Here is a 286,828-nt window from a genome sequence, read left to right on the forward strand (position 1 = left end):
GTCATTTTATTGTCATTTTAATGATTAGTGATGTTGAGCAATTTTTCATCTGTCTCTTGGCCAGTTGTACGTCCTCTTTGGAGAAGTGCCTCTTTAGGTCTTCTGCCCGTTTTTTAATTGGGTTGTCTTCCTTCTGTTAAGTTGTATGAGTACTCTATGAATTTTGGAAAGTAACCCCTTACCTGATGTACCGGTGGTAAATATGGTCTTCCAAACCATGGGTTCACTTTTCATTTTGATGATGGTTTCTTTTGCTGTGCAGAAGCTTTTTGTTTTGATGGAGTCCCATGTGTTTATTTTCTCCTTAGTTTCTCCTGCAGAGCTTTTTATTTTGACATAGTCATATTTGCATATTTCTCCTTGGTTTTCCCATTTAAATCCAAGCAGTCTCACATTGCCTTAAAATTTATAAACACATCAATATGGAGAGTACCCCCAGGGCCAAGCTTGGTGTGGATTAGAGTTAAATAATCAATAAGTCGTTTGTTGAGTGTATGAACCAATTAAGTAATTAGTTTCAAGATGGGCTTTTCACAAATAATAATATTTCCTGAAAACAGGATACGAGAGTAACTTTCCTGTAGCAAAGGAAGCGTGTTGCAAATCGGAGGATTGGAAGGTGCAAGTGACAGCGCTAGGGCCTGTGACCCTCCACCTCTGCTCTGCCTCTGAGCCCTCCGCCTGTGGCTCCCACCCCCAAACCTCCTCCTCCTGGACAGCCTTCCCCACTGCTGCTCACAGCCTCCACCGCGCTAACGGTAAGTGCATACAAGAAATTAAGCAGGTGAATGGCATGGAGTACGGGGATTACATGTGCGGTGGACTATTCAGGAATGGACTCTGGTGAAGGCGACATTTGACTAGGTCAGGTCAAGGGTGAAAACAGGGAGACTGTTTAGCTGTTACAGCAATTATTCATAAGAGAGGTGATGGCGGCTTAGGATAGAGTGGTGGCCATGAGTATGGTAAGCTTTTCTTAAAATATATATAAGTTTTCAGTTGCACTTAAGTTGCCGTTGAGATTGAGGGGGAGGAAGGTTTGGGGGGGGATATCAGGAATTCAATCAGGACCAATTCCCTTGGGGATGTCTGTTCAGTTCTGTGTGGAGAGAGCAGGCCAATAGCGGGATACCTGGGGCTGGAGGTCAGAGGAGGGGCTCCGACTAGCAAGACAAACTTGGGGTAAAATAAGAGAATCAAATGAGGTGTCTAGGACACAGAGCATCTTAGAAAAGAGACACACAGGTCTATGCTGGTTCACTCCCTGCTAACTCGCTCCAGTATTTCAGGGTGCACACTTTAAATTGATGCCACAGCAACATCACCCATATTTTAGGGGTCTAAGTCCTTCCAGGCCTCTCAGAGAGGAGTTTTAACAAACCGTGTCTATCGGGGGGCCTGCAGAACTTTCTCCAAATACCCATTCCTGAGTTAGTTTTGTCCTCATAGATTCCAACTCCGTGGATCTGGGTCTTTATTTTGTAAAAGTGTCCCAGACGGCTTTGATGGGCACCCCACGTATATCCATTGGTCAGAGTCTTGAATGCTAAACTCCTAATGCCAAGAATATTGTAAAGGAAGAACAAAAGTGGAAACAACCTGAATATCCAAATAATAGAGGTGGGTGTTCTCATCCTCATTCTATAGACGAGGGACCTGCAGCTAAGAGATTAAACAATGTTCCAAAAATCACATAGATGGTGACTGGCAGCCAGGATTTGACACATGTTTTAGGACCAACCGTATGAGTTTTTTAATTATGAGAGAGAGAGAGAAAGAGAGAGAGAGAAACATATATTTTTGTTCTACTTTTTTATGCATACATTGATTGATTCTTGTATGTGCCCCGACTGGGGATCGAACCTACAACCTTGGCCGATGGGAATGCTGCTCTAACCAACTGAGCTACCCAGAGAGGGCTGCAAGTGTGTGTTGTGTCACCGCAACATGACACTGCTGCTCAGGTGTGTCGGCAGTAAGCCGCCTGCCCGCTTGGCCAGCTTTCCAGCCTGGAAGAGGTGAGGATTTAGCCAGCGCGGCTCCAATCCTGGTACAATCAGAAGACCCCAGCGGAAGCCGGAAGCCGTGCCTCAGCCCCCCAGGTGAGCTTTATTCGTTCTGAGTGAGACTCAGCCTTAGGGGCGACATGCTGGCTGCCCCCGGTGCTCGGTCATTCCAGGGTCTCTCTCCCACTCCCCTGGTGCCAGCCCCAGATCCCGGCCCTCTCCCACCTCAGCGCCAGTCCTCGGGGGTCCTGGCAGGAGAGGGTTAAAGTGCTGAGAACTCGGGGCTCTTCTCTCATGAGAATGGAATGTGGAGGGGAGTGAGCTGAGCGGGATGTGGCTGCCCAGTGCTGAGCATGGCCATTGTCACAGAACAATCGACCCCCGGGAACAGGACAGCAGACACTAATTATGGGCCACTTGTGTAGTCGTGTAATTAGGAGGCCTCTGTGGCCATCAGCACAAGAAGCTGAGCTCACCCGCTTGCTTGCTTTAGTCGTAACTTTCTCCAAACTACTCTGCTCAGGAGTTGGAAGAACTAAAACTGCTAACGCTGGGCATCGTAAAAGACAGCCCTGGTCACGTTACTATCATCCAGACGCTTGGCAAACATGCGGACGCTCAGGCCCCAGTTCCAGAACGTGGTGGGTCCGAGTGGAAATGAAGGTGGTCCGTTGAGATTGCTCGAAGTCCAAATCCAGCCCTCCTTGGGAGCGGGCAGAAGTCCCGGCAACCTTCTTGGAGCTGCTAAGAACCCTCGCCCCTCAGCGAGGACGTGGGTGCCCTGCTGATGTTCCCTGAGTCTGTGAGTTCATAAATACGTCCTCAAACATTGCTCACCGGGAAGACCAAGTCAGGGCCTGTTTCTCTGCTCACGCAGAGCCTCAGACCCGATGGCAAGATATCACAGAGAGGACAGGAATATAGGCCTGGAGTGATGCGGCTCTGAGGAGGGGAGGGAATGCAGGCGGCAAAAGACTTCAACGGAGGGTTCCCCACCCCTGACCCCTGGAGTAGGTGACTTCATGCAAGAATTAGGACCCTAGGGTAGCCCACTCTGGGCAAAAAGGATAACTGATGGCTAAGTTTGCCGAACGTGGAAAGAGCTGCAGCTGGCCTCAGAATAACCAGAACCCAACGTTAAGTGCGCCAGGACTCTCTCCTGACTGCATTCTTACACACTGGCTTCCTGGGCCACCGATACACCAGTTCCCTCCCTCATATCTTCCAAGCTATCCCATCCGAAAGCTGTCACACCTCTTCCCCTACTCAACTTGAAAATTCCCAGGAAGGCTCCTATGGCCCCAACAGGATCTCTGCCCCGGGCTGTGGTCCAGCTGGGGAAGTAAGCTGCCATGATTGACAGCCCACAGAGCCACAGGGGAAATAGGATGGGAAGCCTCTCTCCCAACAACAGGAAGGTGGGACCAGGTAAAACTCGTTCCCTACAGCTTTCACAGACCTTGTTCCACTTAAATCTCACAACCACTGAGTGGGAGAGGTGGGCCTATCCCCCATTTTGACAGATAAAAGAATTAAAACCACCCGGCCGGTGTGATGCAGTGGTTGAGTGTCGACACATGAACCAAGAGGTGGCTGGTTAGATTCTCTACAGGGACACATGCCTGGGTTGCGGTTCAGTCAATGTTTCTCTCTCATCAATGTTTCTATCTCTCTATCCCACTCCCTTCTTCTCTCTAAAATCAATAAAAAAATATTTTTTTAAAAAAAAAACTAAACTAAGACTTGGGAAGTTGAAGTGGCTTTCTCACAGTCGCACAGCTAGCCAATGGCAGAGGTGGACTTCCTGGCCAGGTGTCCCTGGATCCCATGTCCACGCTGTCTGCCGTATTGTGTTGAGTGCATATCAGAAGCACGAGGGAGAAGTGCGGGTTCGCGGACTGTTTGTCCAGGTGTACCAAAGAAGGATGGGCGATGCTGGGGGACTCTGCACAGGAGACTGGACAGGTGAGCTGCGGTCTTATTCCAGAGAGGTGTGAATGTGAGCCTAAACTTCGTCTCTTGTTGAGAAGCCGGCGAGGTTTTCTGAGTAAGGGTGTGAAATTGGATCTGGGGCGCTAACCTAGATCTCTAAATGCTGGGACTATGCTAGTCATTGCAGAGCAGGGGTAGGGACCACACACTGTTCACAGAGCTGTAGACTCTCAGCTCCTCCATCTCAGCCACTGTCAGTCACCCTCCCATGGACACCTCCGTCCTCAGGTGGGCCAGATTCTGGACCCAATATCTGCGTGTCCCTCTTTAACCTCACAACAAGGGAGAAATCGGTGTGACGGTCCTTGTCATGGGACCCTGGCTAGTAGGTGGGAATGTAAAGAATAGCCCATGCCCTAACCGGTTTGGCTCAGTGGATAGAGCATCGGCCTGCGGACTGAAGGGTCCTAGGTTCGATTCCGGTCAAGGGCATGTACCTTAGTTACGGGCACATCCCCAGTAGGGAGTGTGCAGGAGGCAGCTGATGGATGTTTCTCTCTCATCGATGTTTCTAACTCTCTATCCCTCTCCCCTCCTCTCTGTAAAAAAAGTCAATAAAGTATATTAAAAAAAAAAAAAAAAAAAGAATAGCCCGGTTGGTGTGAGCATCAACCTATGAACCGGGAGGTCACGGTTCGATTCCTGGTCAGGATACACGCCCAGGTTGCAGGCTCGTTCCCCAGGGTAGGGCGTGCAGGAGGCAGCAATCAATAATTCTCCCTCATCATTGATGTTTCTATCTCTCTCTCCCTCTCCCTTCCTCTCAGAAACCAATACAAATATATTTTTTTAAAATAGAGCTCCCAAAGGAGCCAGAAGAAGGAAGGTGGGGTCAAAAGCTGTCAACCAGACCAGAGTTCAAGGCAGGACTCTGGGTTCAGAGGACAGCATGCTCTTGACTTCTTTATCTTGAAGAAAAATCCCGTTTGGGGAAGAAACATCAACCTGAAATGACCTCAGTCAGTGGTGGTTTGGGATGATTCGGGATGGCACCTGACAGAATCAGTAAATAGGGCAGGCAGAGGCATTTGGCAGAGATTTAGTAATTATTGCTGCAGGTAGCACCTCAGAATCGCGAGTGTCAGATGTCTTCGTAAACAAGCCTTTGAAAGCTCCCTTCAAAATCAATACAGGAAATGGTTGTCTGTGGAAATCATGCACAGACGCCACCGGAGCAAATTAAACAAGCCCGAACCCGTCCTGACATAACGGATCACTGTGGCTTGGGATAGAGATTTCTGTGAGAGCAAACACGCAGGTTCAAACATGAATGCATCTTGGATGCCCCAAACGGATGTGCGCACCACGCGCTGTGGAAAACCCGGTCGGATGATTCCCAGCACAGCTCTGTCGGGACAGACACTGGCGTCCAAGATGCCGGTGAAGGGTGGGAATAGCACCGCTTCTTTACAAAGGAGTAGAAAAGACAGTATATCAGAATAGTTTATAACATATAAGTCACAATGTGTGTATGTAAGTGAAATTATTCCTGTAAGATTTATAAGTAAATATCTATTTCAATGATGACCTAATGGTCTTTGATATTTAAGTTGGCCAAAATTTTGGAGGCTACTGTAAATTAGAAAATGGATTGGGGAGGGGGGGCTTAATAGTCTCGGTTGCCCGGTATTTAAACATATATGATACTGGATATTACTATGGCTGTGGCACTTCCCCAGCTCCATGTTACCCAGCAGGTTCAACAAATATAGAAAAATGTACCAGATTTCAGTTAAAAATGATGAATTGAACCCAAGCTTTGAGGTCCGCTCCCCTTAGAAATTCTATTAAAGTGACAATAAGGAATCTATCAACAACAAATAAAGCCTATATTAACAAGGATTAACAGAAGAAAAAGCAACAACAATATTTTGGAAGCTGAAGAGCAGATGAAAAGTAAAACTTATTTAGCCCAGAACTAAGAAAGCTGAATTCAAACGCAGCAGGAAGTAAATCCAAGGACAAATTTAATTTACACACAAGAATTCCCCCCAAATGCCAGCCATTGTTGTCCGGTATCTCTGGAAGTAGGATGGGGATTCAACTAAAAGTTGGGGGATGCGCTGAAAGTCTGTTTAAGAGACAGCCGGAGCCCTAACCGGTTTGGCTCAGTGGCTAGAGCGTCGGCCTGCGGACTGAATGGTCTCAGGTTCGATTCTGGCCAAGGGCATGTACCTTGGTTGCAGGCACATCCCCGGTAGGGGGTGTGCAGGAGGCAGCTGATCAATGTTTCTCTCTCATCGATGTTTCTAACTCTCTATCCCTCTCCCTTCCTCTCTGTAAAAAAATCAATAAAATATATTTTTAAAAAAAGAAGAGAGAGAGAGACAGCTGGACTCTCTCCCCAGTCCTTCCCTGCCTCCTCACACCCAGGCCCAAGGCTGAATGTCTGCTTCTGGGGAGGGCCCCCAGCGAGCCTAGTTGAAGAAAACAAAAGAAGTAAATGTACACATCCTGGATCTTGAGGTCCCCAGGCCTCTTCCCCACTCAGCTGGCAGAACAGTGGTGGCCAATCCCCTTCCTCCGGGCAGGACACTCTCACGGTCTTCTCTTCTCCGGCGAGTCTGGCCAGCCCAACGGGAGAGACCCCGAGAGCCTGACATTGGGTTTGTCCCAACGTGATACAGCCAACAAGCTCCACTCACTAATGTTTTTAAAGCTTCCAATAAATTTCCTAGTTCCCTATTATTAACACATCGTTTGCGGGTAGTTTTTATCGCGCACTAACAGGTGGCGCGGGCCATTTTTTGCTAATTTTTTGCGCAAATGGCAACGTTCAGTAAAATTACGATAACTTTAGTTTACGTATTTATACGTTACCCGCATTCTACCGCTAGTCTATAAAAAACGTATTGATACGTGTCCTGCGCTCTACTACACTGGTAGAACATATAAATACGTAAAACGTATAAATACATTTCCCGCATACAATGTGTTAAATATGTTCAGGTAACTAAGAGCTACCAGACATCTGAGGAAAACCTTTCATGTGAAAATCAGAGAACAAAAAAAAAGGGGGGGAGAATATGGTAGGCAAGATCATGCCCTCCCAACAACTCCATGTCCTTATCTACAACCTGGGCATATGTTATGTTCCATGGCACGTTTGCGGGTTAAAGGTTGCAAATGCAATTAAGGTTGCCGATCAACTGATTTTGAGATGAGATTAGCCTAGATTATCCCAATGAGCCCGATCTAGTCACATGCATCCTTAAAGGCCTGCAATCCTTCCTGGCCATGGTCAGAGGGAGATATGCCAACCAGTCAGAGTGATGTGACGTTGCTGGTTTTGAAGGTGAGGAAGCTATGAGAGAAGGAATGCGGTGGCTTCTAAAAGCTGGAAAAGGCAAGAACACAGATTCTCCCCAAGCGCCCTGGAAAGAAACACGGTCCTGTAGACAACACGGTTTAACCCAGTGGAATCTGTATTAAACTTCTATCCTACAGAATAAGAAGATAATCAATGTGTGTTGTGTTAATTTGTTACAACAGCAAGAAAAAAAACAATACAGGGGGATTTAAAGAAAGAGATAGGATTCAGGAAGAAGAAAATCTTTTTAAAAAGCATGAAAGGAATGAAGCATTGCAGGCATGAAATAGCACAGGATTCTGTTTTTTAAAAAGCAACATTCTGAGAGCAATAAGGTGCTGTTGAAGTTAAAAATATGATAGGAGAAATGTGTTCTTTTAAATCAACAGCAGGGTCAAAAGAAATATATGAGGAAGTTTCCCAGAAAATAGGACAAAAGGACAGAGCTATAGAAAATAGGCAAGAAAAGTCCAATAGACAGCACCTGCAAAAAAGAGGAATTCCAGAGAAACAAAGGGTGTGCCCACAACAAAACAACTACTTGCCCCAAAGAGAAACACATGGATTCCCAGATTGAAAAGGGTCATTAGCACCCAGGGATGGGGACAGAAGCAGGTTCCCCATCGGCTTTTGTGTATCATCGTGAAATTCCCAAACACTAGGAGCAAAACCAAAACCAAAAAAACAAACTCTGGGAGCAAAGAGAAGATTTTAAAAATATTCCTGATCACTTTTAGGCCACCTAACCTGTCCATTCTGAGAGGAGTATGTTACAATGTCCAACAGTAAATAATGGCTAATCAACATCTCCTTGAGGTTCTGTCCATTGCTGCTTCATATATTGATAGTGTATACTTTTTAAAATTTGTATTTTTCAATTACAGTTTACATTCAATATTCTGTTGTGTTAGTTTCAGGTGTACAGCACAGTTGTTAGGCAATCATATATTTACAAAGTGGTCCTGCTGGTATTTCAAGTACCCACCTGCACCGTACGGTACGTAGTTATTACGATATTATTGGCTACGTCCCCTATGCTGTGTTTTACACCCCCAGGACTATTGTGTGACTACCCATTTGTACTTAATCCCTTCACCTTTTTTATCCAGCTCCCCAACCACCCCCCCTTTGGCAAAGTGCATATATTTTTGTGTTGGTTATATTTTCTTCTTATATTGTTCCTTTTACTAGTTTACAACCTATTGCTTTGCTCACTATGAAATATTTACATTCAATGTTATTTGGTCACATATTGAAATTACCCCCCCTAGATCTCTTTTGATATTTACCTGGAAGCCAATCTTTGTCTAACTTTCTTTGCCTTTTGTATTAACTGTATTTCTTTTCCTTCCTTCCTTCTTTTCTTTCTTCTTTCTTTCTTTCTTTGTTTCTTTCTTTCTTTCTTTCTTTCTTTCTTTCTTTCTTTCTTTCTTTCTTCCTTTTTTATTGATTTCAGAGAGAAAGGGAGAGAGATAGAGACATCAATGAGGAGAATCATTGATTGGCTGCCTCCTGCACGCCCCACACTGGGAATCTAGCCTGAAACCCGGGCATGTGCCCTGACCGGTAATCAAACCCTGACCTCTGGTTCATAGGTCAATGCTCAACCACTGAGCCACGCTGGCTGGGCTTAACTTATTTCTTATTTTTGAAAAAATACACACATAATACTGACTCTTTTTTTAAAAATCTAATTTTAGGTCCCTGTCTTTTAATAAGTGAGTTTGATTCATTTTCATTTATTGCAATTATTGTTACATTAGAACATATTTTACAATATACACTTACAAGAATTTGAATGTTTTTCTTTTCTGCTTCCCATAAGATAAAGAGAATTTCCTTGCCGAAACCGGTTTGGCTCAGTGGATAGAGCGTAGGCCTGTGGACTGAAAGGTCCCAGGTTCGATTCCGGTCAAGGGCATGTACCTGGGTTGCGGGCATATCCCCAGTGGGAGACGTGCAGGAGGCAGCTGATCGATGTTTCTCTCTCATCGATGTTTCTAACTCTCTATCTCTCTCCTTTCCTCTTTGTAAAAAATCAATAAAATATATTAAAATAAAAAATAAAAAAGAGAATTTCCTTTTGTTGATTCAAAAGAATGCATTTAGCTTTTGGTCTTGTGGTGGTTGTCCTTAGCTTAAGTCCCATACTCAAATTCATTTTCCCTTATTTGTGCATTGACCTTGACAATATTTATATCTATTCCTTATTTTCCATATTACTTCTTGTAGTCTCTTCATATCAGTCTGATTTTTATTTGTTGGCAATCTACTTCATCTCCAAAAACATCTAGAATTTTTCCTTGCTGCTCTCCCTAATGCAGGTATAGGTTTCTTCTCCTCTCTCTCTCTTTTAATGTTTTTTTTATTGATTTTTAAAGAGAGAGGAAGGGAGAAGTAGAAAGAGACAGAAACATCAATGATGGGAGAGAATCATTGATCAGCTGCCTCCTGCACACCCCACACTGGGGATCGAGCCCACAACCCAGGCATGTGCCCTGACTAGGAATTGAACCGTGACCTCCTGGTTCATAGGTCAACCCTCAACCACTGAGCCACGCCAGCAGGGCATCTCATCTCTTTTGTTTGGTGTTCTATAGGCCTTTCAAGCCAGAGCCTCTCAGCTCCAATTTTAGAAAGTTGGATCATCTCTGTTTATCCAAACATTTCATCTTGTTCATTTTTCTCCTCTCCTAAAGACCTTATAGTCTGAAAATTAGCAATTCTACTTCCACTCTCTATATTTCAAAGCACTTAAATATTATTTTTCCTCTTTATCATTCCCTGGGACCTCAACATTATCTTCCATTTCAGTGAATTTCTTCTTCAGCTGTTTCCATCCTGCTCTCAATCCCATTTCTTATATTCTTTACTTCAATTATTATATTTTTTCATGTTTCATATTTCCACTTGGTTTTTTAAAATATATTTTTATTGATTTCAGACAGGAAGGAAGAGTAAGAGGGAGATAGAAACATCAATGATGAGAGAGAATCATTGATTGGCTGCTTCCTAAATACCCCAAAATGGGGACTGAGCCCTCAACCCGGGTATATACTCTGACTGGGAATCAAACCATGACTTCCTGGTTCTTAGGTCGATGCTCAACCACTGAGCGATGCCAGCCGGGCTCCACTTGTTTTTTGTGTGTTTTTTTAAAATCAATTCCCTACTTTTTCTTCATACTCTTAACATCTTCCCTTTTTCCTTCTTCTTAAAACGCTTATTTTAAATTCCGGATCCATTGGTCTCAGTAGTTCTGTTTCAATGCAATGCATTCAGGTTCTTGTCGTTCTTTCAGAAGAAATGGACTTCTAAGGTGTCCAGTTCTTTTAGCCTGAGAGGTTGCAGTCCCAGAATGGCTGCAGAGCACCCAGCTATTTACTGCACTGACACTGGACTCAGGGCTGCTGCTCCTACCTCCACGGTGAAGTGGGTGTCAAAGATGCTATCGGGACATTTCTGAAGGAGTGGCAGGAGCAGAACTTTTTAAAATATATATATATATATTTTTATTGAACTCAGAGAAGAAGGGAGAGGAAGGGAGAGATAGAAACATCAATGATGAGAGAGAATCATTGATTGCCTGCCTCCTGCACACACCCCACTGGGGATCGAGCCCGCAACCCAGGCATGTGCCCTTGACCAGAATCGAACCCACGGCCCTTCAGTCCGCAGGCCAATGCCTTTCCACTGAGCCAAACCAGCTAGGGCAGGAGCAGAACTTTTAAAACCCAGTGGGTTTTCATCCTGGTTCTGCACTAGAATCACATATGGAGATTTTTTAAATGCTGCTGCATCACAGACTAATAAAACCAGAATGCCTGAGATGAGGCCTGGAGGGGAGTATAGATTTTCTCAACATTGTATATGGGGTCAGGGGGGTGAGAGGGGGAGAGATTCAAATCTACAAAACAGTTGAAAACAATAGTACAATGAATGTTTGTATGGTCTTCACCAGGATTCACCAAATGTTGCCTGATTTGTGCTCTCTCCTCTCTCTCTCTCTCTCTCTCTCTCTCTCTCTCTCTCTCTCTCTCTCTCTCATTTTGTTTGGCTGAATCTTTTGAAACTAGTTGCAGACATCAACTTTTCATCCCTAATACTTCAACATGGATCTCCTAAGAACAAGGACATCCCCCTACAAACATTGTTATCTAGTGCATGAATATGTAATGTGTAGTCAAGACGGAGATTCGCTGCTCTAACCTATCTCCCTCACCGTAGCCTTTGCTTGCCTTCTCCCCTTGCCCTCAACATTCATGAGAGCACACACATTATACACACACATCACACACAACACACACCATACAGGCACACACACAGCGCAAGGTAGCCTTCAGCCTCCCCAGGGATTTCTACCCATCCCACAAATCCACGTTTCCTCACATTTCTACGGTTTCTCCAGGGTAGAGTTTGAGGGCAAGAGCCCCCAACCTGGGCTACAAGGTCACCTTGACAGGAACTGGAAGTCCTCAGGCTCTGTGTGTGTCTATTTTATAATGTTGATGTGTTTGGTCAAGTCCAGCTCTTGATAAAGCAGTGGAGGGATCAGCATTTTAGGCAAAACATAACAAACATAACAGCCCAGAAAAACTGAAGGCCATCCTAAGGCAAGTAAGGTCTGATCTTGAATTTGTTCAGAGTGTTCTTTAAAGTATATAAAATATTTCTTTAGTGAAAACAAAATACACAAAGACTAAATGAACGCACTCTGTCCACAGTCCCATCTCAATCTTAAAATGCCTGACGCAGTATTGAAAGTTACATAATACGGTCCTTAAAACATTTTTTAAAATAGTGCATCTTGCCCCATATCTTTGCCATATTAGATTTCATAAAATTTTAATGGTTTTTCCAATTGATGTGCCAGAGATGATGTTTCAGTGTCATTTTAATTTGCATTTCATTGGAGATCAGCAATGTCAAGCATCTTTTTACATGGTAATTAGTCACTTAAAATGTTATCTAAAATTCATAATGTTCATCTATTTTTTTTAAAAGAGATTTTTAAAGAAAAAGTTAATAGTCTCTCTCTCCTTCCAATTCTGCCTTGAAGTAACCAATATTTTCTGTTGGTTTTGTATCCTTTAAAATCTTTGTTTAAACACATCCAAATGTACAGACACTTATATGGTTCTAGTAAGATAATTCAAAGCTACTCAGAACAATAGGGGTGGAGTGTGAGGTGTAGGGAATCATCAAAGGAAATCTGTCCATGCTAGTCTGAGGCAAATTAAAAACCTAAATAGAATCCTATTTGAAGTTGAAAAAAGGAGACATAAGCAAAAACTTTACAACAGAATGAAATAAACACAGCAGCACAAGAATATGGAGAGTATGTTTCTGAAAAGTGAACCCATAGGACAGATGTAAGTTTGGGGCCAATCTACTTTCTACTCTCACTGGAATGGGGAAAAGGTCAAGGACTCCAAAGAAAAAAGGATGCAAAATGAGATCCTATAAAAACAGATCAGGATAACAGAATTCTAAGAAAAACTATTAAGGAAACACACAATGCTATTGTAACATTTTTAAAAATGGTATAAGAAGCAATGAAAAACAGACTCTCATTGAAGAAACCCAAATCAGTGAAGTAGAGGATAGACATGAGAAAAATAATGCAGAATATAGAGACAAATGACCAATAATGAGAAAACCCGTGGAGAAAAGACAACAGTCAACAAAAGATAATAGATATTCCTAAGAAAGAGATCAGAACATACTGGACAGAAAAAGTGTTGGAAACACAAAAGACTTAGAGATCTTTCCTAATATACAACGGGACCTCATATTGAAGCTCAAAGCAGTCCATCACAGAGAGGACAAAATAAAAAACAAGACCAAGCCAAACTCTGATAAAAAATTATTTCATTTTATGTAAATATCCATACAGAAGAAGCAGGACTCTGACTTTTCTGCCATATTATTCGCTGCCAGAAGACAAAACAAGGTTTAAAAGAATAAAAAGAATAATCCCAGAATTCTACACCCAGCCAAGGTGCCAGTCACCTGTTAAGAAACAGACAAGATGCTAACCATTGGAGGACATGAGGAGGAGAGCACTTAAACACTTCTTTCTCAAGAACTAGTTGAATGAGTAAGTATTTTTAAACATGAAAGTTGTGTGTGGGAGGGCTGGGATGAGAGCCAGATCCATCCAAATTCTAAACATGGAAATAAGACTCAGTCACTGTGAGAAATATAGTTATAAACTGAAAATACTAAATTCATCGACAGAGTAAGGAACATAATACAGTATTGATAATAATCTATATATATAAAAGCCTAAGCGACTGTTCGACCATTCAACCGTTCCACCATTCGACCGATAGCTCTGATGTGCACTGACCACCAGGGGGCAGATGCTCAATGCACAGGCATGGAAACATGGAACAGATTGATGACTCTCAGAGGGAAGGGGGGAGGGTGGGAAGAGATTAAGCTAAGATCTTATATGCATACTAGAGACCTGGTGGGGTCCCTCAGCCTGGCATTCCGACATCCCCTGAGGGGTCCCAGATTGTGAGAGGGCACAGGCCAGGCCGAGGGACCCCACGAATCCGTGCACCAGGCCTCTAGTTTCATTATAATACACTGGGACAGAAATTCAGGATACACAAATCTGGTGGAATCGATTTGGAGTTAAGCTTGACAGAGGAGAGAATAAAGGGAAGTTAAAAAGTGTCATTTTCTTCCTCTTTCAGAGAGAGAGAGAGAAAATGGACAAGGTCTTGTTTATAAAATTGATGAATTGGAGAATGTAGGGCTAATTTTTATTCGGTTAAGAGATCTAAAAAACAGAATCTATATAGCCATTAAATTACTTTAAAATTATAAATAACACAGCAAAAGATACAAATCTATCTTTCCACAATGAATCACAACAAAAAATAAAATAACCTAATGACACTTTTAAACAACAGGAATTATTATGACCATAAATGGAATAAACACATACTTTATGAAAAACTTAGTTAAAACACAAAATACAGCTTCAGAAAGCCAACAAAACACTAAGTAAAACAAAATGACTCAGAAAGATTATGAGTAAGAGGAAAAACAAAGATGTTCTAGGGAATGAAAACAAAAAAGCAAAGCCACAGTGTTCACATCAGACAAAGTAGAATCCTCTCAAATGTTCACTATCATAGAAGTCTGTTGCCATTTAAACAATACCAATGCATAATGAAAGAAAATTTTCAATTATTTTTATCAATTATGCAGGACTCGACGCAAAAATAGACAAAGCACAAAATGGAACATCGCAGACTCAGTTATGAATACACTGGCAAAAGACTAAGTAAAATATTAGCCACTAAATTAAATAGCATGTCAAAAGAAGAAATGTGAGATTAAGTGATGATTGTTCAAAATTTGATAGAAGGTTAACATAAGAAGAAAAAGAACAATCTTGATAAATGCCTAAAAAACAATGTTTTAAAATAATATCTAGCCACCCTGGCCAGTAAGGCCCAACGGTTAGAGTGTCAGCCCAAGTACCAAAGGGTCAAGGGTTCAATTCCCAGTCAAAGGCACATACCTAGGTTGCAGGTTGGAACCCCAGCTCTGATTGGGGCGCCTGTGAGAGGTAACCAATTGATGTGTCTCTCTCGCATCGATGTTCTCTCTCTCTCTTCTGTCTCTCTTCCCCTCCTTCCTTTCCACTCTCTCTGAAAAGGAATGGAAAAAAATATTCTCAAGTGAGGATTAACAACAAACTAAATAAATAAATGACACCTCGCCCTGGCCAGTGTGGCTCAGTTGGTTGGGCATCATCCTGTACACCAAACGGTCCCCAGTTTGATTCCCCATCAGGGCACATGCCCGGGTTGTTGTCATCATGTCCAATGGGGACCCCCAGTAGGAGGTGTGCAGGAGGCGACTGATCAATGCTTCTCTCTCACATCGATGTTTCTCTCTCCTTTTCCCTCTCTTTCTAAAAATAAATAAAAATAAATACATAGCATCTATCCCTGAGAGCAATGTTTCATAAGATTAGTATAAAAGGATATTTTTGTAGCATGACCCCCCCAAAAAATTACACACTGCCCATCAAATGATTGTTGGCATCATGCTCAATGGGGAGCCATCAGGAGTATTTCCCTTCAATCATGAGAAAAGACAAGGACACTGCTATTTACCATCGCTTTTGCAATCTCTTCTGAAGTGCTACTAAAGTCACCAGGCAAGACAACAAAATAAGAGGTATATCAGTAGATATTAGGGGAAAAAAGCAAAATGATCAATATTTGCACATTAGATAATTTTCTCCCTAGAAATACACACACAAGAAAATCAATTAAAAACCCGTTAGAAATAATAATAGTTTCAGTAAGGCCAAAAAAATTACAAAAATCAATGGCTTTCTTAGATTTCCAGCAATAATCAATTGGAAAATAAATATGCATGGTCTATATGAAAAAAGGAAAAACTACTTAACACTATGAAAGTATTTAGTAATAAAAAGGAAGGAGGGAGAGAAGGAAAAAGGAAGGGAGGGAAGGAAGAAGAGAGGTAGAGAGGGAGGGTGGGAAGGAGAAGGAGAGAGAGAGAGAGAGGAGAGAGAGAGCACATTTATGGATAAAAACATTCGATTGGGTAAATACTTTTAGAAGACAATTTGGCAGTGTTTACCAAAATGGAAAATGAGCCTACCCTTTTGTTCAATACACCCATCTCCAGGGATCCTACAGAAATCCTACAGATACACAAAGTGCAAAAGTACAACATGACTCAAGAATTTTGGTCTGAGTAACTGGGTAAATGGTTGCAACGTCCAAAAGTGAACAACGTTTACAAACTGGCCATATGCGGCAACAGCCTCAGAAAGTACTTATCCTTCGAGCTGGCAATTCCATTCCTAGGAATTTACTATTGGGAAACAGTCACGGCCATGCTCAGAGTTAGTTTCTGGGAAGTCTATTGCAGTGGTGCCCATAGTAATGGGAAAAAAAAGCAAACCATTTCATTATTTAACAATGGAATGTTGTAGAGCACAGAACAATTAGATAGAAGAATATTCAATGATATAGAAGGACATACATGATACACTGTAACATGAAAAAATCATGCAGGACAGTATGTTCTGCATATATCATATGATTAAAATTCTGATGGGGGAAAAACACTACATGGATCTGATACATATATGCCTCTTCCTTCATGGGGAAAGTGAGTTCAAGAGAGATTGGAGGTTGTGCAAAAAGTTACTGAGCTGCCTGTGGGGCAGAGCATACACAGGGTCACTAGTTGGATGGTGAAGCCGGGAAGAATCCAGGATGAGTTTCAGGTCAAAGAGTTCGGAACAATTAGAGAAGATGATTGTTATGGGTGACAGACAATGGAAGTAAAACATACCGAGGAGTAGCCTTAAATAAGAGAGCAAAACAAATGCATCATAAGAAAATAATCCATCATATAATAAAGGAAAAAACTGGATATGAAGATGGAAAGAGTATATGGCACTGAAAAACCATTACAGGAAGATGACAAACAAGATATATTCTGATCAGCACGCTCAACTTTGCCCTGGAGCGGTTGGTTGGGTGTCGTCCTGGGCACCAGAAGGTTGCTGGGGTGATTCCTGCTCAAGGGCCCATGCCCAAGTTGCAGGCTCGATCCCGGGTAGAGGCGTGCAGGAGACAGCCGATTGATACACTCTCATATCGATGTTTCTCTCTTTCTCTCCTTCTCTCTCTAAAAAGCAATAAAAGATGCTCAACTGAAAGGACTTAAGGAGTTGTGTAAGCATTCAGGCCAAGTTATCAACAAGAGGAAGAATCCAGGATCCCCTCGGTTTCTCCATATTAACATTTGCTGTCAGAAGACCAAAGCAGCGTCTGCAAAGTTTTGAGGGAGCAAGACTATGACTTAAGAATTTTATTCCCAAGAACTGTCTTATTTATATTTATTTGGGGACCATTAGGCCCACCAACAATTTTTTAAATGTTTTTATAATAAAACTCAGACAATCAAAAGATAATTCAAAATAAGTCAGAAATAAGGAAGTTACTGAACGAAAGAACAAGAACTGAGTCTCGGATTCTTTTAAATATAAAACTCAGGCTCCATAACTGTGAACATTAATTTTAAGTCAAAATGAAAAGTATATAATTCCTTTAGATATCCATATTATGTAAAAATGAATAATTAAAAAAGCATATAATGCACTGTGATAAAAATCTCAGATCATAACAAAATTGGGATGGGGAGGAAATATAAACCCTTACATTGGTAATCTTTCTTAGTAAAGAGTTGATTGATATTATTATCCACAGTTTTGTTTCTTGATAAATCAAGAAACGGAGGTTTGAGTATGTTACTTTTTTAAAAAGTAAAGAAAAAAAATAAAAAATAATAAAAATAATAAGAAAGTAAAGACATATGATAAACTGTATCAGTAACTGGTGAGTTGAGCTGAGAGTAGAGAAAGTGGGAGGCAAGGACAAGGACTGGACAGGAATTGAAAATAAAATGATTTTCAAGGATATGCCAGGCAAATGCAAAGTGAGAGAAACCAGGATCCATGGTAGGAATATCAGGAAATGGTGACTTGAAACCAAAAATTATTCAATGAAAAAAATCGTCACCCATAATGACAGAGGATATAAAACACAGTGACAATACATGTCACAACACTTTATGTTCCAGATAATGTAGCATCAAAATATAGGAAAGAAAAACTATTGATAAATAAAATGTGAAGCCAATAGAAATACAAAAGTAGGAAACTTTAACTCCTCTCTCTTGGTACTTGATAGTTAAGTCTAACCATTAAACTGTACCCCTGTAACGAATTCAAAATAATATTAAATGTAAACTGCATTTGAAAAATAATATAAAAAATAAAAGGTCAAAGTAAAAATAATAAGAATATAAATAATCCAAATAATATGCTTAATAGTAAAATTAATCAAATATGAGTATATATGATGTATTAAATTCTGTACACAGGGAATAGGTAGGTAGGTAAGTCGACAGACAGACAGACAGATACTTAGATCCATAGATAGATGGACAGATAGATACATAGATACACATACATAGATAGACAGAGGCAATGACATCACAGTAGCACATGCGTGGCGAGTGCCCATATCTTGGCTTTAAATATCAGCCTCCACTGAAATGAACCAGAGCTGATAAAAGAAATGATTGATTCCAAGGCTGAGGTAGGGAAAATGCAAGATGAGCAGATGAACCTAGAATATCTCATTGTGCCAGAAAGTAAAGAAATAATTAATGAATGACAGACACTGGGCTCCCTCCCGGGCAAATCTGGGACAATTGGACATCAAAATAACTAATGACAGAAAGGATTATAAAATAAGAATCCATGCACTCCTGCTGATACAAATAAATGTGACAAAGGGAAGGCTTTTCCTTCCAACAGAAACCGAACAAGTATAGTAAGAAAAATGGAAACAGAAAATCCCACCTAGCAGCTGCCACTGAGGCAGTTGATCCTGCAGGAGTCATCGGTCGGAGGAGGATGACTAGGAACCGAATATTGACATAAACTCAGAAAGAGTCCCCACCACAGACTGATCGGTTACTAAATGGAAGTGGTGAGCTGAAGGTAGGGATACGGAACAGACACCGACATAACCAGGTAGCAAGGCTCACATCTCTAGGATGCGATGGGTCGCTGCCAGGTACCTCCTGCCACAGGCACTGTGGGAGCACAGCACACACCAGCACATCTGTGCACTGTGGTCTTTCTGCCTCGCAAGCATGGCCCGCGTCTGGAATTGAGGACGCATCAGGTGGGTCTGGGTTGCGGGTCATCGTAGACAGTATAAGGCCCATCCATACCTTTCAAATTGTTGAAGATTCAAAAGACAGGTAAAATGGAGGAACTATTCCAGTTTGGAAGGAACTGAAGATGCATATTCTTGGAGAAGATCCTGGACCACAGGGGAAAGGTGCGGAGTTGGGAGGGTTATTTGAATGGGGTCTGTGCAGTGGAGGGGGGTGGGTATTCTTGGAGGGTTGCATGGAGGAGATGTAGCAGAATAAATGTGGTTTGGGAAACACACTCTGCAATGTTTAGAGATGATGGGATATTGTGTCTGCATCTTGCCCTCCAAAGATTCAGAAAAAGAATTATGAAGAGAGATAGCACATGCCCGAATTGTGATAAAATATTAACAATTTTGGAATCTGGGTGAGGAGTATATGAGAGTTCTTTGTATTGTTCTGGTGACTTTTTCATAAGCGTGAAATTTCAAAGTATATTATTTTTAAAAAATTTTTTAAATGTTGGTGAGAGAGCAGAAAAACAGATTGTCTAGTGACAGGTAATTTGGTCCGACCTATATAGAAAGAGCAATTTGGCAATATCTATCAAAATAAGCCTTTTTCTGAGTCTAAAAAATGCATAAAGAAGTATGCAAAGATACATATGTTATAAGGATAGTCAGTGCACCACAGATATAAGCTTGAAAAACTGAAAATAACCTAAGTTCAAGGATTCATTTGTTATTATTTAAAAAGTTAATCATGTTCATACAACTTAATTCTCAGCTATTCTGAAACAATGAAGTATCATTCAAAGGACAACATAAAGAGGTAAACCAGCCCTAACCAGTTTGGCTCAGTGGATAGAGTGTCGGCCTGCGGACTGAAGGGTCCCAGGTTCGATTCCAGTCAAGGGCATGTGCCTTGGTTGCGGGCACATCCCCAGTAGGGGGTGTGCAGGAGGCAGCTGATCGATGTTCCTCTCTCATCAATGTGTCTAACTCTCTATCCCTCTCCCTTTCTTTCTGTAAAAAATCAATAAAATATATTTTTTTAAAAAGAGGTAAACCAAAGAACGTATATACTTATATGCATAGCCCACCGACACAGGCAATAGGATAGTGAAGATGGAGGGGTGAAGATGGGGAGGGGGGTGGAATGGAAGATAACTGTAATACTATCAACAATAAAAAATATATTTAAAAATTTTTTTTAAGTCAAACTGCTCTTGGATTAATTAATTAGTTAATTTGATTGAAATAAAATACTTAATTTTTTTAAAAAAAGGACAAACATAGAAAGGTATGCTATCATTTTGAAAAAAAACGTATCTATTCATTAATTTGGTTATGAGTTCAGCAAACATTTATTGAATCCTGCTTTGCACAGGTTGTTGTGCAATGTATAAGATTTATAAAGATTTTAAAAAGACTGTATTTCCCCCTTCAAACCTCAAATTCCAGCTGAGGAAACAGACATTTAGACAAATAATATTTGTGATGTATTAGGTAAAGAACACAAATTATAGAACAATTTTCATAGGATGCTATTTGGAAATAAAGAATTACACGAGTGGTCATGTGTGTAAGTTACATGTATGGTGACGAAAAGCATGTGTGACACATTCCACTCCATTGTCAGTGGTTCTCTCTGGGGAATGAGTTTAAAAGGGGGATATTTCACTTTCTGTCATGTTTGGAAATTTTTACGATGAGCATGTATTGCTTGTATAACCTGGGGTGTGTGTGGAGGGCGGGGGCACTTGGAAGAAATAAACAACCTGCTGGCACCTGAACACAAAAACAAGGAAAAGATTGGTTTCTGCCTCTGATACTGAGAAGCAGCTTCTCCCAGGAGAGATTGACCTAAATTATTATTAATTGCCGTTGTGGGCCTGAGCACTTTGCCATCTCTGCAGTTTTGAAAAGTAAACAAACATCTTGTTCTCAAGATAATCCTGAACTGTTTATATTTGGTCTTCCTGAGAAGGGACGTGGGGTGACTCACCAGGACAGCGGGGGGGGGGGGGGGGGGGGGCGGGGGCTGCGGTGCTCAGGGCTGCTGGCTGCTGGGCCTGCTCCCTCTTGTCCCCATTTAGCTGCAGGCGGTACACTCCCCAGGAGCCCCTCTCTACTCTGAAAAGTCCTGGGTCCATGCTCTTCTCTGCTCGCTGCTAACCCCTGTCAACGGTGGGGAATCTAGTGGAGGGGGTTGGTAAACTCAGAGGGGAAAAAATTACATCTGTCTCTTCACTCACTTCTCACTAAAATTCAGCATTTCCTTCCCTTGCAGAGGCTGACAGCAAACAACTTTTGCGTTGCCCAGGACTTTGTCACCAAGAGAAATCACAGATATTTTCATGTCACGCTACTGTCACCACAGCTATCTCGAAAGATCGTGTGCACTCACCACTGTTTCAAAATGATGATGCTAATTAGACCTGTCCCTCGCTCCTGTTACTTCGTGTGTTAATAAAGAAGCACATTTATTACTCAATCAAAAATGTTTTTTAAATATTTTGATAACTGCATTTCAATATAATTGGAACCCTTCGTAATTGAATGCATTTTATTTCATGCTTTTAAAAGCTGCGCTCAGATAAGAGGTCCATGGCTCAGAAAGGTTAGGGGTTTTTGTTGTTGTTTTTGTCTCTTAAATATGTTTTTATTGATTTCAGGGAGAGGGAAGAAGAGCGAGAGACGGGTAGAAAGATCAGTGATGAGAGAGAATCACTGGTCGGCTGCCTGACTGGGAATCCAACCGTGACCTCCTGGCTCATGGGGCTAGCTCAACCACTGAGCCACAGGGGCTGGGCAGGTTGGGGGTTTTGTTTGTTTTTTACCCGGAGGATTGTAAGAGATTGAAGGTCCGAGGAGACCTTGGATTGAGTGTGTGTGTGCCCCTCCCCAAATTCATCTGTTGAAGCCTAACAGTCAATGTGATGGTGTTTGGCGGTGGGGCCTTTGGGGGTAATTAGGCTTGGATGAGGTCACGGGCAGAGCCCCATGGTGACACTGGGGTCATTGAGAAGATTAAGTGAGATGATACTCAGATGATACTCAGAGCTTAAGCGTGGGGCAGATGCCAGGTGGCAGGACTGGCAACGGGGCCCCGGGAGGTTGCCGCAGGAATCTGGTTCGTCTCCAAGTCCCGTGCCCCTCAGGCCCCTCCCTCAAGGGGCCCAACACCCCAGCTGTGCTCATCGCGGAGCCCGCGTGACAGGTAAAGCAGATACCGGTGGCCGGGGCTGTCAGCGGCGTTGAGCCCGAGCTGACGGGCCTCTGGCCCACGTTCCTAGCAGACTCATCACCTCCTGTTCAGTCCTGAACACGCGGGGGGCTGGTGGGCAGAGCCCTCACAGATGGGAGGGGCTGGGATCTGGGTCAGCCACCTTCCGTCAGCGAACTCTGGCCTCAGCCGCTGAAGGCAGAGCCTGGAACAGACAGAACCAACATACTGATCCCAGGACCGTGTCCACCGGGGAGGCAGCCTCCATGTGAACGCTGCAAAGAGGCGGGTCTGGGCTCACGAGGGGTCCGCTACCAGATTCTTTGCTGTCATCTCTCCATCCCTGCCAGCCCCACCCCACCAAAACCCGCTTCTGCTCTTCCCATTCATTCTTCCCACAGCCACCAGGGGGAGTTTTTCAAATCACAAATCAGATTTGGCATCCCCTGCGGAAAACGCTTTGCTGTTACTCACCACTCTCAGGGCAAAACACCAAAAGCCCTCATAAAGGTCCCCGAGCTCTACCTGCTGTGGTCCCAGCTGGCCTGGCCAGCCTCCTCTCTCACCACGCTCCCCCTTGATCACGGCCCCATTAGCTTTATTCAGCTCCCCCAATGCACCATCATCCTATCCACCACAGGGCTTTTGTACATGCTGTTCCTTCAGCCTGGGATGCTTGTCCCTCCTATTGTTGCCTAGCTACCACTGACACCTTTCATAGCTCAGCTCAAAGTCATTTCCTCTGGAAAGCCTCCCTTGGCTAATATAGCAATATGATGATGATGATGATGATGATGATGATCATAGAATGATGATGATGATGATTTTTAAAAAGTAACATTTGGAGCTCGTACCATATGCTCAGAACATCCTAAGTACTTTGCATGTATTAATTCATTTAAACTTCACAACAAAACTATGAGACAGGCACCTTCATCATCTCCAGGTTGCAAATGAAGAAACTGAAGCACAAAAAGGTGAATCGTGGTCACACGTAAGTTTGGCTCCCGAGCCCTCACTCTCTGGACCAAATCCCATGTTAAACACACTCCACAGCGCGTTCCTTTACTTCGTGGCATCAACCGTCACCATTGCCATAGCCAGCTCGGCACTGAGTCCATCGCAGGCGCTTCGGTAAGCACCTTATGAGCGTCGCTGCTGTGATTTCACGTTTGTTTGCAGGATTTGGGCTGCATGGCAGCTCGAGTTGTTCACGTTCTTTCTCATACCCTGTTGGGTTTATATCCACAACAGAATATCGGTTCGAGGCAGGAAGCCTGCGGACGGCGAATCTGAAATACCAGTTGATGAGCATCGCTGCAACGATGCCAATTCACTTGCTGTGCCTCATGGGAACACTCCTGGTGTCGCCTCATCAGAGTCCTTGCAGAGCACCTCCACATGCTTCCTCGGAAACCCATTACAGAGAGAGGGAGTTCAGGGAGGAGTGTTATCAATGTGACTTTTCACTCATGGGGCGGGGTCGGGGCTCACAGTGTGTTCCTGGACTAGGTCTTGCCAACACCAGCCTGAAGCCCTTTTCCTATTTAGTCATTTTGAAACAAAACTTCAAAATTAACTAATAAGCCAATGGCTTTCATTTTAGCCACAAAATACAAAAATCCCTAGCATCAGGCCATGAATACAGCTTTACTCTTTTCAATGATGAGCACATGATTAAATGTCCATCTACATTTTAATGTGCGTTTGTTCCCCAAATCCAACGTGATGACTCATCCAAGGATGTATTTGTCAGCAAACTGTGCCGTTTATTACGTAATAAATTCAAAATAAATTGTGTGTATCTCTTTTTAAAGGAGCAAGATAAAAATTATCTCTTCTATATAACAATTGTATTAAATATATGAGTGCAATCTTTAATAGCATGCTGACCTAAATAATTAACAACTTGTTACCATATACCATATAAAAGAAGTGAAAGAGATTATACATCTCAGAGGGCTGGAGCGATGATTTCTACCACGAGTGGGGAATGCCGATGGGCACCCCTTCGAGGCTCAGTGGGGGAAGAACTCTACAGAGGAGATGAGACTGGTCACACCATTCAGCTGGTTACTCGGGGCAGAACCGAGGTCACAAACAAGCCAGGTCTCCTGCCTCCCAGCCGGGACCGGGTTCAAGCCTCAATCTTAAAACATTTCCCTCCCCCAAACCCTCAACCAGAGGGTCTCTCTCAACTGCTGCCCACGGGCCACCACCCTCTACCCTCACTGGCCTCTCTCCCGTCTGGCTACTCACCCCCTCGGGAAGGGCCTCCTGCTGCCCACCGCCAGGGCTTGTCCAGGCCTCACTGCTGCTGAGCGGTTATTTCACTGTGTCAGGCCTGGGCCTCTCATCTCCCTCCCCCTGGACTGTGGCTCCTCCAGAGCCCACTGGACCCCCGTCCCTCTGAGCCTCCTGGTCCCGCCCAGCGGAGGGCTCGCTCTACACACAGCCGGGTCAGCCCTCAGCGCCTGCAGGACTGAGGTCCCTCCTAAGCTGGATTCACTCACATCCTGAGGGACAAGGTCCCGGGTTCAGCCACACCCCAGGGTGGACAGAGGCCTTGTTTAGGGCAATACATGCTGGAGAGAACTGGGGAGACTTCCTGAGGAGGTGACATCACCTATCAAATGGGAGAAAAGTCCCCTCCCTGGCCCAGAGGGGTCTCCAAATACCCAGAGACGGCTCTGGTGGTGTCCCTTCCCCCTCCAAGTATATCTGGGTCTGACCTCACCCCATCCCCAGACCAAGCCCCCGGCACCTCTCACCTCCAGTCTACCCTGGAGACAGAGGGACCTTGTACAGCGTGAGTCAGTTTGTGTCACCCTCGGCTCTGACCCCTCCAGTGGCCCCCATTTCCTTACCCAGGGCTAACACACCCGCGCGCATATCCATGCTGCTGGCCTGGCCCAGATCAGAGGGTCCTGCCCTCTCCGGCCTCCTACCTCCCACCTCACCTGGAGGAATGCGAGTCTCCTAGTCCCACACGCGGATGGAGCTGTCCCTCACCTCTCAGCTGCGGCACATGCCCAGCGCACTCTTCCTCACCAACTGCCAACAGCCGGCCCCTCCCTGTCCTTCCTCACTCCTCTGCCCCGTCCTTGAGTCCTTAGCTCTCAGCCTAAAACCCCCACCCCTCCGAGAGGCCTTGACCGCCTGTCCACCCTTCTGGGGTAGCCTGACCCCTGGGTCCCCTGAACCTTCATCGCAGGGGCCACAATGGTAATTCATTAATGTGCTTGCTGATTTGCTGTCTGTCTCACCCACAAGTTTGTCCCGCTCACTGCTATTTCCCCAGTGGCTGAAACAATGCCTCGTTACATAGTAGGTGCTCAACTAACATTGGTTGAATGAATAAATGCACAAACAGCTAGGGGTGGCTGTGCGTTGCAGCCTGTAAAGGCCTCAATGGATGTGAGGGGAGGTTCTTTATAAAGATAACGAAGCAGACTTACAAAGGAGCCTTCACCTTGAGGAAGGGTCTCTGCAAGCCCAGACCCCAACTCTGCAGACCCCGCCTCCTCTCCCCATGGTTCCCAGGAGGAACACGGTCCTCTCCCCTCAGCCAAGTTGGTCAAAGACCAGTCAAACCACAAGCCAAGATGGTTTTACGACAGCGTGGGGTAAATCGCCAGCCTGACCTCCACTGGTGGGCGCGTGAGTCTGTGACACGGACCTCCCTCCCCCTCAAATGCCACTCTGCTGAGGAGACCGCCCTGTGGTCTGCGTCTCCGTGGCCTCCATGTGTACAAAGGAGAGAATTTGCCAGGATTGGTGAAAAGAACCGTGAATGTTACTTGGTGTGTGGTGACCCACATCATCTCTCTCCAATCCCACCCCCTCTTCCTTCCGTCAGCAGCCCTCAAATCGGGAAAATTCTGGAATGCAGATGGTGTCTCTCGGCATTCAGAACCAATCACCAAGCTTCTGCCTAACTCATGGGGCCATCAAGCTTCTTAATTAATTATGATCTGAAAGGGTTTGATGTTCCAAGAATAAAAAGGCATGAGGGAGCCCAAGCTATTTTAAGGAACATTAATTATTTAATGGACATTATTCGTAGAAAATTGAGACTAACTGTTAAATATAATTTTAAGGTTGAGAGCATTATGGTTATTTTAACCCTAAATCCCCTTCTCTCTGGCCCATTATCGAGAGGAGGCTATAACCCTAGCAGAAGAAAGAGGAAGTTCCAGTCTGCGCTCTGTCATGAACTTGCTGTGGGGCCTCAGAGAGCTCACTGTCCCTCTCTGAACCTCAGTTTCAGTACCTGTGAGGGTGTACTAGATGGTCTCCCAGATGCCAAAGCTCTGACACCCTCTAGGATCGAGGTGAATTCCTGATCATCGCCAGGTACTTCAGAAATTCCCCATCCTGAGCCCCCTTTTAAGGTTCGCATTCACTGGGTCTGGGTGGGTCCCAGAATCTACATTTTAACAAAGCTCAGCGTGAACCTATTTCTGGAAGTCTTTGGGACACACTTCAAAGAGAGCTGGCAGTGACTCCGGGACACCCAGGAGGGTCCCTTTAGAAGAGATTTGAACATGAGATAGTCATGCTTATTAGCAGCCTACAAGCTGAAAGGGCATGTTAAACGAGAACTAATGAATTTGCCAGTCCTTGATATTCCTCCTCATCGAAGTTCAGGTGGTTAATTCTGGGGTTGAAAACATAAAAATTTTCTCTTGTAATTAGCTCCTAATCAGTTCACTGCAGTGAATCTCCAAGGAGAAGTCATAATTCTTGTCCACGGGAACTGAAGATGTAACGCACACACCGCTCACCTCTCTGCAGAGAATTTACACAAATGGATGTTCTAGCACAGAGAGGAGAAGCTGGAATCGGAAACCCTGGGAAGTAACCCATCAGTTTACCCACCCACCCTCCATCCATCTATTCACCCAGCCATCCATACAAACATCTATACATGATGCATATATTCATGCAAGAAATTTTTATTGACAACCTACTGTGTGCCAGGCCCTAGGGATACAGATAATAGCAAGACGTTTTGGTCTCCACCAGGATTCATACGTTAAACAAGTAAACACACTAAATGTTTACCGATAGTGGAAATGCTACGAAGGAATCAAATAGGTCTCTGAAACAGAGAATGGCAAGACGGGAGAGAAAAAGACTTACCTTGAGTGAGTAATCAAGGGAGACTTCCTGAGGAGGTGACATTAGAGCTGAGACCTGGAGGATGAAAAGGCACATGTGAACAATCTTCCAGACGGACAGAACAGTACATGCAAAGACTGTAGACACGAACTGCTTAGGAGCTTGGAGCACTCCTCACTCCAACTCCCCTGCCCAGTGGTCAAATGATCTTCTAGCTTCTGCTCACACGCTTCAGGCGACAGAGACCTCACTGCCTATGGGAACTGCCTCACCCATTGTTAAGAACGTTGATAGGTCAAACGTTCTTTCTCATATGAACCCTGTAAGGTTCACTAACTGGTCCAGGTGTACTTTAAGACCAGCCAAGTTACTCCACGCTGGTCTACAAGACGCCTTTGGAAAGCTGAAAACAATAACGCCCCAGCCAAGTCCTCTTTGCCTGATGTGGCACCCTAGCTCCCTCAGTCATGCCCCGTAGACCATGACATGTGTTCTAATGACCCGTGCTCAACTTATCCGAAGGACAGAACTGATGAGGTCTGGCCAGAACTGCAGCAGGTGGGACTCGCGTCTCCCATATTCTGGGGGTTATAACTCTATCACCGAAGCTCGGGGCATCCCAATCTTTGCTTCTCCCTTCACGCTAATAAAGCAGTGATCACTAGCCAGAAGAGTATCAGGCTCTTGTTTCTGTGTAACCCTTCAAGCTCATCACAGCTGACCCACAGCTCAGCTGATGCTGTGATCGATGCTTGGCCAGAAGTATGTAGGCCTGGCTGCTCCCTCACTCCTGAGGCAGCAGGCTTTTGTAAAAGTCCAAGGATGGCAGAAGTCACGTCCATGTTTCTCTCACTGTGGCCCTGGCACCTGGACAGTACCTGGAACACAGCAGGTTCTCAATAAGCCCCAGGTGAATGGTGGCAGATGCGCGAATGAGCAACCAGCCCACCTGGGCTCTGGTCCTGACCACCTCTTACCAACAAGGGAGAATTTCTCGGCCCCTCAGAGCCTCAGTTTCTCCACTTACAAATGGGTCTCCTAGTTCTATTCATAAATCGCAGTGAGACAGACAGAACTGGTGACAAAGTCTATCACACCAGGGTGCTGGAAGAGACTGCTGCCTGGAGCCTGGGCCTGGGCCTGGCCCTCCGTGGGCCACTCAGAGCCAGACATTAAGGCATCTTGTTGGTGCTGAGCAGGGGTCACTGGATCCTGGGGCCAGCGGGTTAGGTGTCCAGGAGAACATTAGCTAACCTTTATTGAGCATTCAACATGCGTTAGGCACATGGTTTACTCACTGCATCCTCACGACCGCCAATGAGATGGGCACAGTTCGTATCCCCTCTTTACAGGTGATAAAACTGAGGCACAAAGGCATTAAGTTCAGCAGATAGTAATCGCTAATAGCTTTCAGTTCCAAGTGCTATTGGGCCTCTTGATTAGTGTGCCCTGGGGCCTGATGCTGGGTCTTCCTCCCTAAGATCTAAGGCTGCGGGTGCAAAAGGGCCCTGGACTGCAGGGCTCGCTGGAGGTGGCCATGCCACCATCCCCACCAGGCTTGGCACCGATGGGATGACAATGGCCTTGTGGTGGGGCTGGAGAAGCTGCTCCTCATGACCTGATGGTGCCTTGTGTCTTGGATATTTTGTGCAATTATCAAACGCTTTCCGTGCACCTGTAGATGACACAGTATTCATCTCCCCTATCCTCAGGGCAAGCATTCGAGAGGCGTGTCTCTGCCCCTATCCTACAGGTGAAAACGCTGAGGCTCCAAGAACCAGAGGTTCTCCTGCTTGTTACATCTTTCTATCCCCTGCACCCATCAACCTTGGTTTGCCCTAGATCACCTTCCCCAACCTTTGTCGGAGGCCTGGACAGGAGGGTTTGTGGAGAGAACAGGGTGAAGGTCAGGCAATGTGAGGAAGAAGAATAGGGGGCAGCCAGGAAGGGATGGCCTTTAGGCAGGTGTGGACTCCTCTGCCCTCAGCCATGTGAGACCCCAGGCAGCTGTGTTAGCCTTCTTGAGCCTCAAGAACTTCATGTGCAAAGTGGAGAAAACACTAGCAACTCCTCATTATCAGACCGATTATGTGAGAAAATGTAGCAGAGTTCCAGGAAGGAATAGGAGCTCAGTAATTTTAGGGAGACAATGGGAAGGGAAGGACAGGTATTGGGTGGAGAAAGGGGGACAACGAGAACACAGGGGGAGCATCCACCATCGTAGGAGTGACAACCGGGAAGGAGGGGACCCGGGCCTGCTCTGTTCACTCTCCTCCATGCACCTCCCGTCTAGCCGACTCCCCGCTTCTCCCTCCTCGCATTTCTACAACACCTTCTCCCTGCCATAGTTAGAAATATGCTGGTCACACCATCTGTGCTGGGATCCTCACCACTATAGCAGAGCCCCGCTGTGTTAGGATTACCCCCGGGCTGGCAACCCCACTGGACTGAGCTCCACTATTTTAGGAAAATCCACTAGCCCAGGTGCTCAACGAATGCGCTGAATGAATAAACTTAAAAATGAAACACATCCTCAAAAGACGAAACATAAAATTACCATTGGATCCAGCAGTTCCACTTCTAGGTATAGAACCAAAAGGATTGAAAACGGGCTCTCAAAGAGATATTTGGACTCCCGTGTGTGTAGCAGTGTTATTCACAATGCCAAAAGCAACCCAGTGTCCATCAAAAGGTGAATGGATAACTAAAACATAGTCTATACATACAAGAGAATACTATTCAACTTAAAAAGGAAGGGAATTCTGACACATGATACAACATGGATGAACCTTGAGAATATTATACTAAGTGAACTAAGCCAGGCAGACACAGAAGACAAATACTGTATGATTCCACTTACACGAGGTTCCTGGAGCAGTCAAAGCCATGGAGACAGAAAGTAGAAGGGTGGTTGCCAGGGGAGGAGGGGGGCGGTGGAAGGAAGAGGAGGGGAGGGGAGAGGAGGGGAGGGGAAGTGAGGGGAGGAGAGGGCAGTTGTTGTTAACAGGTACAGAGTTTCAGTTTTATAAGATGAAAAGAGCTCTGGAGATGGATGGTGGTGATGATTGCACAACAGTGTGAATGTAGTTAGCACTACTGAGCTGCACGTGGTAAGTTTTATGCTTTGTGTATTTTATCACAATTTTTAAAAAACTGAAGTATGACTCTACCTAGAGAATTATTTGACCTGGAGTTTCTATAATTGTTTGAAAAGACAATAGGTGGCAGTTTCCAGAGCCAGATGGGCCTTTAATTCATAATCAGAGTGAGAGGAGGGTTCGTTAGATATCTAATGATTGATTTTAAAATTCTCATCGAACAACCTGGTATGTAGATTCAGAATCAGCTTGCCCTGCAATTAACTAAAAACCATTCGTGACAGGAATTCATATATAATTGCTATCAGTGGAGTCAACGTGTAAGAATATTCCAAGCATTTAATTGACTTTTAAAAGAATAGCTACGGCAAGCTAATTAAATATCAAGTTAGAGAATGTGTTAATTGATATTTAATAAGGATGTCAATTGATGTCTAACTAGCCAATATGTCTCATAAAATATGTCAATTAAATGCCTAAAGATCCTTTCCAAGGGGATTAAGAATTAAGCACATTGAGAATGTAATTGTTAATTTTTAAAAAAAAATTACAAAATGCAACCCTTCCTGCTGGCTTTGCCTGGATTACAGAACCATCTAGAAGCCACTCTGCCTGGTCACCAGGCTATCTTTATACACAGACTCACAGAGCTGGAGCAGGCTTCCACTGGGCTCATAGCCAACATCTGCATAAAATTGGGGCCCAGGAAGGGTGAGTGAACCCCATCCAAATTCCCCATCAAGGCAGAGATGAGCTCTGCCTCCACTCAGCTGATTTGAGATGGAAGTGTCCACTCTGCCCAACCACCCCTGCTCTGCCCTGAGACTCGTCCTTTCTGGGCACCACCACTGCTGAAACCCACACATCCCAGGACCTCTCCTTCCTGTCTGCTCCCTGATCACACTGGGAAAGTGAATCAGGACAGCCCCAGGTAATTTGCAACCAATAGGAGACGCTCTCCTGCTCACCAAACAATATCAGTGATAATAGTAACTTTATCCATTATTTCACTCATCTAACATGTACCGTGGGCCAACTGTGTGCTAGGCAGTCTGCCAGGAGCTCACAGTGCAGTTGGGGAAGAATTAAGACAAGTGGTTCAAAGGTCACTAGGGTCACATTCATGAGAAGCTGGGTGTGTGATAGAAGCCCATGATGGGCCTGACCTGGTCTGGGTGGTCAGGAAGGGTCTCCAGCAGAAGTGATGTTGGAGCTGAGAATGAAAGATGAGTCCATGGTGACCAGTTGAGGAGAAAGGGAGAAGGATGAAAGAACATTCCAGGTCCTGAGATGAGATGATACATTGAGTATTAGTTTGAGGTCAAGACCTGCAGGCGTTGAGGCCATCTGTAAGATCTGAGTTTTGGGCCAATTATCTACAGCTGCATAATAAATCACCCTAAGCCACTGCCATTTTATTATACATACTATATGCTTACTGGGGGTCAGAAATTCAAACAGGGAACAATATGAATGGCTATTCTCTGTTCCTCAATGTCTGGAGCCTCACTTGGGAAGATATGAGTGACTGCAGGTGACTCAACGGCTAAATTGGATATGGGGGTCAAAAACTATCTAGAGGCTTCTTCACTTTTATAGCTGGCTCGTAGGCTGGAATAATTCAAAGGCTGAGCTCAGCTCTGACTGTCAACCAAAACACCAACATGTAGACTCCCCATGGCTTGGGCTTCCTCCCAGCATGGTGGCCTCTCTCACATGGTGACTCAGGGTTCCAAGGCTAATGTTCCACCAACAAGAAAGAAGCTGCATGGCCTTTCAGGTCACACAGATCATTTTTGCCACGCTGTTTGTTGAAACAGTCACCACCTAGATTCAGGGGAGAGAATTTAGTTTGCAGCCATGTCTGAAAACCACCACAGATCTTTATCATGAGAACAGCGGAAGCCGTGAAAGGATTTAAGTAGGGAATAACATGATCTGGTTTGTATTTTAAGATAGAGTAGAGAAGAGATAGTCAGGGGACAGAATGGAGGCAAACAGACTGGTAAGGAAGCAAGCCATAATAGTGGACAGATTATGGCAACGGCAGTAGAGACAGAGAGAAGTTGACAGATTCTAGAGACATCTAAGGATGTAGGATCAACGGGCCTTGGCTATGGATTACTTGTGGGGGATTAGAGAGAGAACTGTCCAGGATGACCCCCCACTTCCTGACTAGGCTATTGAGGAGTGAGGAGCGAGCAACATCATTTCCTGTGATGAATGAGACAGCGTATGGGTGGGAGGTTTTAGGAGAGACAAGATTTGGTAGGGAAGAGTTATGTTTAGTTTTGGATGAGTTGAGTTTGAGATGCCTTCAGGGCATCCAGGAAGAGCTGTGGTCTTCCATCAGAAATGCAGGTCTAGAGCTCAGAAGAGAGGTGGGAGCTGGAGATAAGTGGGACTTAAAGCCATGGCATGGTAGATGGTGTCACCTAGGACCCACCCTGAACCACTCCAACAGGTAGAGGTCAAGTAGAGGAGGAAGAGCGAAGGGAAACATGAGGGAACAGCCAGAGACACAAGAGGGAAACCAGGGAGAGGTGTGGTCACAGAAGCCAAGGGCCCCGGGACACTCAAGTTGGAGGGAGTGGTCAATTCTGTGAAGGCCAACAAGACAAGACAGATGAGGGTCCTTCTTAAGAAGAAGTGCTAGAATCTGAACAAAAACAGCCAGGATGCCAAACTCTGGGTTCTCTCTCACGTCCGTGTGGCAGGGCCTTCATGAATTATGAGCCTGAGGCAACTTCACTCAAAATCTCAGCAGGATGAGTTCTAAGTCCTGACCAAAATGATTCCAAAGTTCACCCAGGAAAATCAGCCTGAAATGGAAGTCGGCCTGAAATGCTTTGGAAACTAAGAACACACACAGAGAGAAGGGATAACACTTGCTATAATGCCTGAAGGCCCTCCATAAAAGTGGTCTGAATCTCACTCCTGAGGCAGGTCTGCTCACTGCACGTCACCCACCAGGATGGAGAGAGCGCGATCGGGAGAGCAGGCGGTGTGAAACAATGGTCTGGGGGAGCTTGTTGCCCTGCCTCCCTAATAATTCCAGGGCTACGGCATCTTGAGGTCCCACTGACCCTATTCCAGGACAATGAAGTGAGACGGCTTCTAGAAGAGCCCTCATGGTGGCCCATAAGATGCTACCTGTCCTCACAAAGAATTAGACAGACTGATGGTGTCACAAGGAAGGGCTGCTAGGTTTCCCTATGGTCTCAGAGAAAAAGGACAGACACACAACAGCTATGTAGTCACAAGCATGGGTCACAGAACCAGGCAGGTCAGGGAAAGTTCTGGATCTTGCTACTTGGGTACCCTTGAACGGGTTTCTCAGCCGCTCCAAAGGAAGCTGGAAAAGACAAGTTAAGTCACTTTGTTCCTCTCCTTGGGCCACAGAAGCTAGAGGAGAACTAGAAGGATGCCTTCACCTTACCCGATATCAATTGAAGATCCCAAAACTTAGGATCATTCAGCAACAAGCCTGGCTCCTCTCACTTTCAACTAGAAGGGAAGACCAACAGCTCCAGCAGCTATTGTCAGAGATGCTTATTCAGTTACCAATAACAACAGTTGCCATGGAGATGGGCAGTCCAGCCTGCCAGTCTGGAATGACTCTCAGGTCAGGGCCAGATTAGCCACATCCACAAACCAAAGAGGCAGCCTGAGCCCAGCTCTCCACTGAGCTGGTTGGAAAGTTCTTCTACTTTATTTTTGCCTCTCCTTCCTGTCAGAAGGGCCCACTGTTGGAAAGTCAATGGGCTATATGGCAAAGGCATGGAGAGTCCCTTGGATTGTACAGTTACTAAGTCTATAAAGTCAGAGAACAGCTGGTGTGGTTGGGGGGCATGTTTCACAGAAGGTGGATGAGGCTGCTCTGGGTGCTCAGGGCTGCAGCAGGATCTGGGGAACCCAGGACTGCCTGGGGAGGCCCTGGAGCTCTGTGCTGGGTCAGACTCCACGGAGAGGCCAAGGACAGACAAGGGTGTTTCCAGAGATAGTGGCCAGCTGGGCAACTGAGAATGTGCCCGACCTTGAAGAGGATCTTAGCTTCTACAAATTCTTCAAGGTCCGGGGGGAAAGGGAGCCAAATCAGAAAATGCATCCAAATGTTAGCAGTATAAGGAACCAGAAATCAGCTCTCTTCACAACAAAGAAATCAAAACCGTTGGAGGGGATGGAGCTTATCAATGTCTGCTCTAACCCCACATCCAGAGTCTCAGCTCCCAGTCTGAGTTCCTCCTCGCACAGCATCACCCAGATTGTTCCTGAAAGCTCGCTCAACGTAAATAGAGTTTTCTAACAATGAGAGTGCCGTCCATGGATTGGCTATCTGCTGAGGCAGGTAGTGAGTTCCCTGTCATTGGAGGTGTACAAGCAGGCAGCCTTTGGGTAGGGCATTTCAGAGACGGTTTCTGTCCTGGAGGGTGGTCAGAACTATATGACCTTGGAGCCCTATTTTCTCTGGACTCCATGATTTTGAAGTGAATGGAGGTATCCCCGTTTCAAACTAGAGCAGAACAAACCAACTCCACCAGACTGGGTCCTTCAGCTGTTTTTCCTCCCTTCCCAGGGCTGGCCTTCTGAGTGGGGAGTGTGGATGCTTCCTCAGCTCATGCACAAAGAGATGACCGAGAATTGCTTCTCATGGCAGCAACTCAGCTCTCTGTCTGGCCCAGAGGGCTACTCAAAGGCCTACTGATGGAGCATCCACATGTGAGAGGTGGAGGCAGGGAGGAAAACCTTAGCCTCCCCCAAAGTCCCAATGGGAAAAAGAAACTGGCAGGCGGCAGCCCCAACAGCTCTCATCGTCCAGAGTCACATTTAGGAGACTGTGTCATAAACATCTGACTTGGGCACCATCTGGGTGACATCAGCTCCCTGAGGCCTGAACTTGGGGAAATTTCCCTGAGGCCTGGTACCCTCAGATGAACAACCAAATACTCGTACATACTAATAAAGCAGATTTGTCCTGGGGAGAAAGAAAACCATGCAGGAAAGCACCCACCATAACGCTCAGAATAATCCATGGTTACAGCTTTGGTTCCAGTGATGAAGGGAGGCATGAGAGGAAGAAGAGATGAAGCACGATTGACCCTATTCAGGAAAGCCGAGGTCTGCAAAGTGAAAACGATTTTCCTGATAATAATACGGTGTCATTTTCCCTCCTCCCCCTCCTCCTCCCCCTCCTCCTCCTCCTCCTCCTCCTCGCGTGAGGGTTCCATGGGTTTTCCAGGGGCCACACAGCATGTGCGAGCACAACAGACTGAATGCAGGAGCAGAGCCCTGGTGGGGGACTCAGGTGGTTGCAGCATTGTCCTGTGCACCAAAGGGTGGCAGGTTCAATTCCTGATCAGATGGCGGCTTCCATCCCCAGCCAATCAATCAATAGGTCTCTCACATCGATGTTTCTCTCCCTCTCTCTCTCAAACCAAAAAAAGAAAAGAAGTTATTTGTGTTGACATGTAATGAGATTATTGTTATTTTGAAACGAGTTAATAAATATTTTTAAATGTCTGAGTTTTTATGTCTAATAAAGTAAGTAAATATCAATAGATGTAACCCACATAAACAAAAGCTCTTGGAGGTCCTCAAAATTTTTTTAAGAGTAAAACATTACTGAGACCAAAAATTTTGCGAACAGCTACATAATATTATTCTGTCTATTTTATATGTTTTAAAATTTCCGTATTAAAATTTTTTATTTAAAAAATAATAATTGGCAATTGTCTTTTCTTCTTTACTGTTTGGTCAAATTGCTTAACCTCAGTATCCTCATCTCTCAAGGGGCTAGATAATCCCAAAGCATGATTCTATGAATCAAATCTGATCCCACACAGATGCGGGGGTGCTGCCCTCCACCCTGAGCTTCTGCAGAGATCTGAGTTTCTCTGAGTTGAGGAAGAGGGAATATGCTCCTATGTTAATCAGATCCCATTAATTTTTCAAAGTAGACAACAGCCCACTTACTCATCTCCCATAGAGCCTCATCCATAATTGATCCCTAGCTGCACTTATCCAAATAGACAGAGGAGAGGCCCCGGGCACGTGGGCTCTGGGAGGGCTTTCTGCTGATGAGCCTCGCCTCCGAATTAATGGCTGTCGTGAGAAGGCACTCACAGCCATGACATGTTCTAACTAAAGGTGCGGGCACCTCTCCTTCGATCAAGAGTAACAAGGAGAGAGAAAGAAACAACTCCCTACATGCTCTGAAAGACTGTTGTGAGGTTATTTCTATGTACACACCAGCTGGAGGGGCTGAGTCTAAACTAGCCCTGTGGACAACACAGGTCTATGCAGACCTCAGCATATTCAGCACTCAGGTCCCTTTATTCATCTCTACTCTCGTGGCCCCTACTTGAGGCCCTACGCCTCAGGCCCCGTCCCCCACCCAAAATAAATGACAACTGGGTTGAAGATTAAAATGTGTGTGTTTTTGTTTTGTTTTGAATATATTTTTATTGATTTCAGAGAGGAAAGGAGAGGGAAAGAGAGATAGAAGCATCAATGCTGAGAAAGAATCATTGACTGGCTACCTCCTGCATGCCCCCTACTGGGGATTGAGCCTGCAACCTGGGCGTGTGCCTGACCAGGAATCGAAACATGACCTCCTGGTTCATAGGTCAGCGCTCACCACTGAGTCACCCTGAGCTGTGTGTGTGTTTTTTAAAGAATGAGTGAAAAGCCTTAAAGACAACATAAAGTGAACATTTTTCAGGTGAGCAAAGGCTTTGTGGTAAGAAAAAGGAAAGCAGCCCTGACATCGGCGAGAGCCGGCCTGGCACTCCCAGCTGGATGAGAACATCAGCAGTTTCGCAGAACACCCACATCAGACAAGGTCACTCCGTGACCGAGGGTGAGCAAGACCACTCTGTAGTCGTACCTGAACCGTGTGAGTTTGCTGGGAATGCTCTAACAACGTACCTCAAGCTGAGTGGATTCAACAGCAGTTCCTGTCTCACAGTCCTGGAGTCGGTGATCAAGGTGTCTGCTCCCTCGGAAGGTGAAAGGGAAGATGTGTTCCAGGCTTCTCTCCTAGTTTCTGGATATCCTTGGATTGTGCCAGCTGAAGTCCAGTGTTCACATGGTGTCCTTCCTCTATGTGCATCTCTGTATCCAAATTTCCCCTTTCACGAGGACATGAGTCATATTGGATTAGGGGCCCACTCTACTGGCCTCGTCTTAACTAATTACATCTGCAATTACGCCATTTCCAAAGAAGGTCATGTTCTGAGGCGCTGGGGGTTAGGGCATTAACACATGAACTTGGAGGTGGGACACACAATTCAATCCACAGTCCATGAATTTAGGCAAAATGAGGGCATTGTTCAAACCACAAAAATGACCAAACATTTTAAGCAACCAAACAAGTTAGGTGACTTAAAAAACAGAAATTAATTATCTTACAGTTCTGGAGGCCAGAAGTCTGTAATCGGTCTCTCAGCCTCCCTGGGCCAAAATCAAGGTGTGGGCCGTGCTGTGCTCCCTTAGAGGAAAGAATCTATTCTTTGCCTCTTCCAGCTCTGGTGGCTGGTGGCATTCCTTGGCTTGTGGGCACATCACTCCAACCTTCAATGCCAGCATCTTCAAATCGCCCTAATAAACCTGGCATTGTGAAAAGAAACAAATATGTGTGAGTGACTCTTTTCAGGAACGCTCCCTTGTTCACGACAGCATCACAAAGAAGAAAATGACTAAGCTTGTCTACGAAGGACAGAGATGTCAAAAAATGGCAGAGTAAGAATCTCCAAAAACCCTTTCCCCAGTAAAAGCAATGAGAACACTGGCTAAATTGCCAGAATCAACTACTTCAGAGCACTAAATTAACAAAAAGTTTGCAGCAATTTGGGGAAGGGAGCTTTTTTTTTCTTTTTTCTTTTTTTTAAGAAAAACTATAAAACTTGATAAGAACAGTGAGCTGTGTGGCGTTTTTACCTGCCCTATTTTCATCTTCCTCCTCTCCAGCCCACAATAGCCTTGACAACTCACAGCTCATAATCACAGGGAAAACTAGCAGCCAGCAGCCACAGAAGTCAGAACAGGGTTGGAGCTTCCTAAATCTCCATTCGCAAAGACTCCTGTCATTTGCTCTGTCTGGCAGTCCCCTGGAAAACCTTACTCATTAGGTTTGTCTTTATTTGACCTGGCTCAGAGCTGGCCCAGTGTGAACAGACTTTTCCCTCCCAGAGGGCTTTTGTCAAAAACAAAAAGTAGCAATTATTTAACATTGTGGCTGCCTGAGGGAGCGATAACAATTTGGACAAACTAAAAGTTAACCAAAAAAACTTAAAAGGAAAAGCTGGAGGATGAAATTCCACATAGGGTTGTGAAAAGGCCACACCATGCCCCGGGCTGTGTGCATGATCAGGAAAGACATGAGAAGGCCCTCGAGGCTATCCTTGAGGCCCCCTGCAGGCAGGAAGTGAAGGCTAAACTAGTCATGTAGACTGCTAGACTTATAGAAAGCATGCCCACATGCACACAGAAAGAACCCCTTTGCAAACACTGGGAGACTTACTGGTTCCAGGAAATATCTATCCAATTAATAACTGACCACAAAGCGGAGAAGAGACTTCGGTGGCCACAAATCCAGACTTTAACAAAAAATACAGACTTTACAGGATTAGTCCAGGAAAGTCACTAAACAACCAAAAAGTACCAAAAGCAAAACCAACAAACCATAGGCTGACAGGGAGCATCTGATTTGCAGATTGTCACATTGTGTTCTTTAGAATGCCCAACTTTCATCAAAAATATTAAGTGACATGCAAAGAAAAAAGAAAGTGTGGCCCATAGATAGGAGGAAAGCCGTCGATAAAAGTGCCCCTGAGGAAGCGCAGATATTAGACTTACTAGACAAAGCCTTTAAATCAGCTCTTTTAAATATGTTAAAAGAACCCCAGGAAGCCAGGTCTAAAGAATGAAAGAAACCTACCTTACACCATGCACAAAAATCGACTCAAAATGGAGTAAAGACTTAAGCATGAGACCGGAAATCATAAAACTCCTAGAAGAAAACATAAGGAGAAAGATCCTTGACATGGGTCAACATTTTTTTTTTATATGACACCAAAACCACAAGCAACAAAAACAAAAATATCACACTAGACTGCTTTTGCACAGCAAAGGAATCAACAGAGTGAAAAGGCAACCTATGGGAGGGAAGAAAGCAATTACATACCATATATCTGATAAGGGGTTAACATCCTAAATATATAAGGAACTCCTACAACTCAATAACCAAGGGAAAAAATTTAATAGGCAGAGAATCTAAATAGACATTTTTCAAAAGAAGACATAAAATAGCCAACAGGTATACAAGAAGGTGCTCAACATATCACCAATCAGGAGGGAAATGCAAATCAAAACCACAATGGCCCTAACCAGCATGGCTCAATTGGTTGGAGTGTCGTCGCATGCACCAAAAGATGGAGGGTTCGATTCCCCGTCAGAGCACATACCCAGGTTTCAGATTTGATACCTGATTGGGGAGCATGCAGGAGGCAACAGATTGATGTTTCTCTCTTTCTCTGTAGCTCTCTCTCTGTGAAATCAATAATAAAAAAGCACAATAAGATATTACCTCATACCTGTTAGGATGGCTGTTATCAAAGATAACAAGGTAACAAGAGTTGGCAAGTGTCTGGAAAAAGGGAACTCTGGTACACTGTTGGAAAGGCCGTCAAGAGGGTATATGGGGGATAAATGGAGATGGGAAAAAACATACTAAAATAAAGTAAAATAAATGGAAGGGGGACAAAATAAGAGAACATCCTGATGATTCTCTAACACAAAGTTCAAGTAGAGGCATAATTAATTTAATTCATAGTGATGGATAGTTCTGTGGCGGTCGCCTTGAAGTGGGAGGCAGAAATTGGCTGGAAAAGGGCACGAGGGAACTTTCTGGAAAGCTAAAGTGTCCTATAGCTATATCTGTAAAAACGTCATTGATTACCAGCGATAAGTCACATGCAGATAGTGGGCCCTTGATATGAAGTGGCGAGAAGGGCACTGCCCCTAAATCTGTAACTCCAGTCCAATCATGAGCAACACCTCAGAGAAACCCCAACTGAGGAAACTTCTATAAAATACCTGCTCAACACTGTCAAGGTCACGAAAATCAAGGAAACTGTCCCAGACCAGACGGGACTGAGGGGACGTGGCGACTAGGTGCAATGCAGTGTCCTACATGGGACCTGGGACGGGAAGAGGACATTCCTGAAGACGCCGCTGAAATCCACAGGAAGCCCGGAGTTTTGTTAACAGTGACGTCCCAGCGATGGTTTCTTGGTTTGGGTAACTGTATTAGGGCGATGTAAGGTATTAGCGGAGGGGAAACGGGGTGTGGGTTGCATGGGAACTCTGTTCTTTGTAATACTTTTGTAAACTTGAAATTACTCCAAAATAAAGTTTGTTTTTCAAAAAAATCATCAAGGTGAATATTTAGGTTTCTCATTTTACTCTCTGTGATTTAGCTCTGAAGAATATTGCTCCCCGCCCAGCCAGCGCTCGGCCAACCTGCAGCTTTTGGGAGCCCAGCCAGCAACAATGGATCCACCACATTGGCTCTCAGAAAAGGGCTGCTAACTGCCTCCTGTACCGCCTGCCGTTCCCAGCGCAGGGATGCAACAGCCCCAGCAGGCCACGTTATTAATCTCTCCAAGGGATCTGAACTCTTATTTCGGAAATGCTTTTTCCCTCTTAATGTTATTGTTGAAAATTCAAACCCGGGCGGCGGAGTGTGACACAGACACCAGTCCGTGAGCCAGGCTGCCCTGAGGCCCCACAGCCTCCAGTCACCCCCAGGAGCCGGCCCTGAGCCAGGGGCAGGGCTGCTTAAAGGAGGTGCAGCAGGAATCACCAGCTCTGGTGAGAGACAGGTCAGGCCACAGCTGCATGGCACGGTGATTAAAGCATGGACTCCAGAGCCACGCTGTGGGTTCAAATCCCAGCTCTCCCACTTGCCAGGTGCGTGACCATGGGCATAGTCATCAGCTGCTCAATGCCTCCAGTTCTACATCTGAGATGAGGATACTAATTCCTTCCTCACGCAGGGCCCTAAATTGTCTGCATATTCTATATCTTTCAAGTGTGAGGACCCACCTCACCAACTCTCCATCTCTTTGTAATCCTGGGATTGTATCCTGTTCTCCACCTCCCCACCACCAGCCCTCTAAACTGGGAGACCTGGACCCTTGAGGGTAAGGCCTTTTATTTCACCGACAAATACCTACTGAGCCCTCTTTCACTGGGAGACATACCACCACCTACTGCCGTGAAACAGGATGGAATCTGGCCTCTGTTTTTTTTAAAAAAAAAAAAATATATATATATATGTTTTTATTGGTTTTTTTAGAGAGAGGGGAAGGGAGAAGGAGAGAAACATCAATGAGAGAAAAACATCAACATCAATAAGCTGCCTCCTACACGCTCCCTGCTGGGGATCGAGCTGCAAACTGGGCACGTGCCACGACCTGAAATCGAACCTTCAACCTCTTGGTGCATGGTCCGACGCTCAACTACTGAACCACACCTGCTGGGCTTATCTGGCCTGTTTGCATCTCAGATTTCATACTCTCACTATATCCAAGGCCTTTCCCTTCCCCCTACCCTCACTCCTTGCAACTAACTCCTGCACACCCTTCAGATCACTCTGAAATGTCACTTCCTTCAGGAAGCCTACACTGACTCTACTTGCATTTCCCCCCACTGTCCATCCCCCCCAAGCTCCCACTCCTACCTTCCCCACTAGCCAGGAACTCTTTGCATCTGTTTTATTGGCCGCTAAGTCATCTACACAGGACACAGCTCAAACCTGGCCCCTGTAAGAAATCAATAAATGTTTGATCAATAAACAAATGAATGAATGAGTGAATAAGTGAGTGACCTGGGGGTGTCAGGGAAGGCTTCACAGAGGAGGAGGCATTTGCTTGCATCTTAAAGGATGAGCGGAAGTTCATCAGGGGAAGAGTGAGGAGGGTGTTGCACTGTCAAGGGAATGTCTAGGAGGATGGCCAAGCCTGACACTTCCTGTGGCCCAAAGGGGAGGTGGCATGGAGACTAAGATACTAGGCTAAGAGCTTAGGGGTTGATCCTATGAGCCAGGAGCTGCCAACCCAACAGAGCATCCCAATTGCCTAGGCCCCAACTAGTCCAGCTGGTCTGGATCCCTCATATTTTAATGACAGCCAAGGTTGGGGACCCCTGTTGGGACATCAAGCAGAAAGTTGGAGAGATTTTCAAGCAGGGGAGGGGCCTGATCCCATCTTCACATCTAATGGAGTGCGTGAGGCCAGACAGAAAGCGAAGAGTGATTAGAACAGCAGGAAGAGGAAAAATCGAGAGAGATTCAGGATCCCATTGAATGTAGGGCAGGAGGGCATCCACGTTGGGGTTCGGTGATGAGGAAGTTGAGTCAGTTCCACTACTCTGAAGTAGACAGAGAATCTAAGACAAGCAGGTGTGTATGGTCTGTGTCTCCTCGCAGCGTCACTCACCCCTCCCCACACACATGCGCAAATGCACATGGGCACACGCTCAGCCTTTCCTCGCTGGAGCCAGCTGCCCATCACAGGGGACGGCGTGCACACCCCCACACGCCACACCTGGCTCAGAGCTCTCCCACCTTATAAACGTGTGCTTGCACACAGCATTGCAAGGTGAGGCCTGGCACAAAGCCAGTTTCCACTGTCTCCGTTTCCACAGAACAAGACAAGCCGTGGCTTCTAGAAGGAGCTTCAGGCTCCGACAGTTGTGCCTTTCCTGAGAAGCAATTGCTACTTTCGTAAACACGGGGTGGGGCGGGGGAGACGGCACGGACAGTGGCTCAGCTCTTGCTCACTGTAGGCCAGGCCTGACACAGAGAGGAGAGGAAAATCCAGCTTGTACTGTCTTCAGATATCACAGGATTGTGACTTAGAACAGCATCTACTGTATCTTGTTTCATTACAACTGTCAAAAGGGAAAAAAAAAATTGAATTACCATGCTAATGTCTTCTCTTCGGGTGAAATCTGTGGTGCGGGTACGTGGATATAAAATACACCATTAGTTGCTTTTAAGCCCGTCTTTAATGATGAAAAAACATCGTGGGGCACAGGGGAGAGACATAACTAAACTCGGTCAGCCGGCAGCATTGGGAGCCTCTTGTAAACCGTAATGTGACAGTGCAGTTTCTTTTCCCTGGGAGATGACAGTTAATGCCAGACCAGGAAGGCTGTCAAAAATGCTTAGTTCTGCTCCACTTGAGTTAATTACCGGCCCTGGGGCAGCCTGCCCTCACTCCTCTGCTAATGGGGCTGGGCTCCAGGTAAAAAATCCATTTGCAAGAATGTTTTCCTTGCTCCAGATCTAATTTATTGAATATCAAATATTTATGCCAATGCAATTAAAGTGACAACATTGCTCTCCCTTCTCCATGGCCCCCAGTCCTGGCCAAGCCCAGGCTTGCTGACAGAATGTTTTATATCAGAAGCACAGGGTAAAAGTTTTGCTTGAGCTTCTAAAGCAAGAGCTTTGAAACCTCCTCAACCCACCAAGTCACCTGGGATTCTCTTCTTCTAGTATACATATATATACACATACTAGAGGCCTGGTGCATGAATGCGTGCATGGGTGGGGTCTGGCCGGCCCAGCCCCAATCAGGGTGGATCTGGGCCAGGCCTGATGGAGGGAGGGGCCTTGGGATGGTTGGCCAGCTGGCCCTGCCCCCAGTTGGCCAGCTGCAGTAGGCGTCAGAGCGACTGGTCATTCCAGTGTTCTGGTTGCTGGCTTTTTATATGTATAAATATTTTTTTCATTAATTTTTTTAATTGATTTCAGAGAGGAAAGGAGAGGGAGAAATAGAAACATCAATGATGAGAGGGAATCATTGATCCGCTGCCTCCTGCACATCCCCTACTGGGGACGGAGCCCACAACCCGAACTTATGCCCTTGACCAGAATCAAACCTGGGACCCTTCAGTCCGCAGGCCAACGCTTTATTCACTGAGCCAAATCGGCTAGGGCTCTGTCTTCTTTTGCAAGCAGCCCCTTAGGTTAGGGAGCAATGGCTGAAAAGCGGTTCAGGGGTTGAAGAGAAGAGAGAGGGAGGCCCAACTTCAATTTTAATTCAAACATCTGCTGCGGCCCTCTGTGTCCCAGGCACCAGAATAGGCGATATGGTGAGAGAGATGGACAGACTTGGTCCATAGCCCAACAATCTCCTGGCCTGAGAGGGGACAACCCAGGACATAGGTAGAAGAGACAGGTCCTCATAGAGCATGGCTTTGGGGTCTCCAAGGTTTGAAGGTCCCCAAAGGCCCCCTCCCATCCAATCAGACCTAAACTGCAGGAAGTTTCAGGTCTAGCCAAGCATAGTCCCTCTTTCCCCAAACCCTAATCACCCAGCAAGAGAGCCTCAGACTGTCCGGACTCTGGAGGCTGGGGGCATTCCCCATTGCGACAGCTGACAGCTGACAGCTCCCAGCTCCCATCAATACCCCCGTCACCTCCCCCATGAGTCTTGGGCATCACAAGACACATGATTTCACATCTGCCCCAAGAGAGGGGTGACTGGTAAAGATGAGCCAATGAGCAATCTAATGTGTACCTTCCTGCAAGTATGCCCCAAAATGGGAAAAGTAATGTGTCTGTGGCATATTTGAGGTGGTGCAGTACCCTCTGGCTGGGATTCTTTCAGAGACCTTGCTGTCCACACAGATCTCTCCCTTCTTGCAATGGAACAATCATCTTTTCTTGGGTTCGAATTGGGTTTTGAAGGAGAAACAGGCACGCGCAACGCTTGGTAGAGGGAACGCAGGAGAGTGTGTTCAAAGAACTGGAAGTAGATTGATTTTTATTGGAGCTTGAATTGCAAGGGCGTGAGCCCTGGGAATATCAGCATCAAATGAGGTAATCTAAGCATGTTAGAAAATGTCAAGCCCTGGATAAATGTGAATTACTCCCCATATCACAGAGGTATTGGGGAACCAAATGATATGTTACATGCATTACATAAATTGTCATTGCTATAAGACATTTTGGAAGATGGATTAAGCTTCAACCATGGAGACAGATCAGAAAAAATGTGTATTTTCATTTCTTTTGATCCTATCTTTTTAGAACTGTTATAAACTGAGATATTTTGATAAATTTCCTTTCTGTTCTCTTTTTCAGATGAACACACTGTACCCAACTTTAACATCTACTGTTTAGATATTCTTGGTTTCCTGTCTGTCACTCCAACCACCTTGCTTTAGATTTGATGCTAGTGACAGTTTTTTATGATCAGAAAATTCTTTGTCTGTGAGGGTAGCGGAAGGGGGTTGGTATTTCTATGCAGTTCTGCATCTCCAGTTATCAACCTATTCAAAGACATTATCACATCACACCTAAGCTACTGCCATAATTTCTTAGCTGTCTGCTCTGCCTCTAGTTTCATCTGTTCAAAATCATGTTCTTCTAAGCTGTGCAAACATCAATATCATTTTTACCATTGAAAATAACTATAGAAGAACCTCTGCTATAGCCACTGTGATAGGACAAGAAAAATAAAAGAGGTAAACCTGTTGGGAAGGAAGAAACAAATTTATCATTATTTGTAGACAATATAATTATATATCAAAAAAATCACAGAAAAGCTATTCAAACTAATGAGAGAGGTCAGTAAAATGATCTAATACAACATGTATTATATACTACCAATAGCCAATTGGAAATATAATTTTTAAAATGTAGTTCATGATATATATCCAGCTTCCTTGATGACATCTCCATGAGAATGGAGCACAGAAGCCTCAGTGCAAAGGTGAGTTTTGGATTTTCACCTCCGACCTGCTCCTCCTCCAGCGCCTCCCGCACAGTGGGGGCTCCATCTACCATTTGCACAGGCAGAGCCTTGGATGCATCCTTGCACTCGCCTCTCTCATGGCTGCACACGTCAACCTGTCGTCAGCCCTGACGATATTACCTTTCACTTCCATCTGCGTCTCTCTCCAACCCAACTGCCTCCATCATCTCTCACCCGACAACTGTAGTAACGCCTCACTGTTCTCCTGTGTTGGGTCCCTTGTTCTCTCTTAACTGTCTCCACTAAGCAGTCATGAGGACCTTTTGAGAGTTTAAGCTAAACCACACCACTGATAGTCCTGCTCTAGCGGGTAAAGCCCATATCCTGACCATGGCCTACTTCGTGCGGCTTCCTGAGGTCCTTACTAGTCCTTCTAGCTTTGGCTCGAGTCTTTCACCTCCTCACTCCCTGTGCTCCAGCCACACCAACCTCCTTTTTGTTTCCTCAAATCCCCCAACCTCTTTCCCACCTCAGAGCCTTCCCTCTACATCCCACGGTGGAAATGAGGGTCACTGACCTTCCTTCAAGAACACCGAGCAGAGCCAGGGGACTTCCATCCTTGTTAGAGACCACCTCCACTCCCTGGGCCTCAGTTTCCCCCACCTACAACACGAGTGGGTCGAACTGGAGGTTCTCTCTGGCATCTCTGAGCTAACGTTTCTATAAGAGGTGACAGCAGTTGAATTGTTAGGGGAGGAGAACAAGAAGTGAGGAGAGGAGACGGGAAATGGTCCTGGGGGAAGAGCTCAGAAAGAAAAGCCTCAAAAACAATGGGCAACCACCTTCTGGCTATTTAACACACTAAATGTTATCGCTGTTTTTATTGGCAGAACAACTCAGATTAAACCTTAACAGGATTTGGGACCATTGTAGTCATCTTGTCACGAGGAGAGAAAATGCCAGCCAACTTGTGGTATTTAAATATTAAAAACATGTGCTCTATTGAAAACCTGATTCCATTCTGTGACAATAATTCACATCATTCAAAGACAAGAAGAAGAAAATAAACCGCATTCATCCATGTAAACAAGGTTCTGCAGCCAAACGCAGGGACGCCTTGGCTGCTTCGGCCCCTGGCTTCCATGGCAACGGCTGGTTGCCAACTCCAATCTCCTTCTCTTACTTGTAAAACTTTGGTTTCATCAGAGCAGCAATGGATCCAATTAAAATGCTACATTTCCCAACTGCCTTTGCCAAAAGGGGTGGCCACATAGCACCACCTGGCAAATAATATGTAAGCGGGAATTGCTGGGTGGACTTCAGAGAAATGTGGTTAAAGGTAGGGCAGCCTCCGTGGGCACACTTTTTGTCCTTTGCGTTTTAGGCTTTCCTCTTCTCCCTTCCTCAACTATCTCATGACCTTCAGCTATCTTGTGACCTTGAGGTGGCCATAAGGGACAGGCCAAGAAAACCAGGACTTAAACCTCTATTTAAGTCCCAGCTCTTGGCATCTCAGGATGATGCTCTAACCACCTGGCTGGGGCTAAATCCCAGCTCTGCCACCTGCAAACTCTATGAACATGGACAGTTCATTTACCTTCTCTGAGCCTCATTCTTATCTACCAAAGGGAGTCACAATGCCTCACTTGAGAGACTGCTAGGATTAATGGAAATATTTGATCCCACATAGGTCACAGTGCTTTGTAAATTATGTAACTCCAAGAAACGATAGGTGATTTTCCATTTGTTTGCTTCCTCCCCTTGTTTTGTAAGTGACAGGTTTTTCTCCCCACCTTAATCTAGACTACTTTACAAGTAAGAATGTCATATTTCTATATGGCATTCTTGCATGACAGGAATATCTATTTCCTTGGCATGATTCCAATCCATTATGTTATCAGATGCAGCCAGAGATTCTTTTGTATACAGTCTGGCCATGTGCAAATCACAAGTTAATTTGTATTCTCCAACTGCAGCATCAAATATCTTCTAAGTTAACCAGAAATTTCAGATGCACCGTCCTTAAAAAAAAAACATTATGTTTTTAAAGGTGTGGGTTTATTTTATTGAACATTTAAGAGGTCCTATCAATCTACAATTCCACATCCTTCATAGCAATTTTCCTGAATTATTTATTTAAATAGGTCGTCCCTTTCATTGTCTGTGTTTCCTCATTCCAGAACTCCTATTATTTGGATATTGGACCTCTTAGTCTGTTTCTCCAATTTCCTTGTCTTTTGATATCTTCCTTATCTGTTTGTTAGGCAAAGGACCATAAAAAAAAAAAAAATAGGAACCATCTCCCTAGAAGGCAATGGGGAATTAGAAATAATACTTTTTCCCATAACACCCCTCTCCCCCCCCCCAAAAAAACAATTACTTAGATTTTTTTTAAGTGCTCTCCTGGATAACATTTGGGCTAAAGAGGAACAATTTCAAAATTGCAAGCAAGCTCTTTAAAAACAATGAAAAAAAGAAAATCATATAGAAAATCTTATTGGATGAGGCAAAACTGATTCATAGGCTAATTCATAACCTTAAGTGCCTTCATAGTTAATAAAAGTGAAAATGAGTAAAATAAACATTCATTTAAATAATTTGGGTTTTTTTTAAAATATATTTTTATTTATTTCAGAGAATAAATGGAGAGGGAGAGAGAGGGATAGAAACATCAATGATGAAAGAGAATCATTGATAGGCTGCCTCCTGCACGCCCCCTACTGGAGATCGAGCCCACAACCCGGGCATGTGCCCTTGACCGGAATCGAACCCAGGACCTTTCAGTCCACTGGCCGACGCTTTATCCACTGAGCCAAACCGGCTAGGGCTAAATAATTTGGTTTTTATAGGAGATCAAAGAAATCTGGAAAATATAGTTAAAGCAAATTTTATTGATTAGTAGTTAAAAAAAACACAGTAGAATTAATAGATAAATTTTAGAGTTGGTTCATGAAATAGCCTTGTTTCCTCCATTAGAGGAAGCATATATAAATCTCAAAAATATGTTGAATGAAAAAGTGCCATCTACACTAATAAAAGAGAAAAATGGTAATTGGCGTACGATACCCTTTTCATTGGCTAATCAGGGCTATATGCAAATTAACCGCCAACAAGATGGCGGTTAATTTGCATATGTAGGCACAATGCAGGGAGGCGAAAGGGAAAGCAGGAAGAAGCCCCCTGCCACTGACAGTGATCGGAAACCCAGGGGGGAGCTAAGAGCTGGGGGGCAGGGTAAAGGCAGCCCTGCCCCCCGGCCATGATCGGAGAATCAGGCGCCTTTTCCACCCTGGCCAGTGATAGCAGGAAGTAGGGGTGGAGCCAGCGATGGGAGCTGGACACGGTCGAAGCTGGCAGTCCCGGGAGCTAGGGGTCCCTTGCCTGGGCCTAAAGCGGAGCCCGCGATCACGGGGCCGCTGCAGCTGCGGGTCCCCGCTGCCCGAGCCGGACGCCTCAGCCAGAGGCGTTAGGCCTGGGCAGGGGCGGAGCCTGCAACCACGGGGAGCTGGGGGTCCCCTGCCCAGGCCTGACACCTCTGCCGGAGGCCTCAGGCCTGGTCAAGGGGCCGATCCGGTGATTGGTGATCGGAGGGTGATGAGGGTCAACTCCTCTGGCCAAGGCATCAGGCCTGGGCGGGGGGCTGAGCCGGGGATTGGGGGGATATGATGATCCCCTTGCCCAGGCCTGAAGCCTGGGTCAGAGGCGTCAGGCTTGGGCGGGGGGTGGAACAAGCGATCAGAGGGAGATGGGGGTCCCCTGCCCAGGCATGATTCCTGGGCCAGAGGCCTCAGGCCTGGGCGGGGACCAGAGCCAGTGATCGGGGGGAGATGGGGGTCCCCTGTCCAAGCCTGACACCTCTGGCGGAGGCGTCAGGCCTGGGCAAGGGGCCGATCAGGTGATCAGAGGGTGATGGGGGTCTACGCCTCTGTCAGAGGCGTCAGGCCTGGGCAAGGGGCCAATCCTGCGATTGGAGGGTGATGGAGGTCAACGCCTGAGGGCTCCCAGTATGTGAGAGGGGGCAGGCTGGGCTGAGGGACACTCCCCCCCCCACACACACACCCAGTGCACGAATTTCGTGCACCGGGCCCCTAGTATAAATATAAAAGCCTAAGTGACCAAATGACCAAACGACCAGTCAACCAGTCACTATGATACACACTGACCACCAGGGGGCAGACACTCAACAAAGGAGCTTCCCCCTTGTGATCAGTGCATTCCCACAGCCAACCTCCCATGTCCCTCCCCTGCCCCGATCATGCACTGGTGGGGTCCTTCAGCCTGGCCTGTGCCCTCTCGCAATCCGGGACCCCTCAGGGGATGTTGGAAAGCCAGTTTCAGCCTGATCCTGCAGGCCAGGCCCAGGGACCCCCCATGGGTGCACGAATTCATGCACCAGGCCTCTAGTATGTTATAAACGCAATGAGGGCAACTGTGGCTTTTAAAACTGTAAGAAGACTCTATGCATAATTATAAGATATTTTAAAAACTTCAGCCAAAACCGGTTTGGTTCAGTGGATAGAGCGTCGGCCTGCGGACTAAAAGGTCCCAGGTTCGATTCCGGGCAAGGGCATGTACCTGGGTTGCGGGCACATCCCCAGTGGGGGATGTGCAGGAGGCGGCTGGTCGATGTTTCTCTCTCATCGATGTTTCTGACTCTCTATCTCTCTCCCTTCCTCTCTGTAAAAAATCAATAAAATATATTTTTAAAAAAACAAAAAAAAAAAAACTTCAGTTAAATTGATTATACTACCTGGATAGCCCAACAATAAAGGAAAAAATCATAAGAAGTTGTCAAAGTATTGCCTCTAAAATGGCTTCCAGCTTCAGATGATTTCCTGGGCACACTACTTCAACCTTTCGCAGAGCAAATAATTTCCATGTAACAGAAACCCCTTTCAGAGAATGAAAAAGATGTAAATCCTATCAGTTAATTTTATTTTATTTACTTATTTTAAATTTAAATTCTTTATTGTTGAAAGTATTACATCTTAGTTCATTTTACAAGGCTAACAAAGCTATTGACATAATGTTTCGGGTAAATCTCAAAAATATCATGTTGAATGAAAAAGTGCCAGACATAGAGAAGTATAAATTATGTAATCCCAATTATATGAAGTTCAAGGAGAAACAAATCTAATGTCTGGTGGTAACAATTAGAAAGTGGTTGCTGGGGGTGGGCATGGAGGACTGCCTGGAAGGAAGCCCGGGGAAACTTTCTGGGGCCATGAGGATGCTCCATATCTTGATCTGGGGGATGGCTACTAGGTGCATACATTTGTCAAAAGTTAACAAGTCGTAAACTTAACATTTGTGCATCTTATCGTATATAAATTATACCTCAATAATGTACTGTTAGGAAAGAGAAAACCTTGCAGCCATAACTTAAAAGATAGCTAAACAATAGCAGGTTAATCACACTTAATATGTTTCAGATGCAAAAATACTAAACAAAATATAGGCAAAGGTAGTCTTGGAAAAATTAGAAAAAGAATATATCAAAAACTGCACGGTTATTTAGATATGAGAAGTCTATTACTATAATAATTCAAAATTTAAAAGCGCATCATAAAAATATTGAAATTAGTTTATAAAATACATTTATTCATGACTTTCATTCCTAATAAACTCAGATACAAAAAGATGATACTTTAACATGATAAATAATATTTATCTCCAACCAAAAGCCCAAATCATCCTTAGTGAAACTCAAGAGGCCACCTCATTAATGTCAAGTACAAAACAAGGCTGGCCTCCCTCCCCACTGCTATTCACTATTGTTCTGAAATCTCTAAGCCAAGGAAAAGGACAAGAACTAGATATGAATCATAACTATAGGAGAGAAAGAGACAAAAGTATTAATTTTAGTCCATGGTAACATTGTCTTTCAACAGAACTCAAGAGGGCCAACTGAAAAACAATTTTCTGACCGATTAGAAAATAAATATGCAGGCACAAGCAGGGGTGCTCGCTGAAGCATTGTCACCAAGAACAATTGGAAACCACCTGAGTGTCCAGTAACAGGAGCCTGGATAAATAGAAGTGTACACATGCAATAGAACACTACATAGCAGTTAAACTAAATTTAGTATATGCAAAAATATTAAGTGAGACAGAAAATGAAGAATGTTATACAGTGTGGTATTTTTTATTTATATTTTTTATTAATCCTCACCAGAGGATATTTTTTCCATTAATTTTTAGAGAGAGAGCGGGAGGGAGGGAGGGAGGGCAAGAAAGGGAAAATGAGAGAGAGAGAAACATCCACTGTTTGTCTCCCACATGGGCCCCAGGCCGGGCTGGGGTTGGAACCTGCAACCCAGGTACATCCCCTTGACAGGGAATCAAACTGTGACCCTTCTGTGTGCAGGCGGGTGCTCTAACCACTTGCTTGTCAGGGCATGCAATGTGGTGCTTTTAATGCAATGTTTAAAAATGCACTAAAATACACTGTTTGGGAAATTTGGACGAGGGTGGGGGATATAGTTGTGACAGATACCAAGTTCGGGACACTAGCTGCCTGTGGGGGGAGATGGAGGGGAATGAGGTTGGAGAGGAATACCAAGGGGCTTCAGCTACGTCGTACCTTGTTCTTTAAGGAATAAAAAGTCCCGGGGAAAACATTCTACATCTGACGAGCAGACGCAGCATGGCAGAAATAATTCCCAGAAACTGCCCTTGTGGCCCTGGACCAGTCCACCCCCTCTCCTCCCCAGCAACCACTCCTCTGATTTTTGTCACCTCAAAGGAGTTTTGCCAATCCTTAAAGTTTATTTAAATGGAATCATGGGTTTCCTTTCAGGTCTTCCTTGGTCTCCCTCCTGAAGACTGGCCTCCTTTATTGAGGACACCAAGTCTCAACGGACTGCGGCAGCCCAAGCCACAGCCGAGGACTGAACACCTCAGTGCTCTTGGCCACCATGCAGATGAGGGGTACGTGAATTAAAATATCTAGACACCATCTTTCACCTCTCAAATTGGCACAGAGTTTTTTAAAATACGTCTTTGTTTTGTGTGTGTGTGTGTGTTTTGTTTTTGTTGTTAATCCTCATCCGAGGATATTTTTCCCAATGATTCTTTTTAGAGGGAGTGGAAGGGAGGAAAAGAGGGGGAGAGAGAGAGAGAGAAAGAAAAACCAGTGTGAGAGAGATACATCAATTGGTTGCCTCCTGCAACCCGACCGGGGCCAGGGATCAAACCTGCAACCCAGGTACATTCTCCTGACTGGGAATTGAACCTTCAACCTAACCAAACCAACTGAACTGCACTGGCCAGGTGGCAACCAATAGATACTTGTTTTAAGTTAATACCCAGCATTTGGGAATTTCCATATCCTCTGGAGAGAGCATTAATTTATGAACCTTTCTGTGAAAAGAATTTGACCATCATTTCCAGAAGCCTTAAAAAGGTTCATGTCGCCCTAGCCGATTTGGTTCAGCGGAAAGAGCATTGGCCTGTGGACTGAAGGGTCCCTGGTTCGATTCCTGTCAAGAGCACATACCCGGGTTGCGGGCTTGATGCCCAGTGAGGGGGCGTGGGGGAGGCAGCCAATCAATGATGTTTCTATCTCTCCCTTTCCCTTCCTCTCTGAAATCAATAAAAAAAATATACTTTAAAACATAAAAATAAAGAAAAGGTTCGCATATACCTAAGCATTTCACGTTTCTACCTCCATCCCAGAACTTACCCCTGAATTCCACGGTTAAATATTCACCTGCCTGCCAACCACCATCTCCACTTGGGCGTCTAACCAGTGCCTCAAAGCATGGCCAATGCCACGCTCCCAATTCCTACTGCTCCTCTGTGCCCCAGAGCTCCTCCTCCTATGAAAACTCTACCTTGCCTGTTTCTCAGACACAAAATCTTGATGTCATCTCTGACATCTTTCTTTTATGGACATTAAATCTGGAGGGGAGGAGGTACTAAGCTTCAAAATAGATTCAAAATCCAACCCCTTGCCACCACCTCTGTCACCAACACCTGGTTCCAGCCACTATCACGCCCTCCTGGGCCATTGTAATAGCCTCTTTGCTCGCCCTGCCTTCACTTCGCCCTCTTCCAGATTGTCCTCAATGTGCCAGAAGGATCCCTTTGTAGCCTGAGTCAAATCAAATCACTCCTCGTTCAAAACCCTCATTGGCTCCCTTCTTAGAGGAAAGCAAGCCCATATAAAGGCACATAAGGCCACACAGGATATGCTATTTCTCTCACCTACACCTGAGTGAGGCTACAGAATCATAAACTCCAACACTGCATAATGCCGGTGCCAGAGGATTCGATTCTGCCTCAGTGAGTGTGCTGGTACTGTATATTAAAAAATGGTTTATTTGTGCCTCTCACAGTTTGCAACCACTGAGATGTTAACACAGCACGCCTATTCAAAACAAACAAAAAAGCTTACAAAGGGAATTTCTAGGAGATATGCAGAGTCAACAACACAGCTCTCTCTGGATGTCCCCTTGATCCAGCCCTTCCTGCATCCCATATAGCTCTTAGAGTCTTAGTGACCTAGTATAAAAGGTTATCTCTTTTATGGACAGTTGCTGTCAGTAAACTAGTCAATCAGAGCATACCTTTAGAATAAATGATCAGACTAAATTCTAATTGCTTGGACAACAGAAATTCTTCACTTTGTTATCTAAATGCATAATGTTATATGGCCATTTCTGCTGAGGTCTATGGTTTGTTAGGGCCAAGGATCACTCCTCACACTAAATTAATCAGCCTATACTAGAGGCCTGGTGCACGACATTCATGCCTGAATTCCACAGTTAAATATCCATCTGCCTGCGGGGAGTAGGCCTAAGCCAGCAGTCGGACATCCCCCGAGGGGTCCCAGATAGGAGAGGGTGCAGGCTGAGCTGAGGGACAGCACCCCCAGTGCATGAATTTTGTGCACTGGGCCTCTAGTAAAGTTATAAAAGGATTTGCTTCCAAGGCCTGTTGTTAAGGCACCTCTTTGTTTGCTAGCCTGCCTGCCTGCCTGATTGCCCTTAACCTCTTCTTCTTGCCAGCCTGATCACCCCCTAACCACTCCCCTGCTGGCCCTCCCCTGCTGGCCTGGTTGCCCCCAACTGCCCTCCCCTGCCAGCCATCTTGTGGCAGCCATCTTTGACCACATGGGGGTGGCCATCTTGTGTGAGGGTGTGATGGTCAATTTGCATATTACCTCTTTATTATATAGGATTCTTCCCTTTCAATGGCCCAAAGTGAAGATGAAATCGGAAAGGAGCCCTTGGCAAGAGCAAAGGAGAAAGCTCAGCCTCCAGGGCCTTCTCCCTGAGCCCAAGTTCTTGTTTCGACAGGAGGTAGACATGGCCTCTCTACCCACATCGTGTTCCCAATTTTCTGGATCAAGAACAACAACAAGACCACCCTTGGGAGAAACTGTGACCCGATCACACAGGTGCTCCAAGCTGTATGGTAATGAGCTGCTCCTTTCCCTTGAGTCTCTCTACCTCCCCCCTCCCTGTTCCAGCCAAAGGTAGGTTGTGGGCAGGGCCCCATGAAGAAGAGCCGTCTGGAGAAGCCACCAGGACCGTCACTTGAAGGCAAGAGCCTGGGCTTGGAAACTCCAGCTCCACCACCTCCAGCGTGGTGACCTCGCAGGAGAAAAGGAGACGCGGCTGGTGGAGCACTTGGCAGAGGGCCGCCTCGAGCAGCTGGGGCTTGAGAGGTTTAGCAATCTCTGCTCTTGACAACAAACACCTGTGCACAGAATGTCGCCACTTCGAAAGCCCTTCCACACATGTTATCTGGACGTCATCCAGGCCAAGGTCCCATGCACCGAGGGCCCCAGAAGACCAGTGTGAGGACCGAGTGAGGTCATGTGGTGGAATTCCCAGCTGTGCTTGGCATCCAGTACGTGCAATGCCTGTTCCCTATCAGAGGCCCTTTGGGGCAGGTCATGGAGACGCAGAGAGATTATGGGATGGGGCCAAAGTCACATTGATAAATGGTGGAGGGTGGCTTTGACACACATTTGCCTACTTCTAAATCTCGTTCCTCAGTGCTATGTTCCGGATCCTGGCAAGGGCTTGGGTTCCCCTGAGGCGGATCGAGTTCCCAGTCTCGATACGAAGAAGTCGGGATACACCAATGTTGGAGCATGTTCAAGAGCTAACTAGAGGCTGGGGAGTTAAACTACCTGGGCTCATTCCTGGCTCTACCACTTTTCATCTCTGTTCTCGACAAATTACCCAACCTCACGGGGTCTCAGTTTCCCCATCTGTAAAATGGGGATATAGTAATATTAATATCACCTCACAGGGTTGTGTTGAGAATTAACTGAAATAATATACGTAGGAGGCTTAGAATAATGCTTCAACACATTCAGCAAATGTTACTTTCCTTGTTGTTATGATCACACTTCGATGTCAGGCACCAGAGTCAGCTTGCATGTCTCTGCCCTTAAATGCATCGCTGCGAGTTCCCTGAGGGTGTGGTCGCTCGTGCCTAACTGCTCGGGCAAGGCTGCTCCCTTGCACCACTCCAAGGGCACATATTACCTCATTATATCCCACGGCAACCCTTTGGTGTAGGTGTAATTATACTCATTTTTTAGAACAGAAACTGAGCCTCAAAGAAGCTAAATAACCCTCCCCAAACCATACAGCCGGCAGGTGGTGGAGGTTTGAACCCAAGCTCACGTGACTCCAAACACTTTGAACTCTAATACTGTTCCTAAGTATAGCTTCATCTCTGCCCATGTTTTTTTTTTTTTTTAATTGATTTGAGAGAGAGATTTGTTGTTCCACTTATTTATGCACTCATTGGTTGATTCTTATATGTGCCCTGACTGGGGATCAAACTTGAAACCTGGGTGTATCGGATCCATGCTCTAACCATCTGAGATACCCGGCCAGGCGTCTACTCAGGTTTTACTTGCCATCAATAAGCTAGTGGCTCCCAGATATTTATCTGCAGCCCCCGCATCTCATCTCCCTGTTCAATATCTCTATTTTAAGGTCTTCCAGGCAACTCGGATTCGACATGTCCAAAATTTAACTCATCAGCTTCCACTGAAAACCTAGCACCCCATCCACCAAGAGACCTAAACTGGAAACCTGGCTGTCATCCCTGACTCCTCTCCTCCCTCCCTCCTCCCTACATCCCACAAATCACCAAGTTTATTCACCCTCTTCCTAGCTCCACGGCTTGTTCCCTGGTCTAGACCACCGTCGTCTCACTCCTGGGTACGCGTAATCTTCAACTGAGCTTTGAGCTCTCTGCGTTCACTCTTCCTTCTGCAGCCTCGTTTCCCTTCATGCGGTACTGAGAGTGCTTTCTAGAAGCACAAACCTTATCACATTACTCTCCTGATTAAAACCCTTCAACAATAATTGCAAACCCTTATGTGCTATTCGCTGGTATAGGCCCTTTACATATATCAACTCATTTAATCCTAAGAACCACCCTAAGAGATGAAATAGGTCCTCTCCTGTTCTCCTTTTGCAGATGAGAAAATGTGGATGCTGAAGGTTAAACCACCTGCCTAAGGCCTCCCAGCTCATCAGTGGCCGGGCCAGGATTTAAACACAGGCCCTGTGGCTCCTGAGATCATGCTCTTACCAGCGACAGTAAACATCCTTTCCAAGGAAGCCTGGTGCACGAGGACAACGTCCAAAATCCTTCTCGTGGCCAACCAGGGCCTGCCGGATCTCAGCTCTTCCTAGCCATAACCCTAACCCTAACCCTAAGCCTTCCTCTACCCCAGTGGTTCTCAACCTGTGGGTCGCGACCTCTTTGGGGGTCGAATGGCCCTTTCACAGGGGTTGCCTAAGACCATCAGAAAACACATATATAATTACATATTGTTTTTGTGATTAATCACTGTGCTTTAATTATGTTCAATTTGTAACAATGAAATTGGGGGTCACCACAACATGAGGAACTGTATTAAAGGGTCGCGGCATTAGGAAGGTTGAGAACCACTGCTCTACCATGTTGTGCTCACTTCTCTGCCACAAAATGCACACGATTTCCCATCGCAGGCTGATTCTGGGAAACCTAAACACTCCCTTACACCAGAGCCCTGCTTTTCCCAAAGCCGTAAGGGCACACAGGGTAGAGGAAGAGAGAAAGCAGCTTACAGATAAGGGAACATGCCTCGGGGATTGCACATAAGAAGCTCTAGTGTCTTGAGTACCAGGCTGTCAAAGCTCTCGCCAGCACCCCTAGCGTGGAGCTCTGCCCCTCAGAGGAAGGTCAGCCACCACAGCAAGCAGGACTCGTGGCACAGACTCCATGAACACGGCGCACTGAGCTGGACAGCAGAGCCTTGTCCCTGAGCCCACCTGGCCTCCCCTTGCCCTTCCCAAGGCAAAGCCCTCTTCTTGCTATTGCATTAGCTGTGGGGGGGATAGAAATGCAATGGGAACCGGTAAGCAGAGAGGGAGAGAGAGAGAGAGAGAGAGAGAGAGAGAGAGAGAGAGAGAGAGAGAGAATGAGAATCATCTTCCAAAAGGTTCAAGCACCTCTTTCTTAGTCCATCAGGAAACCCGCAGCCTCTCCCCCTGGCCTATCAGCTGGCCGATCCACACAAGACATGCTTTCAGTGCTTGGTGCCATGGAGACGTGACCGCGGTGGTGAGGGGAGAGCGGGAGTGCCCACAGGCCCATGGGCGGTGGAGGGAAGGGGTGAGGACGGGAAAGGAGAGGGTTAAGAAGCTAGCAGTCCACACGAACACCTTCCAGTCCGCACTCCTTTCAATTTCTTCTCTGTGAATTTAAATGCATTCTGTCACAGTGAGTTATGTCACCCGGAGGAAATGCCCAACTCGGGGACGTTTTTAAAGATTATTTTTTAGATCACCTATCACTATCCATTTGAGGAACGATTGTTCAAGCTGAAAAAATAAATTCAAAACTGTCCCCATCTAAGCAAGATGGAAAAATAACTTTTTCTATTCTTTCCTTTTCCTTTTCTTTTTTTTTAAAGAAGGCTTATTGCTGAAGGACAGGTTTGAAAATCTGTTTTCACCTTGTCTGGCTGGGTTGGAGCACCTCAGTAAGCCGAATATCATGCCTTGTCATAGAACAAACAAATGAAGGTACAGCCAGCTGTATGGCCTCAGGTAATTCACTTAACCCCCCTGAGCCTTAATCTCCTCAATTGTTACACTGAGATAACAATACTGGCCATGATCATCAAATGAGATGATGCCCAGGACAATCCTTGAAACGGAGACAGATGTAAGGTGTCTGTTCCACTAAACTGTCAACTCCTCAAGGGCTGGGAGCAGGCTCCGGCCAACTGTGCCCTCCCCCAGGGGACCTTGTACAGGGCCTGGCCCACAAAAAGTGTTTAATAAATGCTGGGTGGACGGATGGATGGGTCGCTGGGTGATGATTTGGTGGATGAATGTCTGGACACACAAAGAGATGGATAAATGAAGAAGGGAGGATGGTGCCCGGCCAGTGTGGCTCAGTGGTTGGGCATCACGGTTTGATTCCCAGTCAGGGCACATGTCTCGGTTGCCGGGCTCAATCCTCAGTAGGAAGTGTGCAGAAGGCAGCTGATCAATTGATGTTTCTATTGCTCTCTCTCTCTCTCTCCCTTCCTCTATGAAATCAATTTTTTAAAATATTTTAAAAAGAAATGTAATATCTGGAAAATAGCTTAAAAAGAAAAAATAAATAAAACAGGCCTGGCCAGGTAGCTCAGTCGGTTGGAGCATTGTCCTGATAAAATGATGGGTTTGATCCCTGCTCAGGACAATCAACTAATGAATGCATAAATAAGTGGAACAACAAATCCATCTCCCTCTCTCTCTCTCTCTCTTTCTCTCTCTCTCAATCCATTTTTAAAAATCTTTAAAAAAAACACACACACAAACACAAACGAACATAAAAGCTTTTCCTGTACTGGCCTCAATTGCAGTGTGCATACTCCCACCAACGCTGATCTCAAGCCTCCAGTGTGACATCAGTGAGTGCAGAGCTGGAAAGAGATGCCCCAATTGGCATTTATGACTTTATAGAAAACCAGATTGCATCAGACTGAAGGAAAAGCTGGGGAAGGGGGCGGAGAGGGGAGAAAAGATAGAAAGAAATAAATGAGGGAGGAGAAAGGGGGGAGGAGGAGGGAAAGAAAACCATGAATACATGTTTACCGTAGAGAAGAAAATAAAAATCCTCGAGTACCAGGAAGTGCCAGAAAGAGGAATGCCGAGCAGGCGGGCCCCTGGGTCCACCAGCATCCGTCATGGACCAGGACTGAAGCCGCCCATTTTCTGGAGTAAATTATTTCTTCTTAAGACTGAGGAGTGGGGTGTGAGAGTGTATATGGTGCAGAACAATGGTCCTCAATTACTTTTAAGAATTAGAAATCGTTCTTTTTTCAAATAAAATCTTACTTGGAAGGCACAATGATAATTACAGCTGATATTTATTAAGCATTTACTATGTACCGGGTACAGTCTAAGTACATTGCAGGGAACACCCCATGGAATCTTCCCAACAGCCCAGCGAGACAGATAATGTCATGATCCCCAGTTCACCAGTGGGGCTGAGGCACTTGCCCAGGTCACATAGTGAGCAGTGGGCCCAGGATTTAAATGCAGGTGCTGATGGCAGTCCTAACCACTCTGCTTTCCTGTCCTGATAGAGCAAAAGAAAAAGAAGGGCTCTAATATAAGGTTACATATCAATTATACCTCAATTTTAAAAATAAAAAATCGAAGGTGAGAGAAAAACATAAAAAAACAAAAAATAAAAAATTGTTAAAGGAATAATAAAGTAACAAAAAGAAAGAAAGAAAGAAAAAAGGAGCGGAAGGGCTGTCAGCTGAACTCGCCCCTGCCGGCCGTAAGCCCAGCAACTCGAGACCCCACAGGGAGCCAGAGTCTTAACAGGTGCTCCCCTGGTTCTGCACCCAGCGGGCTGTGTGTCCTTGGAAAAACCTCACCTTCTCTGAGCCTCGCTTTTCTCATTTATAAAGCAAGGTGATCACCTCCTACAACGATGACAGATCATGCATTGGCAAGTCTCACTAGGATCAGGCAGCCTTCGGAGTGAAATAGCTCTAATAAGTCACATTGCCTAGGATGGGTTTACCTCTGGGACACCAAGACCCGGCTGACTTAGAATGCAGTCAGTGTGAGCTTCTAGGGCAGTGATGGCGAACCTTTTGAGCTCGGCGTGTCAGCATTCTGAAAAACCCTAACTTAACTCTGGTGCCGTGTCACATATAGAAGTTTTTTGTCACAGGGTCGCCATCACTGGTCTAGGACATTCCTGACAAAACGGATAGGGATCACTTCAGTCATGACATTAAAGCTCGTAGGGATGACATTATTCTCAAAGATCCCTATTTTTAAGTCACTTTGGTAAACGCAGAGTAAACATGAGTTCCCCACACTGCCTTCATGTTCATTTACGAACGTGCGTGAAATGAAACCTATTTCTGTGCCGGAAGCAACAACAAAGAACAGGAAGGTGGCCAGTCCATTGAGTGTTACTTTCTTTGGGACTCAAACCCCTTTGAAAACCTAAAGAGAAAAATGGGCTTTTCTCCCCCGAGAAATGCAGACACTTGCTAAACTTTGGATATAACTTTGGGACGGGCAGGATGAGGGGACTGTCAGCCCCAGGATAAGGGAGGGTCTTAGTAAATAGAAACAAGTGTCTCTAAGGTCCAGGAAATTCTTCAGGTCCGCCCTGCAGCGCCTCAATCAATGCAGAATAGCCAGAGGCCACGCAGACACGGCCTGAGATTGTGAAGTGAAGAATTCTCTCGATAGATAAATCTCTTAATGAAATACAAACAATTAAGCTAAAAGTCCTATCAAATGCGGTCTGTCACTCAGCTGCCTGACACTTAATTGAATTTCTTTTTCCATCCCCTGGCTCCTTTTCCCTGATAAACAAATTCATTCACCACAGATCAAGTTTCTCTAACCCAGAAACCAATGATAGTCAATCAACTAATTGACACAACAAAGACTTCTATTAAAAAAAAAAAAAAAGAGTTCCCCTAATTAAAGTGGGAATGACATGTTATAATACTCTGGTGTCTGCTATTAATTACTCTGTGGTTAACCCTCTCCCTCCGCCTCCGGAACATGGCAGAGAACTGGAGGAATGAGGGAGCCCCAGACCCGGATACAAGTCCACGTTCCAGCTTTATCCTGAATTTGCTGTGTGACCGTGGGAGGTGGCTCCCCCTCTCTGTTTTCATCAGCTGTAACGTAAGAGATAGAACCAGGTGACCACCTCCAGCTCTAGCTCTTACGTTCTGTGAGCCAGAGGACAGCCTGAGGCTGCGTCTTCACTCTGTGATGGCAGATTACCCAGGGTAGCTGCCGGCAGCTCTCACACAGCCTCAGCTTGAAAACGCAGCCCATCTTCAGTGGGCTCCCTCCACCCGCACCTGGAAATGCAGCAGCCCCTGAATACATTCACGTCTCCCTGCGCATCCGCCCACAGGTTCCCAGGCACACCGCTCACACACACATTTATACACTCTCTCCGGCAGCACACTCCCTCACACGCTCATCTCTCACATGTACACATACACACACACACATAGTGTTTCCTCCTGAAACATACACGCACATGGTTAGACACAGCCTCTCTAGAGGGCAGATCCCCTCAGGGCCATGTGCACGCTCATCTCCCTCACCCGGGGCACACAAGCACACATGTATGCAGCCCGGACTCCCTTCTAGAGCAAGCCCCCTCCAACGAGGCCACGCACACACGTGTTCACCCACTCAGGTGCCGCACACGGTCACTGTCGCAGGTGAGCGGGGGCTGGATGTGAGGAGGTTTCCCAATAGCAAGGAAGTTTGGCTGGGGCAGCCCGGAGGACCTCGGAAACCCAGCGACTGGCCCAACAGCCTTTTCCAGGACTGTCTGGGTTCCAAGTGTCAACCAAGGGCTGCGGTGCCCTCCCTGCGCCTGGCACAGTGTGGGAAGGGGAGTGGTGACCGAGACAGACACTGGCCCAGCAGCAGCTCTGTTCCCGGCGGCCCCTGCCCGACTCACCAGCAGGCGGTGTGAGACCCCATCCTTAGGCCCTGACACATCCGGGGTCTAGTTTAAAAGTGGCATTTTCACAACATCATGGTCAAGGTGGCCTCTGAGCCAGGCCTTACAGGACGCAGGAGAGGGTGTACCAGGCAGAGACACAGCCTGAACAGAGTCAGAGAGGCTGGGAAGAGGGGTGCTGAGAGGGAGAGGCAGCACCATGTAGAGGTATGAGCTGCCCAGCCCCGCTGCTCACTGTCTTCCAGGCTTGGGCCAGTCGCTACGTGTCTCTAAGCCTCAGTTTCCTCATCTGCAGAATGGGAATGATGGCAGTAGCCCCAGAGAAGAACCATCCATTCACTCTGTGCCAGGCACTGATCCAGGCACTTGGAGTTGTGAAGATTACAGATGATGGATGCCAGGTCTTGGTGCCATGTCTGCAGACACACTGGGCACCAGCTTGGCAGGACCCCCAGGCATGTGAGGAAGTAGAATGGGAGGCCCTGAAGGCCAGTGGGAAGTCTGGACTCTGGAATGAATAGTGGGCCTCTCATGCTCTTCTTGAACAGGATGTACAGAAAGGAGCTGATAGAAGGATGAGAAGGGCTGAGGGCTAGTCTGGGAGGCCTACCTGGAAGAGGGGACCCTGGAGAGGGACTGGTGATGGAACCCCAGGCTCAAAACACATCTCCAGGGAAAGACACAGTCTCAGCCCTGACCTCCTCTGGGCCCACCCCCATGCCCCACAGGGACCCCTTCCAGGGCAGGGCCTGGTTTCCCCTGTGGGTCTGCAAAGCCGGGCTGGGGTAGTGCAGAGGGCACACTTCCCTCCCCCTCAGACACAGAGCGGATGCTCTCTCCCCGCAACTGATGCCTTCTGTTGAGCTCATCTCCCTGCCTCTGTTTTCATGTTTTCCTCTCTCATGCTGGCTGTGAAAATACTTGCTTTTGAAAGTTGTTGCCATAACAACCACTTCATTACACGCCAGGCCCAGTATCTCAGAAATGCAGAATCTTTCCTTAAAAGCGTGCGCGCTGCACATCAAAGGGGAATAGGAGCTCATTATTTTTACATTATTTTGCAGGCAAATAGATATTTTCCAATACACATTTCTTTTCTAAGTTGATTTTCTTGTTCAGTGGAAATGCACATTTCTTTCTTAACGCTTTCCTGCCTGCAGGGCTCAGGGCCTAGAAACCTAGTTCCTCAAAGCAGGAGGGGAAAGGCATTTCTTTGCTGGGACATCCATTCCTCGCCCCCCCCCCCCCCACACACACACACACTCACACTGCAGCTCATGACGGATAATTGCTCTGGTTCACAATTTAACCTCACCCAGAAGGTCTAGAAAAGGCAGAAATTCTTTGTTTAAAGTATTACATATGCCTCCTTTTTCCCCCATCGACCCCTCCCCGGCCACTCCCACCACCCAGGACAAGCCCCCACCGCCCCAGTGTCCGTGTCCATTGGTTATGCTAATATGCATGCATACAGGTCCTTTGGTTGATCTCTTACACACACACCCCGCCCAAGGCAGAAATTCTTAGTGTGCCTACCATCCATATGCCTTCACTGGTCTGACTTTGTTCTAACCAAGATTTCATAACAGTGAAGCCGATTATTTAAAGAGCCAAAATAAAACCAAACCACACAAACAAAAATCTTCACCGTCTGAGGTGGAGCTGTGGCCCAGGTTGTTGTTTCCTGGCCCAGAAGCCACCATCGGAGTGTAATCGGTCCCTGTAAGGGAGGCTAGCCTGCCTCTCCCCTCACTAGCGCAAGGCCGTGGTTTCTGTCTGGCTGGCTCACTGCTTTCTCACCAGCACTTAGAACAGCGCCCAGGCCTGCAGGTCCTCGGGAAAGAGATGTTGCATGGACCAATGAGTGACTGTGCTGTGAAAACCATCTCTCATAACAACTCTGCAAAGAAAGGGATTAGCATCCCCATTATTCAGGCAAAGACAGTACAATAGTGCCCTACCTGGTTTGGCTCAGTGGATAGAGCATCTGCCCGTGGATTGAAGGGTCCCTGGTTCGATTCTGGTCAAGGGCACATATCTCAGTTGCAGGCTCGATCCCCAGCCCTGGTCAGGGCACTCTCTCACATCGATGTTTCTCTCTCTGTGTCTCTCTCCCTCCATTCCACTCTCTAAAAATCAATGGAAAAATATCCTCAGGTAGGGATTAACAACAACAACAACAAAAAGACATTACAGTAGTAACAGTAATAACAACAATAATAGCTGACATTTTCACGTTTTTATGGAAGCGTAACGTGCATTTAGAAAGTACACCTATCTTAAGTGCCCAGCTCCCCGACTTCCCATAAAATGAAAACCTCCAGGCAACCAACACTCAGATCCAGAAACAAAACACCTGGAGGGAGGGAGGAGCCTGTGAGCAGACAGCTTCTCAGGTGGTTTACCCTCATCCCCTGAGGGCTACCTGTCCGCTTTATGCGGATTTCTGTATCTGCTGCACTTTACAAGGGAAAGGGCAAGTCCCCCTTGAGTCGCTACCTCCCTAGCCCTATCCTGACCTCTGCTGTCATGGATTAGTTCTGCCTGTCCCTGTGCTTTCCGGCTCCTTGCATGCCTGACTTCTTACCCTCGTTATGTTTTTTCAGATCCCCCTTGCAAACGACCATCATTCACCGCTCTGCTAACGCAGCTAATTTTTAATGAGCATTTACTATGCACCTGTAATTCGTTCAGCCTCCCAGTTCTCTAAGATGAAGGCATCATTGTACGCGATCTGCCTGGAGCCCCACAACGGTGGAGACTTGGACCCAGCACTTTACGGCCCCCAAACTCCTGCCATGGCAGGACCCTCTTTCCTGGATGACTCAAGGCTCTCGCTAAGCACAGTCCAAGGGTGGGTTCGGCCAGGGGTGGGTGGAGAGCTTTTTGCTCCCACATCACATGGCCCAGCACACTCTGCCTCAGTGTCTTGTGGCTGCTTGTCTATTTATCGGGCTCCTGAGCTCACTGTCCGGCTCTCAACTGCTCCCTGCTGCCCTGTCACTGTGCCTGTACTAATCCGCAGAGCCCAGGAAACCAAACACTGGGGGTATTAGAATTCTGTGCCAAACAAGAGCAAGTGGCTATGAACAAGGACTTGCCAGCCCGTCCGTTACAGGCAGTGCTATCTGGCTTAGCCGCAGTCCTGTTTGTTCCCTGGGTCCAGGAAGGTGACGTTTCCAAATAAGCCATTCTAAAATGTTTCCCTCTTTCTTTGATGGCTTCAATAAGTTTTGTGGTTTGGGGTCTGAGGACTCCATTCTTTTCTTTTTTTTAAGAATAGTTTATTGATTTTTAGAGAGATGGGAAGGGAGGGAGAAGAGAGCAACATCGATGTGAAAGCGTAACATCAATTAGCTGCCTCCTGCGTGCACCGTAGCGGGGATCAAACGGGGCAGGTGCCCTGAGCGGGAATGGAACCAGCAAGCTTTTGGTGCCTGGGAGGTCACCCAACCAGCTGAGCAATACAGGCCAGGACTCTTTATTTTATTTTATTTTTTTTAATAATCCTCACCTGGAGATTAAAATGCTCTTACTGATTTTAGAGAAAGAGGGAGCGAGAGAAACATTGATCGATTGCTCCTGCACACACCTATGACCAAGAATCAAACCCACAACCTGGGTATGTGCTTTGACAAGAAATCAAAGCCATGACCTTTCAGTGCACGGGATGATGCTCAACCAACTGAGCAACACCGGTCAGGGCCTGAGGTCTTCGTTCTTGTCGGATTTCTAGAGCTGGTGCCGATGGTCAGCACCTGACAAGCTAGCTCAGGTCTTTGTGGTCCTGAAATCCTTCAGACAAAAGAGCCGGGAGGACAAAAGCCCTTTGCAGCTCTGTCTTGAGGCAGAAGTGAGCGCTGGCGTGTTGCCTGGGAAGGACTGATTTCGCTTGTGACAGAGCTGGTGTCCTGTAACCCTGGGCGTGAGCGGCTCGGCTCCAGCTCCATTCACGGGAAGTTCCCTGCCATCCCTTCACGCCGCTAGGCTGGCAGTTCACTTACCTAATTCGGAGCCTGGCTGGGCACTTGGGACTCTGACATAAGCAGACGGGAACCGCCAGCCTCCTGCGCCTCTGGGTGCAGCCCTCCTGGAGGGCCCAGGCCTGGGTGGCGTGGGCCCACGCCAGTCCCCACGCCAGTCCCCGGCCCAGCCTGCCCGCCTCTCCATCAGAGCACTCACCTCCACGGGGCGCTTTTTGTCTCTCCATATTATTTTAAATGAAAAACGAAACCTCCTTCCCATGACCTCCCTTGGAAGAAGCCAATTTTGCATCTATTCCCCAGCTCTTGGCCACCTGCCTGCTGGCCCAGCCTGCTGGCCCAGCCTGCTCTCTGGATTCTCTCTTAAGGAGCCACTTTTGAACACCTTACTGGTCCCTTCATTAATTAATGGGTTAAAAAAAAAAATCTTTGACACAGCTTCCCAAAAAAGAAGTAATCTGTCCCCTCAGGCCGTCACCATGAGCAGGACGAAAACTGCTTTCCTGGGTTACACGCCCCTGCACCCGGGCCTGACAGCAGCGTCTCTCTCTTCATGGACAGGGACGGCAGCTGCTTGTTTTCTGACACTTTGTGCAGAAGCCCCGATGGCTGTGGTGTAAAAAGCCACTCCACCCCGGACCCACGGCTCACAATTGGCAACTGTGTCCCTTTAATGGATGCACACGTGTCTATCGAGAGTACAAACATAATGGTTTCTATGGAGACATGGTCACAATGACTAATTAGACAAAAGAGAGTGTTTTTCAAAGCCTTGAAAGACATCGTGGATATAATAAATGAACATCATCTTATTCGGTTGATGCATTCCTTCTCATTTCTCCCTGGAAACGTCAATAAACGGTCCCTGGTGATTCCACCTTATTATGGAGTTGGACTCTTTAGCCACCCGGTCAGAGCCTTCCAGATCCTCACCTCAGGATTCTGATCGTGGGGCACAATCCAAAAGCAGCCTCGGGGTCTCTTGTCCGCTGCCAGCATTTCCAGACGAGCCATCCCACTCCAGTCCCACCTGCTCACTCTCATGGAGCCTTGAAGATCGGGGATGCTCCAGGCTTTGGGGACCTTATCCTGTCCCCTCCAGTACACCAGCCTGACTTGGCCATCGGCTGCCCCTCAGAGCTCACCCCAGCACCTTCATTTATCTGTTTCAGAATGTCGGGTGTGACTTGTCATGTTACCTTCCTCCCCAACAAAGCTGAGTACTAATCAGCCCACATTCTAAAGAAAAGGCATCCTTCTCCCCAAGGAGGTGTGCCCCTCGCATAGCATGTTAGCAAAATCTCAGAAGTGTGGCTCAGCTGGTTGGAGCATCATCCTGTGCATCAAAAGGTTGTGGGTTCGATCCCCAGCTGGGGCCTGTATAGGAGGCACCTGATTGATTGGGGGGTTTTTCCACTCTTTTCCTTCCTCTCGCTCTAAAATCAATAAAACCATATCCCCAGGTGAGGATTTTAAAAAAATCTCAGAAGTGAGAGAGAGAACAGCCCTGGTATTTCTTCCAAAGGCTGTACACTGATCTGGTTGAGTTTTTCCACCCTCCCCTCATCCACCATGATCCCAGGTGAGAGGAAAAATGTTCAGAACGCAAAATGCCCAGACCTCAAACTATGACTTGGCAAGGAAAACAAACCTGTTTCGGCTACTGAGAAGTGGGTCTAAAAGCCACACTATATAAAAGAAATATATATATGGTAGATAGATAGATAGATAGATAGATAGATAGATAGATAGATAGATAGACAGATAGATAGATAGGAATAGATAGAAATGCCAGGACACAAGAAACAAATGGCAACTATGCAAACATACTCCAACCGATCCCCCAAGCAAAAATCACCCCGTCTAGGAAAAAACATAACCCCAAAGCCAGAAAATTTACATTTTTTCTGCTATAAAACTACATAAGACTATGAATATTTTAAAGGCATAAACTCTTAAGAACAAATAACACAGAAGTGATGACAACAGAGATGACATCAAAATTTTACAAGGTTCGCAAGCAGCTTCTGGCTGACGAGACTGAGGCCTGCAGGTCTGAGACCAAGGAAGCTCCCAGGTGCCATGCAGAGCGGCTCCAGGCCAAGAAGGAGGGCATATCGAGACTCTGTCCAAGGAGGAGGAGACCAAGAAGCTCCACCTTTCTTACCTGGACACAGTGGCCTTGGCAATTGCATGGATCAGTAAATTACATGGAGTCAGCAAAGTAGCCTTCATCTACAAAAATAAAATAAAATAAAAATTTAAGATAAGAAGATAACTGACCCAGAAAAAGAGAAACTGAGACCTATGTGTGTCCGCAGTCTGGAGGCCAAAGTCTGAAATCAGTGTCACTGGGCTGATTGATATCTAGGTGTCAGCAAGACAGTGGAGGGTGCCCTAACCGGTTTGGCTCAGTGGATAGAGCGTCGGCCTGTGGACTGAAGGGTCCCAGGTTCGATTCCGGTCAAGGGCATGTACCTTGGTTGTGGGCACATCCCCAGTAGGCATGTGCAGGAGGCAGCTCATAGATGTTTCTCTCTCATCAATGTTTCTAACTCTCTATTCCTCTCCCTTCCTCTCTGTAAAAAATCAATAAAATATATATTTTTTTTAAAAAAAAAAAGACAGTGGAGGGCACCCTCAAAGGCTCTGAGGGAGAACCATTCTTTGCCTTTTCCACCTTCTGGCGGCTCCTGGCATTCCTTGCTTCCATCTACCTTCACATTCAAGACCTAGCCTTTGACAGAAGCCTCGGGGATGGGACTCTAGAACCATGAGAGAACAAAGAGAACTTCAGAATGCCACGGCGCCAGGAAACCTGGAAGACACCAGGTTAAGTAAGCAGAGATCGAGAGATCGGGTGGGAAACGTCCTGCCTGTGAAATCGTTTGGTCTGGCCCTGCCAAGGCATCAGGGTGAGTTACTTAAATGTTTGACCAAATACAGCAGCTAATTTTTAAGTTGATAATTTTGTACAACCCATGAATGATGTTATAAATATCCAAATGGCCTTTTGCAGAAAAAAGGTTCCCCACCCCTGGAGTAGATAAACTCAACAGACTCTTTGACGTTGGCAAAGTCACCATTAATAGTTGGCAAGCCAGCAGTCGCCAACCGGCGGTCCTCGGACCACTGGCAGTCCGTGAGGTCCTAAAGGTTGGCGACTGCTGTTGTAAGCCATCCTCAAACACTACGACATGAGATCGATTGTTGTTTGATATATTATTATTGATGAATTAATTCAAATGATGTGCCCAGCAGACTGGGTGTGGAGGGTATTGACAGTGAGTCCCCTAGCCAGCAAGTGAGCCAAGCCCACCACCCAACACATCTCAACAGGGTCTGGTTATCCTCTCATGTCCTTACACGTCCCCAACTACTTCCAAGAAGTGATAAAACGTTGCTTTTTTGAGAAACGGACCCCAAAATAAACCCAATGGCTTATGTTGGTAACGGGAGTGAAGATAAAGTGAAGGCACCTACAAAAGTGATGATGTAGAGCTTCCTACTGAAAAAGAATAACAAATTGCAGTGCATCTCAAATCCACCACGTGAATAACTTCAATATATACTCAATATGGAAATCAGAACATGTGGCTCATGAAACTTTCAGCAAGTGCTCCCGTCATGGGCAAAAACACTTCAAATGAAAGCTCAGTTTATTCCTTCATTCGATCATTTCAATTCAGCCCATTTACTGATATCCGACTACAGCCCAGGCACTGGTCTTGGCCCTGAAGATGTAACAATGAGCAGAGCAAAGTCCATGCTTTCATTACTGATATCCTACTATGTCAAGTGGGGACAAAATACAAGGAAAAGGTAAGTGGGCAGAGGGATAAAGAAGGAAGGAAGCTGGTATTTTAGATGCAGTGGTCAAGCAGAGCCTCTCTGAGAAGGTGGCAATTGAGCAAAAACTTGAAAAGGGGGAGGGAGGGAGCTACCTGGATATTTGGGGGAATGTGCATAAATATTCCAGGCAGAGAACAGCCGGTGCAAAGGCCCTGAGGTAGGAATGCACTTGGAGGAATGGCAAGGAGACAAGAGAAACTAGAACAAGGTGAGCAAAGAAGGGGTGACATGAGAAGCTCAGGGAGGGAGCAGGCCTACCCGCAGGTCCCCTCCCCTCTGATGGGCTCTCTGCCAGTGGCCCTGTTTTCTGTTGTCAGGATTAAATCAGATGGTGGAGTCAGTTTCCAAAATCGGGGAGGGGTTGGAACCAGATGGGCTTGAGTAAATGTGTGCCCCTTGCCCCATCTTCACTGTGTGACTTGGGGAAACCACTTAGCCCCCTGCTTCTCAGTGGTGGAATGATACCCACGTCACGTGAGCCACGTGAAGGAGATGAAACCACATGTGTCCACGTGCCTAGCACGGCTCTCGGCACTTAGAAAGCACTGGCCCATGTGTGGCCTGATACTGGCTTCATGAATGTTCCTTTGCAAGTCCCAGAAGTGATTTCTGAAGGGGCTCAAGGGCCTTCAGGGAGCCCTGGGGTTTGTGAGTATGGGTCCCAGGGGAGTCTGTATCTGCAGACTGGATCCCAGGGGACTTCACAGCCCCAAATTAAACCACTGACTCCTGGGGAAAGAGCACAGGCCACGTGTCCTCAAAGGAGTCTGGAACGGGGAGTTGAGTCGCTGGACTGCAAAGAAGGTGCACCCATCGGGGAGTGAAATGAACCAAACTTCTTGGGGAACCGAAATGATCAAAGGAAGCCAACTGAGGCCAAGGAAGTGAAGGGGGCAGCTGAGACCCGTTTTGCTATAGAACAAAACTGGAAAGGCCCTTAAAGGTCATCTGGCCTAAGGGCCAAGACCACCTGATCACTAAGTGTCAACGCCACAGCTAGGACCCTCCCCTCCCCACCCCCTAGCTCCCACATTCACACCATTTACAACTTGGCAGAGATCCACCTCCCTCCCTCCCTCCCTCCCTCCCTCCCTCCCTCCCTCCCTCCCTCCGCGCCCCCAGCGCTGCCACGAGCTGCCCCAAGATGCTCCGCAGAGCTGATGCAAAACATTTCATTTTGTATCACGCCTGTGGTGACAGCTGAGTTAAACTGAATGTTCACAGTCATTACGCTCAGAAGCCTGCACACGTTCCATCTATCGGGGTTTCAGAATGAATCAGGTTTCCACACGCTCCTCTCCCCGGCTAATCGCATGTCTGTATATGGTAAGCTTCAGAAAATGAGTCCAATAATTAGTCATCTTGGCCTAGTTAAAGACAACACCATGTTCTCAATTTCACTTTGTTTTCAACAGGAGAGTGATGCCAACGGTGCTTCTCACCAGGGTGAAAACCTGCTACTCAGCTGGTCCCCGCAGCCAGCAGAGCCCGGTCCCTGCACCTGCCGGTGCTTCCCCACCGCTCACCCCCTAACCAAGCTGCTCCCCACCCCCAGGCGCCCTCCCCTACACTCACTCACAGCCCTTGACACCAACCGGGTACTGAGCATTAGACTAGATCCATGGTCGGCAAACTGCGGCTCGCGAGCCACATGCGGCTCTTTGGCCCCTTGAGTGTGGCTCTTCCTAAGCCTCAGGAGTGCCCTAATTAAGTTAATAACAATGCACCTACCTATATAGTTTAAGTTTAAAAAATTTGGCTCTCAAAAGAAATTTCAATCGTACTGTTGATATTTGGCTCTGTTGACTAATGAGTTTGCTGACCACTGGACTAGATGGTTTGGACTCGTCGTTACACTCAATCATCTTTGCAAGATAAACTTTACTGCCCCGTTTTGAAGATGAAAAATTTGAGAATCTGAGGGTCCTGGCCCAAACCCCAGGTGCAAGGACCCTCCTTTCTCCCTGCCTGCCAGCCTGGCTGCCTTCTTAGTTCCCACCTCAGGGCCTTTGCACGTGCAGATTCCGCCACCTGAAGCACTCTTCCCCTGACTCCGTGCCTGGTTAGCTCTGTCCCACCCTTCAGATCTCAATTCCAACGTAATTTCCTGAGGGAAGGCTTCCTCGCACCCTCCCACATCTCCCTATAAGAGCTCTTCACGCGTGTAGCGCACTATACTCCTCTTCCAAAGCAGCTACTCAAACCTGTAACATCACTTTTACCGGATTATTTGCTACTGCCTGGCTCCCCAGAAAGCAGGAACTCCAGGAAGGCGGGGATGGTGTCTTTCTTGTCTGTCACTGTATCCCCAGATCTGGAAAGGCCATACAGTAAGAGTTTGGATGCTGTATATTGGACGGAAGGTGGATGATGGATAAAATGTGGGTAGATGGTGAAGGGTTGTGGGTAGAGGGTGATGAATAATGGATGGATGGGTGTGGAAAGAAGGAAGGAAGGAATGGATAGTTAAGAAGTGCTAAAAAAAAAAAATGAAAGAAGTGCTAAAAACAAAAATGAAAGAAACTTGCCACCCGTCCAGGTAAAAGATGGGGCCAAAATGTCAGCCCAAGCCTTCCGTCCATCAATTCCACCTGCTCTGTGTTTGATCATCTTCTGCTCCCTGCCCCATCCTCTCCAGCGCGCACACACACACACACACACACACACACACACACACACACACACTACACCCCACACCACACCCAAACTCTGACCCAATACTGTGCCCACCTCCCTAGAACAGTAAGTAGTTCTCAAACTTCCAAACCCCCACCCCTGGAGCTTGTAAGGTGCTGATTGGGTGGGTCCAGGAAGACCCCCAAATATACATTGTTAACAAGCACCCAGGTCATTTTGAAGGGAACATGTTCCCAACCTCCATCTGAGAACCCTCAGATTAGGGTGAACCCACATGCAAATTCGAATCCCTGGGGCGCTCAGCCCTCCACCCCGACTTGGCCGCCGCTGAAGCTGCAGAAGCTTGGGCCGTGCTGCCCCCTGGTGGTCATGGCGCTGCTGCAGCTGCTGGACTTGGCAAAGGACACAGGTGCCTCCCGTGCCCTGGGACACAGCACCTGCCTTCTGTTCCCTAACTCTCCAATGGCCTCTCCGGGACTGTCTCCCTTCATCAATGTAACATAATGTTCCCCAAACTCCGTTTCATTGGGTAACATCTTCAACATTTTGTCCATCTCGTACACTACCTGAACTATTATTATTATTTACTTAATTTTCCCCTAAATGTATTTATGCAAAATAACTCGTTTTAAAAAAAGACACTTTAGCCCTTATTGGTTTGGCTCAGTGGATAGAGCGTCGGCCTGCGGACTGAAAGGTCCCAGGTTCGATTCCGGCCAAGGGCATGTACGTTGGTTGCGGGCACATCCCCGGTGGGAGGTGTGCAGGAGGCAGCTGAACAATGTTTCTCTCTCATCAATGTTTCTTACTCTCTATCCCTCTCCCTTCCTCTCTGTGAAAAATCAATAAAGTATATATTTTAAAAAATTAAATAAATAAAAAAGACACTTGAATCCCCACAGTAGATAGGGAAAAACAGTTTCACTTATACCATAAACAGGTTGTGGGGAAGGGGACTGGAGACATGAGAAGTAGGAAAAAAATCACCAATTTTTTAAAAATAAAAAGACTACAATTTTACAAACAAAACTAAGCAATGGCTTACCCAGGCGGTGAAACTATAAAGAACAGCACCCGAAATTTTATTATTAAAGTGAGGATAGAGGTTATCTCTGGGGGAAGGGATGGTGGGGTTCCTGGGACCCCAGTTATCCTTAATCTGGGAACTATACTTATGCATTTTTCCTGTTCTTCATATTTCATAATTTAAAATGCTATGGAAATAAAAAATAAACAGTGAAATACAAGTAATTTACAAATGTGCAGCTGAAGATTAAAAATGGTGGTGGAGTAAGTGGATGCTGCACAGACATGCTCCAGGTCCAAACTGGAATTACAACTAAAATACAGAAAAACTTACTGAATAATCAACAGAAGACTCGCTGGAGAGAACCCTGATCGCCGAGGACCAAAAGTGGAGACGGCATAGAGGCTGGAAGGAGGCACGAAATGGCTGACCGGGCCCTTACAGACAGCAGCTGAAGTTCCAGGGAGATATCGCAGCTGTGGGGGGGGAGGGGGGTTTGCCACTGAGAACTCTGGGTCTAATTCCTGAGCTGGGCCCCAGCAGAGAGCACCAGAACTGAAAAGGTACCCACATTGTATCTGGCTGTGAAAAGCAGCAGGTAGCTGTCTGCCAGGGAGAGATGGCTGGAAATTCAGGCACCCTCTTAAAGGGCCAATGCATAAAATTCCCTGTGGAGTCACCCACCTTGTGCTCTGGCAGAGGGACAGCAGAGTGGACTGGAGCTGGGTGACCAGAAGTGAGGATGGAGGGCTCTGGGGTTAGACCTCAGAAGGCAGAACCCTGGTTTTCTGTGCTGAGCCATTCCCTCAAGCTGCAGAGGTTTCTCACACAGATAATTGCTATTACAGGTGGCATTACCTGGGAGGAAGACAGCTGACCCACCCTATCGGAAAACACCTTGCCCCTTATGAGACTGAGAACAACAATTAGCCTCCAGGAAGAAACAATTGCCCCCCCTATTGAAAAAAAACCTTGCCACACCTGTGGATGATTGCCTGAGGGCAGATCAAGAGGAATCCTATCAGTCTGTAACCAGAGGTGGTTTTGCGGATCACTGGTGGTTCCTGAGGTCCAAATGATTGGCGACCACTGCTCTAGAGGATTAAAGTCTTTGCCTGATCTAATTAGTCAGAAACAGCTTATGACTCTGTCCTGCACTAGAGATTGAGAGGTGTAGCAGATCTATAATACATAGTCACAAACCCAAACAGACAGCCAAAATGAGGAGACAAAGAAACAACCCACAAATGGAAGAACAAGAGAATTCTCCAGAAGAAGAGATAAATGAAGCAGAGATAAGAAATTTATCTGAAACAGACTTCAGAATAATGGTGGTAAAGATGCTCAACAGCATGAGAAAAGATATAGTAACTATGAAAAAAGAACAGTCAGAAATAAAGAATGACATAACACAAATAAAGAACACACATGAGGGAAGACACAGCAGATTAGGGGAAGCTGGGGATCTAATCAGTGAATTAGAAGACAGGGTTGAAAAAATTGCTCAATCAGAGAACCAAAAAGAAAAAAACAATTAAAAAACAGAGAGCAGCTTAAGGGAGCTGTGGGACCAGTGAAAGGTAACGATATTAGAAGACCAGGTGTGCCAGAAGAGGCAGGAAGGGAGAGAGGCATAGAGAAGGTGTTTGAAGAAATGATGGCAGAAAACTTCCCTAACCTGGTGAAGGAGAAAGTCACACAAGTTCAGGAGGCACAGAGAGCCCCAAGCAAGGAGAATCCAAACAGGCCCACACCCAGACACATCATAATTAAAATGCCAAAAATTAAAGACAAAGAGAGAATCCTAGCAGCAAGAGAAAAGCAAACTGTTACAAATGTGCAGCTGAAAATAAAGGTGGGACAGCTCTAGGAAGGACCCTTGGCTCCTGATAACACAACTGGGCAGGGCCAGGAACCCATCTGGGTAAATGCCCAGAAACATGCTGGTAGCAAGGGACCTGCCAGGGGGTCCGGCTCCAGGCAGCCGCCCGCCCCCCATCACACCACACCCCTCCTTTCTTCCAACCCCCCCTCCCTTGGACCCCCATGACTGAAGCTCAAAGCTTGGAGTGGGCCTGTGGGGTTCAGGCAGCTGTCAGAGTGTCCTGGGCCGAGTGGTGAAAACAGCATGAACCTACTCTCGGGACCATTAGTGCCCACGCAGCAGGCAGCTGGGGTTCCGTATTGGGCAATGCAGACATTCCCAGGTTATGGACTGACACCACCCATTGTGGGTTGACTCCTGCACGTATCTGCTGTCCAATACGTTTACAATCAGCCCTGGCGACTCTAAGGACCCAAACATCACCAGCCCCGAGTCCCTGCGAAGGAACATGGTTAACACTCGCGCATCCTCGGCCAGAAAACAGGCGCGCTGGGTCAGCCCGGTGCAGGTGAGAATGCTGAGGCCGAGGGTGTGAGGACCGCCTGCGGGAACTCACAGAGCGCTGCTGTTCCCGTGTTTCTGATTAAACCCTGTAACCACTCCTCCAAGGAGCAGCTGGGGAAACGGAGGCTGACCCAAGCACTGACCGCTTTTGGGGTTGTATTTATTTTGCATTTTCCTCTTCTTTCGGGTGTGCCTTTCTTCCAAGGAACCCGGCTGCTCACCCGCCGAGTGCAGGCCCCACCAAGGACTCGCAGGACCTCACTCCTCCAACCTGTCCAGCCCACTCCCACTTTATTAGGTGTGTGTGTCCATGCATGGAGCGGCAATCTGGAAGGAGACGCCAACATGTTATTTTCTTCTCCAGACATTTTTGCATTTTCTGATTTCTTTGTATAATAAGGTTTGAAAATGAGAAAATACAGCCGCGCGTTAAGGAAATAAAGCAGCACCGTCTGGGGCAACGAGCTCTAATAGGAGAGTAAGGTCGCACGTCTTCACTCTGCCCTCCAATTGCTAAGTGACCGTAGGCAGTCCTCCCCCTGCCTGGGCCTCAGCATCCCCATCTGCTCCATCAGAAGGGTGTGCCCACGCTTCTTTATCCCCCGCCCCCACCCCGCCCGTTCTCCTGCCCTGCTCTGTGCCCTGGAAGGTTGGCCCCCGTGGATTGCACCACCAGACACCCTTGCTGGCTGTCTTCTGGGGACTGGAGGCTGGAGGAGAGAGAGAAACGGGGCTATTTCTTTTCCACTGCCTTCCTTCTTTGGGTCTCATTTCAGGCACCACCTCAGCCCCTCCACAGCTTCAGTCCTGTGTCATGCTCCGTTTTCAATGGACCCCAATATGCCCCACCCCCAGGCTTCCAACAGCACAATCCCCTTCCCCGGCCCACCCCCAGGCTTCCCACTGTTGCTAATTCTTGGGAGACTGACACTGTGGTTGGGGCCTTTGCCCACCTACTTTTCGGTACTATTCTTTTTACGAATCCAACTGGGTGGGATTCTGCTTCCTGCTGGAACCTCAGGTAATACAGGGGTGGGTCTCTTAGCAAGTATCCATTTCCTAGGTCACTTCCCTGGGGATAAAAAGCTATCAATTTCCCTATTTCTTCATCTTTGAACTCATTGTAGCTTTTAAGCTCCCATTTCCACTGAAGGCAGGAAAAGTTGTAAACATAGAACAGCCACTTCATCCAACTCTGCTTAGGGTGAGTGTTCATTGTATTTGGATTTCACAGGTGCACACATGCACACACACCCCCCCCCCCCAACCCAGAGGTAATCCAAGCTGGGGGCGGGGGGTACAAACCACATTAGCATTTGGGGAGGGCTGTCCAGGTGAGAGTGGTGCTTAGCCCAAACTGGCCTCCCTGGAGTCTGGGCCACCCTGATTCCTCCTGCTGCTGCAGAGATGGCTACAGTCTGCCATAGCCCCCGAACATTCATTCCAAAGACCCTGTTGCCCACTCAAGAGAGCACCCACCCTCAGCCACAGGCACACCCTCTGGGGGCCCAGGACTCCAGGCTGCTCCCCCCACTGTGCTGGGGTCCCTGGTCTCACTGATGCTGTCCTGAGGCAACTCCATTCCAACCTGCTCCACCAGTGGCTTCTCTGTGATTGGATCCAAAACCAAAATCCAAGTTATTAGATCTCAAAGTGCGATTTTCCTGGTATTTGATTATTTGGTGATAGCTTGCTGGAGGATGCAGAAATATTAAATCTTTCCCTGCCAACCGCCCTTCCACACGAGGTTCCCAAGGTACAGACTCTCCAAAACAAAAGAAAATGAAAAACATGTTTCCACATTATTATGATTGGGTATGAGCTTTCACCAGAGGCTCCATGAAAACCCAGATCAAAACCTGATAGCCAGCTGTTCTCAGCGACCCCTAGAATAAAGCCACCACAGGTTGCCAGATAGAGCAAGTAAAAGTACAGGATGCCCAGTTAAATTTGAATATCAGATAAACACCAAATAGCTTTTTATTTTAATACTAGAGGCCCGGTGCACGAAATTAGTGCATGGGTAGGGTCCCTAGGCCTGGCCGGCAATCAGGGCCGATCGGGGCCTTCTGGCTGCCGGCTGGGGCCTCCCTTCCCCAGCTGCCAGCTGCCGGCCAGGCCCTTCCTTCATTCCACGCCGCCCCCTGGTGGTCAGCACACATCAGCGAGCAATGGAACTCCCAGTCTCCTGGTCGAACTCCCAAGGGGACACTTTGCATATTAGCCTTTTATATATAGATAGATTTTATTTTAAAGAATAGTTTGTTGATTTTTAGAGAGAGGAATGGAGGGAGAGAGAGAGAAACATCAATGAGAGTGGAACATTGGTTGGCTGCCTCCTACACACTCCACACTGGGGATCGAGCCAGTCACACGAGTATGTGCTCTGACCTGGAATCAAACTGGCAACTTCCTGGTACATGGGATGATGCCCAGGAGTGACGGTGGGACCCCAGCTTCCATAACTTGGAGGAAATCCATTTCTGTTGTTGAAGCCACCCAGAGTGACTGTGTTTCCCAGAGTGATTTGTAGGACTCACGTTCCAAGGAATGTCAGCTTGGAAAAACAAGCTTAGTTTAATACAAACAGAAACAACCTTTAATTCAAACATCTGTGAGGAAATGGCTGAAGTTGATGACATTCTTGACCACAAGGAAAACCTCAGTGGTACCAGCAAGCAATCCTCTTCAGGCCACGTTATCTGACCACAGTGCAATAAAAGCAGGAATTAAAAACCAAAGAATAAACAGAAAAATTAAATCGCTGGGAAATTTATCCCTAAATAAGTCAAAGAAGGGAAAGAACTGCAATTATCGGCCACTTAGAACATGACGACGCTTGGAACTCCACATGCAGATTCATGGAACGGAACCAAGGCTCCCCGCGGCTCTAAATGTTTTCGTCATTAACAAGGAAGCTTGGGAGTGAATAACGTCTCCCGCTCCAGAAGCTAGAAAAGAAGCGACGAGATAAGCCTGGGGAGAGAATTAAAAGTAAAAGTAAAAGTGAATGAAAAAGAAAAAATATGAACCAGTAGAAATGATAAATCTGAGAATTGGCTACTTGTAAATAGCTATAAGATATCTAGACTTGAAAAAGCCCAAGAAAGGTGCAGCCACTGTGAAAAACAGTATGGAGTTTCCTCAAAAAACTAAAAATGGAACTCCCATCTGACCCAGTGATCCCACTTCTGGGAATATATCCCAAGAAACCAGAAACACCAATCAGAAGGATATATACACCCCTATGTTCATAGCAGCACAATTCACCATAGCGAAGATTTAGAAACAGCCTAAATGCCCATCAGCAGATGGGTGGATTAGAAAACTGTGGTACATCTACACAATGGAATACTACGCTGCTGTAAAAAAGAAGGAATTCTTACCATTTGCAACAGCATGGATGGAACTGGAGAGCATTATGCTAAGCGAAATAAGCCAGTCAGAGAAAGATAAATATCACATGATCTCACTCATTTGTGGAATATAATGAACAACATAAACTGATGAACAAAAACAGATCCAGAGACAGAGAAGCATCCATCAGACCAAACCTCAGAGGGAAGGTAGGGGAGGGTGGGAGTAAGGGGGAGAAATCAACCAAAGGACTTGTATGCATGCATATAAGACTAATCAATGGACATAGACACCAGGGGGATGAGGGCATGAGTGGGGGGGGGGGGGGATAAGGACATATATGTAATACCTTAATCAATAAAGAAAAAAAAAGCCCAAGAAAGGGAGGGGACAGGAATAGAGGAAGAGGAGGGAGAGAGGGAGAGAGGGAGAGAGAGAGAGAGAGAGAAGGGGGGGAGAGAAGGGGAGGGGAGGGGAGGAAAGGGGAGGAGAGACGAATACAAAAACACATTAGGAAAGGAAAGAAAGTTTAACCAAAGAGGCAGAGGGAATTTTAAGATGAAAGAGAATACTAAACACATATGGTTTGCTGGTTAATTTGGAGTGTTCAATGGAGAATGCATGTGTATGAGTCAGCTCTGGCTGCCATAACAAATACCACAAACTGGGTGTCTTAAACAACAGAAGCTCATTTTCTCACAGATCTGAAGGCTAAAGCCCAAGATCAAGGTGCTATCAGGGCTGGTTTGAGGTGGCTTTCAGGTGGCCACCTGCTCACCGTGGCCTCACATGGCCTTTCCACTGTGCTCCCATGGAAAGAGAGAGATTTCTGTACCTCTTCCTCTTCTTTTTTTTTTTTTTTAATACGTTTTATTGATTTTTATTGATTTTCTACAGAGAGGAAGGGAGAGGGATAGAAAGTTAGAAACATCGATGAGAGAGAGACACCGATCAGCTGCCTACTGCACACCCCCCACTGGGGATGTGCCTGCAACCAAGGTACATGCCCTTGACCGGAATCGAACCCGGGACCCTTGAGTCCGCAGGCCGACGCTCTATCCACTGAGCCAAACCGGTTCTGGCTTCTCTTCCTCTTCTTACAAGGACACCTGTCCTACTGGATGAGGGCCCACCCTTATGACCTCATTTAACCTTAATTCTTTAAATGCCTCTCCAAATACAGTCACACTTCCGTTAGGACTTTGACATATGAATTTGGGGGGGAGAGAGGGGCACAATTCATTCCATAACAGCGTGCTTTTCTAGAAAAACAAAATTACCAAAACAAATAGAAAACCATGAAACCAACTTGGAAACAGACATTGAACTATTTCCCAAAAGGGCAGGGGTCAGAGAGTTTAGTGAAGAAGCTCTGCCAAACTTCCAAAGAAGCTTTCTAGGCTCTGTAAGCCGAGCAGAAAGCAGGCAAAGATAGAATGCGTTCCGATTCCTTTTCACATCTAGCAGGGCCGTGACACATAAACCTGACAAGCAACCCAAACGGCTCTCAGTCTGGTAGTCAGCAAGGCCCCCCGGTCCATTTGGGGAAGCGCTGCACAGCACAGCGCGGAAGGTTTTCAAAATACGGTCCTCAATCAAGGGGCCAGCGGGGGCCCAAAAGGGCGGAGACCGGGCAGCCTGAAGAAGCAGCCGCCCACGGAGGGCAGCGTGGGGACGCCCAGGGCCAGACTCAGGTGCTCGGAGGGGCCGGGCTGTCCACACGGCCTGCTGCACAAGCAAGGACACACAAGGAGCCAGAAAGGGAGTGGCCACCCCACCGCGCCACGTGCACGCTGCGTGAGCTCGGCGAGCCCTGGATAGATGTTCCCAGGGCCGAGGGCACAGAGGCGGCTGTACCTGCTGAATGCTGAGAGGCAGGCCGGCTCAGTTCAGTGTAAGAACCTAACAGTGGACCTCCTGCGAGGTAGGGGGCGCCCTGTCACAGGACATCCTCTAGGGCTGCTCTGGAGGGGCAGCAGCACTGGCCTTGAAGTGAGAAGTCTCTCCAAGCTTGCGGGATTCAGACTCATGGTGGCTCTCATCCTCCTATGGCTCCATCCCTAATGCTAACAGCTGGCTGGGCTGGCCAGGACACAGTCATGTCCAGAAAGCATGTCTCTGAACACTGGGACCTTCTCCCATCCATGCCTGCATCGCCACCTGTCGCAGCATCCCTCAGGATGATCGGTGTGGGAGGGGAGTGAGCGGAAGGGGGACCGGACCTCACTTGCATTATTGGTCATGTATGTGCAGACAGGTTTGTCTGCATCCCTCTCTCCCTTGGTTGCCATGGTGAGCGACCTGTCAGGTCCCAGGCTCGAGCAGACCCGGGAGAAGGCTGCAGGCTTGAGGTCCATTCGAGATGCCCATTAGAAGCATTAACAAGCCGGCCTTCCCTCTCTCCCTAATGGACTGCATGTGGGCCTGTCGCACTAATGGGTGCTCAGCCGCAAAGAAACAGACAACCGCTAATGCCCTGCTCCTTCCTATGCGGATTTTAAGAACAGATTAAGTGCTTTCATTATCTCCATTCGCAGACTTACAAATGCCTGGATTACTGAGCCTGGCCAGCCCTGGACATGAGCATGAGAAAGGGTATGGGACTGGCATCCAAAAGCATCATCCGTGTCAACAAGCAGCATGCTGGGCTCTGGGGTATGTCAGAGCAGATGCTGAACCACCTGTTAACTCCCGGGGGGGGGGGGGGGGGGCAGGGTCACCGTGCCTCCAATACTGGATCACAGGCCTGGAGAAAAGAGGCTGTCAGTCACATAAATGGTGCGGAAGTTACAGTTCACCAAGTACAGCAGGAGACAGCCCCGGGGTAGGGGTACAGAGAGCATGACTCCGTGTGCCTCTCATTCCTCACGGGAGACGGTGTGGTTGGAGACACTAGAGTTCCCACCAGTCCAGAGTGAGGTCCTGCCAGAGCCCAGGAAGTCCCCAGTGACCAAGCCATTATCCCTCACTCTAAGCTGAGCTCTCACTCGGGTCTCCTCCCTCAGGAGGGAGTGCACTGAACTTGTGGGAGAAAGGGAAATGACGACTGGTGACGTGGGACGTTCTTAGGACTCTCGACCAAGTTCCTATCCCCCTCCTTCGGCACACGTGACAGGACTGTACTTCTGGACCCTTGAAGTAGGATGTGGCCAAGAGACTTTCTTTGGACACTGAAATGTCAATGAAAGTTACACCTATTATTTCAGGGGAAATTAGACAATAAGGTAAGAAGGACTATTTGAAGAGACAATGGCTGAGTATTTTCCAAAACTAATGGAAGACACAAAGCCACAGGATTCAAGAGGTCTAACAAATAAACAAAAAGGAAGAATAAAAAGAAATCCACTGTTCAACATCAGAGTGACACTGTAGGAAAACCAAAGGTGAAGAAAAATTATTTAAAACAGATGTATGAAAAGAAATAGCTTGGTTACCTTCAAAGGAAGTTAGGTATCAGTGGAATTTTGGATTCTCAGCCACAGAGTGGAAATTAGAAGAAAGTGAACTTGGCTTCAATAAGAAAAAAGAAAACACAACTATATGCAGCACAAATATCTTTTACGAATGAGGGAGGAATAAAGACATTGTTAGACAAACAAAACCAAAATACAAGGTAAACTTCTAGCAGAAACAACATTCTCCTGCATGCCCCCTCGTGGGAAGTCTGAGACACAAGCAGAGGGGAGTAAACATGAGAACACGTAGAAACAAACTTTGCCAATGTAAAATGACAAGAGGAAGAGTCTTGTCAAGTTTTTAAACTTAGGCTTAAAATACGGACTTACAGTTGTGAGAACGTGACAGAACTTGTTCTTGTATTACTCCCTCTGTCCCATAATAATAGTAGCAAGTGAATATTTAAACGGGAATTATTGGCGAATGCAGCTGTAAGTTATGTTGTAGCGCAAAACTGCGAAGCCTTCGATCAAAATCAATGTTTCATGACATCTGTCATTTGTTTTGACACATCTTTCAATTTTTAGGTTAATCTAATTATTACGAATTATAACTATTTTTCTAATTTCATCCGTTGATCGAAATCAATTTTTTTATTTTAGTTGAATATCAACCCATTGTAAAGGTAAGATGAAAAAAAGAGTTTTCAAGCAAAGATCGAGTTGCGATTGTCCAGTTCTTGATGCATCAAAAGAAAAAGTTGCAGAAAGGTGCAATTACGTTAGTTGCAAAACAATTTAAGTGCAACAGAATGGCCATATCAAGAATTTGGAAACGTGCTTCTGAAAATAATTGTCAAGGAGAATCTTATGCTAATGTTGATTCTTTGAAAAAACAAAACTGTGGATGTAAATGCAAAGATTATGGAGGAAAACTTGGAAAACTTAGACATATTCCTCTTAGCAGAAGAGGCACCATATTAGCCTTTGATAATATTTCTCCCGAAATACTGGATAATACGTTTCTGTCACTTCAGCAAGTTATGCTGGAAGCAATGACGAACAATGGCTCCAATAATTTTAAGCTCACGCACACAGGGAAAGCAAAGCTTCGCAGCCAAGGATCCTACCTACAGGTTTATAATACAGGAACAAAATTATTGAGAAATCCAGAAACTATCTGAACACTCAAAATAAAAATTAGGAGTACTATTTTTAATTTGTTTACTTTAATCTAGTTTTTTTATAATAAATGTTGCATTCTATATTTATTTTCTTTTGCTACTATTATTATGGGACAAATTACATTCATCAACTGCTACTATTATTATGGGACAGAGGGAGTATGATTTACCATATGAACTGTAAACCTACTTTTGCCCATCCCTGTACAAGGAACAGTAAGGTCAGGAGGAGAGTTAATGAAGAAAAGGCTCTTCATATCAATAATCATATAAATGTAAAAGGATTTAGCACCTATTTAAAAACATTCATCTCTCAAATAAAATAACATGTCCATTCTGATCAATACTAACCAATACTTTTAAGCCAGAGATAGTAGTGAATATGTGAAACATGTCACTACGACCCATTCTGTGCTCATAACAGACATAACTAATCAATCACAGCACTCTTTCCTGAGCCTTGACAGTATCCTCAGAATCCTCCTCAACACAATGCTCCAGGCTGTCACTACATATGGGAAGTCCGCACAGTCTTGACAGAGCCCCCTAGAGGCAGGTTCCCCACTTGGCCTACTGTCCCAAGGCCGGATTCGAGGTGTTTCAGGAAGAACAAGGAAATGCAGGGGCTCAAGAGAAACTCCTGCCTGGAGATGGGGGCAGAGGGGAAAGGGGAGGCCACGAGAGGAATGTCTGTTCCACATCCCTGAGCTGGATCTCAGCCACCTGTTCCCTCCTCAGTCCTCATTCCTAGCCTCTACTGGCCCGACTCCAGAAAACATCTGCTGGTGGACACACTCTTACAGGGACCATCATAAAAACACTTGTTAACAGGGACAGTGACCACAGCAAGCGAGTGCTGGGCTGGGTGCCAGTGACTGAATGACAAAGGAGAGCTGGCAAGTGGACTGGGTGAAGGCAGCCCCACCAGCCGTGGGCGGCCGGCAAGCTTTCCAAGTTTACGCAGGGTTCCTGGCAGAGGGAGCCTAGCAGAAAAGCGTGCCCTAGGATAGCGGGACTCTGGCATGGCAGAGGGAGGAGAGGGGAGCTACACTGGGGCCAGGTCCCTTGCAGATAATATTTTTAGATGTCCTGGCCACAACACTAAGGGACAAGTTTTTATTGCCAATATTCAGATGTGAAGCATCCCTTGCTCTGAGAAATGGCTGTTATAGTTGGATTGCCGATACACCAAAAGGTTGAGGGTTCGATTCCCAGTCAGAGCACATACCAAGGTAATGGGTTCAATCCTGGGTCAGGGAACACACAAGAATCAGCCAATGAATGTACCAATAAGTAAAAACAACAAATCAATGTTTTTCATACAAATAAAAATTTAAAACACAAACAGGCAAAACAAATCTGTGGTGTTGGAAGTTGGGATCATGGCTAACCTGGACAGGGTGTAGAGGGGCCCTCTGGGGGGCTGGTCATGTTCTATTTCTTGGTCTGGGTTCTAGTAACATGTGTCCACTTTGTGGGCATTCATCCAACTGTTGTTCACTTGGGATGTGTTGTACTTTCATGGAAAGCCGTTAGAAACTGACCCTACACCTGAAGCTTATTCTATGGCACTGCACTGCTTCCCTGGCTGTGCAATAGAATGATGATTCCAGTGCAGCCTTCAAGTCCAGGGCCGGGTTCAAGTCCTGACTTGATCACTTAATAACTTCCGCTCAGAGCTCCCAGCGGAAGCATTGACACTAATCCTTTGTAGGGTTTATTGTGTATAAGGAACGAGAAAGCTTTTGTGATAACATCCAAAGAGTCCTTATTTTCTGAGCCCCAAGTATGTTCTCGCCAATCCCTTCAACAACTCTGAAAGGTTAATGATTCCCCCCATTTCACAGCCGAGGACTCCCAGGCTCACAGCAGGACACACACTAGAGGTGACCAAGCGGGTTCACACTGTGTGATCCAAAGGCAGAGCTGTATCCACAGCTGCCAGGAGAGCCACAGAGAGTTGCCAGGTGTCCTGGGGAACAATCCAGACACAGGCATAGTCCCAATGCCTCTGGATTCCAGAATCTTTCATCCCACTTATCCCAGCAATGGAGCTGGCTGCTGAGAAAGGGTCACTTCACCCATCCCGGGAGGTATTCAAAGGTCAGACAACTGCTTAACGAGGATGCTGAAGAGGGAGCCTAAAATCAGATAAAAGGACCTTCCAAGGCCGTTAAGAAGTAGCTATGGCCCACTTTACCTACGGCTGCAAACACACCAACGACCACAAGGTGGTGAAAGAGTAGCACCATGATTGCAAGGGAAAAGGCCATTTTATTCTTTCAAGAACACACACCAACAGGGTGAGAAGAAACACACAGGCTATGCCTGGTCCTAAGCAGGGGTCTGAGATGAGGCCGGGCCTAACCAGAGCATGGGGCTCCCTGTGGCCCTGGAAAGAGGACTTCGTTCTGTTAGCACCAGATACTGCTGCAGGCACAGCGGCATGCAGACAGGACAGTGGCGGCCCTGCGTCTCCACCTGAGGGATCTGGGGCGGGGCTGGCAGCAGAAGGCTCCCTGCAGGTGGTCACCTGAGTGTGGTTCTCAAAGTCACAGACCAGCCTGACCCCCAGCCCCCTGTAAACATGAGAGTGGGCTCGTGACTGCCAAGCCCCTCAGGACAAGATGAGGGTTCGAGACGTGTGGCTGGGCTTCAAGCGGCCCAGGAGCTGCCGGGCTTTCTCCTGCATGAAGAGCTGGTCCCTGGTCCCCCCGCAGGCCACCATCTTCCAGGCACTGGTCATCTGGGAGGAGGCAAGAAGGTTACCATCCAGGCAGGGGCAGCGCGCCCCCAGGGAATCCTGGTGGAAGCGAGCCTGGTGGGAGGGGTAGGCAGGTGGGGAGGAGGGATTCACACGTGCAGATGTTTACACACGGGAGCAACCAGTGCAGCCTCTGTCCTCAAGGACAGCCAGGTGCTAAGCAACTAAATACAGACAAGTGAGACCCCTGCTGTGAAAAGGGGACTTGTGTGTGTGGGGGGGGGGGGGGGGGGGTTGCCAGCATGAGGGCTCTCTGAGGGAGTGGCATCGGGACTGAGAGTTGAAACCTAAGTTGATCAGGAATCCAGGCAGAAGCAACAGCCTGTGCAAAGGCCCTGCGGTGAGAGGGCAGCAGAGCAAGCCCCCCAGGGTGGTGCCACACTTGCGAACAACACTCACAGGAGCAGGAGCAGCGGCAGAGGCAGAGGCAGAGGCAGGTGCTGGTGCTGGCAGGTGGCTTCTGGGCTTCTGGGCCGCCGCCAGCTTCTCAGGCTTAGCCTGCAGGAAGCCCTGGTTGAGCAGGCTGTTGTCTCCTCTGATGCCTGGCAGGATAAGGCTGGAGGAGCCTGATGGCACATGTGCCGGCTGAAATCAAAACCAAGTGAAAGACACTATTTTGTCACATGTTCAAAAAATACCCACGGTCACATCCCCCAGCGCCACATCCTCCTGGGCTGTGGCGACCTGAGGCACGACGTTAGCCTCTATGCCTCAGTTTTCTCTCCCAGGTGGGAGATCACGTAAAGATTAAGGCGCTATTTGGAAAGTGCCTGTTTTGGAGCCCACCACCCAGGACATGCTCAATAATGCTGGGTCCTTTTCCAGGAAGCTGGCTCCTCCCCGCCAGCATCAGGTGGAGAGGAGGGTGCTCTGGTTTCTCCCGGGTCGCCGGCCAGTCGGAGCGATGCCAAGTCTACCGGCACCCCCCGAGGAGCTGCACCAAGCACCCAGGTCTGTCCAATCTCCCCACTCAGCTTGGCCTTGACCCTCCTCACAGTCTGATGGGCTCGGGGCCTTGTCACAGGCGGGGACTGAGGGTCGGGGCCTTGAGAGATCTCAGAGAGCAAGTGCTGGGCCGGAACTCAACGCAGGTCCACCGCTCCAGATCCTGTGCTCTCAACCACTTACCAAACGGCTTTTCTTCCTGGTAATTATTTTATATGCCCTACACGATGCCAGCTGCAGGTCTGGCTAGAGGGGACCAAGTCCACGCAGAGGTTTCTCCGCAAGGACTGTGGGTACCTGCAAGATCTGCTCTGGAGATCCGTTCCATCGTGACCCCCACGCCCCTCACTGCCTCCCACTGGTGTCTGGGTAAGGCAGCTCGCCCCATCCCCAGCTTCAAGAGATCAACACTGGGGCACAGTTTCTGAGGACCTCGCCTGTGTGTAGGCAGCAGCCCCTTCCCGAGGTCGGCCTGGGAACTGGAGAGCACCCACCACCTGGCTGTGCCTCAGGCCTGTCCTTGACTCTCCGGGGTCACCCCCATGAGTAGCGTCCCAGGAAGGTGCTGGGGGCCCAGACCCATGGTTTTCACAAGGATTCTAGCAAACCCCTGTAAATAATAAAACTTTCTGCTGAATGGCACACAGAAGTCACTTCCAAGAACCACCAGGCCACTCCACCTGCAGGGTCCGCCCACCGCTTCAGGGTCCCAGAGGCAGAGGCCTCCAGGGAGAGCATCCTCCCGGCTCCCAAGTGAGGACAGCGTCTCTCGGCCCCTCACCAAGGACAGAGTCTTGGGCAGCGAGGACATCATCAGCTTCCCATCCTCGTCCACGATGTCAAGAGCCAGGGACTTGCGGACTTTCTTGATGGGGCTCCGCCGCAGCTGGGGGGGAGGGGGGGAAGGAGGCAGTCAGGGCTGGGCTGGGGCTCCCTCGGGGGGACACACAACAGTGGCCCCACTGAAGCCTCCACGCCCAGGGCAGACTTTCCTGCCAGATGCTACAATGGGAGCCAGGACACAAACACCAACCGCCACCCAGACAGCCACTCCTCACCCCTGAATGAACCCAGCACAGACTCCCCGTCTCTAACAGCCCCACCCCCACCCCAAACAGGCCCCCAAAATAATCATCCAAGTTCCACTAAAACCACCATCCATGGGCAGTAACAAGGAGACATAAACCCACTGTTGGCCCTCTACCAACACCTGTGACAGGGATGCCCCAGCCCCACCCTTGCACCTCCCATCAAGTCGGGGGTCGGGGGGCTTTAATACCAGAGAGAGGCCCTGGGACTAACAGCACCCCAACCCCGCAGTGTGCCCCACGCAGGTGCAGTCCTGGCTCAGAACCACCATGCAACACGGAGGAGAGGCCCAGGATGGCCTGGGGTGGAGTTCTCTCTACCTACAATACCCCGTGGCCCCAGCCAGGGGGTCCCCCCAGCCTGCCTGCCCACATTCCCCCACTCGCTCCCATAACCTCTACCTGCCACCCTGACACGTTCCCATCTTCCTGCCTCTCCTCAGAGGGGAGCTTCCAGGGGAAAGGAGCACAATGACCTCCCGCTATCAGGAAACCACAGGAAGGGCAGCGGGGGAGAGGCTGGCCTGGGAGCGCCTGCCCCGGCCTCTGCTTCCAGGAGTCCCTGACCAGGGTGGCTGCCAGCTCTCCGCCTCCCCTGAACTGACCCTGCTGCGGCCCAGACGCCGCGGGCTCCATCTGAAGGATTTCTCTTGGAAAACTCCCTCTATGTCCCTCTCTGCCATGTGTACCAAGTCACCAGTGTCTCTGCCCACTGAACTCCAAGAGGGAGCAACCACGCCCGGGTCTGCACTGCTCTACCCACTGCACCCAGCCTGGACCCACTGCACAAGGGACACAGTGCTGAATAGCTAAGCGACAGTTCAAAGAGGAAGAGGAGGCCTCCCCTTGGCCAGTCTCAGAGATAACCGTTTGGGGAGCGAGGGTCTGGGGCAGCTCCACTTCCCGACGTCTCACGTTCACCGATTGTCCCGACGTGCTCCCAGCCACCTTCCATCTCCCTCGGCTCCGGCCACACTGCCCGCCTCGCCAACTCACCCCAGCCTTCCTCTTCTGCTTCTCCGGCCTCACTTGGTCCTCAATGGTGAGCTCGATGCCGGCCTCGGAGCGCAGCACCTCCTTCAAGTCCTCCTCCAGGTGCGGGGTCTGGGGCTGGGCAGAGGGGGCCACGTGAGGCTCCCAGGCTGTCGGACCCGGGGCAGAGCCACGCTCCGGCTGTCCAGGGCAGGGCAGGAAGGAGGTCCAAGTGCTGGGGCACTGGCCTCACGCACACACCATTCACTGCCCTGCCCTGGACAAGCAGACACTGACCTCAACGTACTGAGGGCCACCGTGGGCCAGGAACGCCCCCAGCCGAGTCAACACAGCAGCCCTCACCCAGCTGTCATCTCCCACAGGTAGAAATGGAGGCTCAGAGAGCGAGCCTGGCCCAGGGTCACACTGCTGTGGAATCAGAACCTGGACACACTCAAAGCCCGAACTCCCTGACCCCTGTGTTCCACACGAATGCAGATGCTAGTTTCCACTCCCCTTTCTCAAGCCTGGGGGCTCCAGGCGACCTCTCGGGCCTCAGGCAGCAGAGACCAGAGAAAGGAGAGCCCCCAGGCAGAGGGAGGGGAGGGTGCACTGACACCTCAGAAGTCGCCCAGAGCCCCTGCACTGTCCTCCTATTGCCCAGGTCAGACTGGCCCTCCCAAGCCCGTCTGGAGAGCACACAGATACAGGAGCCAAATCCCCTGGGACAGGAGAGGGCAGAGCTCACTGTGCCTGGCCTGGGCCCATTTAGCTCCAATCAGCGGCACACAGGACGGGCCACCACAGGCCCCACGGCCAGGCCTTCACGAGGACCCCGCGCACCAGGGGAGAGGAAGCCAGGGGGCCGCTGCAGTGTTCACAGGCCAGTGCTTCTCTCCAACCAGCCTCTCACCGTCCACTGAAACACTGCCTGTCTCGGAGCCCAAGGTGCCAGCTGTCTCGTCATTGGAAAAGCATGGCCATGTGATGACTGGGAGGGGCAGGGGGAGCTGGGGGTGGGTCCTCACTGGCCACCTCCAGCCCACCCAGGAGCAGCTTTCCCAGGTTTTGTACAGAACCAGCAGTTAGGCAAAAGGCTTTGGTTAGACGAGGAATAATTTGCCTCTTCCCCAAATTAGTCCTAACATCTGAGCAAGTCCTCCTCTGTCCCAGCACCTTGCCGTTTCCTTCCAGCCCGTACAATGTGCTGGAAGTATTTAGTTATTTATGAATTCATGTGTTCAGTGTCCTCCCCCCACCATCCCACACTCAGCCTCACCAGGAAAGGTCTGAGGAACTGATGAGTAACCCAGCCTCAGTTTCCCCGTTTGTGAAATTAGGATAGCTGCAGCTTCCCAGGGCTGCTGGAAGAACCCAATGAGACCCGAGAGGGCTCTGTGAACTGCAAATGGCTGGACGAACCCAGACCACACGCACAGACCTGCCCACGCCACATACCAGGGGCTTTAGTGGTCCGTACTTCTCCAGAGCGTTCTTGAACGGGGTCGGTGTGTGGGGAGCGTTGTCCATGGAGTACTTCTGATCTGGGGTTACAAACCTGCCAGGGCCAGGAAGGAGGCTTAGTGACAGGGTTGGGGACAGTCACCAGACGCTCTCCCAGCCCCCCTCCACCTGGACCTCTGGCCTTGGCAACAGGGAGGAAACCCGCACACAGGCTCTTGTCCTCTGGCACTGGCCTACCCCCTCCCAACCCGAGAGGGTCTTAATCAGGGACTGAGAGCAAGGAGCCATCCCCGGGGACAGGAAAGAGGCTAAGAGGGTCCCGGAGACCCAGGGGGTAAAAGAATGGCTGAGGATGCTGCCTGGTCATCCGTCTACAATGAGGACTTCCCATAAAACACAGAGGCCGTGGCCAGCAAGGGAGGGGCGGGGGAAGGAGGGAACCTGGAGGCCGTGTGCCTCCCCCACCTCTCGGAGATCCAGCGGCAACAGCACCGTTAGGGCAAGGCCGGGCAGACACCAGGCGTGAGATGGTGAGGCCAACGCACATGCTGAACTTACCGTCTTCCCCAGTCTCCTCAGAATGACCACAGTGGGGACAGACACGTGGAGGGAAAGCTTTAGCAGAGAGAAACCTAGGCAGGGTCGGTCCGCAGGCAGAAACACTAGGACGCTTCTAGCAATGTGATTTCTGCCTGCGACGGAGAAGCCTGCTGGGGAAGGGACAGAAGAGGTGCCCACGGCCAGGCCGCCGGTTGTGGGCAAACCTCGGTGGACAGCACGTGCCAGGCTCCACCTGCAGGAGGCCTGTGTGACCTCAGTCAACAGGAGGCATCACCACAGCCGACTCCCACAGCCTCCCTGGGGCGGGTCCAGGATGTGAGAAACACCCGATTGTGGAGAACTTGGGAGCAGTGGCCAATCCGAGACACGGTGCCTGGGGCTGCCGCTCCGGCCACTTCCCTGGGCCTGCCAGCCATTCCACAGGGAGGTAAAAGCTAGAAGAATACAAACCATTCTTTTCTTCCTTCCTTGGGACTGAGAGATTGGACAGGGATCACCCAGTCAATCGGTTCCCATATCCTTGTTACATTCCACCCCAGAGACACACAGAGCCCTCTGTAAGGATGAGCAGGCAGATCAGCGCTGGTCAAAAGGAAACACCTCACAGTTCAAACCGCAGTTCAGAGGCATGAATGAATCTGAGACATGGCCCAACATCTATGTGAGACACGGAACTTTTACAACAAACATGAGAATTCTAGAACCTCTTGAAGTCACCGTGTCAGCAAGAACTGACAGGGGAAGCTGTTAGAGAACGGAGGGAGCTGACTGAAAAGGAAACACATAAGATGGCTTGGAAATGGAAGAAATGCAATTCTGGAAGCCAGAAGACCCAGCAGACGGGAAAGAGCAGAAAACGGGGAGGGCTGTCACCCAGAATTCTATACCCAGCAAAAACAGCTTTCAAAAATTAAGGCAACTTTTCAGCTGCACACAAGCTGAAGAATTCATCACCAGCAGGCTCCCTCTACAGAACACTCAAGGACGGCCTCCAGACAGAAGGAAGCTACCACCAGGTGGAAATAAGGACCTAAGAGCACGGGCGATCTTTGTGTGGAGGAAAGTAGTAAAGTTGGAGCAGCAGAAGGAACACAGAGGAGAAGGAAAAGGGGAAAGACAAGTGTCACTTCCTTCTGAGGCTGCAGCGTATCTGCTGAAGGGCTCAGATTTAACAAGATTAAAATTAAATTTGGTTGATGATGGTTCTGAACAAGTACAGCTCTTTTATAGGAGTTTGACCATTGTGAACACTGGGACCCTGGAGTTTTATCAATGATAAGGAAAATCTCAGTGCCCTGCCAGTGTGGTTTAGTGGCTGAGCACCAGACCATGAACCAAGAGGTCACCAGATTGCAGGCTTGCTCTCCGGTTGGGGGCGTCAGGTTGCCCATCGATAATGTTCCTCTCTCATCCCTGTTTCTGTCCCTCTCTCCTTCCTCTCTCTCTAAAAATCAAAAACATTAAAAAAGAGAGAGAGAAAATCTTTGCAAAAGTTTGTATTTTATGTAGCAAAAAAGCGAATCTTGGGACTGAGTTGCTAATAGATATTGGTGGAAGCATTTACACCCAGGCAGCTTGAAGAGTCTCCAATGGACCCTGCCAGCGACAGATTTCCACTATGGGGAGTAGAGGAAAATTCTAGTACCACGAGAATGGTGTGACCCTATACCACCAAGACAGCGTTATTTAACATGGATTTCATGAAATGAATGAAGACAACAGCCTTCTGATCTAACACGAATGGACAGCAGGTTTGACTTTCCAAAAACTTTTTGTTAAGTTAAAGTAATTCCATTTTTGACATTTGCAATGAAAGACCAAATGTTACCAGAGATGACAGTTTGAATTCCCCGCGTCATATTGAATTTCTTTCTGTTTGATTTGTAGGAATATGACCTTGTGGAATGTTAACTGTAATACAATTTCTAACACTTAAAAAAAAAAGAATCACGAATACACAAGGAGGCCTACAACCTGTCCGGGCCTGGCAGGCGGATGCAGCCTTCGCTTCCGACTGAGCGAGACAGAACTGGGGGCACTTTCGTCCTCCGCGTAAGGCTACTCAACCGTGGATTTGTGCTTGAAACGCATAAAGATAGAGAGATTAAGTTTCTCATGGCAATTTGGACCCTCTCCATTTTCGAGATTAGAAAACCACCATCTTAAAATATAAGAAGAATCAGAACAATGACAAAACACGACTATCCTGACAAAGACGAAGAGACGAAGAGGCGTGGTGGCCAGGAGGCTGCCTTCCGTTAACCGATTCTCAGGTGCTTCTCCAAGGATGCCCTTTCCCGACCAGTGACCCTGGCCCCCGGCCCTGCTGGGGGAGGGACCGGTCCTACACTCCTGGGCCAGCAGTGGGGGGGGGGGGGGGCACAGCACTCACGCAGTGTGTTTCTGGTGCAGGGGCGTCTTGTCCCGGTGCAGGGGCGTGGTGACCACCACCTTCTGGCTGCACACGGGGGTGGATGTCAGCGAGGGGCTCTCCAGCTCCAGTGTGTCCTGCTTGTTCCAGAAGTTCAGAAACTGCCAGGGAAGACAAAGGAAACAAGACAAAGGAGTGACCTGCAGGTGGGGCGAGACCCTCTCTTCCTCCCCCCACGTCTGCTCTGACAGAGGTCCCTCCTGATATGGGAGGTCCCCTCCTGCCAGGCACCAGAGAAAAAGGCTGAGACAGATCAGCAGGCGCCCACCCAGTGGGCTCACGTATCACTGGGCTGGTCACGGCCCGTCCCCTTTGGCCAGGCTGCTGACGGCGCACTTAGGACAAAGAACACGGACGGTGTGGGAACAGCTCTTAAAGGACCTGTAATGGCCGAAACCGGTTTGGCTCAGTGGATAGAGCGTCGGCCTGCGGACTGAAAGGTCCCAGGTTCGATTCCGGTCAAGGGCATGTACCTGGGTTGCGGGCACATCCCCAGTAGGAGATGTGCAGGAGGCAGCTGATCGATGTTTCTCTCTCATCAATGTTTCTGACTCTCTATCTCTGTCCCTTCCTCTCTGTAAAAAATCAATAAAATATATTTTAAAAAAAAAAAAAAAAAAAAGGACCTGTAATGGACCGGGGACGACCACGGCGGCGGCAGTGGCTGATGTTGGCATTAAGGAGCACCTTCTCCCGCCAGAGCTACACACTTTACACCAAGAACTTCCTGTTCTCAGACCCTCTGAGGTGCAGGTGCCATTGTGAACGCCTTTTTAAATAAGAAAACTGGGGTTTAGAGGGAGTTAGATTCTTGTGACTTCTCCAGGCAGGACTCAAATCCAGATCAGAGCCAAGTCTGAAGCATTCCCTTCTCCCTGTCTCTGCCCTTGGTAGTTCAGGTCCATCTGCAGGCCTCAGGTCCACTGCCCTGTGCGGGGTCCCCGGAGCAAGGCGGCCACCTCATCCCATCATCCTGGGCTGCGGCCTGGGTAGCTCAAGGCTCCGCCGTCTTCCTCCTCCAGCCTGTAGTCCTCACTTGGGGTCCAATATGGGCTAAACTGTGCTCTCCCCAAATTTATACGTTGAAGTCACATACTGTGACTGTATTTGGAGGCACAGCCTTTAAAGAGATAATTAAGGTAACGTGAGGTCATGTGGGTGGGCCCTAATCCAGTAAGGCTGGTGCCCTTGGACGATTATAAGAAGTAAGAGATTATGAGAAGATAGGGATTATGATCCACACCTACACAGAGGGAAGACCATGTGAAGACACAGGGAGAAGTCAGCTCTCTGCAAGCCAAAGTGAAAGGCCTCAGAAGGAACCAACCCTGCCCATTCCTTCCAGAACTGAGAAAATAAACTTCTGCTAAGCAACCGTGTGTGGTACTTTGTTACGGCAGCTCTAGCAGAGGAACACCGACGTCTCTTGGGAAAACAAGCATCCCCAACAATGGGCCTGGCCTCCCTCCGTCCTCTACGGCAGATGGTGGTGCAGCCTCTGCAAACAGGCCACCTCCGGCCTTGCTCTCTCACATCCTCACGGGAGGGAGGGAGCCTCCACACACCCTGCTCCTGTCCAGGACATGGGAACGCTAAGGCCTGCGCCCCCCCCACCCCTCCGGTGCACCCTCGCAAAGCCCTGCTGCCCCATCCCCGCAGTCCCCAGGGCAGTACATACCCTTAGTTACACCCAAGGCCCTCCAAGGCTCCTGCCCCCATGCCACCCCCCACCAATCCCTCCTAGCTCTGACTTCACTCACTCGCCCTCCCCATCTCTGCACCTTTGTTCAGGCACCATTCTCCAGAAAGCCTGCCTCCGCGCGTCCCCCAACCCCAACCTCTAGGAAAGACAGGGCCCGAGGGAGCAGTACTCAGATCACAGTAAACTCTCAACTGCTATCACCAGAGCTCTTCCCACACTACATTCTGCATCAGCTCATTCATCACAAGCCTGTCCCCAATACTAGTGCCCTCTTCAAGGGCAGGGCTGTCCTTTCCACCTGTGCTCCCCAGTGACAAAGAAGCCGATGTGAAATAGTTGCTCAATAAACTGATTCTTTTACCAAATACTGAGCCCCTTCCCTTCTCTGCGCAGTTATCACCCACTATCCTCAGCTCAAGCAATTCCTCCTCATGGAAGCCTTCCTAGATGACCTCTCCCCCAGCCCCCAGACGAGATGCAGCAAAAGCCTTTTCCGTTATTCCATTTACCATGTTTACTTGGGCCTTTTTTATCATTATTAATTGGTCCTCCTGCCAGAATGTAAGCTTCATGAGGGAAAGCCAGGCCTGTGTCTGCTCACCCTTCATCGCCAGCCCTCCCACACGGCAGACAACCCATGAGTACGTGCCTGCGTGCAAGGCCCTGCACTGGGAACTGGGAGTCTGTAAACAAAACCCAGTGAGCAGTTGGGGTGGGGTCCACACACCTGGGAGGGCGAGAAGGGCAAGGTCTTGACGGGGGTGCTCTTGGGGGTGAGGCTGTTACAGGAGTCCAGGAAGGACAGACTGGCGCTGTTTTCTGTGACAGGAGACAGGGCGACACGCCTCTTCTTCTGCCGCTTGAGCACGGAAGGCGGGGTGCCAATGCTCAAGCCCCCCACTTCAGTGCTGGGGGAAATGGGGATCAGCTCGCCCCGGCTTCCCCGGCTCAAGTCTGAGATGGTATGGCCGTCCAGGCGGTACTCGGTCACGCTGGGCCCTGGGGCAACAGACTGGCGAGGCGAAGGGGCGGGCCACTGCGACGGCTGTGGCTGCTCTGGGCTGCTGTGGACGCTGCCCTCTGGGGACGGCTCTTCGGGGAGGTCAAACTTACTCAGGTCACACCAACCGTCGGGGTCCTGCCCAGAGAGGAGAGGTTAGTAATCACTGCAATTTGTCTGCTTTTCTTCCAGCAGATACAAGAGGACTTACTCACTGAAGGAAAATACACGCGTGCCAACTATGATCCCACAGCCCAGGAACAATCATCATTAACAATTTCTCCCATTTCCCCAAGGAAATATAAATCTTCTACGCCTGCATATCTATGTTTGTGAATAAAACTGAAGGTATGTTGTACATAAGGCTGCTGGCTGTTATTTAAAAAATGTTCCAGCCACTATTTAAAATATAAAAAACACAAAGAAAAATACAAAGAAACCCAAATATCCATCAATAAGCTAAGGAAATAAAACCTTATCACTGAGACCCCATGTTCACCTGCCCACTCAACATCCTCTGCCTTCAGGTGGGAAACCACTACTGGAATTTAGAATTTACTGTCATCATGCATTTCTAGTATTTTGCATGTTTTTAACATTAGTATAAATCACCTCTATATCCTGCTTTTTGTTCCATTTAAAATGTCTGTAAAGCAGAAATAATCATGCCTGATTCTATTACCTATGAGTTAAATGTTTAATATGAATAAATGGTGAAAAATTTCCAACTTTTATAATGATTTTTATGACTGCAAAATACTCCATCATATGACTACATCAGTTATTTAACTGTTTTATGAACATCTTGTATATAAATCTCCCCCCGCATGTTTAGGTTTTCCAACAATATAGATCACTACGTGGGGAAGTCATGGGCGCGAGGCTGTGGCCACATTCCTGGGGGAGGCAGCTCCTGTGCTCCTCACGGTGCTCCCTCGCCCCTTCACAGAGGCTGTTTCCAACCCCACACTGAGCCCAGGCCAGAAAGGATGCACCTGCCCACCAGTGTCTGAGAGCAATCAATCCCGAGAGGCACACCCAGATCTTGTCCAGACTAACGACTTGGACAGAAGCTTCCACTTTGGTCCTGGAGGGTCTGCCCTGCGTGAACCTGGACCCCAGTGATGACTTCTGATCCCCGAGACTCGCGGGAAGGTGGGCAGTTCATTCCTAGTGCTGGAGGCCAGCGCAGGGCAGTCTGACTCGGGCCCACCTGCAGCACAAGCCCCACAGCTGGGGAGGCCCTAGAGTTGATGGCATCTAATAGAAGCACATCCTGCAAGGACTTCCTGCAGGGGAGCAAGGGAGGGCCGTTTTCCTACAAAAGTAGCTCCTTCCCCGGCTGCTGGGCCTGAACTCCGAGCCCTGGCACTCACCTGCTGTGTGATGCCAGACAAGCCTCCCGACCTCTGACTTGGGATTCCCTTGCTGGTGATGAGCCCACCACCCACTTCACAGGGCTGTCAGAGGACGAACAGAGAGCAGGTATGTAGGTAGCCAGTAACAAGGCTGGCACATAGTAGGCATTCAAATATTGGATATGGTAATTACTAAGCATTGCTCCTCCCATACACTGGGTGCTCCCCTCCCTCCTTCTCTGTGCCCAGTAACTGGAGGAAGATGCCGAACAGGCTGAGGATGGAGATGGCAACACAACGAAGTGCCAACAGTGCCGGGCACAACTCTCATCTCAACAGTCCCCTTAGGGCCCAGAAGGACGGGGCCTCACGTGGCAGCCTCGGAGCTGTGTGCTGCAGATTGAAGAACGCTCAGGCCTCTTCTCAAGATACTGTGAGGATTCCTTGGAGTGGAAGTGACACAACAGACAGACCCTGTAGCCGGGTGCAGTCCCAGCCACTGGGGCGAAAAGATGAGACTCCGAGTCAGAGGGTTTTAGAGATGGCTCCCTAGGGATGTGCCACCCAACCACCATTAAGCAAGACACAGCACAATGGTCACAATCACCCAGCTGACTTGCTGTGTGACCCTGGGTACACAACTTGACCTCTCTGAGCCGCAGCCTCATCTACAAAACAGAGAAAGGACACACCTCACCGAATACTGGGTGGACTTCACATCAAGCTCGGAGGCTAGCATTTAATAGATAGATGTTCAACAAATGTCACTATTTTTACCAAGGAGGGGAAAGGCCAAGTAGGCAGGTGAATATACCAAACTCCACTGCCCCTGGAGATCAGTATCAGTGTTAAATTCCTGAGTTAGATATAACTGTACTGTGGTGATATAAGTGAATGCCTGTGCTCTTAGGAAACACACACTGAAATATTAACGGATAAAGAGGCACAAGGTATGTAACTGGCCAGGCCTCTTGCCCATCACCTCCTGAAACCATTCCACAACACAGGCCTGGCTGATGCAGGTGGGAGCTGGGATGTCACACCAAGAGGGGCATCCCCCACTGCAGAGCTCTCTCCCAAGGGGCACAGTCCACAGCCAGCTCGGCCTTACGGCTGCAACACCTGAGTAATCAGAACCCACTCACTGCTCCCGCCCTACCAGTTCCCAGGTGCCTCTCCAGGGACTCCCAACCACCTGTGGTGCTGCAAACACCATGCTCAACTGTACTCTGTTATCGGCTCAAGCACCCTCCCCGCCATCATCCCTCAGAACTCAGAGCACAGCCTCCCCTGAAGAGCCCTCCCACCTCGCCCTGTGCTGTATACATCATGAGTCAGGCTGCAGGCTGGGCACGTAGCATCTGCCCAGAAAATGCTGTTGGGATGAGTGAACACAAGCATGCCCGCCCACGAGAGGACTCCCTGCTGGAAGTGCTGTGACCAACATTACCGACTCGATCAAGTCCAGGGCTTCCGAGAAGCTGGGCCCCTCGGCTGGAATCAGGAGGTTGGCAGCCTCCACCACCCACTTATACGGCAGGCTGATTTCTGGCGAGGAGCCCTCCTGGTCTTCACGCTTGGGGGTGTCGTCTAAGGGCTCTGGTGTGCACACTCGGTCCAGCTCTGCAGGGGCAGCTTCCTGCTCCTCAGTCGCGGCTGCTGCTGAGGTCTCCTCCTCACTGCTGTCCTCCTCCTTCATGGCAGGGAGCGCTGGGGACCAGCTGGTCCCAAGACTTCCCTGCAGGACACAAGAGTACACCGTTTGTGGAGCTTTTGTTATGAGATAAAGATCATGCCATATTCCAGCTAAAAATCGCACAACCTGAATTGAATAAGGAACCCAAACTGAGAGTCTCTAAAATATCAACATTATCAAAGACTGCAGTTAAAAGTGGACAAAAAGAGATAGGACAACTAAATGCAATGTCTAATCCTGGATCAGGAACAGGAAAAAATGGAATATGGACTATACATTAGATCGAAGTAAAAAAAAAATAATTCCCTGAATTAGACGTTAACTGTGCTATGGTTATATAAGTGAATGCCTGGGTTCTTAGGAAACACACACTGACATCTTAATGGACAGAGAGGCACAATGTATGTAACTGACCTTCAAATGTCTCAGATAAAAAATAAAAATGTGTGTAAGAAAGAACTGGCCAGTGTTAAAAACTAAAAATGAACCCAGTACAGGTCATGTGAGAGTTCTTTGTACTATTCTTGCAACTTTTCTGCATGCTTAATATTATTTCAAAATGAAAGTTTGAAAAATTCGTGTAGAGAGCATTTGAGATCTTGCTCCCTGGAAGATGTCATCAATGTGGCTGAAGTAGACTCATTAAAAAATGAAAAATGAGTATATACTAATTTTGTGACAGGGACAATAAAAATACAGGAAGATCCTTCATGGCAGTAGCTCTCCTGGCAGAACCTTAGAAAGCTTCACACATGACCCTGGCAGACAGACCCCAGTGTAGGGGGTCTGTGGTTAAGAGGCCACATTGAGAGCAAAGAGCAAGGTCCCATGTTAAGGGGGCACAATGGAGTCAAGGAGAGAACGCAAGCTCCGGAGTCACAGAACTGTGCCACTTCCTAGCTGCCCTTGAGCAAAGTGGAAAGAGAAACCTGTAAGACAGTGAGATATCACATAGACTCATTTTTAACTTATTACCCTTAATAATACGGGAGAAATTTGTAATTACGAACACTGACCAGTGGGGAAAACAGGAGGTGCTCCCATCTACACATTAACAGGAAAAACTATTCTGGTAAGCAATCTAGCAAAATGTATTAAGAGGTTTTTTTAAGTGCTTGCTTTTGGAGCACATATGCTAAAATTGGAATGATACAGAGCATGACCCCTATGCAGGGAAGACATGGAAATTCATGAAGCATTCCATCAACACTATTAAAAGAGAAAAATGGTAATTGGCGTACGAGCTACCCTTTTCATTGGCTAATCAGGGCTATATGCAAATTAACTGCCAACTAAGATTGGCAGTTAACTGCCAACTAAGATTGGCAGTTAACTGCCAACAAGATGACGGTTAATTTGCATATGTAGGCACAATGAAGGGAGGCGAAAGGGAAAGCAGGAAGAAGCCCCCTGCCACTGACAGTGACAGTGATCGGAAACCCAGGGGGCAGGGCCGCCTTTGCCCTGCCCCCCAGCCATGATCGGAGAATCAGGTGCCTTTTCCGCCCTGGCCAGTGATAGCAGGAAGTAGGGGTGGAGCCAGCGATGGGAGCTGGGCACGGTCGAAGCTGGCAGTCCCAGGAGCTAGGGGTCCCTTACCTGGGCCTAAAGCAGAGCCCACGATCGCGGGGCCGCTGCAGCTGCGGGTCCCCACTGCCCAGGCCGAACGCCTCAGCCAGAGGCGTCAGGCCTGGGCAAGGGGCCGATCCTGTGATTGGAGGGTGATGGGGGTCAACGCCTGAGGGCTCCCAGTATGTGAGAGGGGGCAGGCTGGGCTGAGGGACACTACACACACACACACACACACACACACCCAGTGCATGAATTTCGTGCACCGGGCCCCTAGTATCTTATAAAGAAAAGAAAAAATGTTTTCTAAGAATATGACTATCGCCCTAACCGGTTTGACTCAGTGGATGGAGCGTCGGCCTGAGGACTGAGAGGTCCTGGGTTCGATTCCGGTCAGGGGCATGTGCCTTGGTTGCGGGCACATCCCCAGTGGGGGGTGTGCAGGGGGCAGCTGGTCGATGTTTCTCTCTCATTGATGTTTCTGGCTCTCTGTCCCTCTCCCTTCCTCTCTGTGAAGAATCAATAAAATATATTTAAAAAAAAAAAAAAAAAAAAAGAATATGACTATCCAGTTCTAAGAATTTCTCAAGAAACAACTGAGCAAACAAGCAGTGATTTAGCTACAAGACTGACCCTTAAAAGTTTTGTTTCTAATATCAAAAACGTTAGATTTCACACAAAAGAAAACACACACACAAAAGCAGAACTTTTTAAGTAAAATTTTAAAAACTGGATTTAACCTTAAATAACACACAGCCATTAAAACCATTCAAGTTTTGTTTCTTATGACAATAAACTGAATATAACCTTAATTTAATGAAATAACCAGCACAATAGAACCATTAAAATGCTAGATGGCTGAACCAACTCATTGGCTAAGGCCCTGGGCCCATCAGGCCCAGCAGCCGAAAGCCAGGAAGACCAGAAAGCAGTGAAGTGTGTTACCAACACCCAGGGCTGTCAAATCTTCACACTTCGACGTTTGCTTCAAATCTTCATTTTTTAAGATTCATGAGATCTATTTTTAAAATATCAATAAGAAGTTCACGCTGGGGTGTGGGGTTTCACTTTTACAATTGCAATGTAATACTAAACGATTCCATTTATATGCCTTTCTAGGAAACCATATAAATTAAAATCACAGAGACAGAAACAGATGAAGGGTGCCAGGAGCGAAGGGTGGAGAAGGGCTGAAGGGGCCCCAAGGAGCCTGGGGGCGACGGAAAGGTGCTGTGCCCTGACTGTGGTGGTGGATACATGACCGTATGTTTTCGTCATGACTCAGAACTGTATCCCTCAACACAATGAATGTTTGCTATATGTGAATTATACTTCAATAAACCGGAATTTTTAAAATTGCAAACATGCTTTTAGTATGAAAAAGCCAGAAAGAGAAACAGGCAGGAAGGGAGGTGTTGATAAGGACAGAAAACACAATTTTATGTCAGCGTGCTCCGTCATGCTTCATCTGTGGGCAGACAAGTGCCAGGTATGTGCAGACGTGTGTGTGACAAGGAGAGGCACGCGGCCACACCGAGACCCTCAGCAGGAACTAATGAACGGCCCTGGGCAAGATGAAGAGGGCAGAGCAGGTGTTAAGTGATACGGTGATGGGTAACCCTGCAATCAATCCTACCAACCAACCTGGAGCCAGGCCCTTGGCTGGGCAGCCCCGGGCAGCTGTCTCACCTGGCCTTCCGAGGGGTGGCCATTCTGGGGGCTCTCCTTGTCCTCGAGCTCCAGCAGCAGGTACACGGGGGGCTTGCAGTCTTTGGACTCGCTCAGGAAGCCTCCTGTGTCCACCTTCCTTTTGATGGTGGAATTCCAGTGATTCTTCACAGCATTGTCTGTCCTGCGGGGGCAAACGAGGGACCTTTGAACCCTGGGGCCTGTGTGCCACCAATCACATCACTGACCTCCCTGAGCTGAGCTCCCACTTCTGCACATGAGGGTTCAACCTGAGGAACTCAAAGGTGTCTTAGCTCTTAGATGAAGTCTCACATGTTTCTAGCACTTAACGATTCCCGGAGCATCTCCACTCACTCTGCTAAATCCTAGTACCCAGGAGTAGAGAAGTGCTCACACACAGTAGGCACTTCTTTCTGAGGCTCCAAGCAGAGTGCTTTGCCCTTGGATTGTGAACAGAGAACAACAGCTTGGCTGAGCAACCAGGCTAAGAGGAGGGTCTCTACCTCTGGTCACTCCGGCTGCAGACCATCAGGAAACACACACACACACAGCATGTACCACGTCAAGGCCAGACTTTGAGTCCCCATCTTGCTGGGCCCCTGCCCTATTCTTCTCCACCCCTCCTCTCACAGGCAAGAGCCCCTTCCCTCCATAAACCCCCTGGACCTTTAACCTCTGCATTTCAGGTTCCTTCTGGGAAACCTGACCCAAACACCTCCCGGCCCTCCTGCCCACAATGATCAGATCTGCGTGCTCCAAGCTACCATGCTCATCATTCTTTTGCTCCCATATATTTATGGAGTGCCCATTACATGGCCAACACTGCTCTCCAGGCACTGGTGCCCATTACATGGCAAACACTGCTCTCCAGGCACTGGGGGCACTACTGGCAAGGAAGATGGGCGGCTACATTCAGAGTCCACTCTAGTAGGAGAGATGGGCATCATGGTCTCATTACAACTGGGGTACAAGCTGCTCAAAAGACAGGTGGGAGCACTGTGGCCAGGTCATCAGGGAAGGACCACAGGCTGGAAGGACAGAAAGCATCTCTGAGGAAATGACACTCCTACTGAAAACTGAAGGATGAGAACACACTGGGCATAAGGCAGGGGTGCACAGGGGCAGCCCAGAGAAGAGCTCGCTGTGTATAACAGAGAGGGACCAAGGCAGGGCTGGTGGCGTGAGCTGGGCCAACAGGCCACAGAAGGAAAGAGGCCGAGTGTTCAACCCAGTGCGAGGAGGAGCTCCGAAAGGACAGCATGCTCAGGTTTGAGTTTGAAAACAGACCCATTTATACTTGAAGGGAAATACACCAGCTGACATTCTATCCCCTCTACCTTTCAGGACCCCAGTGTCATGAGAAAAGAAGAATTAAAAATAAAGCAAAATAAGGTAAAAATGCACAAGGACAAAGAGAACAGGGTAGCAGACAATAGCGAACAACAGTTTTATGTTTCCAGAAATGGGAGCAATAAGCCACTTAGGAGACTGGGAATTGATCCGGAGGAAGATTCTGGCAAGAATGGAGCCGAGTCTTCCCGATGCTCCTGGCGAACCCAAGAGGCTCCGGGGAGGAGCAGGAGGAAACAGAGCAGTGGTTTGGACGACCAGATGCCGGCCTTGACCTCACAGGAGGAGGGGTTTATTCTCTAGAAAAAGGCCAGTCTGAAGGACTCCTGCGTCTCTGGGCAAAGTGAACGACTCCAGAGAAGACTGGAGGGATATCCACCCACAGGCCCTCCCCGACCTGGGAGCCTCACCCTGCCTGTCACCACCGGCCCCAAACCCCGACGTCGCTCACCTTCCCGGCAGCATCTTGGCGATCTCGGCCCAGCGGTTGCCCAGCACCTTGTGGGCCTCACAGATGATGCGGTCCTCCTCCTCGGTCCAGCAGGACTTCTTCACCTCGGGGTTGAGGTGGTTGTGCCAGCGCTCACGACACTGCTTTCCCAGCCGGCCCTTCAGGTGCTTGGCAATCAGCGTCCACTGCTTCGTGCCGTACTTCTTCACCAGCTCGATGACCTTGGAAATAAGCCTGGTGAGGGCAGCAAACCTGCCCCCACTTCACACCAGCACCTTCTCTCCACGTGGGCCTCACCGCAGCCACGAGAGGTGCGAAAACTGACCAGAGGAGGACACCCACCCAACCTGCAGCCAGACGCAAGGGCAGCCTCACACGCCGTCTCTTGCCTCCCTGGGGTAAGTGAAGGCCCACTGTGTACAAGACACTGTCCCACTAGTTACCTTCTCGTCTTCCTCTTTGGTCCACGGCCCCTTGACAAGATCTGGATTCAAGACCCTCAGCCACCGGTACTGGCATTGCTGGTCAGTGCGATTCTGGGAGGACAGGAAGCATGAGAACGGGGGAGGCAGCCCTGCATCATGCTTGATCGCTGGGCTCGGGGGACTACAGTCTGGCCAGGCGGCTCAGATGGGTTTTGTCTTGTTCCTGGAACCACCATACGCATGGCCACATGGCAGAATACCCATGGTTTCTCTTTGCTACAAAGGACCGGGATGGGACTGGGCACACTAAGAGCCCAGTGGGAAGCCAGCGTGCTTGCCTCTGGGGCAGCGTTATTTCCCTGATCGTGCTGTTTTAATCAGAGGGAGACGAGGAATGGGGCAGAGGAGGTCTGGTGACGTGGTCCCTGAGTCACCCAAGAAATAAGCCAGGCAGCAGCTCTAGCCATACACCCCTCCAAAGCAGACACCTGCAGTCCTGGGAGGGGGCGTCTGGGGGACACCCCTTAAGGGAGCTCTCCCCACAAAGCCTGCTGGAAGTGCCATTTCCCCTCAGTTTCAGTCTCGCTATTGAGAAACTGAGCACCAACACAGGAAGAAATGCAAATATGCCACTGATTACGTGCCACGGGTCAGGGCCTAAAGACCACAGGCATGCTGAGGCTGCTGCGTGGTGATGCTGAATCAGGGTGCCTGGAATTCCAGTTTGGGAAGCAAGGGCCTGGGGGTGGGGTGGGGTTTGGGGAGGAGCTCCCTTTTCTTCTGCTCGGCAGCACCAGCACGTCTGTCCCAGGAACGCTGTCTGGTCACTCAGAACCTGGCCCTGGGGCAGGAGGCCACAGAAGGGCTGCACTCACAGGAAAGTGGCTGGCCAGGAACTTCCAGTCTTGCTGTCCAAACTGCCTCACCAGGGTCCTCAACTGCTCATCCTGCCAACACCAGAGAGAGAGCTCAGCTCACATGGGTGCAGGAACAGCCTCACTCAGCCATTCAGCACGACCTGCTCTGAGCCAGGTGCTACAACTCACCTTGAGGGACTTACGGTCCAGAGGGAGACAGATGCCAATCCGTCTCCCACAGACAAAAGTAAAGCCACGATGCTGGGGGCATGGAGAGGTGTGTGGCAACTGCCTATTCAGGGAGGAAAAGGGACAGGCCCATTCCAAGAAGTCTAGTGTAGCTGGAATGCAGGGAACACAGGACAGAGCGATGCAAGCTGGTTTTGGAGGGGGCGGCCGGGCCCAGACCATGGGATTGATTCGGGGATCCGCGTTGTTACACAAAGCCCCTGACGCATTTGAGCACTGGGTGGACACAGTCCAACATGCTTGTTGTGAGGGTCACTTGGGTAGCTGCAGGGAAAGGGACTGCGAGAGGACAGGAAGGACAAAAGGAGGCCATTCCAAGCACTCAGGCCAGAGATGATAGTGACACAGCTCTGAAGATGGGGAGACATGGGCAGAACACAGAGCAGTCAGAAGGCAAAACAGTGTCTGTCACAAATATTCTCCTGAAAATGAACTACTGATTCACACAACACAGAATCTCAATATCATCATGACAACGAAGCAAGACATAGCCCTGGCTGGGGTGCCCAGTGGTTTGGAGCGTCCTCTGGTACACCAAAAGGTTGGGGGTTTGGATTCCCAGTCAGGCCACATACCTGGGTTTCAGGTTCGATCCCCTGTCAGGGTGAGTATGGAAGGCAATCAATGAATGTTTCTCTCTCTCTCTCTCTCTCTCTCTCTCTCTCTCTCTCTCTCTCTCTCTCTCTCCCTCCCTTTCTCTCTCTCTAAAATCAGTAAGTGTAGATTCAACTTAAGATTTAAAAAAGGGGGAAAAAATAAAGCCAGCCATAAGAGTAAGCACTGTATGGCTCCATGCATATGAAATTCTAGAAACTATAAACTAAACCTCAGGAACAAAAAGGCAGTCAGTGGTTGTCTGAGGTCAGGGGTGGAGGGAGGCAGGATGGGCAGCCAAGGGGAGCATGGAACGCTTGGGAGTAATGAAAATGTCCTATAAGGTGAAGGTGATGAAAGATGCACGTAATACTTCGGTAGAAACTCATCGAATTATTCTCTAAGTCACTGTAGTGGGTTGTACATAAAGTATTCCTCAAATTGATTTTTTTTTTAAATAATGCAGTAAGGCCTTTCCATTCTTTTTTTTAAAATATGTTTTTATTGATTTCAGAGAGAGGAAGGGAGAGGGAGAGAGAAACATCAGTGATGAGAGAGAATCATCATCGGCTGCCTCCTGCACATCCCCCACTGGAGACTGAGCCCGCAACCAAGGCATGTGCCCTGACCAGGCATCCAACTGGTGACCTCTTGGTTCATGGGCTGACGTTCAACCACTGAGCCACACAGGCTGGGCTCAAATTGATTTTTAAATTTAATATTTATATATAAAGTAAACGATTCAGTGGGTGGAGCCAGGGCTCCTTTGAACCCCAATCCCCTTTTCTGTGAATTCTTTTTTTTTTATTGACTTTTGCACTACTTCTTTATTTTTTTATTTTACAGAAAGAGAGAGAGAGGGGGGAAGGGAGCACTCCATTGTGGACCTATAAATTCTGAGTGGTAATTCCACTTTTAAGCCACAGGAGTGTTTGCTAAGACATTTAGAGTCTAGAGTCGGGAACTTCCGAATGGAACATGCTGGCTCCGCACCCTCCTGCTCAGTGCTGCCGTGGCCGAGTGGGGCCACCGGGGGCAGGGAGATGAACACCCCTCGCTGGAATGCACATGGGCCCATCTTAGCACGAACAAACAAGAAGTGTGCAGAGCTTGAGAAAGTTGGTGGTAGGTATTTAAAGCTGTTTCCAAAATGAGAGAAATCGACTTTACTTGAAGAAAACAAGCAAACAGAGGGAAACTAAGATGGCGGCATAGATAAACACCGGGAAATTGCTGCCTCCCACAACAACTTCAAAAAAAACAACATAAAGACAAAACGGACATCATCCAGAACCACAGGAAAGCTGGCTGAGTGGAAATTCTACAACTAGAAGGAAAGAAAAGCACACTGAGAGCCAGAGGAGCTGCGGAAGTAAAGTGCAGGGATACGGAGGCTCGCGCGCGCGGAAAGGGGCTGGTACCTGAGGATGCGGCTGTCTTTTTGAATCGGGAGGGAGTCACAAGCTCCCGACTGCTCTGAACTCCGGTTCTGGGAAGTCTCTGGGGACCCAGGACTCATACAGGGAGAAACTGGACTGTCTGGCAGCAGGCAGAACTCGGAGCTTGAGGGCGGCTTTCCCTCAGAGGTGCTTGCAGCAATTACCTGAACACTGAGACGCGCGGCCCCTTAGGGCAGGGCTGAGGATCAGCCATAGCTGCTTGCTCCGCCCTTTGATTCCCTGAGACCCCGCCCCACCCAGGCTGCAGCAGAGGCTTTTGCATATGAATGCCCCGGCCCTTTGCAACCTGAAAATTACCTAACTGAAGTTGGGCCAGACAGACCCAGAACTTCCAAGAGAAGGCCCAAGGCCCCACAGCGGCTTGCATTGCTTCACAGCTGGGCCTCATCAGGGTACCTCCAAACTCCAAAAAAGGAAGGGGAATCTGCAGTTCTCTTCGTAGCTCCTGCTGGGTAACCTCAGGCAGAGGCTAAATTAGCACCTCCTTAGATCCAAGAGCCAGTGTACCCAGTGGTCAGAGGGGGACCATCCGGATTACAACTCCTCAGATCCATAAGGGACACACTCAAGGTGCAGACTCAGTGAGCACCAAAACCCCAATGAAGCAAGTCTTGCCCCAGAAGGGTGTCTTCAGCATAGTTCTCCCACTGCAGACACAGCTGATTCTCACAGCCAATTGGCCTGGAGGTCAACTCCTCCCAGTGATCCTACAACAATCAAGGCATAACTACAACAAGACTGTGCACAAAGCCCACAAGGGGGTACACCAAGAGTGTCCACCTCAGGTAACTGGGGAGGCTGAGCCACTGGGCCCTACAGGACACCTAGCACACAAAACCACTCTACCAATACAGGGAAGCATAAAAAATGCGGAGACAACAAAACAGGTCACAAATGACAGAAATGGAGGAAAGCAAACGACTGGATATAGAGTTCAAGGCCACATTTATAAGGTTTTTCAAGAATTTTATGGAAACTGACGATAAATTTAGTGAGACCCTCGATAAATCTAGTGAGACTCTCGAGGATATGAAAAAGGACCAACTAGAAATTAAGCATACACTGACTGAAATAAAGAATAATATACAGAGATCCAACAGCAGACAAGAGGATCCCAAGAATCAAGTCAAAGATTTGAAATACGAAGAAACAAAAAAGACCCAACCGAAAAAGAAAAAAGAAAAAAGATTCCAAAAATATGAAGATAGTGTAAGGAGCCTCTGGGACAACTTCAAGCGTACCAACATCAGAATTATAGGGGTACCAGAAGAAGAGAGAGGGCAAGATATTGAAAACCTATTTGAAGAAATAATGACAGAAAACTTCCCCTACCTGGTCAAAGAAATAGACTTACAACTCCAGGAAGCACAGAGAACCCCAAACAAAAGGAACCCAAAGAGGACCACACCAAGACACATCATAATTAAAATGCCAAGAGCAAAAGACAAAGAGAGAATCTTAAAAGCAGCAAGAGAAAGACAGTCAGTTACCTACAAGGGAGTACCCATACGACTGTCAGCTGATTTCTCAACAGAAACCATGCAAGCCAGAAGAGAGTGGCAAGAAATATTCAAAGTGATGAATGCCAAGAACCTACAACCAAGATTACTTTATCCAGCAAAGCTATCATTCAGAATAGAAGGTCAGATAAAGATCTTCACAGATAAGCAAAAGCTAAAGGAGTTCATCACCACCAAACCAACATTATATGAAATGCTGAAAGGTATTCTTTAAGAAGAGGAAGAAGAAAAAGGAACTCTTACCATTTGTCACAGCATGGATGGAACTGGAGAGTGGATATATACCACATGATCTCACTCATTTGTGGAATATAGTGAACAACATAAACTGATGAACAAGGACTGATCCAGAGACAGAGAGGCATTGATTGGACTGTCGGGCCTTGGAGGGAAGGTAGGGGAGGGTGGGGGTAAGGGGGAAAGATCAACCAAAGGACTTACATGCAAGCATATAGGCCTAACCAATGGACACGGACAACGAGGGGGGTGAGGGCATGAGCGGGGGGGGGGGGGGGGGGGGAGGAGAAGAGGGTAACATGGGGATAAGGACACATATGTAATTTCTTAATCAATAAAAAATATATTAAAAAAAAAGGAAAACAAGCAAACAAAAACTACATATATAGTGCCATATCTATACAGTGGAATATTATTCAGCTTGAAAGAAAAGGAAGTTCGGACATATGCTGCTGCATAGATGAGCCTCAAGGACATTACGCTAAGTGAAAGAAGCCAGTCACAAAAGGGCAAATACTATGATGCCACGCATGAGGAATTAGTGTTTAAAAGGTATAGAGATTGTTTTGCAAGATGAGAAAGTTCTAGAGATTTGTTACACATGGGAATATACTCAACACTACTGAACTGTACACTTAAAAGTGGTAAATTTAATGTTATGTGTTCCCTTCCCCTCCCCCACGCTCTCCTGGACAGGAAAAAAGGCCACCACAGAAATCCTGACCCTCAGCTGCAGCTTGGCCAGTCTAGCAGCGCTGGACAAAGTCCCCATAAATCCTACAGCTGAGCCAGCTCACACCCAGCCATCCCCAGACACCCCCGGCTTCCTCTGCCGTCCAGCCTGGCCAGGCCCACACCTGCCTTCCTCCCATGTCCATCTCCAGCACCACTGTCCTCCCAGTAACTGGCACAGACACTTTGCATTTCGCCTCCAACTCCTCCAGGACCCCAGGAACCTCCTCCACCTGTTAACTCCACCCTGGACTGCCCTAGTCTCTCCACGGCATCGTCTCTTCCCTGCCCCAGGCGGTGCCCTCCCCAGCTCCCGGCACTGCTGCTGGGACCCACACTGCCCCCAAATCTCTTATCCACCCGACGTACAGGTTAGCGCCTCTGAAGCCCAGCTATGCTCATGTCACCCTCTGCTCTAAAAGCCTCCACTGGCTCTGCACTGCCAGCTGAATCACCTGTATTCCGAGCCTGGCAGGCGAGGCCCTCCAGAACTTGGCCCTAATCCAGCGGTTCTCAACCTGTGGGTCGCAACCCTGTTGCGGGTCGAATGACCCTTTCACAGGGTTCGCCTAAGACCATTGGAAAACACATACATAATTACATACTGTTTTTGTGATTAATCACTATGCTTTAATTATGTTCAATTTGTAACAATGAAAATACATCCTGCATATCAGATATTTACATTATGATTCCTAACAGTAGCAACGAAAATAATTTTATGGTTGGGTCACAACATGAGGAACTGTTTTAAAGGGCCAGAAGGTTGAGAACCACTGCCCTAATCCCTCTTTTCCAACCACTCTTCGTCCCTCCCCTTCAAGGATTCCTCCCTCCAGCCACACCGGCGCTCCTCTACTGGCTTTTGTCCACCTACCACGCATTTCCTATTCCGACTTGCCCACGGTTTCACACAGGTCCCTGGCTGCTGGATTTCCAAATCCTTCTCCATGACACTTCCCCTAACCTCTTAAGACAACAGTAACCTCTCCTTCTAAAGGTATTTCAACAATTACCCCCCTGACTGCTGAATTTCCAAACCTTATCCATCCAACTTCCCCTTATCTCTTCAGACAACATTAACTCTCCCCCTAAAGTATTTCAACAATTACTAGTGCCTCCAACGTGCTAGGAGCCTTAGTGCAATCCTCCTGGCGTCATGGAAGACCAGAGTGCATCCAGGGGCCTGTGCAGTCTTTTCTCTCCATCCCAAGCAGAGAGCTGCTCTGGGGAAGGGACCCCATCTTGTTGATTCTTCAAAGCCCACAAAAGCTGAGTATTTCCTGGTCCACAACAGGATGGACAAAAGGCTGGCTTAGCACTCCTCTGCAGAAGCATCTATATATATAAAAGCCTAAGCGACCGGAACGACTGGTGGCTATGACACACACTGACCACCAGGGGGCAGACGCTCAACGCAGGAGCTGCACCCTGGTGGTCAGTGCACTCCCACAGCCAGCCTCCCTGAGCTGGCCGACCTCCCGCCCTCCCCCTACCCGTTCCCAGGCCAGCCAACCTCCCATGGTCCCTCCCCGCCCCCCCCAAGCCGGTCAACCTCCCATGGTCCCTCCTCATGGCCCCTTTCCCAGGGGGGCTGAGAGCCAGCTCCCTCCTAAGGGCCAGCAGCCAACCTCCCTTGCTTGATTTCTCCCTCCAGCCGGCAGGCCCCAATCATCCAACCTGCCACAGTGGCAGTGCAGCAGCAAGGGAAGGAGGAGAGGGGGAGGCAAGGAACCACATGGTGGCGAGGCGCCGGCGGCATCGGTGCCCAGCCTGGCGACCGTCACCTCCTCTCCGGCCCAGCCCTGATCAGCCTGGTCCCTATCGGCCCTGATTGCCAGCCAGGTCTAGGGACCCTATCTGTGCACAAATTTCATGCACTGGGCCTCTAATCTTTTATAATATAAGAGGGATTTCCAACTCCTACAGTAAAATAAATAAATAAATAAGGCCAGCAGGCATCTAAGATGGTACAACCAATCTAGAAAAAGGCCTGGCAGTTCCTATAAAAATAAACATACACCTGTCCCATGGCCGTACCTAAGTATCCTGCCCAGAGAGAAAACAATCCTCAAAAACACTCATCAAGAATCCTCAGACGCTCTGTCCACAATAGCCAACAACTAGAAAGAGCCCCAGTGCCCAACAACAAGTGAAAACAGGGCACACCCATCCAACGGAATGCCATTCAGCAATAAAAACCAACAAATTCGTGACTCACACAACATTTTGCTGAACAAAAAAAGCCAAATAGAAAAGAGCACAACTGTACAATTTCACTGACAGGACATTCAAGAACAGGCAAAATAAATTAAGCCAAGAGACAGATCGGGGCGGCCTGGAAATGGGAAAGATGGAACACAAAGGGAATGTTTTGTTAAACTGTTGAACTGTTCACTTTTAAAAGGTGTATTTGGTTGTATATAAATTATACTTCCATAAAGTTGACTAAAGAATAAAAAGAAAATCAATTCAGAACTTGAGGTCCAAAGATACAATAATAATAAAGGGGGTTGCAAACGCGGCTAAACCTCGTAGCAATTAAAGGACAAGAAACATAATCATTGTTCATGATGATGCAGAATACACCAGCTTCTAAGAGACACAACAGTGATTGCTGGCCCTGAGGTCTGAGAGACACAAGTGCCCCCTTCCCACAGGAGTCCTCAATATTGAGTCCCCAAGAATGCTATGCGAAGAGGCAACTGGGAGAATCAAAGGCCCACCCACTTCTTTCATCAGCTTCTCCTCTTCATTGCACCTACCAGGGCATCACACACACACACACACACACACACACACACACACCCACTGCCATCACTCCTGCTGTAATTGCCCCTCAGGGTCACTCACCTCCTCATGGGTCCACTTGACCTTGCACTTGCTGTCCCTCTGCTCTGGCACGTCGGAGTCTGTGTCCTGGTAGTGTAGCTCATCCAGCTCCTCACTGCAGAGAGAGCAAGCTAAAGGTCAAGGACATATGTCTCCACATCCTGCTACAATATGATGGATGGACAGCGCATGGGCAGGGGCCAGTGACTTCTAGGGAAAGGTAAAGTTTTGTGGGAAGCAGTTTTTACTCTTTTTGCTTTCAAAAAACATAGGTACTTCCATCCTCCTTTTTAAAAAATGTTTAAAATGGGGTTATGAGCTATTTTCATTTTCTTCTTTTATTTGTTTTCAGGTACACCCTAAGGCTTGGAAAAGCTACAAGAAAAAAGAAGTTGCGATTTCATTAAGATTATCATATTCAATCAAAACTAGACACCAATTTAATATTTTCTCTTCGATAACAACGGTTAAACTTGCATGGATGTTCTAAAGATTAAAGCTGATGGCCCTAGCAGGTTTGGCTCAGTGGATAGAGTGTTGGCCTGAGGACTGAAAGTTCTCCAGTTCAATTCTGGTCAAGGGCACATGCCAGGGTTGTGGGCTCGATCCCCAGTAGGGGGTGTGCAGGAGGCAGCCGATCAATGATTCTGTATCATTGATGTTTCTCTCTCCCTCTCCCTTCCTCTCTGAAATCAATAAAAACATATTTTTTATAAAAATGATTAAAGCTGATGGTGTCAGTCAATATGACCCAGCAAAATTTTAAGAAATATTGGTTATTTGATAAAAAAAAAACATTTAAAATACATTATCTTAGTAAATATGTCCATTTTGCACATCCCTTCCCAATCCTTGCCTACACACAAGCATAGTTTATGTAGAGGAAAATCTAAGTCTAAAAAGCTTTGAATTCTGATGTTTTGCTTTTCTAACTGGCGCTTTTCTAACTGGCAATTTTCCAAGTTGCTCCAAACTTTCCTATTTGATCAGGTTTAATTAAATCAGGTTAGGAAAATCGAGATCATGCTTTCCACCTCCCGGGATGTCAGCTCCTCCCAATTCCATGAGGTGGGACCTGCATCAGGTCCCCTTCGTGGATACAGTCCTCACGGAAAGAGCCTCATCTCCAAGCAAGCAAGGCAAGTGCAGGCCGTGTGTGAAAGGGACTTCCTTTCGCGTCCATCTTCCTTCTGCCTCCTCCAGAACTCAGCGTCTTTCCGAAAGTCAACCTCTTCCTATGCTCCTAGGACACCTTGGAAATTCTATTTCAGAATGCAGGCCCAGCAAGGGCTCCCCCATGTCCCCACCCCCACCCCGGGAACAGCCTGCACCTTTCCCTTCCCCCTCTTCTTCCCTGACAGTAACTCTAAGGGACCCCCAGGAGACTTGTAATCAGGGGGGCCATGGACAGCAGCAGCTCATCCCAAGCTAATCCCCTGAATCTGTCTCCAAGGCCCCCTTTTTGACTTCTCAGTGAGTCAAAGCAGCCCCGCCTAGGCTCTCCCCAGTTGCTTCTTCACTCTCAAAATCATTTAAAAAAAAAAAAAAGAATGTAGGCCCTTAGGCTTCCTGTCTCCTTGCCCTCATGGACAGAGGTCAGCTCCACCTCCACACCTGCGGGGTCGTAGGGGGTTGGCACCAAAAGGCCCTAAATGTTTACTCAAGAGAATGACCAGAGTCAGGAATGAATGCACATACAATGCTGCCCACTAGTAGATGAGAAATGCCAATTAATGTGAATTTTTTGGAAGGAGGAAAAGGACAGTCTAAACCCAGCAATACATTAGTCACAGGAGGACCGGGAATTCAGCCATGCCCCATCATTCCTGACCCAATTCATGAGGTCCTCCACCACCTCAAAGTAGAGGACAAAAATTCTGTAAGCTACTCATAATGACAAAATGAAGCTGGCTTTATCATCAGCTGCCCCCCAGCCTGTTTCTGACGGAAACCACCTTTAGTTCTCCAACACCCCTTTTCTAAAAGAAGTTCAGCAAATGTTCCTTCCAAGATGAAAAGTGTCTGTATGAACACTGTAATCTTTTACTTGATGGAGACAGCAACTCAGCTGGGAGAATTCTGTGAGATGATAAATTTCAATCACCGACATGGCGCTGACTACCCCCTTCACATGCATTCTCACTGTCCCCATTTAATAGATGTGGAAACTGAGGCTCCCAGGGGTTATGCTACTTGCCAAGTCCAGAGCCAGGTGCGAAACCTACACCCTCAAGTGCTCTCCTCAGCTTAAGCAGCAGAGGCCACGTCAGTGGTGGCAGCCACATGTAGGTCCCACACACCCTTTCTATGCCCTTCCAGGTGCTGGGCTCCGCTCCAGGTGGAGTGAGTCAGAAGCTGAGTAGGAAGTGGGGAGCTGCAGAGGGGAAAGTTCCAGTGAGGGGCCATGAATGGAGATGATGACTGTGGGGTGTCAGGGTGCAGAAACCATCCCTCACAGGGCACCCCTCCCCCGAGTCCCCGGGGAGAAGCAGCAGAGGACCTGGGGTTGTTGTGATTCCCGGGATAACACTTCCTGAAGCAAAGATCAGGAGGGACCCGACAAGGGCCTGAGAACTGGAACCTCCCGAGCACTGGGGCTGACCTGGGGACTCGTGGCCTGAAGAAGGGAGACCCTGTGCCAGGACCCCGCCCACCGCCCAGGGATCGGGTGCTTCTCTGCCGAGAACTCTGGGGGAGCCAGCAGCCAGTGCTTTCCAAGTCTACAGCCTCTGCCAGAGAAGGCAGACACCACTCAGGGAAGGGTGCGAGGTTATGGGGCGCCGTACTGCAAGCAGGGAACAGGGGAGGACCCCTTTGTCCTCCCGGACACCCAGCCCGGCGTGAAGCCCAGAGCTCAGACCCCAGGCGCACAGGTGCAAGAAAGGGACCCCGCGCCCGGAGCCCGGGTTTCGGGCTCAACTCTGCCACTTATTCTCTAGGGGAAGAAGTAAAATGCAGACCGCAGTTCCGGCCCTGGCCCCAGGGGCTCCTGGAACAGAAGTCTCGACGCACATGTAGGTCTTCCCCTCACCTTCCACCCCAGCTGCCCCAAAGGCGGATCTCCGGAACGCAACCCAGCTGGGACCCGCAACCCAGGTGGTGGGAGAGCCAAGAGGCCTTCCCCACCCCTCCACCCCGGCACCCTTCTCAGGCCAGAGAGAGGGCTGAGGGTGCTCTACGCTTCCCGGAATTGGGGGGGGGGGGTCATGAGAGGGGGAATGCCACCGGCAAATCTGAGCGCCAACAGGCTCGAACGGCAAGTGTCCTCCCCAAATGTCCTCCCCGCTTCGGCCTCCCGCGCGCGCTCTGTGACTTGGAAAACCACTCCCTCTCCGGGGTCGCCAGCCGCCCCAGAATGGCTCTTCCAGCGGACACCGCTGTCCCACCCCCACCTCGCAATTAGGCGGGAGACGAAGTGACATCATACAGGGCTTGGCCAAGATCCAGGAGACCCCCCCCCCCCCCGCCCGGCTCCGAGGCCCGACAGGCCCGGAGAGCCGCGCGAGGAGCCCCAAGAGACCCCCGGCTTCGTGCGCCCCCTGCCTCGGGCGGCCCTGGACGCAGGAGTGCCCGCGGGCTCCCCTCCCGCCGGCCCCGCTCCGAGGGGCTAAGGCGAGGGTGGGGTGGGGGGGATGGGTCCCCGGGAGGAGGAGGGGCCCTCTGCCGCCCGCCCGCCCGCCCGCCCGCTCGCTCACCCGCGCGTCCGCCGAGACATCCCCCCGGCCCGGGCCGCGCCGCGCTCGCTGCCCGCCGGCGGAGCCCGGAGCGGGAGCCGGGCCGGGGTCCGAGCGCGGGCTGCTCCGGCCGCTCCGGGCCCTGGGCCGCGCTGGGAGGCGTCGGCGCAGCCGCCGGTCCGCTCGCAGGAACTGCAGCCGCCGCCGGCGCGCAGAAGCACTTTCCTATCTCCCGCCAAGCGCGTCGGCACCGCCCGGCCTGGCGCGCAGGCGGACGGGCGGGCTCGGGGCGGGGCTTCGCGGGGCGGGGCGGGGCGGCCCGGGGCGGCCGGCGGGCGGGCGGTGCACGGCTCCGAGCCCCGAAGCCCCAGGGCAGGGAGGACCGGGCAGGTGCGGCTCTGGGCCGGCTGCCACGGGCTCAGAACGGGCTCGGCCAGGTGGGGATGGGGTGGCCCGGGAGTCGCCCACACAGCAAAGGCTGCGGGAGGGGCGGGAGCCGCCAGGATAGAGGGGAAACCAGGGCCCGCCCGAGCCGCCCCTCCGGCGCTCCCCACCCCGCCTGGACCAGGGCTGCGCCTTCCCACCTGCTTCCCCTTCATCTCCAATTCAGCGGCTCTGGCAGCCCGAGGGAGCCCCCTATAATGTAAACCTGATCCAGCTTCTCCAGAACTTACAACTCCGCCCTCTCTCCCTCTGGGTAAAATACTCCATCATTAGGTTCACAGCCTTCTGCCCGGTCACCACCCCCACCCAAAAGAAACTTGCCCGCCTTTGCGGGGGGCCAGGAACGCTTCCGGCCCCTCCCACCTAGTGGATCTTGGGGTTCACTGCCCTTAATCGGCTTGTTGACTTGAGCGTTTCTCCTTGGGCGGCGGCGGCGGTGGTGATGTTGAGGGGGAGTGGGGGTGGGAAGGGGCCATATTCTAAACCGGACAAGCGCAGGCCTGCAGGGCGGCCTGACAAACTCAGAAACGGAAAGTAACCGCATAGGATGGTCTGAAATGGAAACTTTCCAACTACAAAAGTTCATGGGAGTAGTCATGTCCTAGGGCAGTGTTTCTCCCTAACAAAGGTCAGTCTGCAACTGAACTGGCCTGCCGGTTGTCTTCTTGCATCTACAATAGCATACCTTCAGAACGTCAAGTTAATTTCCTTTTTTCCCCCTGAGCTTCCCCCCACAGTGCACAACCACCCACTAAAGCAGAGACCATAGGTCCCCTCATTGTTATTTTATCATATTAATTGTTGACTGTTGACTATCCTATACCCACGAATGTAAAAGTGTCTATTCCTTTTACTTTTTATCCAATCAGTCCCAGAGATTTCCCTGCTTTGCTCTCTCCCTCCTCCTTAATCTATCACCAGTGAATTCCATCTAACTCCTGTATATCTTCCCCTTTGATTATAATGCATAAATAAGTGGTAAAACGGCCCTGGCCGGGTGGCCCAGTTGGTTGGAGCATCATCCTGTGCAAAGGTTTCACATTTGATTCCCAGTTAGATCCCTGGTCAGGGCATGTACAGGACGGCAACCTATGGATGTTTTTCTCTCCCTCTTTCTCTAAAAATCAGTAAATAATATGTCTTCGGGTGTACTGGACGACAGACCACTGGGCCACACAGGCCAGGGTGAAACACTGACATCCTAAGTGCTAGACGCTTCCACACCCATTAATTCGGGCCTCGGGAACCTACTTCCCCCGTAAAGTAATTCATACGGACTTCCCCTCTTCATCAGGAGGGCGTAGTAGTATGAGTGCAGGCTCTGAAGCGGACTTCCTGAGGTCTGAGTCCCCGCTCCATCACTCAGCTGTGTGGTCCCAGGCAAATTACTTGACTCCTCTGTGCCTGTTTTCTCATCTGTAAAGGGATTTATCAAAAACTTAGATAGCTTTTACTGTATTATACGCCTACCGCTGATCTGTATGCTTTACACATTTTAATTCATGTAATTCTCATAGCAACGAGGTTGAATTAGAATTACCTTCTTTTGGCAGACGGGGAAACGGAGACCAGGTCAGACGGCTGGCAGCTGGGCTCCTGGTTCTAGTGTCTGTACCCTTAACCACCGCCCTGGCACCTACTTTGTAGGGTCGAACAGCATTAAATAAATATGTGTAAACGCAGTCCCTGGTACATAAGTGCTGTATTACTTTTAATTATGTTTGTGACTCTCCAGCTTATTCTTAGGGCAATTCCGCCGCCCTCGTGCCTGTCCTTGGAGGTCCAGGAATGCCCACGTGGATCTTCGGTCTCTCTCCGCCGCTCGGACCCGGGACCGTGACGCGGCCTGCCCCAGAGCGAGACCCAGGCGCGTCCGACTGCGGGTCCCACGCCCCCGCTCACAAAGCGACCACTTGGGCCGCGCGCGCTCGGACCCCGGCGCCGCGCGAGGCATCGCGGGAGTCTCGCCGCCTGACGTCACCAGGGGGCGTCTGCGCTCGGTTCCGCTGGGAGCCTCCGGGTTCCGGCCATCTCCCCGCGGTCGGCTGCTTCCCGGGCGATTCCGCCTGCCCCGCACCCGCGGGCCACCGTGGCTGGGCAGCCTCCCCTGCGCCTGCTGTTGGAGGTCGGGCGGGGGAAGAGAGGCCCGGGGCTGAGCGGGAGCGGGCGGGTGCACGCCGGCCTCCGACCTTGTGGCGTCGCGGGACTTCGCGGTCAGCCGTCGCCCCTGGCCTGGCCCAGAGCCGTGTGGACCCCGTGCTGCCCGGAGCCGAGCCGTGTGGACCCCGCGCTGCCCGGAGCCGAGCCGTGTGGACCCCGCGCTGCCCGGAGCCGAGCCGTCCCCGACGACTCCCGCGAGTCAGCTCCTGGGCAGGCTCCTACCCCCGCAGGTGTCCTTCGCGCTATTTGTCACCTTTTGCAATTCCCAGGAAGTTCATTTCCTTCCTGGATTAGGTTGTGGGCTGCAGGCAGCCCTAGGATGAAACCTGAGTAGGCTTCCTGTTAAAGTTTGGTGTAAGCAGGAATTTTCTTACAAGTGTGTATTTATTATTGTCTCTTAAAGGCAGCGGAAGATGTTGATAACATGGGCTGGAGAAAGGGGGACGGGGATGAAATTCTTTCTCTTCATCCGTTAGTCCGTTTTCAGGTATGACCTAAATTTTTTATTTAAAAATTTTTTAAATTAAATTTCATGAAGGCATGCATACAGCCCTAGAACCTTTTACAGAACAGAGTCTGAAACTTATAATATTTGGTTTTGTAAGTAAGAAGTAACTTAGTAAGACCATAGTAAGGCTATGAATCACAAGATACCACAGATGTTCCTCCTTGCTCCTGGGGAGAGGAAAGGTTTTGTCACCGACACATATCCTTTCTTCTTTTTCCTCCTCGTTTTGACACTAATGTTTCTCAGATCAGAGAGGTATTGGAGTTCAACAAGTAAAATCTCCAATAGTTATTGTTATGCTGTTATCTGCTAGGACTGGTGCTAACACTTTTTGTTGTTTGTGGTGGGTTTGTGGTGGTTTTTTTTGTGTGATGTTTTTTTTAAGAATAAAATTGAAACACTTGTTCAAGTCAGTTAACTTTTTCATCTAAAAGTTCACACACATGCCTTAGCTCGTTTGGCTCAGTGGATAAGCATCGGCCTGCAAACTGAAGGGTCTGGGTTCAATTCCGGTCAAAGGCACATGCTGGGGTTGAGGCTCGATCCCCAGTAGGGGGCGTGCAGGAGGCAGCTGATCAATGATTTTCATTGCTGTTTCTATCCCTCCCTCTCCTTTCCTCTTTCTGAAATCAATTAAAACATTTTTAAAAATAAAGTATACTAAGGTGAAGTATTATATCTGAAATTTAATTTCAAGTGTTCAGTAACAAAAATTTACATGCATAAAGCATACATAGTGGTATGTTAATTTCTAAAAGTAGGTGGTGTGTACTGGCGTTTTTTGTACTATTCTTTCCACTTTTCTGGGTGTTTCCATTTTTTCATAAGAAGTTGGGGGAAAACATACATCCTTGCCACAAGTCACCCATAGATGAAAGGAAAACGCCAGCTGACCCATGGCTGGACAGGCCTTGGCCCTCAAAGCATCTTCTCCAGTTAGGAGAGGTGGGTGGGAGGAGCTCCGGGTCAGTAGGCAGGCTGTCAGTGCTTCTTTGCCCCTGGTCTCCCCAGGCCTCTGTCCCCTTTGGAAAGTGAAGTTTTGGATTAGATTCAAATAGATCCAAAACGTTCCTTGGTACGTGTTTAGTTATCTATTGCTGCATAACAAATTACTCCAAATTAATAGCTTAAAACTGCCATTTTATGTCTATGGATTCTGTGGGTTAGGAATTCAGAAAGGTCACAGCAAAGACAGCTTGTCTCCACTCCATGATGTCTGGGCTTCAGGACAACTCCAAGACTACGGAGACTTGATGCTGGGGCAGGAAGCATTGGGAGGCCCACCGAGGTAGTCTATCCCAAGTGGCCTCCTATTTCTTGCATGGAGGCCTGTGGCTCTAAAGAACCAGGCAGAAGCTGTAGAGCCTTAGAAGACATGTGTGTCACCTCCACCGGAGTGCCAGATTAAGAGGGAGGAAACAAGACCGCACCTCTTGATGGCAAAAGCGTCAAACCCACAGCGTAAGAGCATACGGGTTGGGAGATGATCGTTGAGTACATTTTTTTTAATGTGTTGTAAATCCTACCTTTCCACAACACTCCCCTGCTGTTCTAGAGCGGCTTGTCTCAGCTGGTTCCCAGATTGTGCCCTCTGAGCCAAGGGGCCCCCCTACCCCCCCACCCCCCGCCTTCCCCAGCACTTTGTTCCTACTTGGCTACACTGAAAGACCTGCACTAGGGCTGGAGGGTGAGAATGGCAGTCTATGAACAGGGCTTGAACATGACTGAATTACTTGAAATTCTGGATGTGGCTTGAACCTTTCTTCCCAAGGTTTTTAGATTTCCAAAAATGTTAATTCCTGGACAGACTATTCTCATAGCTTCAATTATCAACTCCATGTGAACTTGAGATTATATCTTTTCTAAGCCCCAGTTAGGAATTTCCAGCTATTTACTGGCTATATTCATTCATATTATCATCTTAATTGGAATCTTATGTTCAAAACAGTTCAGCCTTCAGAACCCCCATCTTCCAATACTTCCACCAAGCCATAAGGATCAAAATCTTGCCAATCTGGCCCAGCCAATGTGTCTCAGTGGTTGAGTATCGACCCATGCACCAAGGTTGCTGGTTCAATTCTCAGTCAGGGTGCATGCCCAGGTTGCTGACTCAATCCCCAGTGCATACAGGAGGCAGCCGATCAATGTTTCTCTCCCTCTCTAAAAAAAAAAAAAAAGGAAGGGAGGGGGGAGGGGGGAGGGAGGGAGGGAGGGAGGGGAAAAAAAAGAAAATCAATAAAAACATTTTTTAAAAAAAGAAGAGCCAGCCGGCATGGCTCAGAGTGTCGACCTATGAACCAGGGGGTCACGGTTTGATTCCCAGTCAGGGCACATGCCCGGGTTGCAGGCTCTATCTCCAGTAGAGGGAGTGCAGGAGGCAGCCAATCAATGAATGATTCTCTCATCATTGATGTTTCTCACCCTCTCTGAAATCAATAAAAATATTTTCAAATAAAATAAAGATAAATCCAGGACTGAAGTTGAAAGAAAAGACTTCAATGCAAGACTCAATGCAAGACTATTTCATAAATTATAAAAGTACAGATTTAATCATTTGATTTTAGAAATGGAACGTATCTTACATAAGGGTTTTCTAAGTTAGAAATGTTATACCTATCTGGCACTACAGAAGATATACAACTCTTCCACAGTTCATAGAAGAGTAGATGGACAATTTTGATAAAGGACTGAGGAACAATTGAAAAACAGTTTACAAATAAGGAGGCAGAAAATGCTCCAAGAGGCACGGTCCTCAGAAATGGTCCTGGAATGCAGTTTCATTTGTATCAATGTCATGTTCCTGGATGAGGGAATAAGACATATATTTTAGTATTTCAGGGCAAAGTCTGAAATGTGATCTTTAGTGTTTTGGACTTTGATTAAAGATTCTGAAACATCTTAATTGGGACACATACCAGTAGGTTATCTCTGGCTTTAAACCCAAGAGTCAAGTTTTCACGACCACGACAGGGCTTTTGACCACTGCCCATCACCCACCATGATAAGTAGGGAGCAAATACCATTGAAGGCGCTGATGCTAAGACCCATCAGAGTTGGCCTTGGGGCCTGTCCCTGCCTTGCCACCAGGGTAAGTACTGTTGGGAATCTACCTGAGCTCCATCCCACGTTTCAGTGCTGAGCAGCTATATCAGCAACTCACCTCTGGATGCCATTTATTTCAGAGCATTGTAAATGCCCACATATTCCATCTGCCCCACTACACAGGTCAGAGACAGCAAGGACTGCATTCATCCTGCTCTCTGCCAGCCCAACATCCAGCACTGTGCCTGGCACATATGAGGCGTGCAGTAGGAGTACCCAGCAGTGCCAGCCACTGCCACTAAAGGCTCAAACCCTGACGAGTCTTTCCACTCAGCATCTAAATTCCTAACTATATATATGGAGAAAAACAACTCTATGCTGCTTTATAGTCCTCCCTGACCCCATTTACTGGATCATGAATGTCTCCCTAAGTCCTAAAACTCTTCAAACATTTTAAATCTTATGGCTCACCCTAGGAACAACCTACTAATAATGATTTTTATTCTTGCCCACTGATTATTTTATTCGATTAAAACAGTGCTGTGCCCTGGCCAGTGTGGTTGAGCATCGTTCCATGCACCGAGAGGTTGCTGGTTCAATTCCAGTCAGGGCATATGTCTAGGTTTCGGGCTCCATTTCTGGCAGGGGGTGAGCAGGAGGCAGCCAATTAATGTTCTGCTCTCACATCGATGTTTCTCTTTCTCCCTCTCCCTTCCTCTCTTTCTCTCAAAATCAATAAAAATATATATTTTTTAAATTAAGTGCTGCTGCGCCGAGAATCCAGGTGTAAATCTATATATATTCAAGATTATTAAGACAAATTCTGAGGATCAGAATTGCTGGGTCAAAAGTATATACATTTTTAGGGCTTTTGAATGATACTATAAAAAATACCTCAATGCCCTAACTGGTTTGGCTCAGTGGATAGAGCGTCGGCCTGCGGACTGAGGGGTCCCGGGTTCGATTCCGGTCAAGGGCATGTGCCTTGGTTGCGGGCACATCCCTAGTGGGAGGTGTGCAGGAGGCAGCTGATCGGTGTTTCTCTCTCATCGATGTTTCTAACTCTCTATCCCTCTCCCTTCCTCTCTGTGAAAAATCAATAAAATATTAAAAAAAAAAATACCTCAAGAAGAGTGGGACTAATTTATTCTTCCAGCAATAGTGTCTGAATGCCCACTTAACAACAGTGGTTGGCATTTAATGTTAGAAATCCTGTCAAGGTATAAAAATGAAGGCCAGCTATAATTTCAAAGTCTTGGTCCTTAGTCCAGAGACAGATGGTTTCCAACATAAAGTGCTGACCTCACGTCCTGCTCTATCCTTTGCTCAGTTCTCTCCAGCCACACTGGCCACCACCATTGTTCCTCACACCTGCCAGGCAAAGCCCAGCCATAGGGATTTTGCAGAGGTCTTCCCTCTGCCTGGGACTCTCATCCCCCGCTATCTGCATGGCTAAATCCTTCAACACTTTCACATCTTTGCTCCAGTATCAGCTTTGTGGTAAGACCTACCCCAGCTGCCCTATCTAATACTGCCACGTTCAGCCCACTGATCCCCTTACGCTGCTCTGCTTTTTTAATAGCATAGCATTTATCCAGCATAATATGTGATGTACTGGGATTATGTTCACTTAGTAGTTACTTAATATTGCAGAATGAATGAATGGCATAAAACTCAGTTTATGGATGATACCGACACTCGAAGGACTCCCACATTAGTGGGCCTTCTAGACTCGTACCTGGTTCAATTTCTTGAACTCCACCACTTGGAAGAAGATGTGCTCAAGGATATGTTTGGCATCTTGTTGGTCCTTTGGTAGTTTATTGGTTACTCCAAGAATGTCACCACATTTCCTGACATAGAATTCCAGGTCTTCTTCAGTACCTAAGCACAGTTGGGGCAGTTAGATTAACCCTCACCTTCTGCCCCTCCCCAAGTACAAACTTATTGTGATTTAGATACCCCTGTCAGGTTCCTACATCTCTCAAGATCACTCACCTCTTCCTTGGGTAATGTGACCACAGGACACACTGTAAAGGTCACTGATGCGCTGCTTTTATAAATTAGGACAAAAGTACGACACTCCTAACTAGAATAAAGCTGAACTGGCTCTGGCCCTCCTATCCCCAGCTCCAGCATTCTGACATTACAAAGAACAGCAACCAGCAGGAAATCAAATTACCATTCTCTGAATGAGCACGGACCATTATGAGAAGGGCACATAGGTATTTTAAATAGCATTTATTATAGCAATATTATCGAAAAGGAATTAAGTGGAAATTAGAGGGGAAAAAATCACCCATAATTCCATCATCAGCATATGTCTGTGAAATCATCCCAGCAGCCTCATATTCAAGATGGAAAGCCATTACTGCCCTCCTTAGACTGTAAGTTCTTTTTTCCCCCTGAGACTTCTTTTTTTAAACGTTATGATTGAAATCTAATTTTTTAAATTAAAGTATTCAAACCATACAGCTCTTGTACTACCTCTATCCCCACCAATACTACCTAGGGTAATTACTGACACATTATGCCTATATATTTACATATGTGTAAAAATGGGATCAAACTATAAAGCTCTGTAAGTTGCCTTCATCACTTAACCATGTAATATGAAATTCCATGTCAAAGCTTACATCTTTCTTTGAACAGATGTATAATATTCTATTTTTTTCATATTTTTTTAACCAATCCCCCTACTGATGGCCCAGGAGACTGTTGCCAATTTTTTGAATGCTACAATTAATATCTCTATAGCTATAGCTTTTTCGTTTTGCGATTCTACAAGGGTTTCTGTAGAATAAATTGCTAGAATTGGAAATGCTGGGTCACATCATTATTACTGGTCTATTATTACTACTGGACTAACCACTATGTCTTGCTAATTTTTGATTACCCAGTACCTACCCACAGTGCCTGGTGCAGAACAGAGATGCAGAATAATTCTCATTTTTGCATACTCCTTTCTAGTCTCTGGGGACATACAGTTGTTGTTCACATCGTTGGGATTCTACTGGACATGTGGTTTTCTATTTTGCTTTCTTAATTTAGGATACTCACTTAAATTCTATCAGTGTCACTCCCTGGCCTTTATAAATTTCTTTTATAATGATTGCATATTGTCCCATCGATTGAATGTGGCACAATTTACTACCATTCCCCTGCTAGTGAACACTACAATCATTCCCAACTGTATTTTATTTTTTAAGTATATAATGTAGTAGTCATCTGTATACCTTCATTTATCTCCTGAGAGTCCCAGGAGTGGGGTCTCTGCCTCCAAATGGTTAAGTTGATGCCTCTCGGCACATGTGTGCAAGCCCATTTCTGTCCTGGAGGCTGTGCACGTCAGGGGGAGCACTGGACTGAGAGTCAGGAGTACCACTCACCATGCAGCTGTGTGGACTGGGGTCTCATTTCCTCACCCACATGAAAGGTGGGCATGCTCGATTCTCTCTAGGATCCCTTGGAAGGATCCAATTTGAAGTCTAATTCTTCTGGCCCTGACTGCATTTTCCTATTTAACTGCTCCTATGACTAGTATCCTAGATTTGCTATGTGGCAGCCTGGCTCAGAATTCACTCTATGGTCACTAGATAGGTCAAAACTAAGTTCCCACAGGGATTACAGTTGAGACTTTGGCTTCTGCTCAGCACCATGTTCTAATTCACGGAGCTAACTGGCCTGGAAAGAAATTTACATGAAATAAACAAAACTGTAACTTTACTCTCCTGTTCATATTTTGTTCTCCCTAAATAAATGTTAAGTGTTCTCTCACAACATCTCTTAGAAGTTCACAATTAAATAAAACTCACAAAAGAAGACAAACCAAACTTACACTTATTGGTAATCTGAGCAAGCCGTGCCTTCTCCGAGGAGAATGTCTCATCCAGGTCAAACAGCTCCAGTGGAGGAGGTGGCAATTCCCTGAAACTGGGAGGGAAAACCTAAAAGAAATAGGGTCTGTCATGAAAGAGCATATTCAAAGCCAACCTGGCAGTGATGAGGCATAAGGGAAACGAGAGGCCAACTCAGCCTTCCCTGGGATGGAGCACCCATCACCCCTTCCTGCCCTCCCCCATCAGACCATATCAAGCAAGACGACTACCCACTGTAAACAGCCAAGCAGAGCCAGCTCTACACCACTAAACTGACCAAGCTGACATACCAGCACCCACTGACTCCTGTAAGGACACAAAGCTTAAGGCTTATTAGGCTTACTAGGGGCCCGGTGCACGAAATTCGTGCACTGGGTGTGTGTGTGGGGGGGGGGGGGGGAGTGTCCCTCAGCCCAGCCTGCCCCCTCTCACATACTGGGAGCCCTCAGGCGTTGACCCCCATCACCCTCCAATCACAGGATCGGCCCCTTGCCCAGGCCTGATGCCTCTGGCCTAGGCGTCCGGCCCGGGCAGCGGGGACCCGCAGCTGCAGCGGCCCCGCGATCGTGGGCTTCGCTTTAGGCCCAGGCAAGGGACCCCTAGCTCCTGGGACTGCCAGCTTCGACAGTGCCCAGCTCCCATCGCTGGCTCCACCCCTACTTCCTGCTATCACTGGCCAGGGTGGAAAAGGCACCTGATTCTCTGATCATGGCTGGGGGGCAGGGCAAAGGCGGCCCCAGTGCCGCCTTTGCCCTGCCCCCCAGCTCTTAGCTCCCCCCTGGTTTTCTGATCACTGTCAGTGGCAGGGGGCTTCTTCCTGCTTTCCCTTTTGCCTCCCTGCATTGTGCCTACATATGCAAATTAACCGCCATCTTGTTGGCAGTTAACTGCCAATCTTAGTTGGCAGTTAATTTGCATATAGCCCAGATTAGCCAATGAAAAGGGTAGCTCGTACGCCAATTACCATTTTTCTCTTTTATTAGTGTTGATATGTAGTGAACATTTGACTGTACAACTTGTTTCTCATTTAATCATGAACTCCTTAGGGACAGAAACTGGGGAAGCAGATGTAAATTAGTGTAGGAAGTGCTGAACTTGGAGCCAAATTTTGTAGGTATAAACCAGTGGTGTGCTGATAAATGTTTATCAGCTCTCAAAACAAAAGGCCTGATCTACAGCATTTGTGATTTTCTGTGACGTAAATACTTCCACATGGCCTTTTCAAGCTACCAAGATGAAGCCAAATGGTTCAGAATATTTCAGAATATGGTGGGACAAATCAATTTTTGAGAACAAGCTGAGTAAATGCTGGACTTGAATGTTGGAAAATCACCTTTATGCACATGACTATGCCCTGGGCTGTCAGAACTATGCTATGAATCTGAGCGCCTGTTTCCTAGAAAGCTGCAGCACAACAGTTTTCCTCCTTTTTACCTCAAAATCCTCACATATGCCCTCCAATCCAACAAGATGGAAAATGTTTAACAGCAAAAGATGTCTATGCCCTTGATTTCTCCGTTGGGAACTATACCTAATAAAAGTCTCTGCAGAATGCCAGTAGGTTTGGTTACTGTGCATGGTTAGAGCAGAGAAATGATCCTCCATGAGGAGTGGCACAAATAGCATATGGAGGATCCACAGGAGGGCCCCAGCTGCCAAGGGAAGGGCAGACAGTGGGGTTCTGTAGTGGGATCCCCCAAGCACACCCACTTACCGCTGGCTGAAGGGCAGGCAGCGGTGTCTCAAACTGAGGTTGGATGAGCTGGAGAGGTTCATGTTTCACGTTGAGCTGTTCATAAGCCCTGTGTTAACAAGAAGAAAGAAAAGCAGGATCAAGATGAGAGACAGTGTGCGGAGAACATCTATGATCGTACGCTGCTCTTCTCCATCAGATAGGCGGTTCAGCACTTCTGCAGACAAAGTGTGTGTTCTTACACGTGATGTAATAACCCTTTCGTGACTCTCCTCTACAGCATCATCGAGTACGACTTCATTGAGAAGTGAAAGGGAAAGTTTTATATCAGGCTTCTCCTAGTAGGCTTTTCATTGTTACCCAATGAACACTGATTCTTTTAACTCACTGTTTCCTTGTTTGTTTTATGTTTGTATTTTTAATAAGGCACCTGCTTTTTTTTTCCTTGATTTCACGGAGGAAGGGAGAGGGAGAGATAGAAACATCAATGATGAGTCATTAATCGGCTGCCTCCTGCACACCCCACACTGGGGATCAAGCCCGCAACCCGGACATGTGCCCTGAGCGGGAATCAAATCATGACCTCCTGGTTCACAGGTCAACACTCAACCACTGAGCCATGCTGGCCAGGCCTTATTTGTTTTGACCATCAGCAAACAGTACTCAAATCTGAAGTCTGCATCTAGTAACTGAACAGATCTGTATGATATCCACATCTGTGTGCTCATTCACTCAACAAATACTGAATGTGCAGGCAGTTTTAGTCACCAGGAGTATAGCAACAGTGAAAATAGATATTAAGAGCCCTGGCTGGCTCACTTGGTTGAGTGTCATCCCATGCACTAAGAAGTCGCCAGTTCAATTCCAGTTGGTTCGGTCTCCGGAAGGCAACTGATTAATGCTCTCTCACATCCATGTTTCTCTCCCTCTCACTCTCCTTCTCCCTCTCCCTTTCCCACTCCCTCCCTCCCCCTCCTTCCCTCCATCTCTTCTTTTCCCTCTCTTTCTCAAATCAATAAGTAAAAATAAATAAAACCAGGGAAGTCCGAGGAAAAACCAGAACAAGTTGATCACCCTAAAAGGCTGATACAGCACCTGAAACACAGTAAGGGCTAACAATGGCTAGCCGTTCCCTCTGCGTCAGCACCCCTACCCCAATATCCCAGCCCTCTCTGTCAACCTCATCATAGACCTGAGAATGTGTTTTGCATACACATTTGTTGTGACCCTAACCTCCCTCCCCAGGCTCATGTTTTTAAACCAAACACTCAGAATGAAGTGCAGTGCAGCCCAGAGAGCCACAGGTACTGACTTGATGACCTTGGAGAGGGAGCTGACATCCAGCTGGTAAATGGACAGGTCAAAGAGGGTGGTGAAGTCCCGTGGGTTCTCATCACCCTCTTGGAGACACACTCGAAGCATCTCTGACAGGGTGGCTGTGTCAGGCAGCATCATGTAGTCGGAAATCTGAAAGCCACAAGAGGGTTCCTTTCAGGAGGGTAGAAAGATTTTAATCTGTCAAGTCTCCAATGTCTCAGGTCTAAATCTGTAATATTTATAATCTCTTGCCAAGAGATTTCACCATTCCTGATCACTGACAACACCCTTAAATAAGCCACTCTGAGACACTTCACTCAACCCCAATGCTGGCTAAATCCACCTCTCCAATTACTCATGCTGGTATTCACGTCACTGGACACAGCTGGAGAAACCCACAGCATGCTGACTTTTATGCATGGTGTTTATTGCAGAAGACTGTTTATTGCATGCTGGTCTGCTTTTAATTTCATGATCACTGACCTTGAGTGCTCAGCAATCAATAATATTCCCCTAGTCCAGGGGTGGGGAACATCCAGCCCGCAGGCCATATAAAACCCGCAAAATCAGGCATTGGTGGTGAGTTCATTGACCAAATACAGCAGGCTAATTTTTAAGTTGATAATTTTGTATGGCTCGTCAATGATGTCATAAATATCCAAATGGCCCTTGGCAGAAAAAAGTTTCCCCACCCCTGCCCTAGTCCATTCACTTCCCATATCCTACAGTTTCCTTTTGTCACTTCAACCATCTAAAGTGATTTTTCCTTTCTTAATTTTAGCCAATGACCTTATTTTCTATTTCAGTGAGAAAACAGGCAATCACAAAAGAAAGTCCACAAGCTTCCACTACATCTACCCACCCACCAGCATCTGGGCCATACACTTTGCTTTTTCTCCTGCTACATGTATGAACCCCTATGATCTCAGATCAGACAACCCCCCCACCACCGCCCTGCATGGACACTAGACCCCAGCCCTTCTCACACCTAACCAAGGACATGCCTAATGATGACACATCTGTGTGCTGGAAACAGTAAAAGACCAAGAAAACTTAAACGTCCATCAATGGGAGATTGGCAAAATATACTACATACAAACAATGAAAACACAGTCTTAAAAAACAGGACAAAACTAACAAAAGCTCTTTACGTATAAATATGGGAACATCTCCAAGACAGATTGGTAATTTTGAAAAGTAATGTGCTATTAGTGTATATACACATTCGAGAAACTGCTAAGATTGCCATCACTGCGGATGGCAAAGAAGACTGTTTAAAGCAAAGAAGACTGTTTATTGCATATGCTTTTGAACTCCAAACTATGTGACTGTATTATCTACTCAAAAATTAATTTAAATTTAAATAAGCACATGCTGGCAACAAGAACTATTCCTTATGCCCTTTGAGCTGCATTTAGCCTTGATTCTAACAAGGCCAACTTGGTAACAGTTTGAAAATCAGTCCTCTGAAGTCACACAACATACTGTCCCACATTCTCCAGCGCCAGCACTTGAGGAGCCACACCTGAGCACTACAGAAATAAGTCAGGACAAACAGGCTCACTTTCCCCCTATATTCCAAGGGTCCAAGTCTCCTCCAATCCTCAAACTTTTTTGTAGACAAGAAACAAGGAAGGAGCATACAGATAACTGCTCTTCTCCATAACACGGTTCTATTTTAGAAGCTCCAACCCTCTAATGTGACAGTGGTTGAAGGTGAGAGAAGTAACAAGAGCTCAGCAATGAGCCCGGGAATCCCAAAGGTCCAAAGGCTGATTCTTGTCTCTGCACAGAGACCTGCTACAAACTCCTACTTCCGAAAAGTATCAAGGCCTTAAGTGTCCAGACAGAAACTTAAGAGTGCTTCTCAGACCACTAGTTTTCATGACTTCCTGGCAGCTTTTGAGGTTAAAACTTGTTATGTAAATGTCTTCAGCTATTTATCGAGCCACCATTTTATTTGATTAAATATTTGAAATTGAGCTGTATTATCTGGGGTTGAAACCCATTTGGCTGTACCAAGATTTGACGAAAACCATAGGAAGTTCAGGATCTCAGGAAGTCTTACTTCGCAAGGCTCCCGGATCCAGCCTTTTACTCTCCGAAGCCTTCAAACTCGAGGACAGTTCTCACCGGGCCTCACACCTGGCAGACACATTAACCTGCATGGTTCTAGAGGAAGGCTTCACGGCACTGTATTCCTCTGGCTTCCTGTCGGCAGGTCCCCTCAGAGCCAGTCCAGTGTCGCATGTGAATAACAGAGAAGAGACACGGGCTCCGCAATCAAGCTGACGTGGGCATTAATGGCCTGGCCAGGTATGAACTAATCTCAGCGGGGAGCTTCAAGAATTTAGTTATTTCCGTTTCCTCCGCTGGAAAACAGGAGTGCCGGAAACGGAGCAGGAGCGAGGTGGCCGCCCAGCACCGGGGTGGATGCAGCAGCTCGGGGCTGCGTCCCTTGACCTACGACACTGTAACTAGGGTTGGCAGCTGCCCACGATCCACCCACTCAGAGTTGGGTCCTGTGAGATCTGAAAAGTGAATTCCTGGGTGCACCCCAATTCTTTTATCTTGGGGGCTTACATCACTTTTCAGGAGGAATCTAAGCTAAATAGCCATGCACTTACTGTTTCCATGTAAGGGAGTATCAGACATGGGGCTCTCCTGCTTCCTAACCCGAGTCAGCTCCTGGGGGGCCATGTCCTCAGCTGAGGGTGGAAGCAATCGGGATGCATTTCTGACTGCCTTCTGCCCACCTCCACTCCACACCCAGGAATTCATTTTCCTGACATTTGAGGTTAAGGCACAGAGAAGCAACTGTAGAATGAGTGGACTGAATCAGGAGACCTGGGCTTGGATCCTGGCTCCACACGTGCTTGAAATCTGAGCACACTGTAATCTTACAGAATTTTAGTTTCTTCATCTATAAAATTAGTTTAACACCATCTACCTCCCAGGGCTATTTCGAGGCTTAGATCAGATGGTTTATGTGGAAGTATATGATATACAGTAATTACAAAAGTTAAAAACAATGTCTTGCAGAGATCTATAGCACCTTTCACACTTTCTAGTTTAACAAGTCTATTTACATCTATGAACTTAGGCCTCACAATCACACTGTGAGGCAGACATCACAGGTATTACTGTCCCCTAAAAACCAGAATGAAAAAAAGGACAAAATAACCTGCTGAAGGCCCAAGGACTGGTGGTAAAGGCTATTGGTGCCCAGTCCAGTGCTGGTTTTACCACTGGTCCTAAGACTGGTATTATTATAATACCTTTAGGATTTTTATTGCCAAAGGCCACAAAATCATAGTTTAAAACTTCAATTCAGATGATTCTTGTTTCTTTCATGAAAAAAAGTATTTTTATATCCTTCATATTTCTGAAAGAAGTATTTCTCTACAGATACTGATTTTGAAAATTTGGACCAGGCACCATATTTTAAAATTCCAATTATTATATACATATAGAGGCTCCCATGCCAATAAATTCTATAATTATGTAATTAGATTTACTATTTTTTTTACAACACAGCCTTCATCTCCCCAACAAGCATCACTTCCTGCCATCTGTCTTACAGACAAGATAAGAGATCTACTCCCTTCGTACTGTTAGAAATGGTGCTGAGAAGGTAGACTCAATTTTCATTTAAAAGTCTTTTTAATGATTCACAACCTCCTACCTCTGGATCCTCAGCATCAATCTGGTTTAGATGAATGTCTTCTGTTGTAAGCCATTGGAAAACAACATCCTGGATTTTAAAAAAATAAGCGGAATTAAACACTTGGTTATTTGAGAAAGCCAAAGACAGGAATAGAGAATTCAATCAATAAAGAAAAATTGATAATAGGAAAAAGACTGAACCAGTGATTCAAATGAGAGTATCACCTTCCTCTTTGTGAAATCATATAAAAACTTAAGTTTTCCTCACTGTAATGCCATTTTTATTATCAGAAATTTATTGTTTATCTTAAGGCGTTCTATCCTCTAACCACAAGCCAGATTTGATTAAAACATGTTCCCAGTCCCAAAGCAATCCCTGTTTAATGTGCTGAAAGTCTGCACTTAAATCAGAGAATATACCGAGATCTCCCCAGACTGTCTAGTGACAATGGAACTTCATGTGGATTCCATAGACTCAAGCACTTAATTCATCTCCCAACACCTGGAGTCTTGGAGGCCTCAAGTCTCCAAGGCTGAAGGACTGCATTTCATTAGTGGAAAATGGGAGTTTCTTCCTCTGGGAAGTGAGTCACTGGAATCACATCAATGGAGAGCTGGGGACGCAGTCTGTCACCCCTCACAGGTCTCCTTCACACTACTCTGAAGCAGCTACTACATACCTGTACCTCATTCCCCACATCCATCAGTGACCCCTCCTAGCCGTGGATGATATGGTCAGTGGTTGGAGTGTTGGCCATGCACTGAAGGGTCACAGGTTGGGTTCCTGGTCAAGGGTACATACCTGGGTTGCAGGTTCAATCCCTGGCCCCAGTCAGGGTGTGTGCTGGAGGCAACCAATCAATGTTTCTCTCTCTCCCCTTTTCCCTCCCTCCCTTCTACTCTCTCTAAACATCATGGAAAAAAATATCTTCACATGAGGATTAACAAAATAAATAAATAAATACCCCCTCCTAAATACTGCTTGTTCCTGCTAGTCCCCTCACCTCATTCAGGACCTCCCTTCAGGTCCTATCTCCTCTTACCTGGCTGACTCCACCAGCCTCAGAACTGGACCCAGGCTGACTCCTCCTTTCCACTTTCCATATGCCTTACCGAGGGGTCTTTCTAAAACTCAGATCTGACTATACTCAAGGCTGTTCAACACCTTGCAAGGGCGCCTGAGGCTTTCTGCAAAGTTCAAGCTCCTGAACTTTGTACATGAGACCCTGTCTGGGCCTGTTCCCAACCACTTCCCCAGATCGGCTCCCACTCTACGTTGGCATGCTTAGAAACACTCGCCGCTTCCTTCTGGATTTCCTTTCGGTCTCTCACGCTCTCTCTCTCTCTCACTGCATTATACAGTCTCCAAGTAGAGACTATGCCTGACTCAACCTCGTATTCTTAGTGCATGGCACATAATGGACTCTGAACAGCTGGTTTTAAAAGAAAAGGTGAATTGGTATTTTTTAAAATGACATGAAAATCATATTTATACACTATACATTAATGTGATGAAAGGGAAAAGCTTACCATGATTTTGCTATTTTCTTCTTTATCCAAATATTGGTCACTAAACATGTGACATGAGCCAAGCACCGCCAGCTTCCCACCTTGGTTCTGCAAATGACAAAGCAGTATCAGACATCAGGATCCCAAAATGCACTGCAGGCACCCTAGTTTCCAAACGCCTATCATCAGAATTACGTAAGCAACTGTCTTGTATACAAGTAAGTGCCAATTCTCATCAGGATTTCAACAGTCTAGAAATATCAACTATGATAATAACCACATTCCAATCTGCTTCTCATTTTAGACACTTTTATTGGGCTTTAACAAAAAACACTGTGAATTGGTTCTATAGCATTTCCCACTGTCATCTTATAAATGAAGATCATAACCTCAAAGGAAAAAAAAAAAGATAAATCTAAAGAGAGTTCAAGACGTTTTCAAGTAACAAAAATAGTATTAGTTAACTAAGATCCAAACTAGAAAACTAAGCCATGAGCATGAAAAATTCACAACAGAAATGAAAAAATGTCAATATTAATAATTTTAAACAAATCAAAATAAAGTATTTTTGACTATTAGATTAATAAATATGTCAAAATGACTAAAAACAGTGTTGATCAGGTTTCAGTTCTTTCACACAATGTTGCTAAAATTGTCAATATATGCAACAAAGCAGTCTGAAATATTGAAAAATTTATGCACTATTTTACAGTTATAATCACACAAAAATTAGAAATAAACCCATTTGCCCTGGCCGGGTAGCTCAGTTGGTTAGAGTATTGTCCCAATACAACAAGGTTGTGGGTTCATAATCCCTGGCTGGGGCACATACAAGAGGCAACCAATCAATGTTTATCTCTCACATTGATGTTTCTCTCTTTCTCTCTCTCTTTCAAAAAAAATCAATAAGCATATCCTCAGGTGAGGCTAAAAAAATTTTTTTTAATTAAAAAGAAGTTATAATAGAGATAGCCTCATGCTATAGTGGAAAGCTTTGGATTTAGAATGATAAAAGCTTGCTCCATCAATTATCCCCATAAGTAAAGTGTAGATCATTGAAATGCCACTTTGCAGGACTGTTGAGCAGACCAATGAGAAAATACTGTATATGAAACCCCTCTAGAAACAGTAGCTTTTACTACTTCAATAATAAAAGAACATATCCACTCAGGTCTAGGAAAGGCTGTACCTTGGAGTGATAGAAAGCCAGAATGGGTCTGTTCAGTGGAAAACAGACAGAACCCGTGGACAGAACAGCAACTGCTGGTTTCATGACACTCAATGTGGCACCAAAAGGATATACAAAGGTGAGAGCCCTGTAAAACATTAAAGAAACATTCCAATTTTAAAAAATAATGAATAAAAACTTTGTGAAGATAATTTCAGCCTGGCCGGCGTGGCTCAGTGGTTGATCATTACCTATGAACTAGGAGGTGGTCACAGCTCAATTCCTGGTCAGGGCACATGCCTGGGCTGCAGGTTCAATCCCCAATAGGGGCCATGCAGAAGGTAGCCAATCAATGATTCTCTCTCATCATTAATGTTTCTATCTCACTCCCCCTCTCCCTTCCTCTCTGAAATTAATAAAAATATATATTTTTTAAAAAGATCATTTCAGTGTTTCTTCAGTAATTCATTATCAAACACAAAATATCCTCTAAGCTTTGACTTCTTAACACAAAAATTAATGTAATTCTAGCTACCAGGTTAATAAAGCACATTAAGAAATATGAATGTAAATTAACAATTTACAATCATATGTGCAAACGACTGTAACTGGAAGAACTAAAGTAGCCCCTGTGGAGGTGGAGGAAGAGGGAGCCTCATCTAAGAACTGAACCAGAGTTCCACATGAGCCTGCTCTGTACAGCAATGTCGCAGAGGTAAGCATTTCCCTCTCCCTGATAGATCTGACTGGTGCTCTCTCTAAGAATGAATGTCCAGCATTAGAAGAGTGTGCTACCAATTGAGCGCTTACATGAACAGAGGCACGCATCTACCCCCACTGAACGCTTCTACACAGACTGTCCAACAGAGACTTAGGGTATCTCAAGTGAATCAGTCTGACTTGGGCAACGTACTCATGGAAAGGGAGTGGGGTGGGAGGGGAAGGAGGATACAGATCCTGCGGTAAGGCCAACCGATATAGAAGGGGCAAGGTTTTACTGAAAGAAAGCTGGAGCTCTGCAAAGGTAGTTGTTTGAAGGAAATGCTCTCAGAATGAAGAAAACAGCAATGTTAAAACCAAAGCATAAAGTTAGAAACTTGGGAGCTTGGGGGGCATGAGGAGTCTCCTATTAAGAGTTTAATTTGCCTTAACCGGTATGGCTCAGTGGATAGAGTGTCAGCCTGCGGACTCAAGGGTCCCAGGTTCGATTCCGGTCAAGGGCATGTACCTTGATTGCGGGCACATACCCAGTAGGGAGTGTGCAAGAGGCAGCTGATCGATGTTTCTCTCTCATTGATGTTTCTAACTCTCTATCCCTCTCCCTTCCTCTCTGTAAAAAATCATTAAAATATATTTAAAAAAAAAAAGAGTTTAATTTATGCCCTGTTAGTTGGAGTATCATCACATACACCAAAAGGTTACAGGTTTGAGTCTGGGTCAGGGTACATATCTAGTTTGTTGTGAGGATTAAATGAGATAATATATGCCTGTCACATAGCAATTGCTTCGTAAATTAGATATTATTAAAGCAAAATATTATAAATTACCTATATGTTCTATAATAAGAGATTAGACAAGTTCAGATAAATCCAATTTTATCTAGTCATTAAAAATTTTTATATATGAAAAAATATCTAGAAATCTAAATACCATACTGTTAAGACACATTATCTTTGGCATAGATTTACAGTAAAGGACTTCTATTTTGTTTCAGAAGAATTCTTTTTTTCTTTTTTACAAATTCCTTTAGTATTATACCGGCTTCTGCTTTTTTTTATATATATATGTTCCATATTATCTTATATTAGTTTCAGGTGAACAGCATAGTGTTTGGACAATCATATAATTTGAACCGTTCAAAAAGCTCTTCATTTTGAAAAAGAAAACTCTTTAGAATGACAAAGGCGTCACCTTCAGGTGGCTCAGAACACACACTCACTGGGCATTGTTTCCACTGCTCTCCTCATCAATGATTCCAGGCACAGCCTTCCCTGCAGCTCGGCTAATCTCCCTTGAAGAAAAATATTAAAATCAAGTAAACCAAAACAATTCAGGAATTTCACCCTCCATTCAGTAGTAGCATAAACTAGATGTGAAGACTTTGCAGAGTTGTTCAAGACACAATTCTTAATAACTAAAGGTATACACCCATTACACGCCTATACCTCTTTTGGGAAACTTGCAAAAGTTAACAAAGTATAAGGATCAGTTCCTGTTTCTTGAGACCCGAGGGAGGGGTCCATATACTAAACCCACATTCTAGACTAGCATTCTAGACTGTATCATCAGAGCCGGCAGAGCACCTGCCATGTAACAAGTTCAAGTGTGGAATCCTTTTGCATATAGGGAAAAGCTCACAGAGGGCACCTGATGTTGTTCCTCTCAGGCACTCATTTCCCACTTCCCTAAAGCCCCTAATTTATGTTTTCAGAGACAATGGATCAGAAAAACTGACTTCATCCCAGGCTCCAGGGCTGAAGAACATGAGTTAGCTATGCCATCAGGACATTCTATGCCCTCTGCCACAGTGACCAGCCTGGATGTGCATGTGGCCTAGGCCAGCTCAAACAGGGCAAATGTCAGGACTATTCTTGACGGGAATGCTGGAACTCAGGCACACGCTCTTTCCCCAGATGGAGTGGCAAGCGGAGCTGAATCTGAGAACTGTTAAAACTTCAGCCCACACACTCAGAAGAGCAGATCCAATACACTTGCAGAGAAATGGAATTGGAACCCTGAAGACATTATGTATTTTCCGTTAATCCATGTCCAAAATTTGCCTATTTCTGAGCTTTTCAATTGCATGAATCAATAGTCTCTTTAGTGTTTAATCCCATTTCAATAGGGTTTTCTGTTGCTTGCAACTGAATGTGTTCTACTGACAAAAAGGGTGCTCTAGTCGGTGTTTCTCGGTGGTTAGTGTGTCGCCTCCTCTCACTGAAGGGTTGGGGATTCAATTCCAGGTCAAGGGTTCGCTCCCCGCCCCTGGTTGGGGCGAGTGCAGTAGGCAACCAGTCACTGTGTCTCTCTCACATCAATGTTTCTCTCTCCCTCCCTTCCTCTTTCCCTTCTACTCTCTCTGAAAAGCATGGAAAAAGTATCCTCAGGTGAGGATTAATAAAAATAAATAAATGAATAAATAAATAAAATAAAAACTGACAAAGGGTGAATGTTTAGTAAAGTTTCAAAAGATGGGAGGAATATAAATTGATGGATGAGAAGTAATACAGTAAATAAATTATGATACAATAAAATGAAATAAAACAAAAGGGAAAGAGAAAAAAGGGCCAGAGAAATGAATGTGGGAGAAGAGATGAGGGAAGATTCATGTAGGAAAGATGAGAGTCATTTATAAAGACATTTCTGTTTTCAACATGCTTACCTATTCAAGACTCCATTGGAAACTAGAGCTTCTTTAGGATGGAAATACTTATAATATACATTTCTAACCACAGCATCTTTAAGGGGAAAAGACAGGAAGGTCATTTCAGATTAGAAGTAAGTTTGATATTACTAGTAAAGATGCTTAAAACTTTGACCTGAAAGGGATCCTGAAACTCTGTCCCACTCCCTCTCACTGTATAAACAGAGGAAGCCCAGGCAGAGAAGGTTCAGACTGCCAGTGAGGCCAGAGTGCTGGGCCATGTACCCGCACACCCCAGGGGTTTCCATTGTACTATTAGGCCCGGAGGGCTACAACTAGAATAATAAATAGGAAATGACTGCCTCTATTAAATTAATAATAATAATTACCATTATTAACCATGATTCCATACTCTTCAAGGAGAAAGTTAATATTGGTGTCAAATCTGGATTCCCCACCCTCTCCTAGCATCACAAGGATGTCTCCACCGCCGTCAAGGTATTTCTTCAGGACCTCAAACTACACAAAGGAAAAAAACAACCTGTGAATACACCCAAAAACTTTGGTCCACAATTCTATGAATAAGATCTTAACCACCTGAAAAATAAACACCTCAAATCTATAAGGCACCTAAATATAAATGTATATAATATAAAATTTACTTTCCTCATAGGATTTCCAAGCTTGTCTTTAAACATAAAGCTCAAAAATACTCAAACTAAAGTGACATTTTCCAAGTTGACAAGCAAACTAAAAGTGGGAAACTATTAGCTAAAGGAAGCTCACCGGTCTCTTTCACTCAGCAACGTCCCTGGTTTCTACTTATTAGATGTCAACTGCACCTACCCGCTCCCGACAACCCAAAATGTCTCGATATTGCCAAATGTCCCCAGGCACTGGTCGCTGGCCCTCTCTCTGGATACTCTCACTTTCCTGAGGCTGCTTGCTCCTTGGCAAGGACCTGGTCACTGCTCTCTGTCTTCCCTACGTGGAGAAGGGAGGTGGTGGGGGAGAAAATATACTGGAGTTAGGCCAAAGCCCAACAAATAAAGTTACTCTTGTGCAGGCCATTACCAGCTGCGTAACCATCTCCCCCAGGGTCTCACTGGGAAGGGTAGCTGGTCACCTCCAGATTCCCAATGGTAATTCCTACTCCTCTCAATTCACCTGATGAAGCAGTTACCTCTTCATGCCCTTCCTGGATGAGGTGGCCTTGCAATCAGGTTGAGAAAAAAAGGACAACAGAAATGCTCCCCTGTGGACTCCTCTCTGGCCCCACACAATATAAGAAAAGGAGACTTTGGTCTGCCTCAGACTAAGGACCACACTGGCCCCACCCTAGCTTCACCTCCCTGCTCCCCACAGCCCTCCCTGGGCACCAAGGCACTTTTCCAAGTCTCTGTAGGAAAGGCTCTTGCTGTGTTGTGTGTTGTGGTTTTTTGGTTTTTTTAATTGTGGCAAAATACATATAAGATTTACCATCTTAACCATTTTATTTTTTTTTAATATATTTTATTGATTTTTTACAGAGAGGAAGGGAGAGGGATAGAGAGTTAGAAACATTGATGAGAGAAAAACATCTTTCAGCTGCTTCCTGCACACCTCCTACTGGGGATGTGCCCGAAACCAAGGTACATGCCCTTGACTGGAATCGAACCTGGGACCCTTGAGTCCTCAGGCCGACGCTCTATCCACTGAGCCAAACCAGTCAGGGCCATCTTAACCATTTTAAATGTACAGTTCAGTAGTATTAAATATATTCACACTGCTGTGCATCCAATCTACAGAAGTCTTCATCTCACAAAATTAAAACTCTACATCCATTAAACAGCGACTCCACACTTCCCTCCCCCATACTCCCACCCCTGACAACTAGCATGGTACTTCTCTCTCCATGAATCTGACGACTCTAGATACATCACCTAAATGGAATCATAAAGTATTTGTCTTTTTGTGTCTGGCTTATTTCACTTAGCATAACATTCTCCATATTCATTCATGTTGTAGCATGTATCAGAATTGCCTTCCTTCTTAAGGCTGAATAATACATCATTGTATGTGTAGACATTTTGTTTATTCATTCATCTGTTGATAGACACGTGGGTTGCTTCCACCTTTTGGCTAGTGTGCATTATATAAACATGGGTGTGCAAGTAACTAACTTGTGAGATCCTGCTTTCAATTCTTTTGGATATATGTATATCCAGAAGTATGACTGCTGGATCATAGGATAATTCTATTTTTAATTTTGAGGAACCACCATACTTTTTCCATACTGTTTGAGGCTGCACCGTTTTACATTTTCACCAACAGTGCACAAGGGTTCCAATTTCTCTACATCTTTGCCAACACTTGTTATTTGTGTTCTGGGTTTTACATTTACCATTCTTTGTCTATTCCATGAAATAAAATAATTTAAAATGGAATTTTCCTATTTTCAAAGCAAAAATATGGCAAAGAAGTGTGACTAATATTTAATGAGCCTACAGTACATGTCTGCCACTTTTCATGCATTATCTCATTTGACCATCATAACTCGATCAAAAAAGAGATGACGTCAGCACCTGAAGGCAACACAGTAAGTGGTAAATAAGAGTTTAAATCCAGAATTTCAGAGCCCAGGCTCCTAACCATTTCATTATATTTCTTCTTTATAAATATATTTATTTTATTTATTTTTTTTTAAGGGTATTTCTTACCTCAGCTGCAGTAAATTTTTCCCTTGGCCCAGCTGTAATCCACAGTTTCACACCAATTAACTTCTCAGATGTGATTTCATCTTTTAAGCTACAAATATGATTTTAAAAGCAAGTGTTAGATCCATAATTAAACCATTTATGTCATTTTAGCCTCTAGACTTTATGGACCCAGGGGCCACCGAGGCCTGGAAATAACGGGATTTAGAGATGCCACTCCAGCCTCCCCCACAGTGAGAATCTCCGCTACGACCTGGCACCAGAGCCATCGGGCTCTGCTCAGATGCTTCCTCTAAGCCTCGTTAAACTGTGCCAGAGCAGAAAGAACCCTCCCACCGCTAATGCAATCACATCTACCATTAGCTTGTATGACTACATATCCTTACCCACTAAGAAAAGAGAAATATTTTCATTTTTCCTTTCTCTAAATTGAAGTATAACCTAAGTTAAAATATGGAGAACACCTCTAACCTCTTAAAAAGTTGTATATGTATAATTAGAATAATTTTTGTGTGATTTGGGGGATAACTTAATAATATGCTAACTGCCAATTTTCAAGAGATGCTTTAATAATTTATTTACTTCTGAATGATCCTTAAATTGAGCTCTTCCCACCTAAACAATCTGGCCTATATAAGAAAATGAAAAATTTCAGTTTTAGCAGCAGGCTATTATTATTTGGAAGGGAAAACAATCCACAAGATCACCTCTGAATCTTCCAATTGCTTCGAAGTCTCTTCTGCATCGATTTATAGCCATTGTTGGTGGTAAATAGTTCCTTTTTGTATGCATTGAAAAGAATGGTGCTCCGAAGCTCCTTCTCCATGGTTACCTATGGAAAAAAGAAGGGATCAGGAAAAGAAAAACAATAACCAACAGTCCAAAAGAAAGACTCCAAAAGAAACAAAGGCGTCTACTTCTTCTAATTAAATGAGAAAGGGTAGGAAGCTGCAACATACCTATGAAATCTCTGCAATTCTCAAGGGTTGATAGTGAAACGCATAGCCGCAGAAACCTACGGCCAACCCTGGTGACCTCGTGTCTCTTGCCTTGGCCTTCCCACCAGCCGACTCACATGGCCCTGCTCTGCCCTCACCCTATCCCTGTGGGAGACCATGATTCCTTACTTCTCACTACTGTTAACTATAAGGTATAGTCTTATTTTTCCTTTCCTTTTTTTTTTTTACATTAAGTTTATTGGGGTGACATTGGTCAACATGGAGGTATAGTCTTCTAGATTCTTTTGATACATTCATAATTTGTAGTTTTATTGATAAAATAGGATTTTATCATATGCACTATTTTACAACAGTCTTTTTTCACTTAACTCTGTATTTTTTCACACCTTTCCATGTTGGTACTTAGGGATCTTTTTTTAAAAAAAAAAACACAACTGCACAGTATTCCATTTTATAGATATATACCATAATTAAACTAGTTATATACAAATTGACATTTTCCCCCCAAAATTTTGCTAGTAAAACAATATTACCAATCACCTTTGAACATGATGCTTTTGTGCACTTTCCATATTTGTAGAATAAATTCCTACCTATTGAATGGCTAAGTAAAGTGCCCTACAAAAATTTGTAACTTTTACTTCCACTAATACTAATACTATTTCTAATTCTTTTTATCTCTTCTAATAAGATAGGCACCCCATTTAGTTTTAATTAGCACTTTAAAATTAGTGAGATGGCCATCTTTAACTGTTTATACTGGCCACTTGTATTTCTTCTGATTTCCTTGTGCATATACTCTCCTAATTTTTCTGTTGGGTTTAATATTTTTCTAACTGATCATTAAACAAATACTTTCACAAATTTGTCTTTAAACGTAGCTTATAGGAAGGAGTTTTCTTTGTTTGATTTGGTGAAATTTTGCAGGCCATACAAAAGGTTTTAAATTTTAGAGTCAAAAGTATTAATCTTTTCCTTTCTTGCTTCTGAATTGCATGACCTAATTAGAAGAATATTTGCCATGCTAAGGTTATGAATACACCCGACAATGCTTTCTTCCCATACTTGCATGTCATTTTTAAAAATGTAAATGCTGAGACCCTGGCTGGGTAGCTCAATCAGTTAGAACATCCCCCCCCCCCCGATATGCCAAAATTGTGGTTAGATCTCCAGTCAGGGCACATACAAGCAACCAATGAATGCATAAATAAGTGGAACAACAAATCAATCTCTCTCCCTTCCTCTCTCTCTAAAATCAATCAATAAAAAAATAATGGTCCATTTGGAATTTATTTTGATGAAAATAAATTGTTACTTTTTACTAGAAAGCTGCCTGACACCTATCGAACTTCTCAATGCTGATTTTTAAAAAAAATTTATTTTTATTGATTTCAGAGAGGAAGGGAGAGAGAGAGAGAGAAATAGAAACATCAATGATGAGAGAGAATCATTGATCAGCTGCCTCCTGCACACCCCCTACTGGGGATTGAGTCCACGACCCAGGCATGTGCCCTTGACCAGAATCGAACCTGGGACCTTTCAGTTCGCAGACTGATGCTCTATCCACTGAGCCAAACCAGCTAGGGCTTGATGCTGATTTAAAACATCACCTTGACTATACAATAAATCACTATAAATATCTGCATCTTATTCTGAATTCTATACATTCTACCTGCCTGTAGTTCCTGCTCAGTTCCATACTATTTTAATTACTACAGCTTTATAATCCTTCCTATATAATAAAAGCCTAATATGCAAATCAACCAAACGGTGGAACGACTGGTTGCTATGACACGCACTGACCACTAGGGGCAGAGGCTCAATGCAGGAGCTGCCCCCTGGTGGTCAGTGCACTCCCACAGGGGGACCAGAAGCCCTGAGCCAGGCTCATGGCTGGCAAGCGCAGTGGCTGTGGCGGGAGCCTCTCCCCCCTCCATGGCAGTGCTAAGGATGTCCAACTGCTGGCCTAGCGGGCAGGCCTAATCTGTCAGTTGGACATACCCCGAGGGCTCCCAGGCTGCGAGAGGGCACAGGACGGGCTGAGGGGAACCCCCCCCAACAGTGCATGAATCTGGTGCACTGGGCCTCTAGTTATGTTATAATTTCTGGTGCTACTAGAGAGCTAATCCCCCTTATTACTTTTTTTTAAATTTTCGGTTTTTACACACACCTTCTTACTCTTAATTTTAGATTTTCCTGGCTAGTCTCACATATTTACTTTGGCAGTTTAACTTTAAAATCATTTTGTCAGATTTTTTTAAATGCCCCCATGAACCCACCACAGCTATCTTTTCCTGTTTCGTTCCATCCTGTGCAGGCTTGGTTTTTGTGTGTATATACAACACCGCTCTCTGCTTTCTCCAGCTCCCCACAGGAAAAGTCTTCCTGATTAGGTTAATGGTTGCATGGCTATGACATAATGAACTGAACCACCGCCCTCCTGGGCATCTTTCCAATTCCGTGCCAGCATAGATACCACTGGAATTTACATATTTCTACCTCTGCCATTATTTTTGCTGCAGGGCAGATTCCTAAAGCGGGATTCCTAGGAAAAGGGGACGGGCCAGTACGTTACGAGTCCTTTCCCGACGCTTTCACACTCTGCAGGACCCCTGAAAACCCGCGCAGCCGGAGGCGACGGAGACTGAGCCCAGTCCCGGGTCGGGGATTCCGGCCTCCATGGTGCCCAGTTTACTTTACCCCAGGGGGCCTCTATTTTCCATAAGACTGGCCCCGGGGCCCCGAGGTCAGCGCCAGGCCTCCCCACGCCCCGGCTGGCCCGTCACGGTCGGAGCTCTTCTTACCTGAGGCCCGGTGACCACCATCTTCACCTGACGCCGCCCAGCATCCCGCCGCCAGGTATCCAAGGCCTCTTAGCAACGGCGGAGGCCGAGCGGCGCGCTGGGAAGGCGTGGACCCGGCGTGGGCGTACCTGGGAGCCACGTGATGACGACAGAACGGAAGACGCCGGTGGTGGTAGGGGCGGGGCTTATATGGGACTGTACCATTATGTTGGATGGGGTTAAGTCCAGACAGAACGTGGACTGACTTTAGGCCAAAGACAAACCGATTTAATTGTGTCTTTAGTATCAAGTCTTATTAAAGGCTGGTATAAATGGTGGGTCGCAAGGGCCGGAACTTCGCTCGACCCCGAGGACGAAGAAGAGTGAAGACTTCCGGTCCCGGGTGAGCAACGCCCCGGATCGATCCCCAGAGCGCAGGCGCCAAGGGGCAGGGGGCGGGGCTTAGCGGCTGAGACCTGACACGGCGCCCGGGCCCCGGGAGCGCCGGACCTGGGACTTGCAGCGCGATGCGCGTGGGTTTGGGCTCCCAGGGAGGTCAGGGACGACTTCCCGGAGGAGCGTTTAGTGGTGAAAGGGTGGCATGAGATCGTTCTTTCTCTTTGATTTGTCCTGCCACGTTGAGCACCATAGTAACAGACCCAGGATATGGCGATGAACTCGGCGTCTCCCAGCGAGGAGTTTGACCTGGTCAGATCTTAGAAAAAAGTGAAAATATAAACTGCCTTGAGGGAGCTGCGAGAGGCCGGAGCTGGGCCGAAAGGCGCCCCGGATGAGCAGCGATATGAAAGGAGAGGGATACTCATTAAGGCGAGGGCTTGGAAGAGCGCTCCGGGCAGGAGCTGCTCCTGCGAAAGAGCCATCGCCCTGAGAGCGCGCAGGTGCCAGCAAACGGCCTCCCTGCGCCCAGGGGAGCGCTCTGGACGTGCGGACCTTGGTGCAGTGCCACCGCCTCGCGGGCCAACCCAGTGAGAGCAGACTGCGGACAGTTTCTATTTGAATTTATGTTTGTTAGAATCTTCAGCCTGTGCAGAGTGGTAGGGGTGTAGGGATCTTAAAACAAAACTCGTGCTGCCTTTTGACAGCTGTCATTGCAAAGTTAAAAATGGAGGAGGGCCCTGACTGGTTTGGCTCAATGGATAGAGGGTCGGCCTGCGGACTGAAAGATCCCAGTCAAGGGCATGTACCTTGGTTGCGGGCACATCCCCAGTAGGAGGTGTGCAGGAGGCAGCTGATCAATGTTTCTCTCTCATTGATGTTTCTAACTCTCTCTCTCCCTTCCTCTCTGTAAAAAATCAATAAAATATATATATTTTTTGCCGAAACCGGTTTGGCTCAGTGGATAGAGCGTCGGCCTGCGGACTGAAAGGTCCCAGGTTCGATTCCGGTCAAGGGCATGTGCCTGGGTTGCCGGCACTTCCCCAGTGGGGGATGTGCAGGAGGCAGCTGATCGATGTTTCTCTCTCATCGATGTTTCTAACTCTCTATCTCTCTCCCTTTCTCTCTGTAAAAAATCAATAAAATATATTTTTTAAAAAAAATAAATAAAATAAAATAATATATATTTTTTTAAAAAAATGGAGGAGGGTGATTCGAAATTCTCTTCCCGGGGATGCTGCATTTTGGTGCAACATTGGGTGACTACAGTCTTCGGTGATAAAAATGGAAGCGATGTGTTTCCTCTGCAGAGAGAGCAGGCGGTGCCACTTGAGTGCTGGTACCCTTCTGCTTGATGTAGAGTCAGTGTTTGCTAGAAGAACAAGAGTACCTGTCCAGAGCACGTCTCCCACTGTTGGGAGTTGTGGAAAGAGCAAAGATCTTAGAATCAGCTGCCACCAAGTTTCATTCCTGGCTGTGCCTTGTACTAGCTGGGTGACCCTGGGCAAGTTGCTTAATCTCTCTGAGCAAATGTTCCTTATTTATAAAGGGAAGTTTAATTTCTAGGTGCTGGCTTACTGTGAGGATTGTAGATAATGCAGGTAACACTCAGAATGTGCTCAATAAACTTAGGCATAACATGATCAATATCATAGTTTTTCTTCATTTTTATTTTCTATCCTGAAAGTTTTGTGATCTTATAGTCTTAGAACAGAGAGAGTCATTATGGGTTTCCTAGTCCATAGCAGATTGTGTACATTTGGCAGTGCCAGCACGTTTTGGACAATTAGAATCTTGAATTTTGCTCTGGGGAATTGGGGGAATTTGGGCCCCTCCCTCATGTTCCACATTTGTCAACTAACAGACACTATTAAGATAGGAATCAAATCAGACTTTCAGAATTCTCAGTGCAGGCCAACAGGTGACAACAGCTCTGCTGACCAGCTTTGGTCTCCAGTGTCAGTGTCATTGGTGTGTTTTCCAAGGTCTTCCGCTTCATCCCCTATAGTTCCTGGGGCAGGGGACTGCCCTGGAAAAATGGGAGAGAGGAACTTAAGAGGAAAAGGCAATAAAAATCACAGCACACAGTGATGTTAAGACAGCCCCTCTCTTTCCCACAAACCAAAAAGATAATACTACCCAGAAGGAGGTGATGAATCACAGGTTTGTGAAAAGGAAACCCCTTTCCACTGAAATAAAGCAGCATGATCTGTAGGGAGCGGCTATAAGGTTAAGCCTCAGACTGACCTGTGGGCAAAGCCACAAGCAAGTCCCAGCTTAGAGGGCACAGCCCTCTTAGCATAATTAGGCTTGACCTTAAGACACACCCTAGATCAGTGGTTCTCAACCTTCCTAATGCCATGACCCTTTAATACAGTTCCTCATGTTGTGGTGACCCCCAACCATAAAATTATTTTCATTGCTACTTCATAACTGTAATTTTGCTACTGTTATGAATCGTAATGTAAATATCTGGTATGCAAGATGTTTTTCATTGTTACAAATTGAACATAATTAAAGCATAGTGATTAATCACAAAAACAATATGTAATTATATATGAGTTTTCTGATGGTCTTAGGCGACCCCTGTGAAAGGGTCGTTCGACCCCCAAAGGGGTCGAGACCCACAGGTTGAGAACCGCTGCCCTAGATCTTGTCTGGGAAGCTAACAGGCTGTGGGAGGTGCAGCAAGTGCTGCCAAAACAAGTGAAACGCATAAGAACATTGTAACTGTGGTGACCACTACCTTGTTTACTTCTGGCTATAAAATAAAGCATCAGCTTGCCCTCTGGATCTCTGTCTGTGACCGCAGCCAGTCACAGGAGATCCACCTAGACCAGCCGTGGGCAAACTACGGCCCACGGGCCGAATCCGGCCCGCTTGAAATGAATAAAACTATTGAAAAAAAAGACCATACCCTTTTATGTAATGACGTTTACTTTGAATTTATATTAGTTCACACAAACACTCCATCCATGCTTTTGTTCCGGCCCTCCGGTCCAGTTTAAGAACCCATTGTGGCCCTTGAGTCAAAAAGTTTGCCCACCCCTGGCCTAGACCCAGCTTATTCTCTTTGTCTTTTCTAAATCCTTCCCTGTCTCTCCCCCTCCCCCCAGACCCCCAAACCCTTGGCTGTGCTGGCCCGGCACAATGATCCATCTACGAGTGCAGGGTGTTCTGAGTTCATGAGGTTATGTGCTCAGGTTCTGTCCAGAATTACCTTGAGAAATGACTAATCTTGAATACATGGAGCTCCACAGGTGGCTGGGAAGCTCTGCACCAGCCCCCGGCCCTGTCCAAGGCCTGGGCTCCCCATGGCCTTAGAACTGCCAAACAGACAGGGGCAGGGGAGGTGGAGCACAGCATGAACTTGGCAGCCAGGCTCAGACCATGAGCCTCCAGTTCAATGTCTCATCTTCACCCCATTTCCCACCACCTAGTTTTTTCTGATTAATTCCAGATTTGGTTTTCACTAGAGGTTTTGATGGCCATTCTGTTGGACCTAATGGCGAGAGGCAGACGAGCACAAAGGATACATGTGAGAGCCCTTGAGTCAGCTTATGTGGCTCTAAGTCCCAGCTCAGACCCTTACTAACTATGTGACCAGCTAGGGAACAACTCTGACCCTGTTTCTTCCTTGGTAAAAGGGGACAGTAATAGTTCCTACCTTGGGGTTGTTTGGATAAAAACTGATAGTAGACTTGAAAGAATCTAGCACAGAAACTAGTTCCGTGTAGGCTGCTGTTCTGAAGCTGATTTGGGCCAATTCAGCCAAAAAAAGAGGGTGTTAAGAGGATCAGACACTCTCAAGATTATTCGAAAGCTAGAGGTCGAGACTCAAGGCTTCCCAGGAATGACGGGAATGACATCTCAGATTGACATGAAGAAACTGGCGCTGCTGCCACTGAGTCCCAGCTGCTCCAATTTACAGTGTTGCCACTTCTACACCAGGAACTGAGCTTTGTGGGTGCTGTCACCACAGCTACCACATGACAGCGAGCTCCCGACCCTTCTGTGAGTCAAAATCTGGCACAAGTATCCCTGGGCCACACGCCTGACCCTAGCTGCAGGGGAGGCTGCAAAAGTCACTTTCTAGAATCTCAGCTACTGTAAATGGAGGTTATGGCCCCTCATCCAGACTCACAAAATAGGAGATCCCCTGAATATAGGAAGGGGTTCAGAGGCCACGCAGACAAGCCTGATAACAAGTGTCTAACACCCACAACAAAAGAGATACCATCAACACAGGAAAATAAGAGGATGTTGGGTGATACCCTAAAGGCTTGTCACATCTCTGTCACTTTATACTTGGAAATCAAAATGTAAACACCAAGAGGCCTTCTGGTTACCTACGCAATGTTTCCCCTCCTCAGTGTCAAAAGCCTGTGTTATTAGGCGTGATAATGTGCCAGTGATAAGTCACATATCCCAGCCTCCATGACAGGTAGGCATGGGTGGCTAACGAGCAGAAGTCATTGGTTGGGGCTTCTGGGAAGTTCTGTAAAAGTGTCCTTCTGCTCTTCTCTCCCTCCCTCCTTTTTTTCCCCTACTCAGAACACAAAAGCAATGGCTAGAGCTCCAGTAACCACCTTATGATAACGGAGCAATTGATATTGAAGCCATTTGCCAAAGATGGCAGAGCCAAATACAGAAAGCCTCTGAGTATCTGATGACCTGTTGTCCCAGGCCTGGAGCACCTAACACAGTTCTTTATGTGCTGGCCATTGGTGCTTTGAGCCTCTGTTCCTAGCAGCTGAAGGTAATTCCTTACGGGTACCAGCTGTCTTCAGTGGCTTCACAGATACTTGTCTCCTAGCAATCCAAGACGGCATCATCCTCCGGCACATAGGAAAATCCCAGGAATGCACTTGAGGCCCCGGAGCTGCTGGCCACAGTGTCGGGAGTGCAGCCAATGGACTTTGACACGGCTTCCTGGGTGAACTCTGGGTCAAAGTGTTTCAAGTCAGCAGGTCCTTCCTGTGAATAAATAAATGCCAACGATGAGAAGGGAACACAGGGGTCAGAGCTGCCAGAGGAACCCACAAACCCTGAAAGGGATGTTAGGCCTCCCCCTGAGTGCCTTCTAGATACCCCTACTTAACTGTCACCTATGCATTTACATTAGTTATTTTTTCTATTTTTTAAATATGTTTTTATTGATTTCAGGGAGAGGGAGAGAGAGAGAGAAACATCAGATAGGCTGCCTCCTGCATACTCCTATTAGGGATCGAGCCCGCAACCCAGGCATGTGCCCTGACAGGGAATCAAACCGTGACCTTCTGGTTCATGAGTCGATGCTCAACCACTGAGCCACACTGGCTGGGCTACATTAGTAATTTATTCCACGAGGTCCAATAACCACTTATCAATTCCTCTAACCCCCTAGCACCCTCCCTGCCTGCCACACAATAACCCCAAGACAAGTCTAGTCAACATGTACTTACTGAATGCCTACCAGGCACTGTTCATGGCCCTGGGAATACAGGAGAACAAAATAGAGTGGGCCCCTGCTTTCACAGAGCTTATATTGTGCAGAGGGTAGGAGGATGAATAATTAGCATCTACACAAACGGGTAATTCTGGGTGTTGATAGCTCTTATAAAAAAAATATAACTTAGGGTAATATAGTAGAGAGTGACTGGGCTGCTTTGGCTGTTTTGTGTGAGGGACATTGTAAAAATGGTCACAAATTCTCCATCCCCACCCAGACGTGGAGTTTCTTTCCCCATCCCTTTAATATGAGTTAGCCATGTGACTTGCTTAGGCCAATGGGACGTTACCAAATGGGACGCAATCAGAGGCTTGAAAAATGCACACTGGGAGTTCTCTCTTGCTGCATGTGGAGCCCTAACGGCCATGTGATCAGCCCAGGCCACCGTGCTGGAGTCTGAGAGGCCTCGTGAAGGAGAACCCAGCTGCCCCAGCTGCCAGCCAACTGCCAGGCGTGTGAGTGAGGCAAGCCTGGATCATCAACTGCCAACTGACCTGCTAGCTGGCTGCTAACATGAGAGAGCCCAGTAGAGTCAGCTGGCCTGGCCCAGGCCAACGAAACTACCCAACCAGCCCATAGAATCAGAATGAAATAAAAATTTGTTTTAAGCCACATAGGTAGTGGGTGGCTTGTTGCGCAGCAAGAGCTAACCAATACAACCTCTCTGTGGAGGAGGCAGTCTGTGGAGGAGACTGAGCCACCTGGGTTTTGTGAAGTAAGCAAGTGAGCAAGTGGAAAGGTCTGTAGATCCACTCTAGAACCAAAGAGACCGTGGCTCCTAGCTTCTCAAAAAGGCCACAGGACACGGTGATACTAGCTCAGGACTTAGCATTCCAAGACCAGAATGTGAATCCTGGCCCCATTATGCTGTGTGGCCCTAGACAAGGCAGGTATTTTCTGTTTTCCTGTTTGTTTGTTTGTTTGTTTGTTCGTTTGTTTTTTAATGAACAAGGACATTGATGCTAAAGAAACTTATTCAAGCCCAGGCCCTCATGGTTCAGTATTTAGAGCATTGGCCACACACCAAAGGGTCGTGGGTCCGAATCCCAGTCAAGGGCATGTACCTCTGTTGAAGGTTCAATCCCTGGCCTCGGTCAGGGCATGTACAGGAGGCAACCAATTCATGTGTCTCTCTCACATCGATATTTCTCTCTATATCTCTCTCTTCCTCTTACCCCCTTCTACTCTCACTAAAAATGTCAATGGAGAAAATATCCTCAGGTGAGGATTAATTAAAAAACAAAAACTTACTCAAGGTCTCACAAGTGATAGGTGACAGAGCCAGGAATCCACCCCCACTGTGCCTCACTCTAAAGTTCACGCATTGTATTATATTACCTCCCTGCCTAGTATTTTGCATATTATTCCCTCTCCAGGTTGTATGTTCAATATTATCCTCAAACTCTTTTTAAATGTCCCCAGATAAAGAAACTTTTAAGGTGCCTGGACTGAGTGTACCCTAAATGACAACTGATGTCAAGAATCTGGTGCTCAAAGACACGTTCGCGAACCGGTAAATCGCCAAAGGAAAGATGTCGGTAGTGACATTGGCAGTGTTGAAGTGTGCCGACTGCTCAGACGAAGGGGATTTGACATTGCTTGACCCTTACAGGTGGCCAAGAGAACTCCAGTGTCCACCTCAAATGGGGTTCCTTTTTTTCATACTAGCACTGCTAATTAACATTTAAAAACGAACCACCTTCACTGTAAATCAAAGAAATAGAAATTAAAACAATGCTAGATGCCATTTTATACTTAACATATTTGCAAAGTTAAAAGCAACGTCACATGCTGCAGAGAGTAAGATGAGAATTCTCCCGCAGCCTCTACTAGTTGGAAATAGATTGCCCTTCCTAACACACAGCGAGGGCAGTATGAATCAAGAACCTAGAAACATTCACAGTCTTTGACCTGGTCATTCCCCATCTGGACTCCATCACAAGGAAATAATCAGAATTCTGGACGATAGACACTTAAAGATGTTCATCATTACATTATGATAAATAAAAAGTTGTAATAATCTAATGTTCACCATTAGGAGCCTAGTTGAATAAATTGTATCACCAGCATAGGGTTGAAATAGTATGAGCTACTTAAAATGGTCCTTACAAAGTTTTATATGACTTGGGGAAATAGTGGCATAGTATTTAGCAAAGAAAAGGGGGTATGGAGGAGAAATATGTGTATATATAAAATATGACCTATGTAAACACACACACACACACACACACACACACAGACACACACACAGAAAAATGACTGGAAGGAAACATGCCAGCTATGCTTTCTCTTGGGTAGTGAGCTAATAAGCTTTTTCTTCCTGCTGCTTTAAACTTCTCTGTTTTGCATACTTTCTACAATGACTACATGCCATTTTACTTATCGGGAAAAGCGAACCATGGGGGGAAAATGTCTTTGCAGGGCTTTTCCCCCTCTGGGCGTGCTACATGACACTGAGCACTGTAAAAACTGCAAAGGCCTGTGCAATGAGAGTTACCGGTGCTATAAATAAAGGCGCAGAAGCATGGTTCATCACACAGAGCTGAACTGGCGGTCAGGACTTTTGGGTTCTAGACCAGTTTCTGCCTCTAACTTACTATGTGGCCTTGGACAAACCATGGAGCCGCCGGGACCCTTGGTTTTTCCATCCATAGAGAGTTGGCCAGATACCTTCCAAACTGCCCCCAGCCCTAGCAGCTAGAGTCTGGAACGCGGTGACCTCTTACCACGTTTGGGTTGAAGGGTGGGGTCAGCCTCTTGTGGTACAAGTCATCCCAGTTTATGGGGCTGAAGAATACGTGGTTCTTGATCTCAGTCTGCAGAAAGAAGGTGCTGATCAGAAGCAGACCTCTCCATGGGTGCTCCCCTCCCCACCCCACATGGCCCTACTCTATTGGCAGATGGCTGTCAAGCCCTAAAACCCTTGCTGAGAAAGTAACTTGTACCTCTGGCTGGTTTCCTGGAACAAAAGAGCGAGCATTCTTCAGCCAGACGCTCCCTTTCTGGATCACCAGGAACCCAACCCCTTTCCCCCATGACATCTGTTAATTTCACATCTACTTACTGAACACCTACTCTGTGCCGGCACCAGAAGGCTTTGAAGGTATGTCATTGAACAAGACAGCAGACCCTGCCCTCAGGGTTCCCAGGGAATCTCGGGGACCCTGCCCCACTCTGCCTTAGTGCATTTTGACTCTTTCAGAATGCAAACCAGAGAAATAGACAAATGAATTCACTATGAAAGGTTTAGAAAGGAAATCCCCCAAGAAAAGCTGCAGGGTCCCAGAGACCCAGAATTTAGGACTCAGCCTTGGACATGTTTCACCACTTCTTTCCTCCAAACCAATGTCAGTACCAACTTTCTCCTGTCCCAGCAGGACCCCCTCTCTATCTGTGTTTCTCAAAGAATGATTCTCCAGCCACTGTATCAGAATAGTACCTCTGGGCTTGTTAAAAAGCCAGATCCAAAATATCCAAGATACCCAAAAAATTAGTAGCACTGGTTGCCTCTAAATTAAGGAACTGGGTAACTGGAGGGACTTTTTCTGGATATTCTTTGAATTTCCACCTAGAAGGAGTGGACCAATCTTCATGAAAGTCACATTCTTTAAGCTGTCCAGGGATGGGTAGGCAAACGCCCTAAATGTTGTTACACTTCACAGTGTCTGACATGTAGGGCTGTCTGTAAAAACACTTAAAAAGCACTGACTATGTGCTAAGTGTTAGCCTAAGTGCTCTGCATATCTTAATCCATTTGACTTTTGTAGCAGCTTCAAGCTAGGTGCTGTTGTTACAGATGGGGAAACTGAGGCTCACAGAAATTGAGTGTAAGTGGTGGAGGAGGGATCTGAACCCAGGTAGCCTGTCTCCTAGGCCATGCATCTCAACCACGATGCTGGAAGAGAAAACAAAGTTCCAGGGAGAAGAGTAGTGTGGTCTTCCTTTTATAAATCCAAATGATCTTTGGTTGCGTAGAGAATGTAAGATTATTTTTTTAAATGCTACTTTAGTAAAAAACATAATGAACTTGTTAAGGGAATGGACTGCGACTTATTGATCTCTATATCCTGAGTGCCTAGCCTGGGCAGTGGCAAGGAGGAAGTGCTCAGATGTCTGTGAAAAGCCGGTCCAGTCCACTCTGCACAGAAGCCAGAGGAATTTATTAAAACTTAAATTGGGTCCTACCACACCCCTCCTCAAAACACCCTAAAGCATACCACTCACTCTCCTCCTCATTCCCACCACGGGACTTTTGCACATGCTGCTCTGTGTCTGGGATGCCTCCTCCCAGCTCTGCATGAGTGGTTCCTTCTCTCCCTTCAAGTCTCAGCTTAATTGTCCCCTCCTCGGGGAGGCCCTCCCTGACTATAGCAGTGTGAATTCACACCCTCTCATTATTTTCTATCTTAACTCGTTGTCCATTTGTTTCCTGATACTTGTCGCACTCTGTATTAATTGTATATAATGTTTGTTGTCTGCCCTTCCCCCACCCCCCAAAAAAATTTAATAAGGGCAGAGACCCAGTCTTTTGAATCCCTAGCATCTAGTTCCATGTCTGGCACATAGTAGGTGCTCAGTAAATATTGGTTGAATAGAACTAGACTGAAGGGAGTAGTCAAGCAGCAGCAGCTGTGAATATCCAAATGAACGAATTAGCAGTGCTTGGTTTCACAGACAGCTGGAGGCCTGTCTCTGTGCTGAGCTGCCTCTGCAGGAAGGGGCCAGGGCGCCTCTGGCAAGTCACCTACAAAGTCTGCCTTGGAGCCCAGCCGCTGCCTCTGGTCCTTGTGGAGAAGGGCTTGCAGGAGGTCACAGGCAGCCACCGTCCGGCCCACAGGGATCTGTAGTGGCTGGTGCAGAATGTTCTCATACATCTGTGAGATGTCTCGGCTGTAGAAGGGTGGCTGGTGAGAGAGGGGGAGAGCTGCAGGATCATCCATGTTCAAGTGGACACAGGTCTCAGAGAGACTTGGAGCAAAGCTGGGTCACTGGAAGGGTTCAGGCAGACCACGTCTTGTACAATGGCTCACAGGGCAGACTGGAGAGGGACAGAGAGACCTGGGCTTCTAGCACAGTGGAGAGGGCTGCTGGGAAGGCTGAGGAGTCTCTCTTCATGGGTGTAAGGCTTGTGGGCCTCCTGGAGCATCCCCTATCCCACCTCTCCGAATCTGGCTTGTGCACCAACTTTGCACTTTGCAGAGTTCACGCTCTCCCCTTCATCATTTCATCCCAGCCTCACAACCATCCTTCGAGGCAGGTAGTAACTGTTCAGATGAGAAGACAAGGCTCAAAGAGATTAAAGCCTGTGGCATAGCTAGGAAGAGAGCCAGGCCCCAACCATATCCAGAGCCCACCTTTCCTGATGCTCTTCCTCCCACCTCCTCGGCCAGCTCTTCCTTCTCCAGACTCCACGGAGCCTGCTCTCATATCCAGGAAGCTGCCCAGTGAGGCCTGCCTGGGGCGACTGCACTGCCTCCATCCAAGCAGGCAGCCTAGGATCGGGTCCCTTTCCACAACCTACCAGCACTGAGACCTTTCTGGGCCTCAGTTTCCCTTTCCACTAATTAAACGAAGAACAATTCCATTTCCTGCAGCCACCCTCCAAAGGCTGTTTTGAGGCACAAGAGGAGTAACATAAGAGACAGTGTATTATAAAGTGCTGAACTGACAGTATTAAAAAACTACATATAACACTTGTAATATTCACTTTGGTGTCATTTTCTTTTTTACCCTCACCTGAGTATACTTTTTCCATTAATTTTTTTTTTTTTTTAGAGAGAAAGGAAGAGAGGGAAGGAAGGAGACAGGAAGAGAGGAAAAGAGGGAGGAAGAGAGAGATAGGGAGAGAAACATCAGTGTGAGAGAGACACATGGATTGGTTGCCTCCAGAGTGGGGATCAAATCTGCAACCCAGGTATGTTCCCTTAACTGGGAATCGAACTGAGACTCTTCAGTCCGCAGGCCGATGCTCTAACCATTAAGACAAACCGGCCAGGGCTGGCATCATCTTTTTTAGCTTGGAGTGGCCTGTTCAGTTCCTTGAGGAGCCTGAGCAGGTGACGTAAGGGAGAGACCCACCCCCATCTCTCCCCAGAGCCAGATGTCCCTTGAAGACAGCTGCATCCCACTCACCAGGCCATGCAGCATCTCGTAGAGGACGGCGCCCAGACACCACCAGTCCACCGCCCGATCATAAGGCTCTTTACGAAGCACTTCTGGAGCCAAGTACTGTTGAGAGGAAACACACTTATCTGAAAGACCCTCAGCCTCAGTCTCCCCATCTGTAAACAAGGCACTTGGAGAAAAAGATGGTGAAAGAAATGACATGTTGGGGCCACATGTCTCCTACACGAGCCATATCCCCTGCTCCCTGCCCCTGGCAATGTCCAGGGAAAGGATGGCTGGGCTGTCAGGCTTTGGGAGGCCAGCTCTGTCCAGCAGACTCCTGCCACACACAAACACAGACAATGGCTCCTGCTCAGAGGGGTCATCTGTCCATCGGCTACCCTAAAACCAAACTGAGGAGGACCAGCTAAGATCTGGAACCCGACCTTTCAGGCATAGGGAGAAAAAAGGAGCAGCTAAAGTCCTGCCCCATGCCAGGTCCTACAGCCTCAGGCCCACAACCCCACCCAGACATCTGTCCAAGCAACTAGTGACCCTTCTGTCCGGAGTTTAAGGGAAGGTTTGAACCCCAGGGCTGCATAGAGGCCTTGGCTGGACAGACAGACGTGTGAATTACTGCTGGGACACATATATTTTAACCCCCCAGGCTTTGTGGCTGAAAGAGGGCAGAAGTAAAGTGCTTCCTTCACACTTGCAAGCCCTGATCTTAATTGTCAGGCTAGGCCCTCCTGTTGCACATGGACTCCACCCTGTAGGACAGCGCTGTGCAGGACCACAGCCACTGTCCACACATGGCTATCAAACACTTAAAGTGTGGCTGAGATGGCCCATCAGTGTAGAATACACACAGATTTCAAAAATTTAGAAAAAAAAATAAAATATCCCAACAATTTTATATTGATGGTATGTTGAAATGACAATATTTTATATATACATATTGGGTTAATTTAAATATATTATTAAAATTAGCCCTAACCAGGTTGGCTCAGTGGATAGAGCATCGGCCTGTGGACCGAATGGTCCCAGGTTCGATTCCGGTCAAGGACATGTACCTGGGTTGCGGGCACATCCCCAGTGGGGGGTTTGCAGGAGGTAGCTGATCGATGTTTCTAACTCTCTATTCCTCTCCCTTCCTCTGTAAAAAATCAATAAAATATATATTTTAAAAAAATTAATTTCACTTGTTTGTTTTTTTACTTTTTAAACATGGCTGCTGGAAAATTTTAATTGCCTATATGGTTTGCATTTCTGTTCCTATTTCTATTGGACATCACTGTGGCAGAGTCCTCAGCAGCTGGCGGGGTCCCAGCAGCCCCCAGAGCTGATGCCCCCATTATGCCGATGAGGAAACCAAGGCTGAGTGCACAAGCAGCTCAGGAGAAGTGCTTGGGTGGAAGGAGTGAGTCCCTTTAGCTGTCACCTGTCACCTCTAATCAGGAGTTGTGGCCTCAACCACCCAGCCTGCCTTCTCTTCGGAGTTTTAGCTCACCTCGGGGGTGCCACAGAATGTGGATGTGGTCTCCTCCGGCTCTACACCTTCCTTGCAGAGGCCAAAATCTGTCAGGACCACGTGTCCCTGCAGAGGAGGGAAGTCGGGGACAGAAGGGTGGGCTAAGATAATGGTATGGCCAGGCCTAACCCCAATGCCCAATGCCCACCCCCCAGGGCAGCACCTCTGGGGTCTGATGCCCCTACACAGACTGAGGTTTTACTCAGCGATCCAGGGATTCTGGACTGGAAGCTGCACAGGGGACAAGGTGGGGAGATGGCATTCCACTGTCTGCCCAGCTCATCACAGACTCAGACCCATGCCCTGTTACACTGGCAGCTCTAGAATGTCCTGGCTGGAGAGGCCCGGTGGCAGAAGTCCCTTGACAGAGGGCTGGGGCCCAGAAAGCAGCCACACCTTGTGCAGCTGGGCAGGTGGGTGGCTGGTGGAGGTCGTGGAGTGAGTGGATACTGCGGGACTCTGCCCAAATCTCCCCTTTGGGAGCTGTCATGCCCATCCCCCCACCCGTGCTGGGACACTGCCCTCACCCAAAATTATGCCCCTCCCTAGGGGCAATCCCACCCAATGACTGACTGATGCAGGGGCACAAATGCCCAGCCTCCTTGCCTCAGTTTGGAACAGGTCCAAAGAGCCATTCCATCTGGGGTCGTCCCTGCCCTATAAGATCATCTGAGGCCTCACTTCCAACCACACGGAGGAGGTGAGCTTCCTCCTCTGCCCAATCCTGCCTTTCACCCCCTTAAAGGGAGATCTCTTGAGAGTGGCCCCTGATAACCTGCACCCAATGCTTCATCTCAGGGTCTGTTTCCAGGGAATCCAATCTAAGACATGGAGGGACTACAAAATCCACAAGCCTCCACCTGGCCCCACCTCTGCCCTCTATAGACCTCCTGAATACACATGTGCACACCCACGTACGTATATACATGGTCTTGTGTGCACATGATGCACATATATACAGATGTACACATATATGGGTATGTGCACACATATATTTGAATGCATCTCTACACAATGCATGCACACCCATACACATACATGTGGGTACACAACATTCATTGCAACCATGCACATACACACATATGCATACACACACACACACAAACCTGGCAGTCCAAGAGAATGTTCTCTGGTTTCAGGTCCCTGCATAAAATGAGAAAAGCACGCTGTGATGGCTCAGCCACTGAGTGAGGACAGTTGGGGACCTGGGGTCCTGGCGGGAGGACTATTCATGGAGGCTCACAGAGGTGTCCTGGGGGATGGGCACCTGATCCTAGAAAGGAGGAGGTTCTCACCCTACCCCCTGGGGGCATTTTCCTCAGGCAAAGGGCCAATTCACTGGCATTTCATCAGGATTTAGGGGCCCACATAACCCCTGAGCCACAGGCAGGCCTCACCTGTAGATGATGTTGAGGGAGTGCAGGTAGCCAATGGCACTGGCCACCTCGGCAGCGTAGAACCGGGCGCGGGGCTCCAGGAACCTGCGCTCCCGCTGCAGGTGGAAGAAGAGCTGGAGGAGGAGGACACTGTGAGAGGGTTTCCTGGGAGACTCCAGCTGCTGGAGTGCAGGGGGGCAGCGGCCCAAGTCACCCCTCTCTGAACAGCAATGCACTCAGACAATAAAGGGCATGTCTGCCCCCACCCCATACGGCAGTTGTGGGTGTCCATAGGGTCAGCAGGAGAGATTAATTCACATGGATTGAGCACCTACTATGTTCTAAGCTCCAAGCCAGAACCTTTCACATCTCTTATTTAATCCTAATGACCGCCTTCAAAGTATCAAATATGACGCTAGTTTCACCTAAGAGGAGTCTGGGACGGGTCAGAGCTGTCAGGTGACTTGCCAAGGTCACATAGCTTGCAATTGGCAGAGCTGGGATTTGAAACTGGGTGGTTCAAAGACAGGTTTTTCCTCCAACCCAGGTGATAAGATTATCACGGCCAAGTCAAACTCAGCCCAGGATAGATCTGCCTGTGGGGCAATTGCTTTGGCGGGTTTTGCTAGCATGGAAAACCTTCCAACTCCATCAGGGGACTTGAGGATGCAGGACAAAAACTTCCCTCTCAGCATCAGGCCGAAGGCATGAGGTCATAGAGCTTAAATCTGGGGTCACTGAGGGGCCTCACTGAGAGCCAGAGTTAAGTCCAGGAAGGAACTCGGCTCATGCAGCTGTGCTGCTAGGTCACCAGGGGGCCTCAGATCTCCATTTCCCACAGTGATAGGCCACCCTCCTCCTCCCTCCCCCATCCACCCACCCCCTTGGCCTCTGTTGTAAACGGGGGCGTTGCAAATCCTGACCACAGAGCTCCGGTAACATTGACAGCTTTGCAGGGGGAAGTCAATACAGATCCACATTCCAGTCCTGGCTCTGCCGGGTTTGGGCTGGTGGCCTGGAGCAAGTGATTAGCTCCTGAGCCTCGTTTCCTCCCCTACAAAATGGGTCTGTTGTATGGATGATGTGAGAGCATTCCAGAACCTGGCACACAGCGTGTATGTGGGATGGACAGCGCCCAGGGGAGCCCCTGCAGCCCCACCCACCTCTCCTCCATTGACGTAGTCGAGCACGAAGTAGAGTTTCTCGGGGGTCTGGAAGGAGTAGCGCAGGCCCACGAGGAAGGGGTGCCGCACGTTCTTCAGAAGCACGTTGCGCTCCGCCATGATGTGGTTCTGCTGTGAGGTCACAGACAGGGGCCATGTCACCGCCCACCGCTCGCTGGTGGGGCTCCCCTGCCCCTCCTCAGATGCCCCCTGTGGCTCCTCATTGCCAGACCTGGCCCCTTGCCTAGTATTCAGGGGTCTGCTTGGTCAGTCTCATCCCCAGTCAGCTCACACGGGTGCAGCTCCAGCCCCCAGATCAGGGGTGATAAACAAAGAATATATGATTTCTGCATCCACGAGGCCACATTCACGCCTTTGCTCGCGCTGTGTCCCCTGCCTGGGCACCCTCTTTTCAGACCATAGAACCCTATCTTCAAGGCCAGCTGCAAGGCCACCTCCCTCAGGAAGACCTCCCTTACCCACCCTCCTGATGTCCTTGTTAACGTTAATTCCCTCTCCTGGGTGCTTGCTCTCTCCAGCTGGGGTTGGAGTTACCAGTAAAGAGACTTGGATCAGCTAAAGCATCTGGAATTCCAGGATGGCTGTGGCTGGGAGGGCCTTTGAAGAGTGGGAGGTGTGACCCCACTCTGCACAGATGGGGTGGCGGGCACCCAGGCAGGGCAAAGGACTGTCCACTGTGGGGCCCAGATTTCATCGGAGGGAGGCACATGGCTGGGACTGGCTCCTCCTGCAGCCTGTGGCTGACGTGGTTGGCCTGCTTTCCTCGAGAATGGCAAGCATCCTGGCACCAGCTGGCCCCCTGCTCAGACCCCCTCTGCACCCAGCCCATGGACCCTTCACAGTTGGGACCCATCTGGGGAAGCCCCCCGAGCCTGGGAGTCGAGGAATAGGAGAGGAAATGCTTATGCCTGAGCTCTGGTACCTCTTTATTCTTTAAGATGAACTTTTTCTGCAGCACCTTCACTGCATAGAACATCCCGTCGGACTTGCGCTTGGCCAGGAGGACCTGAACGGAAGCAGAAATACAAGGTCCCGCAGGTGACCACTCCTCTGAGGGCCCCAGCGCCGGCCCTGCATCCTTGGACCTGCAGGTTGTGAGCTCCCTCTTGGCACATGCAGGTGATAGGCACGGGGTGGAGGAGGCTGGAGAAGGGGAGACCTAGGCTTCCCACCTTCACCAGGTTACTCACCTTCCCATAGTTGCCTTTGCCAATGACTTTGAGGAAGTCGAAGTCGGTGGGCCGGGCACTGGGGGAAGAGGGAAGAACACAGGTCAGCATTTGCAAGATTGTGAAACTCCATCCTGAGATCAAGTCCAGACTTCCTTTTCACTTTGAAGGTGGGGAATACAGGGAGCTTTCCTACAGCCCAGCCTCCTCACCACTGAAGAATGACATGTCCTCCCAGCCAAGAGGGCTTGTAAGACTGGCCCTGCACCTGGGGATCTCACGATCAGGTAAACAGCAGGTAAGGTGGGGAGAAACCCAGACACAATGCATAGAGGTGAGGGAGCCGGCTCAAAGCCTGAGAAGGGCCTGAAGGGCAGGGAGCTGCTAATAATGCAGACTTTGGGGCGCATCCCAGGCCCAGGGCTCAGCATGGGCAGAGGCTGGGAATTCGTGGGGGGTAAAGCTGGGAGGTGGTCCGGGGCCCAGGTCACAGAGGGTCTTGAAGGTAGACCAGAGAGCTTGGATTTTACTCCCAAGGCTAGGGGAGCCCGGCCTGAGGGGAGCCAGGGAGGAAAGTTGCCTTAGAGACCAGAACTCACTTTGGGTTGGCTGAAGGCCCCAGGTTGATGTTCCCATTGGCCCTTGAAGGCTAAAGACATTTACAGAAAGAAGAGATTAATATCAACAGGTTCCTAGTCCTTGGCTCCCTTTTCTCTGGGCCCCAGGCCCTGATCCATTCTACTAGGCTCCTCCCTCCCTCCCTCCCTCCCTTCCTTCCTTCCTTCCTTCCTTCCTTCCACCCTTCTCCCCACCCCACTCCCCCATCCACCATCTCATCTGCTTCTCACAACCACCTTGGGAGGCTGCTGTCATGCCAGTTGTGCGGGTGAGAGAACTGATGCCCAGAGAGCGCTGTCCAAGAACTTACTACAGGCTGTTCCTCAGACCAATCCCGTGATTTTCCCACCCCATTTACTTCATGAAACCTTTGCCTAAGTCTCTTCTCTATTTATCCTGCAAATGGCTCACTTCTGTGAGCTCAGAGTGACCCCTGTTGACCCCCCCCCCAGTCCTGTCTGGGATGACCCATCTTCCTGGCAGGTGCTGGCATAGATTTCCTGAGCCATGTAAGGAAGTGAGCCCCCTGCTGGTGGGCAGGGGAACCAAGACCCACTCACCTGTGGACTGGAAGTCCCTGCCGGGCTGGCACTAGAGTCCATTCTGTAACAGTGATAGGGTGGGTGCTGGGGGCACAAGGAGGAGCTGGCATGAGAGAGCTGGTTGGGGAGTTAGCTCCACCTGTCTAGAGCTTCAAGCACCGCTGCCCTCACCACCCTTCCCCAACCCCGTCCGTGCACCTGCCACAGCCTGAGCTTTGGCAGCAACCCCTGCCTGGGACAGGAAAGGATACCCACTGGACCCAGCCTCTCCAATCAAACATCTCAGGAGGGAAGGAAGGAGAATGGTCAGGATGGCTCCTCCCAGGCTGAGTGTTTTTCAAGGACAGCCAAGGTAGCAAGATCCCTGTGAGCCAGGGCAGCTCCAGAAGTCCAGGATGGCTAGGCCTGGGGGGACTCTGGCAGAACATAAAAGTTTGCACCCCTCCCCCCATTTCACAGGTGGGAAGCCTGAGGCCTAGAAAGGGACTTGCTAGGATTACACAGCTTGTGAGGGGCAGGCTGGGCTCCCCAGGCTCCCATACAAGCATGTTGTAACCCTGAATTCCTGTAGAGAGCCCCTGAAAGGGCACTGCCCTGGGGGCTTTGGACTAATGCCATGGAGAGTCCTCAGACTGGCCAGTGTCCAGTTGAGATTAAACAGATCAGCTGGTCTAGGCCCAGGGAAAGGAGGGAGCACCGTGTCTTCCCTGCCCCACCCTGCAGGCTGGAGGAGGCTAGCATATCTAGGCCCTGACTCAGATGTCCAGGGCCCCACAGCCCCACCCCTGGTTGGAGGGCCAAGGCCAAGAGCTGACATCCCAGATGAGATATCAGCTTGCGGGAACTGCTGGGTACTGTGCATCCCAAGACCACAGCCTTGGTTCTTTGTGGGGCCCGGGCTGCAGCCTGGCCTCTCTGGGCAGACACTGCCCATCCTTACAAGGGGGCACCTGGCACACCCCCCATGGCTTTCTTGGGAGCTGAGAAAGTGACCATGGGGGAAGGGAGGGAGTCCCCCAGCTCTGTGGAGCCCTGAGAAAGCGAGCTGCAGAGCTGCCCATAGGGAGCACAGCCTGTGCCCCAGGCCTACACTCCTGTGATGCTGCCACACCCTCTCCTGCGCTGACTCTGATGGCCCCTCTGCCAGGCCCTGGCCTCCCCGGCCCCACATACCTGCGCCGGCCTGAGGAGAGGCCTTTGAGAGAACCAACAGTTGGAGCCGGAGGATGGGCAATGGACAACACAGCCTCTCTCTGTTATCCCAACAAGGGCTGAAGTGTCTGTGCCTGGCGCCGGACTGGCCCCAGCTCGGAACTCCCGGCAGCATCAGCACCGAGGGGACCGTTGATGTCATGCAGGACCCGGCAGAGCTAAAGATGGGATGGGAAACCTCTGTTCCCTGGGGACATCGGCTCCCCCTGGGGGTGGGCAACAGCTGCAGGAGAGCCCTGGAGACTCCGGCTTGTTAGAACATGTGGGTGTGGGTCAGCATGTGTGTGTGCGTGTGCAGGTGTTTCACGTATAGATGTGCTTCGGCCTGTGTGTCTGTCTGGTGTGTCTGTGTGTCCCTGTATGGCAAAGTATTGTGTCAGTGTGTGAGTCCATGTAGATGGCTGCCTGTGCTCTGAGTGTGTGGCATGGTGACCTTGTCTGTATAATTTTTCTGTGTGTCTGTGCAACTCTGACTGTAAGTTCTCAGTGTGCATGTGTGTGTGCCTCAGGGAGCCTCTGTGCAGTGTGTCAACGTGTCAGTGTGTATCTATGTGTTAATGTGCTTGTGTGTATGCATGTGGTCATGTGTGGGTGTCTACCTGTGTGAGTCTGCAGATGAGTATAGGAGTCTATTGATACATATGCATGACCATGTAACTGCATGTATATATGTAGGTTATTGTATGTCTGCATTCACATTGGTGCAGGTTGGTAAATCTCGTGTGTGTGTGTGTGTGTGTGTGTGTGTGTGTGTGTGTGTGTGTAGGTGTCTGTCTGTAAGATATGCTCCCTGCGGTATACCCAGGCCTGATGTAAACCATCTGGGACTGAAGATGAGGTCCCAGGACCTCCACCATGGCAGCTGAGAGCCCTTTGCGCCTCCCCCAAGAACCTGAGAGGAACCTGGAGCCCAGGTGTCTGGCTCATCCAGCTGGCCTTGGTCTTTGAATGCCAAGTCCTTGGCCACTGGGGCCTTTCCCTGCTGGCCCCTCCAGGACTCTGGCCTGCAGTCCCCAGGATAGGGCTGGTTGGCCCACCGCTCTGCGACTATGTAAGAGGCAGGAACATGGTCCCAGCCAGCACTTGGCTCATGAAGTTCTTGTTCCCTGGTGTGATAATTAGGTACTCATGGGTCTCTCCTCTCCCCAGGAGCTCATGAGGGATGGTCTAGGGAATGCAGGAGTTGACATGGCCTGACACAGCCCCTGTTCTTCTGGAACTTTCTGTGTGGCTGCCACATGCCACACCCAGACCTCTGCAATTCACCACAGCTGAGGGATTTATGGGGCTGGGCCAAGGGGCTTGGTCAGGGTGGGACCTGAGCCTAGTGGCCCAGGGGTTCTCTGCGGGCGCTGAGAGCAGGGCACTGGAGGTGTCAGCCAAGGAAACCGAGTGAACAACATCAGAGCCTACCATCTTCCAACAAAATAGAAATGTTGAACCAATACACAGATGGGCAGGGTGTCATGTTGACAAAACACGTAGCAGAACAAGGACATTTCTTTTCAATAACAAGCCCCTGATTGGCCCTCCAGTCGGCAGCACTGTTTAGAACAGGAAAGCGATGGCAGTGATAATTATAACCTGAATGTTCCACCACAAGGCGCTTCGGAATATTGCTGCTGTCATAGCCCCCTTCGACCTCACAGCCCCTCCAGGTGCTGTCCATTTCGCTGTTCCCCTTTTCAGTTCAACTCCTTGAAAGAACGGTGTGGACTCAGCCTCCATTCCTTTTTCTGTTCTCTCTTGAACCCGTCACAAAGCTTTCTCCCCAATCCGACGCCGAAACGGTGGCTTCCGCGTGCCAGGGCCAGTGATGGATCCTCCGTCCTCCTCTCGAGAGCTCAGCTTCTCGGGAGGATCTGACACACCCACTCCTCCCACTTGGCTTCAGGAGCTACTGGATACCCGCCTGCCTCACTGACTGCTCTTCCCCCACCTTTTCGGCTGGATTCGCCTCCTCTTTTTACCTTTAACACTGGCCTGTCCCAGGGCTCAGCCCTTGGACCTCTGTCTACACTTGTTCCTAGTTGAGCTCAAGCAGTTTCATGGCTTTGAGTACCAAGTGTACGCAATAATTCCCAAACGTATCTCCCTGGTTCTGATTCTCTCCTGAATCCTGGATTGAAATAGCTAACGGCTTCCTCAACCCTTCAGTGGTTAGATGTCCAGAGGCACCTCAGACTCAACACGTCTGAAACCAGTCTTGACTCATTTTCCTTCCACTCTTCCCTGGCACTACCACCGACTCAAAAGTTCAAGCCAGCAACTTGGAATTCATTCTAAAAAGCTGGCACCTTACCCCACCTCCCCTCCTCCAAGAAATCCCAAGAGGCTCAAACCTCCAAGTGCATCCAGAAACCCATTGCTGCAACCACCTTGGATCACTGCAATAGCTGCCCTACCGATTGTCTATTTCTTTTCTTTTTTTAAGTTTATTTTTTATTTTTTTTTATTTTTGGTTGTTAATCCTCACCCAAGGATATTTTTCCATTGATTTTTAGGGAAAGTGGAAGAGAGAGGGAAAGACAGAAACATCGATGTGAGAGAAACACATCGATTGGTTGCCTCTTGTACCAGCCCTGACCAGGGCCCAGGCAGGGGAGGAACCTGCAACCAAGGTACGTGCCCTTACTGGAATCAAACCCAGGACCCTTTGGTCTGCAGGCCGACGCTCTATCCATTGAGCCAAACCGGCTAAGGCTGATTCTCTATTTCTACCTTTACCCAGTACAAGCTCCCACCAAAAGCCAGAGTGACCCTTTAACAATGTAAATCAGATCATGTGACTTTGTTGCTCAAAACTCCAGTGACTTCCCATCACTTGGAGGATCAAAATCCAAAGTCTTTATGCGGGTCCACCCCGGCTTCTGCCTCCCTGCCTACCCATCTCCACTGCTCTCCTCTCACAACACGCCAGCCTCTCTGGCTTTCTGGCTGTTCCTCAGACACAGCGTGTCCCCTGGCCTCCTGCCCCTCACACTTCCTCTGCCTAGAATGCTCGTCTGCAGAGCTGCCTTCCGCTAACCTCACAGGGTCTCTGCTCACGTGTGGCCTCTCAGGCCTCTTCTGATTCCTGGTGACCGCTTGTCCTGGCTTGTCTGGGACTTCCAGGTTCCCAGGATGTGGGACTGTCAGTGCTAAAACCAGTACAGTCCTGGGCAAACCAGGATGGTTGGTCGCTCTACAAAGCCAGTCCCGCTCACTCCCTCTCACTTTCCTGCGCTATCTTTTACTTCGGAACACTTATCACTCTTTGACACCTTCACACGCAGTGTCTTGTTTGTTTTCTATCTCGAATGGGAACATTGGCTCCAGGAGGGCAAAGACTCTCTTGTTCACTGTGGACTGCAGCACCGGGAACGGGGCCTGGAAGGCAGTCGGTGCTCCCTACATATTTGACTAATGAATCAAGGAATGAATTGATAAGATAAATTACAGGACACATATAAAATGGAATATTACCCAACAGCAAACAAAACTGACATACAAGCCTATGTGCATGGAAGCAGAAACATACATGTGCTACAGTGTCAAGCGAAACCAACAAACCAGATTTCAAAATGGTAGGCGTACCAGGGGCACTGTCTTTGTACAGAACAAAAAGACAGGTGGGCACATGGGCATTTGTGTAGAGCCACAGCCACAGAGAAAAGTCTGAGGGCCACGACCCAAGGTGACAGTGGGTTAGCTTATTTCTTATCCTTGTACCACTGTGCAAAGTCTCTAAGTCCTGGTGGGAACTTCGACATGCCCATTGCACACCCTCTCCTTCCCCCATCACCTTGACTGTGAACCCCACATCTGAGCAGCTCTCTGCTCCTAAGGCTTCGGGCTCCCTTCTCTGCAGCTTGGCCTGACTTTGTTCCCACAACGCCATGGGTTAGGAACTATCACCGTCCCTGTTTGAAGGAGGAGGACGCTGAGGCTCGGGGAGGTGAAGTGACTTGATCAGGCCACATAGCTAGTAAGTGATGTAACTGAGACGTGAACCCAGGCAGTCTGACTCCAAGGCCTGGAATTTCAGGAAGGAGTTAGGAATTTAGAAAAGGGAGGCATGAAGTTAGTGGGAAGGAAGTGAGAATGTACATTGGTAGTTAGGAAGGAAGACAACTAGGTGGCTGAGAGGTAGAGAGAGTGGAGAGGGAAGGAGGCTATGGAGGGAGGGCTAGGGGGAAAGAAGTTAAGAAAAAAAATTAGGAAAGAAGGAAGCAAGGCAGGTTGGGGGAGGAGAGTTAGGAAGAAAAAAGGGAATTAGGAAGAAGGGTGTTAGGAAGGAAAGTAAGTAGGTAGTTAGGAATGAAGTTGGCTTGCTAACTAGTTAGTCGGTTTGGCAGACCAGCAGGCTGGCAGGCAGGTGTCCTGCCCACAGCTGAGCCTCTCACCTGAAAATGCTGGGTCCCAGCTCAGGTCCTGGGGAGCAGCCCCGAGCACAGCTCTGCCCTCCCGTCTCTCTGCATGGTCCCCCAATCCTGAATCGCTGGAAGAACCTTCCCAGTCAGGGGTGACCTGTCATCCACTCACTCAAACTGCGAACCAGCTCAAGTTCAACCTCCCAGCTAGGCTAGCTGAGAGCTGGCCACAGGGCCCTGTTACTAATTAACCACGGGACCTGAATCACCATGCTGGCTGCACCCAGTGGCTCCTCAAAGGCCCTGCCCTGGGGAACCTCTGAACTTTTAAAAGCTACTGCACTTTTAAAAGCTATGTGACCTTGGGCAAGTGACTTCAGCTCCCTGAGCCTCACGCGAATTGGTGATGATGGTGTGTATCCTGCCTCACGGAGAGTCTCTGAAGTCCCTTTCAACACTGTCCCAGTTCTGGTGTCTGAAATCTCCCCCTCCCCTCCCCTCCCCTCCCGAGTTCAGCACATATGCTGACTCTCCCACACAGCCTTCCCTGACTCCATCAGCTGAATCACGTTCCCTTCTAGAGCCTGGGGAGCTGACCACCCAAAAGCCTTGTTGCACACAATTCTCTCCTCCGCCAGTCCCTGATAGGACCACCAGCCTGTGTGATCAGCCCTGTTGTGGAAACCTCTGGGCAGAGGCGGGGGGGGGGGCAGCTCATGCCCACCTGAGCCAGCCTCATGCCTGACCCTCTGGCACGCTCTTGTGTTGAGCCAAAGCCTGCTGTCCAGAGCTCTCCTGTGCTGGCGCTGTCCGGGCATCCACGTGGGAGAACTACAGCTGGCTGAGACCCAGGCCCCGCTCTGCCCTTCGGAGACCTAAGTCCCAGGAACCAGGGCTCAGCTCTCCCCAGCTCCCAGGGAGGGAAGGCTTTCCCTGGTTGATCTGAAGGTGCCCAGGCTGACGGTTCTAACTCAGGGCAAGGACAGGGCCCGGCCTGCTGGGCAGGTAAGAACAGCTCCACCCGGTGACCCCTCCTCAGCAGGCAACTCGGTCTGACTTCCAGGATGCTTTCTCCAATCATGTGTCATTAGAATGTCAACAACTTCCAGCCCTGGCAGCGCTTTAAAAGCTGGCAGCTCTCACAGCGCCCCAGAGGAGCACCGTGTGCCCCACTCCCCGCCTCCACCAACATACCCATCAGCATGTGACTGGCCTCCGCTGAAAGGGGCGGTGGCTGGCCCAAGTGCACCAAGCAAATCAGGGTAGAGCCCCAGTCCTGCCACTTTCTGGAGCTGTCCTGTTCCTGCTCCACCACGCCCCTCCTCCCTGCACTTCCAAAGCCAGTTTTTAAAACCCCACATAACAGTATTGGGTACAAATGTTATATCCGGTAAGGGTCTAATATCCAAGATTTACAGGGGACTCATACATCTCAACAAAAGGAAGATAAACAACCCAATAAAAAAATGGGCAAAGGACTTAAATAGACACTTTTAGAAAGTGGACATACAGAAAGCCAAGAGACATATGAAAACATGCTCAAAGTCACTAATCATCTGAGAGATGCAAATCAAAACGACAATAGGTACTATCTCACACCTGTCAGAATAGCTGTCATCAACAAATCGACAAACGACAAGTGCCGGTGAGGATGGAGAGAAAAGGGAACCCTCGTGCACTGCTGGTGGGAATGCAGACTGGTGCAGCCACTGTGGAAAACAGTATGGAGTTTCCTCAAAAAACTGAAAATGGAACTCCCATTTGATCCAGTGATCCCACTTCTAGGAATATATCCCAAGAAATCAGAAACACCAATCAGAAAGGATATATGCACCCCTATGTTCATAGCAGCACAAGTTACAATAGCTAAGATTTGGAAACAGCCTAAGTGCCCATCAGCAGATGAGTGGATTAGAAAACTGTGGTGCATCTACACAATGGAATACTACGCTGCTGTAGAAAAGAAAGAATTCTTGCCCTAGCCAGTTTGGCTCAGTGAGTAGAGTGTCAGCCTTTGGACTAAAGACTCCCAGGTTCAATTCCGGCCAAGGACACATGCCCGGATTGTGGGCTTGATCCCCCCTCCAGTAGGGGGCATGCAGGAGGCAGCCAATCAATGGTTCTCATCACTGATGTTTCTGTCTATCTCTCTCCCTTCATCTCTGAAATCGATTAAAAAATATATTTAAAAAATTATAATAAAATAAGAAAAAAAAGAAAGAACTCTCACCATTCACAATAGCATGGATGGACACAGAGAGCATTATGCTAAGGGAAATAAGCCAGTCAGAGAAAGATAAATATCACATCATCTCACTCATTTGTGGAATATAATGAACAACATAAACTGATGAACAAAAATAGATCCAGAGACAGAGAAGCGTAGAACAGACCGTCAAACTTCAGAGGGCAGGCAGGGGAGGGGGCTTGGGGGTAAGAGATCAAAGCTCTTGTATGCATGCACATAAGCATAACCAATGGACACAGAGAGTGGGGGGTGAGGGCATATGCTGGGGGTCGGGGTGGCCAGGGAGAGGTCAATGGGGGGAAAAAGGAGACATATGAAATACTATATGTAACACTTTAAACAAGAAAGAATTTAATAAAGAAAAACAGTATTGGGTACACTGTATTGAAGAATTCCAGCACACAGCAGAATGTGAAATACGAGTGGAAGCTTCCCCTCCAAACCATCTTCCATCCCATTCCCAGAGGGAACTGCCGTTACGCCGCGGTGACTACCCCAGACTTCTGCTACGCCCTCATCTAGTTATCTCATACACTCTCCCCCCTAGAAAAATGGGCCATACTATACACATTGTTCAGCCACACTCACTTCTTGTTTCTCACACATCTTTCCATGCCAACACATAGAGATTCAACTCTTTAAAAAACCTGCATCACATTGTATAATGTGGGATTAGTTTCCCTATCCCCGTTCCCTTTAGGCTGGTGGGCATTTAGGCTGCTATCAATTTCACAATAACTCCAACAAGGCTGAAGAGGACATCTTTGTGTTAATATCCTGTGGCCTGCCCTGGCCGGGTAGCTCATTTGGTTAGAGCATCATCTTGATGCGCTAAGGTTGTGGGTTTGATCCCTAGTCGGGGCACATGCAGGAGTAAATGTATGGATGAGTGGAACAACAAATCGATGTTTCTCTCTCTCTCTTTCTCTCTCTCTCTCCATCCTGGTACTCGTGTTTTTCTGTCTGCTAAACAGTAAGGTGCTGGGTTAATGCTGGCCTCTCTAGCAAATTACTGTGTACCAACTGGTGGTGTGGCCACCAGCAATGCTTACATTTGCCTTTTCCTCTCAATGATGCTGTAGAAAGTCAACAAAGCCATTCCTACTGCGAGGCCACTGAGGTACCGTCACCTCCCCATCTTTTTCCTTCTTTCCCATTCTATCCTCCCTGTCTCTTTCTCTCTCAAATGGCCAATTCTGTTGTTTGGCTATGAAGGTCCAAGATATGTATGTCCTCAGGGGTGAGAAGGGAAACAAGAGACTGAACCAATGAGAACCCAAGTGCATGCATAGTCTCTCTACCTGGAGATTCCTCAGCTCACTTTTCTGTGCGTTATCTGCCCCCGGCCCCTCCTCCCATTACTACCCCTACCTGCACACACGCGCTCAAGCCTGCAGATTCATCCACAGGCAGAGGGAATAAGGGTCTTATGGTGAGTACCAAAATCTATTACCCATGTGGGCTGGCTGCAGAACCCTTGGGCCAACAGAGTTCACACATAGGCCAGAGATGGGACCCCCAGTTTTTTTAAACATTTTTTTTTAAAGTGGTAAGTGTACAAAATTTTAAACATCAAATAAAACAATGATGTGGATGATGAAAAAGATCCGTGCCTCGTCCCATTCCTCACTTTTTCTTAGCTGCTTGCTTTGGCATTTACCTCCATGTATCTAAATAGCATGATTATACTGCTATTTCTCCACCTTTCAGTTTTAAAAATTATCAAGTGGCTTCTTCTTTCCTACTATGGAACATAAATATTTGGATCTCACCCATCCAAACACAACTTCTGCCTTTCCTAGAGTTAATTAACAACTGCCTCATTGGATGGTTTAAAACCCTAATATGCAAATAGACCAAATAACCAACCAGTCGCTATGATGTGTGCTGATCACCAGGGGGTGCGCGCAGAACATGGCAGGTGTTGGCCGCGGCGGAATAGTGGAACAGGTAAGTGGGGGTGCCAGACCAAGGCAGGGTGCTGGTCGCTGTCATTGGGGCAAGCCTTTGGTGGCTACTGAAAATTCTTTGCTCCCACAAACTGCAGTCCCACCCAGCACTCGCACCTGCTGCTGGCGCCAGACCTGTTCACACCCGCTGCAGGCACTGAAGCCGCCGCTTGCACCTGCTACTGGTGCCTGGCGCCAGCCCCAATCACTCAGCACTATCAGCAGGTGCAAGCGCAGCTGCTGGCCCTGATCGCCTATCAGAGCTTCTCCACCTCCTCCTGCTCCTGAGGGGCGATCGGGACCAGCAGCTGCCTCTTGCACCCATTGCCAGTGACAGCCCCGCTCACACCTGCTGCCGGCGCCGGCCCCAATTGCTCCGCACTGTCAGTATGTGGGAGTGGTGGCGGCTGGAACGGGGCTTTCAGCGGACAGGGGACTGGGGGCCGTGGTGGAAGGGGCAGGGCAGGGACACAAAGGATGGGCTGAGATCCACCCCTGTGCCCACTGCAGCCTCACAGCGCACAGTTCCTTTCAAGGTGCATGAATTCATGCACTGGGCCCCTAGTTGTGTGTGTGTGTGTGTGTGTGTGTGTGTGTGTCTGTGTGTATAAAAGCCTAAGTCCGTGTTCTGCAAACTGTGGCTCGCAAGCCACATGCGGCTTTTTGGCCCTTGAGTGTGGCTCTTCCACAAAATACCATGTGCAAGCGTGCGTACAGTGCGATTGAAACTTCGTGGCCCATGCGCAGAAGTTGGTTTTCGGCCTGGGTGAGTCTATTTTGAAGAAGTACTGTTGATATTTGGCTCTGTTGACTAATGAGTTTGCCGACCACTGGCCTAAGTGACTGAATGACTGAACGACCGGCCTCTATGATGCACACTGACCACCAGGGGGCAGATTATCAACGCAGGAGCTGCCCCCTGGTGCTCAGTGTGCTCCCACAGCAGGAGTGCCGCTCAGCTGACCAATGGACGCCAGATGCAGGGCTCACGGCTGGCCACTGCGGCCTGGAGACCACAGTGGAGCAGCAGCAAGCCTACCAGGCAGTGATGGCAGGCACAGCGGGGCCAGGATGAGCAGGAGCAGCAGGCGGCGTTGGAGTGCTGGTTTTGGCCCGATCCCTGCAGGCTATGCCAAGGAACCCCACCGGTGCACAAATCTATGCACCAGGCCTCTACTATACATATAATTCTCTCTTAAGTTCTCTGGTACAGCTGAAAATATCCTCTTAAAATAATATGAAGGTTTCAGTTTGTTTGAGTTTTTTTCACCCTTCGCTTCTCACCTGGAGAGTTGTTCAGTTGTCAACGTGGCCCTTCCTTCCCATCACTCTGGAAATTCCCTTTGTCTTTGTCCTTGATGCATGTTCTGTTTCTTGGATCCTACTTTCCTCTTTATTATTACTTTATTTATTTATATTTTAAAAATATGTTTTTATTTAAACATATTTTAGAGAGAGAAAGGGAGAGGGAAAGAGAAACTACAATTGGCTGCCTCCTGCACACCCCCTATTGGGGATCAAGCCTGAAACCCCAGACATATGCTCTGACTGGGAATTGAACCCATGACCTTTCAGTGTACGAGACCACACACCAACCAACTGAACCACACTGGCCAGGGCTAGGAGTTCTTTATATATTCTGGATATTAAACCCTTGTCAGATATACAATTTGCAACTGTTTCCTCTCATTCTGTAGGTTGTCTTTTGACCTTCTTGATAATGTCCTTGATGCACAAAATTTTGATGTTCAACTAATCTATTTTTTCTTTTGTTGTTTGTGTTTTTGGTGTCACATCAAGAATGCATTGTCAATTTCAAGGTCATAAAGACTTACCTCTGTGTTTTCTTCTAAGTGTTTTACGGTTTTAGCTTTTTTATTTAGGTAGTCAATCCATTTTGAGTTCATTTTGTATATGGTGTAAGGAAGGCATTGAACCATTTTTTTCAACTTTTTTTTACATGGGGAGATCCAGTTGTTGCAGCACCATTTCTTGAAGAAACTGTCTTTCCCCACTGAATGGACTACACTCTTATCTAAAATCAATTGTCCATAGATATATAGGTTTATTTCTGGACTCTCAATTAAATTCAATTGGTCTTTATGTCTATCCATATGCCAGTATCAGACTATTTGATTACTTTATCCTTGTAGTAAGTTTTGAAATCAGGAAGATTGAGTCCTCCAACTTTGTTCTTTTTCAAGATTGTTTTGGTTTTGGGAAATCCCTTGCAATTCCACATAAATTTGAGGATCAGCTTTTCTATTCCTGCAAAAAAAAGCCATTGGTATTTTGATAAGGTTTGCATTGACTCTGTAGATCACTTTGGGTAGTATTGACATCTTAACAATATTAAGTCTTCCTACCCATGAACATGGGTGTCTCTCCATTTATTTAGGTCTTCTTTCACTTCTTTCAGCAATGTTTTATAGGTTTCAGTATGTTTTTCATCTCCTTGTTTAAATTTATTCCAGTGTATTTTATTTTTATAGATGCTATTATAAGTGGAATTGCTTTCTTAATCTCTTTTTTGGATTGTTTGTTGCAGGTATATAGAAACATAAGTAATTTTTTTTGTGTTGATCTTATACCCTGCAACTGTACTTAATTTTTTTACTAATTCTAGCAGCTTTCTTTTGGATTCTTTATTTATAAAATCATGTCATCTATGAATAGAGATAGTTGTTACTTCGTCCTTTCAAATGTGGGCACTTTTTATTTTTCTTATCTAATTGCTCTGGCTAGAACTTCCAGTCCAATACTGACTAGCAGAGATGAAGGTGGGCTTCCTTGTCATGTTCCTGATCTTGGGTGGAAAGCTTTCAGTATTTTACCATTGAATATAATGTCAACTATGGGGTTTTTGTGTTTATTTTTTTTATAAGCTGTTCTTAGTTTTCTGACTGTTTTTATTGTGAAATGGTGTTGATTTTGTCAAATGACTTTTCTGCATCAATTGAGATGATCATGTGTTTTCCCCTTTCATTATAATAATGTGGTGCATAAAGTAGATTGATTTTCATATGTTGAACTATCCTTGTATTCCTGGGATATTCCTCTTTTTTTACTTAATCTCTCATTTTGATGGAGCACATCCTCCAATGTCTTTCTGAGGAAAGGTGCAGAAGAGGTAAAAGTTTATAACCTGGCTATATACAGGGTGTCCCAAAAAGTGTATACACACTTTAATAACTGATAGCTTAATTTTGAAAATAAAATGTATTTTAATAAACACTGCCTTTATAATTATTCAAAGTGTGTGTATACATTGTAGGGGAACATCCTATATTCTGGGCAATCTTCTCAACTTTATCTTTCACCTTGTGTTCAATTATTTTATCTCTGCAAGAACATTTTAAATTTCCCAAAGTCCTTTCTTGTCTTTTAATGTTTCTTTTCCTTTTATAGCAGCCATGGCTGCTTGCAAATTTAGCTTTTTAATATATATATATATATATTAATTGATTGAAAGGAGAGGAAGAGAAAGAAACATCAATGATGAGAGATAATCATTGATCAGCTGCCTCCTGCACGCCCTCCACTGGGGATGGAGCCCACAACGTGGCATGTGCCATGACCAGGAATGGAACCTGTGACCCCCTGGTTCATAGGTCGATGTTCAACCACTGAACCACGCTGGCTAGGTGAGGATTTAGTTTTTGACAAGTGGAAAAATAAACTCTTCTACTGTGGTAGTTAAGAAAGGAAGGATGGATGCAGGTGGAAGGAGACTGGCACCTGAGGTGGCAGAAAGGTGGGTGTATTCCTTCTGATGACTTCTGTTTTCTCTGTGACACAGATGGGGAAGACATCTCTTGAGATAACAGGGAAGGCAATGGGGTAGGAGGTAAAAGAGAAGTCAAAGCTAACGCCCTCAGAAACCCAGCTGCTTCCTGGGCAGCCCTGAGGGTTCACACCAGAGCCAGGGACTATCAGTCAAGCATGGCAACCAATCTGCTCAGTCAGCTAAGTTCCTGGTCAAGGTGTACAGAAGACAGCTCCATGGCTGACATTCTTCTAGCCAAGTGGTATGGAAGAGCAGCAGGTCAAAGGAATTAAGGATATTGACAAGAAAGGGGGTGATGTGATTGAACGTGGCATTTCTGCTACTTTCTTATCTGCTCACACAGTCTCTGGGAACCTTAACAAATTCTAACTGTTCAGTTTGATATTTCCCCACCTGAACGTTTCATGTTGTTTTTTTAAACTGAAGTCTTTATTGAATTTTCTGCCCTTACCATTCACAAGTTGTCAAGGATCAGGCCTTTTCACATTGTTCTCTGAGGGTCCCATTGTTTATATTTCTCCATGTAGACAGTATACCCATTTATCTTTATTCTTTGTTTCTTATCTTTAAAAGGGAATAAAAATCAGATTAGTTAGGACCCCTACCAGCAGAGACAATGCTTTATTCTCTGCAGTAATTACAGAGTATTATTGATATTCTCTTTCTGTCTTCTGGGTATTTCACCATGAAAATAGAACAAATTCTGAGTGCATATCCTTCAGTTGTTCAAGTTTATTTGTTTCAATAAATGGATGAAGCACACCACATTTTTTTATAACTTTTTCCTCCCTCATGAGTCAAGAGTCACTTTATCTTAAGCCAGAAGATTCTCTTAAAGAACACACACATGTGTGCACACATGCACACGAACACGCGTGCGCACACACACACACACACACAGCAAATACAAAAACCTAACTCCACCAAAGTGCATGTGAATGAAAGTGCAAACAAGTTTCATTTTCAAATTCTGGGACCATTCTTTCTGTTTCAGAAGCCAAACAGAAAGGTCCTCCCTGGCCTAGGCCAGAGCTGGGCGAGGCTGCCGGGCCAAAGTGTAAGTGGTGCCTCTGCTGGAGAGCCGGGCAGAGGTCACATGGCACTGGGCACCGGTGCCAACTCCCTCCCCTTACTGCCCTCCCAGGTCAAGGTGCGATGATCTCATTTGGGGTCAGGATGGGTGGGAAAGGGAGGTAGTAGGGTGGACAGGAGGCAGATTTCTTTCTCCTTTTTTGTGATTTGGTTTCTTTCCAAAGAGTTGGACATTGGTGCAGAAAGTGCTGAGGCCTCAAAGTTCGGAGGCCTGGGGGCCCTTTTCCTCGAGGCCCTTGGCCCATCCTGCCTTTCTGGTAGGCAGGTATTAAGAGCGTGGTTAGTAAATCCACATGGCAAAGCCATCCCAGCCCCACTCAACTGTGTGTACTTGCTGCCTTCTCCTCACCACAAAGCCAGTGAGCATCTCACAGTCTCATAGGCGAAGGCCAAGGAACTGGTGAGTTTTGCCACCACTCAAGCAACCAAGATAGAGAGGCTCTTGGCCAATGGGGACACCAATGCGACCTCTGTAAACCCAACCCTCGGGCCTGCCTGTTTTCCCCCCTGGGAGGTCGTGGTCAGGGCTGCCTCTTAGGGCTGGAAGGGAAGGAGCATGTCAGTCCTGTGGGGGCTGAATGGCTGCCCGAGCAAAGCTGTCTGGTCCCTTGTGAGAGGGTCCCCTCCTGGGCAGGGACAGGAAATGACCTGAACTTTGGGCTTCTCTCTTCCATGGGAAAGATAAAGCTTCATATTGTAACAGGAATAGCCCTTGACATTTTCCCAACACTGAGCCTCACATCACCCTGTCCAACACTTCTGAGAGTGCCTACACACACACACACACACACACACACACACACCTCCCATGGCTGGCAGAGCAGTCTGGGGAAACCCAGCTCAGCCCTGCTCCCCATTTCCCTGTGGGGCCTGCTCCCAGGCTTCAGGTTTGGCAGTGGCTCAGTGGAGGCTAGGCCCCCACTTGGACAGAAAGGCCAAAGTCCCAGAGTCCCAGCAGGCCCCCCACTGCAACACTGATGGAGAGGGGTAAGAAAGGCTTAAGGGACTCAGAGAGCTCAAAGATAGAATTCACTTTCCCAACTCCCAACTTCAAGTCCTCTTTGTAAAACCCAAGAGCAGGGCATGTGAGGGACAGGTTGAAGCGATGTGACAGGGGGTGTGTGTGTGTACTAGAGAGAGTGCTACATGCCCATGACAGGAGGCCTGGCACGCATGGTCCCCTGACTCCCGCCATGGGCAACAGCTTGGCTGAGACCCAAGGCTTCCAGCTTTGGGAGCCACAATACCTGGTGGAGCTGCCCCTCTGACCAAAGATTGTCTGACGTACTCTTGGGCTGACCTTGGCCACTAGCCATTCAGGCTGCCTCCTCCCATACCTGACACACTGAGAGTGTATGGGGAACACCCATGGAACCTTAACCCCTGCTGCAGAGGTGAAATGCTCTGACTACCCGCTCTGCTGGAAACAGGTCTAGGCGTGGAACACTAAGAATGCCAAGTGGTCCAGAGCTGGACACGTTCAAGAAGGCATTTTGGCTCAGAATCCCTCACTTCTGGGTAAAATGGAGAACGGCAGCCCAGACTCCCATTGGATCCTATGAAAACATGTGTCTGAGGCACACCCACTTAAAGGGAGGAACCAGTGAGGTCTGGCTGTGCCAGGGTGGGGGCACTGACCAGAAAACTGAGCAGCAGAATGAGAGCGGCAAAACCAAAAGACAGGGGGGAGGTGCCTTTTGAGTAAATATGTTTGTGGCAGGGTCACTTCTTGGTAGGAGGAAAGGAGACAAGGAAAGAAAAGCACAGAGAGATGCCAAAAAGGGCCTCTCGCTCCACCAGACTGTCCTTAATTGCAAACAACAAGACCCTGTGGTGACAAAACAAGTTGGCTAGAGAAGTGGGCTGCCACAGGCAGGGTACCCCCAAGCCACTCCATCAGTAATGCTCCCCCAGCAATGTCACACCCTCACTGGTATGCCTGGTGGCAGATGAGTTCCAGGACTTGGGGGCTAAGGCTCCATCCTCCCGGGGCTCCTCTGCGCCCATGTACCTTGTAGGAAGCAGCCCTGGAGAGAAGAGCAACCACCCCTGGCCAGATGCAGCGCATAGTGGGGGCACAGGTGGGATATGAGGAACTCAGGCCAGGAAGGAAGCATCAGGTGCAGAGGGAGGCCCGGCTGGGGTTGGAGGAGGGCCCAGCCCTGAGCCAGTCACTTTAAGGTGTCATCGGCGTTTTTGAACATGAGAATGGCGTTATAGATCTTCAAGGCTGGACCCAGCTTGACACTCATGATCTTCACAATGTCCGCCTGTGTCAGCAAAAGGAAGGCCTCGCCATCAATCATCTGAGGGTTGGGGGAGGGAAGTGGAAATCGGAGAAGGTGGAGAGGGTCATGGGGAAGGAGTGAAGGAAGGTGGGCATATGCATGGCGAGGGGGAAGGGGAGAAGGAAAATTGGAGTAAAGGATATATGGGGGGAGGAAAGGAGGAGGGAGAGGGAAAGAAGAAGGAAAAGGAGAAAGGACAAGGGAGGGAGAAAGGAAAAAAGGAAGATAGCAATGGGGACAGAGAAGGAAAGAAAGATATCCACTGGTGTTCCCATGTTCACACACACACGCGCGCACACACACTCTTTCTGCTGACAGATCTGGACTTCAGTGTGTATTTGCATAAAGTTTTCTGAGTCTTCACTGACAGTGGCTTCAAAAACCTGCCTCAGTTGCAGGCTCCTCCCCAGCCCTGGCCCTGGCCTGGGCTCATGCAGGAGGCAACCAATCCATGTGTTTCTCTCACATCGATATTTCTCTCTGTCTTTCCTTCTCTCTTGCTCTCTTTCTAAAAATCAATGGAAAAATATCCTCAGGCAGAGATTAAAACAACAACAACAAGAACAACAAACAAACAAACAAAAAACCTGCTATTGCTGTTCCCACATGAACCCACCGGTCAATCTCAGTGCTGCTAACAGACATGCGGGCATTCCAATCAATGCATCACAGTATTTCCTATGAGCTCTGAGAGAGAGAGCTTGAGATTTCATCCGAATCTAACCAAGCCTCTGTTTCTAACTTCCAGTTTACAGGAAATACACGGGATGTTGCAACAAGTTGAATGACACTGTAAGGAAGCAATGAGACCAATCCAGGGCACCTTCTGCAAGACTTTTCTAATGGTCCCTGTGCCTCCCCTGGAGATTTCTTACTACTGTGACTGCTGAGGTTGAGTCTAGGTTCTTCAAAGCAAAGACTGGAGTTTGTTGACTAGTAGCTTGGGACTGTGTCAGGGGACAATGGGATTACTCAAGAACATACAAGATGTTGTATGTGTGCTGCTGTATATGGAGTTTTCAGCCATAATCTCAGAAATGGTTATATATTTGACCGTGAAGGTAGAGAAATTCAACAGGAAAATGAATAAAATGAGCCAAATGCAATGATCCACCCTAAGCAATAGCCCGAGAACTGGGGATAGGACCAGGGAATTTCCCCAGGTTGACATAACCTGGAAAGATCCTTAGAGAGCCACACGTGGGATGTTTAACAGAGGCCAAGCTAAAATCTAATGAGCTGATAAGGAGACTTCTATGCTATCACAACAGAGAGGCATGGCCCACGGGAACCCAAGAAAAAGGGACACTCAGGGAGCAGGAAGTTGCCTGTGTTTAACCAGCTGCATGGTCAGCAGAGTCTGTTGACCCCTCTCTGTCCTGCCCCCTCCTCTGAGCACCCATTACACCTGGCACACACCTCCCTCAGAGTCCTAACCACATGCCACCAGAAGCAGCAATTCACCATTCATCTTGACCAGTGTCCCTGAGTGTCCTGGCTGCATCCGTTCGGCCAGAGAGAACCCACTCCCTGGGGAGGCTGATGCCGTGGACCAGACCTTGGAGAAGGCAATCCTCGGCCCCCACAAAGGTCTACATTGAGACTGGACTGGGTGCTGTCGGTCCACCAGCACACCTCCTTGCTCTGGCCGTTGTTCTTTTGTATCACAGAACATGCTGAACCGAGACACGCAGCAGATGTTCCCAGGAGAGATAACCCTTCTTCCAACATGGGGACACTGCGAAGCCCAGCATGGGCTAGAGCAGCCGTGGGCAAACTACGGCCCGCGGGCCGGATCCGGCCCGTTTGAAATGAATAAAACTAAAAAAAAAAAAAAGACCGTACCCTTTTATGTAATGATGTTTACTCTGAATTTAAATTAGTTCACACAAACACTCCATCCATGCTTTTGTTCCGGCCCTCCGGTCCAGTTTAAGAACCCATTGTGGCCCTCGAGTCAAAAAGTTTGCCCACCCCTGGGCTGGAGGATCAAATTCTCGGGTGGCTCAGCAGCTGGCTGAACAACTGTACTCAAGGAGTGTTCGTTTATGATCGGTTGTCACCTAATGGAAGATCTCTAATGGGCGCCATATGGTTCTGCTGTTTTATCAACACATGTGGTGAAGACTTGGCTTAAATTAACACAGAAGACTTAGTTATCAAATGTACAAGTTGTAGCCCAGTTAGGGTGACTCATTAATTGAGCGTCACCCCATGTACCGGAGGTTCAATCCCCAGTCAGGGGTGTACAGGAGGCAGCCGATTGATGATGTTTCTCTCTCATTGATGTTTCTATCTTGCTCCCTCTCTCTCTAAAATCAATAAACATATATTTAAAAAATGTACAAGTTGTATGAGGCTGGAAAGACTTATTAATATCAGAGGTGATAGAGTTAAGATTTAAAACAGTGAGATCATGAAACCAACATGATAACATTTAACAGGGAGAAATATAAAGTCTTTCATTAGATTAATTTTAAAAAGCCAGTGGTACAAGTAACCCACTGGAAATTTTGGTTTGATTATAATGGATAATTGATATAAAACACTTGGGGACTCTCATGAACTCAAAACTGCTGTGATGTGGCTATAATAAAGCTGGTGCAATCTTAAGTTTTACTCACAAAAATACAGGGTTCAAATCAAGGGGGAGAGAAAATGTCCATTAACTGTGGGATAGTCATAAACGGAGCACTGCGTGGCAATTAGAATGAACACACTGTGGGTCTACACAAGAACATGAACGAACCTCGAAAGCATCACACTGAGTGAAAAGAGACAGACAAAGAAGAGTACGTGCTGTATGATTCCATGTACATGACGTTCAAGGGCAGGCAAAGCTAACCCGTGGTGCTGGATGTGAGAACAGTGGCTGCCATGAGGTTGGGGACTGATGAAAGGGGCCGAGAAAGAACTCTCTGGTGTGACGGGAACGCTTCATATCTTGACTGAAGTATTGGGTTCAGCGTGTACACATTCCACAAAGCTGTGGGTGTGCACTGTTACGATGGGTGCCTTTCTCTCCGTGTATATCTGATCTCCATGTACACACATCTAGATGTCAGCTCATCGACTGAGTGATGTCCATGAAGCGGGAGGCTGTGCATGTGGGCAGGGGGCATATGGGTCATCTCTGTACTGTCCTCTCAATTTTCTTGTGAACCTGAAACTGTTCTAAAGTAAGAAAGTCTTTTTTAAAACAGAAACCAAAGCCATCTGGAGGAGCAGCCCAGGTGTTGTGCTGTTCAGAGCGCGTCTGAAACACAGGTGCAGCCCTGGACACACCCATTACGATAAGAAGATCACAATCCAGAAGGAAAGGACCCAGTATGGGGAGGAGCGAGGGAGCCCCCCAAACTAGGACCTGAGGAAGAAACTGGCTGGTCGGCTGGATAGAGCTTCTCCCGGGAAAGGGGGAGACTTCTTTCTCATGGGCATCGCCTGGAGAAGGCACCTAGGGGGGCAGAGACCACACTTCCTGGGTGAAGGGGATGTGTGAATTCTTTGGAAGGAAGATCTAAACAGACTCAAAGGCCCCTTCCAGTTTCAAACTCTACAAATTAGAGATACGTGATAAAGTTCTTCATTTAAGGACGACTGCACATTCAAAGTTAGAACAACCATTGATTGAAGCCCCACTGTATCAGTTATTCTTGTACAGTGATATGATTTATATACTACTCTCTAATATTATATATAATATTAATATATAGGACTCTTACAATAATATAATAGTATATATACTAAGGTATAACTATCCTAGACATTCTGATACAACAATCCATTCGTCATTGCCAATGCTCACAGTGGCCTGGAAAGGTAGACATCATTGTATCTATTTTATCTCCATTTTACACATAAGAAGATGCAGGCTCAGGGACAGTAAAAAGCTCAAATTGGCAGAACTGGGATTCAAACCCAACTGTCTGCAAAGCTAGCATTCTTTTATCTACAACTCGCTGCTTCTTACCTTTGGGGAGCTTTGGGGTCTTGCTTTTAAGTGTATGGTAAGGTCCTTGCAGTAAATGGCAATACCTGTGCCATCAGGTATTAAAATGCACTTGAATTAACCAGCTGAAGGTAAGTTTGGAGAACAAAAGAGGGGGGTGCAGAGGGCAGAGGGGTGGATGGAACCTCGTCTCCAGGATGCTTCTTCCTCCCTGGGATGGTCTGGATACAGAGGGCTCCCAAGCTGGGCCAGGGTCCGTACCAGATGTTTCCCAGAGGTGTGGCTATGACTACTCCTCCGCAGGTGTGACAACAGGACCTTCCCTCTCTGGGGGCAGCACTGGTGGGGACACCTGCTCCCTGCCTCTCAGTGGGCGATTTCTCTGTGCCCACTCTGCACTTGCACCTCACTTACCTCATCTTTGAAGAGTCGTGCTTGGTCCTCACAACCTGTCAGGGTCTGAACGAAGCCGAAGACCTTGGAAATCAAAGAAGACATGCTGCCTGTTGCCAAGGATACAGGGGCTTGGGAGACAGGGGGGAGGTGGCTTATATGGCCTTGGCAATTTCTGGGCTGTGACTGTGTTGCTTTTTCTTATCCACCTAAGAGGATCCTTGCATCTCTGTGCTACTGGGTATGTGAGGCTCAGCCTGCCCCTCCCGCTAGATTTCCAGCTGGGCTAGTAGCCGGCCCCTCTCCCCATCCACTAGGACGGGCCATGAAACAGTCTCTCCGTCAGTCCCCGCCGGGCAGCTAGGAGGGTCTGTGGACTTGAGGGATGGGCAGGAGACAGTGTCAGGGGCAGCTTCCAGCTCTGCTGGGAGGCCTCCTGAACGAGGGTGTCCTGGTGAGAGGGCAGAGCAGGGGAGGGGAAGAAGGGGCCAAGCTCCTCACCTCATCGATGGTCCACTTGGCCACTGTCGAGGCCGAGATGCCCGCCACTCCCGGCAGGAGCTTGCAGTGCTGCTCCCAGCACACTGCGAGGGACCGGTCAGGGTGGGCCGACAGGGATGACATGAAGAAGGACTGGTGGATGACATCGGTCGTTAGTGCTGGAAAGCAGAGGCAGAGGCTGGCAGGCCGATGCTGGGGACGAACCTGGCCCCAGGAGCCGGCCTGTACCCATGCCACTCAAGAGGACCACGGCCCCTTCTGATAGCCTTGCAGGGCCAAGGGGGTGGTCCAGATCTGCCTCATCTGGGCTCGCTCCTTCCGGTAAAGTGGCTTCCTTGCTTTACAGACTCTCGGGTCAGCTGCTTGGAACGACCTCCTCCCCAACCCCCATCCCGCTGAGGCTGCACCCTGGGGCCCTGCAAGGAGGCTTTCTCAGAGCTGCTGCAGCATTCTGGTCCCCTTCTCGAGATACCTTGCATCCAAGGGGTGGACACCCAGCAAGAAGCCCGTTGTGTCTGTCCTCCTTTCCCTAAGTCCTTTTGGGCCCTCATTAACTTGCTCTTGAACCCTGGGCAAGTCACATAACAGGGGCCTGTTTCCCAGGCTGTAAATGAACAGGTTGGGCAAGGAAACCTCTGCAGTTTCCTCTTGTTCTCTCAAGCACTGACCCTCAGGGGGCTGGGCGGGCCCTACCAGCAGGGAGAGCACAGCTGGGTCCTGTCGTTGGCAGGCAGCCTCCACCTCGGAGCTGTTTGCCAGCGAACCCTGGAGCCCACACTGAAGAGGTCTCCCCATGGATGTGTGAGAAGTCTCCGGAACAAAATCCAGAGTGACTGTGTCCCCTCTGTGAGAGAGCCAGCTGGTAGGACAAGGGAGCCCTGCACAGAGGTCCGAGGCCTGCGCCCTGTCCTCTGTTCCCTGGAGGGCTATAGCCTCAGGCTCTGGGAAGACTGAATTTCCCGTCCTCAGGACACTTCTGGAACGAACACAGGCACTCGCCCTCTGGTGGTCAGAATGTGGCCCTGCAATGGAAGCTGACCAGGATTCCCACTGAAGGTGGAAGAGGTACCTCTGCAGTCCCACCCCCAAAAGTCCTCACTCTGAGACCCTCCTCACTCAGGCCTGAGGCTGCAGAAATCGCCTTCTGTCTCCACCGAGAGGAAACAGTAGGGAACAACACCAGGAGAGAATCAGGCAAGAGGTCAGGACACGCGAGAATTCCAGTAGGTTATGTGACCATCTCGGTTAAGTCTCCCACCACCTTTTGAGATTGGCACTATTATCATCAGCATTTTACAGGTGAGGCCATTGAGGTTCAGAGTGCCCCGGTTCACAGACTGTTCCTGAAGCACTCGAATAGGTTGGGTCCTGCCCAGACATTGTGTAATGAACCAGGTGATTGTTCATGGTCTCCTCCTGACTTAAAACCATGTGCAACTCAAATGAGGCAAGATCCCCAGTGTCCCTGCTGCTGATCAGAGATGTGAGATGAATTCATTACACAACGGGAGGATGCAGTTCCCTTGTGCCTCCCCTTGGAGCATGCTATGGGCTGAACTGCATCTCCCCGAATTCAAATGTTAAAACTCTAGCCCCCGGTACCTCAGAATGTGGCTGTAATTGGAGAAAGGGCCTTTAAAGAGGTTGTTAGGCAGGGTGGACTGTAATCCAATCCAAGTAGTGCTCTTGTAAGAAAAAGAATTTTAGCCAAAACCGGTTTGGCTCAGTGGATAGAGCGTCGGCCTGCAGACTGAAGGGTCCCAGGTTCGATTCCGGTCAAGGGCATGTACCTGGGTTGCGGGCACATCCCCAGTGGGAGATGTGCAGGAGGCAGCTGATCGATGTTTCTAGCTCTCTATCTCTCTCCCTTCCTCTCTGTAAAAAATCAATAAAAATATATTTTAAAAAAATAAATAAAAAGAATTTTGGACACACAGAAAGATGCGGGGGTTGGGGGGGGGGGTACAGGCATAGAGGAAAGACCATGTGAGGACACAGAGAAGGCAGACATCTTCAAGCCAAGGAGAGGCCGCCGAAGAAACCAAATCCCTCCACTCTTTGACCTTTGACCTTGGACTGTTAGCATCCAGAGGTGTGAGAACATAAATTTTTGTTGTTTAAGCCACCCACTCTGTGGTACTTGGTTATGACAGCCAAGCTAAAACAAAGGGGAGTGGGAAGGGAACTGACATTAGGTTAGGTGCTTTATGTCTATTACATCAGCAGCACATAGCAGAACTCAGACCCGAGTTTGAATCCCAGCTCTGCTCCTGACAAGGCAAATGACCTCAGGCAAATGACTTCTCTCTCTCTCTCTCTGAGCCTCTCATTCTCTTCTCTCAGAAGAAGAGAATCCTATCCACAGTAATAGTAACCACTATTATTGCAGGTAGCTGACATGTGAAAGGCAGTTATTCATGTTTTCTTTTAATCATTTATTTATTTTTAGAGAGAGATATGGATTTGTTGTTCCTACCATGCATTCATTGGTTGCTTCTTGTATGTGGCCTGACTGAGGATCGAACCCAAAACCTTGGCGTATCAGGACGATGCTCTAACTAACTGAGATACCCTGCCAGGGCAGTTATATTCATGTTTTCAAATGAGGAAACTGAGGCTCAGAGATGTTCAGTGACTTGCTCAAGGTCACACAGCTAGACAGCGACATGCCATGGCTTCCCTCCCAGGGAGCCTAGAATGAAGAACAGAGCTAGGGCATCATCTGACCTCCCAGTGGAGAACCAGAGGCCTAGAGAGGTTCTATGCCTTTCCCACAGATTCCCAGCGAGGCCATGGGTGAAATAGGTCATTCGAGCCCCATCCTGTACTCTTGCCACTGCTCTATGCTCCCCAAACGAAGAGATACAACCACCTTTCCAGCTTCTCCATCTCTCTCTCTTTTTTATAAAGGATTATTTAGTATCTTCTATTTTTTTAAATATGTTTTTATTGATTTCAGAGAGAGGGAGAGGGAGAAGGAGAGAGAGAGAAACATCAATGATGAGAGAGAATCATTGATTGGCTGCCTCCTGCACGCCCCCTAGTCAGGATCAAGCCTGCAAGCCAGGCATGTGCCCTGACCTGGAATCAAACCATGATCTCCTGGTTCATGGGTCGATGCTCAAGCACTGAGCCACGCCGCCCAGACCAGCTCTCCTTCTCTGTAAACATCCCACCAATTGTACACACTTTGTGGAGGACGTGGGGGTAAATGACCCTGGACTTACTCGCGAACTCTTCTTGTGTAATCTTCTGGTACTTTGGAGGGCGCCCAGTCCTGGAGAGAGAGGGACCAGGTCCATGGCAGGGAATCAGTGCCTGGCCTTGCCCAAGAGGACAAGAGGCCCTGCACCCTTGCCCTCCGCACCGGCCATGATGGCGAGGCTTCTTCCTTAGGGAGAAGCCCGAGAGGTTCCTCTTACGGGCCGAGGCCTCTGAGTCGGACAGCTCCACTTTCAGCCGGTTCTGGTTTCTCTCAGCCAGGGGGCACCCCGAGAGGCAATGGTGAGCTGTGAACTTGCCTGTGATGTGGCCGGACCCATCACAACCAGGCGTGGGGCACTTCCTGAGGAAGAAGAAGGCATAAGTTGGGCTGACCCGCTTGTTCCCCTGAGCCCTTTCCAAGCCTGGCCCCATTCAGAGAGGGTCTCTAGTGAGCTCCGATTGGCCACACACAGACCCTCTCTGAGCAGTGTTTGAGGGTCTCTCAGCAGGAGCCCCGCCCTCACCGCTGGTGGAAGCTGTACTTGGAGGTCCTCGTGTGCGGCAGGCCCCGGTAGCTGAGGGGGGAACAGCCCTCAGGGGAGGCAGAGCCGAGCTCTCTGGGATCTGGAGGGACAGGAACAAGAGTCAGCATAAGGTCCTGGGGTAGGGGTGGGGGTGGGATGACTGGAGAGCAGGGAAGTCAGCCCTGGGAATTAGTTCCCCAGGTAGAAGGGCCCCGAGCTAGGCTGTGACACCAGTTCCTGCTACTGGATATTTACCTCTCTGTAGGGAATGAGGGGTTGGCTCTCACATACTTTGGTGAAACCTGCAGGCCATGCCCTCTGTCTCCACGGGGGGAATAGCCAACAGAGCTGGTGTGGGCCCAGCTGTACCTTAAGAGCCGTGTCAGGCAGATTGACATTATTCTGTTTCCCTGTTTCATCCCCTAGACTTTGGTAACTTTTTTAGGCTCTGCCCCTGCTTGGAGAGCAATCAAGAAGGATCAACACCCCACGAGAGACAGATGTGGCAGCAGCAGGGAAACAGGGCTGGAGGGGGGATCCTGAGGGTGAGAACTGAGCAGTCCAATGATCTGACCTCTAACCCCTGCCTGTAAGGGCCCAGATTTTATTTAAGAGCCAGCATTTCCTTAGCAAACGCCATGCACGCTCTGTGTGGCCCCTAAGCACATCTCCAAGTGAGTTTCCCCTTCACATCTCAATACCCCAACCCAACAACTGGGGAAGCCAGAGGAAGAGAGGGAGGGTGCGAGGTCTCAGAGCTCACTGAGGCCTCCAGAGTCCTGTGTGTCAGACCTGGGCATGCTATCAAAGTGGGGGGTGGAGGGGTGGAGGAGCTCGGGGTGGGGCTGGACATCAGTAGGGAAGGATCAGAGTGCCCTAGGTGTACACACGGAGAGGAGGCTGCAGGGGATGCCCTGTCTTGGAGCACCAGCCGGCGGGGTGGATGTCCGGGTGGTCGGCATCAATCCAGAAGTCAAAGGCATGACTCCAGCCATCAAAGTGGAGCTGGGGGGGAAAGGCCCTTGGAAGTCAGGCATTCCTCACGGAGCCCCGCTCAGCCAGGAGGGCCTGCAGGCTCCAGGAGGCTCTCCCCATCCCCGGAGCCTGTCAGAAGCAAGATCCTGGATTGGAAGAACCAAGGGGCCAACCCCACAATAATCCCTCTTGGCCGCCATGTGCCCCAAGGGCTTCATCATTAAATTATGGGCATCTCCCATCAATCCTCACATAGATCTAGGATTATCAGGCCATTTTATAGATGAGAGTGCTAAGGCTCAGAGGGGGAAGTGACCTGCTCAAACACACAAAAGTAAGTCACAGATGAGGCTAGAATGAGACCCAAGATCTTCAGCCTCAAATTTAGAGCTCTCTTCTCCACCACGTGCAGCCTCCCTTATGTCTGGCTCCTGCCATGCCCTTGACCTCGAATGAATCTACAGAATTCCTGCCCAATCGGCCTGTTCACTTCCCCAGCCCAAGGATCCCAGAGCCACCTTTATCCGATGGTCCTCCACATCCTCCACACTGGCCACACGGATCAGGGATGGGTTCCTGCGGTCCACGGCCTCCAGCTTCATGTTAACAAGAAAGCCGTGCGGGGGTCGCTGCAGGGGGACAGCAGCCTTCAGGCCGAGGCCCAGAACAGCAGTGCTGAGACCCCCAAGAAGGGAGTCCAAGTGCTGTGCCTGGAAAATTGGGGCCTGCAAAAGTGAGGGGGGGGGCATGCAGGGGCACATCCTAGCTACCCAAGGGCTCCACGACTTCCTGAGCTCTGCTCTGGGGGCAGGAGAGCCAACTCACCACCTTGAAGGCCCAGGTGGGCACAGCAGAGGTCCCAGTTTCCTCCAGATATTTCTCCCAACAGAAGCTGTCAGGGTCTGGGTAGTCTGGAGAGAGGACAGCAATGTCTAGGCACCCAGGCGTACTGGGAGAGCTCCCTGCCCCCAAGGAGAACCAGGAGCACAAAAGAGACAGAGGCTCATGGAGGACAATCTACCCCCGCATCACCACGGCCAGCTCCTTGCGGGGGCTCGGGAGGCAGAGGGGTGCTAGCAAGCACGTCACCACCTCCCCGTTTCCAGGGCTGTCTGGGAACCCTGGCTCCCATTCCTCTCCACTGCCCTGTGGCTCTAGCCCCAGCCCAGGCCCCTCTAAACCTCTGTTGTATGTGGGCCCAAGCAATACTCTGAAAGGGAAGGGAACACTTCCTTCACTCTGGAATCCTGCACCCTTGTTGTTGGGGAGGGAGTGTCCCTTAACTTTCTTCCCTTAAACCAGCAGTTCTCAACCTGTGGGTCGCGACCCCTTCGGGGGTCGAATGACCCTTTCACAGGGGTCGCCTAAGACCATCGGAAAACACATATATAATTACATATTGTTTTTGTGATTAATCACTATGCTTTAATTATGTTCAATTTGTAACAATGAAATTGGGGGTCACCACAACCTGAGGAACTGCATTAACCCTTTGCGGTCCAATTTTAGTTTTGGAATTCAAACAGTCTGGTCCAAATTAATTGACGGGATTGAATGTTGAACCGGTTTGCGGTGTCTCAGCCTCGACGTTGGACCTGCTCCTAGCGCCTGGTCTGTCGAGTCAGCCTCCACGTTGGACCGAAAAGGGTTAAAGGGCCGCGGTATTAGGAAGGTTGAGATCCACTGCCTTAAACCTTCACACAGTCGGCGTTGGACAGGACTCTCCTAAAATTAAAGGGTTCTCTACTCCCAGGCATAGAGGCTGAGGCTCCTGGCGGTACTGGTGTAGGACCTGGGGAGAGGGGTGTGGGGCCAGGCCCGGGCAAGGGTGTGCTCAGGCTGCACGGTCACCTTGTGGAGGTGTGAGGGGCTTTCCTTGCTTCTGGCACCAGCCAACCGGGTGGATGTAGGGGCTGCTGGGATCACACCTGAAAGCCAAGAATATACCTCACTGTCCCAAGTGAAACGTGGAGGCCCTGAGCCTGCTGCCTACAACAGCATGGCGTCAGGGTGCACCCTACTTAGTGAGAGCTAGACAGATGGCTGGTGAGAAAGTCAGAAGACTGTAGCATTAACTGAAAGCTCTACCACCATCTTATCTAAGAGCAAACCATGAATCACAGGGGTCTGCTCATCTTAACCTTGGTATTTCTAGATGATACCTCTCATATTGCATTGTGGCTATGGCCAGTGTGGCTAAGTGATTATAGCATCATCCCATGCACCGAAGGGTCATGGGTTCAGTTCCCAGTCAGGGCACATACAGGAGGTAACTGATCATTGTTTCTCCCTCTCTCCCTCTCCCTCCCTCTCTCTCTAAAAAATCAATAAAAAACATATCTAAGAGGCATTCTAGCATTCTTAGAAGAGAGCAGCTTTATGAAACATGCACTTAATATTTTCTAAAGTCTTAACAACAAAAAAAGACCATATCCTCGAATGAGGATTAAAGATATATATATTGCATGTGTTTCTTACGATATACATAGATCAAACCCACAGGACAACCAATAATCCCCCTGAACAAATATGAATGCTAGGGCTGGGCAGGGGCTACATGGTGTCTAAGTTTTCAAAGTCTTGCCTCCCTCCCCTGCCATCCCCCCAGCACCCCGGCCAAGTCTGGGCCCTCCCCCTACCAGTAGTCGTAAGTATCGTCCCAGTTGTCAAAGTGCACCAGGAAGCGGCTGTCCACCACGTCGGTCACGCTGGCCACACAGACGAGGGACGGGTTCATACGGTCCACAGCCTCCAGCTTCATGCCCACCTGGAAGCCCAGGGGTGGGGGACTCTGGGGGCAAGAAGAGGGGCTGCCACGGCCAGCCAGGCAGGCCACTGGCAAGGGAAGGAGTGGGTTCCCTAAGAGTCATGCTGGGGTTAGGGGGTGGGATAGACAGGCAGAATCATAAGCCCCAGCCCAGAGCCACTCAGGAACTTCCGGCCCCCAAGGAGCATTCAGAGGACACCTCATAATGGCAGAAGGTGAGTGACTGGCAGGAAGGTGCACATTCACCCAAGTGTACCAGGTGGAGCGCAGCCTGCCCTACCCAATGAGACAGCTGTCATCATCCCCGTTTGAAAAGTCAGACAACCTGCCCAGGACCACAGTGCTAATCAACGGTGGGCCAGGATGGAAAAAGTTTGACTTACAAGTCTCATCCCCTCTCACAAGAGCGGGCAGACCCCCACCAGTCACTTGGGCACCTGCAGGATGGTCTCTGGGCTGGGCTGGAGGTGGCGGGTAACTGCCCAAATGGCATGGCAGGGTCCCGGGCCCAGGGGAACCCTGGACTTTTTTTTTTTTTGCTTGAGAACAGTGGAATTATTTGGAATGTTTTACAAATGGTTGCCACATCAACAACAAAACAGGTAATTACAAAATATGTACATCACAACATGCTTTTAAAGACACTTTGCATTGTGCTCACATTCCCTTAAATGTTGGGGAACCCTGGACTTTTGATATAGTGATATTTTTAATGGTAGGAGAGACCAGAACAGAGCTGAGAGCACCGGAAGAGGAGCTCTCCTCGGGGCAGTCAGATACCCTGGGCCAGCTGCCGTGACGCTGTCCCCGGGGCAGGTGTCCACTCTGGCTCAGGGGCACTCACGTGGCTTTGGCTCACGAACAGGTGCTTGGGGGCAGCCTGAGCCCTTGTGCTGCGCAGGTACTGACTCCAGCTGAACTCCTCCTCCTTGTAACCTAGGCCCCGCACGGGGATGAACAGAGCGCCGTGCAGACAGAGGCTGGGCCGAGGCCAGGGCACCCCACCCTGAAGCAGCAGAATCGGGCCGGCCTGAGGACCCCACCGCCCTCAAGAGCCTGCCCAGGGACCCACGGCCGAAGCAGGACACCTTCGGTGGACACTCAAAGGGCAAGGGCACAGCAGAGCCCCGGGGCCACGTCACAGCAGGAGGTGGTGGAGGGAGGCTGGCTGTGCGGTGGGGAAGGGAAGGGAGCCCAGGGGAAGAAGGGATGGGCCTGAGGGCCCCCGCCTCACTGTGACCAGCCTAGCGAGGCCTTACCTTTGGGGGGCTGCAGCTTGTGCCCAGTCTTCTCAAACCAGCCAGCAGGGTGGATGTCAGGGGAGTTGGCATTGATCCAGAAGTCGTGGCACTCAGAATACCCATCAAAATGCAGTCGGAGACGATAGCCACACACCTGGCCCCATGAGGGGGAAATCACAGGGACTCTAGTGCCAGCAGACACCCACTCCTTCGCCTTCACCTCTCCTGCCCGGCCTGGTCATCTCGGGGCTCTAATGCTAGCAGGCTCCCCACCTCCCTTCACTCCCAGGTTTCCGCCTATCCTGAACCTTGTGCCATACTCTCCTGCAATGAGGAAAGTTCATGTACTTGTGAGCTCTGAGTTCTGGGTACAAGACAGGCACATCCGGTGGCATCCTCCTGCCCTTTAAGACCTAGACAGAACCCCAGGGGCACCTACCAGGGCTCAGGCGTGCTCAAGGCCCCCCTGACCTTTCTTTCTGCTTCTTCTCTCACTGCTTCCCAGTCGCACACTCTGCTCTGGCCCCACTGAGCTAACGGCAGCTCCGTGAACACGGCCTGTTTCACACCCCAGAGCCCTTGCTCACTTTGCACCTTTTGCCTGGGACACCCTAGCCATTCACAACTCGTCTCTCAAGGCTCAGCAGAGGAGCCCCTGCCTCGGTGAAGCTTCTCCTGCCCCCTCACGGCCTCTCTGCTCTGCTCACGTCGGTCCCACGCCTGTGGGGTGTCACTGACATGTTTCCCTGGCTGATTCCCACACAACTGTGAGCTCCAAGACGACAGGCACCTTGTTGGACTCATGCCAACGCCCCTGCTCTTGGGATCTCCTCGTTCGCCCAGCACTGAAGTGCACACCCACGTAGCACCATCCCCAGCCTCACACTTCCTCTGGTTTCTGTTCATTTTTCGTCTTTCGATGCAGCCACCTCAATCCCCCACTAGACTGCGTGTTTTCTGAGGGCAGGAGCGTGTCTCCCTCATCTGAGCCCGAGCCCCGGATGCCCCTGGCAGGCTCCGTCAGGCTATCCTGAGAGACACCATCAGAATGGTGGTGCGAGCCTCGGCTCACCTCGGCCACGGTGAGGATGAAGTACATGGATGGGTGCTGGGGGTCGATGCCTTCCAACTTCATGCCCAGTCTGAAGCCGTTCTTGTTATGAGTGACCGCCTGGTACTGTCAACGCACAGATTGGAGAGGACCCAGCTTCCATCCAGCCTTATCCTGGCCTAGTGGGCTTGGGGTGAAGGAGCTGCCTTTAGACCCCACCCGCCGGTACTACCAAAGGGGTAACTTATTTGGGGGTCTTCAGTGCAGGGATTCAGAGGGGGACAGAATAGCACCCAGGTCCCTTAAAAATGTGCATTGAGTCAGGACTGGAGTTAAGGGTTCTCATCCAAGTCATTTAAAGTTCCATATACAGAATTGAGTAGAAGGCACCAGAATTCAAAAGTCTGCAGGCCCAGTGATGGGGGAGCCTGGTTCCACCTCCTTATTTCTTCCCACCCTGGACATCCCTTATTGTGGGCTCTTTTCTACTCTGGTCCCCAACCAGGCTCTCCCCTTTGCATTCCATCCCTTTAAGAGATGTCAGACACAGAAAACACCAGAAGGCCTGAGCTGGGTGGTGAGTCCTCGACTGGGATGCAAGCATTTCCTAGGCGGAAGCTGTCCCACTCACGTCCTGGAAGAGGCTGACCGGGGCGGTGACGGCCTTCTGCTCCTCAAGGTAAGACTCCCAGGACCAGCCTTCCTTCTTCTCCCCCGACGCTGCGGACAGGAGACACAGGCTGACATGGGAGAGTGGGGATGGCGATGGAGAAGGCCTGAGGGCCAGAGCTGGCTACGAACGGACTTTGTTCCGTTTTTCTTAGAACCAAAGGGTCAGAATGGGGGCCCAAAGAGCAAGGTCAGACCAATGACGGGTTCAGACTTGCTCAGACCAAAGGGAGCAATGCCATGTGATACTCAAGTCTTTGGATCCTGAGCCTGGCAGCGAGACCTACGTACACGGGACAGAGGCTAAACAAACAGATGAGATAACCCCAACCAAGAACACACATGTACTAATACACAAACCATAAACATTGCTTTTTTCTCATACTCTCTCACACACACTAACTGATGCTTACCTACATATGTACAACACACCATCACAACTGCCACCTACTCTCCCGGCCTCACGCCTCCAAATGTGCGTGCACGCAGTACTTGAGTACATATCCACAGGCCGCATACCAGGCTGGCTGCAGTTCCACTCCTCACTTCCTGGGATGCTAGCTGTGGGCTGTCCCTCTGGGTCCTTCCTTTCTTCTCGCTTCTCCTGTGGAAGGCAAGCCTGAGCCCAGCTTCCTGTCCTCATGCATTAGAGAGGAGCCCCAGTCGCTATTCCCGGCCCCTGCCTGGCTCTCTGGCCACATGGTGTTTTCCCCAAACAGGTGGAATTTCTCCTAGGCCCCCAGAAGGACTACAGCTCCAGCAGACAACTTCTTACCACTTGGACACAGAACCACACGAACACCCCCCTCACCACCACCACCACGAGCTACACAGCCGGACTATAATTCACCTCATTCCCAGGGAGGGGGACAGACACGAACACCTGCCTGTGCTGGTTCTGACTGCCCACTGGGACTCTCGTGCTGTCTCCTCCAGCTTCTCTGCAACTAGAGCCCCGTGCTCCCTGGCCTCTGGCCTAGTGACTGGGCTCCCGGGACGGAGCTCTCCATCTGTCCACTCAGCTCTCCTGGGTGCCGGTTCATGGGAGAGTGTGTTAGCCCTGACACTAGACGGAGATGGGAGCCCCAGAAAAGTAGCAGAGTGACTTATGCATTCCCCTCCAGCCAGGCACAGGACCTGGCTCAGGATGAGACCCTAAAATGTGATGAGTGAGTGAGTCATTCAGTGTCTTCTCTGGCCCAGTCCCATGACCTGGATTGATGGAGAGGATAGTGGGATTGAGGGATAGCCTCTGGCCTCCCCCTTCCCTCCCACGGTCCTCTTCCTACCGCGGCGTCTGGCTCCGACTCCTCTGATGGGCTGTGGTACTCCCTGTACTTCCTCTTCTTCACGGGTTTGAGGAGCTCAGAAGTGCTGGTGTAGTATTTCTGGCCCGAGGAGTTCTCCACTATGACTGACCTGAGGGAGGGGCAGCCTGAAGGAGAGAACCTCTGGCCCACCAGGCACCACCCCGCCCCTCTCCGAAGCCATAAGCAGAAATGGGACTTTGGGGCCCCAGAGCGGAGCAAGTGGAGGGGTGAGCCCTGTGCCTTACCGCTCCTGAAACAGCGGGGGGCAGCCATCCCTGGAGGAGCCAGGATCTGGACGGGAGCCTGGCTGAGGCTCACACGCCTGGCACTGACAGGTGGCACCATTCTCGGGGGGGTCTTGCGGGGGGTCTCCTGGAGGGTCGTGGGGGAGGTCCGCTGTGGGGGCCAAAGGGGCCTCAGGCCCTCCACCCCATCCCAGCCACACCCAGGCTCCTCCCACTGCGGAGCCCACGTCCCCCAGGCCCTGGCCTCCCCCTTGGTCCTACCTCCTCGGGCTGCTCTACTGGCCACCGCCCCGCACCCCCCACCCCCCAAGCCTTCCCCACCTACAACCAACCCCTGGGCGCACCTGCAGGAACCCGGCCTCGCCCCCGACCGTGGCTCCACCCGCGCAGGGGCCCCGCTCAGGCCTGGGCTCCTACCCGGCTGTTGGGGGCCCGCATCGCCGCCTCCCGCCGGCGCCTGGCCGGCTTCGTACTCCGCCACACCTTCCCGACGCAGCTCGGGGCTCGGGGGCTGCTCGGCTCCCACCATGTTCCGAGGCGCGTACTCCGGTAGCCGGCACTGGAGCGCGGTAGGGTCTCAGGACCGTGACACGGTGATTCCGTCCCGGCCCTGGACCCACCTCCAGTCTCACCGTCTCTCTCCCACCGTCTCTCTCCCACTGTCTCACCCAAGCCACGCCCCCAGCATCGCGCTGGGCCCCGCCCACCCAAGCCACGCCCCAGTATCCCGCTGGGCCACGCCCAAGCCACGCCCCCAGAGCCCACTCCCCACTCCCCACGTCTCTAGAACTCGTCGTGACTCCAAGCCCCACCCACGGAGCCTACATCCCCGCCAGCTGCCCCCACTTTCCACCTCTGGTCCCACGAGCCCCACCGCAGCTGAGGCTGGACCCCGCCAATCCCCAGAGACACTGACCCGTAGGCCGCCCCCAGGAGGCGGGGCCGGGGCCGGGGCCTCGGCCTCGGTCCACCCCAGAAGCCGCACGGTGCTGGCGCTGGAGCTGGCCGCCGGCCCTGCGCTCAACTGCGGCAGAACGGTGGCCATGACAGGTACGCTGCCGGGCACTCGCTGCGGGGCGCCCACATGGATCGGCTCCCGTGGAAAGCAGGGCACATCCAGGGAACTGCTGGGCAGGCCAAGGGTGGCAGAGCTGGCTGTAAACAGATACCCAGTCAGACACGACACAGGTGAGCCTGGTGGCTCGACCCCAAAACCGCCACGCATGTGTAGGCAGGTGAAAGTACCATCTCCTCCCCGGGATCCACACCTGCTTGGGCAGGCATGGGGATGCTCCTCCTCCCAAGACCCCTGGCTTGGCCCACCTGGAATGATGAAGGCAGTAGTGGGCAGGTGAGGGCCAGAACCTGGGCTGCCCCTGGCCACCAGGTGCACGCTGACCTCCCCTGTAGAGGGCCCCTTCAGGGTTCTCAGCATCTCCATTTCAGCATGCCCCTCCATCCAGGTAGGCCTACAACCAGAACACAGCCCCAGGGTGATCAGGGAGGGAGAGGGCTTCTTTAAGGAGGAGGCCCACCCTCAGAGAAAAGTGTGTTCCCCGCGGGGAGTAGGGTGTTTTAGGAACATAACATTAAGTCTGACTCCTGGCTGTAACCAGGTCACCCGGTGAGGGCTCTGGCCAGGCCCTGCACTTCCCCTCACGTGGTAAGATGGGCATGTGTGAGGGTGCTTCGTAAACTGTGACATACAGAACTGACTCTGGGGAGCATGTCTCAGGCCAAGGTTCTGTCTTCATGACAGAGCCCAGACCTAGTCCAAACTCCATCTTTCTCAACCCTCCACCTCCATCCTTCCTTCTCCATCTGGGGTCTTGGAGCCCGCAAGCACCAAGTTCTCCCTCATTTGTACAGGTCCATTTCCCCAGGAGGTGGTCTTGCCTGATCATGTTCTTTTATGCCACCTGTCCACCATGCCCTCTCCAAGCACAGTGGACACTCAGACATTTGTTGCATAGCCCTGGCCAGTAAGGCTCAGTTGGTTGGGTGTCATCCCATGTACCCAAAAAGGTTGCCTGTTGAGTTCCCATCAGGGTACATGCCCCAGTTGTGGGCTTGATCCCCAGTGGGGGACATACAGGAGGCAGTCGATTGATGATTTTCTCTCATCATTGATGTTTCCGTCTCTCTCTCCCTCTCCCTTCCTCTCTGGAATCAATAAAAATATATTTAAAAAACATAAAGAGGTGGTTGAACAGGTAAATGTAGGGGGACAAAAGACTTAGTGACATAGATATACTTAATATTAATCATTACTTAACTCCTAAAATGTGTTAGCCACTGTCCTGGTTGTCTTACCAACACTATTCAGTAGAACATTCTGTGATGATGGAAATGTCCAACACAGTAGTTACTAGTTACATGTGGTTACTGGGCACTTGAAAAGTGTGACTTGAGAAATAGAATTTTTAATCTTATTTAATTTAAATAAGTGGCCATAGTTATTGTATTGAAAAGCACAACTTTATACATATTTTAATTGCCTGTTGGCTCAGTCTTCAAACCACACCTCAAAGTCTGACCATTTCTCTCCGTGTCCATTGCCACCATGCTAGTCCCAGCCACCATCAGCTCTCCTTGGTTTTAGAAACTGCCTCCTAACTCATTTCCTGTTCTTTCTCTCCTGTCCCCCTGTAGTCTATTCTCCAGTAAGAGAGAGCTTTTAAAGTGTAGATCACATTATTTATTATCCAAAATTCTTCAATGGCTCTTCATTGCCCTTAAAATAAAATCAAAATGCTTTATCCTATAGAATCTAACCCGTCTTCCTCTCCACCCTCATCCCCCACCCGCTTCCCCGTGTTCTCCACCCTGGACGGGCTCTGGTTTCCTTCTATTGCTTGACATACCACTTCGGAGCCTGTGCCCTGGCTGTTCCCTCCACCTGGAATGCTCTTCCCAAAGCTGTCTGCTTGGCTGCCTTCTTCCCATCCTCCAGGCCTCAGTTCAGTAGTCACCTCATCAGAGGAGGTCTTTCCTAACCTCTCAAAGTAGCAGCCCACCCCTCACCCTTTTTTACTGCTTATCTCATTACTGTGTTTATTTCCTTCATTATTATCAATAATGATCTTCATTTACATCTTTATGTTTGATCAGTCATCTCCATATAAATGTAAGCTCCATGAGGGCAAAGATGTTATCTGTCTTGTTCACTTCTATATCCCTGGCACTTAGAATGGTGCCTGGCACACAGTAGGTACTCAACAAGTGTGTGTGTTGGATTTCGATAATTTCAACTTGTTAATAAACAGCACAGTATGGAGCTTTAGCCGGCTGTGCAGTGGTTAGAGCATCAGCCTGAGGACTGAAGGATCGCAGATTCCATTCCATTCAAGGGCGCATACCTTGGTTTCAGGCTCCATCCCCAGCCCCAGTTGGGGCATGTGAGGGAGGCAACCAATCGATGTATCTCTCTCACATTGATGTTTCTCTCTGTCTCTATCTCTCCCTTCCATTCTCTTTAAAAAATCAATGGAAAAAATATCCTTAGGTGAGGATTAAAAACAAAAATAAAAAACACTGTGTTGATACTTGGTTGCTTTAAGGTGTTAGCAGTGCTTGATAGTGGCTTCTGGCATACAAATTAAAGGAAAGAATGTGAGCCTCGTTTTTGTTTTTAATAATGTAGTGCTTATTTATTTTTTTAAATGGTACAGATACTTTATTTTTATTTATTTTCTTTTTAATCCTCACCCGAGGATATTTTTTCATTGACTTTTAGAGAGTGGAAGAGGGAGGGAAAGACAGAGAGAAATATCCATGTGAGAGAGACACATTGATTGGTTGCTTCCTGCATGAGCCTGACCAGGGCCGGGGCCAGGAAGGAGCCTGCAACTGAGGTACATGCCCTTGACTGAATCAAACCCAGGACCCTTCAGTCCACAGGCCCATGCTTTATCCACTGAGCCAAACCGGCTAGGGCTGGGCCTAGTCTTAAGACAGAGTTAAGACAGTTTGAATCTCAGTTCCACTACTTAATACCTATTACTCTGAGTAAGCAGCTTACCCTCTCTAAGCTCAGTTTCCTCATGTGTAAAATGAACCTGGTAATAGTATCTACCTAAAGGGCTTTGATTAAGATTAAATGAAAAAAAAAATCTGTGAAATCTTGATAGCAGAAGGCCTTCAACAAATACCAATCCAGCCTTGGCCAGTTTGGCTCAGTGGATAGAGCGTCAGCCTGTGGACTGAAGGGTCCCAGGTTCGATTCTGGCCAAGGGTACATGCCTGGGTTGTGGGCTTGATCCCCAGTAGCAGGCATGCAGGAGGCCGCCGATCAATGATTCTCTCATCATTGATGTTTCTATCTCTTTCTCCCTCTCCCTTCCTCTCTGAAATCAATAAAGAAATATATATATTAAACACACACACACACACACACACATACACACACACACACACACACAAATACCAATCCACTCCCTTTTAACAGAAATTCCAGGAAACTTGGTAGCTTCTGGCTAATAACATGTAAGCTGCTTGCTTGCAAAATCAGCTTACAATGGTTGCTGTCTCTCTCACCCTCCCTCCTGATATTCTTTTGAATTTGTTTATTTTCCAGCATTTCCTTCCTAAAATAGAGCCCATCCTCCATATTATAGAGTGTATACTCAGGTAGGCAAAGGCAAGATACGTAACCTGATTAATTAAGGCAACATTCAAACCAAGGTCTGTTTCCCCTTTTACACTTATAAAATACAATTCCCTGAATTTCAATTCCAATTATTTTGCTTCGCACAGCTGACATACTATCTGTACCATTTAAGTTCTTTTCAACAGAGTCAACCTGTTTATGCAAAACATTGTCAGTCATTCAGAGTGACTGCGGTTACTCTTGAAAGAATTCCATTCTGTTTCCAACCTATCACATGTTTCAGGTCTATCCAGGGGAGGGACTGAGAGGACTGCCCTTCTGCTCAGATTTGCTGCCTTTTCTCCAGCACACACTGCAGGGCCAGCTAGGTGTCAGCACCGTTCTGTGCTCTGGGAATACAATCTCCAATAAGACTGAGTGCTCTCGTGAAGCGTATATTCTAGAAATAAGGGATAAAGTTGAGGCTGGGGATAAAATTTGAAAATCATCATGAAGAGATGGCCTTGAAAACCTTAGGTCTGAGAATAAAGAAAAAGGGGGAAGCCTTGCAGCACACCAAGATTTATAGGATGGGGAGCGGATGCTCTAGCAAAAGAGACTTAGAAGGAATCTGCAATGTGGTGAGAAGGGATGCAGAAGAGTCTGGGCTTCTGGAGGACACGGGAGGCAATTTTTCAGGAAAGTAGGACTGCTCGGTGGTGTTGGACGCCACTGACAGATCAGTCAGATGCGGGCTAAGAGCTGGCCATTTTAGCAATAAGGAGGTTATCAGAAACCACAAGAGCCACTTCAGAAGAGCTGTGGACACGAAAACCTGGACGGAGTGGGTTTTAAAGAGAAATTGTTTTTATGAAAAAGAAAATACAACAAAACAAAACAAGAAATCATTGATCAGTTCGATATTTATTGAGCACCTACTATGTGCCAGACACTCTTCTAGGCAATGCAGATTTATCAGTGAACTAAACAGACACCTCTGCCACAGAGTCTACAGTCTAGTGGGGAAACTGACAATAAGGATTGGTTCGGTAGGAAAATAGAGACAATGGGTCTAAACTCTTTCAAGGGGTTGGAATGTGAAGGAGAGCATGGAAATGGTATTTGGAGAGTGATGTGGTCTCAAGGAAGAGTTTTTTGTTTGTTTGTTTTGCTTTTAAAAATAGGAAATGTTACAGCAGGTTTGTAGCTGATGAAAATGAACCTACAGAAGAAGAAATGAACAGTATAGGAGAAAAAGAATAATTCTAGAAGACAAGCCCTTGCATGTGCAGGAGGGAGAGGATCACCCTGTGCACCTTTGTGTTGGGACCCATTGTATGTGGTTGTGGGCTCTTGGCTAGCAGCACCTACTATTTCTATGGTCTTTCTCCCTAACTAGACCATTAGCTTTTCTGAAGCCTGGAACTGCCTTCTCTATTACTTGAATTCACCCCTCCTTTCCGCTACCACCCCTATATTTGAAGCTTACACAACATGTTCATAAGCAACGCCCCACTAGATCCACCCAGCAGCACAACTGGTTTGATGCGGCTCCTAGGCCTGAGCCAGGTGCAAGGAATCCATCCACTCCTACCCCTGCAGTTGGGTCACACGTTCAGAACCTCACTTCTGTGGCTTCTGCACCTGCTGTTCCTTCTGCTTGGTGCCTTTCCCATCTTTCTGGAAAATTCCTAATCATCCTTCAAGATGCAGCTCGAGTGACTCCCAGAATCCACCCCCAAAACAAAGTTAATCACCCTCTCTCCTGTGTCCCACTCCACCACAATCTACGCATTAACTTCTCCGTCTCCCCGAGACCCAGAACAAAGCACCTGGTGTGCAGAGAACTTGATCCAGAGATTGCACCCCACGAACAGTCACTGAGTGAATGAATCACAGAGGTGGGAGTAAAGGCTGGTCAATAATATAAGAAACAAATGGTACTGAAATACATAAATGGCTTAGCCATTCTTGCCTTAGGGACTAGAATACTATTTCCTCCTTCTGTGCTGCTCAGAGGCCGGGAGAGGAGGGGATAAAGTGGGAGGTCCCAGCTACTGGGAAAGCCATCACTGAGAGCCTTCAGCTGTCAGCTTCTCTGGGAATTGCCCTCAGCCAGAGGAGCTGCCCCGCCAAGCGCCCTCTCCTGGAAGCGGCTATCCAGTTGACCAGTTGATACCAGTTATAAAGGCCCGGCCCCTTGACTCAATTTGGGGCACCTTTGCAAAGCCATCTCAGCCCCAGAGCTTCCCTTGGGACAGGCTGAGGCTTCTGTTGAGACTACACAGGCAGTTCAGCTTCTTTGCCCAATCACCCTCCTGTAGGGGTGATATTTCCAAGGGCACCCCAATAAACCTACACTCAAGCCTCCCGCTCAGAGTCTGTTTCCAGGGAACCTGACCTAAAACAATCGTTGGATCCCCAGCGCACAGCTGTGTCTGGCATATAGCAGATGCTCAAGAAATACTTACTGAGTAAATGTGCTGTGTGTATTTTTTCTTGGTCTCTCTGTCGGCCAAGTTTCCCCCACATTTTGCCTTGCAAGGCCTCCTCGTATACAACAGACGCTCAATAAATGCCCTCGGTCTAGGCGTTGGAGGTTGGGAGCTAGAGCCTAGACAGATACACACACACACACACACACACACACACACACACACACGGCCGGACGCGGGGGGGCGGGGGTTGTGGGGGGGGAGGGGGGAGAGGATGGGAGCGGGTTCCAGGGGAGGGAGCCGTTGCCCGCCTTCCATTCGAGTCCTCCCGGGATTAGTAGAGACGGCGGCGGGCCGGGCGGTCACTGATCCGTGAGCCTCGCAGAACGATTACTTTTTAAAACGCCAAAATGGCGGAATTCTTTTTATTCTTTCCCTCTATGGCAGAAAACAATAATTACCCAGTTTTCCGTTATAAAAATCGGAAATGAACGGAAGGGAAGAAAAAGTTTGCCAAATGACCCATTTCCTAAGAAAACCCAAGCCCCGCCCTCTACTACTGCCTTCCATTAATGAAAAAGTCTTAATTGGTTGCATTTCATAGAAATGAAGCCTCCTCTCTCCCGACCCACAGGTCGCGGCCCGCAGCAGCCCGGCGGACACCCCAGCCCCGCACCGCAGGGCCCGCCGCTGTCCGCCCAGACCCCTTCAGCTCCCGCCCCCCGAGCCTCCGCCTCAGCCCGCGGAGCCGCACAGCGGGGCAGGAGCCGCAGCGGGCCGCAGCCCCGGGCGGTCGCTGTGCGGGGCGGGGCCGGTTGCGCGGCAGTCCCGCACCCCGGGTCCGAGCCCACTGGCCTGCGATCTCCCTACCTGCGAGGCCAGCCAGTGGCCGCCCAGCGCCGAACTCGGGTCGGAGCCCAGCCCGGCACGCGCCTGCGCGCACCGGGGGACGGCCCGCCTCCCTGCAGGACGCGGGGTGCAGACGGCGCGCGGCGCAGGTTTGGGGGGCGCGGGGCCCGCGCGTTCGGCAGCGCCCGCGCCCTCTGCTTGCCTTCCTGCGCGGCGAGGCCGCGTGGGCCTGAAGCCCCTTCCCTCTGGCGCCGGGCTGCTGCGCGGGCGGGCGGCGGGAGCTTCTTCCCGTCACCCACCGCCAGCAGCGCCCGGGGGGCGCGCGCACCACCGAGCTGCAAGAGAGAGCCCCGGGCTGAGAGGTGGTGAGAGAAGCGAGGCTGCACTCCAGCAAGCGCCCCGGCCGGTCGCTCGCTGTCCCACGCCTTTCCACCGCTCCTGCCCCCCACTCACCCTCACCCCCTGCAGAAGGGGAGCCCAGGAACATCCCTGAAGGCCCTGGAGAGGCGAAGGACTGCGATCCAAGGGAAGGAGGCCGCGCGCGGCGTGGGCTCTGACCGGCCCTGCCTGGGTTAAAGGCGGCATTAAGCCGCTCCTGCGTTTGGATGACTTCACTGCCTTTGGCTGAGAGTGTGGCTTGGGGCACAACACTTTATCCTCCATTTGTAAAAACTGTCACCTACTTGCTGGCATATGGTGGTTCTCAGTAATCGTTCCTGTGGTTGTGTTGCCTGGAGCAAGTCACCCCTCCTCTGTGCTTCAATTTCCTTGGCAGCTCTATCTCTCGCGTCCACAAGATAACTAGTCAATTCTCCCTTTACTGGTTCCTGTGGCATTTACATGGATTTGTGTAATGTAAGAGGTTAAGAAACTGCGAGCTCCAAGAAGCAAGGAAAGAAACATTCGTTTTTTATCCCTAACTCCCAGCACAGAGCGGGATGCTGAGTGAATGCTCAATAAATATCTGTTGACTAAATGGTGTGCGCATGCGGGTGAAAACACAGCGCTTCTTGGTACATTCTAGAGCCCCAGCCCCCTTTCCTACACCAATGATTTAATCGAATCTATTAAGGTGGTGGCCACAGGTTGGACCTACAGGTTCCTAACTTCAAGTCCAGATGAGGAAATTGTTCCTTATCAATTGTAGGCAAAATTCCCCAAATTGTTGTGGTCATCAGGTTTAATGTATGCAGCATTAAACTATCCTGGTTGCTATGCCAATGCACTGCATGTGTTCTTCCTCCCTGCAATGTCCCTTTTTAATCATATATTATTGGGAACAAGGTTGCATCAGTTGAGGATGCTGGTTGCCATAACAATAGGTTTCTTTTTACACATCAATACACACACAATCATCCGCTCATTTTTCTCTCATCTCTACACAGACTTGTGCTTGTTCTAGATTCCAAAGGGTTTATTTTAGGTTTTCAGATGATTAAAAAAAGTGGTGGAGCTACACAAACATATGGCTTCTCAACAACATGCATCCTTGAGGTAGTGACTCAGACCAGTATGAGCTGGGGGACCCTGGAATGAGCATGGATTTGAGCTGCTGAGATACCATTTTTCTGTTCATTAACAGTACGTTGGTTTTCATACCTTTGGTGGGCTTGCTTGCTTGAACACCTTCGGGGATGGAGAGCCCTTCCCAAGTTAATGTGATTTGGGGAAGGTTCTGCCTCCTATAGCCAGAATTTGCTCTGCTGGTCCAGTGTGCCCTCAGGGAGCAAGTGAACAAGTCCAACCCTTTGGCCCCTAGTGTCTTCTTTAAGTTAACCCCCTAACCAAGAGTGGACCCCCAACATTTAAAATACTGATGATTAGAACCCTGGTTGGTTTAGTTCAGTGGTCAGAGCACCAGCCTGTGGACCGAAGGGTCACGAGTTTGATTCCCGGTCAAGGGCACATACCTCGGTTGCAGCCCCAGTTGGGGCATGAGCAGGAGGCAACTAATTGATGTTTCTTCCTCTCTCCACTTCCTCCCTCCCTTCCACTCTCTCTAAAAATCAATGGAAATATACATATTGATGATTAGAAACACTGAGAAAACTTATTTGTAACACCTTTCTGTTCCTACAGATTTTAATTCATCATTGGGGCAATCCATGTGTTTTAGGAAAATCATCAGGATGTGCCTTTTATGTAAGTGTGAAAACACTTCTGCTTTCAGCAACATGGCAGACTTTGCTAATAGGGAACCCTTTCTAACACAAACACCCCCAAATCCTGGATAAAATATTACAAGAAAGGAAGCAAGCCAGCAAGCCAATAAAGGAGGAAAGTAAATTCATTGCTGAATTTGTAAGAAGGAAAAATCAGCAGGAGCCAGAAACGGAGAGGCCAACAGAGCAAGGAGGCCTGATATCTCCCTTGTCCTGGAGGTAGCTATTGGATAGAGGCAGGAACCAGCTGCTAGGGAGTCGTTTCATCACACCTATGACAGATGGAATCTTGGGTCATGTGATAATGGGAGTTGGAACTGAATCCCCTGTATAAAGACTGGACACCCCCCACCCCCAGACTATATACTTGTGAGCCCATGGTGGGGAAGGCAGGGGAGGGCCACATTTCCATCAAACATGGTTAGCTTAAGGTACCACTTACCCCTGGGCGTGGGTGTACGTTATCCAGCACATCAGAGACTAACAAAATTTCTATCTGGCTTTGGGAATTGTACCTATATTTGTAACCACGAGAAAAATTTGTCTCCGTGAGGCCAGAGCCCCAGCCATTTCCCTTACCCCAACTGTACTAAATATCTGAACCTTGTTCTCAATGTATTTGTTAGAATTCATGTTTTACAATGATGCCGAGGCACCCAATGAAAAAGAATCAGTCGATCAAATTGCATTAGTTTTCCCTAGCCAGTTTTGCTCAGTGGATAGAGGGTCGGCTCGAAGACTGAAGGGTTGAAATATGATACTGGTCAAGTGCACATACCTGGTTGCAAGCTCAACTCCGGGGCATGTGTGGGAGGCAACCAATTGACCTGTCTCTCTCACATCAATGTTTCTCTCTCTGCCTCTCCTCCTCCCTTCCACTCTTAAAAAAAAAAAAATCAATGGAAAAATGTCTTTGGGTGAGGATTACAACAACAAAAAGTATTATTTTTTTTTTTATTGCTGCTGAATACACATCACCACAAGGTTACTGGCTTAAAACAAATATCACTTTATTATCTTATAGTTTTGGAGGCCAGAAGTCCATAATGGGTCTCACTAGGTCTCAAGGTGTCAGCAGAAGTGCCTTCCTTTCTGGAGGCGGTATAATTTGTTTTCTTGTCTTTTTCCAATTTCTACCTTCCTTGGTTTATGACCCCTTCCTCTGTCATTAAAGCCAGAAATGGACAGTAACAGTTTTATTCATGTCACATCACTGTGACTGACTTTTGCCTTCTTTTTCCATCTTTTAAGGGCCCTGGTGATTACATCCGGCCCACCCAAACAATCCAGGATATTCTCCCTATTTCAAGGTCAGCCGATCAGCAAATGTAATTCTATTTGCAACCTTAATCCCCCCTTGCCACATAACAGCACATATTCACAGGTCCCAGGAATTACAATATGGACATCTTTGGGGGACCATCATTCTGCCTACCACAAAAACTAATAGTAAAATTGGTCAAGTAACTGATCCTCTTCTAGAGAGCTGGTGGCAGAGATGCAAAAGACTGAGCCCAATTGTGCTTCTTAAGCCTTTAGTCCTGTTGTGTTTCCTGTAGCTAGCTGTAGTAACAAATTACTGCAAATTTGGAGGCTTAAAAAAAATTTATCTGGAGATCAGAATCCAAAATGGGTTTCACTGGGACAAGATAAAGGTGTAGACAGTGCCGTGCTTGGAGAGAATTGTTTTCTTGCCCTGTGGCCCTTTCCAATTTCCAGTCTTCAAAGCCATCTTCCAATTTCTCTGTTTACGAATTCACACTTTTTCTGATTTTTGATCACCCAGCCTCTCAGTTTATAAGGACCCTTGTGATTACACTGGGCCCACCAGAATAATCACACTCCCAGACTTTAATCACATCTGCAATGTCCCTTTTACCATGTAAGATAACATTCACAGGTTTCAGGGATTAGATATTTCATCTACCAAATATGTCATGCCTACTAAAATTACATGGTCGAAATCAAGGGATGGTAAGTACTCTGCTTATGGAGGAGAAATGGTGATATGTAGAAAAAATATTTAAAAAAAAAAATATATATATGAAATTCCTGGCAGTACGGAATGTGACTTTGGACCTTTGGACCCTGGTGATTTAAGGTGCTACACTCTTTTTGGGTTTCCTGAACAGACCTACGAGCATCAATCATCTTATTACAATCACAGCCACAGCTATCTGGGCTTCAGTTCCTGCTAGGTCTGCAAGGGCAAAGTCATCTTAGCAAAGGTGGATGAAAGCTATAATTTAAGATGTTATTTGCTTATTCCAATTATAATGCTGTCATCACATTTAAATTTAGGCTCTGAATTTCCTTCTCTACTATTATCCAGAGCAAGATGGCACACTATCTGCTTTAAACCTTCTGTAGGTACAGAAGAGATTCTGCAGAAATATTAAAGAAATAGTATCCTCACCCTTTTGTCAGAACTGGCCCAGAATTCAAGTGAGGAAACATCTCTTAGGGCAGGGAGGCCATATACTATCATTCTGCTCTGAGCAGGTTAGTCCAAACTGGGAGTGCTGTGTCTACTAGTGGGCCCCACTCCGTAAGAGGGATACTCACAAATCAGAGTACGGGACAACTGATTCAAAACTGCTGCACTGAGGCAGGGTCAAAAGGATGGTTAGCCTGAAGAGGACCTTTACAAGAGCAGTCAGTAACATGATCTCTGCGGCCTGAAGAAGATTCAGGCAATGGTTTCCCTGGCTCTGTCCACTGAAAAGGCCTATGATCAAACAAGTAGCAATGAACACCCCAAGGACCCAGCTTGTGGTTGCTAAATGCCATTTCCAAATGAAAGTCAGCAGGGCTCCTTAGAGAAATAACTAATTCCAGGTATGGGACTAAAAAGATGAGCCCGGACTTCATTAATAAACTCTTTCACAACTTTCACTTTAAACTTTAAAAACAAACAAAAACAAACAAACAAAAACGATGAGCCTAGAAATCTTACCATAGAAGGAGTCAAGGAAGCTGCAAAGATTATTAGGGCTGTTTCAGAAGAACTCAGGAGGCAACTTGAGTTGACTCCCATGGATTGAAAAATGTTTAAAATTATGGCTTCACAGTTTAATGGATGTAGACAAAGATCAATGGCTACCACTATGACAAAACCAGACACCTAAACAGAAACCCAATAAATTAAGGAGATTTAAGATGTCTTTTATAAGTACATAATGAACTATCTTCAGCTGTAATGTCTAGGATTTCTTTCAAAGTTATCTGGCGAAGTGGGCAGGCATATAGATAGTTAAAGCTGGTTGAGTATATGGGAGGTTCCTACTATGAGTCTAGCTGGTGCTTGAAATTTGTTGTTAGTAGGAACAACAATGTATTAAATAGTACACTCAAGGCTATTCATGAATGACTCAAGTACAGTCAAACCTCATTTCTCTAATGTTTCCTATCTCAAACAATTCACTTTTCTTTTTCTTTTTAATATATTTTATTTTTTTTACAGAGAGAAAGGGAGAGAGATAGTTAGAAACATCGATGAGAGAGAAACATCGATCAGCTGCCTCCTGCACATCTCCTACTGGGGATGTGCCCGCAACCCAGGTACATGCCCTTGACCGGAATCGAACCTGGGACCTTTCAGTCCGCAGGCTGACGCTCTATCCACTGAGCCAAACCGGTTTCGGCAACAATTCACTTTTCAACTGGACAAACCCTCATGCTGTTACCTGCATGGTCAGTCACGTATCTCTCAGGCTACAAAGGCGAGAATGTGCGAGTATGTGTCTGTTTACCGCTGTCACCATCTCAAGGCATTGTGTGTGAATATTTTTTTTTTTGCTTTTGTTGCTGCTTATTATTTTCATTTTTTACTGGGTATTTCACTTCCTTTTTGTTAAATTTTCATTTACATGTCCTTTTTGTTGTCGTGTTTATTTATAGACTAAACCATAGATTAGGTATGTACTGTATATAAGAAAGGTTAAAACAGGGCATCATTTTAGGGGTCTAAAAAGGGTTAAGTCAATTTACATTCTAATAAAAAAAAATACTTTTCAAAAAGCCTTCCGGAATGAATTATGTTGGAGAAGTAAGGTTCCACTGTAGTAGTAGATATTAAGACCTGGGCACCATACTCATCAATTGCTTTGCTTTTTATTCAATGGACCAGAATATTAGCGTTTGACTATTCTGTCTGTATTTTAATAAAGGCGGCTACTAATTAACCAGTGGCTGTGCCAAGCCCTTTGATAATAGCACTTCACAATATTAGAAGGTGCTGTTTTACAGATTGAGGACACAGCTTATTTTCTACTGCATATTCCTTGCATCTAAGTAAAAGCTGCCTCCAGCTCCCTTTTTGGCCCTATGCTAGGGAAATCCCTCTCCTGCTTTCCACAGTAATGGAGCACAATCCATGCCCTCAAAGCTCCCCCTTAGGCAGCTTTCTCAAACTCCAGAATGGCTGGTTTCTTCTCCTCCTAGAAACACCCCCCCCCCCCTTTTTGACCATATCTTTAAAACAGTCTATCCCCTACAGAAAGCACTTTCTTACAGAATGTAACTTAGAAAATAAAAAAATGTTAATTGTGGGCGAGTTTGGTAAGGACCTGAGTATTTAATTTACTATAGTTATTGCCTATCAAATGACTGATTAAAAAAGGCACTTTGTAAGTGATCTAGGTTATTACAATGTGCCACTATATGTGACACACCGAGGACAGTCTCATTCTTGGTATTCCTGCCAAAGATGCAATCATGAGATATCAGGAAAAAACCAAATGGAGGGAAATTCTACAAAATAACTGTCCTTTACTCTTCAAAAATGACATGGTCATGAAAAAGGCTGACAATTTGTTCAGATTAAAGACTAAAGCAGGGATCCTCAAACTTTTTAAACAGAGGGCCAGTTCACTGTCCCTCAGACCGTTGGAGGGCCGGACTATAGTTAAAAAAAAAACTATGAACAAATTCCTATGCACACTGCACATATCTTATTTTGAAGTAAAAAAAAACAAAATGGGAACAAATACAATATTTGTACTTGCATGTGGCCCGCGGGCCATAGTTTGAGGACCCCTGGACTAAAGGGCCATGAAAACAATTTCAGCAAATGATCCAGGAACACTGGAAAAACATAAAGAACATTTTAAGTGCGGACTATAGGTTATACAACAGTATATCAATGCTAATTTCCTGGTTTCAATGAATAGTTGTAAGAGAATGTCCCTTTTCCTAGGACAGGGGTGGGGAACATCTGGCCCACAGGCCATAGAAAGCCCTCAAAATAGTTTGTTCTGGCCCTGATGAGGCATTAGAGGTGAGTTGTTTGACCAAATATAACAGGCTAATTTTGTAGGCCCCCGAATGATATTACAAATATCCAAATGGCCCTTGGCCGAAAAAAGGTTCCCCAATCCTGTCCTAGGAAATGAATTTTGAGATAAAAAAGCAAGACGTCTTTAAGATGGCTCAGGAAAAACGACCACCAAAGATAAAAAAAACACACACCATAACCATGTGTAAATGAAACAATACATAATTGAATGGGAAAAATATAAAGTTTTTTTTAATACTCTTAAGATTTTTAAAGTTTAAAAAGTCTGTTTATACTTTCTGAGCCTCTTTATCCTGATTTCTTAAGTGCTTTTTTCTCTTGAGGAATTGAGTTTTGAAATAGGCAGTTGTGATGCTTTAATAACTTATTGTAAGTCCTCTGTTTATAAATCTTCATCTAGTACTTTCTTAGAAATGACTTTTAAAGTGCGTGTAAAAAGAAAAAAAAAAAGTGCGTGTAAATGTTAATGTTAAGTGAATAATATAATTACAAAATAGCATCCTATTATAAGCTACTAGAGGCCCAATGCACAAAAAATTTATGCAAGAGTAGGCCTTCCTTCCCCCGGATGCCCACAGGCAACCGGGACCCAGGCTGCCCACAGGCAACCGGGACCCAGGCTGGCTTCCCTCAGGCCCCAGCTTGGTCAGGAAGGACATCTGGAATGATGTCCAGTCTAATTAGCATATTACCCTTTTATTATAGATTATAAATAATAGTACCACTTCTTTTATAAAATTCAAACAAGCCATAATGGATCTGGAATGTAAATCTTTTTAGATTTTCATCACCAAAAGAATGCATAAACCATTAGTCCTGGTTTTCTCTGAGTCAGAGGTAGATTTTACTGTTCTTTGGTATTTCCTGATTTTTGAACCACGATTCCTTTTTATTCAAGTGCAAAGTTAATCACTTCAAGTACTATACTGGAGTCCAACTACCTTAGTGAGTGTAGGTGGGTCCTAAACGAGAGAGGCTTTATAGTCCAGGTACTTATTTTTTTTTAATATTTTATTGATTTTTCACAGAGAGGAAGGGAGAGGGAGAGAGTTAGAAACATCGATGAGAGAGAAACATTGATCAGCTGCCTCCGGCACACTCCCTAATGGGGATGTGACCGCAACCAAGGTACATGCCCTTGACCGGAATCGAACCTGGGACCCTTGAGTCCGCAGGCCGCTCTATCCACTGAGCCAAACCGGTTAGGGCTACTTGTTACCTTTGTAATTAATTAATTAAATCAGCACTTAAGACACTCCACTGCCACAAGACTAAAATTGGATGAAGCCAAAAAACTGCTTTCTGAAAGGTGAACAAAAATGTGATGGGGCCGAAACCGGTTTGGCTCAGTGGATAGAGCGTCGGCCTGCAGACTGAAGGGTCCCAGGTTCGATTCCGGTCAAGGGCATGTACCTGGGTTGCGGGCACATCCCCAGTAGATGTGCAGGAGGCAGCTGATCGATGTTTCTCTCTCATCAATGTTTCTAACTCTCTACCTCTCTCCCTTCCTCTCTGTAAAAAATCAGTAAAATATATTTTAATAAATAAATAAATAAATAAATGTGATGGGGTTACTAAGCATATATTGCCAAAAGTTTGAAGCACTCAGTCTAAATTAAGGACTTGAGAAAAGAGGATCAATGCTTCCTAATTTAAAAAACTCAAGGCCTGGTGCATGGATTTGTGCACCAGTGGAGTCCCTGGGCCTGGGCTGTGACGATCAGGCTGAAACTGGTTCTCTGATGTCCCCCAGGGGTCCTGGATTGCAGGAGGGTGGTTCTCAGGTGACACACCCTGGAATCAGGCTCCCTCCTCCAGTTCTGAACCGCAGCTTGGCAGCTCCTGTGTTGAGCGTCTGCCCCCTAGTTTTATAGCTACTGGCTGATCAATTAGGCTTTTATACATATAGATATATAGATAACTGTCATGGAAAACGTTCAAACTGCTACAAGATAAAAATGGGTAAAATTGTAAAAATAAGACAGGGCTAATACAAGAAAGATTTAGTACTTTTAATCCTTCCTAATAGCTAGCAAATGGTTTATCCTTACCACTTCATGGATGACACTTAAGCACAAAATGGGCCAATGATTCAGCTGATCCTCAAACCATTTCTGGGGAACTGAAAACTAGATCCTTTTTCTCATAGTCAAGTCAGAAATAGCAACTCTAATTCTAGAGCTGACACTAAGAATTTGGCACTACGTGGGAATACACAATAAATCCAAAACAAGCCTTTCCCTCGGTAAGCATTTTATTGAGATTAAGCATAAAATAGGTTAACAAAGTGGGAGAAAGATACCAAAGATGAAAGATGGTAACACAGGAGCAGGTAGGACTCAAAACTGGCCATAAAGGCACTATGGTGTGTTAATAAACAGTCAGGTAAAATAAAGGGGAATCAAGATGTTGCCCACTTCTCTTTCGCTATCAGCTTAATACACCATCTAGTCACAGATCACTATATGGCATGTCGTAGACTGCTGGACTCAACTCACAAGTTAGCAAGAAACTAATTTCATCAGTCAACTCTGTTCTCAAGTAGGCCAATGCTATAATGGTTCAGCTATCTAATGATGGAGAGGTCCAGAGGTATGGAATAAGACTAGATTTTTAATAAGCTGGTCTTTGCCGTTACTATAAAAATTTACGAATGTAGGAATTCACTTATATCCACTATGGGGCAGCTAACAACGTGGACAAAGCTGCCTATTATATCATGTGATATAACATTAACATGAGGATGTTGTATACTTTCAGAGTCAAATTTCACCTTCTGGCATCCCCCACCCTCTCCTTCTAAAAACTTTTTGTTCTTTCCCTAAAAACAAGAGAACTTTGGTCAAAGCCAAGTCTTTAACTTGTCCTTACACATCAAATTCTGAAAAGCAGTGGAGGCTTGCCTCTTCATTAAGTCATGAACTTTTGTTCTTCCAAATCAGCAAAATAATGAACTAAAATTACAGGCACCAGTTTCTTCTCTGAAATTCTGCAGTTTGTATTGGAAAAAACAAACAATCCAACCATTCCTTATAAACATCTAAATTAAAAAGTATCAAAGAAAATAAGGTTTTATTTTAAACTCATTAATTTAGGCAAAATTGCATAACAGGTTGACTATAAAATATTTTATTTTTAACCTAACTTGTTAAATGGGCATATGCAATAACTTTGGCAAATTTGATTAACAGAACAAAAATTTTTTTTATCGAAATTGAATAATTTATTGCTGGTCTGAGGCTTGCCTTGTTTTACATTTGAGTACAATTTACATTGTTTCCACAAACAGTAGGTTATCAATATTAAAAGTAATAGCGACCTATTCAATAAGGCAATCATCTTGGTAGCAAACTTTTATTGAAATCTTACATAACTCAGGCTTTATAAAAAGCCAACATAATTGAAAAATGGGTTCTCCCTCTAAAGCCTTAAGTATCCAAAGCTTGAAACTGTTTAAATTTAAAAGTCTGCAAACAAAACAACAAAACCCCTGCAGCAGATCCTGCTGAAATACTTAAAAAAAAAAAAATCTAAATGAGCTTAATCTTTACAAAAGTTATTTTAGCTCAAAAGCTATAAAATCAAAGTTATCTTAATTCTACAAAGAAGGGAGGAGGTCTTCATGCCACCATTTCTTTAGAACCCCATCTTTTTCATCAAATTTGGCCACAAATCAAATTTCTGTGTGCCCTTGTTTTCAGGAGATTCCTCTTACAAAAGAGGCCAAGTACAAACATGGAAGAGTAACTGCCTAAGCAAGTAGGAAAGTGTTCCATAATAGTGTGCAAAGAACATAGAGTTCTGGGTTAATCTCTGGAACTTGATCTGGACCGTGACCTTGACTTTGAGTGAGATCTAGAGCGAGATCTTGAAGCTCTTTTTGGTGGAGGGGACACAGAATGAGCCTTTGAGGGAGGAGCAGGTAGGGGAGATTTGGAACGAGACTGGCTCCTCGATCTAGACTTTGACTTTATATCACCTTTTCCATTTTCTTTGGGGGAACGAGATCGAGACCGAGACCTGCTTCGAGATTTCTCATACTCATCCTTAGACCTGCTTCGAGAGCGTGAACGGGAGCCTCGATCAGACTTGGGCTTTGATTTGCTCTTTGATCTAGATTTCCTGCCTTTGGACCGAGAACGTGATCGACCTTTGCTCCGAGACCTGGATCTGAACAAGAAAAGCCAGATTTTTCTTTCAGTACCTTGCCAGAACACACAAATACGCCATAAACAAATACAGCAGCCTCAATACCCAACATTATTTACCGGGATCGGCTTTTTGAGACACTTCGAGATCTACTGCGGCTGCTCCTGCGACTCCTACTTCGTGACCTCCTTCTAGACCGTGACCTATAAGAACCGTAACAAAAATTTAATCTCAACACATCTCAACAGGTTTGTGCCACTTACAAAGAGCAATAAACAGACCAACACAAAATGTAATTGCTTACTACAATTTAAATCCACTGTCAAAACATCTGGAAAAGAACCCAATGATGCAGCCCAAAACTGACCTAATTTCAATTAAGTATCAATTTAGATACTCTCATTTGAACTTTTCTTTGTACTTGGCAAGCGTTATATCCTTTCCTCTCCACTATTCTTCAAGTTACCTTGATCTGCTTCCAGAGTAAGACCGCCTATGGCTCGTTCGTGCTTTATCCTCAATGAGCCTAATATTTCTGCCATTGATTTCTGTACCATCTAGTTTATCCAGCGCACGTTTCATGTCAGAGTAGGAGCGAAACTCAATAACGCCTTCGTTTGTGCGTTCTTTGTGAGCATCCGCATAGGTTACTTCACCTGCTTGTCTCATGAAATCCTGTAAAAAGCAACAAGACATGTCAGACCCAGAAGTCTAAAGATCCATACAAGCTATATCTGACTTTTAGGAATAAAGTGAAACAAGAGCCTACCTATCTTTTAAACATTCCTATCACTTTTATTTCTAATTAGAGCACATACCTTTAAATCTTGCCAACTGCAGCGACTAGAAAGATTTTCTACAATAAGTCTGAATTCTGTACGAACAGGTGGTCCATATTTGTCTCTGCCAGAAGTTCTCCGACTGCTGTATCCACCTCCACCACCTTTATCACACGAAGAAAACGATTAGATGCTTTGTAATGATAGGGACACAAGTTTCTGAAAGTTAGTACAAACATATCAACTTTTATTTACTGGAGTAGGACTTTGCTATTATATTGCTAAACCTTTGATACAGTTGTGATTTGCCACAAATTAAATTAAGGGCAAGCCAAATAGACTAAATCCAACTAAACTTTTCCTACAATCTGTTAGAGAGTGACTGCTCCTTTATTCAATTTACCTCGCTAAGTTTTATTTTACAGAACATTGTAAAATATAAAACTTAACCGATTACATGCATTTCTACATTTTACAAAAATGTTTACTAGTTACACTAAGTACTTACATCACAGTGTGAGCTTTTTGGTGGTGGTTTGGCCACAAAACACGCAAGGTAACAGTCACCTAGTTCAGATTAACCAGTTTTGTCTAACCCTTGGAATCCTCACCATCACCCTGCGTCTAATGGCAAAAGGCTGCTGTCGTCATGGCTTCCGGTAAGGTCAGCCAAAGGGTCATAGGGCAAGGGTCACACAATGTATGGAAAAGCCAAGGCCAATCAGGAAAGGCAGTCATCTTAGCCTCAGTGGACACAGCCTCAGCCCCATTGGTCACTTTTAAATTGAAACATCAAGGACTTGTTAAAAAGTTTGAATTCAACATGCAACAATTTCAACATCAAACATTTAACATAACCACCCCCCCACCTCCTCCCAATAACATGCCCCCATTAGTTCAAATGCAGCACTGCCATAAAGCGTATTTAGCGCTACTCGTGGCATATGCCACATTAGTTCGATATAGCGTTTTCTTTGGCCCCCGCCAATTTTAACAACTCTAAGACCTAAACTCAGAACCCCTCCCCGTTCCCCGACCCCACCCCACCCCCGCCCCAGCCTGCTCCAAACTCCTAGGCTAAGACACCCCCATTTCTAGCTAACGCACTGGCAGGTAAGCAGGGGGGATACAACAAATACAGCCACCCCTCACTTCCTCGGCGGGCGGAGCCCACGGCAGTGCTGACAGGGGCCCCGAACAACCCACCCGCCCCCAACTCAGCAAAGAAACCCCAAGCACCCCGACTCTGCCTAGGCAAGCCCCACGACCCGATCTCCGCGCTCCGGCGTCCCGGGGTGGCCCGGGCTGGCGCGAAGGCAGCGGGTCCCTGGGCCGCCCGAGTCAAACGACCCCGCCTGCCGCGCCCGCCCGGGTCGGGAGGCCCCACCCCGCCCCCTCTAGGCCTGCGCCCGCCCCCCGGTCCCAAGGGCGCGGAGCGCGCGGGGGTGGGACTCACTGCGGCTTCCGTAACTGTAGCCGTCGCGATCCCGGCGCGGGCCCCGGGCGTGCTCCACGATCACGCGCTCGCCGCAGAGGTCCTTGCCGTTCAGCTCGTAAACGGCGTCGTCGGCGTCGCGGGAGTCCTCGAACTCCACGAAGCCGTACCTAGGGGGCGGCGCGAGGGCCGGGGACAGGCGGGACGACGTTAGGGCGGGGACGCGCACGCGCACACGGCCCCCGCCCCCTCCGCGCCGCGTCGCCGCCATTTTGGAGGCTGTGCGACGCGGCGCCGCGCGGCCTTGACCGCCTCTTTCGTCTAAAGGTGCTCCGCCGCCGCCAGGCTCGAAGCGTTATGAAATGACGCAGGCGCCCCGGTCACACTCACCCATTTTTGAGGTCTATTTCAAGGAGGCGGCCATAGCCACTGAAAAAGCGCTGAATGTCCTTCTCCCGGACGTGGTAGCTAAGGCGCCCTATGTAGACGCGCGGCATGTCCGTGGCGGGCGAGGGCCCCGAGGGCTGACGGTCGGACGGCGAACCGCAAGGCAGAAGCCGCGGCACGGGTGCGGGGATGGCAAAACCCCAGACACACGCCTTCCACGGCAGCGGTGGCCAAATCCAGCCACACAATGGTGTGCGCGCGCGCCAGTGTTACGCTATAAGGCGGGCGGGAGGGGCGGGGCCCGGCGTGTTACGTCAGCGCGCAGCACGTACCCCCCGCCCCTTTCCGCGCTGGGGCCCTCGGCTCGAGGCTGACGTGTGGGTCCGCCGCCTGCGAGGCTTCTTGGAAGTGCTCTTTTACGCGCTCAGACTCCTCTCCACCTGTCTTTGTAAGCGTAGTATCCCGTCGCCCAGACGCGACCTTATCTCCCGCTTCGTACCTTCCGAAAACCTCCCCCTGGGTGACTTTTTCGGGACTGGCGCTTGGGAGGCCGGCTAGAGAACCCCTGCTTTTCATTGGCTCTCGTCGTTGTCATAATAGGTCTCTGTGGCCTGGCGATTGGTTCTTTAAAACGAGGCTGCGTATTAGAACCAAGGATTGGTTCCCGCTCGGGGGGTGGGCGTGGAGGGAGCGGGGGGCGGGGAAACGTGCTCATTTAACAGAATCCCAGCTTGGGTGGGGGTCGGCCGGGATCGCGATCCGAGCGAACCTCCCTCCGGTCCTCTATTTCTCCCGGTTTCGCTCACAGCCGTTACCAGCCTTCACCCCGTCCCTGCACGTTCCCCTGTTCCTCTTTGGGGTGGTTTTGGGAGCGCTGGCAGCTGGAGTCACCTGCACTTTGCTATGTGCGTGGCAACCCAACGCTCGTGGGGGTGTTCACAAGGGGAACACGGCCGAGGCCGCTGGCCCAAGAAGCCTGAGCAGGACCTGGCAGCCCTCCTGCAGAGGTGCGCACATCCCTCCCCCGTACGGAGGGTCCGTTGTCCCAATGCCATCCCTCCCCCTTGGTTTGGGAGGCGCCTTATCCACTAGCGATGCCATTTAAAGCTGGAGTAAGTGGGGAGGCGAAGTACCCCGAAACTTAAGTGCAGGAAAGGAGACTAGAGAGAGGGGGGGAAACCGTGAGAGCGTGGTGTCACAGAAGTTGAGAGAAAGGACCGCTGAGGTGATACTGGCCGGTTAGGTATTTCCGCATATTCTAGCTCTTCCGGAGCAGTGCGATCTCGATATTCTTCAGCTTCTGGGTGAACGGGATCCCCCGCTGCCTCCCCTCCCCTCCCCTCCCGGGAACTTTTTACAAAGTCCGGAGGCTTGTAGGTTGTCACCACGGAGCACGGCAAGTGCTAATACTGACATCTAGTGGTAGAGACTGTACTGTCCGTTTAAAATGAGAGAAAATGCATAGGTGGTATGTCTTTTTAAAAAAAATTAGTGGAATACAATAGGGAAAGGAGAATTCAACAGTGTGATAACATTACACCCGCCCCCCCTCATCAAATGGTCAGTATTTCAAAGTTTTAAAGTTCATTATTGGCTAGAGGTGATCCAGAAAATGGCACTCACATAGTGTTGGTGGGACTGAGCGTCCTCCCGGGGAAGGTGATGGGTAGGACTTACTAAAGGATGCATATGTAGGTGGGGTGTCCCCGCCTCCCCTTTTGCATTTCATTTATTCAGGGAAAGATGCAGCCGACATTGTCCTCACGTCCTCGCACCTCTTTGCCCAGAGCCCAGTGGCTACTCTGAACAGAAAACCGGAGGAGGTGTGACAGAAGCTAGATTTTAGGGGGGGAACACACCATGCATTATACAGATGATGTATTATAGAAGTTTACACATGAAACTTATCTTATTAATCAATGTCACCCCAATAAATTTAAGTAACAGAAAAAAAACCCAATCTGAATAGCACTGGCTACATTAGAGGAAACCGGCTATCAGCATTCTGTAGAGTCTTGCTGGTGATCTAACTTACCTCTATATTTTAGAAGAACGACTTAAAGAGAAATGATGGAGGGACAGCATGGCAGCTCATTTCTTTAGATACTTACAATTGTGGCAGATAAAGATCACTCTACAGCTCATTCTAAAATTGTGGAGCCGCTCAGTGCTTGGGTGTCGACCTGAACCAGGCGGTCTCGGTTGGATTCCAGATCAGGGCACATGGCCTAGATGTGGGTTCAGTCCCCTGTGGGGCACATGTAGGAGGCAGCCCATCAAGGATTCTCTCTAATTGATGATTCTATCTCCCTTTCTCTCTGAAATCAATAAAAAATATTTTTTTTAAAAAAGAATTTTATTCACCAACGATTTAAAAAAATAAAATTGTGGAGGTAACTATAGGAGTCTATCAGCAAGAACAAGTGAATCAATTCAGTCTGATCCAAAAGAGAGTTAACTTCGAATCCATAGTTACCGAGATTGTAAAGGACCTTGAGCCTACACTTGTCGTTTTTCAGTCCAATGGATATTCATACATATGTTAGCTGGAAACCAAAAGAAGTTCCCAAGCACCATGTGATTTGGAGTGAGTGAAAGCTGGATTCGGATAGGTTTTGCTGTCATATGTCTGAAAAAATACAGCATTCCAGAGGCTGTCTCATCTTGAATGGGTTTTGGGAGAACATGGCAACTCAAGTATGTTGATAGAGTGGAGTGGTTATAGTAGGTGTCACTCCAGAAACAGAATTTGGAAATTCTCAGTGAGAGTTTGAAAGAAATGTGAATTAAATGATTGAAAGAATCCTCTGAGGTGATCAAACTGAAAGTACATTCCAGCTGGAATATTGGCTTAAATGTCGCCAAGCTAATCCAAACCCTTGTTAAAAAACCCCTGTATAGGATTCATCTAGACAGGGTTTCTTAGCCTCAGCACTATTGATGTTTGGGGCCAGATAATCCTTCGTTGCTGGGGGCTGTCCTGGGCATTGTAGGGTGTTTAGTGGCCTCCCTGACTGCTAGATGCCAGTAGCTCTTCCCCTTCCCCCAGTTGTGACGTCAGAAATGTCTTCAGGTGTTGACACATGTCTTCCGAGGTGCAGAATCACTCCCTGACAGTGATTCTGAGAATGGGCTTCCCTTGTGTTCTAAGTGTTCAAGGTTTAACCAGAGTTTTCAACCAGAAGTGCAAGGATAACGTGCCCAGCCAGTGTGGCTCAGTGGTTGAGTGTTGACCTATGAACCAGGAGGTCATGGTTGATTCCTGGTCAGGGCACATGCCTGGGTTGTGGGGCGTGCAGAAGGCAGCTGATGATTCTCATCATTGATGTTTCTCTCTCTGAAATCAATAATAATAATAAAAAAAGGTAGGGAAAGAAATGAGTATGGTGTCACAGAAGCTAGGAGAGGAAAGGGTTTCAAGTAGGTAGTGGTCAGCTGACAAGCAAAAAGTTGATAAAGTCATGACCAGCCACCTTACTCCTATAAATCTATTTGACAAACAAGAGGACCAACTTGTAAAACTATGGGCCCTAGGATGCTATTTCAGCAATGGAATACACTGCCGCTGGGCCTTTCCGCTGGCTCTCTGTGTCTGGAGAGCTCTTCCTATGGTTTGTTCGTTCACTTCTGATTTCTGCTTAGGCATCTATCACGCCTCTAACCACTCACTTTGTTTTATTTTTCCCCCCCAGCTTTCTTGAGATATTGATATCAACATATGTAAGTTTAAGGTGTACAATGTGATGATTTGATATACGTATATGTTGCAAAATGATTACCACCATAAGGTTAGTCAATACTTCTCACATAATAACCATTTTTTTTGTGTGTGGTGATAACATTTAACATTTATTCTCTTAACTTTCAAGTACATAATACAATATTTTTTTAAATATATATATTTTTATTGATTTCAGAGAGGGAAGGGAGAGATAGGAGCATCAGTGATGACAGAGAATCTTTGATCGGCTGCCTCCTGCACACCCATCACTGGGGATTGAGCCCACAACCAGGCATGTGCCCCTGACCGGAATCGAACCTGGGACCCTTCAGTCCGTAGGCCAATGCTCTATCCACTGAGCCAAACCAGCTAGGGCCAGTATTGTTAATTATAGTCACCGTGCTGCTCATTAGATTCCCCAGAACTTACTGATACCTTAAAGCAGAGGTCCTCAAACTTTTTAAACAGGGGGCCAGTTCACTGTCCCTCAGACATTCCACACATGCGCACTGCGGGCCGGGACAGGCAGCGGCGGCAAAAACACCCGGCGGGCCGGATAAATGTTTTTGGCGGGCCGCATGTGGCCGTAGTTTGAGGACCCCCGCCTTAAAGTTTGTATCCTTTGACCAACATTTCCCAATTTCTCTAACCCCTGAGCTCCTGGCAGCCACCATTCAACTCTATTTCTATTAGTTTGGCTTTAAAATATGTGTGTGTGTGTATGTATGTATTTATTTATTGATTGATTTCAGAGAGGAAGAGACAGGGAGAGAGAGAGAGAAACATCAGTGATGAGAGACCATCATTGATCAGCTGCCTCCTGCACACCCCTCTGTGGGGATCAAGTTTGAAACCCGGGCATGTGACCTGACCAGGAATCGAACCGTGACCTCCTGGTTCATAGGTCTACATTCAACCGCTGAGCCACACCCTGATGAGTGTGTCTTGTCTTTTTGATAACAGCCTTTCTAACAGGTGTGTGGTGATATCATAAACACCAACTTTAAAATAGCATCCTCTCTGCACTCTATATCTTCTTACCCTGTTTTAATTTTCTTTATAGAATGTTCATCACCTGACATATTTATTTACTATCTTCCCCCAGCCCCACTTCAGACCTAGCTTTCATTAGACCATGGATGTGACTTTTCACTGTTATGCTTAGCACTTAGGAAAGGGTCTGGCACACAGTCAGTACTCAGTGAGAGCTGCACCATTCTGGTTCGTTCAGAGCATGTGAAGAGAGGACCTCCATTCAGCAGGTATCAGTGTGCTGAAGGGCTCATCAGGGTGTCCTAGTGGGATGGAATCCTCCTCCTGGTTCGTGCCCACCCACTCCTGCCCACCAGATGGGTACAGGAGTGCACACTGCAGATCCCACATTTCGTCCACCGAAACTTACCTAGACGGAGAATTTTGGTGTGGCTATGGAGCCACAGGAATTCTCATACATCAGCAGTGGGAATGCAAATTTGTCTACTGAAGAAGCAGCTACAAGTGTCTATCCCTATGACCCGACAATTTCATATCTAACAGAATGTATATACCCTCTCCATAAAGAATGTACTAGAGCCCTAACCGGTTTGGCTCAGTGGATGGAGCATCAGCCTGCGGACTCAAGGGTTCCAGGTTCGATTCCAATCAAGGGCATGTACCTTGGTTGTGGGCACATTCCCAGTGGGGAGTGTGTAGGGGGCAGCTGATCGATGTTTCTCTCTCATCGATATTTCTAACTCTCTATCCCTCTCCCTTCCTCTCTGTGAAAAATATATTTTAAAAAAAGAGAATGTACTAGAAATTCATACAGCATTATGTGTAATAGCCCCCAAACTGGAAACCCCCATGCCTGCCACAGGAGAATGAACAAATCAACTGGTTTATTCACACCACGCACTAGTTAGTACACAGCAAAGAGAATGAGCAACAGTCCACAGGAGAATCATGGATTTCACCAATGTGACTATTTAAGCAAGCCCCAACGGAGTTGTTCTGTATGATTCCATGTATGTAAAACTGAAAAACAAGCAAAATGAATCTATTGTGTGAGAAGTCGGGGGTCGGGGGGATGACTTGAAAGGGGCTAGTGGGGTTCTGGCCATAATTTGTTTGTTGAGCTGTGCTGGTTTCACAGATGTGCTCTCTCTGAAAATTCACTGAGCTGTGATTTGTGATTTGTCCACTTTGCTGAATGTATGTTGTATTTTGATGGAAAAAGTATTTCAAAGGGTAATACATCTTTCAAAAACGTGTAACTTACTTGATCCTGATCCCTCGGGGTCATGCTGGGGACTAAAGCTCTACTGAGGACTTGATTAATAGTCTTTGCCTATGAATGCTAATTTTTCCCAATCAATAAGTTGCTAATTTTGTTGTTTCCCAATTAAGTTTCTGTAGGCTAAAAATGGCTTCTTGGTGCCTAAGGTGTGGCTCTGTTGTGCCACCTGGTGGCCATCAGTGTGATTACAGCGGTAGATAAATTCCCTTGGGCTTCCTCATCCATGCATCAGTGAAGCTCAGAGATAGATGGGCTTTGAAGGTCCCCAATCCAAATCTTGGAGTTGCCAGGCTCTGCTTCACCCAAAGGTTATCTTGCCCTTACTTGAACACCTCCTCGATGGAGACTTCACTTCCTAACCAGATGACCGAGTTCATTCTTGGACGTCTCACTGTGAGTGAATTCTTTATAGAAAGTAAAACATTACAACCTTGAATTGTCTACCCACTGGTCCTGGTTGTGCCCCTAAGGCTGTGAAAGTCACTATGTGTTTCCCACAAGTGGGTCTTGAGTCTAGAGGGCTTTGGAACTTTCTGCCTTTCCACATTTCCAGCAGTGTGCCAAGTCATCTCATGCCCGAGCCTCGTTCCTCATCTGTAAAATGACTGAGCCTCATAAAGCTAGGAAGGAGCTAAGGTGGTGCATCTTTGGTGCCTGGCATGGCCCCGGCAAACTTTTTCTGTAAAGGGCCAGGCAGGGAATACTTTGGCTTTACAGCTGGATGGTCTCTGTCGCACCTCTTCAGTTCTGCCCTGGAAGCCCAGAGCCTGCACACAAATGTTATAACAGTAGGAGCTGACCCCTGGTGTAGAGAACGAGCAGAACGGGAAGGATTTTATTTCTCCCTCTTCGGGGGAAGAAATGTTTCTTCCTTGTCCTCCTCTGATCTCCGAAGCGGGCCTGGCTCATAGTAGGTGCTCAGGAAGAGTTTCTGGAGGAAGAGAACATATGAGGGAAGAGAATGGCCTTTGGAGTCAAACAGACTTGGGTCCAAATCGACTTCCTCTGTATGTGACCTGTGTTAAAAATCACTCATGTTGCTTGTTAAAAAAATGGTCAGGCAGCCTTTGCTCAGGGGACTACTGCGATATGTGTAGGGAGCGCTGCAATGGGGTTTGGCAGTAGGGGAGAGAGATTGAGCTCAGCTTCGGATACAGGGAAAAGTGGTCATTTATAGCAAAAAACAGGGTGGGGGAGGAGTCAGTGGATGGAAACTTAGACATTACCTGGGAGAAGGGGAAGGATGAGGAACCGAATCAGATATTGAGGGTGATCAGATATCAAGGGTGGAGTTTTCTGGCTAAAGCAACGTAGCGGGATGCTTGCTAAAATGGTGTATATTAGCAGAGACGAACACAGGAGCCCCAGGGTCAGGGCCTGGTTGGGAAGAAAGTTCCGAGGAGCCTGCCTGCCGTTTGGTCAAGGAGAGACGCCTCCTCAGGTAAGACACTTCACGCCTCAGGGCCCTTATCCTGTAAAACTGGCATCATGGCCATATCCCCGCTGCATAAGGTTCTTGCAGGTGTTCCTGGAGCTCATGGGGAAAAGGGTGGGTGCTGAGAAGACATTTTCTAAAAAGAAAGCACGAAAAACTCCACCTTTCCTAATTGTTAACCCCATGGCCTTCAATCCTTAGTCCCTCTGGAACTAGGGCCATTTCTCCTCTCTTCCACTCGGCACACACAGCCTTCGCTGGCCCCTTGGGCTCTGGGGTGGGTGAGGGGCAGCCAGAAGAGGAGTAGAGAGGGAGACGGGAGAGTCATGCTTGCTGTTCTGAATGCAGGGCCAGACTGGCAGTAATAATCAGTGTTTGCCCCAAGGGCTCAGTGTCAGCTGTAAAGAATTAATGGCTAGGAAAGGTGTCTGCCAATGATTTCTCAGCACAGGTGCAGACATTATAGAAACAGCCAAGCACTGTTCAGATCCAGGCCTCCCAGCAATAGCTGTCAATTACCCGCTATCGACTTCCCTCCCAAGAGAGTGCTGGAGTCAGGGGTCTCTCCTTCCACAGCATGCTCAGACTTCCAAGTGTGTGTGCAACATTTCGGGTATCCGCAGAGGCGAGAATGAGGGGAGAAAGGACACACGTGTATCTTGCTTTGGTTGCCCTAGAAGCAGGCCCCGAGACAAGAATTCGAGTACATGGAGTGTATTTGGAAGGTGATCCTGGGAAACACCAGTAGGAGGGCAAGGAGGTGAGATGAGGAAGGATCAGAGATTAGAGGTGTACTGTCAAGCCAGTGACAGTGTGGGCGAGGGAGCTTAACCTCACCTGGGGCTCTGGGAAATGGTGTAACATATACATCTCAAAATTACCCCATCGGAGGGTAAGGAAGCTGGGGTATTTATACACTGGCTCCTGTGGGTCATTGGTTGAGGGCCGCTCTGGGGGTATTATTTTTTCTTCCTGCTCTTGGGGTGTTAATTATCCAGGAGGTTCAGCCGCTGTAGCTTGGTGGCCATGGTAGTCCTCAGGCAAGAAATACAGGCCCTGGTGGCTGGCAGGCCCTGAAGCAGTCGGCTGGGGGATTCGAGCCAGGCCTCCTCAGAGTCCACTACAACATGCACTGAAGGCCTGCTCTGGTTCAGACACTTAATAGCTGCGATCTCCTTTAACCTCTGCGTGTATCCAAGGCTGAATTTATTTTATTTAATTAAAAATAAATTTTTTTTTTCTGCAAAAAGCTGTATTGTTTCATTTGGTCCAATGCATGGGAGAGGGCTTCAGGGTGGTTAAAAGAGTGGCTAGTAGTTTTGGGGAGAGGCTCAGGTTAAAAACCAGGGGATGCAGAGGGGCCCCTCAAAGGCCTCTGGGCTCCAAAGGCTCCCAGTCGTGCTGGAGGGTGAGCCCAGCCTGGGGCCAGCAGCCTGTGGTGGTGAGTCAGGTGTCGCCTATTTTCTTGATGAGTTTCACCTCCAGGGGCCACAGGAGGAGGAGCTGCGGGGGTAGAACCCACGGCCTGCAGCTCCCAAAGGGCCTGGCTCAGGTTCCTCTCCAAGGCCAGGCGGCTGCCATGGGTCCTGAGTTTTGCCCACTCATCTTGGGGAGGCTTCAGCGCGTCCTGGAAGAGAAGGTGGCCGTCGCGCTGGTTTTGTAGCTTTAAGAGATGCTCAGCGTCCTCGCGCTTCTCCCCCAACTCGCAGAAGTGGCCCCCGCCCTCGAGAGCCACATCGCCAGGGTGGAAACAGAAGCCCAGAGAGAGGTAGGTGCAGCGCCCGGCAGATGCAGGCTGGCCAGGCGGTTGACCGCAGCGTCCACTCGGTGGAATGATTCTGACGGGTTTGGGAGCTCATGGTTGTCAGGCAATAGGGAGTTGAGGTAGGAAAAAACCCGGTGTGTTGGCTGGTCCCGGAGGAGGTTCTGAAGGTGGTGACTGGATGAGACGCAGGAGAGAGGCTGGAGGCTGGAAGAAGGGGCCTCCCTGGGCCTGTTCCGCCCTAACACTGTTGAAGTAAGAGACAGAGCCGAGGGCACTGCCCAAGGCTGAATTCTAGGGAACCTCCTCCCCTCACACCTACCCCTCGGCGCTGGGGCTGGGCGAGTGAAGCCCTCCTGCCCGGCATTTAGTGGGGCACTGAAACACAGCAGTCCGGTAACATCTTAAATATTAATAACATCTTAATATTTGGAAAAAACACAAGTGCATGCAAAAGGTCCATGATGGATAAAACAGTGGAATTTTAAATCAAGACAGGATCAGTACTAGTAAGAGTGAGCTGAGCCAGACTGACGCAAAAGGAAAAAACAGTAACATTGACCTTGTTCACCATAGATTTTTTGGCATTCATTTTTATTTTAAAAAATATTCTTGCATTAAAACAGTCTTTATCTTGAATACTGACTTCCTTGGCACACACCTGTTGTGTACCTCACCCTAGTCCTGGCTCTTCTCTTCCCTCACCCTTCTTCCCCCATCTTGGGTAGAGTGTACGTGCCCACCCAGCTGTGCCAGCCCGAACCTGATACGGCAGGTTCTGGAATTAAGAAACTCGCTTTTTCCCTTTCCTCCAAAGGCCAGGTCTTAAGACGATGGTCTCCAGTTAGACTCAGAACCAGACTATAGCCTCCCTATGCAGGTGGTGTCTGAGTGCCTCTGAAGGTAGCAAATGTCCTTGATTCAACAGGGAGGGAGGGAATGGTGAGGTGAAGGGACCCAGAGTACCGTGATTCATGGGGACGCAAAACAGACGGGTCCATTTGATCATTTCAAACACATTCTCCCCTTTGTACAATTAGATGGGTCCACACGTTCCCAATACCTTTGCTCACCCCCTGGGCATCCACTATTTCTGGAGAGTTCCAGCAGGTTCTCCTGGTTAGCATTACCTCTCCACGTCGGCTGTATTTGTCTGGGCTACATGGGTGGCTCCCCTGCTCACTTAAGTTCTGAGTGGATAAAGAAGCCCTTTGAATTTCTGGTGGTGAAATCCAAACTTTGGGTGGGAATTTCAGGGAGGAAAGGGGAGATCTGGATTCCAATCCTGGGCCTGTTGGGTCTAAAGTCCCTGAGCGGAAAATGGGGAAAATAGTACCCCCCACAGGGGCTGTTGGAAGGATTAAACAACATACTGGGTATATGTGAAGCTTCACATAGCAGCAGGCTCAGACTGAGTGCCACGTGGTATCTGTGTGTCCCCCCACCCCGCTCCATCTCCACCTTCCTGCTTCCTCAGCCTCCTGCCATCCTCTGCCCTCTGAGCTGAGCCCCCCGTTTCAGAATTCTGGGCTTCTGTAAGCAGCGCTTGGTATGGAATTTGTTAACCTGCTCAGCAAAGCTAATCCAGCTCTGGAGCACCAGCCCTTCCTGCTGCTGTTGAACAGTGCAGTGATTAGGCGTACTGGGCTGCAGCCACCCGATGACTGATTATTAATGCAGCCTTCTCAGCGAAGAGTGGAAGAGCCGGGTGAGTTGGTTCCCCAGTGCTGTGATTGACCGTGGAGCTGAAGATTTCCCCAATACCATTTGATTATTTGATCATCAACATTATTGTATACTCACACACTCTCACATGTGTTCTGGTGGCATCTGGGAATCTTGGGTCAGCAGAGGTGTTGGGTTAATGGAGGTGGGTAGGGGAGCAAAAAAGAGGCCAGAAATCCATCTTGGTAACTATAATCCCCCCAGCCCCCACCACCACCCAGATTTCCTTGTCCAGCCTCATCGCCTTAGTGTCACACCTGATCTGAGTATTGAGCACACAGGCTTGTGGGACAGTCCTACAAAGCCCAGGGTGGAGTGACCCCCGCTGACCTCTTTACTCTTAGGTTCTGAATTTCCCCTCCCCTCTGTCCTGTGCGCGCCAGCGACAATGACCTGCTTTTTTTCTAAATATATATATTTTATTGATTTCAGAGAGGAGAGGAGAGGGAGAGAGAGATAGAAACATCAATGATGAGAGAGAATCATTGATTGGCTGCCTCCAGCACCCTGCTGCCCCCCATTGGGGATGGAGCCTGCAACCTGGGTATATGCCCTGACCGGGAATTGAACCATGACCTTCTAGTTCATAGGTCATACTCAACCACTGAGCCTCACAGATCGGGCACAGTGACCTGCTTTTGATGATAGAACAGGTCATTCTCTTTCCCTCTGCAGAGCCCTGTCACCTGCCAGTCTCTGTCATTGTTCCTTCTCTCCTGTCTTCCTGTGGCTGGCGTCTCCCCTTCAGGCCCACATGGCATGTCTTCAGGGAAGTCTCCCCTGACCACAGTGTCTAAAGAAAGTCCCCCTAAAAGTATTTATCACAGCACCTCACTTGCTTCCTTCACATCACCTATTTTAATTATTTTAACTCATTTTAAAATTTGCTTTTTTTTGTCCCCTCCACCAGACTGTACACTTCATGAGGGCAAGAGGTATTTTGTTTTGTTCCCTACGTCATCCCCATTATCTGGAGTCCTACTGGCACCGAGTAGGTGGTTAATAAATAAATAAAAAAGCGTGATCCTCACCCCCCTTCCACTTCATTATCTTAAATGACTTTTGTAGGCAGCCCAGTGGCTCATCTGGATGACCCACCTTGAGAATCATTTCTGGGGTCAAGTCTCCTCTTTAGAAGCAGCTGGGATTGGATCCTCCAACATGTGATGCCTCAACCTCCATGAGACACGCATTGCCAAGACTCACCCAGCAGGCTGCTTTTCTCCTCATAAGCCTTCTATCTGGTGAGGGGAAACCGGGGAGCAGGAACTAGTCTTCCCTAGAACTTACTACACGATAGCTCTGTGAACTTGGCAGAATAACCTCTGTGGGTGGAAGTTTTCCCATCCCTGAAATGGTCTAATAGTCAGACAGGCTTTCTCAGCCTCAGCGCTGTTGACACTTGGGGCAGGTGATTCTTTGCTGGGTGCTGTGGGTGTCCTGTGCATTGTAGGGTGGTTAGCAGCATCTGCTCATGAGATGCCTGTAGCAGGCCCAGTTACACAGTCAGGAATGTCTCCAGACAGTGCCAGATGTCCGCAGGGTGGACTCCCATTCCCCTCTGCTCCCCAGTGCGAGCCATTCCGATGATCCTGCCTTATGTTAGCATCACCGGTAATGAAAAGATACAGGTCATGTGAAGTATTATTAATGTGCTTGGCACATTAAGGGATATATATATATATATATATATATATATATATATGTATTTAAAATCAATTTTTGTTTTGTTTAACATAATTATAACGAAGGCCACAGAGAGTTTCAGGAAGGAGAGGTGAACACAGGGCAGGCAGACCCCGGAAACGGCTCTTGTGCTAATGGTGTGTGTGCTGGAGTCATCTCGTCCCTGCTTCCAAGCACTGGTTGTTAAATTTTCAGGAAATCTAAAAACTAGTTAAACATAGCCATCCTTGAAATTGGCAATGGTAGCATTTACACCACGGGAATCAGCAAATGCTGCATAGCAGAGCTTTCTTCTCGGGGAGCTACCTGGCTGGCACAGTGCTTCTTTATTAACACATCAAATGACAATATCATGTGGTGGGTCTAATAGCTACTGACATGTTGAAATAGTGATGAACATAAATGACATTTTGAGATATCAGCAACAACTGTAATAGGATATGAAAATATCAGTGATTTCTATTATTGATAATTTCCCAGGTACTGGTTTGTTGCTCACAGAATGAAAGGAAATGCTAAATTTCAGTTAGAAGTTAGGAGAAAATAAAGACGCATTTTTTCCCCTGTTCACAAACCCCCTGAATTCTATCCACAGGCCTCAGTGAAGAACTGCTGCTATCATGGAGATATTCAGTGGTTTAGTGTAAATGCACCTGGGCCTTAGAATGAGACCTAAGCTTCAATCCCAAGCCTTCCAATTGTTTAGCTGGGCAAGTCTTAATTTTCTCAACTCCTAAATGGGAATCAGAACATCACAGGTTGCGAAAATTAAATAGAAGGATGTAAAATGCTTGAAGAGGGGCCTGGCAGCCAGTAGTGTGCGTGTGCACGTGTGCGCATGTGTGTGTGTGTCTTGATATCATGCATCCCATACCTCCAGCTGTCTGCAGAGATCTCTGATTCTGAGCGGCAGAGGTAGTGACAGTTCTCACCCCAGATGGCGCTCCTGGTTCATCTTTATTTTTAGTTTCTGTCTGGATGGAAAATTTGCCTTGTGTATGCCGGGCAGAACAAATAGAATGATGAGTCACTTCGCACAAACTATGTAGTCCATTTCACATACTTTCATGCTTGAGTTTCCATCTATTTCAAACTGTTACAAAAATGTTTCCCCCCCTTTCTTTGAGACATTGAGACAGGTGTCCCCATGGGGAGGGAGTTTCATGTCCCCTCTCCTTCCCTTCCCCAGGGCGCAGTGAGGGAAGCACCGCACTGTCTCCCTTCCTCAGCCTGTTCCTCACACAGGACCATTTTCCCAGCTCATTAGGACCTGGAGCTAAGATACAGAAGGGCAGAGCCATTAGGCAGCAATTTATATGTAAATGTGGGAGTCACCCAGTTGAGTCAAGTGTTCTCCAGGAAGCATTCCCTTTGGAACCTTCTGGAAAGCAGCAGCCTCCCCACCGCCCCTCTGCTACGCTCCGGGCATGTCACCTTGTCTTCACCCGTGAGGAGACTGACGCCAGGGTCACGCAGGGCGGGACATGCAGGGCCGGCAGCAGTAAAGCCCAAGGTGGGCCCAAAGGCAGAGTGCGGCCCTGGGGCTCCTCTAAGGGGCGGTGGCCCCTCACACCAGCAGCCTTACGCTCTCCCTTCTCCTTAATAAAGTTTTGTTCAGCCTGTTCAGGCTCATCATCTGGCTGGGGAGCTCGGTGGTGAGGGGAGATGTATATGTACCCCACTAATAAGCTGAACTAGAACAGCTCTTTGTACCTAGAGCCATACTGTGTATGTATGTGTAGAGGACAATCACTAGCAAAGGAACCCTTGGCTGGGTCCCAAGCTCTGCTATTGAGGAGTCAGGAATTAAAACAGGGGACTCTAAAGGCAGAGCGAAACCTCCCTAAAGCTACAGAGAAGCGGGCTTCCTCTCCATGCCAGGCTTTCCCCCTCTGTGGTCAGTAGCCTCCAACCAGCCCAATCCCTAACCTCTTGAGAGGGACAGAGTCAGAGGGAGGGGTGATGAGCGCAGGCTGTCACCCTAGGACAGTGGTCGGCAAACTGCGGCTCGCGAGCCACATGCGGCTCTTCGGCCCCTTGAGTGTGGCTCTTCCTAAGCCTTAGGCGTACCTTAATTAAGTTAATAACAATGTACCTACCTATATAGTTTACGTTTAAAAAATTTGGCTCTAAAAAGAAATTTCAGCCGAAACCAGTTTGGCTCGGTGAATGGAGCGTCGGCTTGCGGACTGAAGGGTCCCAGGTTCGATTCCGGTCAAGGGCATGTGCCTGGGTTGCGGGGCATATCCCCAGTAGGAGATATGCAGGAGGCAGCTGATCAATGTTTCTCTTTCATCGATGTTTCTGACTCTCTATCTCTCTTCCTTCCTCTCTGTAAAAAATCAATAAGTATATTTTCAAAAAAAATAAAATAAAAAGAAATTTCAGTCGTACTGTTGATATTTGGCTCTGTTGACTGATGAGCTTGCCGACCACTGCAGTGAGAAGCAGCCTCCCCCATCTCCTTCAGCCGCCTGGAAAGTAGCTCGCGGATGCAGGGGAGCCACCAACCCTGCTAAGTGTGCCAGCTCTCAGTGTGTGCCACAGGGCAGCTTAGAGCCCTAGACCTTGGGCCTGGCCCACGGCAGTTCCTGCAGAGGCAAGGGGTGGAGGTGATGTGTTAGGGGAGGCTGAGCATCTCCCACCCACAGTCCAGATTAAAAGCTTGATCTTGGTCTTACGAGCAATGGGGAACCCTCCAGGGGTTTTAACTATGTCAGTGATGTGGTCAGATTTGTGCTTCTATGGGGAATGAGTGGGAGGCAGTGGATAGAGAGAGGAGTTAACAGACTGCTTGAGATTATTACGTTTGATTGTTGTGAAAAAGCTGCTCTGAACGCTTGTGTACACGTGTTTCTGTAGACACGTGCTTTCCTTTCTCTTGGGTAGACACCTAGGAGTGGGATTGCCGGTCATAGGGTGGGTGTACTCGTATGTTTAGCTTTGTAAGGATTGGTCGGATCTTTTCCTGAAGTGATTGTACCATTTTACACTCCTCTCGAACACGTGTGCGTTCCGGTCACACTGACATTCTTAACAACAGTTGGTGTTAGTCTTTAAGTGTAGCCATTCTGGTGAATATGTAAATATTTCTCATTGTGGTTTTAGTTTACTTTTCTCTGATGATGATGAACACTTTTTCATGTGCATATGGGACACTCATATATTTTCTCTTGTGAAGTGTTTCTTAAAAACTTTCACCATTTACAATCTGCTTTTAAAAAATGATTGAGTTGTACGTTTTTTGTGTGTGTGTTTGTTTTTTGTTAATCTTCATCTGAGGATATTTTTTCCATTGATTTTTAAAGAGAGTAGAAGGGAGCGGGGAGGGAAAGAGAGAGACAGAAGAGAGAAAGAGAGAAATATAAACTTGTGCCTTGACTGGGAATTGAACCCGAAACCCTTCAGTGTAGATGGGCCACTCTCTAACCACTGAGAAATGCTGGCCAGGGTGAATTGTAAGATTTAAATATAAACACTAGGTATATGGCTTTTTAGATTTGATTTATGTCAATTTTAATAAGTTGTAGTTTTCAAGGAATTGTCCATTTTTCAGTGTTGTCGAAATAATTTTTTAGTACAAAGTTATTTATAATATTCTGTTATTCTTTTAATAGCTGTAGGATTTGTAAATCTGTCTCTTGTTTCTGATATTGGTAATTTGTGTTCTTTCTCTTCTTTTCTTGGTCAGTCGAGTGTGGGGTTTATTAATTTTATTCATCTTTTGCAAATAACAAACTTTGGGCTTTGTTATTTTCCTCTGTTGTTTATTTTCATTTAGATGATTTATGCTCTTTAAAAAAATACCTTATTTCTACTACCTTTGGGTGTGCTTGGCTCTTCTTTTTCTAGCTTCTTAAGGTGGAAATTTGGGTCATTTATTTTACATCTCTTTATATTTTTCTAATATAAATGTTTAAATTACAAAGTTCTCTCTAAGCATTACTTTAACTGTATCCCACAAAATTTTACATATTGTATTTTTATTATTCACATAGCATGGTTTAAAATTTCCCTTGTGATTTCTTCATTGACTCAATGATTATTTATAAAATGTTTGCCTAATATTCAAATAATTTGTTTTTCTCTACATATCCAATTGCTAATGATTTTAAATTTAATTCTGCCATGGTCAGAAAATGTACTCTGTATTACTTTAATGTTATTGAGATTTATTTTATGGCTTATCTTATGAATGTACCATGAGAATTTGAAAAAAATGTGTATTCTATTGTGGGGTATAGTAATGTTCTATAAATACGTAAACTAGATCAAGGTGGTTTATGGCATTATCCAAATTTTTTATATTTTTAATGATTAAAAATATCTAGTTCTAGCAATCTCTAGAGAGGAGTGTTAGATTTTTTTCGATTTTTGTTCATTATCATTAGTGTAAGTATAATTTTTATGTCTTCCTGATGAAAATGGACCATTTTACCATCATGAGGTGTTCCTTTTTATTTCTTCTAATACTCTCTGTCTTGAAGTCTTCTTTATTTGAAATAACATAGCCTTCATTCCAGCTTTCTTATACCCTGATTTTATGTTGTATGATAGATCTTTTCTCATCCATTTCCTTTCACCTACTGTATTGTTATGTTAAAGTGTGTCTTGTAGTCAGAAGACAGCCTGTTCTTTTTTTGTTTTAAAAAAAATCCAGCCAGAACCGGTTTGGCTCAGTGGATAGCGTCGGCTTGCGGACTCAAGGGTCCTGGGTTCAATTCCGGTCAAGGGCATGTACCTTGGTTGCGGGCACATCCCCAGTGGGGGGCGTGCAGGAGGCAGCTGATCGCTGTTTCTCTCTCACCGATGTTTCTTCTGACTCTATGTCCCTCTCCCTTCCTCTCTGTAAGAAATCAATAAAATATATTTTAAAAAAAATCCATTCTGATATTCTCTGCCTTATAGTCAGTGTTTAGTCCACTTACAGATGCTGTAATTATTGATATTATTTGATATTAAATGATATGGGTCTATCATTTTATTATTTGTCACATATTTTTGTTTCTCTGTTCCTCCTTTCTGTTTTCTTTTGGGTTAAATAAATAATTTTTAGAACTTTATCTTAATATTTATTTATTTATTTAAATTTATCTTAATTGTTGAAAGTATTACAGATGTCCTCCCCTTTTATTCCCCATTGACCCCCTCCATCTCATACCCACCCGTCCCAGACCTTCACCACATGAATTTTATCTTCAATTGGCTTTTTAGCTATACATCTTTGCATTTTTCACAGTAGTTGCTTAGTGATTACACTATTCTCTTTTTTTTATTTTTAAAATATATTTTTATTAATGTTAGGAAGGAAGAGGGAACGAGAGATAGAAACATCAGTGATGAGTGAGAATCGTTGATCGGCTGCCTCCTGCACAGGCCCCACTGGGGATCGAGCCCGAAACCCAGGCATGTGCCCTTGACTGGAATCGAACCTGGGACCCTTTAGTCCGCAGGTCAACTCTCTATCCACTGAGCCAAACCGGCTGGGGCTACACTATTTATTCTTAACTTTCCCCACATTTTTCTTAGATTTAATACTTTACCACTTCATACAAAATTGACCTTATATCCATATAGGTCAATTTATTCCCTCACCCCAACCTTTATGCTACACTTACCATGTATATTACATTTACATATTTTAGACACCCTACAATACAGTGTCATAATTTTTACTTTAGTCAGATGCATTCTTCTTGGAAATTAAGACGATTTTAATACTTTATTTACATATTTAACATTTTCGGGGATTATCATTCCTTTTTGAAGAGTTTCTGTCTATGCCATTCTCCTTCACCTGATGAACTTCATTTAGTATTCCTTGTAGTGCAAGTCTGCCAACAATGAATTCTCTTAGTTTTCATCTGTTTCTTATTTCACCTTCATTGGGTTGGACAGACTTTGAGGTGACTCCTAATGACCCACCTTCTGGTGTTCATGCCTTTTAATAACCGGCCCCGGGACTGGGACTTGGTTCTAACCAGTAGAATATGGCAAAGTGATGGGATGCCCATGGTTTTGCTATGAGATAAAACTGTGTCTTGAAAGCTCACTCTAGAGTTTCTCTTTCATTTTATGATTCTGAGCAAGCAAGCAAGATGACCTGAAACAATTGGACCCCACAGGGCAAGAAATTGAAAGCAGTGTCTAGTTGTTGAGGATGGCCTCAAACTTATAGACTCAAAGAAATGAATTTTTCCTCTTACCTGAGTGAGTTTGTAAGAGGGTTCATTGTTGTTAGTTGAATGTAAGAACTGGGCCCTGGCCAACACCTTGACTGCAGCCTTGCAGAGGACCCAGCCAAGACATCCTCTGATTTCTGATCCACAGGAACTATGGGATAATAAATGTTGTATTTTTTTAAGCAACTAAGTTTGTAGTAATTTTTTTTCTTTTAAAAAATATTTTTATTGATTTCTGAGAGGAAGGGAGAGGGAGAGATAGAAACATCAATGATGAAAGAGAATCATTGATCAGCTGGCTCTTGCAACCCCCCTACCCCCCTAGTGGGGATCAAGCCCATAACCCAGGCATGTGCCTTAATCAGGAATCAAACCAGCAACCTCTTGGTTCATATGTCAACACTCAACCACTGAACCACACTGGCCAGGCTGTAGTAATTTTTTATGCAGCAAATATAGTCATTTTTGAAGTATTAACTGACTTTAGAATTCTGCAGTGACATTTATTCTTTTATCACTCTGAAGATGTTATTGTCTTTTGCCCTCCATTATATATTTCTGATGTGATGTTAGAAGTCATTCAAATCATTGTTCCCTAGTATGCAATGTGTGTTTTTTCTCTGGCTGCTTTCACATATTTTCTTTATCTTTGGTTTTCAGGAATTTAGTATGATGTATCTATATGTGGTTTTCTTTGTATTTTTTCCTGCTTGGGGTTTGTTGAGCTTCTTGAAATTGTGAATTTTTAACTTTCACCAAAATGAGAAAATTTGGCCACTATTTCTTAAAAATAATTTTTTTTATTTCATTCTTCCTTGTCTTTTGGAACTCCACTTATACATATGCTAAACCTTTTCATATTACTCCACAGATAACTAAGATTTTGTTACAATTGTTTTGGGTTTTTTTGGTCTTTTTCTTTCTGTTCTTCAGATTGGGTAACTTTAGTTTATTGACCCTTCTGTCAACAGTCTCTTGTTAAGTCCACTCAGTGAACTTTTAAATAAAATTCCAGATATTTTATTTTTAGTTCTAGAATGTTCATTTCTATAGTTTTAACTTACCTGTTAAAATTTTTATTTGTTCATTTTTTGAAGCATATTTTCATTTAAGTCCTTGAACATAGTTTAATACCTGCTTTAAAAGCATATTATGTGGATGGGCATTTCTGAGATGAAGCTCTTGGGACAGAATTAGTAGCACAAAATATTTATTGTGGAGTACCACCTGTGAATGGAAGTTGGAATAAGTAGGATTGACCAGGTTGATCCATCACCTGAGAATGGAATTTTAATACTGTCTTTACCAGCTTGACAAGGGAACTTGGAAGCAACAATTGCCTAATCAGGGAATCCCCTGTTGGGCAGAAATGGCCACTACCTTGCCAGTGATTCACTGACTAAACGCCACCCAGACAAGATGGACTAATTATATCTATTCAGTTCTTTTAGCCTTGGATGGGTCTAGTGGCTTTGCACATATGAACTTGGCTAGGCTAAACTGCATTCCACAAATTCCCTTACTAATATATTCTTGTTAAAGCGAGCCACAAAAGAGAGTTTCTTTTTTTTTTTTTTAAATATTTTTTATTGATTTTTTCACAGAGAGGAAGGGAGAGGGATAGAGAGTTAGAAACATCGATCAGCTGCCTCCTGCACACTGCCTACTGGGGATGTGCCCGCAACTAAGGTACATGCCCTTGACCGGAATCGAACCTGGGACTCTTGAGTCCACAGGCTGACGCTCTATCCACTAAGCCAAACCGGTTAGGGCAAAAGAGAGTTCCTTATGGGAGATTTGGAGGGCAGAAGAAGCAGCCATTTTGTAGTTCAGACACATCGTTGTCTGTCTGCTGGCTCACCTTTGAGTTCTTGAATATCCCTGTGTGTCTTTCTACCATCCTATCACATGAATAATTTCTTAGCCAGGCAGTCCTTTTGTCTCTGTGGACATGAATAGGCTCAGATCTTTGCTCAGTTCAGGGAAATTTTCTTCTGGTATTAGTTTAACTATTTGTTGCCTCTCTTCCTACTCTTATTTGTCTCCATCTGGAACTTCTGTGCATGTTAGGATTCCTGGATCTTTCTTCTCAATCTTTTATCTTTTCCCTCAAGACTTTTATCTTGTTGTCTTTCTTCTCTAAGCATTAAGATATTTCTTATACTTGATCTTCCAGGTTTCTGATTCAGGGTTGAAAAATGTCATCCTTTCCTTTAATTCATCTACTGTTTTTTTGTTGTTGTTTGTTTTTTTGTTTTTAAGCTCAGAGTTTTTGTTTTTAAGCTTCAGATATTCTTTTTGTGATGAGTTTGGCTTGTCTTATAGCCTGCTGTCATTTTTATTATTTTATAGACTAGGGGCCCGGTGCACGAAATTCGTGCACTGGGTGTGTGTGTGGGGGGAGTGTCCCTCAGCCCAGCCTGCCCCCTCTCACATACTGGGAGCCCTCAGGCGTTGACCCCCATCACCCTCCAATCGCAGGATCGGCCCCTTGCCCAGGCCTGATGCCTCGGCCAGAGGCGTAGACCCCCATCACCCTCCGATCGCCTGATAGGCCCCTTGCCCAGGCCTGACGCCTCCGCCAGAGGCATAGACCCCCATCACCCTCTGATTGCCTGATCGGCCCCTTGCCCAGGCCTGACGCCTCCGCCAGAGGTGTCAGGCTTGGACAGGGGATCCCCATCTCCCCCTGATCACTGGCTCTGGCCCCCGCCCAGGCCCGAGGCCTCTGGCCCAGGAATCATGCCTGGGCAGGGGACCCCCATCTCCCTCTGATCGCTTGCTCCACCCCCCGCCCAAGCCTGACGCCTCTGACCCAGGCTTCAGGCCTGGGCAAGGGGACCATCATATCCCCCCAATCCCGGGCTCCGCACCCCACCCAGGCCTGATGCCTCGGCCAGAGGAGTTGACCCTCATCACCCTCCGATCACCAATCACCAGATCGGCCCCTTGACCAGGCCTGAGGCCTCCGGCAGAGGTGTCAGGCCTGGGCAGGGGACCCCCAGCTCCCCGCGGTTGCAGGCTCTGCCCCTGCCCAGGCCTAACGCCTCTGGACTAGGTGTCCGGCCCGGGCAGCGGGGACCCGCAGCTGCAGCGGCCCTGCGATCGTGGGCTCCGCTTTAGGCCCAGGCAAGGGACCCCTAGCTCCCGGGACTGCCAGCTTCGACCATGCCCAGCTCCCATCGCTGGCTCCACCCCTACTTCCTGCTATCACTGGCCAGGGCGGCAAAGGCGCCTGATTCTCCGATCATGGCTGGGGGGCAGGGCAAACCCCAGCTCTTAGCTCCCCCCTGGGTTTCCGATCACTGTCAGTGGCAGGGGGCTTCTTCCTGCTTTCCCTTTCGCCTCCCTGCATTGTGCCTACATATGCAAATTAACCGCCATCTTGTTGGCAGTTAACTGCCAATCTTAGTTGGCAGTTAACTGCCAATCATAGTTGGCAGTTAATTTGCATATAGCCCTGATTAGCCAATGAAAAGGGTATTGTCGTACGCCAATTACCATTTTTCTCTTTTATTAGATAGGATATGTTTTTATTGATTTTTAGAGAGAGAGGAAAGGAAAGGGAGAAAGAGATAGAAACATTGACTGGCTGCCCCTGCACACCACCTACTGGGGATTGAGCCTGACCAGTAATTGAACTGGTGACCTCTTGGTTTATGGCTGGACACTCAACCACTGAGCCTCACCGGCCAGACTTGCTCTCATTTTTAAAATTCATGTGTTAATTGCTCTCTTCCAGCTGCAGTTCTGTTAAGTGACCATGTGTCCTGTCCCTTTGACCTCATCCTCCTCTGATGTCTTTTGCTGTCTATTTCTTGGGTGTGGATGTGGCTAAGAAGTATCCTTAAAGATGGGCAGAGGAGCAGGGTCTCTGCCCCTGAGTACCTGTGGTTCATGGGAGGCTGTCAGCTCCCTGCTTAGGCACCAAAAGGAAGCTTCTCTGCTCCTTGGGCTCTCTGAACTCTCACATCCTTGAGGTAGGTAACAGCCCCTGTCAGCAACTTCATGGCTTTAAGAAAAAGGCCAGGAAGGCTCAGCAGCTCATGCAGGGCCTTCAAAAGCCCAGCTTTTCTGGGAATGGCTACTTTTGGCTCTTACCTCTGCACTGCTCACTAGTTAATTGTCCAGGAGTAAGGGAGCACCACAGCGGGGATTTCTTTGGGAACCAGCTCTTGCTTAGAAAAGGCAATAGTTTGAAATGGGGATAGGAAGAAAAGGGGAGTCAGTTCAGGCTCCATTGTTTTCAGAATCCCACGACAATGTATTATTTCCAGAATGTTAAAAACTTAACTTTCCATAAAGTGAGCATGTGTCAAAGATTTAATTAACTCCTTAATGAGGAAACCAGCAAGATGGTAAGGAGAGTTCAAAAAAGTTTCAGAAAGACAGAAATATTGATAGATACTTAAAAGACGAATGTTGCGATACTATGGCTAAAGAATGGATAAAAGAAACCTATAAGCTTTGTGTTGTAATCTTTTTCATTTACATCCCTACAGGATAAAATTCATTGTTCGCTGTTGGTTTTCTAGAGTTAATGTCTGTGCTTTCAGAGTTGTAAAGCAACCCAATCTGTAGTAAATGCAGTGCGTACCCAGCGGAATAGAAATACTCTGTGAGCCCTCAAAGTAAGCCACATATGCGATGATTTATTTTATTTACCTTTTTATTTACCTCAATCTATTTGGAATACAGTGGGGCCTTGACTTACGAGTTTAATTCAGTCCGTGACGGAGCTCGTAACTCAAATTACTCGTATGTCAAATCATTAAAGTGAATGAGTGAAACACGTGATGCTGGGCTGATGTTGTGGCGTTCCCTGCGCCAACTAGCGGTGGGGTATCTGAAGCTGGCTCATAACCCAAATTTTAGCTCACAACTCAAAGCAAAACATCGGCCGAGAGATGGCTCGTATCTCGAAAAACTCATTAGTCGGGACACTCGTAAGTCAAGGCCCCACTGTAGTATCATTTAAACATGGGTTATGGGTTGAATTGTGTCCCCCCCAAAAGACATGTTGATGTTCTAACCCCCGAGTACTTCGGTATGTGACCTTATGTGGAAGTAGGTTCCTTGTAGATGTGATTAGTTAAGATGAGGGCATAGTGAAGGAGCGCGGGCCCTTAAGCAAATACGGCTGGTGTCCTTATAAGAGAGGAGGATGCCCTGTCACAACAGAGGCAGAGACTGGAACCGGGGAATGCTAAGGATTGGCAGCCACCACCATCAGCTGGGAATAGTCAAGGAAGGGCTCTCCCCTTCCGGTTTCCGAAGGAGCATGGTTCTGCTGACACCTTGATTCTGCACTTCTAGCCTCTAGGACTGTGAGACAATACATTTCGATTGTTTTAAGGCCCCCAATTTGTGGCACTTTGGTATGGCAGCCCTAGGATCCTAATGCAACATGTAATGTTGTATTGATGAGATATTTGACACTCTTACTCTCTTACTAGGTCCCTAAAATTCATATGTATTTTACACTTACAGCACATCTCAGTTCAAGTGCACAGTAGCCACATGAGGCTAATGGCTACCAGAGTGGACACCGTAGTTCCTAGAGAATCAGATCATGGGTGCTTGGCACACCCAACACTGAAGGGGCACAGTCATTTCTTTGCCCCATTGCCAATTGTTGGCCAGTTTCCCTTAATGCTGTCCGCTGCCCATGCTCGCTGTAGGACATCAGTAGAGATGGTGGAACCTGGTAGAGAAGGAGAGGCTAAGCAAGAGGTGACTGAGGGAGAAAGGGCTCTGAAAGAGCAGGGGTGTCTGAGGTTTTGTGCTCAGGGGCCACGGTTCACACGTGTCTAGAAGATACTTTTGTTCAAATTTGAAAAATGGACCACTCTGGGTGGATGAATTAGAAAATGCATGCCTGTCTGGGCATCTCATGTCTGGGTGCAGGACTTGGAAAACAAAGATGGATTGGATTTCTGTTCCCACTGACACCTTGGCTAGGGGCCCATGTGCAGTGCACAGTATGCCCAACTGCACTGGCAGGCCCCTCCAGGGATGAGAACCAGCCTCAGGTGGCAAAGGGATGGCAACTTCTCCACCCTGGCAGGAAGGAGGAGGGGGCAGTGAGGGTGTGTGGCTGGGAGCAGGGCAGATTGAGGGATGTGGAAGGAGGTTGAGGGGGTTCTGTTGGCATTATTTTCATTAAGAAGCAGAGATGGGTTGAAAGTGAAGATCAGGGGTTTGGTGGGAGAGGCAGGTCTCAAACAGTCTCCTGGAGAAGGCAGGAGGACCGACAGACTGGGGCAAATCAGAGGGCTGTTGAGCAGCATCAGACCTGGCAGACTTTTGTCTGGAGCAGAAGGCAGGAGCGCCCAAGAGTTAGAGAGTGAGCAGGAGGCTCCGGGGCAGTAGCCATCCTGAGCTGCAGGCACGCTGACAGTGGACCGTCCGTCGGCAGACACACAAGACAAAACCCCAGCAGCTTGCTCTCATCAAATAATACGTTCAGCCTCTATTCCAAGCACTTTATCATTAAGTCAACAACTGATTCTCACTTGTTACTTTGCAGATGAGAAGAGCAAAGTACAGAAAGTTTAAGTGACTTGCTCAGAGTCACAGAACTCGTAAGCGGGAGGGCCAGGATTTGAAGCTGGACCATATGGCTCTAGCTGTTTTATGGGAAGGATGCTCTTTTTTTCTTTCTTTCACATTTATTTATTTATTTTAAATTTTATTTTATTGCTTAAAGTATTACAAAGAGTATTACATATGTCTCCTTTTTTTCATTGGGGGGTAGGGGAGGCCGGGGGAATGTCAAGGAAGGATGCTCCTGGTCTTGACTCCACCCCTCTCTAACTGTGGGAGGGGTTCCCTTCTAGCAGAGGTATCTGTGAGGTCATAGTGGTCAATCTAAAGGGTGGGGTAAGGTGATTTTTAAAAGCCAAAAGAATAATTGTTTTGTTCAGTCTAAACCAGCCATGGGCAAACTATGGCCCGCGGGCTGGATCCGGCCCGTTTGAAATGAATAAAACTAAAAAAAAAAAAGACTGTACCCTTTTATGTAATGATGTTTACTTTGAATTTATACTAGTTCACACAAACACTCCATCCATGCTTTTGTTCCGGCCCTCCGGTCCAGTTTAAGAACCCACTGTGGCCCTCGAGTCAAAAAGTTTGCCCACCCCTGGTAAACATTCTTTTTTTTTTTTTTTCTTCTGTTGGGAAGAAAACATTATGGCTTATTTTTCTTTTGTATTTTTGACCCCTGAGTAGCATAGTACAGAGAATACAAAAGGGGATGGTCATGAATTTTCAGGAATCTAATACCGAAAGTCTCAGATTTGACGGGAGGGTTAGTTTAATGTTTTCTCATTGAATTGAATATATTGAATATATTTTAAAGTCTTAATTTACCCTTCCCCCATTTAAAATGAGAGTAGCAAATTAAAAATGAGAATAGCAATTCTGGCTGGCAATTTTCCTCAACCCTTTTTCTTTTCCTAAGTTACTGTCTAAGGCAGTTAGAATATACATACTTTGTGGGTTTGTTTCTTTTTAAACAGTTCAGGCATTACCCCTTCTAATTCACTTTCCCCACTGCCTCTGGTGGGTTAGATTATGTACCCATCTAACAATCACCACCAGCCACCAGCACAGTGGTGCTTTGCATGCATTATTTCATTTAATTTTCCCTACCACACGCTAAGGCTGACAAAATGACAAAGACGAGGACATTGAGAAATCCCTGCGTGTACAGACCTTGCACTTTAAACACTGAGCTCTCATGTCTCTCTTTTCTTTTCTAATTATGCGGGCATCCTGGTATAGTTAACAACAGAGTTGGCAGGAACCAGGCCCAGGATGCCAGCCAGCTTCCGGCTGCTGTTCTCCCAGCAGTGTAACACTTACCTAGGTACGAGGCTACCTAGGCAGCTGCCTATGGCTGGGGCCAGTCTGAACATTCTTAAGTCACAATGTCTAAATGCCATGTGCCCACAAGGAGGACCTGGGCACCATGGGTTGGTAGGTCTGTTTTCTGCGGCAGACTCAGACAGACCTGGGATGAGGTCAGAGAGTGACATCCATCTTCTTTCGTTAGTTGGTAAGGGGGGGAGGACATTTACTTATTTTTAATTTTTTAAAATTGATCTTTAGAGAGAGAGGAAGTGAGAGGGAAGAGAGATAGGAACATGGATGAGAGAGAAATATCATCCATAGGCTGCCTCCTGCACGCCACCTACTGGGGATCAAGCCTGCAACCTAGGCATGTGTCCTGACCGGGAATTGAACTAGTGACTAGGGTCAATGCTCACTCACTGAGCCACAACGGCCGGGCTATTTATTTATATTTTAAAATATATTTTTTATTGATTTCAGAGAGGAAGGGAGAGGGAGAGGGAGAGAGAGATAGAAACATGAATGATGATAGAGAATCATTGATTGACTGCTTCCCACAGGCCCCACACTGGGGATCAAGCCCATAACATGTGCCCTGCCCCGGAATTGAGCCCTGACCTGCAGGTTCAAGGTTGATGCTCAACCATTGAGCCACACTGGCTGGGCAGGGAGGGGAGGGCATTTAGACCAGGGAGTCCTATCTCTGCTGATAGAGTCCTTCATCTGAGAGACACCATTTTTTCCATTTTCCTTTTTCTTCTTCTTCTTTTTTTACATTTAGGAAAACATGCCAAAATCAGCTTTATAACAACTCAGTGTTCATTGTATAAAATGCCACATTTCTGTTGAAGCTACCAGCAGAATCACTTCTGTCAGCCACCGGCCTTGTAAAAGGAATGAATGCATTTTCTGTGCCCATAATCACCCCTCTATGGGAACGAGGTCGATTTCAATGACTATCTAATAAAGGAATAACTCAGCATTAAAAAAAATCAGAGTCCCTAGGAACCCTAGAGGCAAAAGGCAAAGGAAATTTGATTTGATGAAAACTGAGATCTTTTTAAAGGAAAGCTTTATTATTTTCTTTTCGAAGACAAAACTACATTTTAAAAACAGTAGGTTGGTTATCAACAAATCTCTATTTAAGGAATTGAATACGGAACTCATTATACAGCTGGCAAAACCTCACTATCCCGACACATTCCGAGATGTTCTAATTTAGTGAAAGGTCTGAATCAGTTTGAAGCATGTGGTTTTGCAACTCTGTCGTGCTTAATTACCTCCAACACAGACTAAGCCCAGAGTCTCATTCTTTCAGATTGTGGCCTCCCGGAGCCTGGAGAACTTGCAGCCACAAGCTGATCAAGATGGTTTATAATTAGCATATCAATTGCATAATATTAATCACCCACTTCCTGTTGTTTGCACTGTTCCTGGTATAGGAGGCACTATCCTATCTGTGGTTACATCCCTGTTGGTGTGTGCACATCAGAAAAGTCTTAATTCTCTCCCATCCAACTCCACAGTCACAATTGAATGAGCAACATACAGATGTGGAAACTGAGGCTTAGAGAGATGGGATTGGGGGGGGCGGGTGCCTTGCTCAAGGTTCCAAAGCTGAGCCGTGGCTAGAACACACATCTCCATGACTCCGAGTTCAGTGCTCTTTACAAACCACTTAGTATATGGTAGTAGTTCCAGTGTTAGTAAAAGGAGAAAATATTAGAAAACTGTTCTCTGCTGTGTTTTAGACATGTGTATTTCCCTGTAATGTTGCCATCTTCTGATTTGACCTCTCTATGTAATAACATGTATACAATCCTAAATACTGCATATAGCCTCACTCAATCCTGTCAACAACCTTATGATATATTGTCATTCCCAACTTATCCTTAGGAACACAGGCCCAGAGAGCTGAAGCAAAATGCCTAAAACAGAGATTCCCACAATTTCTCTGGTCCCAGTACCCTTAGTAGCTCAGTATTTTTTTCATAATGCCTGAAGGCCTAAATAAATACTTAGTAGTTTTGTTTATTAGGTAGTTAGTCCAAACAACATATAAGTATTTATGTCCTAACTTAGTAGTCATTTGAAAAAATAACTCACATAAATTGAAAGAAAAAAAAATTATTCCACCTTCAATAACCAGAATTATGTGATACTGGGATGTGTGTGTCTATTGGGCACTGCGCAGCTTCTCAAAACATAGAGTCAGATGAGACATTGCCATCCTCGTTTCGTGTTCTACACTGATTTTACATGCTTTTTATCACTGTAACCACTGAAAACCCCGCTTTGCAAAAATGTGATGTCATCAGAAAGAATGTAGCCCAAATTAATGTTAAAAGTGTGATTACCATGAGCTGTAGTTTGTGGTACCAAGAGGTATCGCCATGTTTCTCTTGAATATTTATGAAAACCCGTGGTATCCCCATGCATTTCTGCTACAGTGGCCAGTGGGAATGTGGGCCTAGTGAAAACAGGGACTTGAACCCAAGTAGTCCAGCTCCTGAGTCCGTAGCTTGGTAGTAGGCTGTTTTGCTCTGCATGTCACATCCAAAGACCAACCATTACTCTTTTAGGAAAGAGGTTCATTCAGTAGATGTTTTATGAGCTACTACTTTATTCCAGACGTCATGCTGGGCTGGGGTGGGGAAAGGGCAAAGATGAATTTGCTCTAGGGCTTGTTTTGGAATAAGCTGGTCACGTAGGAAAAAATTTTGCAGTTCAGCTATAATAGCAGGATGTACAAAACTTCATCTCGTCCAGAGACGGGATCTTGAAGGTGATATGGGGTGGGGCTGATGTAATCGCTATGAAGGGTATTTAGGCGACAATGATATACATTTGGTTTTGGGAATGAAGTTAAGTGCCAACCCTTTGCACAAGTCAAATTCTTTCAGAATTACGTTCAGGCTGGAGAAGAGGCAAATCAGGGGTTTCAGTCGACATCTTGTCACCTCTGAAGGTTGCTGTGGACTGGAGCAGATGTGGACCAATAATAAGTTTGTGATGAACTTTGCGCAGGTAAAGTGCTGAGCACCCGTCACTGAAGCTATGTAAGAAAGGGTGCGTGGTAGACACCTCCGTCAGAGGGGGCTGGCCCACCTGGCCCTAGGGGGCCTCATCCAACCCTGAAAAGGAATGATTCTGTGAAGCTGTCTTCTCATTGCCCACACTGGTTCCTCCTTGTCACTGACTCTGACACTCCAACATGCCTGCTTCTGCCCCTGATACAGCACTGCTGTTGTCTCAGTTATGGCAACTGGTTTCTGAAAAGCAACATTGGAAACACTTTGGTTCTCTTTAGTGCATTTGTTTTGGGATCTTTACAGTGTCCCCTGTCTGTGGTCGGGGTAAGGGGGTGGCAGGAAGGGCTGCTGCCTGACATCCTTCAGAGGCTGATGGCTCTGGCCGCTCGCTGGAGGTGGAGGGTGGGCACCTGGTTCCCTGCACTGCTGCCAAAGTGACCTTTGCAAAATACGCATCTCGCCCTGTCCCTTACCTGCTCAGATTCCTCCAGTGCCTCCTCACTGCTTTCTGGGTAAGCCCCACCCTTGGCGCCGAGGTGCCCTGTGGCAAGGCCTTGGCCTCATCTCTCCCAGGGACCCTGTGACCTAGTCCTCCTGGCGGCTTGTAATGCTCTGAAGGCAGGGCCCCCTGTTCACATGCCTTTGCTTATGCTGTTCCCTTCTCTTGAGTACCTGGTAAATACTGCTCATCATTGCCACGGAGGGCTGAAAACAACGATCTATTGAACTCACGATTCTGTGTTTGGCAACCTGGGCTGGGCTCAGCTGAGTGGTTCTGCACTAGGCGGGGCTCAGTCACGGGTCTGCCATGCATTGGCGGGGTGATGGGCTGGCTGGCTTATGAGGGCCTCATCGGGGATGTCTGAGATGAGGGGCAGGGATCTCGCTCCACGTGGCTCCGTGAGGCCTCCCTTCCTCCAGCACGCTGGCCCCGATTTCTTCACGTGGTGGGTTCCAAGAGCTGCCAAGAGGACGAGCCCCACTGCCCAGAGCTTTTCAAACCTTTGCTTGCATCGTGGTTGCTAGCATCTTGTTGGACAAAACAAGTCACCTGATGGAACCCGGTGTCAGTCAGAGCAGGACATTCAAAGTAACATAGCAGGGGCTGCAGCAATGGGGGTTCGGGGGACTTGGTGCCATTTTTGCAGTCTTCATGGACAGCCTTCATTCCAAGAGGGTCTGTTTAGCTCCCTAGGCTGTGAGCTTCCAGCAGCCTTCGTGTGAGATGTCTCAGTCTCCCCAGAGCCTGGAAGAGAGCAGGCGCACAGTCATTACTGACTTCTCCTCAGTGCCCCTGGGGCCATCTAGAGCCTTTGGTACAGAGGGATGTCCAGAGAACCCAAGGCGGAGCGAGCAGCGGGTCAGGGGAAAAGGGATAGACAATTCTTTACACAGTTTTGCTCGGCAGCTCAGATTTACAGTTTGTCCCAGAGAACGGTACGATCTGATTCAGCTACAGTCTGGTCTCCACCTTTAAATGTTGGGAACTGCATAAATCAGCACATTTCCCCCAAAGCACAGTCTATATACAGCACTCCCAGGCTGCTCGCCATAATTAGGCCTCCAGCAATGATTGTTTTGCTCCCTGTGTTTTATCACCAGCCTCACAGGGCAGGGGAGGGGTATGCTCAGTGTTATGATGTCTGGGCATAACCCCCGTATTTGGGAGGCTCTGGTCTGGAGCCCATCCTTTCTCTTCCCATCCCCAGGTTTGTCCTGCACGAGGGGTCGCCCTTCACGCACAGGGTCATTCTACTCTGCGTCTCCCAGCCCTCTGCACCTCCACCCCCTGCAGATAACCTACTTTTGGCCCTCTGAGGCTGCACACACTGGGGATGGCCCACACTTGGGAGGAAGGACCCAAAGCAAGATGAGTGTACATCTTGGAAGCAGGCATTTCGTCAGGGAATCCTGAGGAACTGCAGCGTGGTCTAGGGGGTTAAGGGCCAAGATGGGCACATCCTTTGGTCATTCAGACTCCCTGCTCTCTTGGGAGGGGCACTGGCCATTGGAAGGGCAGAGAAGGGCCCTCTACCGTATGGCACAAGGCTGGAGCCTAAGGGTGATTCTCTTGGTGTCTGTGCCAGGGTAGAGAGGCTTGGGGGCCTCAGAATCTGACCCTGTCATGCTGCTGGCAGGACTGGGCCTCCAGAGTTCCAGGAATCACCTGAGTGGAGCCAGGCCTGTTTGCAGTTCCGGAAGCAGTGGCCAGAATCCTGTGTTTGTGCAGCCCTCCATTGAAATGAAAGGCTTTCACATTTATTTCTATGGCTCTTACCGCAGGCCTGTGTGGTTCTAGGAAGGGGAGTCTTATTCCCCACTGAACAGATGGGGAAACTGAGGCTCAGGGAGGTGATGTGACTTGCCACAGGTGGTGGAGCAGAACTTGAGGCTCCGTGGTGGACTCCATGTGCAGTGCTCCTGCTGCTGCACCTGTCACTGAATTTTAGGTTAGGTTAAATGTGTCAGTCTATCACTCATACCTAGGATTGTTTGAACACTCCCTGATGATGGCAATTTGGGTTGTGCCCAGCTTTTTGCTGTTATGAACAATGTGACAGTGAGCATCCTGTACTAGCAATGCAGTGCTCCAGGTCTGGGATAGAATCCCATTGCTGTTGTGGACAAAGTTACTAAAGCTTGCCGAACCTCAAGTTCTCCTTTCATATAACAGTGGTAATAACACTATCTGTGTGAGATATCGAATAAATGAATGGATGGATGGTGGTAATGATGGTGATGGTGATGGTGATGGTGGTGGTGATGACGACGATGATGATACGCGGTCTGCCTGACAGATAAGTTCCTTATTGCGTGTTCTGGTTCATACACCAGACTCTGGTGAGCTTCGTTGGTCTGAGGCAGCATCTCTGCACCTAACATATCCTGGGACCCCCAACAAGATTTAACCAGTTAAGACTCAGAATTCAGGCTCTGGTGGCTCACCTAAGTTGTGTAATCTTCTCTGTCTGCACTTGCTTTCTGCACTGGCTTTGGCTTTAAATACAACTTATATGCTGATGACTTCAAGGTTCGTATCTCTAGTTATGACCTTTCCACTGAGTTCCAGACATATCATTCATCCTGTCGACTCAATCTTAAAAAAAACAGCACAACCAAATCTTCCCCTGTTAGAGTTCAAGTTGTCATCTCTCTTGTGCTTTTCCAATTTCTTAACTGAACATTTAGCTTGTGTGTATTACATTTTTTCAGGTTTTGTGATAAATACTTTTTAAACTATACATTTTCTTCCAGGTATTGCTTTAGCCATTCTCCCAGATTTTGACATGTAGTGCTTAGTTTTTATCATTTCTTTATTAATCTGTGGATTATTTTAGTAGAGTATTATTTAGTTTCCAGATATAAGAGAATTTGTCAGTTACCTTTTGTTGATTTTATTGCATACAGTCATATCCTTCACCAAGCTATGCACTAAACTCACTGTTTACTCTTTCAAATTCCTGATCGAAGGTCTTCTTATCGGAGGGGTCTTCCTCGACCCTGCTCCCCACCCTTTATCACCTCTGGATGTACTCGTGGTTTGCTGTTTGTGTGTCTCTAACTCCAGGAGGGCAGGCGCTTTGTCTATTTTGTTTCTGGCCATATTCTCTGAACAGTGCCTGACACGTAGGCAGAGCTCATGGAGGAGTTAATGAATTCATTGAGACAAGTCCTAGACCAGAGCTGTCAACAGAAACAGAATGTGAGTCACAAATGTGAACAGCATATATACATAACATTTTAAATTTCTAGTAGCTACATTCAAAAAGTAAAAATAGGTAAAATTAAATTTTTAATAATATATTTCATTTAACCCGATCTATTAAAAATATTTCAACATGCAAATGATAGAAACATTATTAATGAGCTATTTAACATTACTTTTTCATATTAAGTCTTTGAAGTCGGAAACGTATTCTTCATTTATAGTGCACCTCAAATTCAGACTAGCTACTTTTCAATATTCAATGGTCACATGCGGGTGGTGGCTACCTTATGGACAACTGAGTTCTAGGAAAGGGAGACTTGTCCCAGGCCCAGAAGAGGATTTTCTGCCATGGGGCCATTTTTGTTGTGGGAAGTCATTCTGACTCGATAGTGAATCTTGGGTTTAAAAGTAAATAGCTGATGATGGAATTAAACTATCAGCATAGTGCAGTCCTCATGAAATAATGGATCTAGGTAATGACCATGGGTGACTGCTGACATCACCAGATGAGAGGCCAGTATACGTCAGCTGAGAAAGCACAACAGCCCATGTGACAAAGAGCAAAACCGAATCTGGATAGACCTCTAGTTTCCTCCACCTGACAGAACCCACAACTCAGAAAAGCTGAGGAACATCCTCTCTAATAAAAGATTAATATGCAAATTAACCATCACTCTGCAACAAAGATGGCAGCGCCCACAGCCAATAAGGTGGGAATATGCAAATTGAGGGTCACTCCATGACAAAGATGGTGGTGGCCGGGCCAGGACACTTGCGTCGTCGCCACGCCTGCAGAGGGCCTGTGGGCAGCATGCAGGCACGGAGGCGCAGAGCGGCCGGGGCAGGGCGGGATGGCTAGCTTTGTCACCAAGGCGAAAGGCGTCCTGCCCCGCCCTGGCCACTCAGGGCCGGTGGGCAGTGTGCGCAGGCATGGAGCATCCTGCCCTGCCCCAGGTGTCCCTCCCTGCCCCGGCCGCTCTGGGTAAATTAGACTGCATCTGCGTGTGGGTGACAGTGCACTGGGGGACGTTCGCACACCACGGGGGGAGGAGAGGATGCGTGTGCGAAGAGCCTCTGGGCCACAGAGAGCCTCTGGGCGGGGGAGGTGGGCCAGCGGAGGGTGGCCTGTACTCCCTCCCCACATGGCCGCGGCAGCAGCTGTGAGTGTGCCAAGTGGAGCCTGTGGGCTGAGCTGAAGTAGTGTCTGCAGGCCATCAGCACTGAGGAGTGGCTGCGCAAGTCCCGCCTCCTGGCCCAGAAGGTGCGCGATTGCAGGGACAGCCACTGTGGCAGGCCGGATTGATGTCCTCCTGGCCGTGCCATGGTGTTTGCAGATCTGCGCAGCCACAGGCCTCCGGTGTGCGCATCTTCTCCTCCCCGCCGGGTGTGCGAACGTCCCCCAGTGCGCTGTCACCCACGTGCACCTGCAACAGTCCTGGACCATGGCATGTGCAAGGTCCCCCCCCCCCCGCCCCTCCACCGCACTTCCATCAACCCCAGCATGCCTATGTCCCCCACAGGACGTGCACACGTCCCCTCCGGCATGCTCACGTCCTTTGGAGAGTGTCTGGGTGCTCTGGGGTTTGGGTGCCTGTGAGATGACAGTGAGAGGGTGGAGTGGTGATGCCCTGTTCCCACGGAGGCCAGTGCGGTGAGATCATCTCTGTGGGGCTAATGCAGGTGCTGAGGCAGGAGCAGGTGCAGACAGACAGTCCTGGTGGGTGCGGGCAGCCCTTGCTGGGCTGCCTTTGGTCAGCGTTCAAGATCGGGAACCCAGAGGAGGCGAGGAGTTCCTTCCTATCAGTGAAACAGTGGGATAGTCAGGGCGACTGCAGTGGAGGAATGTGCACTTTGGGTGCCGGCACCCATGAGCGAAGGCTGCCTTGACTGAGCCTCGGTCGCTTGGGACCTAGCACACTCCTGCTAGGCAGCGGGTGACAGGACGTGCTTTTCCGAGTTAATGAGAGAAAACATTGATTCTCCCGCTGCCTGCGAAGGTGGAAAGTGAAGTGGGGAGACATGCAGGGTGTGAGTGAGGTTCCCTGTCTGGGGGTTCCAAATCCACCATTGGTTCCTTTCACCACTGAGTAGAGATACACAGGGTGTCCCCCCAAAATGTATACACTCGTTGAATACCTACTAATTCCAATGGGTTTAAACATGAAAAGAAAGAAACAACAATGGAGCTGTCATCTGTTAAAAGTACAGGCACAAACCGGCAGTTGGACATTCCCTAAGGGGTCCTGGATTGGAGAGGGTGCAGGCCAGATTGAGCCCCCCCCCCTGCCCCATGCATGAATTTTGTGCACCAGGCCTCTAGTGTTAAATGATATCACAGGGATAAAAACAGTAAGATCCAGACAAACAACAGGTTCTCTTAACAAATGAATTGAAAGTAAAAAAAAAACAACAAACAAGAAAAAAAAAGAAAGAAAAAGGAGGAGAAACTTATAGATTAAAAATGATTCAAAAGGCATTGGATCAGTTGCAACATGTAGACACTATTAGGATTCTGATGAGTAAACTGTAGAAAAGCATTTATGAACTCATGAGACAATTGGATATTGGATATTAAGGATTATTTTTTGCTGAGATAATGATATTGCAGTTACATTGTAGAAATATTAATTTTAGAGATACAAAGGAAACATTCTATATAATAAAAGCCTAATATGCAAATCGACCAAATGGTGGAACAACCCCTTGGGGAGGGGCGGGCCAGCGAGTGGGGGGCACCAGGCCAACCAAGGCGGGTGCCAGCGGGCAGAGGGTGGGGAGCAATTGGGTGGCAGCAACCAGCGGCAGGCGATGGGGGTGGGGGTGGGGCAGTGCCTCCTACAGAGGGAGGCTTGACTGCGGCTTAGTTGGACATCCCCTGAGGGCACCTGGACTGCGAGAGTGCTCAAGCCGGGCTGAGGGACCCCCTCCCCCTGAGTGCACGCATTTTTGTGCACCGGGCCTCTAGTTTAGGAGTAAAATAATATGATGCCTGGGATGTACTTTGAAGTAATATGGAGGGCTAAGTGTGAGGGGGGAGGAAGCAAAATTAGCCATGAACTAGTAGTAACTGGTGAGAGATGGGTACCTGGGAGTTTATGGCTACAACTCAGGCTACTTTTGTATGTTTAAAGTTTTCCATGTTGAGGTAGAAAAAGGAAAATTAATCAACAGCTGATCTGCTCTACCGGGCCCAGCTCCTCACCACGCCCTCTCATCTGTATTGCCTGAGGCTGGCTGAGCATGAGCTGCACTTCCCAAAGGCGCCAGGAGGTGGCGCCGCCGCCTCTCTGCTGGCGGCTGCTCAGAGGGCTATGAGCTCGGATGAATCTCCGCACATCCCCAGCTTCTCCCAGGCTCTGGGGTTTCTTGCTCTTCTCTACAGGACAGGCAGGGCACGATTTGGGAGGACCTGGATCCAGAAGGCATTGGCCCTTTGAAATGCGTGTTCCAGGCTGCTCCTGACCTTTATCCTCCGGGGCTTTGGCCACCCCTGGTCCATCTGCCTGGACTGGGGGAGGGGCCTTGTCTTGGCCCTGGGCCCTTCTTCACTGAACCAGTCTGGGCTCCTAAGCTCCATCCTGTCTCCTGTGACCTCCCTGCACACCTGGGGGTCAAGCCCCTGCTTCAGGTCAGGGTTCTCAGCCTCGCTGCCCCATACCGTGCTGCTGCGGCTCCCCAACTCCACCCCAGACTCCCTTTTTGGTTGGGCCTCCAGGTTCAAGGCCCTCATTTGGAGGAAGACCATATCTCTGGGCCTGCTTGGCTGTGGATTGAGCTGCGTGAGCACTGGACCAGGAGTCAGTACACCTACTCCCAGACAGGCCTCCCTCGAGTAAGTTATGCTCCCTGGTTGGAACTATAGAACAGTGGCTTTCTAACTTTTTAAAGAAGTGGAACTCCATTCTAGAAACCCAACATATAAAATCACAAGAGTGGAGCATCCAGGTTCTATATGGGAGAAGTTCAGTCATATGGGCCTCCTCTGGTACCCACAACCACTCCGGGGTGAAAGCACTGGGCTTCCTGACCTCTGGATTTTTTACATTTCTCGCTGGCTGTCAGCCCAAGAGATCTTACAAGTTGGTCTGAAGCTGTAGTAAGTCCTGGCATGCATGCATGCATTCATTCATTCAACATTTACCAAGCTTGTACTCTATGCTGAACCTGCAGTGAGACAAGTTCACCAGCATGGGGACTCAGTCCTCTATGGGTACCACCGACTGGTGAGCTGACAACACAAGGGCGGGGGGATGCCATACAAGCAGGTGGCCCCAAGGTCCAGGAACACAAAGGAGAGGGCACCTGCTTGAGGAAGCCAGGAAGGCTTCTCAGAGGAGGTGGCATTTGAGTGGTCTTGAGGAAGCCGTGTGGAGAACGAATTGGAAAGAGAGGGGAGGGCCTGGAAGGCAGTGAGGAGACTTTCCTTTTTTAGCAGTTGTTTAGAGGGGCCCCCACAGTGGCAGGGGAGAGCAAGTACTGTAGACTGTGGTTGGGGTGCAAACCAAGTGCAGACACCCTGCCTGACACAATCGGCCGCCCACTCAGATGAAGCCACAGGCGCACTCCCGCACGCGGGGAAGGAAACCCACTTCCCTCCCAGAGTGAAATCGCTAACAGTTGGTGCTGCTGAGAACAGGGACAGACAGCTTCATGGGCCCCCAGCGAAAGGCTGAACCCCGGGCTCCTTCCAAGTGCTGGGGGTGCATTGGGAAGAAGGTACCAAGATTGCAGAGGCCCCCTTCTCAGGCAGAATGCCTCTCCATCCACAAACAGAAACTCACTGAGATTTTAATTAAGATCAGTGTACATAAAACCCCCTGTTCCTGAGTAAACCATTATTAAGTCAGATCCTTCACTTTCGTGTTATGGGCTCTTCAGAGACCGGAGACGAGGGATAAGAGGGGCGGTTGGAAGTCCTGCAGGGGAGAGGGAGAAAGACTCAGACGGAGGGGAAAATAGATTCCAGGCTGGGTTGGGAGAGAAGGCAAACGGCAGACATACACACTCCACAGGCAAGAGAGGGGAGGCAGATGGAAGGTTCTAGCTTCTCCGCTGCCCAGACCCCCACTCCTTGCTTAGTTTAATTAGGTTCTGAAACCTGTTAGTTGGAGAGAAACGCTCTTGTCACACTAGGTTTTCCCTTCGGCCTTGGTGCGGACACTGGCGATGACATTCCTGAATAGGCTGAGGCGTCCTGCTGGGGGCCCTGCCACGCCCCTCCCCAGGGCTTTCTCTCAGCCCTGGGTGCGTGGCAGGCTTGGCAGATGGGAGCCGGAGAAGAACGGCCCGGCTCCCTGCCCCCTTAGGTGGGTCAATTCAGAGATGTCTCCCTGAGTCCCAGGTAGGATTGAGCTCTAGCTGCTCACAGTGCTACCTGAACCGAAAACACGCTGTTAACTGGCTCTCCTTCCTTCTGCCTCTCCTCCCCCTCCCCTGCTGGCGTTTCCTGGGTTCGCCTCCCAACTAAACGACTTGAACTCAGGTCTGGTTCCAGGAAAACCAGCTCTAAAAAGGCTTTATATATTTAAACATTTATCCTGAGGAGCCCATTCGCCCTCCAGAATTAGGCCAAGCCCATTTGCAGTGTGGAGTGACTAATATCCCTGTATTGTCCAGGTTTTGAATCAAGGGCTGCTTTTCGGACTGGAAGGTGAAGGTCCGTTGTCTCAGAAGGATGGCTTTAGGTTTATAAAGTTACTTTGAGGCTGTTCAGTCAGTTTGAGCTGCTGTAACGAAGTACCTTATACTGAGTGGCTTATAAAGGACAGATTTATTGTCCAGACCCTGGAGGCTGGGATTCTGAGGTCAGCGTGCCAGCATGGCTGGGTTCTCCTGAGGGCTCCCTTCTGGGTTGCCGACAGCTGACTTCTCATTGTATCCTCACCTGGTGGAGAGAGAGCTTGGCCAGCAACCTCGCCTCCTCTCTAAAGGGCACTCATCCCATTCAGGAGGGCTCCACTCTTATGACCTAGTTGCCTCCCAAAGGCCTCGTCCCCAAATCACATCACATGGGATTAGGGGTTCCACATATGGATTTTTAGGGACACAAACGTTCCGTCTGTAACAGGCACCTTAGAGCTAGAAAGTCCCTGATGTTTCCATTTCTAAACCCTAAGATTTCATCTGGAACCAGCTCTCCAGGTCACCTGGAGAGTGAATAGAAATAAGGGTGTAAATGCTCAGCCGTGTTCGTCATTCATTCCTGAAATAAGTTTTTACGGAGCAAACATGTGCTATGTGCCAGGCATCCCTGCCCCATGGACTCACTGTCCTGGGTGCTTGAAATTGGATTTTTGATGAGGTTTCTTCATCCAGATTTACTGAGAACCTCTGTGTTCCTAGCACTGTGCTAGACCTTGGGCAAACAGAAATGGATTAGGCATAAACTGTATTTCCCCGAAGCCTAGAAGCCAGAAGGCTGAGATCCATATACAAACCACGGTGGCAATGTTTCCTGGAGTAGATAGACCTCCAGATACAGAGTCGATGAGGGCGGGCAGGAAGGATCAGAGAGTCTTCGTGCAGGAGGGGACGCAGGCGCAGCGCCTGGAGCGTTTCGGGGTGAGCAGATAGAACCAGCAGAGGTGTGGTAAGACTGGCCAGACTGGGAGTTGCAGTTGTATAATGAGGCTGCGGCCGCACTGCAAGCAAGCGTGGGCCAGTTGGTCCAGGCTGGCAGAGTCTTTGGGTTTAAGATCTGGGCTGTGCTGGGAAGCAGCGCAGCCCTGTGGTCAGGGCACAAGCTCTGCGTATGGACTGGTCCACACTTTCATCTCAGTTCTGCTACGGACTGGGTCACTTTGTGGCCTTGGCAAGTGAATAGGCTCTCTGAGCCTCAGTTAACTCATTAGTGTTATACTGGGGATCAGCTACTTCCTGCACATAGTCCTATTGGGGATTGGATAAAAGAAGCCTAAAGCCCCTAGGACACAGTGAGTGCTAGTAGAGGACATTCTGTCAGTGATATGCACCGAGAGGTCCTGGCTGGGTTTAAGGAAAGCTTGAGTCTGTAGAATTGAGAGCCCCTCACGGGTATACATTGACATTAACCAATTACCTGGAGGCTGAGGAACATCTTTGTAAAAGAGACTCAACAGTGCCCTTTGAGGTGCAGAGAGTGGGCCAAATGGGGCCCTGAATGTTCTCAGAGGCTGGAGAGTTGCATCATTGCCATCATTGCCATCATCCCAGTGGTCCGGGAGTTTATCCTTTGGTACCTGGGCAGGGCAGGGGAGGGCATCTCTGATAGAGCCCCTGTCATCTCAAGGAAGGATGCAGAGCCCCATGGGGAGTCATCAGTGCTCTGCATTTGGGGGATGGTGCCTGCCTGGTGAGTGGGGGGCCAGGCATGACTGAGTGGCAGCATTCCAAGCTTCTCACTCGCTGTAAGGCCCACGTCTCACCCTTTTCAGAAGCATCTGCAGAGATGTTCTCAGAGAAGTTGGAGACCTCCCAACTGCCCACCCATCCTAGTGTCATTCTGTAAACAGAACTGGCAGATGGGCGGTGTGACCCGCTGTGCAGAGGACCCGGAGCATGGCTCTGCTTGAACAGTTTGGGAACACCCCAGCCCCATAAGGTTTCCTTAGATCTGGAAGATGGAAGGAAGGGGCCAGAAAGGGGGAGAGGGAGGACAGCTCTATATTTGTGTAGGTGGGGAAACCGGCTCAGAGAGGCAAAGGGAGTGGCCCAGAGTCACACAGCAGGTCAGTGGAAAAGCAGGCTTTTGTCTCCTACACCTCTCACAGCCATTTGTCCCACTCACTTAAGTGACCTGTCAGCCAAACAGTGTTGACAGAGTCAACCAAAGCCCTCTCCTCCCACCTCAGCTGGGTGCTCCTAATTCTGTCTGTAGAAAACTACTGTGTTCTCTTTGGGCATTTGTCCATCCATCCATCCATCCATCCATCCATCCATCCATCCATCCATCCAAAAAGCATTGATGTCATGACTACCTCAGGCTGTTTTTGTTGTTGGCTATCCAAAGGTGAATATTGTGGGGGTGAATTTGGACCCCCATTTAGGCAGGGAGGGTCTGGAGTCACAGCTGTTCCAGTAAATATTTCTCCTCTGATTTCTCCATAACTCCTGCGTTTCCTCACATTGAACCAGTCTCCATCCTTTAGTAGTTTGCAGTCCCTTTGATAATATTTTCCCTTTCTCCTTCCCATGTAAAGTTTTGCTGCCAGTTTGAGGCATTGTTGCTGGGCACCAGCGGGAGATCCATGGGTAACTTTTGAGGCCAGAGGGTCTGGGGTGGCTCTTGTTTTTCAGGGAAGATAAGAATTACCTTCCGAGGCCACAGGCCCAGAGAAGATTGGAAGGAACTTCTCAGAACAAAGCTGACTTACGGGTGAGGGTGGCAGCCGTACACTCCCCCTCATCTCCTGAATGTTATGGAAAATGTTACCTTCACTTCTGGGTTGGTTATGGTGGTGATAGGGACTTTCTCTTTCTTACTTGGGCCTTGTTTGTTTGAGTTAGGTCTCTTTGGTTTTAAGTGAAAGAGACTTACGTGCTGGTAATAGTAGAAATAGAACAACATGGAGGCCAATCGCTCTAGAATTAGTAATGTTGCAGTTTCTTTTCTTTTTTTTAAATATATTTTATTGATTTTCTACAGAGAGGAAGGGAGAGAGATAGAGAGCTAGAAGCACCAATGAGAGAGAAACATCGATCAGCTGCCTCCTGCACATCCCCCACCGGGGATATGCCCGCAACCCACGTACATGCCCTTGACCGGAATCGAACCTGGGACCCTTCAGTCCGCAGGCCGACGCTCTATCCACTGAGCCAAACCGGTTTCGGCAGTAATGTTGCAGTTTCAACCCCTAAAGAGGGAAGGTTTAATTCTCAGTTTGTCCCAATCTGAACTCCCAAGGAAAGGTTCAACATAGGTCCAGCACCCACTCCAGGCCCTAAGCTGTGGCCAGGGGAGTGAAGTCACAGTATATGAAATGGCAGTCTACATAGTAACCTTGGGAATGGTGGGGAAGGTTCCCAGAAAAGAGGGCAGCTGGGTTGGTATAGGGGGTTAGGACTCTAACATCTTCTTTGGGGACACAATTCAACCCATAACAGTTTTCTGGAGACATAAGTTCCTTGGCATGTGGACCTGTATGTAGGGCACCTCTCAACATGGCAACTGGCTTCCCTCAGCGCCAGCAAATTAGAAGTTTCAATGTTCTTGTAACCTAATCTCAGAAGTGATATCCCACCCCCTTTACTGGGTTAAAATCGAGTTATTAGGTCCAGCCCACCATCAAGGGCAGGAGATCACACAAGAGCATGGATAGCAAGAGATGGGTCCATGGGGTACCTATCACACCCACCAAGGAACTAGGTTGCTGATTTATCTAGATCCCATTTGTACTGGTTGAAAGCTTTTTCTGTGGGGCTTTTCTGATTTGAGTCCTGAAATTTCTGTTTCCTGGGAAACCCCTTAGCCCCTGGCAAACTAAAACAGTTGGCACCCCAGCATGAACAAAACATGCTACCTGGACACAGTTGATCAAGAAACAATGGCTTGCTACCACTCACAAGATGTTATGATACTGTATACCTGGTCCAGTGGATGCAGGATGGAGACCATGTGGCTCAGCACCACTTATGGAAGAGAAACCAGGGGCTTTAGTTTATTCTGAGCTCAATTAGTGTCAACAGTTTGATGTGACCCTCCCAAAAGCGAGTGCATCAGAGGCGTTAATGAAAGCATTAGGACATGAGTCACAACAGTAGGCAACGTCTAGGACCATCAAGGTGATCTGTTGTCAAAATCTGGAGGACTTTGCACCGATTTGAGAGGATAAAGTGGGTTAGACAAAAATAAGTTCTCAGCATGCCGAAGGGAAAGGCAAAGCGACAGAACGAGTTGTCACAGGCAGGCAAAGAGACAAAGGGCACAGGAGTCTGATTTTATATGCAGATTTTTCCATTTATTAAGAAAAGATGTTCTCCTGGTGAATGTCTGAGACCCACCAAGAGCATCCGTGTTGCTATGGTGATGCCAATGGTCCACTAGAGGGAGAGGAGCTACTCTCTGCTGTAGTCTACTGAAGGGATTCCTGGGACAGAGAGGGACACTGGCCTTTTAACATTGTGGTTGTTTTTTCTGTTTGTTTGTTTTGTTTTTCTGGTGTGACTTTCCCAGAGGTCACTGGTTGGGGAAGAGGATCAGATATGGAAGACTTTGAGTGTGCATCAGACCTAGAAGACTTGTTAAAACAGGGGTCTGGGGTCCTCCCTCCAGAGCTTCTGATTCAGTAGGTCTGCGGAGGGGCTTACTGATACCAGGTGATGCCAACATGCTGATGGCTGCTGGTCCAGGACCACTGCTGCAGGGCAATGAGACCCAAAGCTAACTTGCAGTTAATATTAAAGGAAATTGAAACTCATCTTTTCCACTCATGTTCATAATTTTCATAATTTTCTCCACTGTGGAACAAAGGAATGGGTGGGCTTCTGAGTTGATCTTAATTTTTGACATCTGATAGTGAAGGGGCTCCCTATTAAAATGATCTAATTGTTAGACTTCTCCCACCAACCCAGTATCTTGATGCTGACAAATGTTAGGAATCTTTGCTGCCTTTTGATGACTGGCATCTACTCAAGTCTTCCTAATAGGAGAAATATGCATTGTGGGCCTTGCCTCTCCCTAAATCTTGGCTGAACATTAGAACTCTCTGGGATTTAAAAATCCCAATGTCGCCCAGCCAGCATGGCTCAGTGGTTGAGCGCTGACCTATGAACCAGGAGGTCACGGTTCAATTCCTGCTCAGGGCACATGCCTGGGCTTCAGGCTTGATCCCCACTGTGGGGCCTGCAGGAGGCAGCTGATCAATGATTCTCTCTCATCATTGATGTTTCTATTTCTCTCCCCCTCTTCCTTCCTCTCTGACATCAATTAAAAAATATATTTAAAAAAATCCCAATATCTGCTCAGCCAGTGTGGCTCAGTGGTTGAGTATTGACCCATGCACCAGGAGGTCTCTGGTTTGATTCCTGGTTAGGGCACATGCTTGGGTTGCAGGCTCGATCCCCAGTAGGGGGTGTGCAGGAGGCAGCTGATCGCTGTTTCTCTCTTATTGATGTTTCTGTCTATCTCACTCCCTCTCTCTTTCAAATTAATAAAAACATATTTTAAAAAAATAAAATAAAATCCTCAATGTCTACCCCAACTCAAATGAATTAAATCAGGACTTCTGGGAGGGGCATCACCAGTTTCAAAGAGCTTTCTTAGGTAATTATAATGATACTAGGGGCCCAGTGCATGAATTCGTGCACCTTTAAAGGAACTGTGGTCCATGAGGCTGTGGTGGGCACAGGGGCGGGTCTTGGCCCATCCTCTGCACCCCTGCCCAGCCCCTCCCACCACAGCCCCTGGTCCCCTGTCTGCCGGCAGCCTCCTCCCGCCGCTGTTGCTTCCACACACTGATGGTGCTGGCCCTGCTCGCACCCACTGATGGCGTGGAGCGATTGGGGCCAGTGCCAGCAGTGGGTGCGAGTGGGGCTGGCACCATCAGCGTGTGCGAGCGGGGGCTGCTGCCCTGATCACCCCTCAGGAGCAGGGGGAGGTGGAGAAGCCCTCAGGGGCTATCGGGACCGGCAGTTGCCACTCACACCCCTTGATGGAACCGAGCGATTGGGACCAGTGCCAGGCGCCAGCAACAGGTATGAGTGGGGCCGGCACCAGCAGCAGGTGTGAACACCAGGCAGGATTGTGGCATGCAGGAGCAAAGAATTTTCAGTAACCACCAGAGGCTCGCCCCAAATACAGCGACCAGCTCCCGCCTTGGTCTGGAGCCCCCACTCACCTGCTCTACCATCTTGCCACGGCCGATGCCTGCCATGTTCCGTGCTCTGCTGCCTGCTGCCGATGCCCACCATGTTCTGCGTGCACCCCCTGGTGGTCAGCGCACGTCATAGTGACTGGTTGTGTGGTTGTTAGGTTGTTCCCCCGTTTGGTCTATTTGCATATTAGGGTTATATATATATAGATTAGACAACCAGGTCTGTGAACACTGATTTTTCCTTATTCTCAGAGGTGGTAACAGGTCCCATGCAGAGATAATTCTAGGCCAGTGTCCTCAGCCTTGGCTACTCATTAGAATCATCTGGGGAGTAAAACTCTCAGTGCTCAGGCAGCACCCTGGACCAATCATCTCAGCATCTCAAGGGATGGATCCAGGCATCCGTGCTTTTTAATATTCTCAGGGTGATTCCATTGTGTAGCCAAGGTTGGGAACCACTGGCCTAGAAGTGGTTCCAGGCTTTAGCAGGGGGAGCACAGGAAATGTAACATCTTGTTCTTACAATTGTGGGGCCTCCAGGGGCCCCCACCTCTGAGCTCAGAGATATCAGCAGAGCCCTGAGGCCTGATTTTCAGCTTTGTAGAACTCTTTTTCCAAGCTTCTAAACTCCCTTCAAAACTACCAGCTTCTTTTCTTTGTTTTCCTGGCTTTCCAGGCGGTAGCTCCTCCTTGAAGTTGCTATCCCTATCGTCTGAGTGTTCTCTTTTTGCCCTCTCAGTACCTACTTAACACTTTTATACCCAGTTAAAGTTATTTTCTTTGAATTATTATTTTTTTTAAATAACTAGTGTGATTTTTGCCTCCCGAACAGATCTGGACTGATACACTGAGATGTGGCAAAGGGGAAACCCACTGCTGATGGATGGATAATTTGCGTTCTTGGACAAAAGAAATGGAGCAAATATAACAGAAACAACATTCAAAGAGGAAACAAAAGGAAATATTCACAAAGTGGAGGTAGGTAGGCATTTTCAGCTCTAAAAGCATTAACAAGTAAATATAGTGGGAATAAAAAATCCCCAAACTAGCCCAGTTGGCATGGCACAGTGGTTGAGGATTGACCCATGAGCCAGGAAGTCATGGTTGGATTCCCGGTCACGGCACATGCACCAGTCACGGCTCGATCCCCAGTGTGGGGCGTGTAGGAAGCAGCTGATTAATGATTCTCTCTCATCTTTGATGTTTCTATCTCTCCCTTCTTCTCTGAACTCAATAAAAATATACTAAAAAACTAAAGTAATAGTAAGACATAGACCGATGAAACTGTTACATTTCAAATATGAAGGAAGGCTGATGAAAACTGAGGCAGAAGAAGTGGGGTTTTCTTTTTTTCAAAGAAAATAAAAATCAGAGCCTTGGCTTTTCAACTCTGATGGTAGATTCCAGAAGAAAAAGAAGCAATGAAGGAAATTGAAGGAAAAAGGATGTGATCAAGAATTTCATGCCCAAAGTTGATATTTGCACATGACTCAAGTACGCAAGGATGTACGAAATATATCATTCATATGTCCTTCTTGGGGGCGGAGTGGGGAGGAAGTATTCGAGAATGTGCTTCAGTCAACAAAGAACTCATGAGAAAAACATCTAGCATTCCTGGAAAGGAAAGTTGTATGGTGGCATGCTTTGAAACAATTTATATCTAAAATTAAATTTAATTAACCACAGGAAAATTATAAAACAGAATGTTGTAGTAACAAATATATATATATATACACATATTATATATATGTGTGTATATATACATATTACACACACATATATATATATATATATATATATATATATATATATATATATATATATATATATATGACAAAATAAACCTGTAATTTCCTGTGAACGACTGTGACAAAAATTCCCAGGGCATACCAATGAAAACCAGAAGCTGGGGAAGGAGGGTGAGGAAGTATAAGGGAGTCAACTGCTATTTTAAAAAAAATTTTTTTTTAAAGTTAATTTTGGAGAGAGAGGAAGGAAGAGAGGGAAACATTGATTTGTTGTTCCACTTATTTATACGTTCATTGATGATTCCCATATGTGACCTGACTAGCGATCAAACCCAAAACTTTGGCTTATCAGGGACAACGCTCTAACCAACTTAGCTACCTGGCCAGGGCTCAACTGCTACTTTTTAATTTCTGAATTTGATAACTTCAGACATGTAAGTTAGAGCATGTTATTTAAGAACATAAAAATAATCATCAGTTGAATTAAAAACATTCTGTTTAACAAGTTAGCAGAAAGTAGGAAAAATGAGAAAGTAAGTATCTTAGGTTGTGTGGCATGACAAAATGCCACATATTGGGCAGCTTATAAGCAATAGCACGTTATTTCTCATAGTTCTGGAGGCTGGAAGTCCAAGAGCAGGGTGCCAGCATGGTCGGGTTCTGGTAAAGGGCCCCTCTGGTGGCAGACTTCAAACTTCTTGTGTATCCTTACATGGTGGCAGGGGTAAGGGAGCTCTCTGGAGTCAAGGGTCTTACTCCTAGGTCCATAATTGCTCATTGTAAACTCTGCCCTGGGGTGAAAGGAACAAATCTGCAAGTGGTGGGAAAGGTGGGATTTGGAATCCCATACCTAGACATCAGAGTTAGCACCATGACTAAATGCTGTGCAGCCTCGGGCAAAACACTTCACCTCTCTGAGCCTCCATCTCTCCAGCTATAAAATCTGTAATATTTCCCTCCGCTTACCGAGTTCTGTTAAAAATTAAATGAGGCCCTTTCTAGGAAATGGGCAGTGCTTGACCATGCGCAATACATGTGGTCTCACAGGATGACACACCACCGGCACAGTGTGAACGCAGTGACGTAATGATCACATCCTCGTGGGTACGGCAGGGTTCCTCGGCCTTGGCACTACTCATATCGGGGCCGGATAATTCTTTGCGTATGTGTGGGGGCTGTGCTGTGCATTGCAGGAAGTTTAGCAGCATCTCTGGCTTCTATCCACCCTCCAGATGCGGGTGGCACCCCCCCCCCCCAGTGTGACAACCAAATACGACTGTAGACAATGCTAAATGTCCCCTGGGGGACAACATTGCCATCAGCAGACCACTGGATAGAGAGAGACATGGAAAAATGCTCTCCGGGAGAGGGATGATAATTGTCTCTAGGTGGTAAGATTCCGGGAAACATTCCCCACCATTAGCCTGTTCGCATTTCTGAATGCAGAGTCTACAAGGTGCATGCATTCAGGTGGTGAATAAGACACAAATTGCCAGTGTTTTATTCTTATTCTGTGGACCCAGAGGCCAAGCAGTGCCTCCTCTGTTCTGTCCTGTGGCCCCCGAGGAGCCAGGTCCTCAGACCTCCTTTGTGTGTGACTGGTTGGCTGGTAGTAAGAGCGTAATCCATGTGGGCTTTCTGTTCCTTCTGATGCTCTTTACTCCAGAAGAGAATGGGGTGATTAGTACAAAGTCTTCTTCCCCGGGGCAAGCAGAAAGGAGCGGTTTTTGTGCAAAGACGCTAACAACTTCATGATTTTATTTCAAACAAGCAGACGTGCAATTTGCTGGCAAAAATCTACCAGAGAAGCACTCATTAGGCAGTCCTCCACCTGAGCTGCTGTGCTTGTGGCAAAACCCTCAAAGACCCCGGAGCCTAGCAGCAGCTTCATGTTTACCTCACAGCTCTGAAACGGACATGAAATGCGCCATTGAGGCTGATTTCGCCATTATCCCCTTGCGTTCTGATTTTTAAAAGAGATCAAAATTCCATTTTTCCCGAAGAAAGGGAGCGCAGATTCACAGATTTCATTACCGACTTAAAACAAATTGAGCAAAAAATCAGGGGGAATGTTTTCTTCCTGCGCAGCAAGGCCTCCTTTTAAAACCAGCGAACATCTGGGCACTTAAGCACCTTCTGCTAAGGTCTGAGGAAGTCAGCTTCCAGAATATGTGTGAGTTCATTGACTCTGCTTCCCTTTCAAAAGCCGAATGAGAAATGAAGGAATCATACTCTAGTTTTTAAAAAAGTGTAAAGAAAATGGTACATCTGCCAAGAAAGTTTGGATGGGGCATTCAGATCTTACACTAAATGGATGTGAAATGCTGCATTTGGTTGGAACTGGGCCAGACGCTGGGCAGCATTTGGATAGGCTGTTCTGAGTTTTTATTAATTTAAAAATCACATCTAGGGTTCTTTTTCCAAGCATAAAAAGTATTTCCACACTATAGCTCTGCTCTCAAATATGGTAGCCACTAGGCAGGTGATGCTATTTCAATTTCAATTAATATAATCAAATAAAAAATTCAGGTCCTTTCTCAAAGGAGAAAATGATAAAGAGGTCTTACTCCTTCCTCCCACCCCTCAGAATCACCGTGGTTGAAATGTGGTGGATTTCCTCCTGATCTCTTTTTCTAGTACTTTCCACATGAAATTTTAAAAAAGTTGTTTTAATTGGGCTATATGCTGTGTGTAGTAAGCATCTTCTTTGTATATCATACTTTCCACCTAACCTTTATCATGAGACCTTTCCCATTTTAAAAAACATGCTTGGAGAACTTAATTTATATAATTTTCTGCTTGGAAGAATAATATATTCTTATTATAGGAAATGGAAGTAAAAGAGAAAGCAGCATTCTCTCTAAAATCTCACTACTCAGAGATAAAAGTCTTAAACCTTTTGGTGAGCATTCCTTTGGCTATTTCTTTGGGCATAACTACACAGATGGGTGTATAATAGTCAGCTTTATAAGCAGTATTTCTATGTCAGTGAGTATAGAGATACATTATTCCTTTTATTAGCTACAGATTATTTCAAAGCACAAGATGTTTGACTCTTGTTGCTTCATCTGATCAGTTCCTCCCTTCTTCTGCAGCGTTCTCTCCTTCCTCCCCCCAATTTTTCCTCCCCTCTTTTCTCCCTTTCTTCTCTCCTGCTCCTCCCTCCTTCCACGAATGTTTTCTGTGCTGGGCACTCTGCCAGTGAAGACAATAGTTAAGGTCCTGCTCGCAAGCAGCTTGTGTCCTGGTGGAGGAGGCAGAAAGGACAAGAGGTAGAGGGAAGAGATATCCTATATCAGTGGTCGGCAAACTGCGGCTCGTGAGCCACATGCGGCTCTTTGGCCCCTTGAGTGTGGCTCTTCCACAAAATACCACTTGCGGGCGCGCACTACAGTGTGATTGAAATTTCGTGGCCCATGCGCAGAAGTCGGTATTTTGTGGAAGAGCCACACTCAAGGGCCAAAGAGCCGCATGTGGCTCGTGAGCTGCAGTTTGCCAAACACTGTCCTATATAATAAAAGCCCAATATGCAAATAGACCGAATGGCAGAACAACCAGTCGCTATGATGCGCATTGGCCACCAGGGGGCAGATGCTCAACAAAGGAACTGCCCCCAGCCCGCAGGCCCCAGGCCAGCCAAGGCAGGGCCAGCAGGGGCGGGGGGATTCCCGATCACCCCACCAGTCGCCCCGCAGAGGGAGGAGACTGGTGATGGCGGCAGGGGGCGGGGCTGGCTGGTGAGCGGGCCGGTGCCACCCCCTGATCACCCCGCTGGTTGGTGGGACCAGCAAGTGGGTGGTGCCAGGCCAGCCAAGGCGGGTGCCGGCAGGGGCCCCCTGATTGCCCCACCAGTCGCCCCACAGATAAGCCCTAATCGCCGGCCAGGCCCAGGGACCCTATCCGTGCACGAATTTCATGCACCAAGCCTCTGGTTAACCAATAACAGTTCAATTATAGGTGTAGGGAAGCGCTCTGAAGTGGGCAGCCTGGAGGATGAAACTTGGACCCTGGAGTTGTTCTGGATGGATTCAGTCCTCACTCTTCCACCTGCTTCCTTGGGGGCCTGGGCAGTGGAGGGGCAGGTGACTGCCCCAGGAGAGGGGCAATGCAGGGTGAAGTGACTGTTGCTGGGGCTGGAGTGGTCAGGGGCACTGGACCTGCAGTCCAGGTGCTGACCATTCTCTAGACCAGCGGTTCTTCCTGAGGGCTGGTTTTGTCCCCCTGGAGGACATTGGACAAAATTTCTTCCACGACTTGGGAGGATGTGCTACTGGCATTTAGTGGGTAGAGGCCGGGGATGCTGCTGAAAATCTACAATGCACAGGACAGCCCCACGATAAAGAACGATCTGGCTCAAAATGCTAATAGTGCTGAGGCTGCGAACCCTGTCCTAGAAGGTGCCGGACTTTAGGGTGGAGACGAGACTGAGCCGGAGGTAGTGGAGGGGTAGGATGGCCGTGAGGAGGGGAGCAGGGAGCTCAAAGAGATAGCTTTCCAGGAAAGCCATGGCCAGGGGGAGGCAGTGAGGCGCAATGAGGATGCTTCCCGCAAATTGGGACCTTAAGTTGCGTGGACATGAGGGAGGGAGAGGGGCTGCAGGGAAGGTGGGGTTCTGGGGGACAGAGCTTCAGTGGAGACAGAAGGTGCAGTTGCCGAGCACTTGGTGAAGTGGTTACGCATGGGGGTGTTTGTTTACCTAACAGAGGTGTTCCTGAGGGCACAGGGAGAAGGTCTGGGAGGGAGGGGTGTGACAGAAGGTGGATCGGGCTAAGGGAAGCCAGGAGCATTGTGGGGGTGAACCTGGAGGAGGGACAGGTGTGGTCAATTAAATTCTTGGCTCCTTTAGCAGGATGTTTGATGCTGGAGGTGGGGCTGGGGTATAATTCCAGGCTGTCTGTTAATTCAGCTGAGTCTGAGTCTGGTGGGAAGAAGGTATCAGAGGGGACAGGGACTAGAGGGTCTGTACTATGGGCACCCAAAGTGCCAATGCCAGGCTCTATAGAGAGCTTGTATCGGGAGGTTCCAGCTGCCCTGCCTGGAGGGGATCTGGGTGGGATGCTCTGGGCTTCCGGCCTCCCTGGCTGGACTGCGTGTCTGTGGGCAGGTGAGTGGGTGCTGGGAGTTCCAGGTCCTCGTTTAGTGTCTGGACAGCTCTTGTTCGGTGCTAAGGACAGGTCTGAGGAGCAAGAGGAACAGTGGATTTACCTTGTTGCTGTTTGAGTTTGTATAAAAGACAAGGCTTGTGAGCCACGTGGTCCTGGGTTCCAATCCTGACTCTGCCACAAACCAGCTGGGGAATCTTGGGCCATTGATTTGGCCTTTTGGAGCATCCGTTTCCCCTCAGCAGTGTTGCTGGGAGGCGTTGCCAGTGGTCTATAAACCAAGTGCTATCCCCGTGTGAAGTGGAGTAGCTAAGGACCCGGGAAAGGAGACAGAAGTGCGCGTGGAGTTTTGAGCAGCGGGTGTTGACCACACAGCTGGGGAGGGGGACGTGAAAGATGCTCTGGATTTGAAATGTCGCCAGAACAGGCTCTGCCTGTGATATTTCCACACTCACTGCCCAGGGCTGAGTCACAAAGAGAACAGCTGAGAGGATTGGGGCCTTCACACTTCAACTTCCAGAAACTCCGCCGAAGGGCAGTGCAAGTGTGGAGATGGCAGCGGAGGGAGAGTCCTGCTGAGCAACTGTTTCTCTCACATGGTTCCCCTGGGTCCCCGAACCCTGCGGGATGGGGGGTCGGGAGGCAGTGACTCTGTGCTGTCCACTTAGGGGCCAGGCTTCTTACTCAGATTATCTCCTTTAATCTTCGCCACACTCCTCAGGGAGGGCACTTTTATCCCCATTTCACAGATGAAGAAGCTGAGGCCCAATGGATGAACTGACTGGCCTTGGTCACACGGTCTACCCTCTTCCAGGAAAGATTCTTTTTCTCTCAAATCCCCCGGCTTCCTTTGGGAACTGGGTGCTGAGAAGGGGCTAGGAGTTAAGACAGGAGTAACATAAGTGCTGTTTGGGGCCCAAAGGCCCAGGGGTGACCAGAATGGGGCAGGTGGTGGCCAGATGGTGGCTGAGCTAGAGGCAAAGCATTGATGTGAATAGGGGAGCCTTTTCCTCCTTAATTTTGTTTTAACTGGAGAATTCACCATTTGCCTGCATTAGTTTAATCAAAGCAAGACAGTCTGTTGGTCTTTTTGATTTTTCAGGTCAAGGGTCAGACAGCCTTGCCTGACCCATGGCCTGAGAAATTGTTCGCAGGAGGCATTGCAAGAGCCAGGACTCAGTCCGATGACAGTACGCTTTGGAGCACCTGCTGTGTGCACAGGTCTATGCTCAGAGCCCAGACAAGTCCCTAAGCTGAGCTGCTTAGGAGCCACTTGAGGAAGCGAGGGGTGGACAGGCTTCTGCTCATCCTGCAGTCCTTGGCTCATGCATCACCTCCACCAGCAGGCCTGGCTGGACTCTTCTCCGGCAGGGATGGTGGCCGGGCACACCAAGCTTTGGCCAGGCCTTGCACTCGGCTCTGTCCCTGTGCTGACCCTGGGTTTGTTAAATGCATCTTTCTACATCTCTGTAGCCCTCAGATGTTGCACAAGGTCTGGACACAGAAATGGTTTCCGGGAATGCACATGCCCTCCACATAGGCAGTTTGTTGTAAGTGTCCCGTGAGTGGCTATGGCTGGAGGAGTCCAGAGAAAACGAAAACTGTGTGGATTTGGGGAGTCAAGGAGGGCTTCCACACAGAGGTAGATTTCAATGGGGTTGTCAGGAAGGCTTGCGTTAAATCATTGGATCCCCACCACGACCCTGTGACATCGGTATTATCATCCCTATTTCACAAATGGGCAAGCTGCGTCTTAGAAAGGAAGAAATATTTGCCTAAGATGTTTCTCCCACCGAGAGAGCTGCAGAAGCAGGAAGCAAGCCCTAGGGTGATTCTCTTAGTGCCGGTTGGTAAATCTGGGCTGGAAGTCTGATGTGCTGGTTCTCCTGCTCCATGCATCTGCATCCCCATCCACATCACCTGGGGATTTGTTAGAAACGCAGATTCTCAGGCCCTTGGACCTACAGAAGCAGAAACCCTGGGGTGGAGCCCCGCCATCTCTTTTAACGAGTTCTTTAGGGCCTTGTGTGAGGTTTGCAAGCAGCTGGTCTATTGTTTGGGGAGGGCTGGGCAAGGGGCCCAGAGGAGAAGCAGAGCTGGGGTGAGACAGCCCGTATTCAGTTAACTAGCATTTGAGTTGGATGAGGCCCAGAGCGGGCAGAGACTGGGGCTAAGCTCGGGCTGGGGCACTGGAAAGGCAGGAAGGGGACATTCACAAGGACAGGCTTTGGTGACACTTCCCTTGGCCACACAGCTTCTCAGTGGCTACCCTGACCTTTTAAGATGACCTCTGTGGGCGGGGGGAGAAGAAAAACCTCACCCCTCTGTGTGCCTCTCTGCCCATCTCATTTCTAGATTCCTCCTGCACAGAAGGGTTCTTCAGTGGGACACGTTCTATGTCGCATGGAGGGGACATGGTCATGTGTAGGGATGGGGGGATGCTGACTGTGAAAAGGGTGTGTACCCAGGACCGGCTTAAGATGCAACTTCTTCCTCCCTGCACTTGGGTGTGTCACCAGGGCTGTCTCTTCTGGGCCAGCTAGTCGGAGTCAAGGTGCCAAGATTTAGATGAGGGTTTAGAGAGAGTTGGTAGACCAGGTTGCTTTTGTTTTGAGATATATATATATTTTTTTATGGATTTCAGAGAGGAAGGGAGAGGGAGAGAGAGAAACATCAATAATGAGAGAGAATCATTGATCGGCTGCCTCCTGCATGCTCCCCACACTGGGGATCGAGCCCACAACCCGGGCATGTGCCCTTGACCAAAGTCGAACCCAGGACCCTTCAATCCATAGGCCGACACTCTATCCACTGAGCCACACCAGCTAAGGCTAGATATTTTAATTGGGATATAATTTACATACAGGAAAATACACAGACCTCAAGTTTGATGAGTCTTGACAGTTGTGTACCACTGTATAAAATGTCCCTATCAACCCAGAGAGGTCCCCTGCTTCCCCGTCCTGGAGAAAACCACCCTCTCACTTCTATCACCATGAATTACCCTTCCACGCTGGGCTTTGGTAGGGTGACCAACATGCTTCTGTTTGTCGGGGACCTTTGGTTTTAGCACTGAAAATCATGTGTCCCAGGCAAACCGGGACGTTGGTTACCACAGACAGCTTGTGGCTTCCTGCCTCCGTCTGCTTCACAGAACCCGTGGGCTCTCACCAGGTCCCCTGGCTGCCATCTCCCCAGGGACTGGCAGGAGGATTTAGATGTCCCTGGTTTTCCTGACCCCAATACCATCAGACGTTCATGCTTTTACTTTTTTTTTTTTTTTTACCTAAGATGGAGGCGTGCTCCTTTTTCTTTGCTTTTTAAAAAAAAAATCTTTATTATTACAGATGTTTCTCTTTTTTCAACCCATTGCCCCCCTCCACCCAGTTCCTGCCCCACCCCAGGCCTTCACCGCCTTATTGTCTATGTCCATAGGTAATGCATATCCTATATAATAAAGAGCTAATATGCTAATTAGACTGAACAGCAGAACAACCTCTGGACAAAGCCGGGGCTGCGAGGGCCGGCTGATGCTGTGAGGGCTAGCCGAGGTAGCCAGGGCTCGAGGGACGAACCCCTTGCACAAATTTTGTGCATCGGGCCTCTAGTATGCATATAAGATCTTTGTTTAATCTCTCCCCACCTCCCTACCACTCTTCCCTCTGAGAATCATCAGTCTGTTCCATTTCTATGCCTCTGATTCTATTTTATTCACCAGTTTATTCTGTTCATTAGATTTCTTATTCGTTTATTTTGATTTTTTGATTCAATTATAGATAGGTATGTATTTGTTGCCATTTTGTTGTTTATATCTATTGTTGTTTTTTTAATTGATTTCAGAGAGGAAGGGAGAGGGAGAGATAGAAACATTAATGATGAGAGAGAATCATTGATCGGTCACCTCTTGCACACCCCCTACTGGGGATCGAGCCCACAACCCAGGCACATGCCCTTGATCAGAATCGAACTTGGAACTCTTCAGTCCACAGGCCAACACTCTATCCACTGAGCCAAACTGGCTAGGGCTGTTGTTCATATTTTTCTCCTCCTCCTCCTCCTCCTCCTCCTCCTCCTCCTCCTCCTCCTCCTCCTCCTCCTCCTCCTCCTCCTCTGGCACTGGAGCTCAGAGGAAGTGGGACCTTGTAAGTTCAGTTTGTGATGCTGGCCTTTTAAGAGGAACAGCTGGGTCTCCAGCAGCCTCTGTGCCACTGAACCCCAATCTGCACTGGCTTTTACAGCCTGTAGTTCTTACTGCCTGTAGGGACGTCCTTTCCCATCTCTGGGACCCTGGGCTGCCCAGGGCATCTGGTGTGGGGCTAGTACCCCTTGCTCCTCCGGGCAACCTCTGTAGAGATGATCTCCCTCCCGAACTAGGATGTGTTCCTTGAACTAGGATGAGCCCCTCACCTGAAACCCACCAGAGATTTGTCATGGAGAGGAGTTGCTGGCTCACAGGCCACCCATGCCTATGGAAGGTTCTTCATCTAGTCATGCGTAGGTTCTGATAAATTATTGAGCCAGGTGAGAGTTCCCTTCCATCTCTCTAAAGTAGGTTGGGAGAAGCAACCAGTGCATTAAGCCCTCTCCTTTTTCATTCAAACCCAAGGTCATCTCTAGTCAGGGTGGAGGGAGGGAGATTTTTAGCCTGGACTGGATGCATTCTTTTGAATTCCCTTAAGGATGAGTCTTTCCCAGGCCCCTGCCTCTGCTCAGTGGATGAATTATTGAAATCTGAGAGATGTGTATTTGGTCAGTTAGATAGCCCTTGAGGGGGCCCCAGAGAGCAGTGCCTCTGAATAGCCTATTTATTTTTCTTTGAGAAGTTAGAACAAAAGAAAAACATAAAGTAATGAATTGGCATGCCCACCACTGGGATAATAACTGTGAACATCTTGTTATATTTACCTCAAGTAGATTTTTAATAAAAGATAAAACGTTACAAAGTTGAAGCACCCTGGATCGACAGCCTCAAATTTTAAACCTTACCCTTTTCCCAAAATCAACTGCTATCATGACTTTCATGAATAGCAGTGTTTCCTTCTGGGCGAGACTTTAAAAAAGAAAATGTTTTAAAACCTTTGTCTTTTTATATACATATATAATATATTATAAATAATAGATAACATGGTATTGTGAAAACGTTTCAATATTTAAATAAATGTATATAATATTTCAGTAGCTATATAAACTTGCTCTGGGTCCCTTTCCACCTTGCTTTTTCACATCCGACCACGTATGACCTCTATTCTTGTTGATAAATTTAGCTCTAATCCATTCGTTGTAACTACTGCAAGGTATTCTGTCATGTCGATAAACCATGTTTTGTTTCTCATTTCCGTCTAGTTGCATATTGAGATTGTTCCCAATTTTTCACCATAACAAACAGTGCTGTAATAAGCATCCTTGCCCTGGATGCGTGCGGGAGTGTTTCTGTGGGGGCATGTCAGGGTTGCACAGTACGTGCGTGCACTTTCAGTTTTACTAGGAATTGCCAATTGCTCTCCAAATTCACTCTAGTGATTTACATTTTCAACAGCAGTATAGGAGAGTACGATTTTATCCACATCCTCTTCAGTGCTTGATATTGTCAGAGTTGTTTATTGTTGCAAATTCCATGGCAGACACCTGGTATGCCTCTGTGGTTTTCACTTGTCGGTGGTTCCCTTCTGGTTGGAAGAGGCCCTGGCAGGGTGGGACGAGGTCCAAGCCGAGGTCATTAGACTTTGATTCTTATTTAGCTCTGCTCTCAACTTGAATTTGAGCTTGGGCAAGTCCCTTCCCTCCTGGCCTTCAGTGAGGTGGTTGGGCTGGGAGACGTCACAAACCAGGCAGGATTCTTCTAACTCTTGGTATTTGGAGTTTTGCAATGGCAAGTCTTGCATGGGAAGGTTCCTCTACCACATAGGCCCTGTGTGAGATCCTGGGGTTACCTGTTAGTGAACGGTTCTTGAATGTGTGTAAGGGCTACGCGGCACAGGAATCAGAAGAGGCAGGTTTTATTCTAGCCTCTAACATTTACTAATGGTGGAGTTGTGGATGGATAACGGGAGTTGACAGTCTGCTAGGGCTCCAGCATAAAGGTCTATCTGCTTCCAGGCAGGGAGGCCCACACCTGGGGAGCCCAGGTGGCAGGTCATTTTCCTGACAGCAGCCAAGCCCTGGACTAGCTGTATGACCCAGGCTCCAAGTGCAATTCTGGCAAGTGTATTTCCTGAGGCTGACACTGTCTGTTCTTGGCAATGACTTGCATGGCTCTGGTGAAGTGGAAGAAGTAGCTGCAGCTGAGATTGAGTTCACCTGGCTGTTTTAGGGTTGGCGGGAATGTGGCTCACAGACCTAATGGGTCTGAGTGTAGGGTTGCCAGATTTAGCAAATAACGATATTTGCATGGGACATACTTAAACTAAAAAAGTTATTCATTATTTATCAGAAATTTAAATTTAACTGGAGTCCCTTATTTTATTTGGCAACCCTAGGTAGGAAGTAACTGAAGATAGGATAGTCTAACATGCACGTAGTAAGCATCTTGTTGCTGGAGGTGTGCAAGCAGAGGTTAGATAAGCATGAGTGGAGAGGCTATGCGTGTGGGAAATGGTCTTGTACCCCCTGCTTGCATGCCTCCGAGGTGCTCAGTGCTGCCTGGAACAGCTTCCGGGTGTCCTGGGTGGTGAGAAAAGGCAGGATAGTGCCCAAGCCCTCCATGTCTCCCCTGTCCCATAGGCCAGTCATTCCTGTGGCTGGGAATGTCCTTCAGGGACTGTCCTCAGTAAAGCACTGTGCCTCCTCAGTTCTCAAAGTGTGGTTCCTGGACCAGCAGCAGCAGCACCTCCTGGGAACTTGTTAGACATTCAAACTCTGTCCCACCACAGACCCGCTGAATGGAAGCCCCGTGTCTTAGACAAGCCCTCCAGAAGGCTGTGATGCCTGATCACGTTTGAGGTCCATGGGAACAGAGGTCCCGGGGTGGGGGTGGGGCGGTGAGAGTGAAGCTTTAAATTCTATTGTAGATCAGGGTATGGGAGGGGAGAGGCAGCGAATGCTCCGTGGGGTGTGTGCTAGCATAGAAGTGAGGTCTTCCTTTCTGGTTTCTGCATATGGGAGAGAGAGAAAGAAAGAGAGAGAGGAGAGAGAGAGAGAGAGAGAGAGAGAGAGAGAGAGAGAGAGAGAGAGAGAGAGAGAAAGAGAGAGAGAGAGAGAGAAAGAGAGAGAGAGGGGAGGCACAGAGACACAAAGCCACTTGTGCTTGGTGAATTTTGTTAAAAAATTGTTTTCTTTTTTAATCCTCACCCAAGACTATGTTTGTTTTTTAGTTGATTTTAGAGAAAGAGGAAGGTAAGGGGGAGAGAAACATTGATGTGAGAAAGAAACATTGATTGGTTGCCTCTGTATGTGCCCCGATCAGGAATTGAACCCACCACCTTTTGGTGTATTGGACGACGCTGTAACCAGCTGAGCCACCCAGCCAGGGCAAGAATTGCATTTTTAACAAAAGGAATTTTCAGCATCTATGTGGGTCAGATATCAAGGAGGAAACTCAGTTTGTGCCTTCAGGGCGCTCACAGTGAAATGGGGAAGACGGTTGTAGAACAGGCTGAAGCAGACAGGCAGTGTGTGCTGTAAACAAGGCGGGGCATCATGGCAGAGGGATGTGCGTGTTTGGATGGGGGGGGGATGGGTCATGGTCGGTGGCATGATGCTTCACTGAGGACGGTCTTTGGAAGACCTTCGCCGCCCCAGGTGTGGCTTGCAAGCGGCGACAGGGGCAGCATGGCGTGCCCGGGCAACAGTCTGCCTTTCTCACCACCGGAGATGTCCACAAGCTGATAGAAGCAGCAGTGAGTGCTCTGTCCGTGGGAGCAGCCAGCAGAGCCCACAAGCCCATTCTGGGGCTGCACGGGAGCGTGGTCTGTGTGACCCTCCAGGATGGGGCCCGTCTAGGACTGTCATGCTACTCCCAGGGTGGCCTGGGGCCTCTAGCTTTGGTCCCGTTTGGGACAACCCCTCGCTGCACCCCATTCCAGCTAAGTAACTGTCGGACCACACAGTTCTCACTAGTGGGCAGAAAAGAGCGGCGCTAGGGCCTTGCATTAAGTAAATGAAAGAACCAGGGAAAAGATGGGAGAATCCAGCCAAACCCTGTGTGTCCCTTAAACGTGCTTTTGTAAGGAGCAGCTTTATTCTCCCTCTTTATCTGCCTCTGTTGAGGGGTTCATGGATTTCCTAGAGCACCTCATTCTTGGCCCAGGGGTCACAGTGGGCATCTCCGGGGGCAGCCGTGTGGTCACTTGCCTCTCACAGTTCTCGCCTCTGAATAGGCCACAGGGCCGACACTCCTTGTGTAACCTGGCTCTGGGCTGGGTGGGGCTGGGGTCCCGGGCCGCTGGGTTTCCAGGGGACGGGAGAACCCTGAGGCCATTTCTCTGAAAGCACACATTTTCTGTGATTGTGAGCTGAAACGCTTCCCTGGCGGCTGGCTGCTTGGCATCGGGAACGTGGCCGCACCGTTTGGCTGTCTTCACAGGCTCCAGAACGCTGTAACAGAACGCTGGCGCTGTTGAACTTGGCTGTGCTCTTTTGTCCAGGTTGTTAACAGTCTCATAAACATCTACTCTGCCTTTTCTCTCTGGTATTTCTGGTCCGTGGCCATGCCCAAATACACGAAATCTTCCTGCTATGGCTGCCAAGGCTACTCATATTTTACCGCACCTACAGTGTACGCAGTGCTTCCACAAACACTGTCTAGGTCTCTGCGCGCATCAGCGTTCTTGTCTGTGAAGCGGGAGTAATGACAGTGATCTCAATATTCACTTGTACTGGGAGCTAAAGGAGTTAATACATACACCGCTCTTAGAGCAATGGCAGCAAGACATGTGAACTATTCTCACTTCTTGAAGTAGGAATGACTTCCCCCAAAGAAGGGAAGGAGTTCCAGTATTAGTAGCATATCAGTGAACATCTCAGACACGCTATCTTGCAGAGTCAGAGAAACTTCTCACAATAGCGCCCATCCCATTCATTCCTCGCAGCCCCGGGGCCAGTCTCAATCGTTTCCAAGTCTATAAAGCTTATTAGTGTCCTATGACCACAAACTTACTGACTTCAAGCCATGCAAGTTCATTCTCTTAATGTTCTGGAGGCTGGAGTCTGAAAAGGGTCTCACTGGGCTAAAATCCAGGAGTAGGCAGGGCTGTGTTCCTTTTGGAAGTTCTGGGGAGAATTTCTTCTCTGCCCTTTCCAGCTTCTAGAGGCTGCCTGCCTTCCTCGGCTCCTGGCCACTCCCTCCATCTTCAGAGGCAGAGGGCTAGCCTGTTCATCTCTCTCTCTAATTCTGACCTCAATCCCCTTGTCTCCATATTTTACTTACAAGGACCCACCTGGACAATCCAAGGTACTCCTCCCATCTCACAGCCCTTTAACTGAACCACATCTGGGAAGTCCCTCTTGCCCTATAAGGGCACATGTCCATAGGTTCTGGGGATTAGGACATGGGCATCTTTGGAGGGGACCATTGTTCTGCTCACCACATTCTCCATATCTCTAGAGGCCAGATGTCTGACGTCCGGTGTCGGCAGGGCCTTGCTCCCTGGAAGGCTCTGGGGGAGAGCCCTTCCTTGCCTCTCCAATGAAGGTCACATTCACAGGTTCTAGGTTTAGGATGTGGATATGTTTTGAGGGCCACCATTGAGCGTTATAGGTATTAACTCCTTACAGTGAATGAGCCACTGGCTTCCTCACCCCTTGGGGACACTGCCTAAGGTGTCTCCAAGTGAGATTGAACTCTGCCTACTCAGCAATGCAGCATTTACCGACTGTCTTCACTCCCCTGTCTCACTCCCCCATTCTTTCACTGTGCTTCTGCAGATCACCTCCCAAGTAGACTGTCTGCACCCAAATCCTTGTCTCTAGATCTGCTTTTGGGGGGACCCAAATTAAGACATGCCCTCCTCCTTCTAAGGTCCTGGCAAACAGCTGGAAGTCGCATCTCAGCTGGTTCCCAGATGTGGTTTGCTCTGGACCACCTCATGCTCTTACTCCTGGCTGACCTTTTTCTCAGGCGTCCCTGGTCAGTCTCCCAGTCTCCCTGGCCTGACCCCTCCCCATCACATTGCCCTTGCGATTCCACAATCTCATCTTTATCTACTGGATACCCCCAGCTGACATGCGGCCTCAGCAGAGGAGAAATAATTGCAATGGTACCTGCTGCCTTAGATAGTGGAGAAAGTATCACAGTCAGCATGTGGCTTAATTGAATTAAAGAAAAAAGTCCTGCTCCTCTCTCCACAGAAACTCATTGCCCTTGACGGGATGCAAATAGAGCTCATCACAGAAGCAAGAGTCAAGGCCAAGAGCGTGGCTGGGCTGCAGGCCTGGCTTTCCAGACCTTGAGAGGGAAGGAGCTGAGTGTGTGAGCTCAGAGGCATAAGCAGGCCCAGGCCCAGGGGTGACTGGGGATGAAAAGACAAAGGTTTGGCTCGAGGATGGAGAGCATGACCCAGGAAGAAGGTCTGATCAAGACAACCCTGTGCTCAGGGCCAGCAGGTCCAGAGAGCTGGGAAGGACTGCTCAGAGGGGCTGGCAGGTGCTCTCGCTCCTCCCAGGGGGAGACGGAGTTACTGTCTGAAAGGTCATAAGCCAGGACAGTGTTTGGGTTGCAGGGAGCTGTGGGCAAGGCTGCAGCGGACAGTGCGTGTAAATCACCCCTTCTGTCCCGAGGAGGTGTCTCGGGCCAGCATGCCCTCCCTGCCAGGTGTGTTGCAGGAAGCAGAGGCTCCACCAGCTGTGCTCCAGCCTTGGGTCCTAGGCGCTCTGTGGGGTGTGGACTGGGCCTGTGCCCAGCTCATGGCAGCAGAACATACTGCTCCTTGTTTGGTGACTCTTCTCTGATAAGGGCTCCCTGAGGAGTCCTACAGGGAGGCAGGGTTCATGCATTCCTGGGTGTCCAAGCGTAATGACATCAGGACCCCACTTGTGTCCCGACCTAAGGGTGACCTCGATGCTCCTGCCCTGCAGAAGGCGGGGAGGAGCGGGGGGGCTGTGGGGATGGAGCTGTGGGGAGAGAGGGGCTCAGGGCTAGTGAGGTCCCAGGGGACAGCCATGCCTTCATTTGGGAAGTAAACTAACCAAAGACTGACCTTGTGTTTCCTGTTTGCTTAAGGTCCTGTGTCACAGAATAAAGCAAAATAACTGGATTCTTGGCCCACTAGGAAATAACAGGGTTTTTTTCTCCTGTTAGTACTTTGATGATATGAATTCACTCAATCATTTGTGTGCCTTCATTCATACTCCCTAGGTTGTCTTCTAGTTGCATCTGCAAGAAGGCCCCTCTGTCACAGCACTGAAGACTTGTGTTTCACTGAGACACTTTCTCTCCATATGGTTGGAGAGGTAAAAGGTGCCAGATTAAACACAATCCTGACCTAAGGTTGAGGAAGTTAAGAGTTATGGGCTTCATTCTGGGGGTACTTGGGGTTCATGTTTGGCTCTAGGATTATTGAGTGCCGGGAGCCGGTCCATGCTTGCTGTTTCAAGGGACCTGGCATATATGGCATACTGTTCTTAATATGTTTGCTCACCTTCTTGGCACTATGTGTTTTAACCAAGGTCTCTGAGAAAGGTTGTTTTCCCCAGGTAGGGATTTTCCCCTGAAGTTAGGGAGGGAATAAAACCCCTCAACTAAGTGCCAGGCGGGTAATTAATCCCTTTAACTATGAACAATCATGCTTAAACTACATAATCTTTTCTCCCTGGAATGGAGATAAGAAACGCCCTAACCTTTGTAATAGAGATTGATAGGATTAAATCAACTGGTATAAATACAGTTGTAACAAGACAGAAAGACTCAGAACTCAGAACACAGAATCAAGAACACAGGGGCTTGGAAGACTACAGAAATTGGCAAGAGAACCGGACTGAACCTGGCTGGAGAACCTACAGAACCTGGCAATAGAACCAGGCAAGAGAACCCAACCATGCTGATCAACTGAACACTGTCTCCGTGTCCTTCCTTCTTCGCCGACTCCGTCCACACCTTTGGGGACCCCTGGACCCGCTGGGGCAGGACCCCGGCATCTGGCGCCCGAACAGGGACCCCTAGGTAAGCGCCCCACACTCGGGACGGATCGGACTCCACCGTAGGAAGAGGGTGGATAGTCTTCGCCGACTCCGTCCACACCTTTGGGAATGCCTGGAACAGGATTCCCCTAGGTAAGCCCCCCTCCCCCATTGAGAACTCCCACACTCGGGACGGATCAGACTCCACCGTAGGAAGAGGGTGGATAGTCTTCGCCGAATCCGTCCACACCTTTGGGAACCCCTGGAACAGGATTCCCTTAGGTAAGCCCCCCCCATTGAAAACCCCACACTCGGGACGGATAGGACTCCACCAGGGTGCTACAGAGCCCCCTATAGAGGATAAGTAGGGTAAGAAGGTGGATAGTACAGAACTTAGATTGAGAAGATGTGCCATACTGAGTCCAAAGAAAGAAGACTCTGTATTGATCTTTAGATTAAGAAGATGTGCCATACTGAGTCTAAAGAAAAAAGACTCCGTATTGATCTTTTAACATATATGCTTGTTAGCAGAGGAATTAAGGTTACTCCCAGTCAGACAGAACGTTTTATACAAGAAATACGTCCATGCTTTTCTGAGGAAGGAAAGGTGCCAGA

At 47.9% G+C, this 286,828-nt stretch overlaps 5 protein-coding genes and 1 pseudogene across 19 annotated transcripts; 1 reads left to right on the forward strand and 5 right to left on the reverse strand.

Moving 5' to 3' along the window:
• Positions 1 to 87,337: 87,337 nt before the first annotated feature.
• MYBL2 (MYB proto-oncogene like 2) lies at positions 87,338 to 118,953 on the reverse strand. The gene is made up of 14 exons (XM_059707028.1): positions 118,725 to 118,953; positions 115,051 to 115,144; positions 107,424 to 107,495; positions 106,567 to 106,659; positions 106,124 to 106,344; positions 104,323 to 104,485; positions 100,819 to 101,106; positions 97,738 to 98,148; positions 95,270 to 95,409; positions 92,311 to 92,410; positions 90,877 to 90,990; positions 89,574 to 89,678; positions 88,247 to 88,432; positions 87,338 to 87,829 (listed from the first exon to the last, which is right to left on the reverse strand). The coding sequence occupies exons 1-14, from the start codon at positions 118,742 to 118,744 to the stop codon at positions 87,701 to 87,703; spliced, it is 2,136 nt and encodes a 711-aa protein (XP_059563011.1). The 5' UTR covers positions 118,745 to 118,953; the 3' UTR covers positions 87,338 to 87,700.
• On the forward strand, positions 102,176 to 102,274 carry LOC132240339 (U6 spliceosomal RNA; annotated as a pseudogene).
• A 5,383-nt stretch (positions 118,954 to 124,336) lies between the features above and the next one.
• Positions 124,337 to 148,511, reverse strand: IFT52 (intraflagellar transport 52). 2 transcript variants are annotated; one of them, XM_059707029.1, is made up of 14 exons: positions 147,912 to 148,511; positions 144,856 to 144,980; positions 144,152 to 144,239; positions 141,842 to 141,971; positions 141,471 to 141,546; positions 140,028 to 140,099; positions 138,110 to 138,236; positions 136,942 to 137,028; positions 135,431 to 135,499; positions 131,741 to 131,895; positions 130,450 to 130,537; positions 128,696 to 128,804; positions 126,596 to 126,741; positions 124,337 to 124,615 (listed from the first exon to the last, which is right to left on the reverse strand). In XM_059707029.1, exons 1-14 carry the CDS (start codon positions 147,930 to 147,932, stop codon positions 124,568 to 124,570), a joined length of 1,341 nt encoding a protein of 446 aa, XP_059563012.1. In that variant the 5' UTR covers positions 147,933 to 148,511; the 3' UTR covers positions 124,337 to 124,567. The 2 variants fall into 2 exon arrangements, with proteins under 2 accessions (XP_059563012.1, XP_059563013.1); XM_059707030.1 differs by lacking the exons at positions 141,471 to 141,546; positions 144,152 to 144,239; positions 144,856 to 144,980; positions 147,912 to 148,511 and having other exon boundaries at positions 141,842 to 141,973.
• A 1,422-nt stretch (positions 148,512 to 149,933) lies between these two features.
• On the reverse strand, positions 149,934 to 172,080 carry SGK2 (serum/glucocorticoid regulated kinase 2). Of its 6 annotated transcripts, XM_059707032.1 has the most exons (16): positions 171,900 to 172,079; positions 167,476 to 167,672; positions 166,501 to 166,718; positions 166,321 to 166,386; positions 165,742 to 165,791; positions 165,164 to 165,221; positions 164,896 to 164,979; positions 163,953 to 164,084; positions 162,811 to 162,923; positions 162,520 to 162,556; positions 161,393 to 161,479; positions 159,910 to 160,005; positions 158,526 to 158,681; positions 156,504 to 156,593; positions 153,058 to 153,263; positions 149,934 to 150,315 (listed from the first exon to the last, which is right to left on the reverse strand). In XM_059707032.1, exons 4-15 carry the CDS (start codon positions 166,360 to 166,362, stop codon positions 153,099 to 153,101), a joined length of 1,110 nt encoding a protein of 369 aa, XP_059563015.1. In that variant the 5' UTR covers positions 166,363 to 166,386; positions 166,501 to 166,718; positions 167,476 to 167,672; positions 171,900 to 172,079; the 3' UTR covers positions 149,934 to 150,315; positions 153,058 to 153,098. The 6 variants fall into 6 exon arrangements, with proteins under 6 accessions (XP_059563015.1, XP_059563019.1, XP_059563017.1 ...); XM_059707036.1 differs by lacking the exon at positions 166,501 to 166,718 and having other exon boundaries at positions 163,953 to 164,081; positions 171,900 to 172,080; XM_059707034.1 differs by lacking the exon at positions 166,501 to 166,718 and having other exon boundaries at positions 153,064 to 153,263; positions 171,900 to 172,080.
• Positions 172,081 to 176,749: 4,669 nt separating this feature from the next.
• Positions 176,750 to 208,271, reverse strand: L3MBTL1 (L3MBTL histone methyl-lysine binding protein 1). 9 transcript variants are annotated; one of them, XR_009454192.1, is made up of 22 exons: positions 207,953 to 208,271; positions 201,383 to 201,528; positions 200,976 to 201,214; positions 200,477 to 200,618; positions 200,060 to 200,210; positions 199,794 to 199,923; positions 199,024 to 199,108; positions 198,467 to 198,555; positions 197,857 to 197,961; positions 196,803 to 196,938; positions 196,388 to 196,479; positions 195,416 to 195,567; positions 194,628 to 194,704; positions 193,602 to 193,687; positions 193,295 to 193,405; positions 192,692 to 192,806; positions 191,802 to 191,901; positions 191,301 to 191,638; positions 188,074 to 188,231; positions 187,594 to 187,656; positions 180,302 to 180,414; positions 176,750 to 178,331 (listed from the first exon to the last, which is right to left on the reverse strand). XR_009454192.1 is itself a non-coding variant. In XM_059707045.1 (22 exons), exons 2-22 carry the CDS (start codon positions 201,516 to 201,518, stop codon positions 183,114 to 183,116), a joined length of 2,469 nt encoding a protein of 822 aa, XP_059563028.1. In that variant the 5' UTR covers positions 201,519 to 201,528; positions 207,953 to 208,271; the 3' UTR covers positions 180,462 to 183,113. The 9 variants fall into 9 exon arrangements, 8 of the variants coding, with proteins under 8 accessions (XP_059563027.1, XP_059563028.1, XP_059563023.1 ...); XM_059707045.1 differs by lacking the exons at positions 176,750 to 178,331; positions 180,302 to 180,414 and adding an exon at positions 180,462 to 183,248 and having other exon boundaries at positions 188,074 to 188,205; positions 191,301 to 191,350; positions 191,496 to 191,638; XM_059707043.1 differs by lacking the exons at positions 176,750 to 178,331; positions 180,302 to 180,414 and adding an exon at positions 180,463 to 183,248 and having other exon boundaries at positions 191,301 to 191,350; positions 191,441 to 191,638.
• Positions 208,272 to 217,625: 9,354 nt separating this feature from the next.
• On the reverse strand, positions 217,626 to 222,408 carry SRSF6 (serine and arginine rich splicing factor 6). Its single transcript, XM_059707038.1, has 6 exons — positions 222,143 to 222,408; positions 221,774 to 221,922; positions 220,357 to 220,481; positions 220,005 to 220,213; positions 219,658 to 219,741; positions 217,626 to 219,559 (listed from the first exon to the last, which is right to left on the reverse strand). The coding sequence occupies exons 1-6, from the start codon at positions 222,247 to 222,249 to the stop codon at positions 219,196 to 219,198; spliced, it is 1,038 nt and encodes a 345-aa protein (XP_059563021.1). The 5' UTR covers positions 222,250 to 222,408; the 3' UTR covers positions 217,626 to 219,195.
• Positions 222,409 to 286,828: the final 64,420 nt, after the last annotated feature.

Source organism: Myotis daubentonii, chromosome 8, assembly GCF_963259705.1.
Source record: "Myotis daubentonii chromosome 8, mMyoDau2.1, whole genome shotgun sequence".
Taxonomy (NCBI): domain Eukaryota; kingdom Metazoa; phylum Chordata; class Mammalia; order Chiroptera; family Vespertilionidae; genus Myotis; species Myotis daubentonii.

Excerpts from the sequence above, each read along its gene's own strand:
- MYBL2 (XM_059707028.1), bottom strand. The coding sequence starts at position 118,744 with ATGTCTCGGCGGACGCGCGG. Across the intron at positions 106,345-106,566 it reads CCAAAGAGGAAGACGAGAAG|GTCATCGAGCTGGTGAAGAA; the intron begins GTAACTAGTGGG and ends CTTATTTCCAAG. Across the intron at positions 104,486-106,123 it reads GCCAAGATGCTGCCGGGAAG|GACAGACAATGCTGTGAAGA; the intron begins GTGAGCGACGTC and ends TTGCCCCCGCAG.
- IFT52 (XM_059707029.1), bottom strand. The coding sequence starts at position 147,932 with ATGGTGGTCACCGGGCCTCAG. Across the intron at positions 144,981-147,911 it reads TGGTGGTCACCGGGCCTCAG|GTAACCATGGAGAAGGAGCT; the intron begins GTAAGAAGAGCT and ends TTTTTTCCATAG. Across the intron at positions 141,972-144,151 it reads AAAAATTTACTGCAGCTGAG|TTTGAGGTCCTGAAGAAATA; the intron begins GTAAGAAATACC and ends TCCTTTGTGTAG.
- SGK2 (XM_059707034.1), bottom strand. The coding sequence starts at position 166,362 with ATGGACTCTAGTGCCAGCCCGGCAGGGACTTCCAGTCCACAG. Across the intron at positions 162,924-163,952 it reads ACTACGTCAATGGAGGAGAG|CTCTTCTTCCACCTGCAGCG; the intron begins GTGGGTGGGGCT and ends CTCCTCCTCCAG. Across the intron at positions 162,557-162,810 it reads TCCCTCAACATCATCTACAG|GGACCTGAAACCAGAGAACA; the intron begins GTGAGGCCTGCC and ends CATTTTATGCAG.
- L3MBTL1 (XM_059707039.1), bottom strand. The coding sequence starts at position 201,518 with ATGGAGGGGCATGCTGAAATGGAGATGCTGAGAACCCTGAAGGGGCCC. Across the intron at positions 201,215-201,382 it reads TACTGCCTTCATCATTCCAG|CCAGCTCTGCCACCCTTGGC; the intron begins GTGGGCCAAGCC and ends ATCTGTTTACAG. Across the intron at positions 199,924-200,059 it reads CCCCCGCTGTTTCAGGAGCG|GTCAGTCATAGTGGAGAACT; the intron begins GTAAGGCACAGG and ends CCCCTCCCTCAG.
- SRSF6 (XM_059707038.1), bottom strand. The coding sequence starts at position 222,249 with ATGCCGCGCGTCTACATAGGGCGCCTTAGCTACCACGTCCGGGAGAAG. Across the intron at positions 220,214-220,356 it reads GCAGTTGGCAAGATTTAAAG|GATTTCATGAGACAAGCAGG; the intron begins GTATGTGCTCTA and ends TGCTTTTTACAG. Across the intron at positions 219,742-220,004 it reads TACTCTGGAAGCAGATCAAG|GTCACGGTCTAGAAGGAGGT; the intron begins GTAACTTGAAGA and ends CGGTTCTTATAG.